This window comes from Peromyscus californicus, unplaced genomic scaffold (assembly GCF_007827085.1).
Source record: "Peromyscus californicus insignis strain IS unplaced genomic scaffold, ASM782708v3 Scaffold_19__1_contigs__length_69161282, whole genome shotgun sequence".
Lineage (NCBI taxonomy): Eukaryota > Metazoa > Chordata > Mammalia > Rodentia > Cricetidae > Peromyscus > Peromyscus californicus.
The window spans coordinates 38467539-38755896 of NW_026294491.1; the positions used below are offsets into that span (position 1 = coordinate 38467539).

General features: G+C 47.6%; 1 protein-coding gene, 1 long non-coding RNA gene and 1 pseudogene across 2 annotated transcripts; 2 read left to right on the forward strand and 1 right to left on the reverse strand.

Annotated features, from left to right (window-relative positions):
* Nucleotides 1-20424: 20424 nt before the first annotated feature.
* On the reverse strand, nucleotides 20425-65673 carry Hs6st1 (heparan sulfate 6-O-sulfotransferase 1). The gene is made up of 2 exons (XM_052745176.1): nucleotides 65064-65673; nucleotides 20425-23320 (listed from the first exon to the last, which is right to left on the reverse strand). The coding sequence occupies exons 1-2, from the start codon at nucleotides 65588-65590 to the stop codon at nucleotides 22612-22614; spliced, it is 1236 nt and encodes a 411-aa protein (XP_052601136.1). The 5' UTR covers nucleotides 65591-65673; the 3' UTR covers nucleotides 20425-22611.
* A 3937-nt stretch (nucleotides 65674-69610) lies between these two features.
* LOC128114853 (uncharacterized) lies at nucleotides 69611-157465 on the forward strand. The gene is made up of 3 exons (XR_008219919.1): nucleotides 69611-70309; nucleotides 138238-138346; nucleotides 151646-157465. It is a non-coding gene; the product is annotated as an uncharacterized LOC128114853 (long non-coding RNA).
* Nucleotides 157466-287925: 130460 nt separating this feature from the next.
* On the forward strand, nucleotides 287926-288003 carry LOC128115072 (uncharacterized; annotated as a pseudogene).
* Nucleotides 288004-288358: the final 355 nt, after the last annotated feature.

Consider the following 288358-nt stretch of genomic DNA (forward strand, 5'->3'; position numbering starts at 1 on the left):
CTCTAAACTCAGTGGGCCACACACAAAAAGGAGATGTGGAGATTGGAGGGGGTTTGTTAGGAAGAAAGGCTCCAGAGGGAGCTGAGAGAGGGGACGAGGGGGGTGAAGGGTAAAAAACAAAAAACAAAAACAAAAACACCTAAAATGCATTATATACATGTAGAAAATGGCCAAACAATTTTAAAAAAAAAAGGGAAGCATAACTAATATCTTTGAACCAAATCCATGAGTACTGTCAACTGAGGCCGGAATCACACAGTCAAAAAGCCAGAGTAAGGGGGCTTTTTAGTATATGTCAATAATAAATCAAATGCTAATTCAGTATCATGAAGAAAGTATCCCGTGGGTGGCCCCTGAGTGGATGAAAAGGATCTCACTCAACATCATCACTTACCCAAGGCCTTGAAATGAAAGCTTAGGCTGCAGCTGTGGCTGTTGATGGAGTGTTTGGCTAAGACTTCAGAGAGCCCCAGGTTCCATCACCAGCACGGTAAACAGGGAATGGTGTTCTTCAGCTGAAAACTCACCACTGAGACTGTGGAGGCAGGAGGGTCAGGTCACCCCCTGCTACAGAGTGAGCTAGAGGCCAGCCTGGGCTACTTGTCTCAAACAGCAACAGAAACTAAACTCAGGAGAGCTTCCTACTCCCTAGAGCACTGACCTGGGTGCAGATCAAACAGGTTAGCCAGGATGGGAGCACGGATCACCCCTCGGCACACGGATCACCCCTCGGCACACATACCTCCATGCAGGGGCAACTGGTTCACCCTGAGTTTTGAGACAAGGTCTCACTGTGCAGACTGGGAGGACCTCAAAAGTGAGTGTCTTTGAGTTTTATGGAGGCCTTTCCCTCTCAAACTAGGATTTACGGTGGTGCCTGGTGCTCATAGTCACACGGAACTACTGCCGAGTCGGCGGCCTTGAGTTCTGCTCCCTCAAATTCAAAGAATGAAACCCACAGACTACAGAAGGGCAGTTTTAGGAAGAAGTTTATTTTGGAGTCATAGATGAGAACTTGAGAGATGTATATCTTGTACGGCAGGACAGTTCCAAAAAAAATAGCATACCACCAAGCTGCTAGTCTGGGGCTTCTTATAGGGCCGATGGTAGAAACTGGGGTGGGGGTGAGGCATGGGTGGGGTGGTCCCGTTCACCTTCCCACGCTGTGTGCAGGTGCCTCCTTTCCGTCACATCCTCATGTGGCTTCCAGGAAGAGGCTGTCATTTAGGAGAGAAGATAAGAAGGAACCAGGAAGGTCTCCCTCCTGGCGTTCCTGGCCTCTTGCAAGGACATCCCGAGACTACCGTGGGATCTGTTCTGGTTCACTTATTCATAAAATGCTCTAGCCAAAAGCAACGTAGGGAAGAGAGGGTTTATCCGGCTCACAATTCCAGGTTACAGCCAGTCACTGAGGGGAAGTTGAGGCAGGAACTCAAAAGTAGCGAGTCACCTCACATCCAACAAATGCTTGCTTGCTTATCGGCACTTAGCCTGCCTTTTGCAGTCTAGTACTGTTCTTAAGGGTGCTGCCCATGGTAGGCTGGGTCAGTTAACGACCAAGACTCCCTCCACCCCCATCCCTGACACAGATAGGCCTCCACACCAACTGATGTAGATGTAATTTCTCAATGAGGCTCCGTTCCAGGGTGAGTGTAGGCTGTGTCAAGTTGATAGCAGTAACCCACGGCTCTCTAATTGAACTTCAGACCTGCTCAACAAGAGGGAAGCCATGCCTGGTACTGGAAACCTAGCCAATTACCTACGGCTAGTGAAGTCATGGATCTTGGAGGACCTAGAAACTCCAGTTTATTACACCAGCGTAATCCTTAACTACATTCCAAATATTTATCTTCATATCCACATGTAGGTAACGTTCTCACCCTTTACCAAGGAAACTTCTCTTTGCAACAGATGGAGATCATTACAGAAAACCACAACTGATGAGAATGCAAAGGTGTGGAGTCCGGTCCCAACTCATAAGTCTACATCACAGCTCCTGTACTGAAGGCTCAGGGATCACTTCAGAAGAGGGGGCAGAAAGACTGTAAAGGCCAGAGGAGAGCCAGACAGTGGTGGATCATGCCTTGGATCCCAGTACTCTGTGAGTTCAAGGCCAGTCTGGTCTGTGTAGCTAGTTCCAGGACAGCAGGGCTACACAGAAGAAACCATGTCTCAACAAAATAAAACAAACGAACAAAAGTTTGGGTGATGGTGGTGCATGCCTTTAATCCCAGCATTCAGGAAACAGAGGCAGGTTGATCTCTGTGAGTTCGAGGCCAGCCTGGTTTACAGAGCGAGTTTCAGGACAGCCAGGGCTACACAGAGAAACCCTGTCTTGAAAAACCAAACCAAACCCAAAACCAAAACAAAACAAAAAGGCCAGAGGAACAGGGAGTTTACTGTGAGAGTGTGTCTCCTAGAAATGTCAGAAAAGCTATGTTCATGAAGTCTAATCAACCTGGCTGCCTAAACCAGCCCTGAGTAAGAACAACACAGACAGACAGACATGCTATCACAGAGGGAACACCAACAGAGATGCTATCACAGAAGGGGAAAGCTCGTGAGGTCTCAACCCGACAAAGAACCACAGGCAACTAATATATGTTGAGAGCGGGAGGAGAAGCCTAACCCAGGAGGAGCATGCCAATTGGTTATCTGACACCGAGAAGTCGGCCCTGAAGACATATGCACACAAGCAACATCATACAGACTGAGCAGGTTGCACTTAGGAATACAGACACACACACACACACACACACACACACACACACACACACACACACACACACACAAACACACACCTAACAACAAATAAATAAAAAGACACAAATTTGAGTGAGAGCAAGAAGGGATCCCTGGGAATGGTTGGAAGAAGGAATGGGAAGGGAGAGAATGATGTGATTACATTCTAAACCCCCAAAAGGAAAAAAATTATGTAAAAAAAAAAAAAAAACCGCCGGGCAGTGGTGGCGCACGCCTTTAATCCCAGCAGTCGGGAGGCAGAGCCAGGCGGATCTCTGTGAGTTCGAGGCCAGCCTGGTCTACAGAGCGAGATCCAGGACAGGCACCAAAACTACCCAGAGAAACCCTGTCTCAAAAAACCAACCAACCAACCAACCAACCAAACAAACAAACAAAAAACCCAACTAGTGTAGGATCTGTGGTAATTTGAATGAAAATGGCCTCCACAGGCTCATAGGGAGTGGCATGATTCGAAAAGATTAAGATAGGTGTGACCTTACTGGAGGAAGTGTGTCATTGTGGGGGAGGTGGGCTTTGAGGTTTCAGATGCTCAAGCCAAGCCCAGTGTCACTTTGTCTTCTTGCTGCCTGCCTGCTGATCCAGATGTAGACATTTCGGCTCCTTCTCCAGCACCATGTCTGCCTGCATGTTGCCATGCTTCCCGCCATGACAATGATGGACTCAACCTGTGAACCTGTAAGCCAGCCCCAGTGAAAAGTTTTCCTTTATAAAAGTTGTCATGGTCATGGTGTCTCTTCAGAGCAATAGAAACTCTAACTAAGGTCCCTGCCCTACTTGACCAGTTCTACTTCCTGTTTTCATCAAAACTTCTGGGGACCCTTTGCATGCTCTGCTGTGCTCAGCTTTCAATTACCCCACTGTGGGAAACTGGACGCTTGTTATGAAGTTCAAATGCACAGTGAGATGTCCCTCAAGTTCCAATGTGGTAGTAGTAGTCTTTCTTGTAAGACTTTTATGCGAATATTTTAATCCCCTCCTCCAGTTAAAAACCTTTGTTTACACCAAGACCCTGCTGCATTCTCAGGCCTTAAGTGGCTTAAGTAGCTGACCCCTTCCTGGCTTCCTTCCTTTCCTTTAAGTCGATTCTTTTAAAAATAGCCAATTGCAAATGACTGTGAGGTTGGAGCCCAGCCTGTGTGGAAAAGACACAGTTACCCACCTGCACTAGGATAAAAATCAAGTAAACTTCCTGCCTTGTGTGCTTGCTCTTCTGCGTCTGTGGGGAGCTCACCCTCTTGACCAAGAGTAAAGTTTGCTTTGTTGAGACGCTTCAGTTGGAGTGGTGGTCACTTTCTTGAACTTATTTCTGATAGTATTCCCTGGAAACCACTGAAAACATGGGTCCTCAGAAAGACATTATTAGTGGCCAACTTCCAAGAAGAGGAAAGTTGTTGCTGACGACACCTTCTTAGCTGAACGGAAGGAGTTTCTTCCCTGGGAGCTCGCTGAAGACAGCTATGCTGGAATTGAAGCTGGAGTTACACCAACCAGGACAGAAATCATTACATTAACCACCAGGACAGAGAATATTATTGATGGGAAGGGTCAGTGAATCAGAGGACTGACTGCTCCAGTCCAGAAGGCTTCCCTGAGGGGAGAGTGGAGCTTCATGGAGAAAAGGTGGCCTCCAGAGGCCTGTGTGCAGTTGACTGGGTAGAGTCTCTAGGTTACGATTGCCTTTGCTGTGAGAAGGGCCTACTCTGGTGCGCTGTGGTTCATTATGGACCAAAGACTTTGAGGTTACAGGGAGCCCACCAGAGATGACCACTCAGAAACAGTTTATAGCCAATTGAAAGTGTTTATTCCAGCTGGCTGAGGCTACATTCAGGTATTTGGGACCTTAGTGTAGCCCTGAACATTTAGAGCAAATTCCTTTTAAAGACAAAAACCAGATTCTGGCATCTTGCTCAGCAGCTTCAAGAGGAGGTTTGCACAAGCAAGCAGTTTAACAGAAGCTAGGATAAGTAAACTGAGGCATTGTGGTCTTGGGTCCTAGAATAGAGTTGGGTAATTTTTGGTGGGATTCTCCATCAAGGAGATCTAATTCTAGTTAAACCTAAAGTGGCCATGGAGAAATAAAAGACAGAGGAAACTCTGCACTGCCTAGACCTGTCACATTCCCCATTGGTTCTATGAGCATGAGTTAAATTGTTGACTCATCCTGTCTCTAGAGGGGCATAGTTTATTCTCTGTTTGACATAGTTGGCCATGGATTGAGGATGCAGGGTCCAACCATTGGACCGATCAGAGTAAGAATCAATAGTCTAGCTAATGCTAACAGTAAAGTGGTCATCCTTGGGGACCTGGTAAACAGAGACTGATACCAATTATCTGATTTATGTCCTTTTTCTTTCTTTTCAATGAGGTTTGATCTGCCCATGGCAAGACCTTTCCTAATTACTACTGACTGGTTGGCAAAGAAACATCAAGTTTCTCCTAAGGCCATGCAAAGTCTTCCCTGTTTCATATAAAAGGAGTTCTAGTCTCCTCCAGTTCTGTGGGGACTACCTCTGTGAGGAAGTCAACTTGGCTTCCAGTCTGAACGTAGCACTCTCCAAATGGCTGAGATCTAAGTCTGTCTGGGAACTGAGTTCCCTGAAGTTTCTGTTCCCAACAATGAAGGCTAAGGTGCCTATGGCAGTTACACTGACTATTAGGATTGGGACCAGAATTGGGGCCCATTTGACCATTATTAACACTGAGTCAAAGCCAATATGAGCTCTCCACTCTTCTCTATTATGGGCATATACCTGGGGGATAATATAGACTGGTATAGGTGGAGTGGGGGGTGTGACTCATTAGTTAGTCAGAGGAGGCACATTTAGTTAAATTGTTAGTACACACAAGCCAGGTAATTTGAGGCTATCCTTGGCAGGATGACTCACCATCAGCAGGGCATACATAAAATTGTCATCCCTGAAGGCCTTTTTTTTTTTTAGCCAGTCTTCTCCACAACCTAATTTACTGACCCCCCAAACCCATATTGTTCTATCTCTGGAAGAAACATAAGAGAGTAGAGGTCCACACGAAAGATAGTCCCCCATCCTTAGTTTTTCTGAATTCCCATGTCCAGGTTTGGGGCTGATGGGGATTTTGTAACCCAAGTTAGTAAACTCTAGTCAGTCTTATCTTTAAGGAGTCTTAGGTTCAAGTGACAGTCCACCTGTCATGGTCCCTCATTGACCTATTTTCAACAGATGACACCAGATACCTTGATAGCAGTTGGGGTGGTGAGAACAATGGGGTAGGATCCAGTCCAGACAGGTTCCATGTCCAGGAAGGGATGCTCTTTATCCAAACCAAGTCTCCTGGCTAGAATTGGTGAGTAGGTTTGGAGGTGAGAGATGACAGGATTCCTTTCACAGTCCAGTCAATGGCCTGGCAAGCTTCCTGCAAAGCCTGCAAGGACTTGAGAAGGGAGCAGTTAGACATTTCTGCCTGAGGAATATCTTGGAGCTTGGAGAGGATAGGAGATGGTCTCCCAAACACAACTTCCTCCTGAAAAGGAGGAAACCTCTCCCAGTAAAGAGTACATTGGGCTATGCACAGGACAAAGCAAGGAGGAGGTTGGTCCAATTTTTTTTTTTTTTTTTTACCAGTTTCTAGGACCAGTTTGGTTAGCGTCCCCTTAAGAGTTCTATTCATTCTTTCTACTAACCTGAGCTCTGTGGCCTATAAACACAATGTAATTTCCAACTAACATTTAATACCTTTATCAGATTTTGACACTTTGGCTGTGAAGACTGGGCTGTTGTCAGACCCCAAAGCTAGGGGCAATCCAAACCTAGGAATTATTTTCTGAAGAAGTTTCTTATTAACCATTGGAGCAGTCTCTATTGGGGTGAGGTAGGCCTCTACCGATCCTGAGAAGGTATCTACAAACACCAGTAAATACTTATAGCAAAAACCAGTAGGCCTGATTTCAGTAAAGATCTACTCACAGTATTCACCAGGCCCATTTCCTTGAGCCCAGATCCCTTGTGGGGTCTTCCTTTCTGCCTTTGGGGTTCACCTGAGCCCAGGTGGCACGTCTGAAAGTGGTGTTTTTAATCAGGCTTTTCCAACTGGGAACATAATATCTGGGTCTGAGGAGTTCAGAAGTTTTCATGGTCCCCTAGATGGGTGTCTTGTTGGGAAACTGTAACCAGTCACCTTCCCAGATCCAGCATCCATGATCCTTGTTTATCCTACTTGACCAGTTCTTCTGTGGCCCAGTCAATCTTACCCTGGACTGTATTCTGGACAGTCTGGTAAACTGGGCTCCAGCAGAGTTACCAACACCTGGAGAGGCCTCACTGGTTCTAGGACCACTTTCCGGGTGGCCAAGAGAACTCTGTTGCCTCTGGCTTGTGGGGAGTCTCCTTTTTGGTGTCCTTTGCAATGGACAACAGACACCCTTGTAGATAACCAGATAGCTTCCAATAGGGTGAGGATTTCTTCTCCATTTGTGAGTTCTTTTCTTGCTAAAGTTAGCAATCCTCTTTCTCTGTGTAGAGAGAGTTCCATGGGCACATCAGTTATTGGTGTATATGGTGATAGTTTTGCTCCCCCTGGCCCCTCCAGCAGAGTGCTTAAGTCAATGCTAAAAGCTCAGCTGTTGAGCTGAGGTTCCCCTGCTCAAAGATTGTGCCCAGATAGTCTTATCTTGGGTCACCATTGCTGCCCCTGCATACCTGGTTCCATTTTTAGGAGGAAACTGCTCTAAACTGAGAACAAGACCTTGCCTGGTGTCACCCATGAGATGTCAGTCAGATCAGGACTGACAAACTGGATCAGGTCATTCACCTCCAGACAGTCCTGTAGGGGACCTGTGGGATCGTTATTCAGCTGGAGACTGGCAGGGTTGAAGGCTGCCATCTTGTGGAACTGAATGCGGGGTTCCAGAAGAAGGGTCACCTGGAAGTTAGACATCCATCTCTCAGGTGCCCCCTCAAGAGGGTCTCAACAGAATGTAGGGCCATCAGGAACAGTTTGTGCCCTAAAGTTAATTTGTTACCTTCTTTTTACCAGCATGGCAGTGGCAGCTATGGCCCTTATACATGCCATCCATCCAGCTCCGACCAGGTCAAGACTCTTGGAACAGATATGCCACTGGTCTTTTCCAGGGTCCCAGTGTTTGTGTGAGGACCCCCTAGGCAATGCTTCTATTCTCATCCACATACAAGTAGAATGGTTTAGCGATATCTGGGAGGGCCAGGGCCAGAGCCAGGGCAGACAATATGACCTTTTTCAAAGCTTTGAAGGTCCTCTGCTCAGTCTCAGTCCATTCCCAAGGCTGCACACCCCTGGTGCTGGCAGAGAGGGAATTTGCTATCTCAGAAAGTCCTATTATATATAGCCAGTAGTAGCCAACCACCTCCGAGGAATCCCAATACTTGTTTTTCTGTGTGTAAGGGAGGATTTGCAGGATGGCTGAAACATGGCTGTGGGAAGACATCCACTTTCCTTCCTCTAGGTTATAGCCTGGGGATGTGAACTGAGGGACACACAGCTGAGACTTCTTGGCTGAGACTCTGTATCCCAAGGCTTGGAGGGTTTCTAAAAGACCTTCTGTTTCCTGTCCACATTCTTCCTCAGTGGTGGGAGCTAGGTGGAGGCCATCTATACCCTGGAGCAGAGTGCTCTGTGCGTATTTTTGTCTAAATTCCAACAGATCTGCACTCAGGGCTTCACCAAATGATGCTGATGAGTCCTGAACCCCTTCTCCTGGTCTAGCTCCCCCATTTCCCCAAGGGCAGTGGGAGCAGCCTGGGAGAGTTTCTTTCCCTGTCTCACTTTGGTTGAATCTAGGCTGTTGTAAACTTTCTGAGCAATTTCCAAAAGTTGGGACCTCTCATCCCTTCAATTTTCTCTAATTTCTGGAGCTTTCTCCTTATGTCTGGGGCCACCTGCATGATAAAGGCAATATGGTTTTCAGGGGCACCTGGGTCTATGGGAGTAAGTATCTGATCTGTCTCAGTTCTTCCAGAAAACCAGCAGGTGACTCGTTGGGTCCTTGAGTAACCTGCCCTACCTGGATGAGTTGGCAGGTTTTCAATCCTCCCACTAATGTTTGGCCAAAAAAAAAAAAAAAAAAAAAAAAGGCATCCAATTTTCTTTTACCTTAAAACAGTTTTGAACAGGCTGATCAGGGCCTGTGGCTTCTCTGAAATAAAGGGTTCTGAGTCTTCCAATTACACAAGTCATAGGTACAGAAGGAAGCATACCCCATGAAGGAGGAAGGAGACAAACCTCCTCTTTTCCTCCTGGTGTGACTGGGAGAATTACTTCCCCTGCTGTGTAGAGCAGGCTGGGGAAGGAACAAAGGGCTTTTTGGCTTGGAGACCTATTTCTCCTCCTTGTGAGCACCCTGAGACCCTCCCTACCTCCACACAGAAAACAGGACCAGAACCTCCAGGACCTCAAATGGGAGTCGAGCGATTACACAAGCCATAAGTGAGTGTTCTGAAGTGGGAAGTGGTGGTGGGGGATGGGGGGGGGTTCAGTGGAGGGAAGGCAGGGAGGCAGGTCAATTTCCTCTGGCTAGGCTGAGAGAACAGATGGAGATTTGGGGTTTCTCTAAGCAACCTGACAAGGCCAAAAGGATTCAGAACAAAATGGCACAGGTCTTAAGCCAAGTGTGTGTGTGTGTGTGTGTGTGTGTGTGTGTGTGTGTGTGTGTGTGTGTGTGTGTATGTGGTGGTGGGGTGTTGGTTAAACCAGAAAGCCACTAGTTATTACCAGGAAACTGATGGCTGCCACCACAGCATTGGAGTCAATGGCATTGCCATAGCAACAGCCACAGCCAGCTTCCACTGCAGGGCCACAGTTGCCCCAGAAGTGGGGCATCACAGAGTGAGTGGGCAACCCAGCATGGCCCTTGAGCCTGAGGGGAAATCGTACTCTGCCTAAGGAGAAGCTATGGCCTAGGGATGGCTCACTCTCCCTTCCATTTTAGATCTGTTTCTCAACCAACAGAGCTGACAGAAACATACACAGAGACACCCAGGGAGGCACAGCCATAGAGTGAGACACATAGTAAAGACAAGCAGGGGTGGTGTTCGCTACACATTCATGCACCTGAACACACCGGGGGACTCTGGTGACATCTCACATGATCCCAGACACAGGATCTACAGCTAAGACCAACCTCACCTTTTCTGTCCTAACCAGATGGTGCCTCTTACAGACCAAAATTACCTCTGGAGGTGTTCAGACCAGACGACTTTCAATTTACCTTTCTTCTTTTGGGTGGTGGCATAGGGGTGCCTCAGGAGTGCTTGGCAGTGATCAGATGGAAAGGATTTTCCTGGGCCCTGGAACATCTCAGGGGGTCTACTCTCTAAGAGTCCCTTCCAAACAGTGTACACTTCCCCACTCCCAGGGGTCCTGAGGCTCATAAGTGTCAGGGTTCAGTCTCTGGGGATCTTGCTGGGGCCTCCAAAATGTCACACGGAGCTCACCAGAGATGACCACTCAGACCAGTTGATAGCCAACTGAAAGCCTTTATTTCAGCCAGCTGGGACTACACTCAAGTATTTGGGACCTAAGGGTACCCCTAAGCATCTAGAACAAAGGGTTTTTAAAGGCAAAACCCACAATCCTCATATCATGCTCAGCACATGCCTGATGAGCTTTGCACAATCAGGTAGTTTAACAGAAGCTAAGTCAGTTGGGGCATCTTGGCTTTGGATCCTGGAACAGAGTTGGATAATTTTCTGAAGGATTCTTCGTCAAGGAGATCAAATTCTAGTTAAACGGAAAATGTCCTCAGCAAGAATACAAGACGGAGGGACCTCTGCACTGTCTTGCCCTGTCACAAGGTCAAGGTGTCTGAAAAGTTTCAAGGACTGAGGGATACATCCATTATGTTTGTGACCCACACACAGTGTTGATTCTGTTAACTACTATGTTGACACTACCATGGGCCATGTGCTGGTCAGATGAATATGTTGGGCATCAATGTGAAGATCGTGCCTGGGACCCAAGTGCTAAGATCTACCCCAAGAAGCCTCTGCCTGGTCACATGATTATTGTGAACCTAAATATGAGATCTTGATTTCTCTGCCCCTCATCTCAGAACAGAAGAGTGAGAAGCCAGAGCTGTGCCTTGTCCTAGCCAGTAACTGTAAACAGAGGTGGAGTTTTTCTGTTCCGACTGCCTGGTCCCAAATAAACACACAAAAGCTTATATTAATTACAAAATGCTTGACCAATAGCTCAGGCTTATTATTAACTAGCTCTTACATTTAAATTAACCCATTTCTATTAATCTATGTATTGTCACGTGGCCATAGCTTTACTGGTCCTCTGGCATCTGGCTTCTTGGATGGCTTGCTCACATCTCTTCCTTCATCCCAGTCCTCAGTTTGAGTGTCCTGCCTAACTTTATCCTTCCTTGCTATAGGCCAAACAGCTTTAATATTAACAAATGAGAGTAATACATATTCACAGCATACAGAAGGATCATCCTACAGCATCTCCCTCTTTCTGTCTAATCAAAAAGGAAGGTTTTAACTTTAACATAGTAAAATTACATATAACAAAAACAGTTATCAAGCAAGAATTACAGTTACAATATCCAGTCTATTTGTATTTGGCAAAAACAAAGAAAACACTCTATCATCTCTCTTACCTTTGTGAGTTCAAAGTTTTTGTATCTATTTTATCTTTTGTCATAATTAAGGAAAACTTTAATTATAATCAGTCTTCAACTCCATCAAAGGCCCCAGAAGGGTGAAATATTACCTAATAACAGGGACATCAGGCTGCCTGGACAGTCACCCAAAGTTCCTCTGTAATGTTGAGGCATCCAACTTTGGCCTACAGGCCTAGTATATCTGATGGACTTTCCTGTGAAGCAGGGAATTCTGAAGCACTGTCCTACCTTGTCTTGGCAAAGTCTGGCAGTCACCATTCTTGTGTCCTGTTGGTCTAGTTTGGACAGTAACTGTCAGTAATTGAGATAAGGGCAGTTTCTTTGCCCACATGCCTAGCTTTTGCCATAAAGAAAACAAACTCCATATGGGGTTTCTTTGATGCCCATCCTCCTCTTTGAAGTAATTGGTGCTGCCAGGAACAGATGTGTCTCACTGTCGAGAAAAGTCTAAGCTCTCAAACATATTAAATGCCATATTCTATAGGTCTTTGAAGTGTTTTAGGACCATCTATCTATTTGAAATGTATCTCTGTATAACCTTGAAAGCACATCTAACATGACTATAAGCTTGACTATTATAGATGACCTTTAATCTGTATTTCTTAATTATATATTACATTTTTAAATGAGCTGTATAAGCACAATTTCCTAAACAAGAGTAGAAACATAATATAACATAACAGAAATAATTTTAAATTTCTATCAGTAAACCAAAATCCATACCAATGTGCTATGGGATATCTTTCTGTATGCTGTGAATATATGTTGCTCTCATTGGTTGATAAATAAAACTGTTTGGCCAATGGTGAGGCAGAATAAGGTTAGGTGGTACATTCAAACTGAGGATGGAGAGGAGGAAGGATAGAGTCAGAGGAAATGCCAGCCCACCACTGATGCCAGCCCACCACTGAAGGAGCAACAAGATGCCAGCATACCGTTAACACCAAGACCACGTGGCAACATATAGATGAATAGAAATGGGTTAATTTAAGATGAAAGAGCTAGCTAGCAAGCAGCCTGAGTCATAGGTCATACAGTTTGTGATTAATATACGCCTCTGTGTGATTACTTGGGACCGAGTGGCTATGGGACCAGGCGGGACACAGGAAAACTTCTGTCTACATGTGGGAGACACAGGAAAACTTCCAACTACACCAATGTAAAATATTTTGAGATTAACAGTTGTTTTTTTGGATCAAAGTAGATTCAATAATCTACCCTTTTACCCTATTTCTCTATCCCCCTTTTTCTTTTTAGCATGAGATCCCTGAATCTAATTTCCTTTGTTTATTTTTCTTTCTTGACCATTATCAATAACAATTTGTAAGCAACCCTCCTTTAAATGATAATAAACTTCCATAACTCATGTTTTGGGAATGTGGCAGTAGTTCTCTAGACTGTTTTCAGTTAATTGGGGGCACTGGTAATCTTTGAGGGACGCTGGGAAAATTTAGGATAAGAGTTAAGTGTTGGCTGGAGTAGTCTGTGAGGCTGGATCATCTCAGTCAGCAGCCTTGAAGCTGTTCTGGATGCAGAACTCAGAGGAAACTGTATCAGAGGCATTTTGAAATGCTGGATCATCTGGGCCACCCATTTTCATTGGTATCTGATCCCCTTCTCTGAAAACACTTAAATTTTTAAGGGTAACATAGATATCTATATTAATAGAATTTGTATAGACTGTGCATTGTACATAAGTTAGCCAAAGATGATTTATCCTGCCTTGCTATAGGCCAGACAGCTTTATTATTAGTCAATGAGAGTAATACATATTCACAGCACACAGAAGGATCATCCCACATCTAGTGACTACAGCGTAACAGGGTCTTGGTGGCTGTGCATGTACATGGGGGCTGAGTGCTGTTCTGCAAAGACATTTAAATAACGTTTTGGACAAAGAGTGAGAATTTGATAGGATTTTACCCATAAAGAGGCAAACCCTAAACTCACCTCATATCCAGTGTCAAGAAAACAAAGGCGTTATGACAGCTTTGTATGACACGGACAGACCTCCTGCCACCAGCCATGCCTGGCAGGGGAAGTGACAGGCTCCGGACTCGTCAGGGATCTTGTGGCAGCTTGGTAGCCAGAGGTGAGCACCCACAGTTCAGAGTAGCAACACCAGCCTGCTGAAGCCAGTGCACCTCTCCTGCAGAGCCTGGAGGAGGCCCGCTGGTCCCAGGGGGCCGTCCATGTCACAAGCAGTGTAGGATGCATGTATTCATGTAGGGGACCTACACTGCCCTTCAGACCTAGACGACCACAGCAGGTGCTTGGTAGCTGAGGCACTGGAGATGGACAAAGAGGTAGGGGAGGTGGCTCCTTGGAGACTAGCCTCTGTGTCTTGAATGCTTGGCTTTTTATTTGACAAAGGAAAGTGTTTTCCAAAGCCCTCTGGCCCCTCTCAGCAACCACAGGGTTGGAACACCATTGGGGATGGGATCACAATGGGAAGCTGTGACACTGCAGGACTTCAAGAAAGCAAAGACCCTCTGGACAGAAAGGAGGACAAACCCTGGGTCTCTGTCAGAGCTGGACACTGGCAAAGGCCCTGGATGGGGGCGGGGGTGAGAGCTGAGATAATGGTGGTGTTGAGAGCCACAGGGTAGGTGGAAATGTAGCCTCATTCTATTAGCCATTGTGTCATATAGCACAAACTTTGGGTGTGCTGAGAGCCTGTAGGGGGAGGTTGGGAAGCTGTGCTGAGGTGGGGACCCAGTGACAGAGCCCTCAAGGGGCCAGTCCACCTCTAGAGTCTCTGTGCTTTCCTTCAGCGGGGCCTCAGCTGTACCAACACCTCTGCTGTGCCAACAGCCAGTAGCAGTTGAGGGTTGACTCTGGCATCCTGAAGGAGGATAGCAATCTGGAGGACTGTGTGTGTGTGTGTGTGTGTGTGTGTGTGTGTGTGTGTGTGTGTGTGTACACATGAGGTTCATGCCGGGAGAGTGCCCTTGGGCCCACTCCACAGGATACTAGACAAGACCATTGGAAGCTGGGCCAGGTGATGTGAATGAGTGGATTAGCAGAAAGCAAACTGTCTATCAGAGGTCGGCAGTGAACAATTGTCCCAGGGCAAGGCCTGGGTACACCTGGGTGATGCCCAGGAGCTTGGCTTCCCCTAGTTCCACCAGGGCTGAGGCCGGGTGGCCTACCCAGCTGGGGTGGGGGGTGCAGCAGAAACAAGGTGGAATGAGAGTGCATGGGAATTGCCACAGCTCTTGGGAGGAAAGGGAAAGAAGACATTTCTTTCTCATGCCCATAGAAGAGGCTGGCCCCATGATTTGATTCAGAGTGACTGGGCAGTACATGTGTTTGCACGTCCCAGGGACCATAAGGGCCCTTGAGGAGGCTCATCTGTCCACAGTCAGCGTTGGAAACTCCCTTCATGGCAGTGGATGGGCCTGCCTCCAGAGAAAGTCAAGGACTGGGCCACTGCCGGGACACACAGTTGTAGACAGTTGGTCAGTGCTTGCCTACAACCCATGATGCCCTGGGCTCAGTCTCCAGGGCAACATAAACTAGGGGTGATCATATAGGATTGTATGTAGAGGCAGGAGGATCAGAAGTTTAATATCGTTCTTAGCTACATATAGAGCTTGTGGCTAGCCTGGACTATGTGAGACACTGTCCAAAAAAAAAAAAAAAAAAAAAAAAGCTAGCAATCCAGCACAGTGGGATGGAAGTCTCCACCTGACAGACCACTTCTGAAGGGTCCCTGCAGCCGCTGGGCATGAGAACTAACTGGCTTCTCCCAGCAAGGGGATCCCCTGATGTGAGGCCCCCCGTCACTAATAAACTCTACCAGTATCCTCATCCTAGACATACCAGTGTCCACCCGGAAGTTCTGCAGGTCCCTGGGGCCCAGCGTGTGGGACTTGGGGGTCCCCCTCCTCGTAAGGCTGGCCAGAGGACAGGCTCATTGGCTCATTTCGGTGGTTAAGGTGGCCAGAGACCTCGAGCCACGGAGACTGCTTCGCTTTCAGAAAGGTCAGTGTACGGAGGGGTTCCAATAGAGCAGGGCATGAGAACAGGCGAGGCTAAGACCCAGAGAAGGCAAGGAGAAGCAGGCCCAGCTGATCCCGCTGAGGACCCGGGGCAGTAGACAGGACTGGCTTGTGGGTTGGTGGCAGCTGGCCTTGATGCGGGAGTGTATTAATTGGAACTCAGAGTCCTAGTGGTAAGGAGATGGTTTCCTCAGCAGCTCAGGAGGCCCAGGTCATGGTGGGGCTCCTACCAGGCCTTCAGGGCTCTGTAGCAGGTAAAAGCTGGGCCGGGGTGGACAGAAGCTTCTGTTGTTTGACTCAGGGAGACTTCAGTAACCTTTATAGTAAACAGGAATGGTTGAATGAACACTCCATCTTCCAGGGAGGAGTTCAGGTCTGATTTCGCCTTTGACCACGAGACTGGCCTTTGAGAGCCGACTGGAGTCACACACACACACACACACACACACACACACACACACACACACACACACACAAATGGAGGACATTTTCATCCAGGATTCTCCAAGAGGAACCAGGCTGAGAGAGAGGCCCACCGTTTACTTAAGAAATCTCCCAGTGAAATGTTTGGGTGGGGCAAAGCTGTGGCGCGCTTTGAGAGCATTCCAATGCAATTTCTCTTAGATTATTTTTTTAAACTACTCTTTTTGAGCTGGGCATTGAAGGGACACTAGCTCGCTGGAACACGTGGCTCCAGCAGGCCTTGCCTTCCTCCCAATTCCCTCTGCTTGCTAATGATTACATTCCTGAAGCTAGCCCCCAAGGTCCATTCCCTTATTTGGCCACTTTCTCCTCCCGAGGCTGATTACCAAGGCCCAGCTATCAAAGGTCCAGCAATCAGAAAGCCCCTTTGGTTCACCTAATTAACATGCCAATTCAAACATCCCACCGCATCCCAGCCCATTCCAACACAGACCTCCCTTTTCTCTTCTTGAGAAAGACACCTGCAAGGTCGTTTGCTGCTGTTTTCTGCTTGAGTCAGAAAGCGGCCACTTTAACTTTCCCTCCTCACTTCATAAAAGATCTCTCTGTGAAAACAGATGTTTGGGTGGGGTTTGTGCCTCATCCGGAGTCTGAGAGGGAGTCCTGCGTGTGAGTCTCCTTCAGGCATAGGGCACACACCTTTAATCCCAGCACTTGGGAGGTAGAGGCAGGTGGATGTCTGTGACTTTGAGGCCAGACTGATCTACAGAGTGAGTTCCAAGCCAGCCAGAGACAGACAGTGAGATCCTGTCTTAAAAACAACAACAACAACCACAACAACAACAACAGCAACAAACCCTACTTTTTGGTTTGGTGTGTGTAGGCCAGAGGTCTATGTTAGATACTGTTGGTTCCTTTTCTGTTGCTGTGACAACAAAGCAACTCACAGACGGAAGAGTTGATTTGGGCTTATGGTTCCAGAGGGATAAGAGTTCACCGTGGGCAGGGAGGCACGGCAATAGGCAGGCACTGCAGTCACAGCAGGAAACAGAGGTCACATCCTCAACTACAAGCATGCAGCAAACCGGAAGGAGGCAAGCCGCCCCAAGTGACGCACTTCCTCCAGCTAAGCCCCACCTCCCAAGCCTCCCCAAACAGCAACACCCACTGGGGACCAAGTGTTTAAGTGCCTGAGCCTGTGAGGGACTTCTCATTCAAATCACCACAGATGGGGCTGGAGAGATGGCTCAGAGGTTAAGAACACTGCTTGTTCTTCCAAAGGTCCTGAGTTCAATTCCCAGCAACCACATGGTGGCTCACAACCAGGGATATGTGCAGACAGGACACTGTATACAAATCTTATGGACATCTTACTCGATTGCTCTCCACACTATTTTTGTCTCAACTGTTTTTAAATGTATGCATGCGTGCGTGCGTACACGTGCGAGTGTGTGTGTGTGTGTGTGTGTGTGTGTGTGTGTGTGTGGACAACTTTTGGGAGTCTTTTCCTTCCTCTAGCGCACGAGTTCTGGGTATTGAACTCAGGTTGTCAGGACATCTATTTTAGTCTATCATTTAACCTGGAGGTTTTGAGTGGGCAAGACCAGCTGCGCAGTACACCCCAAGGAGCCTCTTGTCTCCTTTTCCCCAGTGCCATGACTCCCCAGTGTTGGATCTTATGTGGGTTCTGGGAACAGAACTCAGGTCTTCACGCTTGGGTGGCAGCATATAAGATATCTCCCCGAGCCCAATTCTCTTAAGATTTTTGCCGATCCTTCCCTGTTGGACTCACTGGTCAAGGACAGAGATCTTGGGTTGAAGTGAGGCTGGGGTCCTCATGTCACAAATAAGCTTGATGAAAGGCCCCAGTCAGTGACTAGGATTCCTTCTTCTGCCAGTTACCAGTTCCTGGGGGTTCCTGCAGGATGGCTAAGGTTCCTTGTGACTCTCTGCTTCCCTTATAGGAAACCAGTGGGGAGGACTCAGTCTCTCCAGGCCCCAGGACAGAACCAATGCTCAGCAGCAACAGGTCCCTGCCTGTTGTTCAGGGTCAAGATGGTTAAATAATTGGATCAGAAGGGAATGGGTTGTGCACCTTTGAAGGGGTTAGTGGTTCTTATTAGTCAATAGTATCAGTGGTGGGGCTGGGAGATGCTCAGTGGGTAAGTGTTTGCCATGTGAGTGTGAGGGCCTGAGTTCATATACCCAGAACCCAAGCCAAGACTGGACACTTAGTATCTGTAATCCCGGCACTTCTACGAGGATATGGGAAGCTGAAACAGGAGAATCCCCCAAAGCTTGCAGGCTAGATTGCCTGGTGTAGGCAGAGGAAAACCAACAGAAAGATTCTGTGTCAAACAAGTTGGAAAGTGAAGACTGACCCCTGGGGTTGTCCCGACCTTCACATGTGCATGGTGGCATTCCTGTACCCTCATTCCCACATACACAGTATTGATAGCATGAGAACCGGAGAGTGTGTAGACATTCCCACATATACAGCATCAATAGTATGATGAGAACCGGAGAGTGTGTGGACATTCCCACATACACAGTATCAATAGTATGATGAGAACCAGAGAGTGTGTGGGCTCCAGTTAACAAACACACGAGAGGCAGAGAAATAGTGTTTGGGCCTGAAGACATTTATGGGACAAGGATCCTGCCTATGGGTTATGCTTGGGGGGCATGGCAGTTGGGTTGAATGTTACAGCAGAATGCCATTTTAGTAGACATATATGCAAGTGTTTAGGGGTAGAGGGGTCTGATGATCATAACCTATCCTTAGATATTTCAGAAAGTGAGTGTGCGTGTGTCTGTGTGTAAAAGATGGAAAACGGAACACTGAGCAAACAGTGTGCTAAAGTATTACTTCATTGAACTCTGAGTTTGCCGTGGCCTCGATATAATTGGGGTGTCCCCTAAAGCTCCATGTATGGATTAATCCACAGTGGGAAGTAGTAAGAGGGTAAGGCCTCTCTGAATATGGTGTTCAGAGGTGGGCCACTTGGGTAATGATCAGGATTAGAGATCATGAGGGTAAAGTCCCGTGAATAAGTCCTTCAGCTTTATTAGAGGACACATATACACGTGCTTCTCCCACTGTACGTGTGCCTGTTGTGTGCACCCGCAAGTGTGTGTGCGTGCGTGCACTTGGGGAGCCCAGCTGTCAATCCTCAGGTGCCCTTCACCTTGTCGTTTTGAGCCAGGATCTCTCCGTGGACTGGAACTCACCAAGTATGCTAGGCCGGCTAGGTCTGTGACTCTCCCTCCAGCACTGGGATTTCAAGCATGCCACCACATCTGGCTTTTGTTTGTTTCGGATCCTCCCAATGGCGAGGCAAGCGCTTTAGCAGCGGAACCACTTCTCCAGCCTTTCATGGTGGTTTTAGCCAGGGTTTCACCATGCAGCTCAGGCTGGCCTAGAACCCGTGATCTTCCTGCCCTTCCTGCTTCCACGAGGACAGGGGACGGCCTCACGCTTGCCTCACCTGTCTCTCTTGCCACTGGGGGCAACCTGCCTCAGGCAGAAAGGACTCTGCCAGCAAGGCTGCCACAAGCAGCCCCGCTAATACGCATCAAAACTGTGAGGCAACAGCGAACGCTGTTTCTTTTTGCTAGATTGCCGACACGTGCCACCAGGCCTGGCAAACCTTTGTTCTCTGTAACTCAGGCATGGTGTTGAGTTACCCGCAGCAGATAAGGAACAAACACGGAGCTGATGGTCTCTAAGAACAGTTCTCGCTCCTTCTACATGAAATCTTTAAGAAACATTTTTTTTTTTCAAGACAGGGTTTCTCTGTGTAGCTTTGCGCCTTTCGTGGATCTTGCGCTGTAGACCAGGCTGGCCTCGAACTCACAGAGATCCACCTGCCTCTGCCTCCCAAGTGCTGGGATGAAAGGCGTGCACCATCACTGCCTGGCCTTCTAAGAAACATTTCTTTTTTCTTTAATGTGCATTGGTGGTCTGCCTGTATGTATATCTGTGCGTCAGATACCCTGGAACTGGAATCACAGACAGTTTTGAGTTGCTATGTCCATGCTGGGAATTGAACCTAGGTCCTTTGGAAGAACAGCCAGTGCTCTCAACCACTGAGCCATTTCGCCAGCCCCTGAAGTCTTTTCTATTAACTTGTGCTTTCTTATAACGAAGAGGAAGCTTAGTTTTATTGACACAGGGTTTTACACCATTGACTTCCGACTTGCTGTCACCAAGGATGACCTTGGACGGATTCTCCTGCCTCCACCTCCTGAGTGCTGGGAATCAAACCCAGGCTTCCTGCATCGTGCGAGACAGATACTCTGCCAACTGAGTATCTGGGCCATCGTTCCCTTTGCCATCTGAAACATTTCCAAGTTAACGCCGAGCAGAGGAAGTCACGACAGATGGTACTGACATTGCTGTTGGTGACAGCCCCCCCCCCTTTCACCTGCCTACATGCTGTGATAAATGATGTTTCTACCCTTGGTGGTTTGTTTTTACCAGCACCCACTTGGGGCTGGGTCACCTGCACCCCTGCACCAGCACCTCTGCCAACCTCCTATGATATTGGCAGTTGCCATGCCTGGGAGGGATTAGCACAGACCACAGCACACGGGGACCTTTTCAGGGTTTATTTCATCTGCTAATGTTCATTCTCCACCTAGACAAAGACAATTAGAAGACAACCAGTTGCTTTTTCCGCCGTCAATTCATTGCTCTGTATGAATAACCCAAAGACTCCTTCTCAACACTTTTTATTTTTTAATAAGAAGCTATAAATAAATAAAGCTTTAAAGCTCCCGGGTTCAAGTGAAACAGTTCCAGTTCAGACGCGGTGCCTGGACAGTTCTGTGGTCCCCGCTTCCCACTCACTCCAAGAGGGGGTGTCTGCAGGGCTGCAGGGTGCCTCGGGACTGAGTTATTAGCTTGCTGCCTTTGCATGGCCTCTCAGCCCCAGGGGTAGGCAGAGTCCTTGGAGCTGGAGGGACGGGGAAGCACCCTGTTCTGAGATGCTGAGTACCAGGAAGCTGTGCCCCAAAGCTGGTGGCCTGAGCCTTAGGCAAGGGTGGACAGTCAAGGGCCTGAGGATTCCTCAGCCTGGCGCTGGCCTGAGATGGGAGGGACTATTTTTCAAACGCAGCAGAGATAGAGAAGTGACCCGTGCTTCCGTGTGAGTCAGGATGGCGGGGCGTAAGTGAAAACATATTCTAGTATGTATAGAACAGATCCATGTTTGGGTCACACACACAGGAAGTTGTGAAGGGGGTCCATGTGGAGATGGGGTACTTCCTGACAGAAGCTGGCAACAACCAACATGACCTGTGAAAGACCCCAGGGTTCCCCAAATATGCCAAGCTCCTCTCAGACATATAATTGCTCTAAACTGAGTGTCTAAGCCAATCCCTTTCACAGTGGTCTTGACCGCCTAACTTGCTACCCAGTGTGATCATTCACCATGAAGGTGGCCCTGGACTGGGCCGGATGGTGCCTATCAGAACTCATCTTGCCTGTGGACCCCAAGGTCAAGGGCCTGATGCCTGAGTGTAGACCCTGTACCACACATGTGAAGATGAAGCCATTGCTCTGGGGCAGCCGCTACACCTGTCAACATCTGGAATATTGCTATGCTACATACGGCCCCTACTCTTGTCTGTGGTAACCCAGCCCTTCTTAGCCTGAGTGTTGAGTGAAACAGAGACAGGGAGTAGGCCCTGTTCTGCCTCAGGGTCAGCTCACAACCCTTGTCTGCATGCAAATGGGCTGAAAAAGTCACAACACCTCCACTAAGTGGTGGGCCCGCCAGGGCCTCCTAGGGAACACAAGGGATAGGGCACTGGGCAAGTGCTTAAAAACATATGCAACATGGCTTCTAGTGGGGACACTGGCTGGCCCACAGGGCTGCTGGGAATAGCTTGGTCAGACTTTGAAGGGTCGGAAGATGCAGAGAGAGAGCCAGGGCGGGGAGGGTTGTGCATACAGGCCCCAGAAAGGACATTCAGAGCTGTTCCTTCCAACCTTAGCTGAGGATGGGAAAGTCCCCATCCTGGCCATTCAGTATCAGCTCAGGTTGGTGTGGCCCTGTATCCCAGCCAAGGGATGCTTTTATGCATGGGACTGAAGAATTGCTGGTATGGTGGGAATATAGTGGCACATGAGCCCTTGTATAAATGTCCCAGTGACAGGGCTGGGGGCAGTGGGAGATCAGAAAGCACAGGGACTGGTGGGGAGACTCTTGGTGTCCATCCCTTTCCTGCCTGAGCCTGGCTCCTCAAAGCCAGGATGGACTGTGGATTTTGATCATGGCAGCAGCCAGGTGCCAGACTTGGAATCCTCTCTGCTGTAGCTGGGGCTGACCCTGACCTTGAAAGCAGCTGTGATGGGTAAGGAGGGGGGGACTCCAGGTCTGAGGACACCTCAGAGATTCGCTTGTGTTCTCAGGGAAAAAGGCTCCCCGAGATTCTGGGTTATTAGGATCCCCAGAGGCCAAGGAGCTTTAGATGAACTATTAGGAGCTAGTCATGTTCCTAGAGGGGCTGGTCATTGGGGCCAGTGCGTGCATAGTAGGTGTGGGACTCCCGGCTGAGCAGACATGTCCCCTCGAGAGTCTTTTTCAAATCTTCAGTTTTAAGTGTGACATGGGGGCCAGGAGAGCAGGGAGGCCACCTGTCCCAGAGGTCCTACCTCGCCCATCAAGGTCTAGGGTAATCTACCAGCACGCTTCCCTCCACACCAATCAGCGAGAACTGTTGGCCCCACTTCTTTCCCCATTAAATCTTGCCCGTCACTTTCTGCTCCTGCCACCACTACCACTTCTCGATGATATGGCTCATGTAGTCCTCGGTGGGCACGCGGCCTGGCTCTTCCGGGTCCTCCCGCGGCAGCGCCTCCTTGGAGCGATGCAGGAGGCGCTCTTCGCGATTGCGCAGGCGCTGCTCCCTGCGCTCCAGCTGTCTCTTGTACTGGTACCGCTGCTGGAAGAGGTCCTTGGCATAGTCATACAGCTGCATGTCCAGGTCGTTGAGCTCCTCGATGTGCCGGATAGTGTCCTCATCCACCTCCACACCGCCCGCCCGGGTGCTGTTGTACTGCATGAAGGGCCGGATGAACTTGAGGTTGAACGTCCGCTCAAAGAGGTACTGCGTCTTGCGCTGGAACTCGGTGAGGCCGAAGAAGGCCATGCCGCGCAGGTTCTTCTTGGCGCTCTCCAGCAGCAGCTGGGCCCGCTTGCTCTCGGGGATGAAGGACAGGTTGTAGCAGCCCACCAGGCTGAGGTCGGCCAGCATGCGCACCTGCCGGTTGTTGGCCAGGTTGTAGGGGCAATCCATGAACTCCTGCAGCGTGCAGCCTGACCAGTCTGTGCCCTCGTAGCAGGGCGGCAGCTCCTCTGGGGTTGGCGTGCGCCCGTCGCACATGTGCAGTGAGGTCTTCCACGTGGCTCCACGCTGTACATGTCGCCACTCACTCAGGTAGCGGGATACTGGGTCTCGCAGCAGAGTGATGTAGTAGAACTTCCTACAAGGAGAAAGCGGGGCGAGATCAGTACTGCGAGAGGACGAGGGGAGGAGGGGGCTACGTCTGCTATGACGATTGTGGCGCTTCAGCATGGACCCCTGGCCAAGTGACACCGGCCGATTCCAGCTGCAGCACAAGCTCTCAGCTCTACCACTCATTTCTGAGTAGAAAACCCTGGGGTCTGAGGCAGGAACTTGCCAAGGGCATGCCTTCCAAGTGGGACCGCAGAGTGATGCCTTGTAGTGCCTGGCCTCCGCTCCCTCTTGCCCCAGGCCCCAGCAGGTGCTCTGCTGACACATCTTAGTGAGGGAGTGAGGAGGTCCCGGCAGCTGCCACCAAACACCCTGAAAGCCACAGGAGTGATAGTTCTGACAAAAGAGGGCTGGCCCAGTACGATATGTAAAGACTGCAGAGGAAGGCCCCACAGCAGCTCTTGGTCCTCCACTGTCCTGTGCTCTGGAGCCCCCGTGGGCTGACAGACTTCCAGGCCATGTCCTGGAAGGCTGCGAGGATGGAGAGCATCCTGGAGGCATGGGCTGCACAAGCCACAGGAAGCAGGGGAGGACTGTTTCTCTCAGTGGGTCAGACGGTGGCCGCACCCCTCAAAGGCTGGAACTGAATGAGGCCCGTCTGGCCTGGGCCTGGGCCCTATATACCTTGTTGACATGCTGTGTGGTGGCCTCTGCCCTTTGCAAGCCTTCTGTGTCCTTGGTGTCAGATGCCCATCAGTCCTGAACCGATGGCAGTTCCAGGGTCAGGCCATGGCTCATTGACAGGCCTGCCTTCTTCCTGGATGAGTCCTGTGCAGCTGCAGAGCCAGCAGCCCCCAGGTCTAAGTTTCCTCACCCCGAGAATCTCCCATGACCCATCTCATGGCTCATGTCACCCTGAGTTCAGAAGCAGGCCAGGCACCCTGAACAAGTTCCACCATCCTCTCTAGGGTCCTGTAAAGTGCAATACTTCCTATCTGCATGGCCACTGTACGGATTGGCCTCAGAGCCCAGGCTTTCCCACAGACTATAGTAACAATGTTTATTAGGTTTTCAGAAATAAAAATCCTGGGGTTAGAGAGATGGATCAGCGGTTATAAGTATTTGCTGTTCTTCTACAGAACCCAAGTTCAGTCCCCAGTACTCCCGGTTAGGTGGCTCACAATGGCCAGTACCCACTCTAGAGTTTCTGAAATCCTTTTCTGGCTTTCTCAGTTACCTCCACACAGGTACATACATACCAAGACACCGGCATATACATAAATAAAATAAATCTTAAAAGAAATCTCCAGCCGGGCGGTGGTGGCGCACGCCTTTAATCCTAGCACTTGGGAGGCAGAGCCAGGCGGATCTCTGTGAGTTCGAGGCCAGCCTGGGCTACAGAGTGAGTTCCAGGAAAGGTGCAAAGCTACACAGAGAAACCCTGTCTCGAAAAACCAAAAAAAAAAAACCAAAAAAAAAAAAAAAACAAAAAAACCTCCAGAAACTATCTTTAGTAATGGGTGTTTATGCTGAAATCATTATAAATGATATCAAAAACACGGTAGTGAGATGGTATACTTGGAAATTCAAGACAGGTTAGAGCTGGTGTGCTTTGGGATGGAGGCCCCAGGGTGTATACAGTGGTCCTAGGACACCATCCTTCTGGGATGCCCTTAGGGCGGCAAGGGTACAGGTCTTCACTATGAGTTATTTCTCACAGATGCGATGCAAGTTCTTATGCACCCCAAACACTTTAGGAAAAAGAAAAGGAAATTGAGGGGCAAGAAAGATGGCTCAGTGGTTAAGAACACTTGCTGTTCTTGCAGAGGGCCTGATCAGTTCCCAGTGCCCATGTCCTGGCTCACAACCATCTCCAGCTCTAGAGGTTGTGATACCCTCTTCTGATATCAGTGGGCACCCACACATAAATACAATCTTTATTTAAAAAGAAAACAGAAGTTTGAGGCCAGTCAGGTCTACAGAGAGAGAGTTCCAGGACAGTCAGAACTGTCACACAGAAAAACCTTGTCTTGAAAAACCAAAAAAAAAAAAAAAAAAAAAAAAAAAAAAGTGTGTGTGTGTGTGTGTGTGTGTGTGTGTGTGTGTGTGGGAGGGGGCTGAAGAGATGCTTCAGTGGTTATGAGCATGTACTGTCCTCCAGAGGACTTGAATTCAGTTTCAACCACCCACAACAGGTATCTCACAACGGCCTCTTGTCTCTGGTCTCCAACACACACACACACACACACACACACACACCCCACTTGCTCTCTTGAAAGGAACCACATGTCCTCCTGAGCCCCAGCATCTGGAGATAGTTGGCTTTGTCACACGGAGAGCCTTGGGGACGTACCCAGAAGCAGCTCTGCTTTCAGGGACTCCCCCGCAAACTGTGCTCTCTCTCAGGGTGGCTGGCCACTCTGTGCTGCTGTGAGCACAGTGTAGACCATGGTCCCAGCCTATAAGGTGTCCATGGTACACTGACCTCGAGGGCACATCTCTGGATACACACTCCATACAGGGACAAGTCTAGGGCTCATGGTAGTCAGCAGAATGGGGCCCATGGTGGTCATCTGAGTGATGGGGAGGTAGGAGGCCTGTCCGTACCTGTGGCCACAACCATGCAGCCCAGCCGGACCCCCTGGCGGTAACTGGCAGCGATACTGTGTGGAGCCCTCTCGGGACAACACTCTGCAGTAAAGGGCTGCAATCGATGTCTCCAGGCCATGTCCTGCTTCTTACCTCCTTGGAATTCCGGGAAAGCTGGTCTGTTTCTACCAGTCTAGGTCATTCTAGGCTGCTGATATTGCCGGGGGCCATGGGAGGGGGTGGGTGGGTGAGGGGCAGGAAGACCGGGAAACTGCTCCTCTCTTCCCTTGCAGCCATGCCCACACCATGCTGGGTGGAACCGTCATTGCAAAGTGCGTTTAGTGCCGTCTCAACCAGAGGGGTGGCGAACCTGGGCCGAGGGGTGGGGGAGCTGAGGGTGGCCTAGGGCTCGGTTCTCATGTCACCTCCTCCAGCCCCCACACTGCCAGCTTCCTGGTGCCACCTCGGATCTGGTGGGGGTGACTGCTGGTGGGATTGAAGGAAAAACGGGAAATAGCGAGCTTTAACATTAGTACGACTGACAAGCTTACTTAGGAAATATTGGGGTCACCGGAATAAGAGCACGGAAGAGGAACCCGGCCTCTGATCTGGGACCACAGTTAAAGCCACCCTGCTGCCTTCTGCTTGTGCGAACCTGCTTGCCCCTTCCTCTTTTCCGGAAGCAGTATCTTCTCCCTTGAGCAGGGACCACCACCCACACCTGCTCAGAGAACAAGTTCTTCTTCTAACTAGAAACCTGCAAGTCTCAGCTTGGGCAAAAACTCGCTTAGCTCTGGGAAAAGTCATCTCCAGAAAAATCATGAGGGAGGCCACCCTCGGGTGGTCACTTCGACTAGATTATGACAATGCCCATCTCTGCATAGACCATGAACTACTTCTGACCCAGGCCGGGTCTCTTTAAGCAACAACAGCTAGAGGCCACAGGTGAGCGCTAATTAGAGTTTGTGCCCTTATCGCCAAGGACGGAATTTCTCACTGGGGAAGGGTGAGCTCCCTTAACAGGATCTGGGGTCAGAGCCACCGTGTGAAGGCTACCCCCCGGCCTCTACAGAAATACCTGATGATGGACATGAAGTGGCAGTACCTGGCTCCTAACTAGTACTTCTGAGGACCAACGATGCCTGGTGGGAGGCGGCAGTCCCTGGACCTCGGGCAGCACTCCCAAACTTCTTAGAAGACCATGGACATATGGTTTTGGCTACAGAAGGGCCTATGGTGAAGACCAGAGGCCAAGGCAAGGCCAGACCAGAGTGCCCTCCTGGTGTGTAGGAAACAGGAAACCAGGAGGGCTGGGAGACGACTCAAGAGAGTAAAGTGCTCGCTGTGCCATCGTGAGGAGTCAAGTCGGGGTCCCCAGCATCCACATTAAAAAGCCATGCATGGCGGCATACGTCTATAATCCCAGCACTGGGGTTCTAGGGGAACGGGGCTTGGTGGGGGGCTTGTTCTCTGACCTCTCCATGTGTCCTCTGGCACACACACACACACACACACACACACACACACACACACACACACACACCCCTGTGAGTCGAGGTGCTGGGGAGAGATGGCTAGCAGCACTAGTTTGAGGACCTAAGCTCAGACCCTAAAATACAGACACAAAGCTGGCCGCAGCAGCATGTACCTATAACCTCAGTGCAGGGAAGCCTGAGAGACGAGGATCACTGGGGGGACTGGCTAGCCTGGTCTATCTGAACTGGTGAGCTCCAGGTTTAGAGCAACCCTGTCTCAAAAAAAATAAGAATGGAGAGTGACTGAACACCTGTTACCAACTTCCCCATGCAAACCACAGGAGGCCGTCGTTTGGGGCTGGGCCCCTGCACCAGACCCAGCTACCCCACTAAAAATCACAGTGGAGTATCCGAAGAAATCAGGACAGAGAGAAAGTGAACAAATTCTCCAAGCAGGCATGATAAAAAGTTCCCAGAGGTTGGAGATGTGGCTTGGTGGATAAATTCCTTGCCATGTAAGCCCGAGGACTTTGGATCACCACAAAGAAAAGTCCTAGGCCAGGCCACCTGCTACCCAGCACTTGAGAGATGGATGCGGGAGATCCCTGAGGTAGGCTGGCCAGCTAGGTCAGCTAATCCATGAGCTCTGGGTTTAACTGAGAGACTTTGTCTGAGCAGATGAGGGAAGAGAGAGAGCAATGAAGATAGATACCTGATGCTAACTTGAGGTTTCCACACACATGTGCACACAAAAACGCGTGCACACACACAAAACAAACAAACAAACAAAAACAAAGTTCCCTTTGCCTTAATCTTTGAAGAAAAGTAACCCAAAGGGGATCGTTCAAAGCCAGCCTCAGTTACAGGGCAAGTTTGAGGCCAGTCAGAGGTTATGTAAGAGCGACTTCAGGGTTAGAGTCAGCATACCTCCTGCTGGTCCTGTGGGGAGAGAGCAAAACAGGGTCTGACCCCAGATTAACTCAGGTGACTCTCACAATACTTATAAATGATTGGGAACTGGTCTCAGAGTCAGGGGACTGGCCTGCCAGAGCCAAGTCCTCTACTGACAACCACGAGGAATAAAAACCCGAACATAGCCTAAATCTAATCACAAGAACTGGATGAGGCTGGGAGAAATCAGAGAAAGGGGGAAGTGAATTGGGTAACAGCTCAGGGGAAAACCCACTGTTTTTATATTCGGAATGGATATTGAAATCTTGACTCAGACTTCAATGTGCTTGCCATCATGCCTTATTTACATATAAATCCCAGAACCACTAACCCAGCCGATCCAGTAGCAGGAAGCAAGGAGCTCCTCTCTTTATAGACTGCCCTCCAACCCTGTAACTTCTCTAATTAGTATAATCCTGCTTCTCTTATCTATAGATAAGGTAAATTCCTTGTTGACAATTTAAGATAGTCTCTAGCCTAGACTGGCCTCAAACTCCCTATGTCGATAAGGATGGCCTTGAACTGATTTCCCCCTTCCCCTCCAAGTGTTGGAATGCATCACCACATCTGGTTTTTATGGTGCTGGGCACTGAACTGAGGGCCTTCTGCATGCTAGGCAAGTACTTTATCAACAGAGCCACAACCCAAGCCTTCTGCCAGTTTTCAAGATAAAGATGCTCTCAGTTCTTAGGTTGGTAGACATACTTTCAGCAGCTACCCATCCCTACTGTCTTTATCTGGCAACTGAGAGAGCTCACCCAGGACCAATCCTTTATTGAAGTGTCTGAAACAGCTCAATGAACATGTGGCTTCAGAGATTTGCCAGTCTCAAGAGCTTTACCTTAGTGGAAGACAGTGCTTCCCTGCCCCCACCCCCACCCCCATACCTGTTCCTCCTGTGGACCACACTGCTAGCTGGAGGGGGCTTTGCGGTCCCTCCTGTTTCAGGGTATTGATTTAACCAACACTCGTGCCTGCATCTATCTACCTGTGGTCATATGTTGTGTACCCTAATAAACTTGCCTGAGGATCAGAGGACAGAGCCAGCCACTAGATTAGACACAGAGGTCAGGCAGAGGTGGCACACACCCTTAATCTTATCACTTGGGAGGCAGAGGTCTGTGTGGATCTCTGTGAGTCCAAGGCCACAATGGAAAAGAGTCAGGCAGTGGTGGCATACACCTTTAATCCCAGTCCTGGGAAGCACACACGCCTTTAACCCCAGGAAGTGATGTCTGGGCAGAGAAAGGTATATAAGGCGTGAGGAAATAGGAACTCACTCTCTTTAAATTGAGGATGTCCTAGCGGTAAGAACTAGTGGCCGGCTGCTCTGCTTCTCTGATCTTTCAGCTTTCTGATATCTGGCTCTGCATCTTTTATGAAATGACCGCCTAAGATTCAAACAACATCTGGCGCCCAACGAACCAACCAACCAACCAACCAACCAACCAACCAACCAACCAACCAACCAACCAATTAACCTAGCTAACTGGCTTCAGGCTCGTAGCAAGTCCAGAGCCTGGATGGAGGAGGGACAGGATGCTGTGGCTTAGTGAGAAGCTTAGGCTAGGTAATTCTACCTCCAAAACAGTGCTTACCCTGTAGAGGGGTGTGGCGATGCCCCTTGTGATGGTTAATATCAGCACCCGATTTGGCAGAATCTAGAATCACCGAAGAGACATGCCTCTGGGCATGGCGGTGGCAGCGTGGCAGGGATGGGGGGTGGGGGGCCCTAGATTAGATTAACTGAGGTGAGAAGAGCCTCAGCAACTGTAGGTGGTACCAGATGATAAACACAGGGAGGAAAGACGGGGCATCTGCATCATCTCTGCCTCCTGACTGAAGATGCACAGTGACCAGGAGCCCTGTACCTCATCACAATGCATTCTGTCATGATGAACCTTGACCTGAAAAAGATCCTCCCCTTTTATGCTTTTGTCATGTCATTGAGAAAAGCAGCTAAGGTAACAAAACCCTGATGCTGTCTGTCCTGGGGAGATATGAAACAGGAAGACAGCAATGAGCCACAGAGCAGACTCCTGCAGCCTGTGACACACACACACACACACACACACACACACACACACACACACACACACACACACACGCGCACATGCCCACGGCCACTGGTGCACTGTGGCATGTCATGTCTGCACCTACTTACCAACACATATGTTGTTATGTTAAAAATACTACAAATAAATAAATAAATAAATAAATAAATAAATAAATTAAAAAAAAAAAAAATGAAAGGCTGGGTCCCAGAGCTGGGGAAACAGAAACAGGTGGATCTCTGAGGTGTGATGGACCAGTCTAGTCTGCTTGGTGAGTTCCAGTCCACTAAGAGACCCTGTCTCAAAAATCCAAGGTGGACAACACCTTAGGAATCATGCCTGAGGTTGACTTCCGGCTTCTACCGTCTACATGCAGTGTACATGTGTACCCTTACACATATGAACATGAAACACACACACACACACACACACACACACACACACACACACACACACACACACTCTCCTTGTCAGGGCACATTTCTTGCTGGCTTCTCCAAGGCTGAGCCCCTCTCTAAGACCAACCAGAGGTGTTTAAAGATCAGGATATCAGCCATGGGTCCTAAAACTCAGACCCTGGGGCTGGAGAGATGGCTCAGAGGTTAAGAGCACTGACTGCTCTTCCAGAGGTCCTGAGTTCAATTCCCAGCAACCACATGATGGCTCACAACCATCTGTAATGAGATCTGGTGCCCTCTTCTGGTCACACATGCTGTATACATAATAAATAAATAAATCTTAAAACAACAACAACAACAACAACAACAAAAACAAAAAACTCAGACCCTGGAACAAAGGCAGCAGTTTTTACAAGTACCAGCTCAGTCAGAAGGATGATACAATTTAGGGCTGTAAAATTAAAAAAGGGTCTCACTGTGTAGCCCAGGCTGGCTGTAAAATCTCAGCGGTCCTCCTGCCCTGCCTCAGCTTCCTGAGTGTTGGGATTCCAGGTATATGCCACTAGGCCTGGCCCAGTTCAGTTCTTAAACAAACATTCCAGAACCACACTGGTTCCCACAGAAGCACTTTGGGTGGCCTCTGCAGCAGCTCCCTAGTAGAGCAGTAACAACGAAGTGTGGCATGCTCTGAGACCAGGAGAGGATTACCCAGTCACCGAGTGGTGAGGTATGTGTGAAGGGCTCTGAGGGTTCTCTTTAACCCTAACTGGTCTCTTCAGGGCCCGGGGACCCTTCCTGAGGACAAAGACAAGGATAAAGTCAGATTCATATGGCTCTGTCTGTATGTACAGAGAGAGAAAGAGAAAATAAGTGTAAAAAACCCTAAGAAACCACGGTGGATTGATTGTGCCTGAGGAGTGCTGCTATCCACGAGCTGGCCCAGCAGTTGAGTGTTGACTGTTCTTGCAGAGAACCTGGGTTTGGTTCGCAGCACCCACATGGTGGCTCAAAACCACCTGTAACTCTAGTTCCAGGGGATCTGACTCCCTCTTCTGGCCTCTGGGGGCTCCTGCCGGCACGTGGTGCACATAAACTCACAGACACACACACACACACACACACACACAAATAAATTAACAAATAACCCTTTAAGACACCTGACTCCAGTTCAGAAGGTCCAAGAAGGGCGATGTGAGGAATCCCCAGATACTCAGAACACTCAAGCATGGGGTCCCCTTCCCCAGGCCTGTTCTGACTACTGCCACCACCCCAGGCCCATGGGGCAACACAGAGCAGGACAGGGACTCTCTGGGAGAAGCAGACCTTGTCTGCTCTAGGTCCTTGGTAAGGAGGAGAACACCATGGAGGCTGCCAAAGCTGCAGAGCCCCTGACACAAAGTACCCTGGCCAGCGTCCTAACGACTGCCTGCCACCAGATCCCCAGGGGCCAGCTGCTTCCTAGTTAGAAAAATGAGGTGTGATTTTTGGCGTCAAGTCTCACTGTGGGGCAGGAGCCATGTGAGGCGGGATGCCTTTTCCTTTCTCCAGGAGTGGAATGGGGCTAGTGGGCAAGGCTTCTTGAGACTGCGAGGCTGTGCTACTTCCCCTCCCAGAGGGCACAGCTGCAGGCTGGGGGGTAAAGGATCCAGTGGATGGCCCGGAGGGACTAGGGTTCACAGAGGCACAAGAGGGGGAACTAGCGCCCGTGTCTGCAAGCAAACAGGTTCCCAGGGGCCTGCCCATCACCTCCTCGCCCCTGTAACCAGGGCCCACTAGCCCTGCTTGGTGCTTGTGGGACACTCAGCCCATCAAGTTTGAGCTGCTGTTAGCAGCCAGGGAGAGGAGGCATGTGTGTTTTTCTCTCCGTAGAAAATGCCGGTCTAAGGCCACCCCTCTGCTCACACCTAAAGAAAAGCAGTGGTGGTTATTTCTGTTATGTCACTGATTTTGCTTCCAAAAATATCCCAGTTCAGGCTCAGGCATCATGACGTCAGGGGTCAGGGGCTGTGTGGACAAAGGAAAAGGCAGACTCTGCTCACAGCCTTCCTACCTAACCCTCCCATAAGCCCCCTTTGCCCTTGGGACATCCAGAGCATGGAATGCCCCAAAATCAACAGCCCGTGTGGAAGTGTGGAACAGCAGAATTGAATCCTGTCTTGGGTGAGGACAAGGGCAGCTGAGCCCGAGATGGCCCTCTTTGGTGACCTATGCAATCTGCTGAGGCAGCTAGCTGGAGAGATGGGAAATGAACACCCAGGGATGTGAGTGGCTAGCCCAACATAAATCACATGGACACTTCAAGAGGCCCAGTCTAAGCAGAATCCTTATAGATCGCAAAAAAGCCAATGTAGATATAGGGAGCTACGCTTGCTTGGACACTCAAGATGACAGCGTCTCAGGAGGTGATTTGCAGCTAAGTACGGTTGTGTGACTAAGCCTGGCCATCAGGATGTCCCCAGGGACACTTCCGTGTTCTCTTCTCTTCCTGCTGGCTGGAGTGTACATGTGACTGCCAAGTATCTGCGGTCGTCTTGGACCCTAAGCAGCCGCTCCACTTTCTAGACAGGTAGAGGACGAGCCTCTGGTGTTTCCATGGCTGTACTCTTACTGTGGCCAGCCTGTGTCTGGCTCCTTTGAAAGGGAGGGATGTAAACTTCCACCCTGTTTTGGTCCCTGAACCTAGGGCATCTCCTCAGAGCCGACACACTGAAGACCTTATGCAATGTGAGGGTAAGCTCCTGGACACAGGGCTCCAGAGCCCAGGGTATTAGGGTTTCAGCAATAATCACGTAATTAATTTAGTGAGCTAGGAGAAGGCCAGGTAAATGTGTCCGCTTGGAATGTGTGCCTGGACAACTTGCTGTCCAAATCGCAGCCTGGTGGCAGTACCTGTGACTCAGCTCTGAGCAAACAGACAACAAACAAATCCACCACAGGCCAATTCTGCTAAGGTCCATTAGCTGTAAGTCAGAGAGGGCCACGTGAAGGAAATTGAGTCAGCCCTGCAGGGAAAATGCAGCATCCCAGGTGAGTGACTTTAAACAGAAATTGGCACTTTCCTAAGAGCCAGGGCACACACCCTGGTCACCTTTGCCCATGTGTGGACTCTTGGACAGGTTCCCTCCACCCCGTCACACATATCCCCTTCTTACTATAGAATCCAAGCTGAGAGAGGACAGGAATCCTAATAGCTTCTTGGTAGGAAGAGAAGATGCTAGATATTTGGGAGACATGGACACAGGGGGGCGGCGTGCCCCTGTGCCCCCAGAAAGGCAGATGCTATGAGCCCCACTCACTGACACTGTCCTGCCCCTTCCCAACACGGCCATGAAGTCTAGCTACCAGGCAGGGGGCCACAAATACAGGGTGGAAGTCTGAGTCCTGAGTCATCCCAGGATGCAGCCACTGTTCAGCAAGGCATGCAGGTGTCTGAGCTCTAAGGGCCAACAGACCTCAGTGTCCAGGGGCATCTCTAACACAGGAGAGAACACCTGCTGTTTTTTTTTTTTTTTAAAGAAACATAGTCTCAAGGAACCCGGGGGGTGGCTTTAATCTCACTATGTAGCTGAGCATGACCTTGACCTTCCTGAACTTCTGACCTTCTCTCTTTCCCCTCCTGAGCTCTGGGATGAGAGGCAGGTGTTACTATATTTGCTTGATGTGCAGTTGGAAATTGACCCCAGGGCCTCACGCACGCTAGGCAAGCACCCTAGCAACTGAGTCATATCCCCAGCTCCACTTAGCTCCACTTCTGGGTCACTTCTTTGGCAAAGACCTAGCTATTATCTTAAACCCAGGCCATGGCTCCAGGCCTTCAGCTGTGGGGTCCTGGGCAGGCCACCTGTGAAATGGGGACATGGTCCTCCCAGCTGTCTTCTACACAGTGATGGAGCAAAGCTAACAATGTCCTGGTGCCTCCTGGTGACCGCCATCAGGGCTGCCAGACACACTGGAATCTGCTGGCAGCATGGGAAACTGCAGGCTGGTCACTGCCACTAATGGCTCGGGCCTGGGCAAGAGAGGCCCTGGAGTTTCTTTGCTCCTCAGGCTGAGCAGCACTGTGCCCATAGACACCCTGGTGGCTCAAGGGTTACTGTGCAATTATACTGCTGGAAGCTTTACTGTCAGCTCAGAAGCAGGGGGAACCCACCTCCCTTCTCCCCACCAATCCCTGCCACGAGGTAGCGCCTGGCCCAGGTCTCTAGAGTGAAGTGGTGGCCTTCAATGGCCACATTCACAGCTAGAACTGTGTGCAAGGGCTGCCAGTCGGGTCTCCTGGGCCTTACTCTTGTGATCAGTCAGCAAGGTGGACCCATGGCTAAGGTGCAGGTGATAATGTCTGTGCCAAGGAGGCCTCCAACCCTCTTGATAAAGTTCTGGGGATCCCTCGGCTGCTCCCTGGGCTCAGAGGCAACCCTTCCTGCAGATGCAGCTCTCATAATGCACCTCCTAGGGCTGCAGGAAACATACATATGAAAAAGGCAGAAACAGACCTGCTGGTAAGAACCTCACTTTCTAGGCTGACAACAGGCAGGCCAGGGAAGGCTCTTTACTTACAGAAAACCTGGCCTGAATCAAGTTGGACACAGCCTGGGATCTGCCCCATCCCCACCCCTGAAACAGCCTTGTGACCTCATTCTGAATACTGGTCTCTCTCAGCCAGGTTCACAGCCATCCTTCCTGCTCAGCCTTGGCCATACTGCCAAGAGGCAGGCTGCTCGTCCTGGGCCTTCCTCCAGATTTCTACTGCTAAGCCTGCAGCTGGGTGTTTGGAGGATTCAGGGGTCCATGGCTCTGCATGCTTTGGGCCCCATGCCCAGGGCCTGATACTCAACCTCCACCTCTCCAGGGCCTCGCCTCGAGTCCTTCCCATCTGTCTCAGCCACACTTGGCTCTAGGTCTCTGCCATCTGCCTTGCATACCGTAGGTGGTCACCCAGCCTGCGCCCTGTGGTCTCCCCTTCTTTTTGAGGCCTGGGTACGTCAGTGCCTACACCTTTCCCTTTAACTCGGAGTCCTAAGAGGTTTGACTTTCCTGGGTTATAGCCCAGGACATGACTGGATGACAAGGCTAGACCTGTCCCTCCTCACTCCATCAAATTTAAAACTACAGCCCTTCTGACCATTGGTGCTTTGGTTAAGTGTGCTCCTGCCCTGCTCTGGGCTGGGCCTCAGTTCATTTGCATCAGCAAACCCAGGTCTGGTCTCCAGGAGGCACAAGCATCCCCCAAAACATGCGCTGACAGGGTGGGTACCTACTGCTTACCCCGGTTAATCCGCTCACCAGCCTCAGAACCTGGGCCACTCTCCTGAGAACACAGGCTCATCTGAACTTGGTTCACACTGTTTTCACACCCAGATGTGAGGCGGCAGGCGCTGCATGGCTACAATGTAGCATGGGGGTGGGAAGTGTGTCAAAGGTCCTACCTGGGTAGGGCAGTCTGCTGAGGCCCAGGGCCTGTACAGCTCCTTTCCGGGGAGCTGGTTTCCTATGCTTCTCTTTTGTGTGTGTACACATGAGTGTGCCCATGGACGCATGCCGTGGAACACGTGCGTGTGTGTGTGTGTGTGTGGGGGGGGGGGGGTGTCAGAGGACAACCTCAGGTGTAGGCTCTTGCCTTCAATTTTTGTTTGAGACAGACTTTCTTATTCTCTGTCCATGGCAGCCACCCTGGCCTGACGGGTGCTGGCTGGCCTCTCTCTGCAGGGTGCACGGGGGCAGGGGGGGCCCACTCATTCCTGCCCTAGCACTCAAGACTGTTTATCTTCTCCACCCCACCCCAATCCCTGTAGTTCTGGCCTGGGGAGTGCACAGCAGAGCAAGAGGTCCCAGGCTAGACCGACAGGAAGGACCTCACTGGGCTAGCTGTCCTCCTACACGGCTTGCAGGGGACAGTCACTCAGTTCCCAGGTCTCAGCACGTCTATCTGTTCAACAGGCTGACAGAAAACATACACTTCTAGGTCCACAAAGATTTGGTGGGGTGGTATCTACTAAAGAGCGCTACTGGGATGGGGGGTGGGAGATGGGGGTGGGGGATGAGTTCAATCCCCAGAAGCCACGGAAAAAGCTGGGACTGGAATATATTTGTAATCTCGGTGTCAGTGAGATGGGAGGTGGGGACGGGCGAGCCCTCGAAGAAGCTCACTGGCCAGCTAGCTTGGTCTACCTGGTGAAGGGACAGGTGTGGCTGGGTCCTGGGGCGTGAGGCCTCAGCCAGCCTTAGGAAGCATTGCCCTCTCAGCTCTGGTTTGTTGATTCCTTTCTTATTTCACAGGATTTATGAAATATCTCCTGTATGCAGGACAGGATGGGGAGGGCCCTGTCATGAGCAAAACGAAACTTCTCATTCTTGTTTCAAAATACCAAACTATTACAAAACAAAACAAAACAAAACAAAACTGAGAAAGTGCAGTGTTACCAGTTCGCTGTGGGAACCCTGATGGTCCCCTCCTGCTGGCAACACCTAGTAGCTCAGTGGGAGTGTGAAAATCTTTGCTCACTTTATAAATGATGCTGGCTGCTTTACCAAGAGGCCTTTCTGCCAAAGAGCTGCACCCACAGAGGAACTGAGCTGTTGTGTGGGCATCTGGGTGGCAGCCCGAGGGTCCCCAAAGTCCCTCTTCTCCCTAGGATTGGGCAGGTCACTGACGAGAAGTAGTGGTCCCACCCTGGGAGGAGCTCCAGCTATTCAAAGCTTCTAGAACTACGCAGATCCCATGAGGCCCAGACAAGGTCCGGGAGAGCTCAGGGTTGCCTCCTGGCCCAGCTTTGTGAGCTGACTGGACATGCCAAGGTGAGGCCCCTTCTCCATGACATCCTTCCTAGTTACCTGTTCCAGTCCCAACCCTGCGTGATTGGAGACCCACAGCAAGCTCCTCACTGGGCAACCTAGAGGACTGGGCTGGGGCTGGGACACTAGTCCCATGATGGTTTTAACCTGGCTGCTGTCAGTATGGCTGGTAGGGGCTCAGGGGAGGCTCTGGGGGAGCCCCGGCCCAGGGAAGGGCTGTTGGGGGAGGCTCTATCAATGCCTTCAAACAGGACAGCCCATTGAACCAGGCCTGTGAGCTATCAGCTCTCTTGACAGAAGAGGGGACAAGCGGCTGGATTTGGGGGTTCTCACTGTGCCCCGCCAGTCTGGCTGAAGGATTTTTCTAAGACATTCTAAGCAGTGCTCTCCTTGGACCCTCCTACACATAGGCAGGGACTTGTCCTGGCATCTGTCTGAGGCATCTAGGCAGGGCTCCAGTGAGTGGGCCTCTCTAGTGAGAGGAGAAGGCTGCCCGCCCGGGGCCTCGTGCCAGGGAAGAGGAGGAGAGAAGGGCTTGCCTGTTGTAACTCATTCATATTTCACGCCCACCTGCCTGGTACTTTCTGGCTTGTTGATGCTGGGCAGGCAAGATGTCACTTCGGCCTGAGCGCATGCATGCCCTCCTGCTTTGGGGTCAAGGGAAGGTGACAGGATACTGCTCGTCTGCTGGGTGTGTACAGGAAGGAGGTGGGCATGGACCTGCGCACTCACGCCTCAGACCCGCCTCCAGATCTGGGGGTCCGGGGAGGAAGGATAACTCGACTCTTTCGGCCTCTTCGCCTCCGTGGGGGCTGGTGCTCAGAACTCAGACTTCTTCACATCCTCATGGCCTGTGGCTGGCTTCTACCCTCCTCCCTAACCACGAATGCCAGGCCAAAGAGGAGACACAGAGGCCGGCAAGAAGGGTAGCTTTGGCTCTGCCAGTGTGTGCAGTGCACATGCTTGGCTGGGCTGAGGCACCCACTCACGGCCAGTCTCCACCCGCTGCTGCCACTAGCCGGGCAGCGCCCGACTCTGGTTATCTGTGCCAGGCACGTATGCTACACGGTCATGACCACACAAAGCACCACGCGGTACGCCACACCTTGACAGAAACCATCCCAGCCGGGAGTGGAAGGGCACAAGGCCCACGATCCAGAGTCAACGCCATGCTAGACTACAGGGCAGTTGTGAGGCACGGGCCTTAAGCTGGGGTCTTTGTCTAGTGTCCTGGGTAGATTTTTTCTCTCCTTTCCCTGTAGTTTTCCAAATTTTTTTTTTTTTTTTATAACCAAAGAAACACAAAAATGTGTACCATCTAAAGTGACTCCAGAAAGTTGTCCTCTGATCCACATGGACTTGTGCACACATGTGTGAATACACAAACACACACACACACACACACTACCACCACCACTACTAAATATACATACACATATACACACGATGAATTAAATGTGCACTATAGATATGTTCAAAGCTGGAAGGCTACTCTGTATCTTTACCTTTCTGGGGTCACCCTCCAGGCCCAACTTGCTCAACTCAAAGATGGTGGCTGGCTGGCCGGCTCTTGCCCACAAGGCTAAGCAACACCCTATCAGCAGCAGCTCTCTTCCAGCCACCACGAGCAGTCTCTCCTCACAAGGAGGCTGATACCTCCACACCACGCACCTCCACCCACCCCACAGTAGACTACTTCTCTCCCCAAGAAATCAGCACTTTGACAACTGTTCTAGAAAGAACCACTGTGTGACCAAATTACCTGCAATATCCCAATGTTGGTCAGCCTGTGGCCCTGTTGACCAGCTTTGTTCACAGGGAAGGAGTTGACCTCCTTTGGTGAATTCAATGAGAAAGCTGTGTCACCTGTAAGGACCCTGGGTCTTGGGGACGACTGTCTTTCTAGTCAGGAACCCTCCCCGACCACACCTGGCTACTTCAGCTTCTCAACAGGTGCTCTTCTGCTTGGTACCTCCAAAGGAGGGCAGAGCCTGTCAGGTACTTGCTGACCCTGCTTCTGGTCGCCATTAGAGCCCTCTGTGGACTGGCAAACAGGTTCCCAGAGGTGTCTGACTTCACAGGCCACACGTGCTCTATCACTGACAGCCTTCCCAAGGCACCCGGCAGGAACCAGGCGGGCCACAGTCAGCACTGGGATACAGGACTCCTGCTAGCCAAGGGCCCTGCCACTGAGCAGCTGTGGCCGGAACAGGGTCCCCTCAGAACACCCCTGACTCGTTTCTTCCTTGTGAAATACAGACACTGCATCTCCTGAGGTTCACAACCTGGCACCTAGCAGGAGGAGTGGTCCAGGCAGGCTCAGCCCAGCCCTGTATGGAAGGAAGGAGAAGCAGCTGAAATGCACTTACCTGTTCTCACCCATCACCCATCGAGGCGGAGGTACCAGGACATGCAAGAGAAAGAGAGAAACCATTTGTCAACTATTTTGCAGGAAATGTCCAGATATAAGATCAGAGATTGTCCTGTAATCTCAAAAGTGAAGTCAGAACTGGGCCACGCAGTTGCCTCAGTTAGTAAAGGGCTTGTTTCGCAAGCATGGGAATGTGAGTTCAATCCCCAGAAGCCACATTTAAAAAGCCAGGTTTGGGACTCAATGAGGACACTTGCTCCGTAAGCCTTCGGACCCGAGTTCGACTCCTTAGCAGGCATGTAAAAAGCCAGGCAGGCTGTCACGGCAGTATGGAGGGGCCGTCCAGAGAGCAGGTCCGTCCAGAGAGCTTGCTGGCTAGTCAACTTAGACTCAACTGTGACTATCTGTTCAGTGAGAGACCCTGTCTCAAGGCAATAGAGTAAAGAACAAGAAAGGAAGATACCAATGTCCTGCTCTGGCCTCCACATATGAATGCGTTCGAGTATTCTTGCATACTTGTGTGTGTGCATGGACACACTCTGCATAGTGGCATGCGTGCACACGTGCATGCGAGCACACACACACATACATATAAATACACACACGCACGCATACATTTATAATCTCAGCAGAGAGACAGAGACAAGTGGACCCCTAGGGAGCTCTGGCCAGCTAGTTTAGCCGACTTGAGGAGTTCTAGGCAAGTAAAAGTCCCTGTTTTAAAAATCAAGGCAGACAGTATCTGAGGACTAACATCAGAGGCTGGCTCCTGGTCTCCATACGCACATGCAGACACGCCATCACATATATACAAGCACAAGCCTCCCCCCACACAAAGTAATTGAAGACATCCCCTACAAGTGCTGGGTGTGGTGACGCACGTCTGTAATCCTAGCACGAGAGGCAGCCTGGACTCATACAGAGGGAAGACCCTATCTCAGAACAAAATCTCCTAAAGGTCTAACAACATACACCGAGGAACAGCTGAGGCTTACTCTTGCCTAACGCGACCACACACTCATACAGTCATGTGTGTGCGCGCCCGCATGTGTACATACATCTACAAGTTCACGTGTGTGTGTGTGTAGGAATTGAGTGAGTTCTCACATGAGAGCACAAATAAAATACTGACAGTTAAGTGGAAGAAGACCATCTCAGCTTATTCTTCCAACTGCTTAAAGATCTGCTTTTGTGTGTGCACACGTGTGTGGAAGGTATAAGCGTCTTCCTCAATCACTCTCTACCTTATTTATTTATTGTTTTTGAGACAGAGTCTCTCACTGAACCCGGAGCTCACCGATGTGGCTAGACTAGCTGGCCAGTAAGCCCGAGGGAGCCTTCTGCCTCTGAGTTCCCTGTGTTGCTATGCGCAGCTTTGCATGAGGCTGCTGAAGGCAGGAGCTCACTCAGGTCCTCATGTCATGTGGAAGCACTTTAACCCATGAAGCCATCTCCTCAGCTCTGATTTGGTATTTTTCAAAACAAAAAAGTGTGTGTGTGGCCTGGAGAGATGGCTCAGTGGTTAAGAGCACTGGCTGCTCTTCCAGAGTTCTTGAGCTCAATTCCCAGCAACCACATGGTGACTCACAACCTTCTGTAATGAGATCTGATGCCCTCTTCTGGCCTGCAGGCAGACAAAGCATTCATGCACAAAGAACACATAAATAAATAAATCTTAAAAAAAAAAAGTGTGTGTGTGTGTGTGTGTGTGTGTGTGTGTGTGTGTGTGTGTGCTGGGGGGGTGGGTTTCTACAAAAATGCAACTTATTTCTACCAAAACTTAAGATAACAGATTATCCAACATTCAAGTGCTCTGCCCTAGACAGGAAAGGAGGAGACAATGCTCTCCGGCACACATCACAAAAGCCAACGGAACTGCAATGTTAAAACTCACCAAACCAAGAGAGGACAAGCACAATTTCATCACAACACAGATGTCCAGGGGCCCGAACAAAACTCTGGTCCACTCATGTCCAAGAGAACATGTTGGCGGTGCACTGTGACTGGGTCAGGTTCTGACAGGCAAAAGTAACTAAGGGGAGAAGGGCTGACTTTGGCTCACAGTCTGAAGGCGCAGTCCGTCGTGGTGGGGTGGCACGGCAGCAGGGGTGTAAGGCAGCGGGTCCCATCACATCCTCAGTCAGGACGCAGAGATGGATGCTGCCGCTCAGCTCCCTTTCTCCTTTCCATCATGCTAGGACATGGGCCTCTGGGATGGAGCCAACCCTACTGAGGACCGGCCTTTCCCACCTAAACGACTCTAATCTAGAAACTCCCTCACAGACACGCACGACAACTTATTTCCACGGTGATTCTAAATCAACAGCCTGACAATCAAGATTAAGTATCACACCAGGTGTGCAAGGTGAGCTGCAATGAGAAAACTCCCCTGCGGTGGACTCCGCACGTAGCAGATTATAGATCTCAATAGGCATTCAGGGATATTTGCTAAAATGGAATGCCTCTTCAGTCTTAAGCCCCCAGGAAAGCAGGAATACCAAATTCCCATCATGTGAGAATTCCTCAAACGCAGGTCAAACACGACCATGCTTTCCTGCATTAATTCCCTGTGCCGATATGAAGCGACACAGGATTCAGGGGCACACTGTCCATAAGTTCTCCTCCATGTGCAGACATCGAGGGTCAGCAGGAAGCCCCAGGGTGGACAACTCCACTCCCCACAGTCCTTGGGTCCCAGCAGTTAAGGCTGTGTGTGTGCCGAGGCTGCGTGTCCCGGAGGCTGGAGGTGGGTGCAGTGACCTTCTCAGCCGTCTCCTCCTTGGCCTGGCCTGGCCTCCTGGGTGCCAGTGAGCTCAGTCGTGCGTCAGCCAGGGCACAGTTCAGCACCCTCAGGGAGGCTCTGGCTGTGACATGGGGCCTTGGGGCCTCCAGGGGCCGGTATCCTGCCTGGAGGAGGGTGGGCCTTTCCAAGAAGCAGTGCTGTATGCCCTGCCTAAAGAGCATTTATTCATTTATGTGTCTATGTGCGTGCACGTGTGTGTGTATGTGTGCGTGTGTGCGTGTGCGTGTGCGTGTTAAAGGGCACGTGTGAGGCCAGTACTTTTCTTCTACCATGTGAGCCCCAGGGTTCACATTTAGACCTTCTGGCTGGGCAGCTAACACCTTTTCCCAGTGAGCCATCTCCCTAGCCCACAGCAAGGTGTTTAAGGACATGCAAATGGACAGAGCTGGGCCTCTCCAGTCCTCCACTGCCTTCCTTCTGTGTCTGTGGGAGGCTCTGGACAGACATGGGGCGGGGCAGCGGGGGGGGGGGGGGGGAGTCGTGCAGCTGGCTACATGCCCACGGGCTCTTCTGCCGGAGGACATACTTAATTGTCCTCTATGGTGTTCTTAGTCCTCCTCCACTGCCCAACCCTGGCCTGGGCAGTACCACAAAGACCTCTCCTAAACTCCCTGATCCTAGGGTGGGTATGGGAGAGAGTGTAGCCTGTAAGGCTTTTTGAGTGTCTTTGGGTATCTGGAGAAGTCACTAACCAGGCTGGGGCAGTGCCCACAAGGAAAGAGCTGACAGGCAGCAGCTAGAACTGGGAGGTAGGGGGAGGACTGAGCAAACACAATAGGGATTTAGCCCAGCCAGTGCCCCCAGGCCCTCCTGCAGCACTAAGACAAGCCAAGAGGATCTAGAGGGATCATCCAGGCTGGCCCGGACAGGCACAGGCTTGGGTGGCCCCTTGGCTTTGACCTGCTCTGGCTGGGAGCAGCTAGGTTCGTGAAAGGGCAGGAATGCTCCAGGCTTCTGGCCCATCTGCCCTCCAGACACTTCTGGGTCGGGGAGGAGGGGCGTGTTGGTTGGGGAGCGGGGCACAACCACACCCACTGGGGTAGGGACACCAGGGTTTGAGGCTCACCCAGGAAAAAGGGCCTTTCCTTCCCGCAGCTGTGGGACTACACTTCCTGGGAGCAGCCATGAGAACACACTTGGGCAGGACGCTGGGGCCCTCAAAGCCTTGGGGAAGCTAAGTTTAGTGGGGGAGACCGGGACATACTGTGCCAGTATGTAATGGCGGCAAACGGGACCCCAGACATGGGATGCAGAAGGGGTAAAGGCCAAGACACAGGGCCTGTGACATGGGTGTGTGTGTGTGTGTGTGTGTGTGTGTGTGTGTGTGTGTGACTCGGCAGTGGGAGGGGCAACTGGGGTGTGGTCAGCTGACAGGTTCCCAGTGGAAATGAAGGCTTGATTCACCCAGGAGACAGAAACAGAGGGTGAGAGGGAGGGCAGCTTGCAGCTGGGAGCGGTGGCCTGGACTTTATCTGTCCTTGTCACCACTGCCCCTCCTGGGATGGGGACATGCCCACCAGCACCCACAGGGTGCTACCATGCTTCTTGATGGGGAGGTGACAGCTAGGAGCTGAGAGGCAAAGGTTTGCACCCCATAATGTGAAAGCGGAGTCCCTGGGCTATGTGGAGATGTGTGAGGTTTACAGAAGAGGAGAATCCAGTCAGGGAGCAGGCCCGCAGGAGGGCTGGACTGCAGTGTGAGGCCTCCGAGTGTCCACCTCATGCAAGATGACCAGAGCTAGAGCTCAGGGTTCCCGTGCCATGCTCTGGCCACAGGGTCCCCCTGTGTCTGTCACTGGCCTTGTCTTCTTATGTTTCAGGGTGGGGGCCTGTCCCTGTGGCCCTCAGAAGACCCCTCTCAAGTGCACAGGATGTGTCCACGGGAACACGCGGATCCTTTCGCACCCTACATTGGTGCACCTGGGTCACATGCCCCTTTGTGGAAACACCACCTCCATATCGGCCCTGCCAGCACTTCTGAGGAGCTCTGGAAGGAAGGTCCCAGAGCTGCCACTGGGACACCACTGAACCACTTTTCTTTTGAATTAAATCTACACTATTATTATGGTGTGCCTTTGTGTATGGATAGGTGTGTGCATGCCATGGCGTGTGTACAGGGCGCAGAGGACAACTTTGTGGAGTCCGTTCTCTCTTTTCTGGCCTGTATGTGTGTGGAAGTTCTCTCTCTCCCCTCCCTCTCTCTCTTTCAAAAGGAGCCCAGCAGAGCACCCAGATCCTCCTTGGTGCGGCTGCAGCCTCTTGTCTATGTACAGCCTCCATGGTTTCCCTCCTGGAGGGCCCATCCCAGCATCGCACACACCATATCACAGCAACATACCTCCTCGCCATGCTATTTTGAAGGCAGCACTGGCCACACATGCCAGTGACCCACCCTGCACCTGTCTCCATAGAAGGGAGCGTGGCTCTTAGCCACGGCCTACTTGAGGGCCCTGGGCATGCCAGGCAGAGCAGGGCTGTTTTCCTCTCCTGCTTCTGTTTCTCCACAAGGCTGGCCCCATGGGGCATGGGCGGAACCAAGCCTCAGTTAAGCCTCCGAGGTGAGGCTTGGCGTGAAGCCCACTGGCCAACCATCCCAAAGCCACTCCCTAAAACCGAGAGCAAATGACTGGCGGAGACCGCACTGTACTCGGCAAGCGCTGGGTGGGGGGTAGGGAAGGAAGCCCTGGGTGGTCAGAGCAGCAGAGAAAGATCTGGAGACCAGAAACTGTGTGGAAGGGTCTCCAGGGGCTGAGAGAGCTGCACCCAGGGGGACTGTCCTTGTCTCCTAAGGTCACGGCCTCTGGGTATGTGTATCCAGGGCCTGTGAAGCAGGGTGGGTCTGGGTGAAGCAGGGTGGGTCTGGGTGAAGCAGGGTGGGTCTGGGTGCAGAGGAAGCTCAGGAGTTGAGGCAGGGCTGCAGTTAGGTGTCAAATTCCCTTCCCTGAGACCATCCCTGGCTGGAGGCTCTGAAGGCAGCAAGAACTGACGAGCCAACACAAACCCAGACAGACAGACAGATACAGGCCTGCGCGTGTACATACACACACACACACACACACACACACACACACGTACGCACATGTGCACGAAGTTCTCTCACAAAGACGACCAAGACAACAACACACTGTGTAGAGGCCGGGATACAGTCCTGTGGCCATCACCCCTCCAGGGGCTCCTGGCTAGTGGAGGTCCCCACCCACAGGGGGGACGCCTGCTGTGAGTGTGCCAAGGGGGCCCTGCACTGACTCCGGACTGCTCTGGAACTTGGCTGTGAGCAGTGCTGTTGGCTGGGTGGTGTGTAGCCAGCAGCCCAGGACTTGGGAGCCTTTACAGCCCTTACCCACCCTGCACGGGGCTCCTTGAGAAAACCAGGTCTCGGAGGTTGAGAACAGAGGTGGCCTGTCTGTGTGCAATGCTAACCTTTGGAGATCAACGAGCAAGGTGAGGACATGGCGCTGGGCTCGGGCCACCAGATCAATCGTCTGTGTACCTGAGTACTGGCTTCTGTCAGCAACCAGTTAGGGAGAGCGGAAGCTGCAGGGAATGGGCTCGGGGGCATCAGAAACAAAACAGAGACACCCACTTGCTCGCTCTAGTCAACATAATCCTAGAAATAAAGATCCTAGAAATAGGCTAGGAAAAAAAATAAAAGCCATCCAAACAGGAAAAGACAAAGTTATGTTTGCAGAGGAACAAATTTTTATGTACAAGACCCCCAACATGGGGGGGGGGTAACAACTAATAAACTTGGCAATGTTGTGGGAGAGAAATTTAAAAATCAGTTGACAATACCAGCAATGAAGCATCTGAATAGGAAATTAACGAAACAAATTCCTTTTCAGCAGCAGCATTAAGGGCAAGCTGAAGCAAGGAAGTGAAAGATGTGTATACAGAAAACTGTAGCACGTGAACGAGAGAGATGGGAACTGACACCCATAGATATGAACGGACACTCATGCTGATGGGTTAGAAGACCTAACAAGGAACTACAGAACTACAGGTATGAGAGCCAAAGTTACATTTTAAGTTTTAATCACTGTGCCTTAGAGACCCATGAAACAAAAATGCCTCTGATCTGCAAGCCCCTTGCCCAAGGACAGATAGCTTCTGAAATGCTGGAGGCTGTTGTTTATGGGAGATAACAAGCCACATGTTTTCACTCCCCTAAACAGTTTGTTTGACCCATGATTGATCACATGTGGGCAGGAGGAGGTTCACAGGCAGGAAATACTCAGGATGTGCACTTGCTCCTGATTGGACCTGATGGGAAATACTTAAGCTCCTGCAAAACTTGATTGGGGCCATGTCCCGGGAACCAGGGTATGGACCTGGCCAGAGCCCATTCACCTGGCCAGGATTTATTTAAAGCTTGCTACAAATTTGGCTTTAAATTGTGGTAGTGGGATTAACACAGATCGTTATACCTCTCATAATTACAAAATATTTTCCATGTATATAGAGCTCACCTTAGAGTCTTCTGGAAGGGATCTCAAATAACCAAAACATGTATGTCATAAAGAGCAGTTAAAGGACATACATCCCACCTTTAATCCCAGCACTCAGGAGGCAGAGGTAGGCAGTTCTCTGTGAGTTCAAGGCCAGCCTGGTCTACAAAGTGAGTTGTAGGACAGCCAGGGCTGTTACACAGAGAAACCCTGTCTCAAAAGACCAAACGATAGGGAAAAAAAAAAAAAACCAACCAAAAAACCACCACCATCCCCACCAAAACAAAACAGTTTGGTACTGGCACAAAGACAGAGGCAGAAGAGAACAAGGAGTCCTTGAAATAAGTACTTGCATGGCTGCATATTCGTACCCCCACCCCCACAGTTTGACAAAGATGTCAAGATCAGTCTACAGGGAAAGGGATGGGAGAACTAGATGGACACATCACCCCACCTTGTGGTGCTGGCATTGAATCTGGGGCCCAGTATAGGACAGACAAGTGCTCAGTCTGAACCTTGAGACCTTGTCTTCCTTCACATATCAACACCAATGCGGAATGGATCAGTAGAGTTAAGAAGTAAATGAACGCTGTAGAAAAGCTTTGAGGTTGGACAGGGTGATGATCTCTTAGAAAGACAAAAGGAGATAACTACAAACTTTTGTGAGCCAAAGTCGCCACCAGAGTGAATAGACAATCCACAGAATAGGAGAAGATACTTGCAAATGTTGTACTGGGTAATAGACAGATACCCAGATATCCACAATATATAAAGAACTCTTAGGACTTAATAAAACACCAACCTGTCCATTGAAAAGTAGGGAAAGAAGTTGACTAGACAAGCACACAGGATGCTCGCCACTACCGAGTCTGAGAGGCCTGCAAGTCTAAACCACAGTGAGGCAGGGGACAGGCCCCAATGGTAGAGCATGGGCCATACAAGCAAGAGTTCCGACCTCCAGCACCTATGCGGAAAAGTAGGGCATGGTGGCACACGCCTGTGATCCCAGCACTGGGTGTGGAGGGTGTAGCAATAGAATTTCTAGGGCTTGCTGGTCAGAAAGCCCATTCAAATAGGTGAGCTCCAGATCCAGGGAGAAATCCTGCCTCAAAAAACAAGGTGGGAGGCTGGGCGCGGTGGCACACCACTTGAGTTCCCCCGGGACGAAGTGGAGGCTGCACAGGATGCCCACCTATACACACACCTACATACCCCCATTCTTTGTTCCTGGAGGCCACTCCCCAAGGAGAAAGAAGGGCAGCTGACTCCCTGTGGCTCTCCACCCAGGGTTCCATCAGTAATGACTCTGTGCCAGGGTAAAAAACATCTGGAAAGGGCCGGGCAGCGGTGGCGCACGCCTTTAATCCCAGCACTCGGGAGGCAGAGTCAGGCAGATCTCTGTGAGTTTGAGGCCAGCCTGGTCTACAGAGTGAGATGCGGGACAGGCACCAAAACTACATGGAGAAACACTGTCTCGAAATCCTCCACCCACCCACCCACCCCCCAAAAAAAGTGCCTGGAAAGAAGGGGCAGGCTGGCACAGGGAAAGGCACTCTGACACTGTCAACGGCACCCTCTTCCTCATGTCCATGCCCCAGGTCTCTGTGCTGAGAGCTGCCTTCCAATCATCCCAATAGTAGGAGCCAGAGGTGGGACCACAGTGCCTTCTCCAGTCTGTTCCAATTGCTGGTCCTTGTCCTTCCCGAGGGAGGGTCACAGCAAGCCCTGGCTGTGAGGGGGACACACGTTTCACCTAAGACGTCAGGTTTGCCATCCTCCTAGACGGGTCCCTCTCTCTCAGGAGGGCACAAGGGAAGAAAGCCAGCCCTTAGCTCACATCATTTTAGCACACGCTTTCAGATGCGCACACACACCAGCAACAGTCTTCCGTATGGGTTGGGGACCTGACCCTGGACGGAGGCTTCAGTCCACCTCTGCGGCCAGCGGTCACCCCTGGAAATTATCCTCCCATACCGAGTCATTCTGAGGGCTTCTGAAGGACCAGGCTGCAGAGACTGCCCAGCCACCGAGTGGAAAATGGCTCAGCTCTTAGTGGGCACTGGCGGGCAGGAATTCCAAGCAGGAGGAAATGTGTTGAGTGCCAAGCGCTTGTAAGGAGAAACGGGATTCTGGAGTGTTTGAGTCACTACTGGCTGCGAGGCACGAGCTGACGTGGGTGCGTGGATGAGTAGGCACGCACACGCAGGTATGAGGGCGAGGGTGTATGTGAAGAGCGGGCTTCCTGTCCCGTCAGCCTCTGCTTTATCCCAGGAGTCTCACCCACTCTTGCCCTGGGGCACGTGTGTGCAGGTGAGACCTGTGCCTCCCCTGCCACAGCCCAGTCTCCAGCAGGATCCCAGGCAGTCACTGCTGTGTCCTCAAGGCCTGGCGAGTCTGTTCCTACACTGGCTCACAGGAGCAGCAGAGTGAGGGGGCCGGGGCACCCTTCTGGCACCTCACGGGTCCAAATGGCATGGGTCTTGGCTGAGTCTGGAAGGATAAAGGCAAGTACCCATGCCCCAGGTTTAATCATCCGAACAGTAGGGTCCTGAGGTGGGGCTTACACACACACACACACACACACACACACACACACACACACACACACACCCAGTGAGATGATCCTTCTGCTTGTGCCTTAAAGTCAGGCCACACTGCCAAAAAGAAGTGGGCGTCACTGTGCATCGCTGGGGTGGGTGCAGACCCTGAGCACTGGGGCTCCGGTCAGGCCTGTATTCTATGTTAGTGCTCTTGCCTTAGGCGTCTCTTATGCATGGTAAAAGAGGACACTTGCTCCTGGGTCCTGCCACTCAGTGGCCAGCTGCTGAGCTGCAGGACCCGAGGTCACAAATGTGGACCAGGAGCTGAGGGTGCTGCTGGCAAGGGCTAGGTCTGTTTCCATCAAGGCTGTGAAAATGTGCAAACACGCTTACTTCCTCACTGAGCCTTCAGCTGAGAATGCCTGCATGCACCCACAATACCCTCTTCCGAGTCCCTCTGTGGCTCCTCAGGAATGCCTGGCAGCTCCCTAGGGGTCGAAGTCCCTCTCTGGTTCAAGAAGGGCACTGCAGAGGCGTCTGGTGACCAAGGAGAAGTTCTCCACATATGCATTATTTCCACCCCAGCTTCTTCACTCAACCAACGCATCCTGCCTCCTACACCCACGGACCACCTCATAGGGAGTCACTGCTCTCTGTGGGCTTCTTTAGCCACAGAGGGTGACCGGAACCAACCTCCCGACATGTGACAGACAGCACTACATACATTCCATCGGCACAGCACCAGGAAGCCACAGGCAGCCTGAGTAGGTTGGGAACATCCGTGTTGTGCTGGCATCTGGCCTTATAGCATCCTCGCTATACAGCTCAGGGAGGGGGTGTAACCCTGTTCTTCGAGGGGCATTCGCAAACAAAAGCAGCCAGAGGTTGAGGGTGGTACGTAAGTAGCAGCAAGCGGCCCGGAAGGGAGAGTGAGGGTCCCAGCCTCCCTCTCCTAACACTCTGCTCAAGGAAGGGTAGGCCTTGTTGTGCTCGACCCTTTGAGCTGCTCTGCCTCCTGTGGCTACCCACCTCTCTCCTCTTGGGGCCCGGATGCTTGGGAATCCCCAGCACGGGTAATTTGGTCAGCCTTGTTGGGTGTACATTTGTTACTTGTTAACCATGAAATCAACTTCCAATGGTTCTGCCATGTCCAGCCTGTCCTTCAGGGACATCCATCGCGTAGGTACCTGGAAATAACGGCCATTCTGATTGGGTAGCTGACATTGCGTCTGGCCTTGGGTATGTGTCAAAGGGTACTTATGATGGTTAACTTCTGGTGTCGCCTGCTTGCACTAAGGACTCCCAGAGGGCTGGGAAAGAATACCTGGCACTGGAATCAGGGAACTAAGTAAGGCTCCCTCCCTGAGTGTGGGTAGGTACCACATGAACAGCCAGGGGGTCTGCACATCAGGAAACGGCACAGCGGGGTTGGACATGTGCTCTCAGCACCCGGGTGACCCCTTCCTCCTGCCCTTGGCATCATCACTTTGGGTTATCAGTGTCTGCAAGGCTGGACTTGGACTTGCTAGGGTTTCCCTGGATCTTCAGTTGGCAGAGAACGCGTCCTGAAATAACGCAGCCTCCATGATCATACCAGCTAATTCCTGTGACTCCACCTTCATCAGCCCCCCCTACCTATACCCTGTGGGTTCTGATTCTCTGGACAATTAGTGCAGCCACCCTTTGGGGGCACTGCTGGCCATGCCCATCTTCCCAAAGCCTACCCAACCTCCTAAGAGCTCATCTCCTCTTGTACAAGACTGAAGAGAAGAGGGCCACGAGGCCTTCAGGGCAGAGCCCACTGCTCCAAGCACAGGTGATTCGTCGCGTGTGGGGTAAGTAAAAAATAAGCACCTGCCACAGACTGCAAAGGTCTCGTGTCTCTCAGGGGTGGTGGCCTTGGAAACAGAGGTCTCTGAAAAGACCCCCCCGGGCTAGCACATCTTCGGAAGACCAGCTCGGAACTGTGGTGAGTCCTTCAGCTCTGAGTGGTTTTCCTGCCTGCAGCTGGGGTATGAAAAGCCTCTACCTCAGGGGCCTTCCATGAGGAGGGCTGTGTCCCGGCTGAACCCTTGCAGCACAGCAGTGCAGCAGCTGTACACGGATGTCCAGCTCAGTGTGAGGACCCCACCCTGGAACAGCTCAGCATCTGTCTCCTCAAGGGATGGCCACCTGCTTCCATTCTTAGGATCAAGCACCACTCCCTGCAGGGAAGGCATCACCCCATGGCTCTGTGGTAGCCCCTCCTACTGACCTGACCAAGTTCCTGCGATGATGTATCACCAGGGTAGGGTCACTCACAGTTCACAGTGCTGCGCACTGTGAAACGGTACTAAGCCAAGACCGGTACTAAACCAAGACCGTGCACGGTCCCATCTTGACCAGCAAAAGAGATGGGGGATTGGGCCAGGGGACACAGTGACTAACTGCAGCAGGGTTGAGGCCAAGGGAGGATACAGGGAATGAAGGTGGGGGACAGGGCCTGGAGGGGCCTGCTCAGCTAACAGTCAGCTCAGGTTCAAATCCCCCGCAAGCACAGTTTCTTGCCTGGGAGCCTATGCCAGGTGGAGACCACATGGTGCTCACTCGCAGATAAAAAGTGTTGAGTGTAGGGAGGATGCTGCAGTGTGGGAGGAGGCCACAGCCCTGGCTGCATGGCCTCTACCCCCCCCCCCCCCCAAGTCTTCTGAACATCTGTGAGCAAAGTGAGGAACCCACGCTCTTCCTGTGATGGCTATCTTGATTGTCAACGTGATCACATCTGGAATCAACTAAGACGGACACCTCTGAGTATTGGCTACGGAGCTCAAATTGTCAGCATTCTTTTGAAAAGTTGTGTGTGCGCGCGCGCGCGCGCGCACGCGCACACACACACACACACACACACACACACACACACACCCATTCCTCTCACTCCAGCACTATAGAGGGTGGAGACAGGATCACCAGGGCTTGCTGGCTGCCAGGCTCAATGAGAGCCCCTGGAATAAGTGGAGGATGACAGAGCAGGACACCAGATGTCTTCCTCTGGCCTCATCAATGTGCATAGAGATATACAACTTCACACGTGCACATACTAACACACACACACACACACACACACACACACACACACACACACACACACGCTGCAGACGGAGCCAGAAGATCTTTCCTCCTGTGATGACTATCTTGATTGCCAACTTGATTGCATCTGGACTCAACAAAGAGACACATCTCTGGGAAGGTCTAAGAAGGCATTTCCAGGAACTGGGGGAAGAAGACGATCCCATCATCCGCCAGTGATGGCTTAGATGTAGAGAGGTCGGAGGAAAAGCATGGCTGCCTGCTGGTCTGCCTTTACTTCTTGGTCCAGGGTACATGTGCTCCTGGTGGGGCAGCCATTCTTCACTGGCATCAGCACCCAGCCTGTTTTGGTTCCAGCACAGACTGAAGACCTGGGATGCTCTAGGAATCTTCTAGGCCTTCAGAGGCATCTGCCTCTTAGACTCAGCGCAAGTGGGCTACTGGGTTCTTAGCCTCTCCAGCATGCATACTGTCTGATGTCGACTGCTCAGACACTCTAATAATTCCCCTTCATCACACACACACACACACACACACACACACACACACACACTTCTTCTCCTCTAAAAACCCTACTTAATACAGCAATCCTGGGCTGCTGGGATGCACTCTGGATCCTTTCCAAGCTAGCTCCCTGAGAGCTGAGGCTATGAAGAGATGTGCTTTTGCATCAAATGGCCCACTGGTCCCATTCCTGCCTTCTACCCACGTGACTAAAGCCGGCTGGTCCCCTATAGAAGCTGCATTTTCTGCTGGGCATGTTGCCAGGCCCAGCTTCCAGGAAAGCAAAGGCACAAACCTGTCCTTACAGGACTCGACTTCCTGATGGCTCTAAGAGCAGGATCGGGGAGGCAGCGAACCTTCCCAGAGTTCAGGACATGGGCTGGCAAGCAGCCTTGCCTGGACTTGCATGAGCAAAACAACCCACACCTGTCCCAGGGACAGAGGTGGCAGAGGAAGCCCGAGCCCCTCAAGGCCGTGTATGGCACGGCCACCAAAGTCTTTGTTCACAATGACAAGCTACAACCCACTCTCCTTGTGGCTCATTCTCTCCCCACCCCCAGCCTGGGCAGGGCCTCTCTCTCCAGAAACCTCTAGACTCGGGCTTCCAAGGTGACTCAGCAGGTAAACACTTTCCACCAGGCCTGACCATCCGAGTTCAATTCCTGGAGCCCTCAGGGTGGATGGAGGGAACCGCTTCTGCAAGTTGTCCTGACTTTCACACTTGGCACGTAACTAGAGGCTAGGGATGGCTAGCAGTTAAGAGCCCTTGCTGCTCTTGCAGAGGACCTGGGTTGGTTCCCAGCAGCCACACGGGGCAGTTCACAACCATCTGTCACTCCAGATCCAGGGGATCCAATGCATTCCTCTGGCCTCCAAATCCACTCACACATACTGGGCATACACTCACACAGAAACACACATGTCATACATACAAATAAAATAAATACATAAAATAAATCTTTAAAAATTACACTTAAAAAGGCCGCTAGAAGCTGGGCGGTGGTGGTGCACGCCTTTAATCCCAGCATTTGGGAAGCAGAGGCAGTTGGATCTCTGTGAGTTCGAGGCCAGCCTGGTCAACAGAGCGAGATCCAGGACAGGGTCCAAAGCTACAGAGAAACTCTGTCTCAAAAAAACAAAACAACAACAACAAGGCCTCTCCATACAAGGGAGACCATCTGCTTTTCCATCCCCCTGACTTGGATCTCTGGGGAGCCACCATATCACACATAATGAACTTGTACAACCATCCATTTACTTAGACTCTGTGGGAACCTGGTGGCCACTCAGGGACCTCCACACAGGTCCTTCCCATTATCCCAGGCCTCTGACAGGCCTACCATGACCAGCTACATTTACCCCCATTGCAGACAGGCAGCATGGTGGGTCCCAGACCCTGGCATGAGGCAGACTCCTAGATCCCCTGGTGGGGAGACCACCTTGCTGACTGTCACTGTGGAGGGGTAAGAGAGAGATATAGAGGACTTTGGAACCACAGGCTTGTGGCTCTGCCATGGATGACCTTTTGTGACAATTTATTCATGCTCTCTGTCCCTCGGTTTACTGTTTACAGAATGGGGCCCCTAATGATGAGGACTGAAGAAGCCTGGTACTAAGCAAGGGTTATAGTGGGATCATTTACCATCCACCCTGGCAAAGCCTATCTGTGGTTATATTTTATTTATGATCTAACAGATAAAGCTTGCCTGAAGATCAGGGTGTGGAGCTAAGGCACTAGTTAGCCACAGAGGCCAGGCAGTGGTGGCACACACCTTTAATCCCAGCACTCAGGAGGCAGAGGCAGACCGATCTCTGTGAGTTCAAGGCCACCCTAGGCTACATAAGGTTGATCTAGTCTAAAAGAGAAACTGAGCCAGGCAGTGGTGGCACACACCTTTGATCCCAGCACTAGGGAGGTGGAGACAGGAAGTGATATGGCTGGAGAGAGGACTATAAGGTGGGAGGAGACAGGAGCTCAGTCTCTCTTTTATGCTGAGAGTTGGTGAGGTAGGAGGAGGTGGTGGCTGTGCCTTGCTCCTTTGTCTCTCTGATCTTTCAGCATTTACCCCGATATCTGACTCCAGGTTTTTATTATTAAGACCAATTAGGACTCGTGCGACTTCTATCTGCTATCTGCCTTGGTTTCCCTACGGTGTCATTCTTTGCTACCTTCCCCCATTTCTGGTAGTGCTTGTGACAAAGCTTACCCTAAGGTCTAAAATTCAGGAAGACTCATACTATACCCTACACCCCCAATTTCCCTGCTTGAACTGACATCCATCTCACTTCTCACCATGGTGATGCAAACACCCAAACTCAGTGTCTCTACTCCTTATTTCCCAAGGACACCAAAGCTCCAGAGAGGTAAATATTTACACGGGAGTTTTAGTGCCGACTTGGAGGGAGAGGCTCTCCTTTGCTGCCCATGAGCTAAAAGCAACTGCCTACATTTGTCCCCTGGGTTCTGCAAGCCCCTGAGCGTTCTAATTCTCATACTCAGGGGGGTGCCACTTTGTCAGGCTCTCTTGTCCCGCACTGGTGGGGTGAGGCATCAGGGGGTGGGGCTGAGTGTGTGGGGGTCATCCATGATAAGCTCCTCCCCTGGGAGGACAGAGCTAAGAGCTTGTCCACAAATCGGCATCATGCAGGGGACAGCCTTGGGTGTGGCTGCAGCAGATGGTACTGACTGTGGATGGGGAGGGGAAGGAGGGTCGGGTACCAGATGCAGACAAGCCGTGTCCAAGGTCCTGGTCAGGCTGTGAGTACCATGGATGGGCCTTTTAGGGCCACTTTCCCATGCACAGAGATAAAGTCTGTGTGTTTTCGAAGCAGCAGCCTCCAGGCTCTGGTTTTTAGCTCTCAGGCCTTTTCTTTCCACTCTGATAAATGGGGCCTGCAGTAACCTGGCCTTCCTGGGCTCAGCTTGTGTACCCTGGCCCTCCTGGGTACCTCTGAAGGCAGCTTGGGGTATCTACCTTGTTGGGAGCACAGCAATAAAAACAGCCATCTGCCCACTTCCTCGGCTATCTAGGCCTACGGTAGAAACAGCCTCTATCAGCAAGGTCCCGGAGGGGTTCAGAGGTCAGCGGGCACACCCCCTCCCCCACGTGTAGTACACATGGTCCCAGCGACAGGGCAGAGGGTGCCTGAGCTGTCCTGATTCTAGCCACTGCAGCGTCCATGTGAAGCCAAGAGGCTAGAGCTACATTAAAGGTGGATGGGCATGCTGGAGGTGACATCTGCTGGGCCGATCACCCATGGAACTTGGCCTAAGACACACAGAGGACCCTACCAGCCAACAGGGAGAGGATAAACAACCCCACAGGGGAAAACCAAAGCCAAATTGCACAGATAACGGCAGAGAAAGCCTCAGCAGTCAGCAGGAGAGATTACCCGGCGGCAGGCAGTTGAGCACCAAGGCCACTGATGCTTATTTCACAGCAGATAAACTACATGCCTAAGTCTGCAGGGGCCTGCTGTGGGCTGAGGATGGACCGCTCTGTCTTACTAGAAGGGGTATCAAGGACCGTGCACGAACAGGTGCAGTTCTAATAACCTGGACTGTGGCAGGCAACATGAAATGAAGCTCCCTCCAGGCTGCTCGCAGAACAAAGCCGAGAAAACAGGAGCTGTGTCTAGACAGCCACGGAGCTGAAGTGGGTGGGAGGTGGATGGATTATATATGCATGTCATGGACCGGCAAGGATAGCCCTCAGAGACAGACTGAGCACAGACGGCGGGCGGGCGGCAGGAGGCCAAGTCCATAGAGCTGGATACAGGGCCTAGAAAGTTTGCAACATTGAAACAGCTTAGTGTTTGGCTTAAGGGAGAGGTAGCCTAGCTGCTAAGTAGTAAAAGGAAGACAGGAGAATCATGAAATGGGAGACGGTAGGGTGGAGCAGATGCCGAGAGACTCCATCTTGGGCCTACAATCGGGACAGAAGTGAACATCACCTCACTCTCCACTGCACCCCTGCACTCTCCCGTGGGGCTGATTAGAGCCTGGGTGCCACATTTCAATGAGCACACCCCATTGCAAGTTCACTCTTCCTGCCCCCGCCCTTCAGTTCCTGTCAAGTGTCTCAGAAGAACAGAGGGGAGTCAGACCATGGATACAATCCCAGGCTTGATGGGCCTCGTCTCCACATTGGAGCTGGGGATGTAGCTCAGTTGACAGAGTACTTTCCTAGCACCCACAGAGGCCTGAGTTCAATCCTCAACACTGAATAAACCATGCACGGAGGTGTATGGCTCTAATCGCAACTTCCAGAGGGCAGAGGCAGGACATCAATTCAAGATTATCCTCTGCTACTTAGACCCTGCCTGGGCTTTAGCTGCCGGCCTCAGATCCCACCAGGTCACAGAGCAAGGTCGAGAGCTGGCTCTGGAGGCCCCTTTTTTCTGTCCCCAGAAGTGGCAAGACTCACTATAACCCGTCGAAGAAACAGACAGGCCCCTGGAGGAACTGTATGTGCAGGTTCTAGTCTCTACCCCTGTGGCAGGCAGTCAAGGTGACCATTTACAGAAGGGGAAACGGGGCACAGATGTTGCAAAGCCTAGGAAAGGCAAAGCTGGATCGTACTTGGTGGGACCAGCTTCAAGCCTGGGCCCCTCACCTCAGTATGGTCTTGGAGATGCCCGCCACTCCCAGCTCCTAATCTCCTCCATCTCCCTAGCTGGCTTCCGTGACGTTGGGCAGCCACAGTACCTCCTGTCCTTACCTGGCCCACTGCACCCAGTGGACCTTACCACCTGAGCCCTGTTGGGCTCTGGACTCTCACCACTTCACGAGGGAATAAGTGAAGACAGAAAATGAGGCTCTGCGTGGTCCAGGCAGGGAGCAGCCCAAACTGGACCCCATACTGTTGACTCCAGATGCGGGCCTGGCAGGGTCCCGGGGGCAAGCAGTTTCTGAGGAGTGGCCTGGCTGACTAGTTAGGAGAAGGCTTTTGCTGGAGTAGCCTGGCCCATGGAGGCAGAGGCTTAGGCCTGCTGTGAGAGGGAAGGAGGGGTAGATGACTTTGGCCATTGACCTCTGTGCTTTACAGTTCTGTAAACCATTAATTCCCCAGTCTAATTGACTGTCTTTCCAGCCTGACTACTGATTTGCTCTGATGTCCCTGCTGCTGGGCCTTTTAACATTCTCCGTTCTCCGTGTAAACAAACAGAGGCAGTTGCAAGGCTCATGGCCTTCAAAGCTGAGTCAGATGCCGGGCTGTGGGGAGTGGCTTCTCTCTGAAGCCCCATGCATATGCACAAAGCCCTGCTCAGCAGTGCCCACCAGGGTACCACAGACAGCCTGCTCTCCAGATGGGGAGCTGGGCCCTCCCTGCTGGCAGCGGACTGTGGAATTCAAACTGTCATGAATGGCTAAGGCTCCCACGAGATGCGGGCACAATCTGGAGCTGGATGCACCATGAGGTCACCTGTCCTTCTCTGGACCCCAATGGTGGCCGGCCATCTCCATCTTTATGATGGAGATGTGTCTAACTGAGTCCCAGAGTCACATTGGCTCTGGCCACAAGGCAGAAGAGGCTGGCTCAGAGACTCCCTCTAGCCTTGAGGGTCCAATGTGGAACCCCACATTACACGTGTGTGTCCTGAGGTCATGCGTAGGCAGGCAGGTAGGTTACTGTGTGTTCTCTCCCCTGGTGCCCAAGCCCTGTTCATAGAGAGGATCTGAACATTCCTGGAACGTGGGGGTTGTTTCCTGTGACAGGCTGCCCAGGCCAAAGTCTGTGGCTCAGTGAATCCAATGAATGAATAATGGGGGAAGCTGGGAGTATGGGTGAAGCCTCCAAATGGTCCCACTGCCTGGATGGTATCTCACTCACAGAGCACAAGCCAGCCACAGAGGCTAGAGAAGCCTCCACTACACAAGTTTATGGGATGAATAGGAGTGCAGATTGGAAGCAGGAAAAGGCTGCTAAGGGGTGTGGACCAGCCAGGCTCCCAGTGCCCACACAATGGGCCTGGCCTCAGGAGGGCGGACGGTAGAGGGAAGAAGGCTTGTCCAAGCTGGCTTTGCCAGGCCCCAGCTTCCCACCAAGGCTGCAGCAGGATGTATTGTCTCCAGTGGAAACTATCTGGAAGTTGGAGAGTCTTTTCTCTGGGTCAGAGGTCAGGAATGGACTGACTGGCTTTTGGCTCTCTCCGGTGTGTGCAAATGTATAAGCCGTTGTTCCTACAAAGTAACAGACCCTGGGGACTTGGGACAATACCACAGCAGGAAGGGGCATTTTACTCAGGGACAAACAAGACCAGAAGTCCAAGAGCCAGCAAAGGACGGGCCTGAATTCTAAGGCAGAGGAGACACCAGCAGCTGGGCTATCTCTCTCCACTTAGGCTATCTCCAAGTACTCCAAGTATCTCTTGTTTCCATTCATCTCTGTGACTAGCTTTGGGCAACCCGCCTAAACCAGAGGGAACTGCCAGTTATACCTCCAGTTATACCTCCCGCCCCCAATCCTGCAAACCCATACATATAGGAGAGGGTTTTCCACCCAGTCAGATGCTGCCCACATCACCTCCCGCTGGCACCACACACACCTCTGCCTGCCCCGGCAGTCCCCTCCCCTCCCCCGCCAGTCCCATGCACTCTCCCTTCAAAACAAAAGCAAAATAACAAAGTCTAACTTAGGAGAAAAAAAGGCAACCGAGTTCCCCAAAAGACCAAAAAAAAAGAAAGTCTTACAAGATGACAGACACTTAGTGACATGCTGATGGGTCCTGAAAAGAGGGGCAGAGGTACCTGCCCCCAGTGCATACCATTTATTCGGTGGGTCGGGAGAGCCCGGCCTGATGATCTGACCTGCCCCTCGCTCTGTTACTGTTTTCCAAAGCACGGCCTCTCGTGTTTTACTCTTTTCAACCATTGGAGAACAGCCCAGCCATGCAGGGGAGGCTGCTCGAAGCTGCCCTGCGCCGCCAGGGACGGTCAGTCAGCAAACCTCGCCAGTGTCCCCTTTCAGAGCCAAGAGAACATGCCTTGATTCCCGCCCTATGGTGAAGGTTGCTGTCAGGTTTCTAGTAAGCCTGTTGACTCAGGCTTCATGTAAAATTGTACATTTCTGTCTAGGTATGGGAAGCCTGTATACCCTGAATCTATGGCTGCCTTTCTTACTGGGGACAATCATTCCCCTGGGGGCAGGAGACAGTAGAGGGCTAGCTGGGGTACAGGGCTCAGGATGGACAGATATCCAAATACTGCCCCAGGCCCTCGGGGGCAGAAGACAGTAGAGGGCTAGCTGGGGTACAGGGCTCAGGATGGACAGATATCCAAATGCTGCCCCAGGCCCTCCAGGCTTAGACACTCGGATGGGTTGAACTCGGCCAATCTTCATACACCTGCTTTATGGGGTGTTGAGGACTATCTCATACTTTTTTTTTTTCCATTGTAATGAAATCCCCGAGGCTGGGTGCTTTCCAAAGCCAAGCTGACTGACTCAGTTCTTAGAGGTCCAAGGATATGATGCCAGGAGCAGCTCTGAGTTAGTGAGGGCCCTGTGGCGCACAGATGACATCAGGGCGGGACAGCGTGCAAGAGAGAGAGCACGTGGCTGGACCGGAAGCGGCGGAGCAACCATGGAAAGGCCCAGATTCACTCTTTCAGGAACTAACTGGGCTGGATCTCCCTATCCCTCAGGAAGGTGTCCTCAGATAACTGCATCACCTAGGCTCCCTTCTGAAAGGCCCGGAGCCTCCAAATCATCATCACGTCGGGGACTGAACTCCCAGAAGGCCACAGGGCCAACTGAGATCACCACCAAGAGCTCGGGGACAAGCGCTACCTCACCAGCACCTCGGACTGTCCTCTGATCCCTGCTGTAGATGTCCCTAAGTGGGTGAGGAAGCATCTGGGGTGACAGGACATGGCTGTCCTGTCCCCTGCAAGGCTGTGCCGCCTCAATGGTATGGCTAGGGCAGGGCTTTGCATTAAAAAACCTAAGTACCTTTTGCTCAAACAAACAAAAACCCAAACACACACACACTCTGGGGAACCAATAAGATGGATGGTTCAATAGATAAAAGATGCCAGGCATAAAACCTGATCCCTTGGACCCACGGGGTGGAAGGAGAAAGCTGACTTCCAAAGGGTGGTCTCTAACCTCTGATGTGTGTCCATGGCAGGTACACACACACACACACACACACACGCAAAATGTAATAATGGTTTTCTTTTAATAAGAGCGACTTCCAAGTTGGGGCCTAGGCTTTAAATGAAAAAAAAAAAAAAAGAAGAAAGAAAGAAACATAAAGAAAGGAAAGAAAAACTTGTTACTGTTGTTTTTTAGACCTGGTCTCATGTAGTGCAAGCTGGAACTGACTATATAGCCAAGGACGACTGTGACCTCATGACCCCACCCTGCTCCCACTTCCTGGAGTGCTGGAGGTAGAGGGGTACACCCCCATGCCTGGCTGGATGTGGTACTAGGCTAGAACCCAGGGCCTCCTGCATGCTAGGCCAACCCTCTACTAACCGAGCTACATTGCTAGCCCAAGAAAACTTGGAAAAACCACAGTTGTGATCCCAGTGAGGTGGGAGCTGGGAAGGGAACTCTGAGGGCACAGGCTAGAAGGCATGAAGCACGGACGTCCCCAAGAGTAACTAACAGGGACGCTCTCCAGAGCGTTCAGATATTCTACTCAGATGCATTTCCAAAGGAAATCAAAGCTTTGTGAAATATCTGCACACTGGGGTGTCCACTGGGCACTCATTCTTTACGGACGTGATGTAAGGGACCGCTCCAACTCTCCACACGGGGCAGCTAAGAATGGACCCACCGAGGGCCCGGCTACAGCTGCCACAGTCTGCGCTTTCCACGACACTGGGGCTTTCCACATAAACAAAACCGTGGAGGGGAATATGGGCTTCTCTTTTCAACGCTACACCTGCTTCCTGCTCAGTCACAGAAAACCATCGCTACAACAGAGAGGAAGGCTATGTGCCTGTAAGACTCTTACTATAAGGACTCCAGACCCACGAGGTACCACCCCAGAATGGCATCCGAACCTCACGCCCTCACCCCTCGTCACCAATGAAGTCGCAAACGGAGCCCAGAGCCACCAACTGTGGGTTTTACCGGCCCCCAGAGGCTTGCTGGGCTCATCAGAAAGGGAAGGCACATCCTCACACTAGAGCTGGCCCAGGTGCCAGTGGCCCTTGGTAACAACCATCCCCCTGGCAGCTCCATCTGTCCAAGGCCAGCCAGCAACTCTCACGTCTCTCCAGGCCGGTCTTAGAAGCACACAGCTAGCAGATGTGAGACATCTGTAGTCGACAGAGGCCACAGGAACCTCCAACGCTTTCCTCACACACCTGTTCCCCCACCAAGGCCGGAAGTACCAGAGCTGCTGTAAGCAACCAACCTGTCCAACCCCATTAGTCACCCAAATGTGTGCCCAGTTCAGAGCAGCCCCAGGCAGCTGGTTCCACGGGGAGGTTGGGAGCTGCTGGGCAGTCATTTGTCCAAGCTCTATCACAACCCCGAGGGCCAAGAGAAGAGGAAGAGAAGACCCACCCCACCCAGTTCACAAGGAGCCTGGGAGGGAACAGCCTTGGGGGGGGGGGACAGTGAGTGCCACTCAACACCAGCCTCCCTGCCATCATGGGCTCAGCCTCTTCCCTGACAATGGCAGGCAGCGGCAGGGTCCCTGGGCAGATGGGCGGACAGGTCCTGCTTGAGACAGGGGTCAGCGGGGAACTCAGGTACAGCCAGGAAGTCAATGCATAAAAGTCTCCTGAGCTAGTTTGGGGTGGGGGGTGGGGGGTGGTGGCTATATACTTAGTGCCTAGAAAGGAAACAAATGGGGTGAGGTAGACACAGAGGAACCCAGCGTCACCTCCTGGGTGGCACTGTCAGAGGCTTTGGAACCAAGGGCCCTAGAGGCCCCTCCCCCCACCCAGTCCGCCGCCGCTGCTGAGTCAGCAACTTGCTGGCTCAGGGGGTTAGCAGTCCACGCAGCATTTTCGTCCCTGCCCCACACACACCCTTTCCAGGCAGCCCAGGCCTGTGCAGAGAGCATCTGGTGCCATCACACCTCCCCTGTTCCTCCCATTCACAGCCCTGAGGCCACCTGAGCCTCTGTTCTGGGACACACTCTAGCCAAGGGGCGCTGGGGTCCTTCCCCCTGGGGACCCATAGGACTGCAAGAAGAGCACCCTGGATATGATCTGTGGCCAATAATCATCCGTGATGGGCAGGCTCACCCCAAAGCTCTGGCCTCCCCCTCTACAGCTCCAAAAGCAGCATGCAGAGTTTGCTTATAAATAGGATGCCCCCTGTCCCAGCCTCCACATCCTGCAGACAGAGAGGGCCTCCCCCAGCCTGCTGGGGTCTGTCAGTGCCCAGCACCGGGCACCCACAGCCCTGACTGGTCGACAAGTAGACAGCTGCTATGGCCAGACCCGGCTGCTCCATCTAGCTTAGCATGGCTGAACCATGGAATGGGTCCTGTACCTGGAACATGTATGTGTGCACAGCAGAGCTCCTGCTGGACAGGAAGCAGTTGCAAGGGCCTGGAAAGGAGACTCGGGGTCTAGGTTAGGGTCCTTTGAGACTGGGAACTGCTAGGGGTGGGGGCGCAGCACGTCTCACCAAAGAACATAGATCTTTTACCCAACTCTAATATCCTAGTATTCTGACAGTTTGGGAAATGGACTCGGGGTTGTAAGGCAAGCAGTACTGTGAATCATTAACAGCTCCAGACTGGCTGGACCCCGGAGGGTCCCAGCCCCACCAGAAAGCCCCAAGAGTACCCAAAGAAAACAGCGACATCAGCCAAGACTTGCCCACGCCCACTTCCTAGCTCATCTGTAAATTCAGTCCTACAGTGAATATGGGAGAGAAACAAAGGCAGGCAAGAAACCCTAAATCCTGGCCCTTCCAGGGGTGGGGTGGGGTGGGGGTGGAGGACGACGACGATCCGGGAAGGACCAGCCGGCACCAACAGGAACAGGACTACAGTCTCAACTTTACAAAGTGCTCCCTGGGAGGCCGCCCCAACCCCACTGACCCCCCCCACCCGCACTCCCCCCAGAGAAGGAGACTGAAGGGCCCTGCTGGAAGGTCCTTGGCTGCACAAGTAACCCTAACTACCTCAGCTATCCCTAACCTGGATGGCGGATAGATTTCTAGGGAAGACAGTCCCCCAACCCGAGGCTTTTGTTCCACTTTTGTGGCTGGGGTGGCCAGGTAGGGCTGTCTTCTCCCCGCCTTCAGCCCGGGTCACACAGGCCTTTGTTCTACCTGCACACACCGGCAGCCAGAGCCCACCCCTTTCCTGGCAGCTCCTAACCAGGCTGGCAGGCACTGGAGGGCCTGGAGACACCACAGGTGCAGGGCAAGAGGGACCTCATTTCTCGGGCTCCACTTCTGACACCAGACAGGTACGGGCTGCACATACACACACACACACACCCACACAAACACACCTGTTTTTCTGCCTCTAGACCCAAGGCTGGACCTTGAGTCCGGAGGTTTCTCTTTCAGGCTAGCCAGCAGGACACCGCAGGTGGGGTGGACAGAGGGCAGCGGGCGGTGACCCAGGAGGAAGTCTGGGCACTGCGCAGCCAGGCCAGTGGTGAGGAAAGGCACGGAAGAGAGGGTGAAAAGAGAGATCAGAGGTCAGGAGCAGCAGCTGCAGGGACAGATGAGCCGGCAGATCGGAAGGGGCCCCAGGAGAGCAAGGAGGACTGATCTGGCCCGGGGTTTAGGGTACACCCGCCCCCCTCGCCCCCCCCCCCCCCCCCGCCATCACACTCGCCCGCAGCGGGCGCTCACCTGGGCGAACGCAGACCTGCTGGGTCGCGGCGGTCTAGCACACCGGGCACGCAGTTGGTGAGTTCGGTCCAGTCGGCGTGCAGCCCGCAGCTCCAGCCCGTGGAGAAGCGAGAGAAGAGCCACGTCTCGCGGCGGTTGGGCCGATAGCAGGTGCACTTCTTCTGGCCGGGCCGACAGTCGCAGGGCACCTCGAGGCGCACGTTCTGCACAAGGTGGCGGCCGAAGGTGGTGCCGCCGGTCTTCTGGATGTGCAGGAAGACGATCACGTCGTCGCCCTTCATGTCGAAGCGCAGCGAGCGCTCCAGCTCGCGCACCGGGAAGTAGTACTTTTTCTCGTAATGTGGGTCCGGCGTGGGGAAGAGATCCAGGTCGTCGGGTGGCGCTCGGCCACCGGGCGCGCCCAGGCTCAGCCCCGGGCCCGCGTACTGGTACAGGATGAGCATGAAGCACGCCGAGCCCGCCACCACCAGCACGAACTTGCTGGCGCGCTCAACCATGGTCCTGCCGCCGGCGCGCCGCCGCCGCATGTGTCACCATCGCCGGCGGCCCGGGCGCCGGGCCTGGGAGGGCGGGGGGCGCAGCTGCTCCGCCGCCACCGCCGCCGCCGCCGCCGCCGCTGCTGCTGCCGCCCGCACTCTGGCCCGGCCCGGCTACTCGGCGCCCAGGCTGTGCGCAGCGTCGCGGGCCCCGGGCCTCCGCGGCGCCGTGGTTGCTCCCCGCCCCGGTCCCCGGCTTGGCTAGCGTACAGCCCGGCCCCCGCCACAGCGCCCCACAGCCGCGCGCGCCCGCACCCGCCCGCAAAGCTCAGCGCCGGGAACGCTCTGCACCGCCCCGTGCGCCGCCGCGTCTCCGCAGTCCGTCGCGGCCCCGCCCCGGCCCGCCCCCGGCCCGCCCTCCGCGGCGCCTCTTGCTGTCGCCGCCCGCTCCGATCCTCCGCTCTGGGGGGAGGGGTTGGGGGGGGAAGGTGGGGGAAGCCAGGGCGCGGGCCAGTGGCCCGGCGCGGGGTCGCGTGGCTCGCGCACACTTGTCTACGCTGCTTGCTGACGGAAAAGGGAATTGGTTCCAGCTCGCAGACCTGTGGGTGGCGACTGGGTTGTCCTGAGCCCAGGAGTGGGTGGTTCTTTTGGGCCTTGGCCATGGCTTTGGGAGCCCGAGTCTCTTCACCTCCGGACAGTTCGTGTCACCTGCGCCCCCACGGGAATACGGAGGGTGGGGGTGGGGTGGGGTGTTGACCTTCACACGGAAGGATCTGAAGTTCCAAGTTCGAGGAGCGCTGAGAGTTGGGACCACCACGCAAGGTTGGGGGCTACCAGCAAGGGTGGGGAAGGTAAAGAGAGGTTGAGGGCATGGATCCAGGTCTGAAGAGGACTTCACCATTCCCCTGGTGGTGTAGGGACAATGACCCGAAGCCAACAATGAAGATAAGCTAAATGTCTGCAAAGACTGGGTGACCGGCTTTGTGTTGTATGCATTGTTTCGATCCTGGTCACACTCCAGAACATAGTTTTAAAAAATTGAACCAACATTAAAAGACATTTAAAATTCAACTTCCTTAATTTTATGTTTTTAGGCTGGTGGTGGGACCTGCATGCAGCCTTGACCGGTGTTCTACCTGCAGTGGGGTGCAGCCTGGGCCCTCAACCCAATCCCAGGCCCTCGCCTGCACGTTGGAGGCTCCAGTGAGCAGCTCCATTCAGCCTGTGCAGTATTGTACGTACTCTATACTGGGTCCTTAGCTATACTTAGTCCCCAGCAGCAACTGGAGGTGGGATGTGAGATAATCTGTCCAGAATTCCACACCCTAGGGCAGCTGGGATGGGCTCCAGGGTTTGGATTCAGGCCAGCATGGCCTCTGGGAGGCACGCCTGCTGTAGGGCTCAGGTGCCTACATCAAGTCCTGCTGGGCGATGCCCTGGTTCTGTCCTGCTAAGGGCGGGGGTGGGTGGAGGTGGGGTGGGGGTGGGGTGGAGTTGGGGGAGTTGGGGGGGTGGGGGGATCAAAAGGAGGAGAGGGAGAGGATGGCGCTCGGGGTCCAGAGTGTTGCATGTCAAAATCGACTATTGAAAATAAACCAGGATAAACGCATGTCAAAAAAGACTGTTGAAGATAAGATCAAACCAGGAATGCCTCCCAGAAGCAAACAGAGAAAAGAGAATACAGACACACTTATATCCAGCTCCTCAGGAACATGCAGAAACTGGGCCCATAGCTCGGTTGGTAAAGTGATTGCTGTGCAAGAATGGGGGCCTGGGTTCAGTACCCAGAACCCACCTTTCAAATGCCAGGCATTGGCCGGGCGGTGCTGGTGCACACTTTTCATCCCAGCACTTGGGAGTCAGAGGCAGGCGGGTCTCTGTGAGTTCGAGGCCAGCCTGGGATACAGAGGGAGTTCCAGGACAGCCAGGACTGTTTCACAGAGAAACCCCATCTCTGTCTTGAAAAACCAACCAACCAATCAATCAATCAATCAATCAATAGATTAATAAAATGCCGGACATGTTTGCATTTGTTTGCAGTTCCAGGACTGGGGAGGAAGACGGGGTGGGCAGTTCCCTGGAGCTTGCAAGTCAGCCAATCTAACCTATTTGCTGAGTAGCAGGCCAGTGTAAGACCCTGTCTCAAAACACAAGGTGGGCCCCTCTCAAAGAGCAATATCCAAGGTTGTCCATGGTTCTCTTTTCTACACACACACACACACACACACACACACACACACACACACACACGCTCTGAACATGAAGTTTTGCAGTCAGAGCACAGAAATAACCCCTATGGTCAGATGGACGCATGACCCTGAACACACTGCCTGTGACCGAGATCCTGGGGAAGGGGAAGGGGTGCCCTTGGTGAGATCCAGGGCCCTTTGCCCCTGCCCGCCTTATAAGTTGAACTTACAAGTGGGAACTGTCCTGGGCCCAGGGACAACCTGAGGTCAGCCTGTACCCGTAATGATTTATTCTGGTTATGTGTAGGGACACAGCAGTGTGCTGAGGGAGCTCCCTTTTCGTAGCTGACCAGGGTGGTGTTCCTGCATGGGACTTGGTTGACATAGAAGTCCAGACTTACAGGGCATTGCGGCAAACTAACGCATCAGATGTTTTATTTATTTATTTAGCCCAGCTGCTAAGGCTCTGCCAAGAGGCAAATCCTAAATAGGGCTGCTCCGGTGCCAGGCACAACACATACATTATTTCCAACCCCACCAGCAAGCGTTTGTAAGCACAGGCTATAATAACCATTCTATAAAAGAAAAAAAACAGGTTCGGGGTGGGGGGGGGAGGGGGCACTCCAGAGCCAGACAAACTTCTCACTCTGTTCCCTGAACAGGTGAAAACCTTTCCAGAGCTCTGCCCTTGCCCAGCCTGTGTTCATCTCTGTTCTCCAGGCCAGAGGTAGAAGCACTGAGGGTCGAGAGGGCCACCACAATGGTCCCTATCGCCAAGTGGCCCCAGAGCGTTCAAGGGAAAACCACCTCTGCTTGCCTGGGCCAGTGGGAAAACGGAAGCCCCGTGAAGGCAGAAGAGTCTGGTATAGGTACGCAGTGGGTGGTGTCCCTGTGACAAACCGCAGTGGTAGCCATGGCACTCTGGCTCAAGGATCGACAGCATCTCATCTAGAGAGGCTGTTGATTCAGACTTCGTTCTTGCCAGAATGGGCGAAGAGCCCCCTCAGTAGCCAGGAAGCCCTTTCTTACAAGGAAGGTTTCACTACACCGTCCTCTTTAAGCCCGGGAGTCCCTCTTGATATTCCCGAGGCAATCACGTGAACTGCCCCGAAATCAAGTCCCCCAGGTCTTAAGTCAAAGAGTGAGGCTTTTGCAGTCTGACCTAGCCAGGCTTTACCAGGCTCTTTGCCCCGAAAAGCTGGCAGAAATGTGACACTGAGGGTTTGCCGTGGATTGCCAGTGAGATCGATGAGGCCCAGCTGTCACCTGGCACTCAGGAAGGGTTCTAGTTCCTGTTTCCTTTCTCTCCCTGGGAGCCAGGGTTCCCCATAGCCCCGGGAGAGCACACGGACCCGAGTGTGTGCTAGAGGCAGTGTCCAGCCTCCGTGTTTCAGATACCACTTTGTCCTCTGAAGGCTTACTTCTGAGCTCTGAGCTAATATGGACGAAAAAGAAAAGGACAAGGCTAGAGGTGGTGGGTTGTGATGACCCAGTGAAAACAGGTTACCGTACTTCTGTTGGAGAAACGATTAAGATTTCGTCTTTATGGTGATGTTCTAAAATAGAAAGTGGTGATGGTGTCATGGGCCTAATGAGGATGCTGGACTAAAGTCTATTAAACTGTGCGAACAGGCAAATTATATACTATGTGAATTATTTGTCAATAAAGATTTTATAAAACGTAAAAAAAAAAAAGATTTTCGTCTTTAGCAAGCTAACGTAATTCCCTACCCACCATGCGTCCTCATAGTCTGAGAACCAGGAGATCAATCCCCCCCCCCATCCCCGGGAGTGCAGTCCCGCGGGCGGACACGCGGGGGCACAGCCTCCGGCTGCTCCCTCGTTTCAGCAGTTGACATTGTAAAATTGGGGGATTTTCCACACTTGCTTCCCTGGTTCTCCGTCGTCGGCTGTCTGCCCATTGTTTCTGAAGGAGTGGAGGGGGCAGTCACGCTGTCTTTAGAGCCTCCCCCGGGGCTGCAGGCGGGAGCCGAGAGAGGTTTTGCTTGAGGACAAACTTTTAGAGGTGACTCGGGGTAGCGATGGAATCTCAGGCCCTCCAGTAGCCAAGGGACTGACTGAGTCCAGAGCTGGTACTGTAGGGGCCAGGGGAGCCGAGCTGGGCCGATTTCTCGCGGAACCCGAGCCCATCAGTCTCCGTAGACCCCGTCTGCTCCATTTACCTTCTATTGTCGCCTGGTCTCCGGAATGGTACTTTCTTGGAGTGCCCAGCATCCTCCACCAAACAGCCTTCTCTCCGGTTCCCTTCCCTCCCATGGCGGAATTGTCCTGTGGCCAGGTGGGCCTCTGCTCCAGACTTTGCAGCACCCTTCCAAGCCCTCCCACAAAGGCCTGCCTGCTCAGACCCGAGGAGAACACATAAGATCTGGTTGTCCCCTAAAAAATACTCTGTTTCCGGTGGATTGAAGGTCGCAGGCTTGAGGTGGCCACCGGAGCCCCTGGGAGCTCCACTGCCCCCTCCTTTACCCGGGAGTCTGAGTAGCTTGCAACATGCTGGCGCCAGTCTGAAGAAGGCCACCCCTGAGGAACCACTGAGCTTCCTGGCCTGGAGGCTGCCTGAGTAAGGGGGACTTTGCTCCTTGTCATTACCGGCCGTGCGTCCAACAGTGGAAACTTAATTTCAAGCCCCATTCTCTTTACTTTTCTGAGCACCCCCCCCCCCCCATAATGGCGGGCTGGGCAAGGCAGAGTCCTATGGTTTGATGAGATGTGGCCAGACACACTGTCCAAAGGGTTACCCAAAGGGGTTTTGCCTGCTTGTGCCTATGTGCATGCACTTGCACATACTTGTGAGTGTTGTGCATGTTTGTGTGTTTCACATATGTGTGTGTAAGTAGGCATGCACATGTGTTTTTGAGTGTGTGTGAAGGTCAGATATTCACAACTTGTGTCTTCCTTGAGGTCTTTCTGTTTTATTTACGGAGTCAGGGTCTCTTGCTGTACCTGGAGTTTTGCTAATCTAGGGGATCTAATCTCTGGGGAGCTCCAGTCTCTACCTCCCAGGATGGGGATCCGAACTCTGGCCCTCATACTTTGTCTGCTGAGCAAGTGCTTTATCTGCTGAGCCAGCTCCTCGGATCCCTGGCTGGTCCTTTCTGCTTGGAACGTCTGCCAGGACCTGCCTTGAGAAATTTCAGAGCAAAATGGAGTCATAGACCCACTTGCTGGGAGTCTGGGGGAGGTCTCCTTCCAGATTCCTGCCATGGCTATCCTTTTCCCAGAAGGGGCCCTGACCTAGCTGGGGCCACCAGGAGGAGGTGAGCTCCTGGAGGAGTAGCAGGGCACAGATGCTTCTTCAGCAACTGGGGATGGGTGCTTAGACCTGTCAGGTCTGAGGGTAGTCATTCAGCTCAGAGCCTGTGGATCTGTTGACAATAGCTGGCCGTCTGGTAGGATTGGGCCAGCTGTGTTCAGCCCGCACGCTGGCAGTGGTTCTCAACCTTCCTGATGCTGTGACCCTTGAACAGAGTTCCTCATGTTGTGGTGGCCCCCAACCATAACATCATTTCCTTGCTAACTTCATAAGCTGTAATCTTGCTATTGTTATGAAATGTAATGTAGCTATCTTTTATGCAGGATGTCTGGTATATGACCCCCTCCCCCCGAAGGGGTCGAGACCCACAGGTTGAGAACCACTGCCTCACAGGTAGCATCGCAGGTGCAGCACAGGGCCTTCATGATCTCCTCTTTCCTGATGGATATGAGAGCTAGGGCGTAGAGTTCACTGGTAAGGCCACGAGCTTCAGGATAAGTTGAGTGGCGCTCAAGGGCCTGTAGATGCAAAGGCCCCCTGGTAGGTGCTTCACCCCTGAATGACTTTTGAGTGACTGAGGCTTTGTGTATTTCTTCCACCTCCCCTAGGCTAGAGGGTCCAAGAATAGTCTTGGACTTAGATTATGAAAGCTAAGTCTGCGGGCTTGTGTGTGTGTGTGTGTGTGTGTGTGTGTGTGTGTGTGTGTGTGTAGCTGACCTGATTCAATGCTTGCCTAGCATGCATGAATCCAGGTGCCTGAGTTAGGTTACCATTGCTATGATAGAGCACCATGTCCAAAAGCAACCTAGGGAGAAAAGGCTTTATTTTAGCTTACAGTTCCATATCATAGTCCTTCACTGAGGAAAGTCCAGAAGATGAAGCATATGGTTCCTTGGTTGGGAGAGAAGGGCCCAGTAGGCACTCTAGGCCATCCCTGAGTCTTTGGTGCAGAGACAGGGCCCTGTGGCTATTATACCCTAAATGGGGATGCAGAACTCAGGGATCCAGGCTAAGATGGGATGGATGCTGGAGACACATGGGCCAAGTTATCGCTATGACAGTCATATCTGGGGCTGTCCCTGGAGTCTCAGTACACCCTGCACACCTCTGCTGGCCCAGAGCCCCACTATGCTGAATTGTGGCCTCACACCTCGGGGATATGCTTCCCCTTAAGTCACACACGTCTGTCTGGTTGGGGGTCCTGTAAGATCCCCTAAATTTAGAAATTTCAAAGACCATAAATGCCCTTGAACGGTGCAAATAGACACCAGACTGTCCAAACAGGTGGGCGGTTGTCTGGGCACTGTCCGAGATACAGCACAAGGACTCTGTGAGAGGAATGTGACATCTGGGGTTTGCTTCAAATGTCCCCAAGGCCTGGGGCTGTGGGAAACCTGATGGGCTTCTTGCTGGGGAAGGACGGGGAAAGAGCAAGTCCATTATGATGCCACCTGCTCGATGTCTGTGTTCAGTTTAACTTTTCATAAACAAAAGCTAAGACAGAAAAAGAAAGCCTCAGCAATTACCGGGATCAGACGGCTCCCTGGGTGGGATTACGTCAGGTTTTCTCTCCTTTACAATGGATTGGCTCCCAGGCAGGTGGGAGCAGGTAGAGGCAGACACAGCAGTGGTCCAGCTCTGGTCTGGACATGGTGGTGTAGACTCTTTCTGTTGTTCTTTGCTGAGTGCTGTTTGGATCACGGAAATGGCATCAGAGGCAGCCAAAGCAGGCTGATGCAAGCGGGGGAGAGACAGAGAAGCTAATCTGAACTGGGGCCTGGGGAAAAAGAGGGAGGTGGCTCGGGTGTGTCTCCTCTCTGGGTGTGTCTCCTTGGGTGTATCTTCCCAGGTGGACGGACCTCTCAAGGTGAACTGCCACAGATGGACTGTTTGGTGTGTTCCTTTCTAGATAGGCCAGCGATGCTAATTGGAATTCCAGGTGAGCCCGCCTCTTCTTCCTGGAAGAGCTGGGATAACAGACTGGACTGGGGAATTTCCTTTCCCTGAGGTTCCAGTCCTATCCCCACATATCACTGGGTGGCACCAGCCAAGTGTACACCCCACCCACCTATCCCTCCACCCTGTCGCCTCCACACACTCAGAGTAGCCTAGCCTGTACAAGAGGTAAATCATTACGGTCCATTTTCAGCCTGAAGTGTGCTCAGAACTCATTAAAGAACCACAGATAAGCAGGAGGCTCTCTGCCCCACACCTCTCTAGCCAGTGGCTGGAAGGTGCTTGTCTCAGAACTCTGAAAGATGGGAAATTGTAGGCAGTCTCAAGCCCCAGAACATTCGGTAGCTAAAGCTTTGCATCCTGAACCCATAGGACGGGGAACTGGGGAGGGGGTATGCTAGAAGAGATCAGATTGTAACTCTGGAAAGAGCGCAGGGCTTTCTCACAATCAGGGGCTTTCAAAGCTACTTTTGCTTTTTCTCTAGGCTAGTGTCCTTTTTTTTTTCTTCAGAGTTGAATTAAAAACTGTTTTCCTTTTGTTAGTCTCTTGTCTTGGAGAAAGGGAGTTTTGTTTCTTCCACTGGGAAGCCCCTTCAGCTCAACTAGCTGGAACATTCCTCCTCCACCCCCTTGGAGGACTAGCTGATTCACTTGGCCCTCAGTCACCAGCAGCAGCCCATGGAAGGACCAGAAGAACCAGATAAACCACACATGGACAAAAGCGGTGCAGGAAAAGACTTCAGAAAGGAGATTCTTACAGAGAGAGCCACAGCCCACCAGACGGGCTGGGACTTGCCTGCCCAGCCTAATGGGGACTGGCTGCGGACATCAAACATTTACTAGCACTCATATTTCTTAATGTAATAGAAAACATGTCAGGGAGATAAACAAACAAACAAACAAACAAACAAAAAACCCAACCAACCCCCCCAAAACAAAACAAAACAAAAAAACAACCAAACAAAAAAAGCACTCTTCATTCCTCCAAATTGGGCAAATTGCAGCTTAAGCATGAAAAGAAAATCAGCTGATGCCAACACATAGTTAAGTCAGGTGTTGGAATTATCTGGAAGGATTTTCAAGTAGCCATCTTAAAAAATGCCTCAACAAGCAATTAGAAATTCTCTGGAAACACATTTTAAAAATAGAAAGTCGTAGGCAAGAAATAGAAGCTACAAGGGTTGGGAAGATTACTGAGTGGATAAGGCTCTTGTTCTGCAAGCAGGAGGGCTGGGTGTCCGTCTCCAGAGTGCGTGTAACGCATCTGAAATCCTACAGCATGTCTATGGAGCGATGGGTGTGGAGACGGGAGTCTCTGGAAGCTTCTGGACCATCTAGCCTAGTGGATTCGTGCAGTGATGAAGGACAAGAGACTCTGGCTCTAACAAGGTAGAAAGCAAGGGCCTATGCCTCAGGTGGTTCTCTGACCTCCACACTTGCACTGGGGCCCATGTGCTCTTGCATTCTCACACAAGTGCAGGAGCACACACAAACACACACTCAAGCACACGAGCGCACATACTCACACACTCACACTCAAGCACACACACACACTCAAGCACACACACACACACATGCACAGCACATACACACATGAAATAGTAATAAATTAAAGAAATAGAAGTTGTATAAACTGTACCTGGACCCAGGTCTTTCCTGCGGACCCTCTCAGCTTTCCCTTCTAGCTCAGGACCATTCCCCTGTGTCAGCTGCCAATCTCAGTCATACTTTCTACTAGGGACCCCAGTGACCACACCAGACTGGGACTCAGGTCACTGCCTCACTTAGCCATCATCAGAGACACTTCTTTTTGCATTCGATGGGAACTAACATGGGGACTTATGGCTGGACAACGTGCAGAGAGCAAGAGACTTTGGAACACTCAGCCCTAACTGGGGTGTCTTCACCAAACCTCTCCCCTCTGGGTCAGGGATCTGTGTGGAAGAGGAGGCAGAAAGATTCTAAGAGCCAGAGGTGATGGACGACTCCAAGGAAACAGTGTCCTCCGGACCCAACAGGACTGATGCACATATGAACGCACAGAGACCGTGACAGCACACACAGGGTCTACACAGGTTCAAGGCAGATGGGACCCCAGCACTGAGAAGGGAACTGGACATGGGCTCCCAGCTCTAACCAAGAAGCTATCTGCAATGGATACCTGCTGGTAAAGGAAAAATTAGTTTTCTGCAGTGGAGTTTCCCTGGGCGTATTAACCACAGTTCAGTGTCGGGCTCATGCTTAGCAGTAGATGGCCAACACAAAATGAACTCACTGGTGTTTCTGTACATATTTTTGTCTCACTTTTGCATTGTCTAGGCATTTTTTTTGTCTTGATCTTTTGCTCATATATACTTTGATTTTCATTTTTGTGTTGTTCTGAGGTTTTTTTTTTTTTTGGTAGGGAGGTTGTTTGTTTTTGTTTTTTTTGAGACAGGGTTTCTCTGTGTAGCCCTGGCTGTCCTAGAACTCACTCTGTAGACTCACCTGGCCTTGAGCTCAGAGATCCACCTGCCTCTGCTTCTCTAGTGCTGGGATTAAAGGCGTGTGCCATCACCATCTTGAGGGTCCTAGTTTCTTTTTAAAGTCAGGGTCGGGCTGGAGAGATGGCTCAGCCGTTAAAGGCTAGGCTCACAACCAAAAATAAAGTCAGGGTCTCTCACTGTCCCAGAACTCCCTAAATTCAGCTCAGCTGGCTGGTGAGCCCCAGGGATCCCTCCTGGCGCTGCCTCTCTTCAGTACTGAGATTACAGGCACACGGCACTACATGCAGCTTAACTGTGGTTTGGGGCATTAAACTCTGGTCCTACATTAACCAACTGAGCTGTCTCCCCCGCCCCCCCAGTCGACTTCATTTGTTTACTGAAAGAATCAGCCTGCTATGGTTTCTACGGTGGAAGCTTCCTGCTCTGGTGGTGTTGCGAGGTGAGACTGGAACAGGTAACAAGGGCTTGAGGGCAGAGCTCCCAGGAAGACACTGGTGATCCAAAGGGAATGGGCGGCTATGCCCATGGGTCTGACCCTTGTGCTTTCTCTTTCTGTGAGTGATTTACCCTCTTCCATTCTCAAGCCACGGTGGAAGCTGAGATACCCACTGCAAAGGGTGAGTGAACTTCCAGCCTTCAGGAGGACCATGAGCTAAATGAACTTCCCGCCTTAACACACTACGTACTGCTCAGTAGGTAAGTTGCTTGTCTAGCATGGACAAAGCCCTGGATGTCACTCCCAGCACTTACAACCTGGACACAGTGGCGCTTTCCTTTCATCAAAGCACTTTGGGAGGTAGAGGCAGGAGGATCAGAATACAAAGTCATCCTCAGCTGCATAACTCGTGGTGGGGGCACTCTGGCTCCAGGAGACACTGTTTCAAAAACAGACGACAGACAGACAGGCAGGCAGGCAGGCAGGAAGATAAGCCCACCCAATCTGGTTTTCTGTTATAGCAGAAGAAAATACTATGACAGAAATTATTCTGTCAATTCTGAAATAAAATTTAAATACAGAACAGTAGGAAACTTTTGTAGAGAAAGAAGACATTCACGTATAGTCCTATTATCCAGAATTGACTGTAGCGAGTTTTTATTTCTTTCGGACAGTTTTTGTTTGCACATACTAAGTCAGAGGTTGAAAGAATGCTGTTCGTTTGGTGTGGGACCATGAAGGTTTCATTTAATATTTTATCTCAAGAAAATTTGCAAAGTATCAACGAATGCTTGAAAATGTGTTTGCCTACCTTAGTATGCCCAGTTTTGGATATGTCATAATTTGGCCCAGGCTGGCCTTGAACTCACAGAGATCTGCCTGTCTCTGCCTCCCAAATGCTGGGATTAAAGGCATGTGCCACTGCCGCCCAGCTGAACTTTTGACTTTTTAAAACTAAAAATTTTAAATTACATTTTGTGTGTGTGTGTGTGTGTGTGTGTGTGTGTGTGTGTGTGTGTGTGTATGAGTGCATGTGTGCACACACCAGGGAAGTAAGTGGGGGCCGAAGGACAATCTGGGGTAATTGTTTCTCTTCCTCTGCCATGTAGGTCCCAGGGACTGTTTAGTCACCTTGTGGATGCTGGGGATTGAACTCAGGTCCTATAGAAGAGTATCAGGTGCTCTTTAACCACTGGGCCATCTCTCCAGGCTCCAAAGGAATGTTTTGTATTCACAAATTGTCAGCATTTCAGACTCCTTTGTTTGGATAGCTCAGTAAACAAGCCTGTGCTGTAGCAAATGGAGGGCGTGTTTAAGAATCCTAGTTCCTGGGGGTAGTATTAGTATATTATAATATTAGTTTTGCATTCTGTAAGCAGTCTATGACAGTGCTGTACCACTCTTCCTGGTTCTGCATATCATCAGCCCTTGAAACATTTTTTGAGGGGCTGGAGCTGTGGCTCCGTTGCTAAGAGTGCTGGCCTAGCCTCCAAGAAGCCTGGGTTTGACTCCCAGAGCACCATAAACATGGTGTAGTAGCACAAGCCTGAAATCCCAGCACTCGAGGGAGGAGACCGGAGGATGACAAGTCTAAAGCCATCCTCAGCTACTTAGTGAGTTCAAGGCTACCCTGAGCTGCATGAGACTTTGTCTCTCAAATTCAAAAAAACTTTTTGAAAAGAAAAATACTTCAAAACACCTGAGTTTCCTGTTGTTGCATTAGCTCCCACAGAACGTAAGTCACAACAACTAAAATCACAACCTTGTTACCAAAAAGAGAAAGTTGCTTCTTTCTTCCAACCCTCCAAAACTCTGTTCTCCTTCTGAAGCTTTTGTTATGCCCAGATCGCAGGGACCCCCAGAAGACCACCACAGAGACCGAATCCCACATGTAGAGCCTTTATTGAGGCTTATCTAGAGCTTGGTCCCTCCGTCCGTCTGACACAGCGGTGAGAGCAGAGAGCCCTGAGCTCAGGTGGGGCAGAGTTTTTATCATAGCAGAGGTTGGGGTGAGGGGATTTCCAGCGTCCAGGACCCTGATTGCTTGACAATTGTCTAGGAGTATCTGTAAAACAAAAATAGGTGTGTGCTAGACTCAAGGGCATCTGGCCACCTTATCTAATGGTTAGAATGTTTGGGATGTCAGTACTCCTCATCCCTGGGTGAATCCCTGGGTGATATCAGCTTAAGGCTTTTCCTGGATCTGGGTCTTGCCTGCCAGTAAGCCTGTCACAGAAGCTGTGTCTAGGCCCCTAAGCCTGTCATGGCTGCTGTGTGGTTAAGCTGTTTTGGGGCCCCTCCACACTTTCTCATTTATTTCCTTGGTTCATCTGTCTAGTGAAGTATGTACATCTGTATTTCTGATCGCTTTATGTATTTGCTTAAATTTTAGTTATTGCTATGGTGTGTGTCTTAGTTAGGGTTTCTATTGTTGTGATGAAACACATGACCAAAAGGAGCTTGAGGAGGAAAGGGTTTATTTCATTGACTCTTCCACATCACTGAAGAAGTCAGGGCAGGAACTCGAACACAGCAGGAACCTGGAGGCAGGGGCTGATGCAGAGGCCATGGAGGAACACTGCTTACTGGCTTGCTCCTTATGGCTTGCTCAGCTGCTTTCTTATAGAACCTGGGACCACCAGCCCAGAGGTGGCACCACCCATAATGGGCTGGGCCCTCCCCCATCAATCATTATAATTAAAAAAATGGCCAGGCAGTGGTGGCGCAAGCCTTTAATCCTAGCACTCGGGAGGCAGAGCCAGGCGGATCTCTGTGATTTCGAGGCCAGTCTGGACTACCAAGTGAGTTCCAGGAAAGGCGCAAAGCTACACAGAGAAACCCTGTCTTGAAACAAACAAACAAACAAACAAAACCAAAAAAAAAAAATGTCCTAGTCACTTGTCTACAGCCCAATCTTATGGAGGCATTTTCTCAATTGGGGTTCCCCTTCTCAAATGACTCTAGCTTGTGTCAAGTTGACATTCTCAAATATTATTACGGACCAGCCTTAATAATATTCTTCCCAGGAACCCAGAAGAGAAGCTATGGCACGTATTATTTTCGGGAAAAGAATCTAAGTACACCAAGCTCTTTGTCTGTCTACTTTATTCCTCTGGGATAAAATCCTGTCTACACAACTTCAGTTTTGTACTCATGCCTAGCTCCTTTCTTTTAGATTGATTTATTTTGTATACAGCATGTATGACCAGAAGAGGGCACCAGATCTCATTACAGATGGTTGTGAGCCACCATGTGGTTGCTGGGAATTGAACTCAGGACCTCTGGAAGAGCAGTCAGTGCTCTTAACCTCTGAGCCATCTCTCCAGCCCACCTAGCTCCTTTCTTGACTGATTTCTATCTATATTTATCTGTCGTCCCCTCTAAGTTCTATCTTAATTCTTTCATCTTAGTTCTGGCCCATCTTGGTCTTTCTCATCTCGTTCTTACCCATCTGGCTCTTCTTCATCTTCCATCTCATTCTCCTAGTTCTCCATCTAGTTCTCTAGTTAAAATCCTCCCTCAGTCTCTGAGATCTATCTATCTATCTATCTATCTATCTATCTATCTATCTATCTATCTATCTCCATACAAGAAGAGTGTAAGGTCACCAGGCTTGAATTCTTACAGGGTCATAAAGGCAGACAAGAGTTCTCCTCAGGCAGTGACCATCAGCCTTTCTTTTACAACCTGAAAGGGGAGTGGTAAAGGAGGAGGTCAACTACGAGCTAAAATCGGTTAATATATCAGAAAAAGGGAATTTATGTGCTCAAACTACATTCCTAGAGGTGGTTAGGTAAATGTTAGGAGTCTGTAATGTTAGTATAAATACCACTAAGGCTGCATAGGAAAGGAGGGTCTCAGCTTAAATTACACAAGAAATAAAGCTATCCACCTGCCCTAGGAGACAGGGGTTGTTTCCATAAGGGTGCTACCTTAATTCAGGAGATCGTTTGGCCTTGGATGCTTGATAGGTATTTTTGACAAAATACACCTTTAGGAGTTTTTGGAAGCATACATAGTATACAAGAAAATCATCATAGGAATGGCTAATACATACACAAAAGCTAAAATATCACCAAGACTTCTTAAGCCGTGGCTTGACCTTCGGAAAGGTCCTTGACCTTTCCAAGTGGTAGCTTTTGCGATAGTAGCTGGATTCCATGACATTTTCCTGCGGCTTGCAGCATGACATAGAACTAGCTGGCGCAGTGTGTGTGCATGATGTGTATATGTGGGTGGGCGTGCCATGGGTGTGTGTGGAGGTCAGAGGACACCTTTGTGGACTCAGTTCTCTTCTTCCACCTGTGTGTGGGTTCCAGGGACTGAACACCCCTCACAAGACACGCCAGGCAAGTGCTTTGACCAGCAGAGCCTTTTCCCCATCCCTCTAATTGTTTTTAAAAGATTAATGGGGTCCGAAAGATGGCTCAGCCGTTAAAGGCGAGGCTCACAACCAAAATAGCAAAGATTAATGGTATCAACCCCTAAGTTGTGAAGATCTCCCAAATAATTTTCATAGGTTTTATATGTTCAATTAATTTTGGGGGCCATATATAAGTTCTTGCTTTCTATTTAGTCAAATCATCTTTATTACCTTACTGTTATAATTTGACTATCACATCACACCTCATGACTACACATTTCTTTTATGTAATTATTTTAAATAAACATGTATGTGCTGGTGATCTAGTCCAGGACTAAACACATGCTAGGTAAGTGCTCTCTGAATGTGCTACACCTTCATTCTTGTTCTATCTTTTTAATGTTTAAAATTTAAATTTAGTTAGGATTTGTTTTGCCACATGACAAAATTTATGAATCAATTCAAATTATGAATCAATTTCTCAATGTCATTTATTAATTTTACCCTACCTGTGAGAGAAGGGTAGGTATGTGTGTGTATGGTATATGTGTGTTTATGTACTGTGTGTGTATATGTACATGAATGTATAGTATATGTATATGTATGTATGATGTGTGTGTGTGTGTGTGTGTGTATAGTGTGTGTGTATGTATGGTGTATGTGTGTATATGTATGATGTATGTGTGTATGTATGTATGTATGATGTGTGCATGTATGTGTGATATGTGTATGCATGATATATATGTGTGTGTGTTATTGTGCATTGTGTGTATGTATGTGTATATGTGTATAGTGTGTGTATATATGATTTGTGTATGTGTGTATAGTGTGTATGTGTGTATAGTGTGTGTGTATGTATGATGTGTGTGTATGTATGATATGTGTATGTATGTATGATGTGCATATGCATGTATATATAGTGTGTGTATGCATGATATATATGTGTATTGTGTGTATATGTATAGTATGTGTATGTATGATGTGTGTATGTGTGTGTATATGTATGTGTACTGTGTGTGTATGTATGATGTATATATGTGTGTATAGTGTGTATATGTATGATATGTATATGTGTGTGTATGTATGATGTGTGCATGTGTGTATGGTGTGTGTGTATATGTGTCATCAGATAGCTGGGGTTATAAAGAATTGACGATAAGCTAAGGTCTGGATAGCTTTCATCTTGGAAGATCGTGAGGGAGAAAGAACATGCTGTAGGGAGCGGGGAGGCAGCCAACACTCTTGTTCATTTTGTGTTGAGATAGGGTCTCATGTGTGGCCCTGGCTGGTCTGGAATCCTCTGTAAAGCAGGCTGACCTAGAACCCACAGAGATCTGCCTGCCTCTGCCTCCCTGGTCCTGGGACTAACGGTGTGTGCCACCATGACTGTTGACAGCCAACACTTTAATTGTGTAGCCCCACGTGACTGGAGAGTACCCAGAGCAGACACCACAGGGTGAATCCCTGTGATCTGCCAACTTCAGAGGACCACAGCCAAATGCCCTTGATCTCTGCTTGGCTGTGGCTACATCAGAAAGGGGTATTTCACTGGAACTGTATCCCATTAACTTCAGCCTCCACTGTTATTTTCGATGGAGTCTGGTATCCAAAACCAGTGGTGAGGACACCAAGAAATAATAGACGATGACCTCAGCCAGGAGGGGGGAAGAAATCCACAGAAACAGAAGCGGGCCCAGATGTTGGAATTATCAGACAGATTTGAATACAGTTATGAAACATATGTTAAAGGATTCAACAGCAAATAGAGACAACACGCATGAATACACTTCAGGTATTTTAACAGAGACATGGAAACTGTTACAAACCAGAGCTACAATTTCCTCAGAACTGTGGTCAGGACAGTTAAAAATCAGGAAGCTTTGAACCAAAATAAAGGGATTCCAGAGCATGAAGTTGTGAACTCTTTTGTCTCTCTGTGGCATCTGTTTTTTCTCCTTTTACACATTTCTCATTCATTTCCTTGGGTCATCTGTCTATTGATGTGTATGACTATATTTATTTATTTATTTACTCATTTTTGGTTTTGTTTTTCCCCATTTTATTTATTTATTTATTTTTCTATTATCAGCTTGATACAGTATAAATTCTTACCCTAATTGTAAAATGTTTGATTGAGGCTTGCCCAGTAATCGAGTAAAACCAAAACTTACTATAAGCCACAGTCATCCTAGGTTTCCCCCTGCTATATAGCCTCCCTGGTTCTGTAGGTTGCAGTCTGATTGTTCTTTGCTTTATATCTAGAATCCACTTATGAGTGAGTACATACCATGTTTGTTCTTCTGGGTTGGTATTTTCTAGTTCCATCCATTTGCCTGCAAATTTCATGCTGTCATTGTTTTTCTCTGCTGAGTAGTACTCCATTGTGTATATGTACCACATTTTCTTAATCCATTCTTCAGTTGACGGGCATCTAAGTCGTTTCCAGGTTCTGGCTATTACAAATAGTGCTGCTATGAACATAGTTGAGCATGTATCTTTGTGGTATGATTGAGCATTCCTTGGGTATATGCCCAAGAGTGGTATGGCTGGGTCTTGAGGTAGATTGATTCCCAATTTTCTGAGAAACTGCCATACTGATTTCCACAGTAGTTGTACAAGTTTGCACTCCCACCAACAGTGGAGTGTTCCCTTTGCTCCACATCCTCTCCAACATAGACTGTCATTGGTGTTTTTGATCATAGCCATTCTGACAGGTGTAAGGTGGTATCTTAGAGTCATTTTGATTTGCATTTCTCTGATGATTAAGGATGTTGAGCATTTCTTTAAATGTCTTTCAGCCATTTGTGATTCTTGTTTTGTGAATTCTCTGTTTAGCTCTTTAGCCCATTTTTTAATTGGATTGTTCAGTATTTTGATGTCTAGTTTCTTGAGTTCTTTATATACTTTGGAGATCAGTCCTCTGTCAGATGTGGGGTTGGTGAAGGTCTTTTCCCATTCTGTAGGCTGTCTTTTTGTCTTATTGACCGTGTCTTTTGCCCTACAAAAGCTTCTCAGTTTCAAGAGGTCCCATTTATTAATTGTTGTGCTCAGTGCCTGTGCTGCTGGTGTTATATTTAGGAAGTGATCTCCTGTGCCAATGCGTTCAAGAGTACTTCCTACTTTCTTTTCTATTAAGTTTAGTGTAACTGGATTTATGTTGAGGTCTCTGATCCACTTGGACTTGAGTTTTGTGCATGGTGACAGATATGAATCTATGTGTAATCTTTTACATATTGACATCCAGTTATGCCAGCACCATTTGTTGAAGAAACTTTCTTTTTTCCATTGTATAATTTTGGCTTCTTTGTCAAAAATTAGGTGTTCATATGTGCGTGGTTTAATATGACTATATTTATAATAGCTTAAAAAATATTAATGGTGGGGCTGGAGAGATGGCTTAATGGTTAAGAACATGGACTGCTCTTCCAGAGGACCCAGGTTCAGTTCCCAGCACCCATATGGCAGCTCACAACGGTCTGTAACTCCAGTTCCAGGAGACACGACACCCATGGCAAAACATCAATGCACATAAAATATGAATAAATAAATAAATAAATAAATAAATAAATAAATAAATAAATAAATAAATATTAATGGTATGAATGGATGTGGCAGCACACACTTGGAGACAGAGGCAGGAGGATTGAGAGTTTAAAGTTAACTGGATGCTCGGCCTTTGCTTCAGTTCCTGCCTTGAGTTCCTGAGCTGACACCCCTTCATAATGGATTGTAAGCTGTAAGATGAACTAAACCCTTTCCTACCCAAGTTGCTTTTGGTCACTATATTTCATCACACCAATAGAAAGCACACCAAGGCAGTGGGTGAGTCTGTGGGCAGAAAGAGGAGAGGCACATATGGAAACTTCCTGGGGTGACGGGAATATTCCAGATCTTGATTTGTATGGAGCAAACCAGAAAAGGCCCGAGCCCACCCTGCTCCTGTTCTGCTTGGCCCCTTGTGGGCAGTACTCCTTTCTGTCCATCAGTCCTGGTGCCTGGAGCTGTGGTCACAGTGACTTTAGTTGCTGCTGCGATTTGGATCTTATTTTTATTTTTTAATTTTTATTTATTTATTTATTTTTGTTTTTTTGAGACAGGGTTTCTCTGTGTAACTTTGCGCCTTTCCTGGAACTCGCTTTGGAGACCAGGCTGGCCTCAAACTCACAAAGATCCGTCTGCCTCTGCCTCCCAAGTGCTGGGATTAAAGGCGTGTGCCACCACTGCCTGGCTTGGATCTTATTTTTAATGGTGTGTGCACACATGTGTGTATCTATGTGCATGTGTAGGATGTGTGTAGGTTCATTCTTTTGTTGGTATGTAGGTGGGCATGTGCCACAGGACATGTGTGGAGGTCAGAGGACTTGGATATTGGGCCTCATTTTCTATCGTGTCCAAGGCAGGGGGTCTCTTGTTCCTGGCTGTGTGTCAGGGTAGCTAGCTTGAAAGCTTCTGGGGCAGTGGTTCTCAACCTTCCTAATGCTGCAACCCTTTAATACAGTTCCTTAGGTTGTAGTGACCCCCAACCATACAATTATTTTCATTGCTGCTTCATAACTGTAATTTTGCTACTCTTATGAATTGGAATGTAAATATCTGATATACTACCCATGTGGGGCCAGGCCTCACAGGTTGAGAACCACTGTTCTGTGTTCTAGGGTTTTTTTTCCTGCCTCCATTTCCTATGTTACTCTACACACTCTGGGGTTACAGATGCTTGTGCTGTTATACTCATCTGACATCACATGATAATGTCACAGATCTGGGGATCTGACCTCATGTTCTCATGCTTATCTGCAAACACTTTACCCCCTGAACAGTTTCCCTGGCCCTGTGGTTTGGATCTTAACGTCCCCACCAAAGTCCATGTGTCAAAGGCCTCAGGCCTATGACCCTGATGGGAGATGGTGAAACCTTCAAAGGGTGGGACCTTATGGGAAGAGGTTAGGCCATTGGAGAAGCCCCTTTGAAAAGGATATACGGGCACATCCCCTTCCTGCCTTTCTTTTTTTTTCTGGCTGCAATGAGGTAAGCGAGCCATTTCCAGGCACTCTCTACATGACACGTTGCTTTGCCACAGTCCAAACTCAAACATCCAACAACTATAGGACCAAGATCCATCTTTTCTGGTTGTTCATTCTGTGTGTACATCAATGCCGGACGTTCTCCTCAGTTATTCCTCTACCTTAATTGTTTGAGACAGGGTCTCTCACTGAACCTGGAGCTTATCAGTTTGGCTGGACTGGCTGCCAAGGAGCCCCAGGAATCCTTCTGTCTCTGTCTCCCAGTGTGGGGGCTACAGATGTTCAGTGCTATGCTAAGCTTCTCACCTGAGTGCCGGGGACCCGAACTCACGTCTTTGTGCTTGCAAGGCAAATACTTTACCAACCATAGCCATCTCCTCACCCCACTGTTCCTGGTTTTTAAGTGGATTTAACTCACAGTGACAGAAAGCCAACATAATTGCTCTCAGTTGTTGAAAGTAAATTCGACTCATTACCAGTAGGAATAGCACAGGAGAAAAATGGAAATAGTAGGCGTTTAGAACATTAGTGGATTTAAGCATGCAAATTTGGAAGTGGTAATATCTTTCCTAACAGATTTTTTTTTTTCAATTCGGCAAGTAAAAAATTTCTCCTTGAATGTCATTTGCTCCATCTTTCGCTTTAACAGAGTGCTCTGTGCATGGTGAAAAATTAAACTGTTTAACGAGCCAGGAGCTCAACACGCACTTCTAAGCCTCTTCCGTCCACCTTGCTCCCAAACACCTGGAAACAACGTTGGGTCTTATCAAAGTTCGCCAAAGAGTATATGGCATGGACACATGGTATGGTTTTTGTTCCTACCATCAGGGACACTGGGGTCTAGCTTACAGGACTTTCTCATCATTCCTAGAATCATCAAACCCCAGGACTTTTACCTTATTCAGGTGGAACTTGCAACATACCTGAAGTCTTATTCAGTTTTTAAAAGGTGGAGACTTACTGCTTTTAATTAAAGACACACTTGCAAGCTGAGAGCTGGCAGTGGGCTTCTTTTTTTTTTTTTCTTCCAGACAGTGTTTCTCTGTAGCTTTGGAGGCTATCCTGGAACTTACTCTGTAGACCAGGCTGGTCTCAAACTCACAGAGATCCGCCTGCCTCTACCTCCCAAGTGCTGGGATTAAAGGCATGTGCCACCACGCCCAGCGGCGATGGACTTCTGATCATAGATTTTGTCTTCAGCTCTGTACTCCTCAGACACATATCACCTGTGGTTGGTGTGTAACAGTGATTGTGAGCTCAACTGAACCGTGTGTTTTCTTGGGCTGGTTGAGGTCATCTCCTGCTGTTTTCTTTCAATATACTGTTTCTTTCTTTAGCCAGTTCCTTTAATGTCCCTTTAATCAAGAACGCTCCCACTGAAGTCCTGTTGCCATCCTGTACTCTTGTGGAAATAAGTGTCCTTGAGGGAAAGAGAAATGTACACGTAAGGATTGAGTGGAAGGGCAGGGACAGAGGATGGTGAGGGTGGCAAGGACATCGGGGTCTTGGTCTCCTGTGCTGATTGTCACAGATGTGTGGATCTTAACTTCAGGTCAGCCCAAGAACATTTGAGGAGCACCACCCGTTCACTCCCCAACTGATTCAAAGGCTGGGTTAAAGGGCTCAGAGGACATACGGAGAGGACACTGTGGAAGATAAGTATGCTGCACTGATGATGAGCCTGCTGGTGATGGTGGGGTTGGTACCACTGTGATGATGGTGATATTAAGTATTAGAGATGATGGTTGTAGTAGTGGTGGTGGTGGTGTTAGAGGTGGTGGAGATGATGGTGTTGCTGTTAGAGGTGGTGGAGATAATGGTGTTGCTGTTAGAGGTGGTGGTGATGATGGTGATGGTGTTAGAGGTGGTGGTGATGATGGTGATGGTGTTAGAGGTGGTGGTGATGATGGTGTTGCTGTTAGAGGTGGTGGTGATGATGGTGTTGCTGTTAGAGGTGGTGGAGATGATGGTGTTGCTGTTAGAGGTAGTGGAGATGATGGTGTTGCTGTTAGAGGTGGTGGAGATGATGGTGTTGCTGTTAGAGGTGGTGGAGATGATGGTGTTGCTGTTAGAGGTGGTGGTGATGATGGTGGTGGTGTTAGAGGTGATGGTGGTGGTGTTAGGGATGATGGTGATGATGGTGATGGTGTTAGAGGTGGTGGTGATGATGGTGGTGTTAATGGTGGTGATGGCATTGTTAGGGATGATGGTGCTACTGGACTTTAGGTCTATCTATATTGTGTCAACAAGTCATGTTCAGCCATCTGTTCTCAACAAGCCAATTAAAATAGCCAAGTTAATGGTGAAAAACAGAAAAGGGAAATTTATTCTATATGGTTTCATTGGAAAGAGGCAAAGAGAGCCAGTGATCCTAACGCGGGATCCTGGTATCTTTGGAATCCTGAAATGAGCTTAAGTTTTAAGTAGTGGGTTATAGTTATGCGCAATTAAGCAGTCCTGGGCAAGTTGTGGTCATACCCATCATTGTCACACCATTGTCTTTTCTGTAAGATGGTCTAATAAAAGGTAAATCTTTGTGTGAAAACTTACCTGACTGACTAGCTCAGGCTTTTGGCAGCTTCTTCCCCCAGCATGAGATTCCTGGGGGAATTATAATTTCCTGGGGTCTGTTTCTTCAAAAGTCTGACATCCAAAGGGAGGAACACAAGAGTCTCTCTAGAATGCTTTCATCCTTGTCAGGCTACCTACAATAGTGTTGGTGTTGGAGGCAGTGGTGGCGGCGGCGGCGGTGATTGTGATGAAGGCGGCGGTCGATGGGGGTGGTGATGGTGTGGATGGTGGTAGGATGAAGTGGGTGCTGCTGGTGGTCATTGAGATGGCGGCAGCGAAGACAACGCTGATGTGTCATGGGGATGGATGGAGATGATCGCAGTAGGATAGTGTTGATGATAAGAACCACGATGTTGGCGGAGATGATAATGACGCTGGGGGTGGTAGTTTGAAGACGGCATAGACAGATATATTTATTATTTCCCCCTGTCCTTCCTGTAAACACGTGACATCTGGAGGAACAGCAGCTATCTCATAACCATGAGGTCATGGATGACAGCAGAGCATACCGTGATTTACTAAGAGAAGTCAAATGGAGATCGGAGCCTGGACCCTGCGTGCCACAGATGAACAGCTAGACCAAGTGTGGGCGGAAACCTACCTGCCGATGTGTGAGGTTTTTTTTGGGAAAAATAATTCCAACTTGTTTTAACACAAATGGTCAGGTATCTTTTTTGTTACTTAATATTGACAGGTGACTTGGAAATGAGGAAATCCAGACCCACAGGGTGCACAAGTGTGGTAGTTTGAAAGTAATTGGCCACATAAACTCATAGGGAGTGGCACTATTAGGAGGTGTGGCTTTGTTGGAGGAAGTGTGCCACTGTGGGGGCGGGCTTGGAGGTTTCCTATGCTCAAGATACTACCCACTGTCACAGTCCTGTTGCCTTCTGATCAAGATGTAGCCAGCACCATGTCTACCTGCACGCTGCCGTTCTCCCCACCATGATGACAATGGACTGAATCTCTGAAACTGGAAGCCACCACCTCAGTGAAATGTTTTCCTTTATAAGAGTTGCTGTGGTCATGGTGTCTCTTCATAGCAATAGAGACCCAAACTAAGACAATAGGCATCAGTGCTGCATTTACATCTGCTCTGCTCTTTCTGCATAATTCACATCTTTCTGCATATTGTCTACTTGCATGATTTTTCTTCTTTTTACTAATTGTGTATGTGTATATATACACGTGGTATATATAAGTGTTCTCAGATGCATATGTACATACATATAGAGACGAGAGGTTCACCCTGGGTACAATTCCTTAGGAGCCATTTACCTTGTTTTTTTTTTTCTCAAAAAAATTTTTTATTCTAAAGAAATTTTAAAAGATTTATTTTAGCTGGGTGGTGGTGGTGCACACCTTTGATCCCAGCACTTGGGAAACAGAAGCAGTCAGATCTCTGTGAGTTAAAGACTAACCTGGTCTACAGAGTGAATTCCTGGACAGCCAGTGCTACACAGAGAAATCCTCCCTTAAAACAAACAAAGAAACAAAGATTAATTTTATTTGTTTGTGTGTGTGTGTGTGTGTGTGTGTGTGTGTGTGTGTGTGTGTGTGTGTGTGTGTATGTGTGCAGTTGCTCACAGAGGCCCCAAAAGGTCATTAGGTTGCATGGAGCTGGAGTTACAGGCAGTTGTAAGCCCCTCCTCCCATGGGTGCTGGCAACTGAACTGGGGTCCTCTGCAAGATCGACTTATTTATTTATTTTGGTTTTTCGAGACAGGGTTTCTCTGTGTAGCTTTGGAGGCTGTCCTGGAACTCACTCTGTAACCCAGGCTGGCCTCGAACTCACAGAGATCCACCTGCCTCTGCCTCCCGAGTGCTGGGATTAAAGGCGTGTGCCACCACCGCCTGGCCACCTTATTTTTTAAAGCATTTTTATTTATTATTTGAAAATTTCATGCACTATATTTTGATCATATTTATCCCAGCTTCTCCCCTTAACTCCTCCTAGATCTGCCCCCACCTCACTACTCGCCCAATTTTAAAAAATTTAAAATTTAGTAACCCGTTGACTCTGATTTGTGTGGTCCATACTCTTCTGAGTTTGGGACCACCTGCTAGAGTGTGGTCAATCTACCAGGATGCATGCCCTTAAAAAAACAAAACAAAACCCTGATTCTTCCTCACCAAGAAGCAATCATATACCCACAGTTCCTCAGTTGGTTGAGGGGGCTCATGAGCCACTTTCCCACCCTATGCTAGAGAGTTGGCTGACGTGGTCTCACACAGGTCATGTGAAGGCAATCACCGAGTTTGTGAGTTCATGAATGCGACAGTCCTCCCATGTCCCATATCACTCAGTATAATGTATAATGTTTTCCAGATCTATCCATTTACCCAAAATTTTCATAATTTTGTTTTTCTGGATAAAATTCCATCGTATGTAGGTACACAGTTTCATTATCTATTCACCAGTTGGTGGACATCTAGGATGTTTCCATGTCCTGGGTGTTGTGACTAGAGCAGTTATAACATGATGGGGCAGGTGTCTCTGGAGTAGGATGTAGAAGACACTGTTTCACTCCAGTCATCCCTGACCTCTGACTCCTTCAATCTTTTCATCCCCCTTTTCACAAAGTTCCCTGAGTCGTGGGGAGGAAGCATGATAGAGGTTTCCCATTTGTGGTTGAACACTCCCCTGGCACTTATTCTCTGTACTTTACCCAGCTGTGCCTTTCTGCATTAACCATCATCTACGGCACAAAGAAAATTTTCTGATGAGGCCTGAGAGTAGCAGTGATCTATGGGCAGAGAGATACGAATCTAAGGGAGAAGTTTGACACTTTGCCCATTTAACAGTATAATGATAGTAGGTTCACCCTTGAGGCCTGTGAGCTTCCAAACTATTGGTTCTTGGTCAGATTTATAGTACCAAGCATGTGTTTCCTCCTGTGGAACAGGTCTCAAATTCAACCAGGAAGTGACTGGTTAACCCCATAACGTTTGTGCCACTATCACACCCATGGGCAGATCTTGCAACGCTGGTCATAATTGCAGTTCACAAGGTTCACACTTGGGTAAGACTGTTGATGACTCCCCTCCCCCTGGAGGAAAAAAAGCCTTCATACTATCTTCCGGTACCTTGAAAGCTAGCCAGCAAGGAGGAGACTTCCTGGCCGACACTGACTTGATTTCTCTAATGTGTGTGGTGACTTTGGCAATAGGGTGTTACCACCATTTTCCAAACAGCCTTAGAATTAATTATCTCTCCCTCAACCCCTTCCTCCCCGCCTTCCCACTTAACCCCCTCCTCCCCACTATTCTCTTTCCCTTTTCATATGACTGGCATCCTACAATCCCACATCTCTCTTTTTTTAAATATTATTTTTATTTTGTTTTATTAAGATTTATTTATTTATTATGTATACAGTATTCTGCCTGCATGTGTCCCTGCAGGCCAGAAGAGGGCACCAGATCTCATTACAGGTGGTTGTGAGCCACCATGTGGTTGCTGGGAATTAAACTCAGGACCTCTGGAAGAACAGTCGGTGCTCTTAACCACTGAGCCATCTCTCCAGTCCTCACCACATCTCTTAGGATTCTTCTTCAGGTGAATCTCTAGTTCCTTTCTAGTTTCCTGGGCTCAACAGGTACTTCAAATTAAACACACAAATCAAAAGATTTGACACTAAGATCCACACATGAGTGAGAACACATGACATTTGTCTTAGTTGGTCTGGGCTACTTCACTCAGTATAATGTTTTCCAGATCTATCCATTTACCCAAAATTTTCATAATTTTATTTTTCTGGATAAAATTCCATCGTATGTAGGTACACAGTTTCATTATCTATTCACCAGTTGGTGGACATCTAGGATGTTTCCATGTCCTGGATGTTGTGACTAGAGCAGCTATAACATGATGGGCAGGTGTCTCTGGAGTAGGATGTAGCATCTTGGGTATATCCACAGGAGTGGTATAGTTGAGTCATACGGTAGATGCATTTCTAATTTTCTGAGGAACCGACACCAGATTGCTACAGTGGCTGCACCAGTTTGCTTTTCCACCAACAGTGCTTGAGGGTTCCCTGTCCCCACGAGCATTTGATAATCTTGGCCATTCAGACTGGGGCAAGATGAAATCTCAGAATAGTTTTAATTTGCATTTCCCTGATAACTAAGGATGGTGAACAATTTAAAAATATGCCTTAGCCATTTGTATTTCTTCCTCTGAGGACTCTGTTTAGTTTTTTTTTTTTTTTTTTTTTTTTTTTGGTTTTTGGTTTTTGGTTTTTGGGGACAGGGTTTCTCTGTGTAGCTTTGCGCCTCTCCTGGAACTCACTTGGTAGCCCAGGCTGGCCTCGAACTCACAGAGATCCACCTGGCTCTGCCTCCCGAGTGCTGGGATTAAAGGCGTGTGCCACCACCACCCAGCCTGTTTAGTTTTATAGCCCACTTTTAAATGTGGTTGTTTGTTTTCTCATTGTTTAATTTTTTGAGTTCCTTGTACATTCTAGACACTAAATTTTGGTCAGATATATAGCTGGCAAAGCTTTCTTCCCCTTGTAGGCTGCCTTTTCAGTTGATTAGGTTTCCTTTGCAGTAAAGAACCTTTTAATTTTCATGAAGTTCCACTTATCGATTGTTGCTCTCATTTCCTGGGCAACCAGAGTCCTTTTCAGAAAGTTTGCACCTGAGCTGCCCTGAAGTATACTTCCATACTCTTTCTTCCAGACACGTCTAGATCTTTAACTCATCTGGAATTCATTGGTGTGGAGATGAGAGAGAAGGATCCAGTTTTATTCTTCTCCATTTAGCTATCCAGTTTTCCTAACACCATGTATTAAAGATGCTATATTTTCTCCAATGTATATTTTTAGAATCTTTGTTGAAGATCAGGTGGCTATAGGTGTGTGGACTTATATCTATGTCCTCAATTCTAGTCTATTGATAGATGTGTCCATTTTTGTTCTAGTACCATGTTGTTTTCACTATTAGGTATAACTTGAATTCTGGTTTATTGATCCCCTCCAGCAGTGTTTTTATTGTTCAGGATTATTTTTTCTATCCAGGGTCTTTTCTGCTTCCATATGAACTTTGAAATTGATTTTTCAATTTCTGTGAAGAATTATGTTGGGATTTTGATGGGGTTGCATTGAATCTGTAGATTGCTTTTGGTAGAGTAACCATTTTCACACTGTTAATCCTATCAATCCATGAGATTGGAGCTCTTTCCATCTTCTAATATCTTCTTCAATTTATTTTTTCAGTGTCAAGGTTTTCACTGAGCAAATCTTTCACTTTCTTGGTTAGATTTATTCAAAGATTTTTTTTTTTGAGGATATTGTGAATGAAATTACCCCCTTGATTTCTTGGTGTATTAGTCTTTGGTATATAGGAAGGCTACTGATGTTTGTGTGTTAATTTTATATCTTGCTCCTTTCTTTCTTTCTTACTTTTCTTTTCTTTTTTTTTTTTTTTTTGGTTTTTTGAGACAGGGTTTCTCTGTGTAACTTTGCGCCTTTCCTGGAACTCACTCTGTAGACCAGGGTGGCCTCGAACTCACAGAGATCCACCTGGCTCTGCCTCCCGAGTGCTCAAAGTTTTTATGTAGGTACTTAGTGCTACCAACTTTCCTGTTGGAACTTCTTCCATCATGTCTTATAGGTTTGGCTATGCTGTTTTCATTTTTGTTCAATTCTATGAATTTCTAAATTTCCTTCCTGGTTTCTTCCTTGGTCTGATTATCATTCAGAAGTGTGTTGCCTTGTTTCCATGAGGTTTTTTTTTTTTTTTTTTTTTTTTTTTTTTTTTTTTTTTTGTGTGTGTGTGTGTGTGTGTGTGTGTGTGTGTGTGTGTGTGCAGTTTTTATTGTTGTTGAGAACTAGCTTTATCTTAGTGGTCAGATAGAATGCAGGACATGATTTAAATTTCTCTGTTCTATGATATTTTATTTATGTTTTGACAAATAAAGCTTGCCTGGAGATCACAGGGCAGAGCTAGACACCAGTTAACCATAGACACCAGGCAGTGGTGGCTCACGCCTTTAATCCCAGCATTTGGGAGGATCATGCCTTTGATCCCAGCACATGGGAGGCTCATACCTTTAATCCCAGCACTTGGGAGGATCATACCTTTGATCCCAGCACTGTGGAGGTTAAGACAGGAATAAAAGGTGGGTGGAGACAGGATCTTGGCTGTGCCCATTCAGTCTGATGATTTGTATAAGTAAGAAGTTTCTAGTGGCTGCTGCTCTGCTTCTCTGATCTCCAGGCAAGCTTTATTTGTCAGAACACAAACAAAATATCACACATTTTCCTGTATTTGTTGAAGTTTGCTCTGTGTCCTAGTATGTGGCCAGTTTTAGAGAAAGTTCTACAGGCTGCTGAGAAGAATGTGTATTCTTTAGTATTCAGATAGAGTGTTCTATAGGTGTCTGTTAGGTACTTTGAATTATGGTGCTATTTAACTTCAGTGTCTCTGTAATTTTTGTCCAGATTATCTATTTGTGAGAGTAAGGTATTGAAACCATCCACTATTACTGTATTGGGCTTAATCTGTCATTTTAGATTGCTTTCTTTTATGAATGGGTGTAACTGTGTCTGGTGTGTATATGTTTAAGATTGTAATATCCTCTTCATGGATTGTTCCTCTAATGAGTATGAGGTGATTTTTTTCAGCTCTTCTGACTAGTTTTGGTTTGAAGCCTTTTTTTTTTTTTTTTGTCAATATTAGACTAGCCATGGCTGCTTATTTCTTGGTCCAGGTGCTTAGAATGTTTTTTTTTCTATCTTTTTACACTAAGATGGTGTCTATTTTTGATGGTGAGGTGTGTTTCTTAGAGACAGAAAAAAGATGGGTTCTGTTTTCTAATCCAATCTGCTAGTCTATGTTTCTTTACTGTGGAATTAAACCATTAATATTAAGAGTTATTATTGCCAGGTGATGGTGGTGCATGCCTTTAATTCCAGCACTCTGGAGGCAGAGGCAGCAGGCATATCTCTGTGAGTTTGAGGCCAGCCTGGTCTACAGAGTGAGCTCCAGGACAGCCAGAGCTGTTACACAGAGTAACCCTGTTTTGAACCCATTCCCCCCCCAAAAAAGAGAAAAGTTATTATTGAACAATGTGTATTTATTCCTACTTTTTGTTTTTGTCATATTTTCTTAGGTTTCTTTTGATTAACTGCTCTGTAATTGTTTATTTTTTTTTCTTGTGATCTGTTGGGTGTATCCTTGTCTCCAGACCAAATCATTCCTCCTAATGTTGAGCTTGCTTAGTGGTCATAAATTCATTTAGTTTGTTTTTCTCATGGCAAATTTTTATTTCTCTTTCATTTTGAATAGATAGCTTTGCTGGGTATAATATTCTGGGTTAAAATTGTTGTTTTTCAGAACTTGGAATACATTTTTCCAGGCTCTTCTGGCTTTAAAAAGTTTCTGTTGGTCGGGTAGTGGTGGTGCATGCCTTTAATCCCAACACTTGGGAGGCAGATCTCTGTGAGTTTGAGGCCAGCCTACAGAGTGAGATCCAGGACAGGCACCAAAACTACACGGAGAAACCCTGTCTCAAAAAACCCAAACAAAACAAAACAAAACAAAAATTTCTGTTGAATAATCAGGTGATATTCTGATGAATTTGTTTTTATAAGTGATTTGACTTTTCTCTCTTGCAGCTTTTAATATTCTCTGTTTTTAATGTTTTAACTATAATACATCATGTGGAGTTTCTTTTCTGGTCCTGTCTATTGAGAGTTCTATACCTTGGTACTGATTCATGTGGGAGCCCACAGAGGTTTCCTAGTAATATCTGAGCTTGCTTTACCTTTACAGGGCTGCATAAGGGGGTAGATTGACCACGTGCATGGTTACCAGGTGTTTGGAAGGGTCTGCACTTGGCTGGGCTAGGGGCAAGTCTTTTGTTCCACCCCTTGGCACTCTTTTAAAAATCCCTTTAGAAGAGACAGAAGAGTCCAGTGGATAAGGATCCAGGCCCTCACGAGGCTATCCTGTGCTTTTCTCTCTCCCCTCTGTATTTCTATCTAAATCTCTTATCCCTCACTCCTAAAGAGTACCCTGGGGAAAAATGGTGGGGGTTCCCCCCGCAAAGATTCAGGCATACCTTTCTCTAGATTTGGATTTTTTTTCTTCTATGATGTTATTTAAAACATTTTCTATGCCTTCGCTATGGTGTTCTCCTTCTTCTGTGCCCATAATCCAAAGACTAGGTCTTCTCATGGCATCCCAGAGCTCTCATACTTCCTGTTTATATTTCTTCTTAAATGTCTCGTTGACCTGTCTGTGTGACCCACTTCCTCCCCCTTGTTCTCTGATTCTTTTTTCCACATGTTCCATTCTGTTGGTGTGGTTTACCACTGAGGTTTTTTATTTCACTTTTTATTGAGTTTTCATTTCAACATCACTTCAGTTTGGGTTTTGTTCAGCAATTTTATCTCAATTTTCATAGATTGACTTCATCATTTCATTCATCTCTTTGTTTTCATTCTTTGGAGTATATTTCTGTCTTCTCAAATACACTCATTGTTTGAACATACTTAAAATCATTCTTTTCAATTCTTTGGTAGATTTTTTTTTAAAGTCATTTTCATTAGGTGCCATTATTGTGGGATTAGCGGTTTATGAAGCAGACAAGTTGTCTGTTCCTATGTTTCTGTTTCTTCGGTGGGACTTGCATGTCTGGAGCTAATTCATTGAGTTTTTATATTCTGTATTTTCTGTTTTTCTTTTGTATTTTTTGTTTTTACTAGTCACCTTAATTTTTTTTCCCTTTCAGTAGTGGCTTTTGCAGTGTTCAGTGGAGAACTAAGTCCTAAGTAGGGTCGATGTGTCCTTTCCCTCTTTAGGACAGTTATTTAAGGGCAGGGACTCTATCCTGAGTCTTCCTCTGAGGATCAGATATTGACCTACATCAGCAAGAACTTTGTACTGATGTCTGTAGGCTTCCCTGTGAGTTGTGGAACTCCCCACGTGTCTGTGAGCCTTACCCAGAGTCAGGTAAGGCCCCCACCTTTGTTCTGTAGCTTCCTCTGAAGCCTCTGGGAGATGTGGAACTTCTGTTTACCAATAGACTTTACTCAAGCTCAGGATTGGTCTGTCCTCTGGACTCACAGCCAGTGGAGCTATTGGGAGATGTGGAACTTCTTCTGCCTGTGGGTCTAATTGGAGTCCCACCTTGGATTTTTGAGGCAGGGTCTTTCATTGGACTGCTCGCCAATGAATCCTAGGGATCATTTTGTCTCCACTTCCCTAGTGCTGGGATTGCAGGTGTTCTTAAAAAACATATGGATTCTTGGATTGGACTCAGCTCCTCGTGTTTGTTAGACAGCCACTTTACTGACTGTGCATCTCCCCAGCCCGATGTCCAGCTCTTACAAGATAATCTCATCATATGACGTGTCTGGAGGCCAAAGTCTTACTTTGTAGGTTCTTGGAACTCTTGTTTTTGATGACAGACTCTCTCTCTGTTCTGTAACTTTGTTGAGTGAGTTCATGTGTGCCCAGAGTATACTCGTGGTAGTTCTTTGTGACCCTGATTGGGAAGACATTCTCTGTCAGATATTCATCAAGTGTTACTGGACCAAGGATAATTTTTCTGGTAATTTCTTTGTTTGTGTGATGCTCTACCTGGGTAATCAGGAACAATACGCAAAAACTGCAAGCCTCAAGCCTTCAGTGATATGCAAATTTTTTTTTTTTTTTTTATCATTTCTTCCAGGACTCAAGACCCACAGTAAGCGTCTGCACTTTGTTTCAGGGCCAGCAGCTCTTTCACCAAGAACAGACATTCTTTAGGTGTTGCCTTCTGTAAGGATCTTTGAACTTGAATTTTCAATTAGGAGTTGGCATTTTCATTATTTAACATCCACAGGTACCTTACTAAATTGCATTAAAGTTCTCCCATAGAAAGAAAATTCTGTTGGGACTGGAGAGACAGCTCAGTAGTTAGGAGCATTTGCTGTACTGTAACTCCGGCTCCAGAAGATTTAATACCTTTGTCTTGCCTCCATGGGTCCAGCACGCCCTTGCCCATCCCACTATACATAAGAAATGGAAGAAATCTTTTTAAAAAAGAAAAAAAAATGGAGTGAGAAAATGCTTTTGACATACTTTAATTCTGTTTCATATTTTGTTTTATTTTTAAAAATGAATTACATGTATTTACCTGTGAATGTGTGTGCACACATGTGCGGTGGTGCCTGTGAGGAAGTTGGAGGACAGCAGTGGGGGTTGGTTCTCTCCTTCTACCGTGTGGGTTCTGGTGCTTGAACTCAGGTCCTCAGCTTTGACGGCAAGCATCTTTACCCTCTGAGCCATTACACTGGCCTATGCTTTAACTTAAAAACAACAAGAAAAGCTGGACATGATGGTGCGTGCCTTTAATCCCAGAACTCAGGAGGCAGAGGCAGGTAACCTGGTCTACAGAGCAAGTTCCAAGACAACCAAGGCTATCATAGAAACCCTGTCTCAAAAAGACAAAAACCAACCAACCAAACAAAAAACTCAAGAAAATTCTATGGGGAAAAATTAAAACACACAAGGAAAAGACACAAGGAGGATGAGGATAGACAACAGTAAGTGAGGTTGCTTTTAGAGGGGGTATAGGTAACTCCTCCAACTCTACTTTTGCGTTCTAGGTTTTTGCAGTCCTGGGGATGGGGGCAGCGCCTTTCACATGCTTGATAAGCATTTGAACACTGAATTACACTTTTGTCCTTTTAAAAAATTTTAACAGAGACATAAAGGTCCATAGCATCTCCCTGTAGTACCAGCCTGGTCACCAAACCTTTCTATATGGATCTTTTGGAGGGCACTAGTCCAAACCACGGAAAATACTATATGATAACCAAATACGCCAGGGTCCTGCCCCAGCCTGGTTCAGGTCCTGAGATGGGAAAGGGGCATCAATGCACAAAAAAGTCTGACCACCAGATCAGTTTCACACACATGGTGGCCCCCCAAATAGCTCAAGCTGTCTTTATATCTACTTCAAAGCAGACATACTTTTCCTAACTTTTAAATCAAAACGACTTTTCAACCAAAAACGATGCTTAGCATTTTGTTAGCTTGGCTAAATATCAAGCTAGGCCCAGCCTGTCTTTACAAAGCTAAAAGGTGATAGATATAGGCAAGGATATCACTCAAAACTTAACAAAGCATATTTACAGAAATAGGGATGATTTGCCATAAGCTGCTTTCATATAGTTGGCTTGTATTTCTTTAACTGTTCCCTTGTCCTACAGAAGAGTTCTGCCTTTCTATAAAGGGTGGTCTTTGATAAAGCACTCTTTTTCCTTCATGCCACACCGTTCTAATGTTGTTTTCCCCAGAACTGGGAGATGTAGTTAATGTCTCCTGTGTTGCTTCCTTACATGTGCTCATTAACTTTTATTGCCTCCGATTCCATCAGCACCAAATCAGAAAAGTTTCCAGGGTCTGGAGTAACAGTTGGTATTTCCAGATAAGAAACCTGAGAAGCATCAGTTCCCAAAGAATTTCAGGGGAAAATATTTGAGAAAAAACAATGGGGTTTCCGGGAATGATTACATCTGTCCCAGGCATGACTGACAAAGTGAAGCTATAAACCTCCAAGAGAATCACCAGCATTATGGGAGAGAAGAGAGCATGCAGGCTGCACAGTCGCAGCAGTATTCTGCACTGTCCGAGGTCCACTGGTCTTTGCTGAGTGAGAGACTATCACCATGGGTCTTGCCTCGCAGAGACCCGTTGGACAAGCATTTATATGCTGATCCAAAACTAGGTCACACAGCTTCCAACACACATGCATAATATATATATATATATATATATATATATATATATATATATATATATATATATATATATAACACTCATTTGATCCTCATGATGTCTTAGATTCATAGATGACAAAGTTGGGTAAGTGTGTTAGAATAAGACATTTGTCTGAAGCACACAATACTTTCATATGTTGCATCGACTAAGAAAGGCCACTGTTTATTTCTGTAACAAAATCCCCCAAGTCTCTGCAACTAAAACTTAAACGTTTCTCCCCTTTATCTGGTCCTTATGGATCAGCTGGGGCTTTTCTTCCACCCAGATGCCAACACCCTGCCTCTGTGATTGCCCAACATATTGTTGCTGTGACAAGATGCCTCTGACAGAAGCAACTTAAGGGACTAAGCGTCATTTTGGCTCACAGTTCAGTGGTACAGTCAGTCATGGCGGGAAAATGTAAAGTTGGGAGACTGAGGCAGCTGGTCACATTGCAGGAAGCAGAGAGAGGTGAATGCTGGCGCTCAGTTCACTTTTTCCTTTCTACTCAGTCCAGGACCACAGCCCACGGGATGGGGCTGTTAACATTTAGGGTGGGTCTTCCCAAATCAACTAAGCTAACCTAGAGACTCTGTCAGAGACATATGTGCCCAGGAGTTCGTGCCCTAACTGGATCCTGTCAAGCTGATAATCACCGTTAACCATCACACTCAGCAAGACAAGAGGCCGTGGGCCTGCTGTGACCTGGTTCTTGCATCTTCCTTACAGAATAAGCACAGGTTCCTTTTGCCTATTGTCCAGTAAGCCACCTGATGATGTTATCTGACCATAAGGTCAGAGACACAAGCCACCCCCCGCCACACACCCCTGCCTGACAAGGAGACAGTGCAGATGACTTCCACAGTCATCAAATTTGACCCTCATAAAATCCGATTTTTATAACATTTATGTTAGAATAGGGGAGAGACTTCCTAAAAGGGTCTAGCTCTGTGTGTGTGTGTGTGTGTGTGTGTGTGTGTGTATGTGTGACAGAGCCACTATATTGCTTATTTCTAAGGCTTGTAGGATAGTTGCAGTCACTGCACAAGTCACCCTGAGGTTGGCCCCCATCACTCTGTTTTTATTTTATTTTGGGACAGGGTCTCATGTATCTCAGGCTGGCCTCAAATTCACTATTTAGGCAAGAATGAACTTCCAATCCTCCTGCCTCTACCTCCTGAGTGCTGGGATTACATAAGTGTGCCCCTACACCCAGTTTCTGCCATGCTAGGGACTGAATCCATAGCTTGATAAGCACTTTGCCAGCTTAGCCAATGTGGTGGTTTGAAAGAAAAGGGCCACCAAAGGAAGTGGCACTATTGGGAGGTGTGGCCATGTTGGAGTGGGAGCCGTCTTTTTGGAAGAAGTACGTCACTGTGGAGGTGGACTTTGAGGTCTTATATATATGCTCAAGCCACACCCAGTGTCTCAGACCACTTCCTGTTGCCTGCGGGATCAAGATGTAGCTCCTTCTCCACTCTCAGCTCCTTCTCCAGCACCACGTCTGCCTGCATACTGCCATGCCCCACCGTGATGATAATGAACTAAACCTCTGAAACTGTAAGCCACCCCATTAAGTATTTTCCTTTATAGGAGTTGCTGTGCTCATGGTGTCTCTTCACAGCAATAGAAACCCTAACTAAGACAGCCATACATTCAGTTCCCAGTCCTTCATTCCCGTCACTATTTTATTTATTGCCTAGAGAAGGTCCTGGTTGATTCCACTTGCAGGGACCCAAACTTCCAAGTGAAGGGACTATAATGTTCCACTGTCTGGGGCGTCAGGTAAAAGATTACACGCCACACCCCAAACCTCAAGCCACACCATCTCACTTGTAAAGCCGTTCTTCTCACTCTGACATCTCAGAGGTTTTAGTGAGGACACAATTAGGCAAGAATAACAGGTGTAGAGGCCTTGCTGGTGTCTGGCTGTGTGGTCTCGTGTCAAGTATGGTCTCTTTGCACATTGATATAACTTATTTGTTGCTGAGCAGTTTTTAAAAAAATAAATACTGGAGTTATTAATAGTGGGCAGGCTTCTCTAGGGGCAGTGGCACAAATTGATATTATTTAAATGGGGAAAGTGCTTTAGAAAGCTCAGAGCACTTTTAAAAATGCAAATTATAAGAAACACTGACATCTCAGCATGCTGAGCACTTAGAGGGCTTCCTGTCTACTTGGTGAGGTTGCTGCTCTCCGAACAGAGCCCGCTTGGCTGATATTCTTGCCAGGCACATGATCAAAGCTGAGGGAATCTCCCATCTGTGGGTGAGGAAAGGGGCCTCCATATGACCTGGCGGGCTCATTGGCATCCTGTACTGGGCTTCCAGGGACAGTCACCCCCGGCAGCATCTCCCTTCATCCTAATCTCCTGGCAGCCCAAGAATAAGGCAAAGGCGAACTACCCACTTCGGATGCGGGGGCTGGGTGGCTGTGTGGATGTTAGGAGTGGAGTGTCACTTTGCTCTCTGATAAGGTCACTGGAGCAGAGGACACTTTTGGCCACAGTCTTGTGGGTGCTCTGTCTTCAGTTGAGCACAAGGATCACAAGACCAACTCATTACCCAATGCATGCATCAGACCCAACAGTTGCACCTGACTGAGGATCTCTCAGATCTGCTTCTGGGGAAGATGGAGGAGGTCCTCCAAAGAATTCAGTGGCCATTGTAGATGGGACAGTGGAGACTTGGTGACCTTAGGGAGATGACTGCCCAAATATGGTCCTTGTTGAAATGACATATTGTCTAAGAATGAAGATGGGGGACTGACTCGAGGTGAGAATGAGGTCATAATATGGGGACCCTTTTCGAGGGAGGAGGCAGCCCCAAGTGCTGGGTTCTAACTGCAGAAGGAAGCCTCAGGACTCAGAAAAGCCCATATGGACAGAGTCCACAGATGGCCAGGCCCCAAAGGGATGGGGGCCCCAGTGATGTCCACAGCCATGTGGCAATATTCCTACCTGAAGAGGTGGAGAGGGCTAGTGGCTCTGCCATAGGAAAGGAGACCAGATGGCATGGCCATGGGTAGGAGTTCTTGATGCAAATAGCTGTGTCTTGGAGTCTAGGGCCAGCAGGTGGATATTACAGAGTCCCAGAGGAACTAGGGATGGTCTGAACCTACCTCTGAGTGGATGTCGTTCTAAAATTTGCTTGGGGCTTTTAGAGGAAGAGCCTAGATTGCCTATCCCACTCATCTGCCAACTCCTCCTCAGGATTTAGGTCTTTTCTAATTGTCCTGTCCAATCCTGCTGTAGGCCAGGTGCACGCTAGTGACAGAGCAGGGGTAGAAAATTGGAGTTAGCTAATTTGTTTGTTGATGTATTTATCATCCATCCATCCATCCATCCATCCATCCATCCATCCATCCATCCACCCATCCATCCACATATCCACCCATCCATTCATCCATCCATTTCTCAATCCATCCATCTCTCCATCCATCTCTCCATCCATCCATCCATTCATCCAAAATCCATCCATCCATCCATTTGCTCATTCTTCGGAGTATCTGTTTTGTCCCAGATACTAGGGATTTAATGCTGAGTAAAACAGCGATGATCCCAGTCCCCATCGATATCACAGTCTAGTGTTAGTGGGTGGATGACAAGCAGTGTGATGGCTAGTTGTCAGCTTGACAGGCTCTAGAATCACTGAGGAGACCACTTCTGGGCACATCTGTAAGGGAGGTTTTTAGATCGAGTTGAGGTGGGAAGATCCACGCTAATGTGGATAACACCAATTCCATGGGTGCAGTCTTAGAAAGAATAAAATGGAGAATGGGAGCTGAGCACCAGCATTCATCTCCCTCTGCTTCTTGACTAATGTGACCAGCTCCCTCATTTTCCTGCTACCATGCCTTTCCCACCAGGGTGAAATATACTCTAAAACTATGAGCTAAAATACCTCCCCCTTTTTTTTCTTATGCTATTTTTATTAAGTATTTTTTCACAGCAGGGAAAAAAGTAACAAGTTCAGAAAGGAAGTATCTAGCTGGATCCTGTGACCCTGTGGTCAGAGGTATGGCATGTGGCTGGGCATCATATCTGTCCTGGGGACAGTGAGGAGGGATGCTCTTGAGGAAGGGCATAAGAGGTTGGCCTACGGGTTGATTCAGGAAGAATAAGTGTATCCAGGCTCAAGAACAGCCTAAGATTCCCCAGGGTGAGAAAGGGAAAGCCAGGCTTGTCACAGATGGCTGAGCTGGGAATGGGAAGGGCAAGTACCAATTTCTGGCTGGAGAGGACACAGCCATGGCCTGGTGCCACAGGCTGGGATTTAGAACCCACAACAAAGACCTCTGTGGAATGGACCAGCGTATTAGTTACTTTTCTATTGCTGGGATAAGATACCACAGCCAAGGAAACTTATAGAAGAAAGGGCTTATTTGGGCTTACAGTTCTAGGGGGTTAAGTCCATCATGGCAGGAACAGCATGGCAGGCATGGTGGCAGGAACAGGAAGCTGAGAGCTCCCATCTTGAACTACAAGCAGATCGGGCAAACTGGAAATGGCAGGAGGCTTTAATCTCAAAGCCCACCCCCAGAGGCCTACTTCCTCCATCAAGGCTGTACCCCCCACACCTTCTCAAAACAGTACCACAGATTGGGAGTCACGTGTTCAAATACCAGAGACAACAGGGGGGCATTTCTCATCCAAACCACCACAGCCAGTCTGGATGGTCTGGCCCTCCTGCCTCTTTCTGCCTGGTTGGGGCCTGAGGACCCTTAGCCCATGGAACTCAGCCTACATATTGCCCTGTGTGAGGTTAGGGTTCCTCCTTGGTAAGCTGGCTCTGAGACTATCAGGAAGAGCAGAGTGCCGCAGAACCTGTAACTCCGTGTGTTCATGTGAAGTCAATAACTCGTAGTCACACAAATTGTTCCTCATTGTGTGGGGGTTGCACAAAGACTGTTCTCCGGGGCAACATTTCCTTCAGGGCAGAGTGTGCTTGCTGCCCCCCTCTCCCCCCAGTGCTTCCTGGTGTCTTCCTCCTGTGCAGTCACTCCAGGCCTACACCTTGGGGAGTGTGGGGCTCTCTATCAGGCCCTACCCATCTGTCTTGAGGGCATGGTCCTTTCACAAAGGTCCCTGAGGTGGTATCAGGCAGATATCAGGAGGGCAGAGGAAGATTTGCTTACTATGGGAGAAACTGAGGCTGTGATGCTCGCTCCACCTGAGTCCAGCATGAAGCAGACAACGTTTGGAGGGTCTCTCGACGGAGAGTGTGACTGGTGCAAAGATCCTGAGGCAGAACCAACGTGGCGTGTTGGTTGCGGCAGAAGAGGGGAGACGGCAGAGGACTCCGATGCTAGGGGTGTGTTTAGATACCGTGAGATGTTTGGTTTTGGCTGAGCCTAAAGTCCACGAGAGAATTTAAATAGAGGAGTGACTTCTCCCAAACTGTCCTATCTGATCCTGTTTTAGTTTAAAATTTACCTATTATTCGTATCGTTATTGTATGCACACGGGCACGCCCATGCCGCTGGAGGTGTGTAGAAATCAGAGGACAATTTTCAGAGTCAGTGCTCTCTCTCTAGCGTGGGTTCTGGGGATTGGCCTCAGGTCATCAGGCTTTCTCAGCAAGTGCGTTTTCCCTCTGAGCCAAACCAAAAACAAAAATAGGAAGCAGAGGCAGGAGGATCTCTATGAGTTTGAGGCCAGTTTGGTGATCTACATAGTGAGTTCTAGGACAGTCAGAGCTACATAGTGAGACCCTCTCTCTCTCTCTCTTTCACACACACACACACACACACACACACACAGAGTTTCCTTTGTGAATTGAAATACATTAATAAATTATGTACATGTATAAAATATCACAATAAACCATTATTATGTATAATGAATATACTCCAATAAGTCTTTTTTTTTTTTTTTTTAAGAAAGTCCTTCTGACTGATGTGTGTAAGTTGAGTGGGGCTGGAGAGTGTAAGTACCGTGGGATGGTTGTCCTCCAGGCAGCGAGCCTTGGCCAGGTGAATGGTGGCTGAGATGGATGCGCCTTCCGTAGGCCAGAGACAAATGCCAGTCGTGGATGGAGATGGTGGGCAAACCCGGCGATGGCCGGCTTGTGTTTCCACCAGAGAACAAGGAACACGGAGCCGATCAAGTGCCCGCGGCCTTTACCAGCAGCCGGTACCATGCTCCTGCCGGAGTCACTGCCTCCTCGGGGGTTTCTTCCTTCTCTCTTCAGGACCATCTCACGTTATCGATGAAGAAACTGAAGTTAAAGGACTACCAGAACTTCCGACAGACCCAGCTAGTCAGTGGGAAAGCAGGGTGGGAATCCACGGATGGGTTCTCTGCCTTCCTCCAAAGCGTCCCGGCTCTGTATCCAGCCTATGAGAGATGGGCACCAGATACATGTAACATAGGCATATTACTCAGAATACACATGGTCTCACTTTGCCCTGCCTTCTCACCTGTGCCCCTTCCTCCGACAGTCCGTGTTTCCGTGCACCAGGCAGCCTCTGCTTTCCTGTGTGCGTCCCAATTCACCGCCGCAGGCATTTGCCACGTGTCCTGGCGTTGTCCCTGGAATCTGCTTCTTCCTCTATCCCACGGTGCTCACTTGGCTGTAGCAGCGAGCCAGGATTTGCAGCTCGGAGGTAGAGAGTGTTTTTCCTAACTCAAGCCATGCCCAAGCTGTTGCCTGCAGCTGTAGCCTCACCACATTTTTCACAGCCGGTGCCTTGCAGAGGAAGAGCCACGCCTTTGCCAGCTGCCGAGGAGGCAGACACATTCCTGGGAAGCCAGCTCCGGATGGATGGACCGCAGGCTCCTGGGAGTGTTCTGGGCCGATTCTGGCTCCAGGGCCTGTCTCAAGCTGGCCTCTCGCCCAGGATGACCGCAGCCCATGCTCTTCCCGCCCTGGGCCTCTGGGCACTGGCCCCAGTCAAGGAGATGAGCGCCTTCGGGCTGGTTTGTGCCTTTCCCCTTACATCTTTTTTTTTTTTTTTGGTTTTTCGAGACAGGGTTTCTCTGTGTAGCTTTGCGCCTTTCCTGGAACTCGCTTTGGAGACCAGGCTGGCCTCGAACTCACAGAGATCCACCTGGCTCTGCCTCCCGAGTGCTGGGATTAAAGGCGTGCGCCACCACCGCCCGGCTTCCCCTTACATCTTAAAATAGTTGTTTTGGCGTCGGGACTGGCAGGCTACTCACTTAACCCCAAGGCCAAGAGCAGCAGCAAGCTCCCGGTGAAGGGCCCTGCTGCTATGCACACCACCCAGACGTCACTTATGGTGGGCCGCGCATCTATGACTGCATAGCCTTCAGAGACGATCTTCTGCACGTTCATTCCTCTTTCCCTCCGCTCTTGCAGGGAAGGAAGCATGTGCTTCGGGCGGCTTCTAGTGGAACTTCTTTTCCTCCACAATGGATAGTGGCCGCCATTCCCTGAGAACGCATGTGCGCACGCGTACACACACACACACACACACACACACACGCACGCACGCACGCACACAGACAGACAGACAGACACAGACACAGATTCCTTGTTGGTTCAGGGAACCCTGCCATAGCTCCTGGTGTGGGAGCATCCTGTTTTATTCAAGCAGTAGGCCACAAGTTGTTCAGAACTCCTTGGGCCTGTGTTTACCACATGCCCAGGGCTCTGCCCAGGTTCGTTCCTGAAAAGTTTGGGCCTCCCTGCCCTGTGTGAGCCCCATTTGCCGCCGACAGAATAGGAGCCAATGATGTGTTGTTTCTTTTTGTCATCTTATTAAGACAAGGTCTCATTATGTAGCCCAGGATGGCTTTGAACTCAGGAGTCTCCTACCTCAGCCTCCTGAGTACTGGAACTACAGGCGTGTGTCAGTAGGACCAACTGAGAAATTATTTCTTATCTATTCTCTAAAGAGCAACCACTGCCAGTTAGGCTAAAAGCTTCTTTATCTGTTTAAGTATGAGATGGATGTGTAAGGCCCTCCTGAGCTTCTTTTGCACGTGTGTGCATGTCTGTCTGTGTGCATGTTTGGATGTTTGGATGTGTCAGAGGTCAACATCAAATGCCTTCCTCTCTTGCTGTCCCCTTCGTTTTTTGGATACAGAATCTCTCACCAAACCTCAGTCTCCCTGAGGCAGTTTGGTGAGACTGCCTGGCCCCCTTCAGACAAAGCTAGGCAGTGGGCAGCTGAACTCTAGCACTCTCCACATTTTCAAAAGCAGAGGCGAGAAAATAAACCAGACTTAATGGACATTTTCTGTGTACTGGAGGGAAGGGAGAGTCGGAGCAGTTATGGGATGAAGTCAGTGGTAACTTGGTAGTCATAAATCATGCCATAAAGTCGGATACAATTATTACAAGTTAGACAGTAAACTTGAAAATGAATTTCTTGCTGGTCAAAGTATATCAGCTTAGAGCATTCAGACGCGTGAATGAACACAGATTTCCTGTACAATGACGGGCTGAGCAGAGGGAAAAGGCCTTATAGTAACTGGTGATGGGATTGTTGAGTGTCCCAATGAGGGAAAGGGGGCTGCAGAGATGTCTCGGTGAGTAAAGTACCTGCCACACAAACATTGTTAGTGCCTGAGTTCTGATCCCCAGCACCCAGTAGGTGCAGTCCAATGTGCCTGAAATCCCAGAGCTGGGGAGGTGGAGGCAGAAAAGTCCCTGAGGCTTGGTGGCTGGCTGGTTTAACCCAGGTTCAGCAAAAGGCCCTGTTTCAAAAAATTAGGGTGGAGAACAGTTGGGGAAGACACCTGATGTCAACCTGTGGCTTTTACACTCAGGTGCACTTACCTGCATATGTACTTGCACTCACATCAGCACACACACACACACACACACACACACATACACACACACCCATCCTACCTATACAGTAAAATAAATGAATAAACAAACCTGGACCCTACTGCAACTATTCAGGTGACAATAGTTGGTGGTAAGCTGACAAAACCAACCAGTACAGCTGTCGGGACGGGAGCATCGGGAAGTTTACGGTCATCTTTGGCCACCAGCTTTGTAGTGAGCTCTAGGCCACCCGGGGTTATATGAGACTCTAAAAACAAACTACAACAACGACACATCAGGATGACACAAGAATTAGTGACCTTGTGGTAGGGAGGAGCTTTTAAAACGGGATATAGAAATCCAAACCATAGGAGGGCAGATCAATTAGCCCGTGTTACAATATTTGCTTACCAGGAGACTGTTATGAGAGCCAAAGTGAGCTCAGAGAGAGCGCTTGCAGCACAGAACCCATGAGACTCCTGCCTGAATATATAAAGAGCTCTTGCAAATCAATAAGAAAAACTCAAACAATATGATAGGAAATCATGAAAGAGACTTGAACAGGGACTGTGCCAACATGTTTGTTTTAAATGGCCATAGTGCAGGGCCAGTGTTTCTGCCTCCTAAAGTCAGAGCAATGCAAGTCAAAACCACACCGTGATGTCTGAGGTGGTTTTAAAACTACACACATGAAGTTTGCTCATGCTTCCTTCTCTAGTACCCAGCTCTTGATGCCCCTTCATTGAGTTTGAGCTGAAGTAATTTATTTGTGTGTGTGTGTGTGTGTGTGTGTGTGTGTGTGTGTGTCTGTTTGTGTCTGTATGCATGTGCAAGTGTGTGTGCATGTTTGTTCATACACCCATGTGTATGCATGTGTGTGTGTGTGTGCATGTTTGTGCATGTGTGTGTATGTGGGTGGGTACATGTGCTCAGACATCTGTGTGTGCATGAGAATATGGTGCCCATATGTCACAGTGTGTGTATGGGGGTCAGAGGACCACCTCAGGTGTCAAAGACTGTTTGGAATTGTATACAACAGATCAACTAACTGTCCTACAGCATCTGAGGATTCTCCTGTCTCTCTATTTCATCTTGAGACAGAAGCACCGGGATCACAGATTCGGGCCACTATGCCTAGCTTTCCATGGGTTCTTGGGATTCCAATTCAAGCCCTCACATTTGAGTGGCAGGCTCTTTGCCCGCTGAGCCACCTCTCCAGACAGGAAGTACATATTTAATGATGAATATGCCAAAACCAATAAGAGTGACGCTCCCAACACTAAGTTGTAAGAGATAATATGACTCTCTCCTTCTCTTTGTGTCTCCAGTTTTGGAGCTGGGGAGGCAGAGAGAGGTGGATCCCTGGTGCTTGCTGGTTACTCAGCCTGGCTTTCATAAGTTCCAGCCAAGTGAAGCAGACTCAGTCTCAACAAGGTGAACGACACTTGAAGAATGAAGCTGGGCTTGTCCTCTGGCCTCCACATACAAATGCACTCACATGCACCCACCCGCACACACACACACACACACACACACACACACACACACACACACACACACGAGCATATAACACACACACGCACACATACATACACACACTCACAGAGAGAGTGGGGGTAGATGATGTTTAGCATTCTGGTGGTAAAGGCATTGAACTGAATTAATCTTTGCTGCATAATAACAAATTACTTTAAGATTTGGTGGCTTGAAGCAAAGCACATTTATCTCAAGATTTATGAGCCAGGGAGTTGGGGTTGGCTGGCCTGGATGGCTCTGGTCTTATGATGGCTTCCTTCATGATGTCTGCCAGGGCTGCAGGCATCTGGGGTGGGGGATCCACTTGTTCATGAAGGGTGATCTCTTCCTGTAGTAGAGCATTCTTGCTCTTGTAGGGCTGGGTTAGAGCAGTGTGTTCATCTGTTCTGGTTTCATTCTGTTGCTGTGATAAAATATCCTGGTGAAAAGCAACTCAGGGAAGAAGGCGTTTATTTGGTTTATGATTCCCAGTTTTAGTCCACTGTTGTGGAGAAGGCAAGACAGGAACTCAAGCAACTATTCACATGATTATGAGCAGAGAGAGACTTGGACACACCCTTGCTTTCTGCTTCTGCTCAGCTAGCTTTCTTTACTCTTAAACAGTTCAGGGCCCCAAACCAGGAAGTGGGTCTTCCTGCATTGATGAACAGTCAAGACAATCCCCTACAGGACAACACGACCTAGATAACTCACTGAGACTTTCTTACCAGGTGATTCTAGGTTGTGTCAAGTTGACAGTTAAAACTAACCAACACATCATCCCTCATGTGTTACCTCTATTGCAGACACTCATTAGCTCTTCCAGCTTTTGCTGTATATTGAATCGGCCTAGGCCATGGTCTTAGACCCCTCAAACCAAAAGGAACCTTTTTTTTTTTAAACATATAAATTACCCAGCCTCAGGCACTTCATTATGGCGACAGAAAACAGGCTAAGTAGCTGGGTCTTGTGGTGCATACTTGTAATCCCAGCACTGGGAAGTGGAGTGTCTTAGTTAGGGTTTCTATTGCTGTGAAAAGACACCATAACCATGGCAACTCTTATAAGGAAAACATTTAATTGGGAGCTCGTTTACAGTTTCAGAGGTTCAGTCCATTATCATCATGGTGGGGAGCATGGTGGTGTGCAGGCAGATGTGGTATTGGAGGAGTAGCTGAGAGTCCTACATCTTGCAGGCAACAGGAAGTCAACTGAGACACTGGGTGGTATCCTGAGCATAGGAAACCTCAAAGCCTACCCCACAGTGACACACTTCCTCCAACAAGACCATCCCCACTCCAACAAAGCCACACCTCCTAGAAGTGCTACCCCTTATGAGATTATGGGGGCCAATTACATTCAAACTACCACATGGAGGCAGAGATGAGGAGTCCAAGGCCATCTTAAGCAAGATCCTGTCTCAAAGATGGGGAGGGGAAAAATGAGAAAGGTAAAGCTAACACAGTTGCATTTCAGTGAACAGAGGCCCAGTTGAATTTCAGTGAAATGCTGTTGGTGAAGCAGAGGGACCCTGGAGCTTTGCTTGTTAGCAACATTTTATTTCCTCACCTGGTCTGTGGTTACACAGCTGTGCAGTGTATTACCTACACAAGTATGTTGGTGCCTTTTCCTGTGTGGTTGTGTACTTAAGAAAAAGATTCTTTAAAAAAACCACAAACCAACAGGATATAACACTGCCCACACATCTCCCAGGCTTGTGGTAAAGTCTTTGGTGGGAGCCCCATGGCCCATCCAGATGGCCTCTTTCACTAGTACCAAGCTACATAGTCCACCGGCTCTCAGGTGGCCTAGACATGACCTCTGAGAGATCACAGAGGGAGTATTCTCTAGCTAATCCTCTACAGAACATAGTCATTTGGTTGAATCTGGGGACAGAGAGGTGGAGGTTATGTTCTGTGGTGAGGGTTTGAGCATGGCTCCTGGAGAGATGGATGGGGAATGGTGGGGCTGGTACCATGCTATGGAGGCCTGGAGTGTCAGCATGTCCTGTTCCGAACACATGACTGCTGCCTCTGACCGAGTCAGGTACCATTTGGGCTGCATCAACTGATGGGGCCAAATGTTCCTGGCTGTGTGCTCCTCACAGTGGATAAGGTGACAGTCAGTACAGGCTGTGGCTGTGGGGCTCTGGGCTGCAGAGATGGCTAAGCAGGTAAAGGCAGTTGCTGCCAAGCTGAATGCCTGAATTAGATTACCCAGGATCTACATGGTAGAAAAGAGAACTCCTGCAATGTGTCTTCTACCTCCCTCCCCCACACCAAATGAATAAACAAATAAATGTCATAATAATAATAATAATAAAAGAAATATTTCAGTATGCATGCCTCTCCCCCACATACTTCTTTTGTCTTTGTTTCTGATTTTGTTTGGAGACAGCATCTCCCAGGCTGACTTGGAACCCTGATTTAACCAAAGGTCTTGAACTATGGATCCTTCTGCGTCCACTCCCTGAGTGCTGGCATTACAGTCCTACACCATCGTGCCTGGTTTATGCGACATGGAGGATGGAACACGGGGCTTTGTATGCGCTAGGCAAGCACTCTACTAACTGCAACATTTGTACCTGATGTAGGAGGCCTGGCCATGGGCCACTCAGTGACCTAGGTGTTGGAATTCCTGGCCACTCCCCCAGCTACATGATTGCACATGCGCTGTCCAGTAGCCAAGCAAGAGATTTAGTCATCCCAGGGCCTTACATCCTACGTAATCCGTGCGCTGCGTGATCACGTAATTTGCGCACAGTGTGATCATACAATGTATGAGCATGCGTGGCATAGCTATGTAAGCCCATATGCACATGTGTAGGGAGAACCCTTAAAAAATTAGGTTCCATCTATCCCTCCTCTCTCTTCCTGCACAATCATTTCCCATAGGCCTAAGCATCCCTTCTGTCCCCTTCCCCTAATAAACTCTTACAGTGGGTTTTGTCACACTTCACGGCTTTTCTCAAAAGGTAAACAGCGCTGCTTAATGAATAACATTGTGCCACATAATAACTAGCACTAGGGACAGAGGATGTTACTCTTGATCCAATCTGATGGGATCTGGCTGTCATCTGTTGCCCTAGGCCAGGGGCTCATGGCCCACCCCTAACAACACTGAAGACTTTTGGGCAAGACTTCCGGACTGTGCACTGTCTTTAGAGGCTCTCCCAGACGCCCCTGGTCCTGGGGGTCTAGCCATCACAACCAGTACTCACATAGACAAGGATATTCACTTAGATAAAATGCGTCATTAATGTACACGAATGAGGGGATGCTTTGGCTTTCCCTATTCTGTGTGCTTCATACAAATTGGAAGCCTTTGGTCTGTCTCCATTCACTTAGCAAACTGCATCCACATTGTAGTATGTGCCAATAATTATTACTTTTTGATGCTGAATAATAGTCCATTGTATGGATATACCACATTAAAAAAAAAAAACCTCATTCATTAGTTGATGGACATGTGAGTTGTTTCGACTTCTTGATTATTATAGCTAAAGCTCCTATGAATATCTATTGAATGGTCATATTTTCATTTTTTTTTCTTGGATGTGTAGTTAGGAGTGAAACAGCTTGAACCAAATGAGAATGCTTATTTTATTACTTATTTTATTTTATTGTGTGGTATATGTGTGTGTGTGTGTGTGTGTGTGTGTGTGTGTATGTGTGTGTGTGTGTGTGTGTGTGTGTGTGTGTGTGTGAGAGAGAGAGAGAGAGAGAGAGAGAGAGAGAGAGAGAGAGAACACGTGCGCATACTCCATGTGTGTATATGCAGAAGGTAGGGAGGATGACAGGTATCTTCCCTTACTGTTTGAGACAGAGTTTCAAACTGAACCTGAAACCCACGTTTTGGCTGGGCTGCCTAGTCAGCTAGCTCCCAGGATTCATCTGTCTATCTCCAAAACACTGGGCTACAGGCACTCACTGGCATGCCTGCCTTTTACATGGGTGCTAAGGCATCAAATTCAAGTCCCCTTGCTCACACAGCGAGCACTCTTTCCCACCGGGCCATCTCCCCAGACCCAGGAACCATCAGATTCTTTCCTCCGGTGGTAGTGCCACTGCATATTCCCACCAGCGAAGAGCTGCGGGTCCTGCCCATCCTCACCACACTCACAGCTTTCTGTCTGAGGACGCCATCCCGGCCAGCACGAGGCGCTACGCCATCGTGGTGTGACCTGCATTTTCTTAATGGCTGGTGGTGTTGGGCACCTTCCGCTGCATTTATTGGTCGTGTGTGTATCTTCTTTGGGAAAATGTTGATCTAAATCTCTTACCAGTTTTAAAAACAGGTTGTCTTTTACTGTTTTGTAGGTAGACCCTTGATTAACAATGAGTTACAATGTTTTCATTCAATTTTTTTTTTTGCTTGTGGTGTGTGTGTGTGTGTGTGTGTGTATACATATGTGTGGAGGTCAAAAGACAACCATGGGTGTTGCTCCTCGCTTTCTGCCATGTTCTGAGACAGGTCTCTTGTTTGCCGCTGCATGAGTGACTGGCCCTCAAGCTGCTGTGACAGCTTCACTTACCATCCCCCTGTGGGGTGTGTGCTAGGAGTACAGACACCTGTGCTATTGGCTTTTGAAAGTTTTATTATTATTATTATTATTATTATTATTACTATTATTATTATTTTAATTATCTGGATGTGCGAATATCTGTGTGAGGGTTGTTAAGTACACGTGAGCACAGGTGCCCAAAGAGTCCAGAGGTGTTGGATCTCCTGGAGCTGTTGTGAACCACTGTACATGGATGCTAGGAACCAACTTTGGGTCCTCTGTAAGAGCAGCATGCGCTCTTCACCACTGAGCCACTCAGCAGCCCCTGAGGGTCTGGGGATCCGAACTCAGGTTGTCCGACTCACGTGGCAAGCGTTTTACTCACTGAACCATCTCCCTAGCCTTTGTTTTATTTTTCTTTAATTTATTTTTGGGCTGTGTGTGTGTGTGCATGTGTGTGTACACACAAGTCTCAGTGGGATCAACACATTACAGATTAAATGTGGACCGTTAACTCCTTTTCTTCTTTTTTTTTTGGTTTTTCGAGACATGGTTTCTCTGTAGTTTTGTGCCTTTCCTGGAACTCACTTGGTAGCCCAGGCTGGCCTCGAACTCACAGAGATCCGCCTAGCTCTGCCTCCCGAGTGCTGGGATTAAAGGCGTGCGCCACCACCGCCCGGCTAACTCCTTTTCTTAAAAAAAAAAAAAAAAAAAAAAGCCGATTTTAGGTGAACATGGGTGTGAGGGGAGACAGCACATGTGGCTTAGGCGTGTAGGTCTGGGAAAGAGGAGTCCATATGCCTTGCCACAGATCTGTGAAAGCCACAGACATCATCTGGATCCCATCGTGACCTCCCCTCAGCTCCTGGGTACAAGCTGTTTCTGGGAAAGGTATCCGTGAAAGAGTGGGAAGGAAAGGGGAGGGCCGTAGAGGCTGCTGCTGCTCAGGAGCACAGCGGTGGGAAGGAGAATGTGACCTTGGAGTCATTTGTCCCACCAGAGCAGGCATGGGCTGAGATCAGCCGGGTCTGTGGATCCTGAGTAGGGTCGGGGAGCGCCCCCAGCAGGCAGGAGAGCTGGTTACCCCCTGTTTGGCAGGAGTAGGGGGGATCTGTTTGCTTGGAGCTCTTTTTACTTTGTGTCCCATCCTGGCTTCCTGAAAGTTAACCCATCAAAGTCTTCGCATGTTGTAAGAGGTTTCAGAATCTCAAATTCGGTAACACGTGTTTTTAGTACTCAGCTTTCGAATGCTCCAGCTGTCTCTGAAGGACTCCCTCTTGGAGTGGGTGGCGTCCTATGTTAGAGATACAAACAGAACTCACCAAGAATGCCTGCAGAGCTATGGATCAGGACTCCACATGGTTGGGTGTCAGTAAACTCTCTCATGGACTCTAATTCAATCTCCAGATTGTGCCGACCAACCAAAAAGTAATCTGTTATTCCTTGTTGGTCGTCTGCATGGAGTCACGTGGTCACCACTGTATTTTTGAGGCAGCTCCCTTCTTCTGTATTGTTCTCCTCTCCTCCCTCAACTAAAGCTCCTTCCTTTCCTATTTTCCCCTTCATATCACCTGTATTATGCTATTCCCCTTCTCTAGAGCTCCTTCCTGTCCCCCATGGTCCCTTAGTACTTTAGTGGTTACTCTTGGTTACTCTAGTATTTTATACATATTTACAGCTAAAGATTTGGAACCGTAAGTGAGAGAGGACATGGTATTTGTGTTAAGATCCTGCTCTCAGTCTTCCGGGTCTAACGTCTTACATCATCATGGGGGGGTTGGAGGGCGACTGCCAATCTCCACCTTAAGAAGTCGGATGCGGACCCCCAACCCTCTCTTTCTGCCTCCTCTCTGCTGTCTCCTCTGCCCGGCTTCCCTCCCCCGCCAGGCCTGGCTTCTCCCTCCTATCCCCTCTTCTTTCTAATAAAGCCCATTCTAACTCTGGTAGCCGTGGCCCTTGACTCCTCTGCCGACCAACCAGTACCGTTCATCCTTTCAATTTGTCTTTCTGGGTCTGGGTTGTGTCACTAACATGTCTTCTAGTTCCTTCCATCTGTCTGCAAATGCCATGAAGTCAGATTTCTTTAGAGTCAAATCGTATTCTATTGCATGTATGTACCACATATCCATTCATTGTCCATCGTTAGTTGAAGGACATTAGGTTGTTTCCATTTCCTAGTTATTGTGACTAGAGAGACAATGAATATGGCTGAATAAGAGTTTGTGGAGTAGGATGACAAGTTCTTTAGGTATATTCCATGGAGTGGTATAGCTAGGTGTCATGATTTGCTTTCTATGACTATGTTTAAAAAAATGACCAAAAACAATTTGAGGGGGGAAGGATTTATTTGGCTTACACATCCCAATTACAGTCTATCATGAAGGGTATCCAAGGCAGGAACCTGGAGGCAAAAACTGAAGTAGAGACCATGAAGGAATGCTGCTCACTGACTTGTTCCTTCTGGCTCACTCAGCCTGCTTTCTTATATAACACAGGACCACCTGCCCAAGGGTAGCACAGTCCATAGTGGGCTAGGCCCTTCCACATCCATCAAGAAAATGCCCCACAGGCTACAGGCCAGTCTTGTAGGGGCGTTTTCTCAATGGAAGTTCCCTTTTCTCAGATAACCATAGCTTGTGTCAAGTTGACAAAAAACTAACACACGGGGTCATATGGTAGATTTTTTTTTTTTGAGAAATTTGCATAGTGGTTCCGAGAGGGGCTGGACCAGTCTGCAGTCCCACCAACAGTGGGCGAGCGTTCCCCTGCCCACCACGTCTTTGCCAGCGTTTGTTGTCAGTTGTCTTCTAACGGAGTAAGATAGAATTTTAAAAAAGTTTTAATTTGCCTTTGACTGGTTGCTAAGGATGTCGAACACTTTTTGAGATAGTTTTTAGCCATTCTTATTTCCCCTTTTGAGAGATTTCAGTTCAAATCTGTAGCCCACTTTTTAACTGGGTCATTTGTTTCCCTGACTCTTTGTTTTTTGAGTTTGTTATGTACTCTGAATATTAACCCTCTGTCAGATGCCCAGCTGGTAGAGATTCTCTCCCCGTCTGCGGGCTTCCTCTTTTCTTGATTGTTTTTTTAGCTGTCCAGAAACTTTTGAGTGTTTTGAGGTATCACTTACCAATTGTTGGCCTTAATTCCTGGACAAAGAGAGTCCTATTATTCAGAAAGTTCTTTCCTATACCTCTATCATGTAGACTGTTGCCTATGTGTAACAAATTGTTCCAATATAATAAAAACTCAGGAGTCAGAAATTGAGATAAAGACCTGATAAACACAGGGACAGTGGAGAGTTGATTGGCTAACCCTCTCTCCATGTTTTTCCTGAACCATCAACCCCAGAAATCCCCAAGAAATCCCGTTGTCTCTCTTCCTGTCCTCTCTAGCAAACCTCCTCAGTCCTCCAAGAATTCTGTGGCTAATTCTGGTCCGCCAGCTACTCACTCTGTCCTTTGATTCAAGGTGGCTTTATTGGCACAGTGGAATGGCTGTATGAACAATTCTCCCACATTTCCCCCTTTTTTGTCTAAATAAAAAGGAAAGGTTTTAATTCTAATGTAGTAAAACTATATACAATAAGAACAATTATCAAGTAAGAAATACATTCACAATGCCCAATCTATTAGTATTTGGCAAATCCAGAGAAAATATTATGTATCTTATCTTGGTGAGTCCAAAGTTTTGTACCTAATTTACTTCCTATCTTAACTAAGGAAAACTGTAACTATAACTATCTAATCTTTGACCCCATCAGAGAACCAAGGAGGACATAATATTACTTTAGTAAACAAGAAGTACAGAGCAAACAACTTCCAAAACTAATAAATCACAGTGACATCTAGCTGCCTGGACACCCCAGGGTTCCTCTGCAATGTTGGGGCATCCATCTTTGGTCTATAGGACTAGAATATCTGACAGATTTTTCTATGAAGCAGGAATTTTGAAGGACTGTCCTACCTTGTCTTGGCAAAGTTTGACATTTTCTTTTGTATCCTGTTTGTCCAATTTGGACAGCATACTGTCAGCAGTTGAGGCAAGAGCAGTTTCTTGTCCAGTGGCTAATTTTGCCACATTTGAAGCAAACTCCATATGGAGGGTCTTTGTTGCTCATCATCCTCTTTTGGAATAAATTGGTGCTGCCAGGAGCAGACATGTCTCACTGTTTGAAAAGCCTTATGTTCTTAAAACATTAAAATGCCATATTCTGTGGGTCTCTGAAGTGTTTGAAAACCATCTATTTAAATACATCTCTGATTGACTTTGAAAACATACCTAATATGACTATAAGTTTGATTGTTACAGATGACTAACTACTAATCTGTGTTTCTTTATTATCCTAAATAGCCTTTGAGGACTAGAACTCTACATTACATTTTTAAATAAGCTGCATAGTTACAATACCTTAAACAAGAAAGAGAAACATTAAAGGTAGGGCTGTTGGTACCTTTGAAAGATTACCAGCTATTGTGCCCTGCTTATGTACAATCTGAATAGTCTGTGACCATTCTTGATAATACATTTTAATATTTCTCTCAGAAGCATTCTTTATTTATGGTGTGTTTGTGAGATTGTAGGAATGTTAATCTGTGGTTTTTCATTGCTGCAACAAATCACGTCTCCATAAATTCATTGCTATGTTGGCCACATATGGCTTTAATTTTCCTATCTGTCCTTCTGGCCCTATACACTCGATCCATCTTACACTTTGTTTTACTTGAGATAAAAGTTCCAATCCCAAGAAGTTGAAAATTTACTTCCTAAAGAGGACAATCTAGATGCCAAAGTTTTGATGAAATTATTGTTACATCTGCACTTGAATCTACTAAATCTGTAAGGCCCTTGAGTCACATGAGCAGCCAGGTCCCTTCCCCAAAGACCTCTAACTGCCAAATTCCACCCACAGAACACTCTGCTACACTCTGGCTCTATCCTATGGAGTAAAAAGCCCAATCTCTGGACATGAATCCCACCAATTTCTACCCTGGAAAGCTCCACCCTAACAAGTTCCACCCCCTTCCCAAGAAACTCTATATAAACCCTGTATCCTGTTCAGTTTGCTGGTGTTTCTCACCTGAGGAGAGGCAGCCACCTCCTAGTTTTTTGCCTCCCAATAAATCTCGTGTGTGAGATTTGTTGTGCAGTGTGACTTTGTGGTATTCCTTGGCTCCCACCTGCCAGGATTCCTTTCCATCCAAGCTGTAATGCTTACAAAACCCTCAATTTCAGTACCATTTACATGTATTTTTAGCTTTTGTCTCTGGTCACTTATAGTTTGCCAAAATACTTGTTTTCTGATCTCTCCTGAACTTTTTTTTCTTTAATCTATAGATGTTGTTCCGTCTTTGGTCACATCCAGAGCAGTATGGTTTTTAACAATAGTTATTATGTCTTTTAATTGCTCTGTGAATGAAAATCTCTGATGCTGACAGGGAATGAATGAGTCAAATTTGATATTGGGGTTTGCAGGAGGCCCCTCAGGGTGTTTCTCAATGGCAAAGGGTTACCTTGTCTGTCCCTTGTTGATCTGTATTCATTAGTCCAATGCTGGCCTTGCCACACCTTCTGCATACTCCAGATGTCTAGGACCTTCTGTTTGGATTATCTCTGGAAAAAAAAACATTGTTTCTAGGAACATCTTGCCTACAATCCCCTCTCAAATGGCCTTGTTTACCACAATTAAAACAAATGAAATTTGTTAAAACAAATGATATTTTGATTTTTATTAAAATTTCTAGAAATTAATTTTATCAAAGCAGCATCATGAATGTGAGATCCAATATCAGCCATATTTCGGATCCATTCATGTATGGGTGCTGATCTTGCCTTTAAAAGCCTAATCACCCTTTTGCATTCTGAATTAGCATTTTCAGAAGTCAAAGATTCAATTAATATTTGTCTAACTTCTGGATCTGATATCATTCTATTTACAGCTAAAACCAATCTTTGTAAAAAATCAGTGAAGTTTTCTTTTGGGCCTTGTATAATTTTAGTAAATGACTCAGTCCTCCTTCCTGATTCAACCCTGTCCCAAGCACTCAAAGCTGCTGTATGACTTTGCACCAAGGTATGATCAACAAATCTAAACTGTCTTTGCAAATCAGTATTCATCCTCACTGAGAAGCTGGTCATGGGAAATTTCAATACCTCTAGCCCTATTTTGATGTTCTATGGCCCTAGCTTCCTCTCTCTATCATGTTTTCCATTGTAACTGAGGACCAGCTTCCACTATTGCTGTCGCCAAATCTTTCCAGTCTAATGGAATAATTCTATTCCTAGTTGTTCATGAATTTAACATTTGCTTCACAAAGGGTGAATGCATACCACACGAAACAATTGCTTCCTTAAATATCTTCAAATCTAACATTTCTACAGAATCCCAGGTAACTTCTGCATGGTCTTGGGGGGGTACCTATCATCTGGTGGTCATTCTTGTATGGTAACTAGATAAATTAAGGTTGGTTTTCTTTTTTCTTTTCTTTCTTTTTTTTTTCTTTTTTAAAGATTTATTTATTTATTTATTATGTATACAGTGTTCTGTCTGCATGTATGCCTGCAGGCCAGAAGAGGGTACCAGATCTCATTACAGATGGTTATGAGCCATCATGTGGTTGCTGGGAATTGAACTCAGGACCTCTAGAAGAACAGTCAGTGCTCTTAACCTCTGAGCCATCTCTGCAGCCCAAGGTTGGTTTTCTAATAACCTTTGGACGCTCCTCTTCAGTTTCATAATGGAATGGTGTGGTAGGTTCTGCTCTAAATTCCTCTGTCTGTGTCTGAGTATTTTTCTTATTTTCATTACCAGGTCTTTCTAAAGCTTGTGTCTTATCAATAGTGAGTCCTTCTAAGTCAAATTTTTCTTATTTTCATTAGTAAGTCTTTCTAAGGCTGGCATCTTATCAGTAGTAAGTCTTTGCAAAGCTTGTATCTTATTAATAGTAAATCTTTCTAAGGCTTGTATCTTATCAGTCAAATCATCATATTTGGCACAGTTATCAAACCACTTTTTAAAGGATATATATGAATTACCAAACTGATAATAATTATGATCGACATTATGTCAATCCCAGCTAAGTTGTTCATCCCCCATTTATTTTTTCCATTTGAAAGCCATCCATAGTAACACTAAACAGGATCCTAACTTTCTGCGTTGTGGTATTTCTGATTCTTAACTTGGGAAAAACTCCCCCTCCCCTTAAAAATAAAAAAACCCACCTAATTCCCCATTTAAAAATTCCCAAGTGTCTTATCAGATCTGACGACGCTGACCGCCTAGGCAGCGGTGTGCGGGAGTCAGCTGCAGAGGCGATGTTTGACTGTACCTGCATGGAGGGCGGGTGCCGCCGAGGCCACTGTGGCTGCTCACACGCAGCGCGGGGAGGTGGGGTGAGCTGTCTGAGGAGCTAAAGCAGGGGAACTGGTAGGAGAAATCCGCACTGTGTGGGACAGGACCGCCCCACCTGCTGCAAGCTGTGGGGGGCAGGACACAGTGTGGGAGAAAACCAAGCTGCCCGCGGGGAACCGTGGTGGGGTGGCTGACCCGGAGTATACTCATCTGGCAATATTGCTGCACCCCAAGGCTGGCAGCTGGGCCAAAGACACACACACACACACACACACACACACACACACACACACACACACACACACACGCGCGCGCGCGCGCGCTCATGCAGCTTGCTGCTCAGCATGGCTGGGTAGAGGACGCTGGCAGTGCACGGCCAGGTCCTTTGGCAGCTTGCGGCAGTGGCAGCAGCAGTAGAAGCCTGAGCCCCGGTGAATCTCAAGGTGGCTGAGCTGGCCCTGGGTTGGCAGGCCCCCACCCCCTGGTGGATGGGGGTGGGGTCCCCGGGAGGTCCACAGGACAGGAAGTGAAGGCACAGGCTGGGGTGGCTAACCCCAGCGGCGGCGTTTTGGGGGCCAGGGGTGGGCAGCAGCTGAAGGCTGCTGTGGAAAGACGGTAACAGAAAAACCTCAGATGCGGAAAAACAGGAATGGAGGGTCTGTGGGGAGGCAGACAAAGCCAGCAGCTGCTGCTGCAGCGGCGTCGGGGCAGGGGTCACCGCCTTGGCATGCCACGCGTTGCACGCCAGATGTAACAAATATCTAAATTGTTCCAGTATAGCCCCTGATAGCTTGGAGTTTGGGAGCCTGAGGCATATACACAGAATCAGCTGTTACTGGACACACACAGCTGTTGATAGACATGATGTGAACAGCGTCTGGCATTGAGTTCTAACAGGCTGCACTATGGGCTTCCCCCCAGGAGGACTGGGCTCAGGCTAAATGGCTCGAACAGAAAGCACTTGCTAATATGGGTTCTCTAGCCACCCTCCTCCCCAAAAACATACATATTCCAATGGCCCTAGCCTCCCACTTGGCACCTTATGGAAGGGGAGCATGGGTAGAGAAGGGAGGTTTGAGAAACCTCTTTGGACTGGATTTTTTACACCTGGGTACACCCAAGAGAGATTGGACACATGGCTGGAGGCAAGGATTGGAGGAAAAACCAAAGTGTTCTTGCACTGGAGTTTCTGAGTTGAGATATATAGCTCGTTCACAGCCATGCTTCTCTTTCCAAGGCTCCAGACCCAGCTCTGTGGGAACCACCAAAAGATGTCTATGATTGTGGAGAGTAGAGTCAGAAAAAAAAAGAGGCATTCAGGTTCACAGAACAAGACAAAACTAGTTTCGGAGGAAGATTAGAACCACGTCCCAACCATGGGCTTCCTGTAAAAAAAACAACACGCACAGAAGAGGCATGAATCTTCAAGTACTGGGGAAGGCCTGTATCTTGTAAATAACACCCAGAAAGTCAGGTTTGGGACTTTTGAATCTCAGACCCGTCCCAGCTCAGACCCGTCCCAGCTCTCTAGCCCACTCCATACTTGGGAGTGCTTTTCTTGTGTTAATAAACTGTCTCTATTTCTACTCTACAAGTAAGTGTCTTGGTCTAATCCTTTGCTTTGGGACACAAGAACCTGGGCATCTCAGCAGGTGCCGTCTGTACTCAGAACTGTGCCTAATAAAGGCTCACCTTCCAAATCAGGGCCATAAAACAGGTCCAAGGCTTTGAGAAACCAGCCATGCACGGAACTCCAGAAAGTTGTTCCTGGAGCCCTGGAGCCCGGTATTAGTCAATCCGACTTATCTCCCACCTACAGCCCAGGCAGAGGTTGCAAAAACAGGCAGTCAATTTACCTCCCATCCCACAGTTCCAAAAAGCAGTTTATACAGAAAAGCAGTTTCTGAGTCTGATGAAGCCATGTCCTCCCTGTCTGCTTTCTCCAAAACTGTTATCAGACCCCACAGGGCGTGTTTTCCTGTCCCCTTGGATACTGGGCTGCAGTGTTTGGGGACACCAACCTTTTAGACTAACGAAGATTTTCTCTAGCCTATTTGAGGTCTGAGTCTATTCTTTCCTTTTTCTTCATTGACTTACTTATTCCTTACACCTAACACACAACCGGGTGTGATGTTCCCCTGAAGGCTGTCCCCTGCCTACAGTGTCCTGTCCCCTGTCCACTGTTCTCCTCTGTGCCTTGAGTGCTTTGGACCTTCCTATAAAGATCTCAGAATTCTATTCCTGGGATGCATTATCAGGGTGAAGAGTCCAGACTTCTGACTTAGAGCAGGTCCACTGAGGCACACTGAGGCACAGCTCTGGGGGTGCAGAGGATGTCTACTGGCTGAACTGAGAGTGGGGGTGTGAGTGCTTACATCTCTAGCATGTCTGTAGCATTCCTCCTGCTTGTGGGAGAGGAACGGAGTTTTTCTTTCTTTGTCCACAGATAGTGGGAGGTCCCAGACCCTGTCTATGATTCCCTGAGGGTCTGGGGAAAGGCAAGCAGAGGCCCCAGACAGGGCACATTTTTGGAATTCCAAGCGTGTTTTCACGCTTTCCTGGCCCAGCTCTGGGTGGAAGTTAGAACTTGGCAAAGTTGCACGGTACAGGCTCCAAACCCAGCCTAGCCAGGTCTGCCAAAAATGTCACACAAAATCTATCGCACCCTGCTAGCGAGGTCCCAGCCTACCCCTTCAGCCTCTGTTAGAGGCAGGGCACCCTTCAACCTACCCTTTCCAGCGATCAGGGGCGAAAGGAGAGCTCACACATGTCCACAAAACTGGTGTAAGAACTAACTGTTAGAGTCTACTAGCTTCCGCTACAACTGTCCCTCTCACAGACATTGCAGACAGGATTTCTCACCTGGGACAGGAGCTCACATCAAACTAATGTTAAAGCATTGGCACCGCTGGTGCCATAAACAGTCTTCTACCCCTCCCCCAGCCCCACCCCCTACTCTCCCTCCCGGACTGCCTGGGAATCAGAGAAACTGGATGCAGGCTCTTGATGTGACCCTCCCCTCACCCTCAAAGTTAGTATAAGCAGAGGCTTCCCTCTTCTGCTACATGGGCTCTGGTTCTTCTCAGAACCCCTGCTGTACTCTCTCTCTCTAACGCTGGAGCCTGAACTCTCTGTGGGGTCCCTGCCATGCCATTGTCCCTCTGTCTGTCCATTAATAGCTCATCTACTAAATGCCATCGTCCTTAGGAATCCACCTCAGTCTCCCCTTGGACAACCTGCCCCATGCAAACCTAACTGATACTACTTGATTCGTGGAACAAAATATCATACGAAATATTTCAAAGGATGTGTGGGACATTGTATTGAAATAAATAAAAAGAAAAAGAAAAAGAAAGAAAGAAAAAATGAGAAGGCTCTATTTTACCGTAGCCTTAAATTTATAGTACGGTCACTGTTGGAATTCCTGGCCACTCCCACAGCTGCATGACTGCACATGTGCAGTTCAGTAGCCAAGCAAGGGGTCTCACGTCCTACGTAATCCGTGCACTGTGTGATTATGTAATTTTCGCACAGAGTGATCATGCAATCTATGCACATGCATGGCATAACTTCCACATGCACATGTGCAGGGGAATCCTTAAGAAGCTGGACACAGACTCCTCCCACTTCTTCTCCCCCCACCCCCATGTGTCTTCCACAGGTCTGGTCATGATCTTTCCTGTCCCTCCCTTCTAATAAAACTCTGAGAGTGGGTTTTGTCGTGCCTCATGGCCTTTCTCGAATGGTAACAGCACCGCTTAATGAATAACATTGCGCTGCCACATTAACACCAACAGTCACACCTGTGTGTTAGCAAAGATAAAGTGTGTGTGTGTGCAAGAACACAACTCTCACCTCAAAAAGAATAAGAGTTTATTGTGGAGCCGTATTTGAGTGACGGTGGCTGGGGAATACGGAATTAGACTACCCCAAATGCTGTGCTCTAACATGGTAACAGTGTCATGAAGTTTTTTCATGGGGAAGCACATGTGTGTGTTCATGTGTGTATGTATATATACATGCCAGAGTGTGTGCAAGTCCACATGGAGGCCAGAGGTTGATGTTAGGTGTCTTTCTCAATTAGACTCTTTTTTAGTTTTCTGAGATTAGGGTCTCTCCTTGAACCTGGAACCCACTGGTTTGGCTTGGTTGGCTGGCCCTCAAGTCCAGAGATCTACCTGTCTCTGCTTCCCCAGTGCCGAGATCACAGATTTGTCAACCACATACCACAAAGTTTGGGATTGTTAATCCCAAAGATTCCAGGAGAAAGACCACTGACCCAAATCATCATGACCAAATTAATTAAAGCAGGCTTTTAAAATTGTGTACATGGGCTGCTTCCCCCAAAGGTGGGATTCAAGAGGTTGGCCTTGGACATGAGGATGACAAGGTTTTTATAGCTTAGGGGTAGGGGGTTTCCAAATGGGGGGTTTGGCAGGCAAAATAGGCATGGTTACAGGAGAAGAACATAAGCACAACAAGTTAGTTATAAAGACCTCCTGAAATAAAGACATGATTGCAAGGTGGTCACAACAAGGTAGTCACAACAACCTTTTGAAACAAAAGTAGGGTTGCAAGGTGATCATTACAACTTTTTTTTTTGGTTTTTCGAGACAGGGTTTCTCTGTGTAGCTTTGCGCCTTTCCTGGAACTCACTTGGTAGCCCAGGCTGGCCTCGAACTCACAGAGATCCGCCTGGCTCTGCCTCCCGAGTGCTGGGATTAAAGGCGTGCGCCACCACCGCCCGGCTTCATTACAACTTTTTGAATCAAAGACATGGTTGCCATTTCCTGGAACAGGCAGAACAGAATCATTTGTGGTTACAGGTGGGGCATATCCCAATCCTTGAGAGACAGAGGTTTAATCATAAACAGGAATGAACTTAGTTTGTCTTTACTATAAGTTGGCTTTCAAGCCTAAGATGAGGGTAGGCTTGTTCATCAGGATGCCAAGCATTTTAAGGATAAAACCATCTTCTCAGCTTGGCTCATGCAGTTTGTATCATTTCAGAACAAATGGAAATAAATAAAAAAGAAATAAATCAAAAGTTTGAAATATGTTGGTATGGTCATCAGTTGGTAAATTACAGCAAAGTGGGAGAAATCCTGTAGGTATCAGATATTATATTAGTTTTTGGGTTGATGGAAGTCAGGTCTGTTGAGTAACACATCCCAAAAGGTTTCACATGAGAGTCACAAGGATGTCATGGAAAACACTGAGATGGGCAACAAACAGCATTAGAGAGGATAAAGATAGCCCAAGATAATTTGACTCTGGAGTTACAACATTCCAACTCTTCCCAACCAAGAGTTTCTAATTAGTTAGCTAGCCTTGTGGAATCTTTAGTTCACAGATGTTAGCCACAAGGTGGTAAAACATGAATATTTCAGCGCTCATCTGGTGCTCTTGTGTAGTAATCCTAGAAGAAGTCATTTTCAATTTTTTCCCCTTTCAGTGTTGGAGATGAACCCAGAGTCGTATATATGTTGGGCAAGTGCTCATCACTGAGTTAGACTTCCGCTTAAGAGGATCTCATTCTGTGGTTTCATCAGTATCCCTGGGGCTTTCTGGGAGCTTCAGTACAGGGTTGGCGGCTGCTGCCCCTCTCAGCATGCCTGTGTCCACTGTCTTGGTGTGGATAGGCTCTTCTCTCTTCAGCTGGTCCCGTGTCCCTCATCCTATGGGCCCCCTTTGCAGTGACACGGGGTATGAGGGAAGTAGGGAGGTGTTCCTTGACCTTATTCTGTACATTATAGTTATTTTTATTCCTCATTGTGTATATTCACAATGTATGTTGAACCCTATGCCCCCATGCTCTCCACTCTGCCCTCTCCTCCCTTTAGTCTCTTTTTATCTCCCTAGATAGTTTTACTTCTACTTTTGTGTAATCTATACACATATTATTTTGTGTATCTATATGAAGTCTAGGAGCCACATATGAGTAAACCCATGACATCTTTCTGAGAGTGCCTTTATTCTCTTAGTATGCTTGTCTCCAGTGGCATCCATTGTCCTATAACGGACACAACTTAATTATTGTGTATGGCTAAAAAATATTCCATTGTACAGGCACGTTTCATCTTCTGGTTGGCCATCCTTATCCATGTTCTCTGGATGGTGTGGATACCACTGATCTGTGCAGAGGGAGGCACTGGGGGTGCCCTTGTGTGGGGACATCTGTATAGAACAGCTGTTCTCAACCTGTGGGTCTCGATCCCTTCGTGGGAGGGTTGAACAACCCTTTCATAGGGATCACCTAAGATGATCGGAATACACAGATATTTAAATTATGATTCATAACAGTAGCAAAATTACAGTTAAGAAATAGCAATGAAAATAGTTTTATGGTTGAGGGGGGTCACCACAACATGAAGAAATGTATTAAGGGGTTTTAGCATTAGGATAGTTGAGAACCACCGGTATAGAAGGTACTTCTAAGAAATCCTTCAGAGAGAGTGTTTTCCTAAAACTTTTGAGTTGGCTGGGCTGTTTGGAATGTGCTTTACAGATGTGACCCCTGGAACACTCTTTTTAAAAAAAGATTTATTTACTTATTATGTATACAATGTTCTGCCTGTATATATGCCTGCAGGCCAGAAGAGGGTACTAGATCTCATTACGAATGGTTGTGAGCCACCATGTGGGTGCTGGGAATTGAACTCAGGACCTCTGGAAGAGCAGCCAGTGCTCCTAACCACTGAGCCACCTCTCCAGCCCTCACTTCTTTTCTTTTTGTAATGGAGACCTGCCTCTTCCTCTCTGAGGCCAGGGGCATCCTGTCATCTTTGTCTTTGCCAACAACCTCCCACCCCAAATTTACATCCTACTGTGTTTGCCTGTTAGATTCTCCCCCCAGATTTGGGTTCCTCAGTGCCTTAGTTACTTATTCATTGTGTTAGGGTCCTGGAGAAGTCCCACGAAAGACCACCATCCACATATGCAATCCCCAAGGGCATTTATTATCTCAAGAAAGATACCAGCATGCTGGGGCCGACTATCCTACACAAAGGCAAAATGGCAACAACCCCAAGGGGATCTCGAAGGCTCCTTTTAAGCACAGCTGAGGGGAGTTCCTAGGGCAATTAGGTCATCTCAGCTATGATTGGCTTATGTGAGAGGCCATCATGTTAGCATGTTCTAATTGGCTAGGGCTAGTCAGGGCCTGGTAAGGCTACAGCTTTTCCTTTTGGGGGCAGACCTGGACAAGTCCCAGGCTTTGTCCTTATTTGGTTATTACCTTGAGCTGTTGTGGAGGCTTAGGCCTGGTTTGACAGTACCAGGCCTCCTTGTCCTTGCTGTCGGGGTGTTAGAGACTGATTGTCCTTTGTTCATGGCTCTTTTAGAAACTCCTTGTCCAGTCTCAGGAAACTGAAATTGAGGCCTGGTCTCTGACAGAAGACTGAGGAGCCTGTTATGGCATCTGCTTGGTCTTCTCAATTGCTGTGATAAAATGACAGACGAGCAACTTTTGTTGGGAGAAAGGTTAATTTTTTTCACAGTTCCAGGACTAGACAGTCCATCATGGCAGGGCAGACATGGCAGCAGACAGGGCAGGGAAGGCAACAGGAACGGGAGGGAGGCCAGTCACATTGTGTCTGACCTCAGGAAGCAGGGAGCAAACAGGAAGTGTGGATGCTCACACCCACTCCCTTTAGTGAGGTTCCTCCTCTTGGAGAGTCCTTCTTACTACCTTTCCCAAAAATGCACCACCAGCTGGGGACCTCTTCCTCAGAAAATGAGCCTATGGAAGGACATCTTACATTAAAAATACTACAATACAGGGCTGGAGAGATGGCTCAGAGGTTAAGAGCATTGGCTGCTGTTCCAGAGGCCCTGAGTTCAATTCCCAGCAACCACATGGTGGCTCACAACCATCTAGGATGAGATCTGGTGCCCTCTTCTGGTGTGTAGGCATACATGCCAGAACACTGTATACATAATAAATAAATAAATTTAAAAAAATTACAATAGTTAGTCCACTTCCTGCTTAGAGCAGTGTTCCCTGGTCCTGTGTCCAAGCTTTCCTGGGCAGACACCTTGCCCTGGGAGCTTTCTGTGTATTCATTCTGAGACATCTCTTTTGTTATTGCTGTTTTTGCTTTTTCAAGACAGGGTTTCTCTGTGTAACAGCCCTGTCTATCCTTGCTGTGTAGACAGGCTGGCCTTGAACTCACAGAGATCCTCCTGCCTCTGCCTCCTGAGTGCTGGGATTAAAGGTGTATGCCACCACTGCCCATCCTGAGAAACTTCTGGAGGCACCTGGAGCTGAGGCAGCTGCCTAAGCCTTCTTTCTCTTCTTCGCAGCCTGGACTTAAAAGCCTATTACCCGCAGGGTGGTGGTGGCGCATGCCTGTAATCCCAGCACTTGGGAGGCAGAGGCAGGAGGATCTCTGTGAGTTCAAGACCAGCCTGGTCTACAGAGCTAGTCCAGGACAGGCTCCAAAGCTACAGAGAAACCCTGTCTCAAAAAACAAAAACAAAAACAAAAAACAACAAAAAACAAAACAAAACAAACAAACAAACAAAAAAGCCCATTACCCCCACCATCCCTTCCCCCAGGCTGAGCCATATTTTATTTCTGACAAAGATTCCTAATAATAATAAAAAACTATTTATTTATTTTTATTTTTAAGTGTATGTGTATTTTGCCTGCAGGTATATCTGGGCACCCCGTGCATGCCTGGTACTGGTGGAGGCCAGAAGAGGGCATCAGATCCTCGGAACTGGAGTTACAGAGGGTTCTGATCCACTGTGTGGGTACTGAGAACCAAACTGTGAAAGCGTTAAGCACTCTTAGTGTTACAGGAACATTGGTGTCCGACCCTTCATGGGTCCAGACGGAGTTTTCAGTGCTGTTAATAAAACAATTTAAGAATGGATTCAAATGGAAGCTTGAAGGTAGTTTTATTAGTTTTTAAAAAGCCCCAAATCCTAAGGCAGGCAAACTGTACACTTCAGCAGTTGCCTGAAGGAGATGAATGGAGACAATCTTTATATTTTGGACGATAACTATTCTTTCTTTCTTTCTTTCTTTCTTTCTTTCTTTCTTTCTTTCTTTCTTTCTTTCTTCCTTCCTTCCTTCCTTTCTTTCTATCCTTCCTTCTTTCTGTTTTTCTGTTTTTGAAAGACAGGGTTTCTCTGTGTAATGGGCTGTCTCAGGCTGGCCTCAAACTCACAGAAATCTGCCTGCCTCTGCCTTCCACGTGCTGAGGTTAAAGGCGTGAGCCACCACCACCGGTCCAGTCTGTATTTTTTTTTTTTTGTTTTTCGAGACAGGGTTTCTCTGTGTAGCTTTGCACCTTTTCCTGGAACTCACTTGATAGCCCAGGCTGGCCTCGAACTCACAGAGATCCGCCTGGCTCTGCCTCCCGAGTGCTGGGATTAAAGGTGTGCGCCACCACCGCCTGGCTAGTCTGTATATTTTAAAGTGTCATTTAAGCTGCACGGAGGCCAGGCATATATGGTGGACAAGCGGCCACATGGCAGGGAGGGAGACTTCAGAGTGAGCCCCAAATGTTGGGGAAACCCAAAGAATTAAGGAAAGCATGCTCAGGAAGGACGAAAAGGAGAAGTTACACTTTTCTGAATTCAGAAATCAGGCAGACTTCTGAAGCTACTCAGTTACGTCCTGGTAAGCTACCATGCTAAGAGCCGGGATTCTGGGAAGGAGAAGTACAGCATCTCATTAAAGGACTAATCATTCCACCTTTCTGTTTAGCAGGATGGCTTAAGGTGAGCCAGCTTTCCTGGAGTGGTCTCTGGGCCACATGATTGAACCAGCCCAGCTGGAATGGTAGGTCTCTACCCAGGCCAGAGACTGTATTCTCTTGACCAATGTTTCTCTGTAACGTTAACTGCTGATCCATCCTTCTAGCCCCCAGATTCCTAATTTTGTCAGTCATCAAAGACCCCATGCCTGGGACCTCCTGAGGGGAACTTAATTAATGTTTGGGAGGAACCAGGGCCTCCTTGCGAAAAAGGTGCTGTGTGTAGTAACTATTCTTTTTAACACCAATTGTCTGCCCCCCCCCCCCCCCCCCCGCCCCCAGAGGCCCTGTAATTAAGCAACTGTTGTGGTTCTTGAGTGGCTAAGACTTTAACATTTAACTATATTGTAATTAAGTCAGGCCTTCTGGAAGCTGGTGCACCGCTTTGCAGTGAGGAAGAGAATTCCGCCAAGCATCTCTTTGCAAGAACATGCTCAGGTTCCGGGAACTTTGCCAATTGCCTTTCCCATAATCTGAATGCGGTTGCCATCTCTCTCTGTGCAATTTCTTTTGAGGTGAACGGAAGTGTCTTCTGTTTCTAAAGAGTTCTCTGGTATGTAATTGGTCAAGCATCCATATCTGTGGGGGGAGAGGCTTGATTGGAACACTCTCGGTGTAGCCCCTGGCCCAGAAACAGGGACAGGAGGCTGTGCGTGGCAACGCCAGTGGAGGGGAATGGGGTGGAGGGATGGCTGTGCGCGGACAGCAGCAAGAAATGCAAAGAAATCCCCACCCATCCAGGTAGCTATGCGGCCCAGGTACTCTTGGACTACATTTCCCAGCCTCCCTTGCAGTAAAGCAGGAGCCATGTGGCTGGGCTTTGGCTAACCGGATGTGGACAGAACCAGGGGTCCATCTTCGGGCGAAGGTGAACATCCTTTTTGGCTTTAGAATTCACTGGCATTCACATTCCAGAAGATCCCTGAGAACCCTTTAAAGTACCCTCCTCTTCTCCCCCTCCCAACAAAAACAAAACCCGTGCAGGCCTTCGAAGAACCTTCCCACCCATGGAATCCCATAAAGCAGACAACCCCGTCATAGGCACTGGAGGTCTCCCAAACAAGTATTCCGACTTCTCTCCTACCAGCAGCTTAGAAAGATAATTTCTGAACCTGGCAAAATCGGAGCCACAAACAAACAGATTTTCAGACGCGCACCTTGTTCTCCCGTACCCGCAGACAGTGACTTCCAGCGTTTGGGGGGCCCCAACCTCTCTGAATAATAAAAGTTTGTCTCGTGGTTTTGAGGTCCAGTTGAGTCTATTCTTGGAATTTCCTCCACCGACTGACTTCTTACACCCTTGAAGGTGGTGGCACCACAAAATGGCGCATGTACTAAGATCTTGAAACCCCAGGAAAGCCACAAACTAGAGCCTTTTCGCTGGGTTTTGCATGAATACAAAGTCAGATGGTGATGATGATGGCTTTCATTATTATTATTTTTAATCTTTGTGTGTGTGATGTGTGTTTGGGCCTGTGGGTGTGGACAGAAGACAGTCTTGCATGCTGGTTCTTGTATTCCATCTTGTTTGTGGCAGGGTCTCTCTCTCTCTCTCTCTCTCTGACAGAGAGTGCAGAGGACGTGTTTGTGGAGGTGGTTCTTTCCTTCCACCTTTATATGGGTTTCTGGGATCCAATTCAGGCTGTCAGGTTTGCTCAGCAAGCTCTTTTGTCCACTAAGCTATCCTGTTGGCCATGTCTGGTCTTAGAGTCCCTGGTTAGCCATGGCATCTACCAGGGTAGCTGGTACACCAGATTCTGAAGAGTCTCCTGTTTGCCTACCTTTTCCCTCGATTCACTGGGATTATAGGTATCACTGGTAATGATTTAACGGCAGAAGGTGTGTTGATGGGTTGGAGCCAATGAACTCCACAAAGTCACGCCGTGCAATAGATCCCACATGAGAGGTTTCTGGGGATGGGTGCGGAGGCGGCCTCTGAGCGAGAGCAGAAGGAAAAGAGCAGGCAGAGAAGGGGATATGGCACATGCATGTGCACAGGGAAAGTGCAGGACTCCAAACAGCAGTGTGGCAGTGTCAAATCTTGGCTGCTGCTGCTGCTGCTGCTGACAATAACAATGACATGTCCTGCTGTAGTTCAGTCCCGGAGGGCAGATTGCTGGAAACGCCCGAATGCTAACCCTACTGCATCTGGCTCTCTATGGGTTCTGGGAATTTGAACTCAGGTCTTCAAGTTGTGTAGCTTTGTCAGCTGAGCCATCTTCCCAGCCCAGAAAGTCAGCTTTTTTGATATGAGGCCACACATTTATATGTTTTCCTTGGCGAGAGCTGATTTATTTGAATAAGTGGAAATATAATTTTCTCATCTGCAGGGTGGATAGAATGACAGGTTTTCCAGATTTCCTCACTGGGCTGTGGAAAAGCCAGGCAAGGGGCCAGCTGGACAGCTCAGAAGATAAAGCGCTTGCCGCTCAAGGGTGATGACCTGATGATCCTCAGAATCCATGGTGGAGGGAGAGAACTAACTCCCCAATGCCATCACTTGGCCTTCACATGTGCACTGTGGCACAGGCATGCCCCACTCACACACACACATCATATGCACACACACACACACACACACACACAATACTAATAATAAGTATAGTAAAACTTTTAAACAAGGCAGGCAAGAGTGGGGAAATAGTTTGAAACAAGATCAAACATCTTCCTAGGAATGACTGCTACAGTCTGAAAATTGACACTTATATCCACCTCCCCAAATGATGATTCACAAATTGCTCCCAGGCTGGCAACATAGCTCTGTGGCCCTCACTACCCTAACCCACCCCCTGTATCTGACATGGCGCAGCAAGGTTGACAGCTTCTTGACACTCATACCCTCAGAGAAACTTCTGTGCCCCTTGCAGGCATCACTAATCCACTACAGAGTACTTTTAGTCTGAACTGAGAGGCAGCCTCAGAATCTTTCTCAATACACTGTTCCATGCTCTCCTCTATCCTCAGTGACCTAAACCTAGAAATGGCGTATTTTTCTTGCATTTAAGTAGGTTGCTTAAAGCTGAGCAGTGCCTTTGATTTTCCTAGCCTTCAGGCTGAGCCCCTGTCTGTTGTGGGGTAGAGCCTGCAGAGAATCTGTGAAAGGCAGCCTAGGGGGGCTGACTGGACAGATTTTCCAAGTTTCACATGCTAAGAGGGGACACACACACACACACACACACACACACACACACACACACATACACGGAGCCTCACTGAAGTGGGGAACCTGTGAAGGAGGAAGTTCCAGAGTTTGACATACAAAAGGTGACAGCAAGAAAGTTTGGCTGCCCTTAGCCCAGTGGAGCTTCATTCAGCCAAGAGAGCATGCTCGGAAAAGCCTGAGCTGTTCAAACTTAAGAGAGATGGGTACTACGTTAATTACTCATAAAAGGTCACTGGGGATGATCTTACCCTAGGCCTTCTCTCTCTCTTGCCCTCTTTGAGCCAGGTGCCTCTGTATTAAATTCCCCATAGTAATAGACTATCTGCTTTCCTCTGACTACCCACATGTTTCTGTACAATTCATTGTAAAGAGGCACAAGAACCTGGAAACATCAGCATTTGCCCTCTGGACTCACACCTGTTCTTGTAATCTCATGTAGCGAAGACTAGCCTCGAACCCGGTGGAGGCCTCGAATTTCTAACCCTTCTCCTCCTACCACCCAATGCTGGAATCACAGGCATCCACTGTCATGCCTGGTTTATGTGGTGCTGGGGATAGAATCCAGAGCTCTGTACATGCTAGGTAAGTACTGTACCGACTGAGCTGTAGTCACAGTCTCCAGAGGCGAGAGAGAGAGAGTTCCCGTGCAATGGTCAGACAGTACATAGAAGCTAAGGTAATCGAGATGGGAAAGACCCACGCTCCCATCTTCTCAGGCCTTTTGGTTTTTTCTACCTCCCAGATTTCCTTGTGCATGGAGACACTAACACTGCTAAGCCTGCTAAGCCAGGCCCAGGCCCCTCACAGGGGGAGGGATGGGGTGGGAGAGTAGGGTGGGAGAGTGGGGTGGGGTGGGAGGGTGGGGGTAAGGGACAGGTAGCATGTGGAACTGAAGCTCAGTTAGTGCAACCGGCCTGTAGGGTAATTGCAGGACTATGACGGGGGTGCAACTTTAGGTCTCTCTGGGGAGTGTGCTGTGTTCAGTTTTGCACTCGCAGTCAGTGCGAGGGCTTTTCGTGTCGGTTCCCTGGAAAATCAGACCTACTCAAGTTCTGCAGCCAACCCAGCAGGAAGGAAGAGCTTCCAAAGGGACGCTGTGCCCCTCTCTTTGGCTCTCAGACTATTGAGACATGGACCCCAGGAAACTGGAATTTTCCCAGGAATCTCATGCTGGGAGGGCAAGACTAGGGTCCCGGTGCCAGCTGGGGGAGAGGGGGTGGAGTGGGGTGCGGGGTTGCGGGGGTGGACTATAATGATGCAATACTTGCTTCCTGGAAGGAGATTTCACACAGTCCTGACAGCTTGTCAGATCGCTTGGCAGGACAACTAAGACACTATTGGCGGGTGGCCCCTCACCTTGACTAGCACTGCTTTGTTTTACATGCCATTGCTCTCTACTGAAGCCAGGACCTTCTGTCAAATCCTGAAGATGAACCTTAGGAGTAGGGGTGGGGCATAGCTGGGCATCTTTGTTCTTCCCAATGTGGCCATATTCATCAAATACATCCTTTTCTACTTACCACTGTTATTTTTAGCATAGTGAGGAAAGTTACCAAGCTTAGCTTGTTCGGGCAGCCAGGGCCTAGATTCTGACCCCAACAACTCCAGTAATGCTCCCTGAAGGTTGGTGGGAGCAGCTTGAGCTGTCCTTAAGGACAAACGAGACATAGCAAAGTTACCTAATTGTTTTCTTTCCTTCTTTTTCTGATTTGAAAAGCAGTACACTTCTTGCAGGGACTACGGAGAGTGCCGCAGAGAAGTCAGCAAGGGAGGATGTGGGGAAGCCCTGGTCTGAGGTGACCATGGCAGGAATACAGTCTGACTCCTGGGAGCTGACCTTTCCCATCATGCCAGAGGCTCTGCTGGAGCCCACCGTGGGAACAGGCTGCTGGGGAGCTGGGGAAAGGCAACTATTGTCCTGTGTCCCTCCCATTCCGTAAACCCTGCCAGAGCATGCCATGCTGTATAGGAGGATTGATGGGGGACACTGACTTGTCCCTGCTCTGGGGCATTGGTTTGAGGTTTCCTCCCACTTCCCTGGAGCCTGCGGGAGCCTCTGAAATGGTCTCTTGCAAAAATACCGTTCTTGACCTCAGAAGGAGGGTGGAGAACCTGGGTCACCCTCCAAGGTGACATGTAAGGCCAGGGGTGGCAGAAGCGAGATCCCAGGGATTGGCTGGTAGAAGGTGGTTGTAAACAATGAGACATTTGGGAGGTCAAGGGGTTGAGAATGACTCTCAGTGGGTAAGGGCCTCCTTTTCAGACTGGCCTACACCTCTGCTGCCTCATGGTTTCTAGTCCGCACTGTTGCAGTTTGGGGCAGAATATCTCAGACTCTCAGAGGCTGGCTATTGAAATATTGAAAATGACCTCACACCTCTCTCCTGGCAGAGATTCGGAGTGGACAAGCTTACCCTGCTGAAGCAGATAGGGTGAGACTAGGAACAAGGTCATTGAAGTCGGATGACCTGCTTTCTGAGCTTGATGTCCCTTGCCAGCTTGATGGGCTTAGACTAGTGGCTTTTTTCACCTCTTTAAAATTGGAACATCCTCACACAGGAAGCTGCGTGTCCATTGAGCAGGTACAGTAGATTGTGAAAACCTCAGTGACTAGGAGCTGGAGTGTTATCTAGGCATCTCATTTGCAAACACTGGGTCTCACTTCCTCCTAGCAGGAGTTCTACATATAAAAATCCTCAAAAATAAACAAGCCTTGGAGTTGAACCCTGGTCTGGTGATGGCAAAGCCTGTACCTCTGGCCTCTTCATGATTTATCCTCACTCCTCTGTCCCTGCCTATGTATGGAGCAGTGGTCCTTGATGAGAGACTGGTCCTTGGTGGCCCACCTTACCTAGGTATCATGACAATGGTCTGGCTGGACTCAGGGCCTGACTCGTATATAGATCAAATGGACATTGACCAGAATGCCATGCAGCTATCAGCTTTCCCATCTCTCCCACAGTGCATGGCTGTCCTCCATCATACTTTCCTCCATCTCCTCTGATTGGTTGTGGTTTACTGTAATTGTTTCTATCTGTTGCAAGGAGACTTTTTTTCCCTGAGGGATGGCAAATTTCTTCATCATTTAAAAATATATTTTCTAGTTCAAGGGTACAGTGTACATATTGATGAGGTCAAGGCAGCAGGAGCTTGAGTTGGCTGGTCATTATTATATCCAGAGTGAGGATTCAGAGAGAGATGAATGCTGGTACTCAACTAGTCAAGATAATCCCTAACAGGTGTGCCCGAAGGCTTGTCTTCTAGGTGATTCCTTCAAGTTGATAATCAATATTAACAATCACAATTAATTTCTGTTCTTATTGTTGTGATGAAATATCTCACCAAGCAAGTTGAGGAATAAAGGGTTTATTTTGGTCTACAGTTTGAGGGTACAATCTGTGTATGTGTGTGCGCGTGCATGAGTGCATGTATGGAGTAGAATATAGTATCTGTGTGTGTGCATGTGTGTATGTGTGCACATATGTGCACAAGCATATAGAGGTAGAGGTTGATGTTGAGCGTCTTCCTCAATTGCTCTCAACCTCATCTTTTCCTTTTTTTTTTAAAAAGACATAATTTATTTGTTTATTTATCTTGTGTGTCTCTGTAGGTGTGCATGCCACAGCATACATGTGGAGGTCAGAGGAAGGCTTGAGGGGATCGGTTTTCTCCTTCCATCATCTGGGTCCTGGACAGAACTCAGGTCATCAGGATTGGTGGTAAGTGCCTTTACTCACTGAGCCGTCTCGCCAACCCTCTTCCTTGTCTCTTTAGACAGGGTTTCTCACTGATCCCCCTTCCTCATCTCTCTAGATACGGTTTCTCACCGACAGCACACTGATTGGCTATACTGTCAGAGCCTGCTGACCAGTCAGCTGGCTCTCTGGGTAAAGGCATGCAGATTGTAGAGACAATGAAGAAGACAGAAAAGAGTTGAGAGGACGGCCAGTCAGTGCTGGACAGTCCTGGGGTTATGTCACAGCCAGCTTATATACAGTCTTGAAGGACAGATGTAGAACAATGCATAGCATAAGCATTCAACCGTTATCTATCCCGTCCTTGTGTCAAGGAGCAGGCAGTTTCATTTTCTATCTCAATGTACCTCCGGCTGGCATCAGCAGCCTGCATCTAGCTAGATAGTATGTTCCTTCCCATGGGCTAATCAGGACTTTCTCACAGCCCTGGAGGAAGCAAGCTTGAACTCTATTGACTCAGAATAAACTTCAGAATCAAACTGGGAAACTGAGTCAGTTGTGGGCTCCCACACTATGCTGGCTTACCATCAAGCTCTGGAGATCTGCCTGCCTCTGTCCTTGCAGTGGGAGGGTTACAGATGTGTGTGTGTGTGTCACCATACCCAACTTTTACTTGGGTTCTGGAGACCTGAACTCAGTTCTACAAGCTTGTATGACCTTACTTAGCCATCTCCCTAGTGTATTATGTGTGTTTTATGGAGACAAGGTCTCTCATTGGTCTAGAACATATTGCTTAAGCTAGGTTGGCTGGACAGTGAACCCTAATGGTCCTTCCTCCACTTTTGCCTCTCTAATGCTGAAAAGTACAAGCATGCTCCATCATGCCTGTTTTTGTTTGTTTTCCCTAAATGTTGGTTCTGAGGATCAAACTCAGGTCCTTATGCTTGGGTACAGCAAGCACTTTATCAGCTGACCTATCCTTACCCTGTGGGTGTCTAGGTAGCTGTAGGTAGGAAGAGTAGATGGCCAAGAGACACTGGAGGCCACTTGGTGGGCAGGTGGCTGAAAAATGACAGGTCTTATAGCTCAAGTCAGCTTATCCAGTTAAACAACTTTTCATTACACACACACACACACACACACACACACACACACACACACACACAAATATATATATGTGTGTGTGTGTGTGTGTGTGTGTGTGTGTGTGTGTGTGTGTGTGTTACATGCAATAGTACCAGCGTGGAGGTCAAAAGACAACTTGCAGGAGTTGGTTCTCTCCTTCTACCATTTGGGTCCTAGGGGGATTGAACTCAGGTTTTCAGGCTCAACAACAAATGCTTTTTACCAACTAAGCCATCTAGCTGGGCCCAGCTTATTAATTCTAAAATGTTTTTATTAGCCTATACTAATTATACACTGTAATGAGTTTCACTATGGCATTTTTCACATGTGCATAGACTGGATTTTGATCATATTCACCCCCACTTGTCCTTCTCACTCCCACTGATCCTCTCCCGTTCTCAAAAAGGGTCCCTCTCACTTTTGTGTCCTTTTCTTTGGGTGAGCCAAAGAGTTCAGCCAGGACTACCCACAGGAGCGACCTCAGATGCCTGGGCCACTTACCATCAACTACACCACTGAAGGAAATGTCTCTCCCTGCTTCGGCAATCATTAACTGCCTCTAGATCTTCAGGGAGGTGCAGCGCCTCCTGAGACACCACCCCCTCCATGAGGGGCCCACTCCACTTATGCATTTGTAAAATCTGTAACTTTGGCTCTGTTTGCTGGATAGATTTTCTCATGGGTGCGCTAGCCCTTCACCTCCCTTCCCTCTTACTCTGTGGAGTGGGAGCCTCATATTGATCCCTGGTACCTAGATCCAAGCCCAGCAGATGCCACAGGCTCATGAAGGCCCATTTATCAGCCTCAACTGCTCATGCTACATCCTGAGGAATCTGGAGGAAAAACAGATGGTTGTATGTGGATGACATTTACTTACCGTCTGTCAATATTTGAGAAGTTTTATTACTTTGCAGTGTTGGGTTTTAGAATAAATTAAATGGCTAATGGAAATATTAAAATAGAATTAATTTAACTAAACAAATAAAAACTGGGAGAGGCGATGTGATTTGTTTAGAAGTTACTAAAATATATTTTTCAGAGGAAGCCTCAGGGAAGGGAGATGGGATGGAGTTTGGGATGGGCTTAAGCTAGCCAGATGTCTGTAGGTCCTTTGAGGCCTGGAGGGGTAGGTCTATATGGGAGGTATCAGAGGTGCACAGCCCTGCGAGTGCTCACATTGGGAACCAGGGACCTGGATGCTTCCTGCCCCATTTCCATCTTATGCTTAGTGTCTGGTTGAAGGATCACGTTTCAGAGCATCACATCTACCCTCAGATCGTCCACAAATCAGAAAGGGGAGCAGAGAAGTTAGCAGGTGACATTACAAGGGACTTTAAAATAGTGTAGTGGTACAGAGATCCTCCAAGTATGTTTGGGGGAGTACTAAGGCTGATTGTTTCTTAAACAAGTATTGACTTGGTGCCCATTTTAATGTACTGAGAGGAATAGGAAAGCTATTCTTTGCTCTGTGGCCCAAGACTGTCTCATGCCCTTGCTTTTTGCCAGAAACCCATAAAGAAAGTCTTTTATTGAACTACGACATGGCCTCTTTCGGTGGTTTTCTGCTGTAGTTGAGGAGACCATCTGGTTCCATACCCTGATGCTTTTCCTTGGAGTCAATGGCATGACCTTCTGACTCTTGGCTCTGGAGAGGGGAGAAGGGGTGAAGAGGGGGAAATGGAGATTCAGCAGGCAGAAGAGAGCTCACAGAGCAGATCTCTTACTCCTGCTCTGCCAGGTAAGACTTTGTAATCAGCCATGCCCTCCTTGGCTCTCATCAGATGCGGTGGAGAACTTCTATGGCTCTAGGGTGTTCCCCACATTTCTTGTGCTGAACACATCATCTCTAATCAGCATGTTATTTGAGAATGAAGTCTTTGGCATCAGACCACTCCTGGATTAACACATTAAGGGCCTGTCCAGAGAGTGCCTTCGTTATATAAGCCACACTCTCTCCTAGCTTGCCCTGCCTTGCCCCAGGATTCTGTTACCAGCAGGAAGGACAAAACCTGATAGAGCCCTGGACCTTTAACTTGCAGAACTATGAGTTGAACAAACCTTTACCCTTTACAAATCACCCAGCCTGGGGTAGTCCATTATAGCCACAGAAACTAAATAGACTAAGGCAGGGAGCCAAGGGAGAGTCCTCCAAGGAGATGGTGGACTTCTGTCTCTCAAAGACAAGAAGATGCAATACGGAGAGCCCAGCCTTTGTAGGATCCTGGACCAGGAGGGGTGGAACTGAAAGGTAACAGGAAGGGGACTCATTGGAATCCTGACCTGGTCATCAGTTGGGCATCCGGTCTTCATACATCGTCTACTGGAAAGTGGAGAGTGGGTCTATGTGTAGCATTTTGGAAAGGTTCTGACTGAGATGCCAGCCAGAGGCTGCAGGAAGCCTGGGCTGCAGAGGGAAGCAGTTCACACACATGCTTGGATGAAAGCAGGGAGACACAGAGAGAAGGCAGGGCTCAGGAAGAGGTCTGGACTTCTGACTCTCAGGTCAAGTACAGTGCATGAGCCAACAGGTCTGTGCCAGAACCTTGTTGGTCCTCGGTCCTCAAACATCCTACAAAGGGGATGTGGCAGCAGGTGATGCCTTCACGTTCAACTTTGAACAGTCCCAGAATCTCCATTTCCAAGCACTTGTGGCCTAACCAATAGCTGTAGGAGTTTCTTCAGAAAACTGGTGTGTGTGTGTGTGTGTGTGTGTGTGTGTGTGTGTGTGTGTGTGTGTATGTGTGTGTGTGTGTGTGTGTGTGTGTGTGTGTGTGTGTGTGTGTTTGCTGTGTACATGTGTATGCAGGTGTTCTAAACCACGTGCAAGCCGAGTCCAGAGACTGGGAACTCTGAGATCTGACTGACTTTGCTTCTGAGAGGGCCACTGGATACACTCGATGCTGCACCCTCTGGAGAGAAGGAGCACTGTGTAATCACATGGTGGAAGGTGGACACGTTCCCCTGTGATTCCATCTAATGCAACACCATCTAACGCCAGACAGGAGCCAAGAGTCCTGGTGACCCCTTGAAGGCCCCAGCCCTTAACCACATCACACAAACCTGATGGTTGAAAGCGGTACCGTCACCTAAGCACGTTCTACCAATCCACTGATGTGTGAATTAAGCAGGCCCTAGCCTGCCTTTCTCCCCTCTGGGGATTTTTTTACATCCTGTAACTGCCCAAGCAGCTCTCTGCCAATAAGGTGCTGCCACCAGCTGCCACCTGGCTCTTGCTGCTCTTTATGTTCATGCACACACCTGCATCTGACACTGCCACCTGCCTTTGCTCCACAGGCTCCAGCTCACTGTCCCCAGGAGTGTTGTCCCTGTCAACACCCCCTGCTGCTGCTTGGGGCCCTGGGGAAGCCTTCTCCCCAGTAGAAGGGACTTCCAAGCCCTCTGGGGAATGTGGGTGCCTGAACAATTTCCTTCCTATGCAGCCAATCCTTGGGAGGAGGCGATCGCTCTTGTACTGCCCCGGGGGAGAATGTCTTGCACATATCCAGCAGTAGTGTGCATGCATGGATGGTACAGGTGAGGTGTAAGCGGTGGTCGTGTCTGCTCTGCCCGTGACCTTGGGCTATATAACATGAAGGAGGTGGTGCCTCTTGCCGTCATACATGACCTCTTAAAAGGAAAGGGAGAGGGGTCACAAGGCCTCTTCTTCCTGCTTCCTGGTGTGATCAGACTGCCAGGTGGATTTGCTCCCGATCAGAACAGAGGATGATTTCAGCTGTTTACTTGGTGGTTCTATATTTTTGAGTGTATTTCCTCAATGTGTATCTTAATAAATCCCTATTACTCTTTAAATAGACTCACGTGGTTGATCTTAACAGTAAGCCGGGGTTCTTGCAGGATGCTAATGTCCTTCCTCATCAGCACTTCCTTGTCCGACTTCTCTATCCTTTGGGCAGCACCCCAGCATTCAGTTACGCCCCCACCCCTGCTCCTGTTGTGATATAGGCTGGTTCTGCAGTTCTGGGGGATCCAGGGCTATGACATCCATCTCTTGTTCCTCTCTGTATTAGTTACTTTCTGTTGGTGATAAGAACACTGGCCAAAGCAAACTTGGGGAAGAAAGGGTTTATCCGGGTCACACTTCCATGCCATAGTCCATCACTGAGGGAAGTCAGGACAGGAACTCAGGCAGGAACCTAGAGGCAGGAACTGAAGCAGAGGCCATGGAGGAATCTGCTTTACAGGCTTACACTCTGTGGCTTGCTCAGCTTGCTTTCTTATACAACTCAGGACCACCTGCCCAGGGGTGGCATCACCCAGAGTGGAAGGGGTCCTCCTATCTTAATCACCAATCAAGAGAATGCCCCCCAGAGATGCCCACAGGCCAAGGTGATAAAGGCAGTTCCTCAATTAAGGGTCCCCCCTCCCAGGTGACTCTACTTTGTATGAAGTTGATAAAAGTTAACCAGCACGCTCTCCCAGGCCTGGCCTTTTCCACCAGGTTGCGCCAGGTGTCATTCTGGTTCTTGGTAAGTTGCACGGCAGAAGCCCATTCTCCTGGCAATGACCTTCTCTCCGACCGGCACCTGCTTGTTTAACCACTGGAGGGTTTTCATGGGGGCAGGGGTGTCTGCTTCTAAAGGAGCTCGATTGCTCTAGCCTTTCCTCCTAGCAGGTTTGGGTGTTTGAGAGTTGCCCCCCACGTGTCTACATCCTGAGCCCCATTCTCACCGAGGGGGAGCTCCTGGAACCCTCCGCAGATAAGGCCTCCACAAAGCTGGCCAGTCTTACACTTTGCCCAGTCCCATTCTCCTGGGCTTCCCCACCCCATTCCAGTAAATCAAGATTCCAGCAAACATCCATCCCCTAGTTCCCATCACTCCTGCTGGGGTGGGGGCAGGGATGCTGTGGTCATGTAGTACCTTCTGTGTCTTAGTTAGGGTTACTGTTGCTGTGATGAAACACCATGCCCAAAGGGACTTGAGGAGGAAAAGGTTTATCTGGCTTATACTTCCATATCACAGTTCATTATTAAAGGAAGTTAGGACAGGAACTCAAACCAGGCAGGAATCTGGAGGCAGGAGCTGATGCAGAGGCCATGGAGGGGTGTTGCTTACTGGCTTCCTCTTCATGACTTTCTCAGTTTGCTTGCTTTCTTTTCTTTTCTTAATTTTTTTTTTAACTTATTTTACATCCCAACTGCAGTGCGCCAGCCCCCATCTCCCCTCTGCCCTGACCCTCCATCATCCACTTCTCCTCCATTTCTATTAGGGAAGGGCAGGCCTCCCATGGATATTGCCAAAACATGGCATATCAAGTTGCAGTAAGACTAAGCACCTTGCCTTATATTAAGGCTGGACAAGACGACCCAGTGTGAGGAATAGGGCCCCAAAGGCCAGTAAAAGAGTCAGAGACAGCCCCTGCTCCCACTGTTAGGAGTCCTACAAGAAGACCAAGCTACACAACTGTCACATATATAGAGAGGGCTTAGGTTGGTCCTATGATCACCTGTTTTCTTATAGAACCCAGGACCACCAGTTCAGGGGTGGTACCACTCACTACAGGCTGAGTCCTCCCCCATCAATCACTAATTAAGAAAATGCCCTACAGGCTTGCCTGCAGCTCTATCTTATGGTGGCATTTTCTTAATTGAGGTTCCCTCCTCTTAGATGACTTTGGCTTGTGTCAAGTTGACATAAAACTAGCCAGCATATTCTGTAAGCCTATGGTCCCTGCTTACCCCAGGATGATTTGCCTCGACATCAATGTTATATACGCAGGGGTTCTCTGCCTTCCACCTACCAGTCTGGGTCCCTGTCGCAGGGGCTGCTGAGGGAGTCAGCTCCAGAGGCCACCTTCAGAGCCAGCTTTCCATCACTGCTTCTGGAGCCAGCTGGCTGAAGTCGTCTTCCCCGGAAACAGCTTCTGAGCACAAGTGACTCCAGCAAGTATACACTGTGGGGGTAGGTCAGGGCTCCATGCTGAGTGACTGTGCACCCGCTCATCCTTTGGCATTCCAGAGTGGGGCTGGCCCCTAGAGCTTACCTGAATGGGGATGACAGGCTGGGTCTTTGGAACCCATACGAAGCAGCCATTGTCCTGCAGGCTAGCCCTGGAAGAGGGTCAAGCAAACCTGGGTGCTGCTGTCATCAAAGGAAGGGAGCACTTAACCATCTTCACTGGAGCACCTGGGAGCTTATCCCCGGGAGGAGGGTGGCCTTCCAGAAAGGGGATGATGTCTGAGCACTTTCACGAGGGCATCTTGTTTGTTGCTGCCCAGGGTGAGTCTGAAATGGCATGGGTGGGGTCTGTGACCCAGGGAAAGTGGGCCCAGGTGCTAGTTTGGCATGGGAGCTGACACCCTGGGTAGGTAGGTCTTCATGAGATCAGCCAGGCCATGATGGGAGTGAGGGTGGACTATGAGGTCCTCGGTGGCGGCGCAGGCTTTCACTTGAGCTCAGGCTACAGGGACAGGCCCAGTGCTTCCTTTCTGTTTCTCATGCTCCGCCCTAAATGCTGTAAGGAGGTGGGAGTAGAAGAAAGGGTGAGCAGGACCACAGTGTCAAAGGGCATCTTGTTCTAAAGTGAAATGTGCACCCTGCTCTCTCATTTATCTGCTTATTATCTGTCCCTCTGTCTGTCATCTCCCTCCTGCCTGGCTCCTATATGCGCCTTCTCTCCACACAGGGGCCATGATGACACCAAGGACACGTGTTCTTGAGAGACAAGGCTTAGTCCTTTGGGGAGAAGGCTGCTTTCTCTCTCTTCACTGGGCCAGGCCCAGCCATCTTAGAACCGTGGCACAACGCCAGATTTCATTAAATCAAGGGAGAAAAATATTTTTGAAAGAGGGTAAATAGAACCTAATTTGCCATGTGGTTGGAATTAACACAGAACACTTCCCATCAGCCTTTGAAGGGGCTGGTGGTTGAAACAGCTTCCTTGGCTCTGGCTTAGGCTTCGGGGCTGTTCAAAACCTTTGTCATCAAGGCTGGCGGCTGGTGCTGGCTGGGATGGGGTACACAGAACATCTTGGGTAAATGTTTGCCTTTCGGTGGCTGTGCTGAGGGATGGCTGTAGCTGTGGAAGGCCTTCTCCCAGATAGGAATCCCTCCCCGAACCCCACAAGGGCTGCTGAGTTCTTGGGGTGGAGCTGGCAACAAGGAGGAAGACTCACAGGGGTCATTCCAGCTGCGCTCACCCCCTTATTCTGTTCAGGATATGCTGCGAACAGCTGGTGGCCACATGTTGTGGGGGAAGAGTCTACGATATTGCTGCAATCTGACCATTTCCTGTAAAAAGTTCTTGCGTTAGAGACTTCATCGCAAATGCTGTGTTGACGGTACTTGGAGACCAGGCCCTTCAGAGGTAATCAGGGTTAACTGAGGTCCATGGGGGTGACCTCCAGGATGGGGTTAAGAACTTTACTGTGTGGATGTGGTATGTGTAGGTGTTCGTGGATGTTGGTTTGGGTGTGACTGCATGTGTGGGAGGGTACATATATGGTTGTGTGTGTGTGTGTGTGTGTGTGTGTGTGGAAGCCAGGTATCAGTGTCTGCTGTTGTTACGTAGACTCTGCCCATCTTGTTTTTGGAGACAAGACCTCACATTGTTGGCTTGGAATTCAGTGATTTGGTTGTTCTGATTGGCCAGTGAGCTTCAGGGGTCTGTCTGTCTCCTCTTCCCCAGAACTGCGATTACAAGCACATGCCGCCATGCCTGGCTTTTTAACATGGGTTCTAGATTGAACTCAGGTCCTTATGTTTGTATGACCAATCACATTGCCATATGACCCATATCTCCCCAGCTCTGCAATGAGGGGCTTTTTTTTTTCTTCAGTTATGGAAGCAGTTATGAAGTTATGAAGAAGCAGAAGCAGAGGAAGAGGAAGTGGAAGTGAGAAGGGAAGCAGAGGAAGAGGAAGGGAAAGAGGAAGAAGCAGAAGTGGCAGGAGGAGGAGGAGGAGGAGGGGTCTAAGCTAGTACACTCACGCTTATGCCACGTCGTGTGTCCAGGCATGGGATGATACAGCAGGAAGGTCATCACCACCAACAGCTCTACTATCTTGAACTGCTAGGCTTCAGAAGCCGGTGCCTGGACAGATATGTGATTACAGCAACAGAAAATGGAGAGAGTGAGGCGCTGAGTGATACCTGCTACAGACATTATTTACCTGTGTGTCCCAGTTTGCTTTCTGTTGCTGTGGTAAACACTGTGACCAAGAATAGCTTAGGGAGGAGAGGGCTTATTTGGCTTACACATCCTGAGCACAGTCCGTCACTGAGAGAAGTCAGGGCAGGAACTCCAGTAGGAACCTGGAGGTAGGAGCCATGGAGGAAAGCATCTTTCTGGTTTCTTCCTCATGGCTTGCTCTGTCTGCTTTATTATACAATCTGGGGCCACCTGTCTAGGAGTAGCACCCCCCCCCAGAATTGTCTGACCTTCCCATATCAATCATTAATTAAGAAAGTGCTCCGGAGATGTGACCACAGACCAATCTGATCGAGGTAGTTCCTGAATTGAGGTTTCCTCTCCCCAAGTGACTCTAATTTGTGTCAAGTTGACAAAAACTAACCAGCCCAGCTGACTCCTTGACAGCCTGACACACGAATACATCACTGTAAAGCCTTTTCATTTCTCTCTACCGAGATCGTATGTTAATATCACAATATAAAACACAGCCCAAGTTTTCAAAGTTGTATGGTCTTTAAAAATGTCAATATTTAGCCGGGCGGTGGTGGCGCACGCCTTTAATCCCAGCACTCGGGAGGCAGAGCCAGGCGGATCTCTGTGAGTTCGAGGCCAGCCTGGACTACCAAGTGAGTTCCAGGAAAGGCGCAAAGCTACACAGAGAAACCCTGTCTCGAAAAACCAAAAAAAAAAAAAAAAAAAAAAAAAAAAAAAAAAAAAAAAAAAAGTCAATATTTAAGAGTTCATTAAAAAAATCAAAGTCTCTTAACTTTAGGTTCCTTTAAAAATCAAAAGCAGATTATATGTTTTATTATTCCAAGAGAGAAGAAACAAGGCATAATTATATTTGAAGCCAAACTGAAGTTGAACATTGTATATAGCTCAGAGTCCAATGTCTGGGACTCATTCAAAATTTTCTGTGCTCCAAAGGGCTCAGACAGCTCCACCTCTCTGGCTCTGCCATCTGCAGCACAAATATCTTGTCTTGTAAGCTCAGGCTGGCTCCATACCATACCCAGCAGCTCCAGTATTATGGGATCTCCACTGTAAATGAGGCTGTATCTCTACCTATGGCCCCTCTTTATGAACTTCAGTCCCTCTACATGGTGCCAAGCCTCAGCTTCTCCCACGGCCTCTCCAATCCTAAAGGCTTCCATGACTTTAAAACCAGTTAACCAGCATCCATTACCCCAGTAAAGCAAAGCTTTCACTTCAGTGGTGCTGATTCTTCAGCCCCATATCACACAAACGGCCCCCAAAGTATCCTCGCTACTTTTGAAACTTCACAAGCCAGGACTTAATGGGTTCTCCAGCCCCAAGTTCCAAAGTGTTTGCATAATAATCCTTAAAAACAACATGGTCATGTCCATCATAGCAATATTCCACACGAGGGTACCGATTTCTGTTCTAATTTGTTTTTCTCTTATTGTGATGATAAATACCACAGCAAAAAGCAAATTGGTAAGGAAAGGGTCTGTTTGGCTCACAGGTCCCAATCACAATTCATCGGAAGAAGTCAGGGAAGGAACTCAAGCAGGAATAGAGACAGAAACCACGGAGTCAAGCTGTTTCCTGGCTTGCTTTCTTATCCAATCCAGGCTCACCATCTACAGCAGGGTGTGTGTTCTCATCTCAATTAACCTAAAACTAGAAACCCTCTCATAAACACACCCAGGGGCTCCTGTCTTGGTGATAGTAGGTTCTGTCAAGCTGACTGTCAACACCAACCATCACGGAAGTGAATACAGGAATAAAAAACCCACTTCTGGAAGATGAAGTAGAAAAGATGAGAACTTGAATAAGAACTATTCCTGGAGATAGAAGAGAGTATCATAACCAGGAGACAAGATTAGGGGGTTGTGGAAAAGGATGAATTAAGAGACCTTGGCAATGAAGAATTTAATATGTAGTTGAATTAGTAGGAGAGGCCAAGCAGAAGAGAACTTTGTGATGACAAGATCAGGCTGGAGGCTAGAGAGAGGGCTCAGCAGGTAAGAGCAGATATTGCTCTTGCAGAGAACCCGAGTTCTGTTCCTAGCACCCATGTTGGGAAGCTCACAGCTGCCTGTAACTCCATCTCCAGGGGATCTGATGCTTTTGGCCTCTGGGGGCACCTGCTCTCATGTGCACATACTCCACTTCTGACACATAAAAATAGTTTTTAAAAAAGCTGAAAGGACTAGAAAGGGTGGTCATTGGTTAGGAATACTTACTGCTTTTACAGAAGATCTGGGTTTGATTCCCAGCACCCATATGATGGTTCACAGCTACCCCATAACTCCAGTTCCAGGGGATCCAGTGCCTTCTTCTGATTTCCACAGGCTCCTACATGAACATGGTTCATAGACACAAAATCAGGCACATACATGTATCTATACAAAATAAATAGGTGTCCTGAGTGCTGCATATGGTGGTGTCTGGCAGCATAAGGAGATGCATTCTGAAGTTCAAGAATTCCTTTATGTGGATCTTCCAGAGGTAAAGAACATAAAGAAGGAAGGCAATGGGGAGGTAGCTAAGGTACTTGACATATAAGCCTGAGTCTGATCCTCAGAAAAAAGCTAGATGTGGCGTCACATGCTTGTAATCTCCTCACTAGGGAAGTGGGGACAAATGGAGCTCTGGGGCCTGCTGATTGGCAGTGCCTGCCTAGCCTACTTGGCCAATGATTGACCTGGTTTCAAATCAAGGTGGGTGGGGCTTTAAAAAGACCCCTGACATTGTCTTCTGGCCTCAGCATAATGTATGCACATGTGCACATCTGCACATGCATGTTCCTACACAGAATTGACCAACCACTCAACAATCAATCAATCAATCAATCAATCACCAATCAATCAGAGTCCTGCAGAATATAAAAAGGGACTCGAGTCTTTGGGTTGAAAGAGTGAAGAAAATATCAATCAAGACAAAAACATATGAATGGGGGCTGGAGAGATGGCTCAGAGGTTAAGAGCACTGCCTGCTGTTCCAGAGGTCCTGAGTTCAATTCCAGCAACCACATGGTGGCTCACAACCATCTGTAATGAGGTAAGAGAGGTCTGGCATGCAGGCGTACATAGAGGCAGAATGTTGTATATATAATAAATAAATAATCTTAAAAAAAGAAACATATGAACAACAAAACATTTTCCATACCTGGTTATCAATCTATCTTGAGATTTCAGAATACTGATCAAAGGCTCAAACCTAAGCAAAGAAAACATTTCTCATGCACAAGCTGACTTCAGGCTTCTCATTGAATACAGGTGATCAAAGAAATGAGAGAAGCCTTTAAATTAGAAAGATTCATTAATAAGGGGCTGGGACGATGATTCAGTGGGCAAAGCACTTACTTTTCAAGCACGAGAACAAGAGTTTGAACCTAGAATTTATGTAAAACAGCAGCAGCAGCAGCAGCAGCAGCAGCAGCAGCAGCAGCAGCAGCAGCAACACCACCAACAACAATAAGAAAACCCACCAGATTTGGTGGCACAGGCTTGTAATACCAGTCCTGGAGAGGTGGAAACAGGTGGGTCCTGGGTTTTGCTACCAGATAGCCTCACCTACCTGATGAAGTCCATTCAATGAGACCTTGTCTCGAAAAAGTGGATGTTGAGCTGAAGAGACAGCTTACCTCCTAAGAGTACTTGCTGTTCTTCTAGAGAAGTGGTTCTCAACACATGGGTCGTGACCCCTTTGGGGTCATGTATCAGATATTTACATTATGATTCATAAACAGTGGTAAAATTACAATTATGAAGTAGCAACAAAATGATTTTATGGTTGGGGGTCACCACACCATGAAGAACTGTATTAAAGGGTCACAGCATTAGGAAGGTTGAAAACCACTGGGCTAGAGGACCAGTGTTTGGCTCTCAGCACCTACCTCAGGGAGCTCACAGCCTCCTGGCCTCCTCAGGTACCTGCACACATGTGGCATACACTCACAGGTGCACACATACACGTGAATAACAATGAAAATAAGTCTCAGAGCCAGCAACGGGCACACCCCTTTAATCTCAGGAGTGTTGTATGGCATTTTTCTCTGAATTGAAGCATTTCTTCCAGGAAGGACTCAGGAGGTGGACGGAAGGTCACATGTCTGGAAGAACAGAAACTTGGAAGATTCTCTAGGCCCCTTCCCAGCAGTATGGAAAGGATTGCCAAGGGGAGGAGACTCTGACCAGTCCGTCTGCAGAGAGGGGAGACGCTTGGACCATCAGCTGCCTGCAAGCTGTGCAGAGCTACAGGGTTGCAGCTTTTCTGAGCCATGACCACAGTGGGTGGGCTCTTTGGTGATGTAGCTGCTTTGGAATCCTCCTGCTCTGTCTTTGTAAGTAACCCCTCACCAAGACTTCCATCAGGAAGGAACTCCAGGAAACCCACTGGTTCACCACGTTGGACTTTGCTGCAGTTGCTGCTTTGGTCTGTCTTGTGTTCCCATTCTCAAGAAAGATCTGCCCCACAACAGAGAAGTAGAGGCAGGCAGATCCCTGTGACTTTGAGGTCAGCCTGGTCTACCTAACGAGTTACAGGGCATCCAGGACTACCTAATGAGATTCTGTCTCAAACAGAGAGAAAAAGGTGGGTGACACTTGGGGACCTCTCACACCTGTACATACATTTCCCCAAACACACACAAAACAACAACAAATCAATAATACTCATTCTAAATATCTATTTTGTGCAGTAAGGCAATGAGGAAATTTTCAGATATAGCATGGACTAGGACATTTATCATGCAAAAATAGAATATTAATGCCACAGTAAGAATACAAGTCCAGACATTTCTCCCAATGTGATATGAGTCTGAGACATCAAAGCTTAGCAAGGCTGAACCACATGCCTAAGGTCACACAGCCCACACGTGTCAGAGCTGGGCCTGGAAGTCAGGTCACTGTGGCTCCAAAGGCTTTTCAACTTCTACACGACCAGAAACACTGATGGCCCTTGTCCACACCACAGAGTCTCAGAACCACAGAGTTGGCCTTCAGGGACTGATCCAGGCCTCCACACTCACAGGGATTTGGAGTGAGTGCTGAGGAAACCCGCCAGGGATGGTCTGAAGAAGCCCAAATGGCACAGGGAAGAGACCCAGATTTCTCAGTGCTGTGAAGCAATGTTCCCAGCAAAGACAACTTAAGCGGGTGTGTGGTGATGGCTCACAGATTTGAGGACACAGTCCATCATGGTGGAAGGAGCGTGAGGTGACGGCCACACTGCATCTGCAATCACAAAGCAGACAGAGATGGATGCTGGTGCTCAGCTCACTTTCTCCCTTTTAGTCAGCCCAGGACCCTAACCCGTGGAATGATGGCACACACTTAGGGCGTGTCTTGCCCCCTCCACGAACCCAGTCCAGAAGTTCCTTTACAGACATGGCTTGTTTCCTAGGAGATCCTAGAGCCTATCAAGTTGATATCGATATCAACCATCACATTCGGTTCCTGGAAACTGCTTTGTGAAGGCCTCTAGCCCCAAATCCTGAGCAGGCTATGAGGAATCGCAGGGTGGGTAGGAAGGCACCATTGCTGGATAGAGTGCAGAGAGCCTGAGGGGAAGGACAGGAAACTGAACAGACCTCAAGCCTGCCGTAGATGAGGGATTTCCTCCTGCGATCATGTTCCACCCGGCATGGAGCACGGCTTACTGGCCTCATCCTAAGGGATTTTTCCCCCCACTTCCTTCCAAACTCTGAGACTTTGGGGTATCCTTGCCGGAATAAACACACAGACTCTCTACTTTGTCTGCCTCAAAAATAGTCTCATAGAATGGGCAGCTCAAACAACAGAAACACATTTTCACAAGTTCAGGAGGTTGGGAAGATAGATCGGGAAGCCTGATCTCTCTCTCTCTCTCTGGTAGCCCAGGCTGCTTTCAAACCCAAATCCTCCTTCTTTAGCCTCCAGGTTCTGGGGTTACAGGTGTGCACTCTCACACCCAGTTTAGGGTCTCTTCTTGTGAAGGTCGCATCCATGTGTCTTCCCTTGACTCCCTGACTCCGGCTAACGACCAAATCCCTCCCTCTCCATGACAGCATATGGAGGGGTGGCACTTCAACTTAAAATTGGGGGGTGAAGGGAGGCACAAGCATGCTTTCCATAAAACCTAGTCTATACAAACCAGAGACAACCAAGCTCAGTTTGATGCCCATCTGTACCTGCAAAGTCCTCACCCGCCTTTCACCCTCTGTCTGTCACTGGGACAGGTCCTGGTTGGATGACATATTCCATCTTTGCTACTACTGGCTTGCTACCACTCTGCCTCTACCTTGCAGTGGGCCCAGATGACCCTCTGATTGGCACTGCCTGGCTAAGCATGTCTCTAAGACAGATATTTATTCCTCAAAGGCTGGCGGTTACGTAGGCTGCTAAGGTGCCCCGGCTGACATCTTTTATTTGAGACTGGAAAGATCCTTGGTGGTTCTGTGGGGGCCCCTGAGTGTCACAGAGGGCAAGCTCGTGGATGTTTTTCTTGCTCCATTCCCCAGTTTAGCTTGGCTTTATGTGTGTGGGAAGGTTGTGCTGTTCAAAATCTTGAGCTGCTACTTGGAGACTTGTGGCTGAGGGGAATTTCTTTTCTCATTCGATCCAAATCCTGCCAGAGTTAATGAGCCTGGAGCTAAAAGCTGCACTGAAATTGCAGTGATGAGTTTATTCTTGGCAAAACCTCATTTTTCCTCTGCCTTGAGAAAAGGGTACTAAAATGACTTATAAGAAGTTTTTTAAAAAAGCCTTCTGCATGTTAAAATTCTTGGAAAACATGTTTTTAATGATTTGAGTGTAGATTAATAAGAAACAAATGCTTAGCATTTGTGAAAATAAAGTAAAATAAAAAAGAAAGAAGGTTGGTGGGTAAATCCCATATGTGACTTGCCGAGGAAGCCTGAGGGTGTGGCCGGCCCTACGGATGTGTGTGACAGGAAGGCTGAGCCCCTGCTCAGCCACATGTGAGACTAATTCCTTCAATCACTTGCGTACCAGCCAGACTGACTGATTGCACTCACAACCAGGACCCTCTGGACATGGAGATGTGCCACATCCAACATGGCTCCCGGGATGGACCTGACTAGGGTGTGGAGGGGAATGGAAAAAAAGACCAACACGCAGACACAGAAAAAAGGCTGGGACTGGGGGAACAGATCTCTGAGGGAGAAACCTCAGCACCCTGGAACCTCAGCGTATTTATTATATAGACTCGAACGGTGGGGTTATTATGTAGCATTGAACATGGAGGTGAGGTTACAGTGTACAGCTGGATCAAGGAGGCAGCTTGGCTTATATCAGCAGGAGCAGTCTCTGTAGTAGAGCTGTCTTCAGGCGGTGAATATCGGCAGACAGAAAGGTGGACATTTTCTGCACATACCATCAACATACACACATGGGCCAGAGGAAGGCTTTTTGGCATCCTTCAGATCCTCATCCTGGGGGATAAGCTTTGCCATTTTTCCATGGGTCTGAGGCTAGGGCCCTTAGCATGGCCAGCTCATGTCAACAACAACACACTTCCACTCAGGGTTCACACACTCAGTCTTCCTCCGCTCTCCACAAAGAAGTGAGCCATATTGGTGTCTGTGGTAGTTTGAATGTAATTGGCCCCCATAATCTCATAGGGAGTGGCACTATTAGGAGGTGTGGCTTTGTTGGAGTGGGTGTGGCCTTATTAGAGGAAGTTTGTCACTGTGGGGGTGGGCTTTGAGGCTTCCTATGCTCAGGATACTACCCAGAGTTTCAGTTGATTTCCTTTTGCCTACAAGATGTAGGATTCTCAGCTACTTCTCCAGCACCATGTCTGCCTGCCATGATGATAATAGACTGAACCTCTGAACTGTAAGTGAGCCACCCCAATTAAATATTTTCATTTATAAGAGTTGCTGTGGTCATGGTGTCTCTTCACAGCAATAAAAACTCTAAGACAGTGATTCAAGGAAATCATGAGAGAGTCCTCCTCCAAGAAGACATGCTGCCTTAAAGATCCTGAGATGTAAACTGGTGATGTAAACTGGTGACACTTGTGATACTTCCCCTTTGTTAGTGGCATTTCTTTTTCAGGGTTCAGGTCTAGTGTGGTTGTTCCCTCCTTTAGAGAATACCCCCTCCCCCTGCAGAATATTTCCTGTGGGATTTGAAGCCCCTCTTGTCTTCTGTGTATGTAACTAGGCCTGGCCAGGACTGAATGTGGGTAGGAAGGGGACACCCACCCAGACTATGATGCTTAGCCCCATTATCAACTGTTTTAGTTTTCTGTCCAATGCTGTGATAAGACCCTGGCAGGAAAGCAAGTTGGGGGAAGATAGTGTTTATCTGGCTTGCAAGTTACAGTCCATAATTGAGGAAAGGCCAGGGTAGGAATGCAGAAGCAAAGAACACGGAGGACTGCTGCTTACTGACTTGCTCTCCCTGGCTTGGCCACCATGCTTTCTTATGCAATTAGACAGGGCTGCCTGTCCATACAAGGGGTGACATTTCCTGCAAGGGACTGAGCCCTCCCACATCCATCATGAATCAAGAAACTGCCCCACGGACATGCCGGTAGGCCAAGCTGATGGAGGCAGTTCCTCAACTGAGGTCCCCTCTCCCCAGGTGACTCCAGTCTGTGTCAACTTTGACAGAAACTAATCTGCATATAAACTTGACCGGATTTATACCCCCCAGGGGAAACAATTCTCTTGGCATGTCTGTGTGTCTGTTTATAGATTAGGTTCATGGAGGTGGGAAGGTCCACCCTAATTCTGGGCAGCGTCACTCCCTGGGCTGGGGGTCCTGGACTGGATAAAATGGAGGAAGAAAGTTGAGTGCCAGCATTCGTCTTTCTGCTTCTTGACTCGCATGCAGAGTGACCAGTTAGTTGCCTAACACTCTTGCCGCCTCATTCTGCGGCTGCTGTGATGGACTGTGCCTTGTGACTGTGAGACATAACAAACCCCCTGTCTTTAAATTGTTTTTGCAGGTATTTTGTGGCAGCAAATGAAGAGTAACTGACACACACACACACACACACACACACACACACACACACACACACACACACAGAGTTATCGAAGGGATCTATCCATTTATGAGTACCTTTAGGCCTGCGTTGTATGGTGCTTTTTCCTCTGGTCATAATCTGATGTGAGCTTTAGACATAGTCTTGTAGCCATGAAGACTAGATCAGAACAGAACAGTGGTAGCCAGATCTTTTGTAAAGGAAGGGAGTTATGGATAGTCCCTAGGGAGGCCAGGAAACCAGATAGGGATCCAGATGTTACTCCTGCCCCCTCTACTCCAGCTGCGAGTGATCTTGGAAGATGCTAAATTACATAGAGAAGTGCAAGGTTGATTAAAAATGGAGTTCTGCCGTGCGGCGGTGGCGCATGCCTTTAATCCCAGCACTCGGGAGGCAGAGCCAGGTGGATCTCTGTGAGTTCAAGGCCAGCCTGGTCTACAGAGCGAGATCCAGGACAGGCACCAAAAAACTACACAGAGAAACCCTGTCTCAAAACAAACAAACAAACAAAACAAAAAATGGAGTTCCATAATGCAGCTTCTATGAGGTTGCCATCTGTAAAGGGGTGGGATTCTGCAGTGATGTAGCTAGTTGAAGAGGATCATTCACATCCCTGTGAAGTAACCCCTTGCTCTGTAAGAAGGCCCAATAAAACCATTGATCTCACCAAGTTGGACTTCAGTGAAACCATACTTAGGTTTGTCACTGGTGCCCATCTGGGTGACTGGACATTCACTTGCATCCCCTCAGAAAATGTTAACCCAACAAACTGGTACCCAGTGTGTGGCAAGACAGACGCAAAGGTGAGTTTGGGAAGAACAATTAAATGAGTTTGGGAAGAACAATTGCATGGTCCTGGCTCTGGGTGAACAGCCTGAGGGTGAAGCATCCAAGGGGGAAATCCTTATAAAGCCACTCTTCCCGACCTGGTGTGTGATGTGTCTTTTGCTATGGTGGCGATTGCCTGGATCTTGCTATGGGTAGTGAGACACATAATTAAATCTGAACCACTGGGAGCTGGAGTTCCGGTCCGGAAAATTCCAGGGTGGCAGTCTTTGTCTATAAGGTATGGAACTGCACACCTGCTTGATGAGAGGGGTCCGCTGGATGAGTATGGAGATGCCTCGAGAAAGGCTGAAGGTTTAGAACAAATTTTACTAGCTCTCAAAAGTAGCCCAGAAGGAATGAGAGTGTGGGCAAGCTGCTGAAGAGGCTTCATGGCCACTGCCGTATGCACTAAGAGATACTGAGGTGGGAAATAAAGTCAGAACAAAAACACTAGGGGGAACAGGGCCCCAGAGCCCACCTGGAGGAGATGTTATGTATGGTTATCTGGTTAAACACCTGTATGCAATTACCCCATTTTAAAGGAAACCATCTTAGCCTCTGCCCTCCTCATCGGCTTCTGTAAACACACCTCGACACAAGAGGAGAATCTCTTGTTGCTTTATCTTAGTTGCACAGACCCATGAAGGCTAATCGCTACTCAAGCCTACTGGTGACGGAATCATTTAAAACGATGCTGAGAACCCTTTAAATACTGTCCGAACTGCTGTGTGGTTGCACATGGTTACAGAGGCCACTTCACCAAATCCATACATAATAATTTCTTCTGAAATCCGCTCTGTTTCTTTTTCTTTCTTTCTTTCTTTGTTTCTTTTTTTTTTTTTTTTTTTTTCCGAGACAGGGTTTCTCTGTGTAGTTTTGCGCCTTTCCTGGACTAGCTCTGTAGACCAGGCTAGCCTCGAACTCACAGAGATCCGCCTGGCTCTGCCTCCCAGGTGCTGGGATCACTCTGTTTCTGATACCTGTTTCACAGAGGTTTCCCTGCCTCAGTTTCCCTTCATAGTATATCTGAGGCCTGGGTGGCTGCTCAGCAGGAACTTGTTTGTATAAAGAAAAAATTCCAAGGAGAAACAGAGATGCGGCTAGCATCCTCCGCTTAGGTCTCAGATGTCACGGTTAAATTGGATAAAGAAGGAAATGAGATAGCTGTACCAGATGGCTGTTTCTCACAGCTGGGATGCCAAGAGAAAAAGAGGGCACAAGTTAGATCTGTTTTAAAGATCCCTTCATGAGATCCAAAAACTTGGAACCCATGAGAGGAGTTGGATGGTGAAAAAAATGAGGTTGAGGTAAAAGCGGCAAAAGAAACCTCAGGTGCAACTTTTAATAGAGAGGAAGGTGAAAAAAAAATCATGATTCAACATGCAGATGGGGCCTTACTAATGAATGACCCAGTACAGAAAATCACAATAATCAGGGAGTATTCTACCTTTGAACTGCTTGAGTTGGGAAGGTCTTTCAAGTAAGAAATGAAAAAGCTCTCCCTTTTGGACCGTGAGGCTGTGGGACACAGGGGCAGATCGGATGAGTCTGAGTTCTGTGGAAGCTGAGAAACCGTGAGGAGCAAGACCTTCATTTTGAAATCAATTAAAGAGACTATCAAAGGTGAAGCAGCTTTTTAATATTCCGTTCCGCAGAAAGGGATAGGACCACAGGATTGAGAAAACACAAAAAACGCCTTGCGTGCTGATTGGGCGTGGGATGGTGGTTTTTAAAGTCCTGATCATGGGAACTTCCTGTTCTTCTTTCCTATAGCCTGGTACTGCATGAGGTCTCTGTGCTTCTCCAGCTCAGCCCCCTTCACAAATGGCTCATCCCATCGGTTCAGGATACAAAGCCTCATCTACTACATATTCTGGAGTTTGAGAATCCATCTCTGTCTGTCTTCCTTATTTCTTTCTTTTAAAAAAGATTTCTCTCTCTCTCTCTCTCTCTCTCTCTCTCTCTCTCTCTCTCGTGTGTGTGTGTGTGTGTGTGTGTGTGTGTGTGTGTGTGTGTGTGTGTGCGCGCGCGCGCGTGCGCGTGTGTGCATGTTTGTTTGCCTGGTCTATGTACGCACCAGGTGACTGGAGCTAAGTCAAGGACAGCTCCTAGACTGGAGCTGGCCCAAGGGTGGAGGTGGCGCTGGAGTGGGCATAGACCAGGAGCCATAGACCATAGATCAGGCAGCACATGATCTGCACTCCCAGAGCTGGACCTGGGAGTTTGGAGAAGGCTCAGAGGCAGGCGTGGGTCAGAGGGCATGCACTTATCTTTATAAGGAAAATATATAGCACTTTCCCCTTGCATACCCACAATTTCTTTCTGATAAGAACAAAAGAACCTTCAGCTGGGTGTTGGCTGATGACAAGATTCAGAGTCCCCCTCTCCTGCTTCAGCCTCCCAAGTGTTGAGATTATACATCTGTATTGCTGTTGCTTATTTAGTGAGATTCTATTTGTGTTTTTCTTCTCCAAATTGATGTATTCATCCAGAAGATACCTGTTGGGGTTGGAGGTTGGGGCTGGAGAGGTGGCTCAGCACTTAAGGGCGCTTCCTACTCTTACAGGACCCGGGTTTGTTTGTTTGTTTGTTTGTATGTTTGTTTGTTTGTTTGTTTGTTTTTTCCCCCAGCATCCATAGTAGGCAGCTCTGAGGGGATCTGCTCCCTCTTCTGGCCTCCATGGGCACCTGCTCTCCGGTGGCATGTACATACACAGACATACAGGCATACACATAAGTAAAAATAAAAGTTCAAAAAAACTCTTCTTTGTTTTGAATTCCTTTGTGTCTTTAATAATTGTAAAGCATCTTATAACCACCATCGGGCTGCCCTTTCGTCTGCTTCTCGTGGGTTAATGCTTCTGTTTGTGACATTTGCTGTTTCTCACGCATGGTAAGTGATCTTAATTGTGGCTTTTGTATTGTTGCCTTGTGAGCCTGTCTTCATAGCGGCTCCGAGAATCCTTTTTGGGCTTAAATGAGGTCATGTCTATTCAGATTTAGTCTTTGTGTTTATCAGGTTATCCAGGCAAGCCACTGGCCTGTCACTGATGTTTTTAAAATGCTAGTTTCTTAGCTTGCTTTATTGTGGAAGGAGTGTGATTTTTCAAATCTGAAACCTATGAGTCTGGGGCTCCATTGTCTCAGGGGAATTTCTCGTGTGTGCCTAGAGACCAGGTGGAGGAGAGAAGCTTCTTCGTCCTTGCTCGTGTCTGTGGGTGGAATTTTCCTCCAGGCTCCGAGTTCTGCTTCTGGAGCCCGTTCTGGGATGGATTTCTACCCATTCCCACTCAGTGTGGGTTGCCTGTTCCCACCTGCATGCTTCCCTGCTGTTGACCTCTTTCAGACGTCCCTGTGGGATTCCCGTTTCTATATTTATAACTTAACTCAATTCCATGCTGTAAATGTGTGTAATTACTTACTGTGTCCCAGGAGCTATAGACCTGCCCTGCTGGCTCCAGACACAGACATGAGCCCCTCCTCTAGAAATGTAAGGATAGCAATCCCTTGCCACTAGCCTCTAAAGGGACGCCTGACTTCATTCTGTGTTGTGTGTGAGTGTGGGTGTACATTTGGGTGCCTGTTTGTATAAAGGCCAGAAGGCAAACTCAGGTGTGATTTTTTTTTTTTGACACAATCTCTCATTGGCCTGGAACTGGCCAAGTAGGCTAGGCCAGCCTGCCAGGGGGCACCAGGGTTCCATCTGTCTCCACCTTCCCCAAACTGGGATTGCAAGGGTATGACACCACACCCCATTGTTTTGTCCCACTTGGCATTCTGGGAATCAAACTTAGGTCCTCACACTTGTGAGGCAGGCTATTCATTCTCTTTCTCACCACAACAGCAGGGAAAAAGGAGGAGGCTGGATAAACTGCTCATTTTTCCATGGGTCAGTCATGCAACTCTCTCTCTGCCCCCCTCAGATGTGTGTGCGCGTGCTGAGATTTGGGTAGGACTCACCAAGTTGGCTCAGCTTTATTTCAAGTTTGCTGAGTGCAGAGTTCCTGTCCGGATCATCCCATGGTTAACAGAAGGACATCTCAGACCCATAGCAACCAGCTAACCCAAGAAAGCCACTGAGGTAAAAAGGCAGCGTCATCAGCATACTAATAAGGCCCATCAGAAGCGAGGTTTGGTCAAGCTAATGGAACTCCCCTTTGCCCTGGCAAGGCAGAAGGACAAGAGAGGCAGAGGTGCAGGCAAGTCTTTTGGAGTTTTGCTGCCAGTGGTAGTCACCGTTCCATCACTCACAACTACTGATCTGGCACACAGCCAGCATTTGTCCAAGTACCGAGGGCAAGCCAGTAAAGAAGGCACTGTGAGGAGGTATGGCCTGGTCAATGGGACCACACACAGGAGACACCAAGGTGGGAGACCCCCTGTGAAAGCTGCGTGTTCCTCAGCCTCTAGCTCCCATGCCTCTCCTCTGACAGGGAAGTCTCACTGGACTTGAAAGGTTGTTGTATAAGGCCGTGCACATTAACGCAAACCGTAGACCTCACCTCAAATGACTAAGTGAGGTTTATTGTGAAAAGTTTTGGGTTTGGAGTCCAAGGGGACACTGAGGCAGGTTGCTATTTGGGTAAGAGATTTATTAAAAGGGTTAGAAGCATACAGACAGTGGCATAGCAGGGGCTCTGAGGAAAGAGCAGGCCCAGAGGGCAGATGAATAACCCTTCTTATATAGTTTATAGAAAGGGGAAGGGAATCAGATTGACGGTTCTGTTTTTGGTCTTATGCTGGCTAATCTTCGTTGTCAACTTAATTACATCTGGAATCAACTAAAATCCAAACAGCTAGGCACATCTGTGAGAGATTTTCTTGATTGGATCATTTGAGGTGGGAAGACCCACCCTCAGTTTGGGCCACACCTTCTGGAGGGAGCCCACATAAAAGGACACAGAAGAAGGAAGCTTTGGCTTTTTGCCTGCTTGCCCCTACTCTTGTTGGTGAGTTCATCTAACTGGCTGCTGGGGCATTCCCTCACTGATATTAGAACCCACTTCTTCAGGATTCCAATGCATCCTGAAGACGAGCAGCTCTTTCAGAATTCCCTGGGACTCCAGCACCAGATTGGAACTGCTGAGACATCTAGTCTTGTGGACCTACTGGTTTCTTGGCCTTTCCTTTGGAAACAGCCTTTGATGGACTACCTGAACCACAGCCTGTAAAACACTTCAGCAAATATATACATATAGATATATGTATGTATTTAAGTATATACATATATATTTCATTTCATCTGTTCTGTGCTGTTAGAGAATACAGGCCACCAGTTGGCCACTGCTGAGGTAACCAGCGAGGGGTCAGCTAAAGAATGTCAGGTGATTGATAAAGATCTTCCCTGGCTGGACATGACTTGGGGTCCATGGGGAAGGGAGGCAACAATCTAGAAAAATAGGATTCTTTCTTTCTGGAAACCAAAGTACTGTAGCTGTGGGAATGTCACAGTCCAACCAGAATGGAAGAGGTTGTATAAACTGGAATTGCTTTGGCTAACATATTCTTTTTTTTTTTTTTAATTTCTTTTAGGTTTTGAGAGTATAATTAAATCACTTTCCCCTCTCCTTTTCCTCCTTCCAGATCCTCCCATAGGCCTTCTTTGTTCCCTTTCAAATTCATGGCCTCTTTTTTCAATAATTGTTGAGTATGTATGTATGATATACATGTGTGTTACACACACACACACACACACACACACACACACACACACACACTCCTAAATACATAAATACAACCTGCTTCGTCTGTATGTTATTTGTATGTATGTATATGTTTTCAGATTTGACCCTTTGGTATCAGATAACCAAGTGGTGTGCTCTTCCCTGGGAAAGTTCATTTCTTCTGTTCTCAGCATTTAGTTTCCTGTAGGACTGAGGTCTCAGGAGCTTTCCACTATCCATGTTAGCACATCTGTCGGTATCATCCTTGTTCAGCTCATGTTTAGGCAGACATGTTGGTGAGACTTTATGAGTGTAGCTTCTGACATTCATAAGAGACATCATCTCACAGCAAACTCCTTGATCCTCTGGCTATTACATTCTTCCTTTTCCCTCTTCTGAACCAATCCCTGAGCCTTAGGTTCAGCTGTATTGTAGGTGTATCCGTTGGGACTGGGCTCCACAACTCTGCATTTTGATTAGTTGTAGTTTTCTGTAATGGCCTCCATTTGTTGCAAAGAGAAGTTGCTTTGTCAGAGGATGAGGACTACACTTATCTATGGGTATAAGAACAAATATTTAGAATAGAGTTAGGGATTGTGCTGGTTTAGTTAAGTGGTGATTGTAGATTATCCTCCAAGATACATGACTTCACTAGTCCTGGGTAGTTGGCTAGGTTTCCAGTACCAGGAATGATTTCCCTCTTGTTGAGCAAGTCTTAATTCCATTTAGAAAGCTCTTGGTTACCACCAACATAGGTATGTTGGTCATTGGTGTGGTTCATAGGTCTCATAGTTGGGTAGGACTGTTGGTTGCTTCCCTGACCAACAACTCAAAAGAGGACTTCTCATGCCTGGTGGTGGGTTTTCGTTTGATGGTCTTTGTCTCGGAGGGAGCTTTGTCACTGGGAAAATCCACTGAATCTATATATGGATATTTATACATTGACTTACATGTATTATATGTGTTTTTAGGTAGATAGTTAATAGTGTGATTCCTTGTGTCTTTTTCTAGACATCTTATTATTATTTTACCCACATTCATCTGCTTCTATATTTATCCTCTTCTGTCTCCCTAAATAGAGCCCCCATTTTCCCCATTTCCCCTTCAGATCTCTTGTACCCTGCTCTCCCCCTCTCAGCTCTCCTTGACTCCCCCACCTCAGCAACGATCCCTTTTACTCTCCTGATTTCTGTAGTATAACATTTTCTTGAGCCAGATATGAATGACACTGCAATTTTTAAATGATATTTTTTAAAAATAATTATTTTTAAATTATGTGTGTGTGTGTGTGAGTTTGTGTGTCTGTATGTGGGTGGTATGTGCATGTGTATATGGGTGCAGGTGCCCCAGGAGCCCAGAAGCATCAGATTCCCTGGATCTGGATTTACAGGTAGGTGCTTATGAGTCACCATGTGGGTCCTGAGAACTGAACCTGGGTCTTCTGCAAGAGCAGCAAATACTATTAGCCACTAAGCCATGTCTCTAGTCCATGTGACATTTTACTAGTCAAAGAACACAGAACACTATAAATCAAGGAATTTACTAAATACATTATACACACTAAATACATATATATATATATATATATACACATTAAAGCAACAGTAACAGGTTTTATTAAAGCAGAGGAGTATCTGTTATAGGCCTCAGATACTAGCTGATTACATTCTTTGCTTTTGGGTTGCTTAGTGGAAGCTAGCAGTCAACTAAAAACATTTTTTAAAGGTTTTGTTGTTGTTGAGGCAAGGTCTTGTGTATCCCAGGCTGGTCTTAAACTTGTTACATAGCTGTGGATAATTCAACACCAGGAACAACAATAACAGCAACAACAACAACAAAACAAAACAACAACTTCTTCTTCCTTCTCCTTCCCCTCCTCTTCCTCTTCTTCCTCTTCTTTATTTTTCTTCCTCCTCCTCCTCCTCTTCCTTCTTCCTCCTCTTCCTCTCCTCCTCCTCCTTCCTCTTCTCCCTATCCTCCTTCTCTTTCTTCTCTTCAAATAACCACAGAATTTAATTAGAGGTGCTCACATGACAATGACTGTGGAGTGTGAGATAATAACCAGTGACTGCACTGTAGGAAAATGACTCCCTCTTACCCAGCAACCATTAACTGTTAATAGCTCCTCAGCTAAGGATGAGGCTTCCTGAGTCCCTCCTCTATCTATGTTGGAATGTTGATGGAATCAACTTTGTGCAGGTCATCACAGTTTCTGTGAGTTTCAGAGTGAAATGTCCATGTCCTATCCAGACAACAGCATTTCACAATCACTGCCCTACATCCTCTAGCTTGTGTACTTTTTTTTTTGGTACCCTCTTTAGTGATGCTCCCTGAGTCTTGAGGGGGGAGATGATGTGAATGTCCCATTGTTGTCTGGACACTCAACAGTTACCTATTCTCAGTACTTTAAACAGTTATAAGTCTCTGTATTAACCACTACCCACTGCAAAAGAAAACTTCTCATGGAAGGTTGAGAGCAGCACTAATCTATGGGTCTAAATGTAAATATTTGCATATATTTAGAAAGCTGTTTGGCAACATGACCATCTTAGAAAAACAGCAATAATAGGTTTCTCCTAAGGCTCTGAAACTTTATCAGTTTTCATTCTTGCTTTGTGGGCTCTGAAATGTCCTTTACAAATATAATATTTGTATGTATTCTTAGAGAATTTAATTCATGTATACAACATATTTTGATCATATTTATGTAGCAGCACTAACCTATGGTTATAAGCATAAGTATTTACAAGGCAGTTGACAATGTATTCATTAGCAAAACAGTGGTAATCGGTTCCTCTTCTAGGGTCTATGGCCTCCCCAGCCATGGTTGGGTCATAAAATCTTATGACCAGGTTTTCAGGGCCAAGTATGAATTCCTTCCTGGGAAGCATGCCTCAAATCCAAGCAGAAAGTTGTAGCAGTTTTCCTGTGTCATGCCTGGCCCTGTGGTCCTGTAGCCTCTTATAAAATAAGCCCTCAGAGGCTTGCATTAATTACGAACTGTATGGTCTATGGCAAGCTTCTTGCTAGCTAGCTCTTTCATCTTAAATCAACCCATTTCTATTAATCTATGTATCACCACATGTTCCGTGGCTTTACCTGCATCCCCTTACATGTTGCTCCTTGGATGGTGATTTGGCATCTCCTCTTACTCTCCTTTTTTTTTTTTTTCCGAGACAGGGTTTCTTTGCACAGTTTTGATGCCTGTCCTGGATCTCCCTCTGTAGATCAGGCTGGCCTTGAACTCACAGAGATCTGCCTGGCTCTGCCTCCCGAGTGCTGGGATTACAGGCATGAGCCACCGCCGAACATACTCTCCTTTCTCCTTTCACTATCTCTCTTGGATTTTCCTGCCTGGCTCCATCCTGCCCTGCCATAGGCCAATGCAACTTTATTTACCAACCAATCAGAGCAACACATATTCACAGCATACAGAAAGACATCCCATAGCAGGAAATTATTGGTATCTCCGTAACAACCATACTAAGATTGTACCAGTGGGTACATTTTGAGTGGTAGGTAGGCATTGCAGCACGCAGGATCAGCTGCTCTGAAGACTTTCACTGACTTTTCTCTTCCAGTGGCTTGCATCATATCTTTTGATCACCATGAGATTTATCCAACATGGAGGAAGCTTCCAGGTCAATTTCAGCTTCATTTCTCTATGTCCTGCAACCACAGTATGCAGTATCTTTAGCAATGGGGTCTTACCATCTACTTATGGTGGAACCAAGAGCAAAGACAAGGGCCTGTATTATTTTGGGGGTCTTTGAGATGTCCCTGACTAATAGGGAGGTATCCCATATGTCAGGCTCTGGCGTTTCTTTTAATAATCCTATGACTTTTGGGAACAGCACTATTCATCTATGTAGGATACCACCATTCAAACTCTCCCTTAAAAAAATCATATTTCTAAATTAACTTACAAAGTAGCAAGTTTCTATAAGACAATGGTGTATTTCTTATTCTCTGGCTCCTTCCTCCCAAGTGCAAAGGTTATAGGCATGTGCCACCACACCCAGACAGTTCATTTTAAAGGTTTGCTTGTTTTGAGACAATGTTTCATGTTGCCCATGATGGCCTTAAACTCACTGTGTAGTCCAGGCTGGCCTTGAACTCCTGAACCTCCCACCTCCATTCTCACCACTACTGGGATTATAGGTGTGCACCACCATGCCCGTCCATTTTAAAGGTTCTGAGAGTCGCATGGATTAGATCAGACATGGAGTGGGAAGTGGATGGCTTTTAAGGGGATAGTCCGAGATATTTCGCTCTGGTCTGCAACATTCTAACTTTGTATAACCACGAAGTTCTAATCAGTCATTTGGCCTTACAGAATTAGAAACAAACAAACAGACAGACAACAAAACCAAGTATGGTCTTTCTCTTTTCAAGGAACTTCAGTTTACACACATAAGAAACCGGTTTGGAGGACCATTTAGAATAATAGCAATGTAAAGGGTGTGTGTATGTGTGGCTGGAAAAATGGCTTAGCAGTTAAGAGCACTTTCTGTTCTTATAGAGGACCCTGGTTCAATTCCTGTACCTGTGTTGGGTGGCTGACAACCACTGTAACCCCAGCTCCAGGGGCTCCTATACCTCTTGTCATATTCTCTAGTACTTGCACTAACACACATGTTCCTACATAAATACACACTTAAAATTTTTTTTTTAATGCAAAAGATTAAAAGCAGCCTGGGAATTTGAGAAGTCTCTGAGATGAGTGGGTGAGATGATACTAGACCTTAGTCTTGGAAGGCTTTTCTGCAGAGCCTTACTGGTTTCTGCCCTTTACTATGGGGGAGGCGTTTAAACTGCCTAGTTTTACCGTAGATAAGGAAGTTGTTGCCATTCTGACTGTGTGTGTGATGAAACAGTGTGGGGATTAGTAAGCACCATCCCTCCAGGGCTTGGTTCCCAGTACTGATTCAAACCTTGCTCTGTAGCACAGTCATTTGTAGAGAGGTTGAGAGGTAAAGAAAAATGTAGGGCATGGTTTTGCGAGAGCACATCTGTTACAAAAAGAATTCTGAAAGTAAAGAATTCCCACTGCTAATGATTCTATCCTTGGAGGGTCTCATCTCTGTGAGATTCCAGAGTAGGGACATTCAGCCCTGGTGGTTCTGGACCATTCTTCTCCCCTGCTTGTTCCTCCAAAGTCAACTGCTACCAGATAGGTCCGCAGACTTTCAACGAGAGGCCTTCCTGTTTGGCCTTGGCCGGCAGTCTCTGTGTTCTCATTTTGAAAGCCACAGGACCGAGGTGGACATGGTGGCACGCACCTGTAGTACTCACATTTGGGAAGCTAAGGCTGGAGGCCAGTCTGGACTACAGAGCAAGATCCTGTCTCAACAATAACAAAAAGACCAACTGCCCAAAGTGAAACAAAAACCACAAAAGCAAACAAAAACAAACACATAAAATAACCTAAACAAGAACAACGAAAATGAAAGGAGAAAAAGGAAGGAAAAAAGAAAAGAAGAGAAAGCTAAAAGATTAAATTACCAGATGAGAAGGACACACGGGTGCTTGTTAACTGCTCTTGAGTGAAGGAATGCAGAATTCTAATTCCAGGAAGTTAGTAATTACGGCCTGTCAGTGACTGGCCGCAGTTTGGTTCTGGTGCTGTTGGATATGCACTTTGGAAGCATTAAGTTGGTTTACAAGAAGGGAGGAAGGAATGGTCTGTTGCAGGGCAGCCAAGGATCTGCCAGGACCTGGGTTCAGGTGTCTCCCCCTGTCCCCTCCAGAGCAGAGGAGGCTCTGTCAACTCCTACAAGGTCTGCCTTCCACTTCCTGTGTGGGGTCCACATCTTTTTCTACTCCCCAGGGTCTTGCACATCTGGTGAAGTTCTGGCCCATTTCCCTCTTGGGTCGGAAGCTCAGCACTTCCTGCCAAGAAGCCTTAGGAGTGCGTGTTAAACACTCGAAACTCATTAGTGGTTTGCTGGGCTGCGTCATTCATTTGCTTAACGGCCATGGGAGAGGAGAGACTTAGTGACAGGCTTTACTGTGGTCCCAAGAACCTGCTCCCTCAGCTTAGTGATGCTGAGTCCCTTTTATGGGCTTATTTGGCACCTGGGTACCCTCTCTCATGAAATGATTCTTTATGCTCTTTGCCTAAATTCTAAATGGATTGCAGTTTTCACCGTTGAATTTTAAGATAGATTTTTTTGTTTTGTTTTGTTTTGTTTTTCGAGACAGGGTTTCTCTGTGTAGCTTTGTGCCTTTCCTGGATCTTGCTCTGTAGACCAGGCTGGCCTCGAACTCACAAAGAAAGATAGATTTTTATATCCAAATTTTTTTTTCTTCCTTTTTGACAAGGTCTGACTATGGCTGACTCAGAACTGGCTAGGTAGATAGACCAGACTGACCTTAAATTTATGGAGAGCTGTCTGCCTCTGCCTCCAGAATGCTGAGATTAAAGGTGCACCATATCCAACTACACACAAAGTTTGATAGGTTATTTACAAATCCACAAATTTTATGAACGTTCACATATTTCATAAATTATGCATCAGGAATGTTCTCTGTTTATGCTAGAAAGAAGTCATTTATCAGATATGTGCTTGGCTTTCTCCTTGGCTATTTTGTCTTCCCATGTCATAGCAGGAATGCTTACAGAGTGACTTTTCAGTGTGTGTGGGTGCGTGCGTGCGTGCGTGCGTGCGTGCGTGCGTGTGTGTGTGTGTGTGTGTGTGTGTGTGTGTGTGTGTGTGTGTATGGGGTGCGGTTCAGGGGCAGGTATCAATTCACATGCATGTCTGTGGAGGACAGAGTTGGACATCTAATTTCTACTTTATTTATTTATTTGAGACAGGACATCTCACTGAACCCGGAGCTTGTCACTTTGGGTGGACTGGCTCAGAGCTCTAGGAATCTATTTACCTGTCTTCACATCTTCAGCCCTGGGATTGTGGACAAGCACCACCATACCTGTACCTGTTGGTGGTGGTTTATTTTTTGTTTGTGGAGAGTGCTGGGGCTCAGGCTTAGGTCCTCATGTCTGTGTGTCCAGTATATTATCTACTGAGCTATTGCCCCGGCTTGGAGTTTTAAATCTTGACAGTAGTCCAGTTGATGAGAACGTGGTCAGGCAGGGACAGGGACCCCAAAGCCGCAGTTCTGAGGTTGCACTTACTTACTGGAGTCCAGAAGAGAGTTCTGGGTTCTGTTCCTTTAGTGTCTCCTAACTGAGTACCTCTGCCTGAGGCCCCACTTGACATCACGTGACTGAGACCGAGAGGAGGCGACTGGACACCTGGTTTGTCAAACTAGACTGGCCAGCCCCTTCTCCTCCATAGTTCGCCCCAGTTTTTGGCATAACTCCCTTGAGAAGTTATGAACTCTAGACTAGCAGCTAGGTGATATCCTATTTCCTAGGGCCCTTCCCACTGTACAGGAACTCTAAGACCTCTCTCTCACCTTTGAACATAATAAGACTCTCGAAAATGCATCCTGTGAGGCCCACACATTTTGCTCTTTGAATTCACAAGACAAGAACCCCAAAGCCATTGGTGTGGCTTCAGCAGCTGTTAAGTTCCTTGAAGCTTAGCTCCCTGAGAAAGGAAGGAGCCTACCCACCCACTCGATATTTTGGTATCACCATGTGTCAGCCAGCTTTCCCATACTGTAAGAAATAGCTGAGATAAATCACATGCTGAGGAGAAAAGGTTGGCTTGGCCTCCCAGCTTTAGAAGTAAGTTGGCGTGATTGGAATTACATGTCTCCCACAGTCTTGGACATTTGAATACCAGGTCCCCAGTTGGTGGTGCTGTTTGGGGTGGCTTAGGAGGTGTGGCCTTGCTGGAGAAAGTCTGTCACTAGGGGCAGGCTTTGAGGTTTCAAAGCCCTTATCATTCTCGGTTGGCGTTCTCTGCTTCCTGCTTGCAGTTCGAGATGTGAGCTCTCATCCGTTTCTGCCGCCCTGCCTACCTGCTGTCGTACTTCCCCGAAGTGACAGTAACAGGTTCTTATCCCTCGGGAACAGTAAACCCGAACAAACCCTTCCTTCCATAAGCTGCTTTGGTCATGGTGCTTCAGGAGAGCAAAGTAACTAATACAGAAGCTGACCTGCTGCTTTTGGCCTGTGGTGGGGCAGCACATCCTGGTGGGAGCCTTGTGAAGCAAGCCACTTACTTTATGTCCAGGAAGAGGTAGAGAGGGTCGCAAAATAGCCGTCTAAGGTCATACACCTCTCACTAGGCCCCTCTCTTAAAGCCTCTATTTTCCAATAGTGGTATGGGCCGAGACCAAGCTTTAGCACATGGGTCTATGGGGGATACTTAATTCAGAGCATCCCTTGTCCCCCCCACCTCTCTCTCTCTCTCTCTCTCTCTCTCTCTCTCTCTCTCTCTCTCTCTCTCTCCCCGTGTGTGTGTGTGTGTGTGTGTGTGTGTGTGTGTGTGTGTGTGTGTGTGTGCATAGAGGCCAGGAGACAACGTTGGGTCATTCCTCAGGTATCACCTGCCTTGCTTTTTGAGACAGGATCTTTCATTGGCCTGAAGCTCATGAAGTAGGTGAGCTTGACTGACCACCCCAGAGATGCGCCTGTCTCCCCACCCACAGTGCAGGGATCACAAGTGTGCCCCCACCCCTGGCTTTTTCACATGGGTGTTGGGTGTCAAACTCAAGTACTCTTGCTTGCAGGGCAAGCTCTTTTCTGACTTGCAGTTTGAGAGGCGAGCTCTCGGCTCGTCAGCTCCTTTCAGTAATTCCTATTTATGGGATTCTGGTGTCATGTCAAAGAAATGCTTGGCAAGCTGAGGACCTGAAAGTTTTCTTTTACGTTTTCTGCTGAACGTGCTATAATTTCTTGTTCCGCGTTTATATCCGTTTTGAGTTAGGTTTTCATTGAATTAAGCTTAGGTGAAGTTTTCATTCTTTTATTTTGCTTGTGTATGGTACCTGTACCTGCACCGTTCCTTGGCTACCTCCCTTGTTGCATTTGACGTTGTCAAGCATCAGTGTCTGGGAGCTGGGGAGAGGAGACGGCTTAGTGGGTAAGGTGTTTGCTGTGCGAGTGTGAGGTCGAGTTTGGATTCCCAGAAACTAAAGTACAAGCTGATAGGTGTGACAGCTGCCTGTAATCCCAGTCCTCAGGAGGGTAGACAAGGGATTCCCAGGGCAGGCTTTCCCATTATTAGTCAAATCAGCAGGCCTTCCTTCAGATAGAGACCTTGTCTTCACAGAGTGGAGAGGGATAGATGAAAACTCCTGCTATCAAACTCTTGTCCCAGCATGCATCACACACATGTGAACACACACACACACACACACACACACACACACACACACACACACACACACATCCCTTAAACACACAATAAGAGAAGGGAAACTTGGTGACTGTACTTGTGTGGGTCTACTTCTGGTTTCTCTCAATGATTCACAGATTTATGTATCTGTGAATTTATGGATCTATGATCTTTCTTCCCACATTGCACAATTTTGATTCCTGTGCCTATGTAAGACTTCAAGACTTCTTTTTTTTTAAGACAGGGTCTCATTATGTAGCCCTGACTATCCTAGAAATCATCATGTAGACCACTAGGCTGGCCTGCAACTCACAAAGATCTGTTTGCCTCTGCCTCCTGAGTGCCAGGTTTAAAGGCATGCACTACCAAGTCTGGCTAGGTACAGCAATTCTTTTTTTTTGTTTTTTGTTTTTTGTTTTTTCGAGACAGGATTTCTCTGTGTAGTTTTGGTGCCTGTCCCGGATCTCACTCTGTAGACCAGGCTGGCCTCGAACTCATAGAGATCCGCCTGGCTCTGCCTCCCGAGTGCTGGGATTAAAGGCGTGCACCGTCACCGCCCAGTGATACAGCAATTCTTAACGTTATATTCTCCTTTTCAAATTTATTCTCATCATCTTAGCTCTTTTCCCTTTACCTGTAAACTTTGGAACAAGTTTGTCTATGTCTTTAAAAGTTCTTGCTGAGACTTGACAGGAGCTGCATTAATTCAGGGCTGTTGGGATGGCTCCGTGGGTAAGGGCACTTGTGGCGCAAGCCTGAGGTCCTGAGTTCAAATCCCCAGCACTCATGCCAAGCTGGGCATGGCCACCAACTCTTCTAGGGTAGGGTAGTCTGAACACAAGCTGCACTGCTCCTTTTCCCTTCCCTTCCTATCTCCCTAGAGGCCAGACAAGTTAGCCTGGCTTCCAGCCTTAGCTCACCAGCCAATCATCCTTGTGGCTTGCTGGCTGCCAGCCTAGCTCTAGGCTCAGTGAGAGACTTTGTCTCAAGGGAATGTGGTAGACAGTGATATAGCAGGACACTGACCAAATCCTCTGCCCTCCATACACATGAGGATGGGCACATGCTCCTGCACACACACACACACACACACACACACACACACACACACACACACACAGAGATCTATAGCTCCCTCACCCCCACATACACCTGTGCAAACTAAACAAAACAAACAAAAAACTGTATGCCATCTGGAAGGGAGCCAGTATTTTACCAAATGTCTTTTTCTATCCATGAACATTGTATGTTTCTCCTTTTTATCTTGGTATTATTATTATTTTTTAACCACCATTTTGTAAATCTTCAGCAAGGCACTTGTTTCAATAGATTTGCATCTATTTTTGTCATTATTTTCACAGCTGGAAGTCTTCTGTATTTTACATTGTGATTTCCATTGGTTCACTGCCAGTCGATAACAATCCTGTTGGTGTTGTATTTTGCAACCGTGATGAAATTACATGCTTCTCCTAGGATTTGTTTTGTAGATTCCATGAGCTTTTCTATGTACATCAATATGTCCTCTGCAAGCAACTGTATTTATTTCTTTTATTCTTCCCCATTGATCTGCATGTTCCCTCCAGTCCCCTCTCTTCTGCTGAGTTGCCTGGGTCAGAAGTACCAGAATGACGAGTGACCATCTTTGTCTTAGGAGACATTTGTTGTCTAAGTTAGCTGAAGAATTTCATTATTATCCAGGTGAGAAGTTTCTCTTTGCTCCTGTATTTTTTTAATTGTAAGCGATATCTATTTTGATTAGTGTTTTTGCTTGTTTGTTTTTTTTGTTTACAAGCTGATGTGTAGTTGTGTTTTTCCCCCTTAGTCTGTTAGTATACTGAATTATAATGATCTATTTTCAATTGCATGTCTGGAATAAGCACTACTTGATTGTGATGTATAATTGCTTTGAAACTTACTGCTGAGGATAGATGTGGGGTGTGTGTGTGTGTGTGTGTGTGTGTGTGTGTGTGTGTGTCTGTGTGTCTGTGTGTCTGTGTGTGTGTGTGTGTGTGTGTGTGTGACTCCGTGATTACAGGACTTGTTGTGTGAGCATGAGGTTCTAAGTTTGGATCCCCAGCACCCATGTAGAAACCAGGCTTAGTGATGGATGACTATAACCCCAGTGCAGAGGGTATAGAGACAGGTGGGTCCTAGGGCACAGTGACTAGACTGCTCTAAGGTGAGCTCTACATCCAGTGAGAGACCTTATTTCAAAATTAATAATGCTAGGAGTGGTAGTACAAGCCTTTAATCCTAGCACATGGGAGGAAGAAACAGTTGAATCCAGTGAGTTCCAGGCCAGCCTGGTCTACACAGTGAGTTCCAGGCCAGCCAGGGGTACATATTGAAACCCTGCCATCATCATCATCATCATCATCATCATCATCAAGAGAGTGATGGAGGATATCTCTCCATATGTTTACACACAGAAACACTAAACTAATTATCTAATAGTATATAAGGAATTTTGTATCTTTGTTCATGAGGGCATTAGATTGTACTTTTCTTTGGCCATTTCTTTTATAAAAATTATATTTATTTATTTGTGTGTGTGTGTGTGTGTGTGTGTGTGTGTGTGTGTGTGTGTGTGTGCAAAAAGCCTGCATTATACAAACATGGAAGAGGTAGATGTTGTGAAAGTGTCTTACCGAGGGTTACACACGTGGCGGCCCAAATCTTCCCCCTCATGGCCCAGGGCTTCCCCCTCATGGCCCAGGGCTTCCCCCTCAGCTCACTGGCCCACTCCCATTCTCAGCACTGCTTTCTCTTTTGTGAATGATCTATTTCTACTTCTTACCCCATGTCTGTGATGTGATTCTTTACTCTAGAACACAAGAACCAAGGTACTTCAGCACCCCTGGGGTACCCTCATGAGTGTCACAGGACTCTGATCCCTGATTATTACACTGAGATGCTCCTACCAGCGGTGCTGAGCTGGTGACACCAGAGCTGCTAGGTCAGAGCCAGGTCCTAGCAGCATAATTAGCAAGCCAATAAAAGCCAATTAAACAAACAAGTCCCCAAAAAGCAGAGAAAGGAGATTTATTCAATGAGGCCATGTTGGGAAGAGGAACAAAGAGGCTAGAGACCCCCATGCCCCCCAAGTCCATCAGGGTCCTGACATGAGGTTTAGGTTTAGCAGACCTTGTGAAAGTGTGCTCCTGCCCAGCATCATTACCTGGGCTCAGTCTCCCCTCTGAGGTGGGCTGACAGGTTGCCAGACTAGATACAGTTTCTTTCCAGGGGACAAGCTTTCCCTATGTCTGACTCCAGACTTCTTTCTCTCATATGACATTCCTGGCAAATTCCAATGTCTTGAAATCCACTGTTTATTTATTTTTTGTTATATATATGATAACCAGAGGAGGGGGTATTAGTGTCCCTAGAATATCTTGTCATCCCTTCCAGGACAGCTACCTGGAGACAGTAATTCAGTGTGGGTTTTAGGTCAGAGGCATTTTCTCAATTGAGTTTCCCTCTTTCCAGATGAGCCTAGTTTATGTCATGTTGATAGACAGATAGATAGATACAAACAAACAAACCAACCAACCAACCAACCAGTACACAAGAAATCTCCAGTGCAGGCAGGCTAGTGAGATTAGCTATATTAGTAAGCTCTGGGTTTGATGGAGAGTCTCTGCTTCAATGGATAAAGCGGAAGAGCAATTGAGGAAGACACATGACATTGACCTTGGGTCTCTGCAAGTGTACACACATCCTGGTGAGCACATGCCTGTGTGTCCATGTGAACACATCACACACATGCACACAGATGAAAGAAAGGAGGCATGTTATACACATGTGCAATATGTTCCACCCACTAATGGTGAAATGCTACTTGACCATGAAAAATATTGTCATTTGTAAGAATACACACGAAACTAGAAGGACATTACCTTTTTAAAAAATTTACCTTTATGCCTGCATGCCTGTGTACTATGTATGTACACTGCTGTTGGAGGGCAGAAGAGGGTGTCTGATCCCCTGGAACTGGAGTTACAGGCACTTGTGAGCTGTCATGTGGGTGCTCTGGGTCCTCTGGAAGAGCAGCCAGTGCTTTTAACCATTGAGCCATCTCTCCAGCCCTGGAGGACACCTCTTAAGTGAAATAAGCCAGGCACAGAAGGAAAGTATTATATCTTTTTACTGTAGTGGAAGTTGAAGAGTTGATTTCGTGGAAGTGAAGAACAGAATTGTGATAACCGAAGACCGAGATGAGCTGGGAGAGGCCAGGGATAGGGAGAGGTTGGCTAACAGTTCCAAAATGACAGAGGGTGAATGGAAAAAATGAAATAAAAGGAGGAGACCATGACTACTCCTAAAGTATGGAGAAGATTTTTATTGTAGACATAAGGGAGAAAGCAGGCGGAAGGAGAGTCCAGAGTAAACATGGCCAGCAGACTAAACTGGACCATGAGAGGAAAGAGAGAGAGAGCAAGAGAGGAGCCACGGACCAAGACAGGAAGCCTGGGCCAAGAGACTGGTGTGGCCAAAATGGCTGGGTTATGTGTGGATCAGGCTGGGGGAAGGGAAGCAGAAGCCCCGCCCCTGAGAGGGAGAGGTTTAGGTAGAAAGTGGGGTGAGACATGCTGGGAGGAGCTACGTAAGGAGGGGTGGCCAGAGTCTGCTAGGTATGTGAGTGGACACCTCGGCTAGTCATTTGTCCGGTGTTTCTGAGACCGAATAGAGGAGACACATGATGATGTACAGCAGAGTGACGATGGTTAATAATTGACTGTAAATGTCAAAACAGCCAGAAGGAAGGTTTTTAATGTTTCCAGTGCGAAACTGGGACACTGGGGCTGGTGCCGTGATTCAATTGGCAGAGTGTTCACTGGGTAGAGTGCTCAGTGGGCAGAGTGCTCAGTGGGCAGAGTGCTCAGTGGGTAGAGTGCTCAGTGGGCAGAGTGCTCAGTGGGCAGAGTGCTCAGTGGGTAGAGTGCTCAGTGGGCAGAGTGCTCAGTTGGCAGAGTGCTCAGTGTGCAGAGTGCTCAGTGGGCAGAGTGCTCAGTGGGCAGAGTGCTCAGTGGGTAGAGTGCTCAGTGGGCAGAGTGCTCAGTGGGTAGAGTGCTCAGTGGGCAGAGTGCTCAGTGGGTAGAGTGCTCAGTGGGCAGAGTGCTCAGTGGGCAGAGTGCTCAGTGGGTAGAGTGCTCAGTTGGCAGACTACCTACTGAGCATGTACTGACCAAGCCCTGGGTCCAGTCTCAGCAGCATAGCAAACAGGTAGAGTGATGCACAGCTGTAATCCCAGCACTAGGGGGTGAATTAGGAGATCAAAACCTTCCTTATCCACTCAGCGATCTCAAAGGCAGCCTGGGCTGCATGTCCCATCTTTAAGGAAGAAGATAAAAGTCTGAGGTGATGGACATGCTAACTGTGCTGATCTGGATTTTATCTGGACTTTATGTGTGTTCTGGGAATCTGAACTCGGGGTATCAGGCTCACCCAGCCTTTACCTACAGATCCACCTCCCAAGCTTGTTAGAAATATTTTTAATGGACCATTAAGCATTTCCTAGCTCTTTAAGGGCAGTTAGGACTGGGTGATCAGCTTGCCTTGGTTTCCTGGGGCTCTTCTGGTTTGGGGTTTACATGACTCGGGTCCCAGGCAGCCGATTCCATCCAAGGCATAGCCCACAGTTGGTCCCTGGCATGACTTACTTGTGGAACCTTTCCTTTAGCCCTAGAGTCCAAGCTCGCTGGGTGAATGTGCCGGGTAACCTGCAAACGGTTGTGTTTGAAGTTGACAGGCTCATGGCTCAGCCCATGCCATGTCAGCAGCCCGGTGGTGACCACACGGGGGGCTCGGGGTGAAGTCCCCAAATCTTCCCCATGATGGTTTTGGAAACTTGGCATCATCTAGACTCACTTGGGAAGAGCGTCTCAATAGGGACTGTCTAGATTGGGTGGCCTGTGGGCGGGACTGTGGAGGACCATCTTGATTTTGGTGTGAGGTGGAAAGACCCGCCCCTTGTGGGCAGCGCTATTCCCTGGGCTTAGTTTGCAGACTTACAAGAGCAGAGAGGGGGCTGAGCGCGTGCGAGCATTCATTTTCTTTTTGCTCTTGACCCTGAGTGTGATGTGACTAGCTACTTTGTGTTTCTGCCTTGACTTCCCAAAGTCATGGACTGTAACCTGGAACTGTAAGATGGATACAATCTTTCTCCCTCAAAGTTGACTTGATCAGGGTATTTGTCATAGCAACAGAAATGAAACTGGGAATTCATGCCCCCCAACCTCCCCGCGCGCCTGTGACCCCCTCGCTAAGGTGGAAGTAGCTCCTGCCTGTCTGTCTCCCAGGGAGCAGGTCTGACCAGATCCCAATAGCTTTCTGTAAGCAAGGCAGGAGAGAAAGACAGGACAAAGCGTGGATATAGGTGGAAAGAATCCCCTCACCCCATGGACGTGGACTGGAAGAATCACCTCACCCTGAGAATCAGGTTAAGCCTCCCACCAGCTGAGAACTGAGATTCCAATACAACCAAACATGTCCTTTCCCAATTATGAGTTTTTTAGGACTCTCGTTATAAACCCTTGTGAAGCCTTAGTGGCTCCTGCTTTTACCTCATTAGGTTGTAATCCCATCCAGAGCACCTCTGGAGCTACCCTATGATCCGTTAACAAAAAGGGCAGGTGTGGTGGTGCGTGGCTTTGATCCCAGCACTCAGGAGGCAGAGGCAGGTGGATGTCTACTGAGTTCTAGGCCAGTCACAGCCAGGGCTGTATAGTAGGACCCTGTCTCAAACAAGCAAGCAAACAAACCAACATCATAAAAAGGGAATTGAGACAGAGGTGTGGGGGGGTGTCCATTAGAAACCCATTAAGCAGTGAACTTCTTAGGGCTTCCAACAACTCCTGGGTACAATCATCATTAAAACTATTAAGCACAGCTGCTCTTTGAGGAGCCCAAGCTCTTCTCTCAGGTGAATCTCACTCTCTCCCTGAATGCCTTTGTTTCTATTTTTAAATAAACTTTAACCCTGCTTTCACTGACATGTCCTGAAATCCTTTGCTTCATCATAGTCAAGGATTTCAATTTTTCATAAAGATTAAGGGGACTGCTCAGGTGCCGTGACAGCCTGGAGCTGTGTCCTGCCACCATCCACATGACAACTTAATCAATGACTCTGTGAGCCCATTTCTTTTTACATAAAATTTAAAGTATTTATTTATTTATTGGGTTCATGAATGTGTATGATCTCAAATATACCAGAGAGAGTGTGTGTAAGTCAGGGGAAGAGGGTTCTGGCCTTCCACCATGTGGGGATTGGGGCTTGAATTTGGGTGGAGGCTTGGTGGTGAAGCATGAATCTAATTAATATTAATTAATAAAAACCCGGAGTCAGATATCGAGGGTGAAAGCTGAAAGATCAGAGAAGCAGAGCAGCCAGCCACCAGAAGCTTTTTACCTCTACCAATGCTCAGACCTAATGGTCAGCCTGTCTTTATGACTCCTCAGACTGAATGAGGCAGATCCTGTCTCCACCTCCCTAGGGCTGGGATTAAAGGCATGCACCACCACCGCCCGGCTCTGTTTCTCTTTTAGACTGGTTCAATCTTGTGTAGCCCAGAGTGACCATGAACTCCTGATCTTCCTGCTTCTTTCTCCCAAGTGCTGGGATTAAAGGTGTGTGCCACCACTGCCTGGCCTCTGTGGTTAACTAGTGGTCAGCTCTGTGCTCTGATCTCCAGGCAAGCTTTATTTGTTGGAACACAAACAAGATATCATACAACGTGGTGGCAAGTACCTTTTTCCCACTGAGACATCTCGACGGCTATCTTTTATTCTCTAAAACAGTTTCTTTCTTTTTTATTTATTTATTTTTTAACTTAGATTTTTTTTTCTCCTGTGTGTAGGTGTGGTGTGTGTGCATGTGTGTTCACATGTGTCATGGCGTAAGAGAGAGGGTGTGCGTGCATGTGTGCGTGCATGTGTGTGTGTGTGTGTGTGTGCGTGCGTGTGTGTGTGTGTGTGTGTGTGTGTGTGTGTGTGTGTGTAGGCCTGAAGTTGATGCCAGAATTCTTGATTGCTTTCCACTGGATGTATCTGGTAGTCTAGGCAGCCAGCTTGCCTAGGGATCCCCTGTCTGCCTCTAAGTGCTGGGATCACACCCAGCCTCCATGTCTGACTGGCTTTTCCGAGGGTCTGAGGATCTGCACTCCAGTTCCTATGTTTGTGCCATGAGCCCTTTGTTTACTGAGCTATCTCCTCAGCCTATTAGAATCCAGACCATCTGCTGCTCAGGTTACACCAGCCTGTAGCTGATTCTTTATCCGCCCCAGTAGCTGATTCTGCAGACAAGAGGGAAGCTAACGGACTCCTTCCTAGCTATCAGGGGCTAACAGGGGCACCCGGCATATGATGGACACACGTTAGCCAAATAAGCCTCCCCTCCCCACTCCCCCAGTCACATCCTTAAGGTCATACATCCTGCACATCTCCCCCCAACCCCCCAGAGAGATGAGAACCCTCATCCCCTTTCCCTGCCAACCAGGAATCAGAGTCAGCCTGATCATAAGCACATAGCAGGGACTCATTCACCATGTGGCATGGAACCACCGCCTCCTTCTGAAACCTATATATAAGAAAGGATGCTCGCTCTGCTGCATAGGCCCAAGCTCTCCTCAGGGTCCCACCAAGCTGTCTTCTGTGATCTTAAAAACATAATAAATCTCTCCCCTAAAAGAATAGTCTGCCTCGGTGTCTCCACTGAACCTCAAACCTGAACTTTTCACAACCCAGTTTCTTAATTTAATAAAACTAAGAAATGAATGCCCTAAATCAGATTGAGGAGAATTCTCTGCATGACTGCATAAATAAAGCTCCCAAGGGAGGGAGGCGGTCATTGCAAATGTCCACCTGCCATGTCTCTTGAGGGAGGCGGCCATTGCAGGTGTCCACCTGCCCTGTAAACATTCCAGGAGGCCATTGTTTTGGACTTGGTGGCTGCAGTGGCCGTAGCAGAGCGGTCTACAAATATAATGGAGTCCCTTACTCGAAAGTTTCATGTCATCCAAGCTGTTGTCTGATATTCAGGGGACGTCAAGATTAGAGCTAGAGCAGCAGATTTCCCGAACAGGTCAGTTTCAAGTCCCTTCTGCTTCGGTCCTCACAGGAAACGTAACCCGCAGCTAAGCAGTCAGTTGCTCTGCTGTTCTGCTGCGCCACCTGCCTGACTCAGAAAGCGGCTTTGAGATGACCACCTGTTCTTTGTTTCTGCTCTGTTCAGTATTCGGGCCTGTGCTGGCCAGCTGTTGTGCTCTGCAGGTCATTTGAATAGTCTCTCTCTCTCTCTCTCTCTCTCTCTCTCTCTCTCTCTCTCTCTCTCTGGGGTGTGTGTGTGTGTGTGTGTGTGTGTGTGTGTGTGTGTGTGTGTGTATGTATGTGTGTGTGTCTGTATGTGTCTGTGCGCAGGTGCACATAATTATTGGCGTGCATGTCGGGAAAATGTCAGATGTTGATATTGGCTATCTTCCTCCATTGCTCTCCATTTTAGTTTTTGAGACAGGGTCTCTCACAGAATTGGAACTCACTATGGCTAGGATGTCTGGCCAGCAAAGCCAGTGATTCTCCTGTTTCTGTCTCCCCAGTGCTGGAATTACAGGCACATACCTCTGCCCAGCTTTGACACGATTGCTGAAGACTGAACCCAGGTCTTCATAATTACATGACACTTTACTGACTTCATCACGGCCTCAGCCCACTCTATTTCCATCAAATTAAAAGTGCTCTTCCATCCCAGAATCACAAATAAGGCCAACTGAGGACTTCAAGTGAAGTGTGGTGTATTTTTTTTTTTTTTTTTTGTCCTATGATATCTCTCTCAGGGGAACACACTGTGCCTGGGACTTGAGGTTCTGATCCTCACTGCCAGCCTGGGGTTGGCACCAATATGACACCATTTGGCAACCAGAAAGATTGAGGCTCAGTAGGGCTGGTGGTGTACCCTGTGTGGCAGGCTAAGTAACTGCTCTGCTTGGGAGATTTACGGGCTGTTCTTGACTGAGGGAATCTGTGGGTTAATCCCAAGACCAGACGTGCATGGGTTACACAGCTTTCCGTGGTCTGAATCAGAGTGTTTACTGCATTTTCCTGAACCAGGCCTCCCTGTCACAGACAAGGGTGTTCCAGGTGGTTGTTTCTGAACATAAATTTAGACAAGACACATTGATAATAATGATATGAAAGATTTTGGGGTGCTTTGAGTTTGACAGAAGCCTTCTTGGCTTTGGAGAACTTATGGATGGGTGGGTCTATGGTCCTAGAAAACTCCATCAAAGCTGCATTGAACCAGTGGCTTTGTGGGTTTTGTCTTCTGAGTTCAAACAGTAAAATTCATGGTCCTCAGAGGGTGATTGTAGCGAGAAGGGCTGAGCTCATCCGTTTAGTTGCCTACCCATGTGTCTTAGCGTTTCTATTGCTAAGAAGAGACACCATGACCACAGCAACTCTTATAAAGGAAAACATGTAATTGAGGTGGCAGCTTCCAGTTTCAGAGATTCAGTCCATTATCATCATGGTGGGGAGCATGGCGGTGAGCAGGGTACTGCCTACATCTTGATCAGAAGGCAACAGGAAGTGGACTCTGACACTGAGCGAAGCTTAAGCGAAAGAGACCCCAAAGCCCCCCCCCCAGTGACATACTTCCTTCAACAAGCCACACCTACTTCAACAAAGCCACACCTCCCAATAGTGCCACTCCCTATGAGCTTATGGTGGATAATGACATTCAAACTACCACACCATGGCAGACAGGAAGCTATAGCTGATTTGACAAGAGCCAGCAGCCAGAGCTCTCTTCTGGCATCCTTGGCCTGCAGCCAGGACATTCCTTGGGGTCCCTGGCCTACCTGACCAGTTCCTATCAATAACAGAAGAAATGGTTCATTAAGGGAGAAAGATTGAGAGTGGAGAAAGGTCAAAGGCTCAGAAGTCCTGGGCCAGGAGAGTTCTGACTCTTTATGGGTCATATACACAGCACCTACCTGCTTCCAAATCTCTATGTTCCTTCCGTGTAGTGCCAGTGGGGATAAATTCCAAGTCTGTGTGCTGACTGGTTTCCTTTGCATGTCCATCTGGATGCCTTTCTCTGCTCCCCTTCTCTGTCATATCCCCAGGTGCATGAGCTCCCCGCTCCCCGCCCCAGGCCTGTCCTGCTGAGTGCTCAAAGCTACATTGTTTCTCTAGCCTGGAAATCTGCTGGGGATGTCCATGCCAGACAGCGCAGGATGTCATTGGCAGTTGGAGAAATGAAAGGACCTAGTAATGTCGTCTGGACAGCCGTTCATTCACTCCTGTAGGCATCGGTTCATGGCAAGCACACATTCGTTACTTCTAAATTCGTTGTCTGGGTAAGGCAGAATCCCACTTAGTGACCACGGTGGTGTTTGGAAGCAGGGAGGGAGGTGTGCCTGACTATCTGCAGGGGCAGTCAGAGGAAGCTTCCTGGAGGATGCAGCTTCGGGATCACACCAGGAATGATCAATTACAGAGGCCAGTGCAGGTGAAGGCAGGAGTATAGGCTTGTGCATCTGCAGGGGTGGGGGTGGCCAGCACTGCTGTGTTACCAGAAAGCTGGGGAGAAGGGAGGCAGGAAGAGGCCATGGCCATCTCTTCAGCCTTGCAAGCAACAGTCACATCCTGGAGGCCTGGGGTGCTTGGAGGAGGTGGGAACAGCTAGCCTGTGGACTAGCCATGAGGATGGAGAGAAAAGGGCATCGAGGTTAACATGGAAAAGAACGGACACCCTCCCCTTTCAGGCTCCATGTGAAGGGCTCTAGCAGGCTGAGCATGGTAAACATGGCACCAACAGGCTTTGCCTTTTACCCTTCTGCACCCCTCTACCTGGTTAAGCCGTTAGGTTACATTCCTGAAGCTGGTCACCAGGGTCCATTCCCTTATTTGGCCACTTCCTCCTCCTGAGGCTGACTACCAAGGTCCAGCTATCAAAGTATTGAAGTCTAGCAATCAAAAGACTCCTTTGGCTGCCCTAATCAACCCGTCCAATGATATTTAGCACCTCATTCTAACACGGGTTTCCCCCTTTCCCTTCATAAACTGCCATTTGCCTATGGGTCACGCCTGTCTCCTCTCTATCCAGAGGCAGTCCGTTGTCCCCTGGGACAAATATCCCTTCCCTCTCCTGTGTAATGCATCACATGTGGTCCTGGAGCTTGAGCCTTGGACCTGTCAAGATCTCCAGCCACTTCTATTCCCTGGAGAGCACTTTTCTTTCTTCTTTTCCCCTGTGTGGTGTGCATGTGTGTGCATGTCTGCATGTGTGTGGGAACCTGTGTGTATGAGTACTTGGGCATGTGTATGCATGTCTGCATGTGTGCGGGAACCTATGTGTGTGTGTGTGTGTGTGTGTGTGTGTGTGTGTGTGTGTACTTGTGCATGTGTGTGCATGTCTGCATGCGTGTGAGAACCTGTGTGTGTGTGTGTGAACCTGTGTGTGTGTGTGTGTGTGTATTTTGTCTGCATGTGTGTGGGCCTATGTGTGTGTGTGTACTTGTGCATGTGGAAACCCAAGGTTGATGTTCAGTCTTCCACCTTCTTCAATGAGGCAAAGTCTCCCAATCAAGCAAACTCAAGCTCAATGATTGGCTCTTGCACTAGCCAGCTTGCTCTGGGGATCCTCTGTCTCCAGAGGCTGGAATTACAGGAAGGCTGTCACACTTGCTGAGTTACAGGAAGGCTGTCACACCTACTGAGTTACAGGAAGGCTGTCACACCTATTGAGTGCTTAAGTGAGTTCTGAAGATCTGAACTCTGGTGTCATGTTTTTAGGGCAAGCACTTTAACAACTAAGCCACGTTCCCGGCCCCTCTGAGAGCCTTCTTCTTTCTTAATTAATTCTCTCTAATAAATTTCTTAATAAAGTTTCATCATTATCCATCTGTCCCGGTCCGATTCCTTGTTCTGGAACACGAAACCTGGAAATCTTGGTAGGTGCCCCAGAACTCTGTCCCACATTTGTCACAAGGTACTGTGGATTGCTGGGGGACTGACGGTCCAGCACAGGAATGGTGACCACAGGGAAAGGTTAGGGAGTTCCCATCCATTTGCTTCCCAGATGACCCTGGCTCCACGAGGGGAAAACCTGGGCCATCCTGGTCCTAGATGTGCCTTTGAGAATTGCTGCAGGAGGTATTTAGGACCCAGTAATTCTAGGGAGGTGTTGATGCAGCGGGGAGGGGGCCTTGGTAAGGCCCAAGTTCCACGGGATTCAGATGGAGGGGGAGACACAGAGAGGCGGGAAGTGGTAAGGACATCATTATTTTTTCTTTTGAGAGAGGGTCTCATGTAGCCCAGGCTATCCTCAGACTTGCTAAGTAGCAGAGGATAACCGTGAGCTCTTAATCTTCCCATCTCTACCTCCTAAATTCTGGGATTACAGGTGTGCGCCACCATGTCTGGTTTATACCATGCTGGGATCCACTGATTTGAATTCAGAAAGAAAGACATCACCCTCTTTGGGCCCCAAGACGGAACCAGAGCCTCCCCGCTGCCTGCTCTGACAGCTCTTCATCTTGCTATTTTGCAAAATATACCATTTCTTTGCATAACGGACAGCATAATCTCATTTTCTCACTGGCTACACAGCTTAGCTTTCAATCAATTATCCCCAAATACATTAGAAAAAAAAAAAGTTTCCATTTTGCCTCTCCGTCTGCTTGGTGCTTGGTTTTCCCTGTCGAAGAATTTGCAAATCAATTGCACTAACAATACTTTCCACAAATTACCTCCAAATGCCTGTGATGTCACCACGGTTAATGGTTAATGTGTTCCTGATAAATAATGCATCAGGAAGTGGCTGGGCCCCCTCCCTGATGTTCAGTGTGACACAGCCTGTTCTCATGACGAGCAGCTCGGCTTCAGCTGAACCCGTGGCTCAGCCAGGTGAACAGTTGAAGGCAGGACCATCTACTTCTACTTTGTCCCATTCCGAGGCCCCTGTGCCAGAACCTGGCACCTTTTAGCCCTGACATCCAAGGGTAGTTCTAGGTATCCTATGCACATAGGGAGGGTCTAGTCGGCTCTGCCGTGGGGGGCGAGGATGGCTCTGTGGCCCATAGGGAGGGAGGGTCCTTGGGAGTGGCTGCATTAGACTTGCCTGAGCTGAGAGGTAGGTAGTCAGAAGGTGTGTGACTCCATCCCAGGGCTTGTGTAGCTAATGCCCTCATTCTTTGCAGCACGAATGTGGGTGTTCACACTTGTGAGTGTGTGTACCTACTTCATGAGTAAGGCTAGCTGGGCCATGCCACGGGGACTTTGGATAGCTGTCCTCTGAGCTGTGGGTTGTTCTGTCCAGAAGGCCATCGCAGGCTTGACTGGGGGAGAGCTTGAGGGGGTAGGGCTGTCACGGAGGTGGGTACTGCTTTGCCTTTTCTGTCATACAAACTGGTTGTATAGAAGCATTAGAGGCAGTTGCAATGGCTGACTCCCTTGGAACCCCACCCGAGCGTTGGTTTGATAGTAGAAGATGCACTGTGCTATGTAATCTCTTTACAGGGATGAAGTGGCTTTCCTTACCCAGCTATGGCTAGCATTAGTGTCTTAATGACTGAAACATTTCGATACAAGAAGCTCAGATCTCAGGGCTTCTAGGAAGCCAAAATAAATGGCAGTGTGCTTATAGCAACAGCCACGAGCAAAGGTCTGGAGGTGACCTGGACTCCCTGACCCCCCATGGATGGGTCTCATCTCTGACGTATAAGGTGAACCTTCCAACACCACGCTGTCTGATCACTCCTGTTTGGCTCCAGAACAAACTCTTTTTCCCTTTGAGGCGGGAGTTGTGTTTTGCATTGTCAAAATTAAACCACATACCTTAAAAGAAAGGTTGAAGTGTGTGGCGATTTGAAAGAAAATGGCCCCCAAAGGTAGTGGTACTATTAGGAGGTGTGGCCTTGTTGGAGGAAGTGTGTCACTGTGGGGGCGGGCTTTGAGCTTTCATGTGCTCAGGATACCACCCAGTGTGCGAGTCAACTTCCTGCTGCCTTCTGGTCAAGATGTAGCCAGCTCCATGTCTGTCTGCATGCTACCATGCTCTCCTTCATGATCATAATGGACTGAACCTCTGAAACTGTAAGTGAGCCACCCCAATTAAATGTTTTCCTTTCTAAGAGTTGCCATAGTCATGGTGTCTCTTCACAGCAATAAAAACCCAAACTAAGAGTGTGAAAAAAGTCCCTGGAAAGAAGCTATGTTTCCTATAGAAACTTCTGTAAGGCCTGTTAACTGATGAGAGCTTCGGTGATTATGGAGAGATTGGGATTTTGCAGGTCCAGAGCCTAATTGCAGTTTAACTTGGGCTGCTTTTTAATAGTTTGTTTATTAACTTTTAAAAAATTACATTTGTGACCTACAGAGTGCTTGTGGAAGTCAGGGGACAACTTCTGGGAGTTTGCTCTCTCCTACCCTGGGATGGAACTCAAGTCGTCAGTGTTGGTGGCAAAGGAGAGGAGGGAGTTCATCAGGAACCTGTCCCACTTTCCCCTGTCTCCTACTGTCACTGGGAAAAGGTCACTCCCAGTGGGACCCCTTTGCCATCTTTTGGCAACCTCTCACCCCTGCCTGGGTATGGAAGAAGGAGACACAGGCTTGGGAGTATGGCTGCTTGGTGGTCAGCCACAGAACGGTGCAGAGTGGCTGGTTCACAAAATGAACGGAGCACCACAGATTCAACTCCCCTGACCAGAGAATCCAAATGTGTATACCTTAGATTTAGACAGATCCACCTTTGAGGCCTTGGGCAAATAATGTCCCTGTCAGGGTCACTCTCCATGTCCACAGATGAGACCATGATGGTGTTTGCCTCTGGAGAGTTTGTGATGGAGGATGCCGGGTATACATGAGTCCTCAGTAAGCACAGCCCTGCTAAGGGGTGCTGGCCACTTGCCTGCTCTGAACTCTACCCTTCCCATTCTACATCACACCTCCCATTGCTTCTTAGTGTGGAACCCAGCTGTGGAACTTCAATTAAAGCATCCTCTTCTAGGGAAGCAGATGCCTCTTTCCAGCAGGGCTTGCTGTTACATCTTCTCCCTAGGTTTCTGTGTATTGACATTTGACTCCATCCAGCTTCACACTCAGAGTTCTCAGTATATTAAATTCTAGTTATTTTGTATGTCCTTACATAGAGACAAAATGTCACTTACTGCTCCTCTTAGTTAGGGTTTCTGTTGCTGTGAAAGACACCATGGCCATGGCAACTCTTATAAAGAAAACATTGAATTGAGGGAGCTCGCTTACAGTTTCAGAGGTTCAGTCCATTATCATCATGATGGGGAGCATGGTGATGTGCAGGAAGACTTGGTGCTGGAGCTGAGAGTCCTACATCTTGCAGGCAACAGGAAGTTGACTGACACACTGAGGGAAGCTTGAGCAAAAGAGACCTTAAACCCGCCCCCCACAGTGACACACATTCTCCAACTCCAACAAGGCCACACCTCCTCATACAGCCGCTTCCTTTGGGGGCCGTTTTCTTTCAAACCACCGTACTGCGTTAATTGGGATTTGTTTGATCCCCAGCAGATGTGTTATGCAGGTGGGTTGAATTCTGTTTGTTGAATAATTCACCATCTGCGTGTCAAGCATTATCAAGAGACTACTAGGAGCTAGACACCTAGATTCCAGGAGACACACCCTCTGCCTGCAGACCCTCCAGACCACAGGCCACCCTGCCAGTTAGCTTTCAATCACTGCAACAAATACCTAAGACAATAAATTTGTAAGGTAAAAAGATTTGCTCTGTTTTACAAAGCTGTCACTTTTTTTTTAAATTTTAGCAAATAGACTTATGTCCTAGATTCTGGAGTCTCAGCCTGTGGCTGTTTGGTCTTGTTGCTTTGGGCCTGTGGCAAGGTGGCAGTGTACCATGATGGTCTATACATTGTGAAGCAAAGCCACTGGCCTCAGGTGGAAACTGAAAGAGATAAAGGAGGGACTGGGGTACCAGTAACCAGTACAATGACCAGTAACCAGTAACCAGTAACCAATACAATGACCAGTAACCAGTAACCAGTAACCAATACAATGTCCAGTAACCAGTAACAAATACAATGACCAGTAACCAGTAACCAATACAATGACCAGTAACCAGTAACCAATACAATGACCAGTAACCAGTAACCAATACAATCAATGATCAGTAACTAGTAATCAATAACCAATACAATGACCTAATTTTCTTATACCTGGCTCCACTTCTTTTTTTCCTTTTCTTTTCCTTTTTCTTCTTTCTTTCTTTCTTTTTTTCTTTTTGAGACAGGGTTTGGCTGTCCTGGAACTTGCTCTGTAGCCCAGGCTGGCCTCAAACTCACAGAGATCTGCCTGCCTCTGCCTCTCGAGTGCTGGGATTAAAGGCGTGTACCACCAAGGCCCAGCTCCCTGGCTCCACCTCTCAAAGGGCACATCACTATTCAGTAGCACCACAGGCTGGGGATTCAAGTCTTCAACACATGGACCTTTGGGGGTCATTCAGGATCTGAGGACAGGGATTCAAAGCATGACATGTAGAGTGACAGCCATTGTGAGAGTAGCTGAGTGAATGAGGAACAGATGAAGGACTGATGGGTCTCGCCTGTCTTCTACTGAGGCTATCTGGAAAGAGTGATGAAGAGGACGTGGAATTCATCAAGGTCTCTACAAGGGGGTTTGTCTGATGGTGTCTTGATGAGGTGCCACACTTGAAGTAAAGATCCCTGAAGTGAGAGAAGTGATAGAAAATGAAATTTGAGTATTAACTATGGCCAGATAAAATTGGCTTTGAATGTCAGGCCCATGTTTGTTCTGTGAGATATTGTTTTAACTTAAAATACTTTATTTTTATTTTAAGTATATGGGTGTTTTGTCTGCATGTATGCCTTTGCATCATGTACATGCCTGGTGTCCACAGAGGCCAGACAAAAACATCCACCTGAGGATGTGAGACACCAGGTGGGCACTGGGAATCAAACCAGGGTCCTCTGCTCTCAACTGAGTCATCTCTCCAGCCCCATGTTCTGTGGAAGTTTAAGCAGGGATTAAACTTACATTTAGAAAATGTTGAGTGTCAGGTTTGGGGTAGAATAGTTCCAGGGATTGATGGGAGGCAGGACTGATGGTATCCAGAGGCTACAATAATGGGTAGGTCTGTCTGGGTCAATAGAATCCAGATGGAGTGAGGTGTCCGGACTTGTCACAAATAGGACACTGTGCTGACATGCCTCTGAGGGCTTCTGTTCTTTCTTTCCTGTTCATCCAGACCTTGGATTGTTGGTGGGAGTTTCTGCCCCACCAGCCAGCTCCCAAATAACCACACAGAGACTTAATTATTAACGCTTAGTCAATAGCCCAGACTTAGTTTTTAGCTAGCTCTTACAACTTAAGTTAACCCAATGAGAGCAACACATCTTCACAGTGTACAGAAGGATTATTCCACAGCACTGGATCCCATATCCCGGGCAGTGCACTGGTGTGCAAGCTTGGTGCTATAGGCCTGGCAGCTGTATTCAGGACAGTAAGCCTTGTTTATAGAAACCTAGCTTCCTGGGGCTATTGAGATGTCAGGAAAAGGAGCCTGTTGCAAAGCCTGCCATCTGGGACCCTTATGGTGGGAGAGGAGAACCCACCTTGGATTTTCACCTTCATACCATGGCCTATGCATGTCCATTGTCCATGCACCCCAAATAAATGAGTGTTAAAAAGTAAGAAAAAAAAAAGAACCTCAACTATTGGTTCATCAGTGTGTCATCATTTTTTTTTTAAATTTTATTTTAGGGAATGTACTTCTGCCCGAGATTTTATGTGCAGTATGGTCTGTCCAACCCAGGGCAAGGCACATTTAGATAGTAACTTCTTGAACTACTGTGAAGGTAGGCAGGTTGTTGTCATTTCTTAGGAAATAGTGTACTCTTTTACAAAGAGGTATGTTCTTTGGCTCATATACCAACCAACATGTTATCTTCTTGGCTGAGAGGCAGAACTGAACATGGTGGAACCTGAGAGACCAGGAGTGTCCCTCCACAGTAGACAGACCAGGTGACCAATACCGACCGTCATGGAGTTTAGGGGGCTAAGGGCAGTGTGACTGGCCTGCTGCCTCCATAGACAGCTTGCTGGGGACCTCTGCTGTTTGTATTCTCTAACTCAATGGGGAGAGGTCTGGTGGCTGCTGCGCTTCATGTCACAGGTGAACAGCTGTGCAGTCTCACCTTTTGCTCCAGCTTGTCTGCTAGGCAGGACCGGTGTAGTCCTATTGCCCTCTCTTACTTGTGGATATTAGGTCTAGGAGGCATTAGAGGCTCTGGTCACACCCCCGCTATAACATGAAGATTTGTCTGGAGCTGAGGGGTTGCCAATCATGATGTAAAAGGAAAACTGGACAAGGTAGAGAAGACTCTAGAGTGAGGTGACCCAGTCACTTCTCTTAGTTACGACCCTGTCACCAGTGATGGCAGTGGATGTGATGGTGATGGGAAGGAATGGGCAGTGTGATTAGGTGTGAGTCTCCCCACCCCCAGCTGAGTGTAGGGCACTGTGCAGGGACTGAGCCTTGTCACTGTCTCTGTTGGCCTCAGACCTTAGAACAGCTGTAGTCCAGGGCTTGGGAGACAGCTAAGTCAATGAGGACATGAGTGTCCCGTCCCCCCTCCCATGCCCGCCCCAAGAATCCCAGCACCAGGGAGGCAGAGACAGGCAGATAGATCCCTGGGGCTCACTGGTCAGCCAGTGTAGTCTACAGAGTGAGTTCCAGGCTAGTGAGAGACTCCTGAAAAAAAAAAAAAAAGGTACCTTCAAGACCCAAACTTGCTTCCTGAACTTCACACATATGCAGATGCAGCCTCTTGCCCCCATCCCCCCAGGATGATGTGCTGACTCAGTGGGTAAGGATGCTTGTCACCAGGCCTAATGACCTGAGTTTGATCCCTGGGATGGAAGGAGGAACCCACTCTGGCTTCCACATGCACACTCGGGCAATCTGGCAGCCCACTCATACATAATAAATAAGGAAATGTTAGAGAAACAAATGTTTTTCAGAGAGAAAGAGAAGCTATGATTCCTGATGAGGATATAAGGGACCAAGGATCATCCTGTGTCATGGCATTTTCTTCAGAGCAAGTCACACACGCAAACCTCCATCAGTCCCACTGATAAAGACGGGCTTCTCGGAGGTGACCCTGAGTATTGGGTGAGATGAGACCTCTTTGCCCTCTTGTTCCAGGGCCAATGAAATCACACACACACACACACACACACACACACACACACACACACAGACAGAGAGACAGAGAGAGAGACAGAGAGAGACAGAGACAGAGAGAGAGAGAGAGAGAGAGAGAGAGAGAGAGAGAGAGAGAGAGAGAGAGAGCAGACCTAGCTAGCATTGGGAGAAGTCTGGAGAGAACCTGAGAGACGGAGATAAGGGCTCCATTCCATCATTTAACTCATTATACTGAGTGGGCCAAGGCTGGTGGCTGCTGTGCCAAAGCTCCAGGAGTATGAGGTGGGAGCTATTTCTGTCCCTTCTGGCTTGGAGTTCTGTGCACAGATGACGCCAATAAAACTTCCCTGGGAGGCTGCTGCCATGGCCACTGGAAACGGTGGCAGATTAAGCATCTTAAAATTCGATTGTGAAATCAATATGCCAATTACAGTAGTTAATCCTCTGCAAGGCCAAGTTCCTTCTTCTTTCCCAGTGGCTATGTGGCTCAGGATTCAGGGCTGCATTAAGGTGTCACTGAAGGCCAGGTTTGTGGTTTCCTCTGTCCCTTTTGGGAGCCCTGTATTTTCTTTCTGACTTCTTTGGTTCCCCCCATCAAAAGCCGTTGTTAAAAACTTGCACTCAGGTGTTGGAGATGGGGCTGGAAGGTACAGCACATTCTGAGGAATAGTATTTTGCCCACATACTATCAAGTGGAGAGTTCTGTAGCCTAAGCGTGCACATTGCTTCCTGTAAGAGGTGTAGCCTCATTCCTTTGGTGTGTAGCAAAGTTCCCCAAAACACAGTGGTTGAGAAAAACGTCCGTCATTTGTGTGGCATCTGCTGTGTGTTCTTACGCCCAGGGCTGGTGTCTTAGTTTTCTATTGCTGTGATAAGATGCCATGGCCAAGGCAAGTGATAAAAGAAAGCATTTAATTGGGCTTATGGCTTCAGAGGGTTGGAGTCCATGGTGGAACAAAGTCACGGTGGCGGGAACACCTGAGAGCTTGCATCTCGACCCCATAAGCAGGAGGCAGACAGCATACTGGGAGTCGCATGAGTTTTTTTAAACCTCAAAGCCTGTCCCCAGTAACACACCTCCTCCAACAAGGTCACACCACCTAATCCTTCCCAAACAGTTCTACTAACTGGCCATCAAGCATTCAAACCACCACATCTCCACTCCCTGACCCCCATAGGCTCATAACCACAGCATAATGCAAAATCCATTTACTCCGACTTCAAAAGTCCCCACAGTCTTTCAGCCTCAACATTGTTTAAAAGTCCAAATCTCTTCTGAGAATCAAGGCAATCTTTTAATTGCAACCTTCTGTAAAATTAAAAAAGCAAATGACATACTTTCAACATACGATGGTGCAGAATATATATTACCATTCCAAAAGAAGAGAGGCATGGTGAGGAAATACTGGACCAAAGACACCCAAATCCAGCAGGGCAAATTCAAAATCCCATAGCTCCATATCTGATGTCAGAAAGCTTAGATGGCTCAGCTCTTTCAGCTTTGCTGCCTGCAAATCCCCACCTGGCTCCACTTTGTCTCCACTCCCCATCTCTCCTTGTGCATCTCCTTGGCAACAGGTATACGATGGCTCGGGCACCTCTAACATCTTGGGATCTCCAATGCAACCAAGTATTCACTTTCACAGCTTCTCACAATAGTCTCTCATGGCCTTTTTTTCTCTTAGGGCCTTCATGCAGGGACTTCCCTGCCTGCCACACATTGCCTGGCCTCAGAGGCTCTCCTTAACCACAGAGGAAGATTCCACAACCCTTTTACTCATGTATATTTCATGACTAAAGCAAGAACCATGCGGACGCCACTGCTAATTTTTGCTACTAACTGAGGGTGAATCCTGGTACTCTTGAATCACATTTGTAGCAGCTTTGGCTTGTCATTGCTTTTTGGGAGCAAGAAATTCCTTAGGCCTTTCCTTTCACAAGTTGTCAGCTTAGCTGGGTGGGGTCTTGCCTTGAGGATATTCTCTGGACTGGCCAGTTTTGTGTATCAACTTGAGACAAACTAGAGTCTTCCGAGGGGAAGGAGCCTCACTTGAGGAAATGCCTTCATGAGACCCAGCTGTAAGGCATTTTCTCAATTAGTGATCAATGGGGGGTGGGGGAGACCCAGCCCACTGTGGGTAGTGCCATCCCTGGGCTGGTGGTCCTGGGTTCTATAAGGAAGCAGGCTGAGCAAGTCAGGGAAAGCAAGCCAGTAACCAGCACCCCTCCATGGCCTCTGCATCAGCTCCTGCCTCCAGGATTCTGTCCTGTTTGAGTTCCTGTCCTGACTTCCTTCAGTGATGAACAGCAATGCTGAAGTGTAAGCCAAAAAAACGCTTTACTCCCCGACTTGCTTTTTGGTTATGGTAAGGAGAGGGACCAGCCTTCTGCAGATCAGAGAGCCTGGGAGTGAGCTGCGGAGTCAGCAAGACAAAAGCAGACTTCTTTTCTGAGGGCTAAAAGCTTCTTTCTCATTTTGTTATTTATTTATTTTTTGGTTTTTTTTGAGAAAGTGTTTCTTCTGTGTAGTTTTGGAGCCTGTCCTGGAACTCACGCTGTAGACCAGGCTGGCCTCGAACTCACAGAGATCTGCCTGCGTCTGCCTCTGGAGTGCTGGGATTAAAGGCATGTGCCACCACCGCCTGTCCCCTTTGTTATTCTTTCTGTTGCTTGTTCTACTCTGTTCTTTTCTGTTCTGTTCTTCTACCCTGATGTTTCCCTTCTTCCTCTTTTCTGATGACTTCCTTCTCTACTACTTCCTGATATCTTCCTTCTCCTTTATTTTTTTCTCTTCAAGCAATATAAAAATTGCAATGTGAGCTGGGAAGTGGTGATGCACGCCTTTAATCCCAGTACTTGGGAGGCAGAGGCAGGTGGATCTCTGAGTTTGAGGCCAGCCTGGTCTACAGAGTGAGTTCCAGGACAGCCAGCTGCACAGGGAAACCCTGTCTTGAAAAACAAAAAACAAAAAACAAAAAAAAAAAAATTACAATGTGGTTACATTCTATTTAAGTGAATGATTACAATGAATACAAGTAAAAAGCAACATGTTTCTCATATCCCTTACATGATTAAACATTTTAAGTATAACAGGTGAAAAACAAATTATTCCCCAGAACCCACATACATTCATGTCCAAGCAACTTGCTATATAGATTAACAGAGTATAAGCAAGCAAGGTATTTTTCTCAGCCAGTTCTTCTACTGGCAGGCTGCATTTTGTGGTTACAAAGAAAGGAACAATCATTTTTTTATTTATCTCAAAAGGTAATCTTATAAAAAATGTTAAAAGACTCACAAATCTAAATTTTTGTATATGAAAAACAACCAGCCAGCTCTACTTTGAATCCTCAGGGTAAATAACCATTCATCAACAGATTTTGTCAGGAAGCTGAGGCCAGAAATGGGTACAAGGAATTAATCATCATCTTTGACCACCAACTCACCCTAGCAAGAAAGGTACATCAGCCAGCAATAGCCAGGCCACCATTGTTTTTGTTCCTAGAACTCAATGAGTCCCTTGCTCAACTATTAAAAATGTGCCTTTCTAAACTTTAAATTGTTCCCCCAGATTTTCTACCTCATAGCCATGAATAAAAACATCTTAGCCTAATCTTAAGTCATTAGTTAAAGCTTTGTTTTAGCTATGATGTACACCAAAACCTGTGAACACATCTCCCAACGTTGAGATTAAAAGAACTTGAGTTGGTCTAGCTTCTGGGATTTAATTGTTTTCCTTAATCATTAACCTAAGCCACAGTTTATATGGCTTCTCAAGAGAAACTTGTAAGTCCTGGCTGTGTGACACTTCCTTGTTCTTATTTTCCACTCTATGCTGCTCCTGCTTTATCAGGGTTGGGGGCAACACTATATCCTACCTTTACCTATATTAATTTTCCCACTAAACTCACCTGTATCACAATCCCTTACTATATTTGTTAGAGATTCTTAATCACCAAAATTCTATTTAAACTAGCACTATTATTGCATAAAATCATTGCTTCAGTTAAACAGTACAGCTTAAGAGGAAATCATCTTCATAATCCACAGATAAAAATGCCCAGTAGAATGGGATATTTCCATGAGATAATCATACTACCTTAAAGGCAGTGGAGATCCCTCAACATCCCATTCACACCATGCCAGATACCAGAGAAAAAAGACACAGCAGTAGCAAGAGACGTTCTAGAGACAAAGCCCTTGGGGCCTTGCCTATCCGAGATTCACCCATCAGTGCCTCTCATGCTGATGGCCAAACTCCTGAAGCTCAGGTGCCACCTGCTGCTCCTCTGACATGGTCACCTGCAATTGTGTTTTTGTTGCAGCAGTAGAAACCCTAACTAAGACACCCTCCTTTTGTGCCAATGAAGATCAGGCCTCTCCTCAGTCTACTTATCTCTTTCAGCACTAGATTTCCTGGTGCCCTTTTTTTCTTCAAACTATACAGTGCGTATTTCTTTTTGTCTCACCAGCTTTTTTCTTTTTTAAACTGTAGACCTGCATAAGAGTGATCACTAATAACCACAAGACAGAGTCAGTATTACAGGGCCTTGAAATCTCCACCAAAGAAATTAGTCCATTACTTTTTGGCCTTAGGGAAAATTCTTAGGACAAGGACAGAAGACAGCCAGATTCTTTGCGAAAGTATCACATGAATGGACTCTGGTCCAGTTACTGTTAAAGTCCCACCTTCCCTCTTCTGATGCTAATCTTGGTTGTCAACCTGACTACATCTGGAATCTGCTGAAACCCAAGCAGCTGAGTGCGCCTGGGAGGGATTTTCTTGATTGGACCATTTGAAGTGGGAAGACTCACCCTAAATCTGGGCCACATGAAAGGACATAGAGGAAGGAAGCTTTTACTTTTGGCCTGCTTGCCCTCACTCTTGCTGGCAAGTTTATCTATCGTGTTGCTGAGGCATTCCTTTTCTGGCATTAGAATCTACTTTGTTGGAATTCCAATGGATGTAGACTGAAGACCAGCTGGAATCCTCTGGGGGACTCCAGCACCAGACTGGGACTGCTGAGAGATCCAGTCTCAGGGACTGAGCAACTACCAGATTCTTGGTCTTTCCACTGGGAGACATCCTTTGTTGGACTACCAGAACCACAGCCTGTAAGGCACTCCAATAAATCCCATATGTCTATATATTCTAACAGTTCTGTTCCTTTATGAGAACCCTGACTAACACAGCTGGTCTAAGACAATTTTAGCTGTGCCTGTTCATGTAGCTGTGATCAGTTGGTAGGTCATCTGGGAGTGTGTTGATCTCCAGGGGCCTCATTCTCAAGTCTGGAAGTATGTCAGTCCATTGCCTGGGGTGAAGGACTCAGGGATGTGTACGTACCTCCCTTCCCCAGTGGGCTAGCAAGGCTCGATCCCATGTCAGTGGCATGGCAGGCTTCATGTGTGTGTGTGTGCGTGTGCATGTGCGTGTGCGTGTGCGTGTGCGTGTGCGTGTGCGTGTGTGTGTGTGTGTGTGTGTGTGTGTGTGTGTGTGTGTGTATGCTTGTATTATGTTAGAGATCATGCCTCATCCCTTTCTAAGTACTGAGGTTTAGAAGTACACATTTATGCCAGCTGTATTTCTGTTGGTGTATTCACTACTAGTGCTCACTTCACTTATCTCTTTAAATATTATGCAGATGCTGCCATTTCTTCATTAATTGATTTTAAACATTGTTTATTGACTGCAATGGGAGCTGGTGATTGAGCCCTCCATGAACTTCCTTCCCTTGGCTCTTCCTCCATCCTTAATATACTTTCATCACAACTTTTGGTTAAATCAATAGTCAGTGTTTATGCCGTTATGACAGTAAATTATGCTTACTGTGAAGTGAAGCAGAGGATGATGATGTTTCCTGGAGTTAATGCCCACACATTTCCCCTTTATTGTGTGCCCATCTCTGTTCCCTTTCCAAATGCTGCATTAGATCAGTGAAATGGGAATTCATATTACTTCCCATCTTCTATCAATTTCCTCTTTTCCTGGATCTTCACACTTGGGTTCCTGGCTGTGGAGGGCTCCCTCCTGCCCTGACCCTCACCCTTGGCCCTGTGGTCTCAGAGCTCCCCTTAGCCTTTTGTATCAAGACTGTGATAGATTCTGGGTTTCTTCCTTATTTCACACCGTTGGTCTGCTGAAGTATTTCTTCTAATATCTAAGGACATGAACATGAGGGTGAAATTTTTGGGTCCTTGCATATCTATAAATGTTCCTCTTAAATGAACTCTTAGACAAGGGCTTGAATAAATGGGATTCATTTAGAAAATGCTCTGAAGATGTGGGATGGCAGGATTGGAATAGTAGGAAGTCAAAAGACTTCATCCACTTCAGGTGAAGTGCCAATCTCAGCTGAAGAGCAACTGAAGGCTGTGGCACTTCTGTGCTGATTCTCTGGCCAGTTGCCAGCTGCAGGTCCCTTAGCATCAAGAGTGTGTTCTCCAGTGGATAGTCATCTGAGGACCATTTTGAGCATGAGACTCTGGAAGCAGGCACTAGAGCTGGTGGCCTAGGGTTGGGAGAAGCTGTCTAGGAGACGCTGGACTAGTAGATTCTGTGTTCAACACAGGAAAATAAGGCACAATTATTGGAGGGACTATAAACAATTTCTAAGTATGATGGCCTTATGATGGCTAATCTGGTCCACTTGGTGGGATTTAGAATCACCATGAAAATAGATCTCTCAGTGTGTCTGTGAGGGATTTTCTAGATTAGGTTAACTGAAGTAGGAAGATCCACCCTAACAGTAGCCAGTGCCATTCTTCAGACTTGGGTTCCTGGGTTGAATAAAAAGGAGAAAGTGAGCTGAGCAACATCATTTATCTCTGCTTCCTGACCATGGATGCAATGTGACCAGCTGTCTTACACTTCTGCTGCCGTGCCCTCCATATCGTGATGGACTACACCCATCAAACCACAGGCCCACATAAACCATGTCATACCCATCAAACCATGGGCCCACATAAACCATGTCATACCCATCAAACCATGAGCCCAAATAAACCATGTCATACCCATCAAACCATGGACCCACATAAACCATGTCATATCCTTCAAACCATGGGCCAAAATAAACCATGTCATATCCTTCAAACCATGGACCCACATAAACCATGTCATACCCATCAAACCATGGGCCCACATAAACCATGTCATACCCATCAAACCATGGGCCCAAATAAACCATGTCATACCCATCAAACCATGGGCCCACATAAACCATGTCACACCCATCAAACCATGGGCCCACATAAACCATGTCATACCCATCAAACCATGGGCCCACATAAACCATGTCACACCCATCAAACTGGCCAAAATAAACCCTACCTCCATTTTGTCACTTTTGCCAGGCATTTTGTCACAGTGAGTAACACAGACCTCCTTCAGGGACTTTCAGAATGACACAGAACTGCCTAGGGGGAGATGCCCCCATGGAGTTCTAGAATCTGGTCTTCAGTAGGCCCACTCTCCTGGAAGTGGAAGGTTGGGCCCTTTAAGCTTCCACACAGGCCTGTCCCCACTGGAAGAAGACCTCCTGCTTGAGTCACAGCAAGGAAGCTGTAGTACACAGCCAACCTTGGACTCCTTAAAGGAAGTGGCATCTTAGGAGGCTGGGCCTCTGGTAGCTGTGAGGACGGCTTCCCATGTACAGAATCTGATGCATGTGAGTTCTGGAATGTGATTCCTTTAAATAGATAGAAGGTAACTAATAGTTGGGAGAGCAATGCAAATATCCTATAGCTGTGTACAGATTTCTAGATTCAATGATTTTTTTTCTGAGAATGAATGAATGAATGGATTTATGGTACACATGCAACCTATGCATGCACATTTGGAGGCCAAAGGAGGATAGCAGTTTGTCTTGTTCTACCACTGTTGTAGATTATTATTTTAACGTGTGTTACTTTTCTTTATGTTGCATTTGTTTAACTCCGTGAGGCTGTGTTATTTTGCCTGTTTAAAACACCTGATGGTCTAATAAAGAACTTAACGGCCAATAGCAAGGCAGGAGAAAACATAGGTGGGGCTGGCAGGCAGAGAGGAGATACAGAGGAAGAAATCTAGGAGAAGAGGAAGAAGGAACTAGAGAGAAGGAGGGGGACTCCAGGGGCCAGCCACCCAGCTACACAGCAAGCCACAGAGTAAGAGTAAGATTTACAGAAGTAAGAGAACGAGGAAAGCCCAGAGGCAAAAGACAGATGGCTTAATTTAAAGTTAAGAAAAGCTGGCTAGAAACAAGTCAAGCTAAGGCCGGTCATTTATAATTGAGAATAAGCCTCTGTGTGTGATTTATTTGGGAGCTGGGTGGTAGGTCCCCTAAAAGAGCTGAAAACAAACAGCAACCTACCACTTCTGCCTATCCTCTTGAGGCACAGTCTCTTGTGTGATGAAGGCTTGGTCCCCAGCTAGGGGAAACTTAGGTGGGTGGGTGGGGACTAATTGGAGGTCATTGGGGATGTACCCTTGAAGGGTACGTTGGGACCTCAGCTCCCCTCTTTCATTCTCCCCTGGCTTCCATTACATAGGTAGTTTGCTTTCTATCCCTGTAGTGATGCTCTGCTTTGTCACAGGCCTAAGGTGATGGGGACAAGAGACCAAGTTACTAGAAACAGAAGCCTGTAAAATTGTGAGTCAGAATTAATTTATCTTTTCTCCTTTAAGTATTTTTTGGGGGCGGGGGCGGGGACGATTTTGTCACAGCGACACAAACCTGACTAACCCAGCTGTCACTTTAGCAGTGCTCTACAAGAGAGACCTGACAACAAGTGCAGACAACCTTCCTGCCCACCTACAAGTCAGGGAAGAATGTGTGGGTCTAGGAAGAAGCCGAGTGCCCACCACCACCTCCTGTGCACAAGTTGCTTATGTCTGCAGGATGGGTAATGGGTGCCAAATGAGACCATAGGCCCCTTCTCATCTTAGGGTCTGCAGGTCTCAGGTGGATGCTGCCAGGGCAGGTGATAGATAATGGACGCCAAATGAGACAATAGGCCCTTTCTCCATTAGGGTCTGCAGGTTTGGGGTCATGGCTGTCAGGGCAGGGCATGTGCTGGGCACACGACAATCACCGGGAAGATGGCCTTGGGGCTGTGGGCTGTGGAGAGAGCTGAGCTGCTTGGAGTGCTTGTTGCACAATCGTGAGGATCTGAGTCCCATCTCCAGAACGGATGGAAAAAAGCCAAGCGTGTGGGGCACATTTGTAGTGCCAGTTCTGAGGAGGCAGTGACAGACAGGTGCATCCCGGGGATATACTCAACCAGCTAACTTAACTAAATCCAGGTGACAGTGAGGGAATGTACATCAAAAAACATGGTTGTAGTTTTTTGTTTTTTTTTTAAAAAACTCTTTGGGGGGCCTGGCACCCAGCTCCCAAATAAATCACATGGAGGCTTATTCTTTCTTATAAATGCCTGGCCTTAGCTTGACTTATTTCTAGGCAGCTCTTCTTAACTTAAATCATCCTGTCTACCTTATGCTTCTGGGCTTTTATCTTTTTCTATTTCTACATACCTTTCTTTACTTTGTGGCTGGCTGTGTAGCTACGTGGCTAGCCCCTGGTGTCCTCCTCCTTCTTTTGCTCCTCAATCTTTCTTCCCAGATTTCTCCTTATATTAATTCTCTCTGCCTGCCAGCCCTGCCTATCCTTTCTCCTGCCTAGCTACTGGCTGTTCAGCTCCTTATTAAACCATCACGTGTTTTAGACAGGCAAAGTAACACAGCTTCACAGAGTTAAATAAATGCAACATAAATGAATGCAACACATCTTTGCATCATTAAACTAACGTTCCACAGCATAAACAAATGTAACACACTTTAAAATAATATTCCACAACACATGGTAGCCTTGAGGAAGATACCCAAGTTGTTCATGGGCCTCTATATGCATGCACATACATTCACACACACAGACACACAGACACACACAGACACGCAGACAGACAGACACACACACAGAGACACAGACACACACACACACACACACACACACACACACACACACACACACACACACACACACGTACCATTGGAGTGTGAGCCTTCACAGGGTGGTTCTTATAACTCATTGTCTGTAAAAGCCTCTTCCTCCCCTGTGTCTTGCCCTAGAGACACAGGGGGCCCTCCCGCCTCTTGGGAAAAATTCTGGCTGCTTTGATGAGCTGGTCAGTACTAGTTCTGATTCCCAGGCTCTTGGAGCTTAGTGAGAGTTACCTTTTGTCCAGTCAGATTTGCATAAATTACGTGCATCTGCTGGTGCCTCTCCCCAGTGGGAAGTGAAGAATTCTAAGTACCCATGGGACTGAATGTGAACCAGTGGAATTCATTTCAGATGAACTTCCTGAGTGTTCGTTCCACATCTTCCCTGCACTGGTTAAACATCCCTGGTGCCCAAATCCAAACTCTAATGTGCTCTAAAAAACTCTTTGAGTACTGACATGATACCCTGAAGTGGAAAATTCCAGGTGACAGACTGCAGTCAGAAGGCAGATGCACTGGAAAATGTATAAAATTCTCTTCAGGCTATGTATATAAGAGACATAACAAGGTCTGGGCTCAGTCAGCAAAGTGCTTGCTGTATAAGCATGCAGGGGTTCGAACCCCAGAACAAGTACAGTAGAAAGCCTGGAGCTGAGGCACATATTTGTAGTCTTGGTGCTGGGGAAGTAGAAACCAGGAACTCTCAGACACACTGGCTAGCCAGCTTAGCCTAAACCAGCAAGCTCCAGGTTCAGTGAGAGAGCCTGTCTCAGAAGACAAGGTGATGGTTCTGAGGGCCAACACCTGAGGCTGACCCCTGACAACCCTGCCCCCCACTCTTCTACCAAAGACACCTAAATCAATTCTAAAATTATATTTGGGTCCCATCCCTAGGTTTTCTCATTATTCACATGCACCAAAAATGGAAAAAACAAACCAGTTCTGTCCACACAAATTTTGGGTAAGGAATCCTCAACCTGTATTCATTTTCTGATGCTGTATAACTGATTGTTACAATGTCACTAGTTTAAACAGGATGGGGTGGCTGGGTTCTCTGTTCAGGGAATCACAGGGTGGAATGAGAATTTTGCCGGGCTGATCTTTCTTCTGGAGGATCTAGGCGCTCCTTCCCAGCTCAAGGTTGCAGGGCTCAGTTCCTTGTGGTTGTAGGACTGAGTTCATGCCACCTTGAGGGTGTCCTCTGGGGCTGCTCAGCTTCACATGGCCCCCTCTGTCTTCCAGGCAGCTAAATTGCCTTGAGTCTATTTCAGGCTTCTAAGTCCTGATTTGCTCTTCAATTCTGAAACAGGGAAAATGTCATGTGACTGGGGCTGGTGTGATTATATCAGGCCCACTAAGACAATCTTCTGACTTTGAAGTCACTTGTGCCACATGACAGCTTAATCTCAAAGGTCAATCTACCATCGTCTTTTAATATGTTTGCATGTGTTCATGTGTGTAGGGGCCTGTGGTGGTTTGAGTGAGAGATGTCCCCTAAGCTCAGGTATTTGAATGCTCAGTACCCAGTCAGTCTCTGGGGAGACTTGGGAGACAGGGACTTGCTGGAAGAGCTATGTCATTGGCTTTTTTAAAAATGTGGGTTCTGAGCCAGGCAGTGGTGGCACATGCCTTTAACTCCAGCACTTGGGAGGCAGAGACAGGTGGACCTTTGTGAGTCCGAGGCCAGCCTGGTCTACAAAGTGAGTTCCAGGACAGCCAGGGATACAGAGAAACCCTGTCTCGAAAACAAAAACAAAAAACAAAACAAAAGAAAATGTGGGTTCTATGGCTCAAACTGATGTCATCATGTTTCCTTATCCGAGCTGTCACCACACCCCATAATATTCTTAATCCTAGGATTTTTCAAAAAATATTCATCTGAGCAGCAGAAACCCTGGGGCCATGAGAGAATTCTGCCTTCTATACTCTGGGCCAGAGTGCCTCACAGCTGACCTCTTCCACTGATGGGCTGGGCACAGATAAACTTAGTCTTATGGCATGAACACTGGAGACCATGCTTCCTGCTTATCGATGTGCCCAGCTACCCTAGTATCTTAGACGAATCACTGTCTCTCCTGTTGTCTGTTAGTGGCTAAACTGGAGACAATGAATCAGCCAACTTTGATTGACTGGTCATGCTCTGTTGAGGCCTGTGAGGTTAGCCTGCTCCCGGCAAGGAGGAGTTCGGGATCGGTTGTGCTGATTAAAGGCCCTGTACAAGAGGCTGGTCTCTCTAGTCATCTGCTTCCTGAGTTTAGAATCAATGACTTGCAAATTTCTACTAAATGCATATTTACAGATGTCTTCAAGGTGCCAAGGGCATGTGGCATATTGCCAAGATATCTGCTCTCGACAGAGTGTCAAGAGGTCGCCTCATGGATGCTGACAATTAACAGGAAGGCTCTTGGGGGTAGTATGTGGTCTAGCTTTGAGCTGGACTGTGACAAGCTCAGTAATAAGAGTCTCAAGACTGGTGTCAAGAGATAAGAGGAAGGCAGGCAGAAAACACACATTACCGATGCCTTCTGCCCGGGACCGCTATTGCCTGTCTTGCTTCCCCTCCTGAGTATATGCTATACCTCAGTTTAATAAATAAGATACGCAAGGACCAGGCAGTTGAATCACTTACCTGGGATTCCACAGCAAGGAAGAAATAAAGTCATTGCCTCTTGAAGAGTAATAAGCATTAGGGTGTTGAGTGGCTTTCCATGCACAGGACAGCTAGAGAGGCCCTGTCTCCTACACCTCCATACCAGCCATTCTGATTCCATAGGCATTTACCCATCAACTGAGAATCCTTCTTTAGACAGGGAGCCTGGTACACACTGCCTATCAGTGAGGAAACATCCCTTTCTCCCAGGGGACATTAATAGCAGCAGGGTCAGGGGCTGCTTGTTACCAGTTGGGTTCCTAATCACTTTCTAAATCCCTTATGCCCTGTGAAATCAACATGATTAACTCTTGGAGCTGGTTTATGAAGCCTGGTGGAAGAGAGGCCAAAGCAGCCGAGGGACAGCTAATTTGATCAGAGGTTGTGATTTCTACCTCTGCCTCTGTGTCCAGGCCAGATAAAAGGAAGGGAGGGTGGTGATGCTTAATTAACCCTGGACTTCTTTGATGGGCTCATTAGCATATAGATGAGGGTCTTCTCCCAACGTGGCTCTGATGCTGCCTCTATTCTCTGTGAAGGGGTGCTGGGCACTTGGGGAGTGGCAGCCCCAGCCTAGCCAGTCTTGTGGATCTCATTCCGCTTTTAATTAAAAAAAATAAACTATTTTATTTTAGTCGTGCTGGGGCTCAGACTTAGAGCCTTGGATAAACTAGGAAGAGTGCTCTACAGCCATGCTATATCCTCAGCCTCTTTTCCACTTTAGATTTTTCTATTTCCACTTTTTAGGTGCATGTGTATGTGTATATGTGTGTGCACATTCATGTCCGTGTCCGTGTATGTGTGTGCATGTGGAGGCCAGGAAATAACTTTGGGCATTGTTCCTCAGGTGCCATCCATCTTTTTATTTATTTTATTATTATTATTTTTTTTTTAGGCAGGGTCTTTAACTAGCCTATAGCTCAGCAAGTAGGCTAGGTTGTCTGTCTAGCCAGCCTCAGGGATCCACCTGCCCTTTTCTCTAGGACTAGGATTACAAGCACATGCTATCATGCTTGGCTTTTCCCATGTGGGTTCTGGAGATTGAGCTCAGGGAATGGTCACACCTGGTGCTGTCTTCTTGTGAGACCCAGAGATACAGTGTCTATGGACTGGGATCATCATCCCACCCAGGGATGATCAATTTGAGGCCGATCAATGTATTACGTTACAAATAACGATGGCAGCACATTTACACAGCACGTGAGCCCCGAAGTGTAACCTGTTGGAGGGCCAGGCTGGAAGTGTCAGCGTCCTGGCCTAGCAGTTCTGCTCTTTACAGAGCACGCCTCTTGGGCGGGGGAGATGGCTCACTCAGTCACGTACTTACCTCATAAGTATGAAGTTCTGAGCTAAGATCTCCAGAAACCACATGAAAAGCTAGGCATGGCCAGGTATGGTGGTGGCTCATGTCTTTAATTTCAGCACTTGGGAGGAAGAGGCAGGTGGATCTCTGAGTTCTTAGCCAGCCTGAGTTATATATAGCAAGTGATTTATCTGAGCCATATGAGACCCCTCCCCCCATCTGCAAAACCAGAACTAAACTTGGTGGTGCTTACCTGTAGTTACCACAGTGGTGAGATGGGAGGTTTGGGTGCTACCTAGTTTACTTGACTAAGTTTCACGCCATGAGAGACTCTGTCTTAAACAAAGAGTAGGCAGTGCTTGAGTAACCGGAGGTCGTCCTCTGATTGACAGTCTCATGTGCACTCCCACATGTGCGCGCACACACATACCCACAGAGTGTCCTTCCCCTCCTATGAACCCTCCCAGTGACCCAGTGTGCTTTAGGACATGTGATGTGCGTGCCCTGGCAGCCCACACCGACTTCAAATCTACACTGTAAAAGAAGTCTCAGCATCCTTTGTTAAAGCAAAGCTGCTTCCCTGTGCTATGCACCTGCCACCGGAACAAGCAGAGGGGGGCTGTGTGAGCTAAGCGCCTGGTGAGTGCATAGGTGGGGACCAGAGACTACAAGGAAATCTCAGGAGGACGCTTCCAGGTTCCCTACGCCTTGACCACAGCAGCTCAACAAGAGGGTGTCTGCAGAAAAGCTTCAGCAGAGCTTTGCCCATTGGGCCCATATGATAAACTTAAGTTGGCACAGTGGCTCATGCCTATGATCTCTGTAGGAGAGAGGAAGCGGCGGGAGGGTCAGGAATTCAAGGTCATTTTCAGTTACACAGCCTGTTAGAGGCTAGTCTGGTCGCCTTTGTCTTCAGAAAGAGAAAAAATGATTCTCTCAAGCAATCGCCAGGTCCTTGCTCTGGGCCCAGCTGGCCTGTTCTTGTAAACCAGGGTGTGAGAACCAGGCTAAAACATCCAAGGATGCAGTAGCCCCTGGCAGTAGTCTGCAGGAGTTATCATTTCAAGCACCCTCCTGGCCGCTTCCGGGGTCCCACGGCCATTGGTGCACTGTCAGTAGTCAGGCAGAATGCTTAGTCACCCCAGGTGTTAGCATTTCCAGGATTCCAGGGCCGTGCATGCGCTGTCAGCATTCAGGCAAAATGCCTAGTCGCCTTAGAGCCTTACGTCTTGCGCATGTGTGGCATGGCTACACAAACTCCTATACGCATGCGCGAGGTTATCCTTCAAAGCAGACTTTACCTGTTCCCTTACCCCTTTTTCCGCCACACTTCTCTCTGGCAGGCCTGCTCCTTTCTCCCTTTCCTTAATCCCTTAATAAAACTCTTAAAGTGGGTTTCATTATATAGTCTTGTGTGTGTATTCGTGGTTCATTCCCACTGGTGGTAAATACAGCAGCAGGAACTGGGGCAGGTGTATCCAACCTACAGCCTGTGGGCCACATGAGGCCAAGAATAGCTATCATGTGGGCAACACAAATTAACAAAATTTACTTAAAGCGTGAGATTGTTTTGTGATTTATTTACTTTGTAACTTGACCACACAGTTCTCATTTGTGAACTTTGAGGATAACATCATCATGTAGCAATGTCAGAAGGTTGAGTACTCTTGTGTCAACAAACACGGGGCTCCCTTGCTGGGTAGGCAAGCCTCCCACCTACTCTCGTCATGCCATGATGAATTTTATAAGAACTGGAGCAGAGCAGGGTAAGGTTCAGAAAAACAAATCCTGCCTGATCCCACTTAAGCAAAGTGTCTGATGTGGTTAAGTCAAATTGATAGAAACGGAGAGTAGAGTATGGTATCCAGGAGTGTAGAAAATCGGGGACATGGGCAATACTAAACTAGTGCATGAAGCTTCAGCTAAGCAAGTTGGCAAAATGCTATATATATGCTGTACTGTGTGTAACCTGAAGTTAACAGCGATGACACATACTTAGAAAGTTGTTAGGAGGGTAGGTATCATTTAATATCTGTCCCAGTGATAAATACCTGGTTAGCAAGCAATTAGGGAAGAAAGAGGCTTATTTGGCCCGCAGTTCCAGGTTACAGGCTATCACTGAGGCACAGTCAAGCCAGAAGCTTGAAGCAGGTCACATCATAACAGCCGAGAGCGGAGAGAAACAAATGCATGCATCATTGTTTGCCTGATTGCTCACCCTCAGCTAGCTTTCTTCTCTCTTACACTGTCCAAGAACCCATGCCTAGGGAATGGTGCCACCCATAATGGGCTGCTATTTCTGTATCACTTAACACCCAAGACAAACCCCACAGACATGCCCAGCTCTAGAACCTACTCTAGAATGTTCCTCATTAAGACTCTTCCCAGGTGATTCTAGGTTGTGCCAAGTTGACAGTTAAAACTATCTAATACATGGGGACTGGAGGGATAACTCAGCTTAAAAGTGATTTAATGCTTTTCCTGAGGACCTGAGTTCTGTTCCCAGCCCCTAAACTTGGAGATGCACAACTGCCTGTAGCTCCAGATGCAGGGGATCCAATGCCCTCCTCTAGTCTCCATGGGCACCTGCACATATGTCGCAGATATACATACATATAAATGAAAAGACAAGCAACAGTACAACATCTTAGCACAGTAAAATTTGGAATCAGACAGACAGCTAAACTTTGAGTTGGAGAGATAGCTCAGGCAGTAAAGAGCTTGCTGTTTTAAGCATGAGCACCAGAGTTTGATATCCTGAACCCACATAAAAAAGCTGGACACAGTGTTGTGTGATTGTAGTCTAAGTGCTGGGGAGGTCGAAACAGGTGGATACCCGGTGACTTTCTGGTCATTCAGATTAGCCAGGTTAGCCCAATCAGTGAGCTCCAGGCCTGTAAGAGGTCCTGTGTCAAAAGATTATCTTATTGTCTCTCCACACATGCATTCGTTCACACACACACACACACACACACACACACACACACACACACACACACACGTTAAAAACAAAGGGATGATGAGATGGCTTAGTGGGTGGTGGGTAAAGATGCTCGTCCTCAAGCCCAGTGACTTGAATTCAATTCCTTGGACTCAAACAGTAGAAGGAAAGAATGGAATCCTGCACACTGCTCCCTGCCTTCTATATGCACGCTGCTTCATGGTTGTGGCTCACCGCAAAGACATACATGCACCCCAAAATAAGTATATAAAATGTAATTTTAAGATGTGAAGAAACCTGCAACTGGACATTGATATAATTGATACAATCTGAGCCTGAGCAGATTTCTCCCCAACTTTATTTTCAATCTTATGTGTGTATGCATGCATGTGTGTGAGAGTTTGAACGGATAAGACTCTGTTGGGAGGTGCAGGATGGCATGTGTGGGGCAGCTTCCTGGCAGCTGTCTGTTCAGAGGTGATAGGATGGACTAGGTCACTACTCCTGTCTCCAGGAAGAGAGCAGCATCTTGGGGAAGGGGGTGAGTTTCCATATCTAGGTGATGGGGGGGGGAGGGTAGAAGGTAGAAACAGCAACATGGGGCCTTCCTGATCTTTGCAAGCGACAGCTGTTGGGTGAGGTTACAATGAGTAGCAGGGCAGGCAGACTCTAAATACCTAAACATTTGCCATTTTTGTGACTCAGCAATATAGCTCAGTTGCCAGTGCTTGCTTAGCATGTTTGAAGTCCTGCTACATAGTTTCCTCTGAGGTTAAAATCCTCCATCTTGGAGAGAAGCTTGTTAAGACTCAGGATATTAAAAAGGAAGTGTAACAGTCCATCCCTCAGGGAGCTCATTAAACTCAAGAAGTATACAACTTGGCTTCAGGAAGTCCCTGAAACTGATCAGATAAATTAGACCCCTCCCTCCCTGAGGATATTTATGATATAAGGAGTGCTGGGAGACACTCTTCAACAAGCTGAGTTGATGGAAGAGGCTCACTTGGAAAAGACACTTTCCAACCTGTTGAACTGTCTGCAGGTTGTATAATGCACTGGAGGTTTCTAGCTTCCTGATATCTTTGAGTCATTTCTGCTTCTGCAAATAATCTCTCATCACTATTCCTGTATGTAACTGTGGTAGTTTGAATGAGAATGACCCCCATATAATTGAATCTGAGGCTTCAAAATCCCACACCATACTTATCCCCTCCCACCCCACCTCCTACTTGTGGATAAAATGTGAGCTCTCAGCTACTGCTCCAGCACCATGTATGTCTGCCTGCTGCTATGCTCTCTACCATGATAGTCATGGATTCACCCTTTGAAGCTATAAGCAATCCCAACTTTAAATGCTTTTATAATTTGCCTTGGCCGTCAGGTCTCTTCACAGCAACAGAACAGTAGCTAAGAGAGTAATCCCAGTAAAACTCATTGGTTCACCAAGTTGGACTTTGGTGGTATTTGTGCTTTGGTCTGTCACTGCTTTTTTATCTGGGGCAAGTAGGTGTTCACATCGCCCCAGGAATAGTGTCACACAACAAGCCCCAGGTTTTATCCAACACCATATAGACCTGGTATTTGTTATGTACCTGCAATTCCATCACTTGGGAGGTGGAGGTGGCAAAAATTGAAGTCCAGAAGTTCAAGGTCATCTTTGACTATGCAGGGGAATTAAGGACAAACATTTAATAATAAGCATTTAATATCTGGAACATCCATGGTGGAAGGAGAGAACCAATTCTGGAAAGTTGTCCTCTGACCTCCACACTCATACTTTATCAAGTACACATCACCCCCCCCCAATAAATAACTAAAAGCAATCAAAATTTAGAAGAGAATTTGGCATTTGTGTGTTCTGTTTTTTTAAAGTAGTAGATGTGCAGCATTTGAATTTGACAGCAGCTGGCTTTGGAGGTGACAGAACTCAGGCTCCAGTGAATAAATGAAGAATCAGTGTAGGGTCTCACACACACTGGCCACCCTGGCTCGTTTGTGCAATTGGGTGTGTTTGTTTCCACATAAGTCTGTGTGTCTATGTAGCTTCATGACCCATGAAAGCTCATGCCCCATTGCCAGTCAAGATGATGAGAGGCTTTGGCTCCACAAGGTTTCATCCTGCTGGTGTTCTATCAACCAGCACTAGCTAGCAAAGTCTCCACCTGTCCCTAACCTGTGCCAACCAGTCATTTGTTCTCCATTTCTATAGTGACCCCTCAATATCCAAGAAACTGGTTTTAGGACCTATGGACACCAAAGTTCATTGCCTGAGTCTCTTACATAGAACCCATGCTTTTCTGAGCACCAATGCACTACATTGCTTGTGATATCTGCCACAATGTAAATAGTTGTTAGACAAAATTAGTACTGATGAATTTTTTATATATACATTTTTACTTTTAGAACTATGTGTATATGCCTGTGTGTGGGTCTGTGCATGTGAGTGCAGGTGCTGTCAGAGTCCAGAAGAGGGCATCAAATCCCTTGAAGCTGGAGTTACAAGAGCACTTGGCTCAGAGCAGACGTCAGGGTGTTCTGGTTCTTAAAATTTTTCCACCCTCTCCTTTGAGATGTTGCCTGAGCCGTAGATATAGGAGCTGTGATGTAGGTGGGGCCAGGCTCCACATGATTGGTTGGTCTGTGTTGGGTGCACAGTTGTGGTTGTCTGTAACGGTTTCCATTGGCTGTAAAGAGAAGCTTCTTGATGGAGGGTGGCAGCTACACTGTGGGTATAAGGATAGGATTTAGAATATACTTAGGAATTGTGCTGGTCTAGCAAAGTGACCATAGTAGACTATCTTCTAAGATCCACGAGCTCACTAGAACTGAGAAGTTGGGTATGTTTCCAGTAGCAGGCATTGTTTCCCTCCTGTTGAGTGGGCCTTAAGCCCAATTAGACAGGGAGAAGACATTTTGACATTTACCATAAATGTGAGTATGTGTTAGACTTTGCCAAATGTTTCTCTGTGTCAATTGCCAACACCATATGTAGGTTCTTCATTATTGACCACTATATGATGGTTGATAGTACAGATAGAGTTTCAGATATTGAATCAGTATTGCTTCTGGTCAAATGAAACTTCCATTGAATACATTTATGTATTTTCTCTTGTCAATTTCTTCCTCAGACATGAACCTAGAAGTGGGTTAAGAAAGGGTGTATTTTTTTCTTCCCCTTAGACTTAGTTCTTCTTTTCTAAAATGGAAGGAGAGGGTTGGGGTTGAACAGGGTGACATTGAAGATGACTCATGTGTCCCATATACTCCTAAGTGGGTGGTGATGTGCTGTCTCTGTACCAAGCATGCTGGTTCCGGGGTTCAAACTCGAGTCTTCATACTTGCATTGCAAGTGTTTTACTGGCTGAACTATCTCCCCAGCCCTGAACCCTTTGTTTCTGAATGTGATGTTGGCTACTTTAGAGCTGCCAATTCAGAGCTGGAGGCAGAGCATCCTGTCTTTAGCAAGAGAAGAGGTGGACTACCCACTAGGTCTTGTCTTCCTCAGCCCCTCCATTTCTAGACTCTGGTATCAGTGTCCCTTGGCTCTTCCTTGTTGCCTCTGCACGCATGCTCCATAGACATCAGCTCACTATGTCTATAATGCTATGTCTGACATATTACTGCTAGTGCAACACTCTCGCAGGCTTTCAGAAGTCCCCAGAGTCCCCTGCTGTGGGATTATTGCAAGATAAATCGCAACTCAAGCAGTGGGAGAGGAGTCCCAGGAGCTGAGGAAAGATGTTGGGAACAAGTCGGAAGCACTGTCCTTCACCTTTTTTTTCTTAGCGTTTCCTCTTCCTTCAAGTGGCAGTGATTCAGGCTTTGGTTCCAATTAGGACATATGGTAGTACTAATGAGTGCCTTCCACTGTACATTGTGGCCTGAATTCAGTATAGAGAGAACGTGAAATTTTCCTTGAAGATAATAATGCCAGCAGCTGTCACCTCCAGGCACCTACAAGGTGTCAGATCGTGGTAAGTTGCTAGCTAACACATCCCATCCTTGCAGTAACACTAAGGATTGGCATCATTGCTTGGTGCCACCAGTTCTGGAAGGAGATGGAAATATATTTGACTAGAAGGATCTTGAGTTAAGAACATGATTTGGTTGGTAGAGTGCTTGCCTAACATAAAGCCTCGAGTTCAATCCCCAGCATTGAACAAACCAAGCATGGTGATACATGATGGTAATTTCTACACCAAGAAGACAGGGGCAGGAGAGCCAGAGGTTCAAGGTCATATTTGGCTATTTAATCAACTCAAGGTCATCTTGGGATATATGAAAGCTTGTCTCAAAAAAATCAGAAGAAAAGATAAGGGGGTCTTGTAGGCTCAGCTAAACAAATTCCAACCATGGAGGAGGCCTGTGCAGCTAGCAGTTAGGTGTTACCAGGGAAACCTAGAGAGAGGCAAGAATAGGAAGGTGTAGCACTCAGAACATCTATAGGTAGGGCAAGATGAAGCCCTTGGGTCCCAGATAAGGAGAGAACCATTATCCCGGTCCCTAGACAGACTGTATTATGGGCCTTTAGAGGCACTGGTGTAGTCCTGCTTCTGGGGATGGATGTTTGCCTCATGCTCTTTAATTCTTAGATGTGAACTTGGATTGTCAGCCTCCATGATCAAACCTCTGGAACTCTGCAGAGCATCTCCAGGAAGTCCAAGGAAGAGAGGAGAAGATGCGAGGCACACTGGCGTGGTGCCTCCATCCCTCTTCCCACCTCAGCTGAGAACCCGGCATGGATGGCGTGTGATCTGGGATGGGCCCTCTTCCCAAGCCTCTGACACAGTGGTGTAGCAGCAGTTTCCACAGACATGAAAGCTCTCTGTCTTGAAGGGAAGTTTGTTAAGACACAGAATGTTGAAGGGGAGGCGAAACAACAGGATATTTTAAGACAGGATGTGGAATGGAGGTAAAACAGCAGTGTGTTCTAAGGGAAGTGAAATACGCCATCCTGCCTGGAGGCTCCTTCAGCCCAGGAAGTAAAAACGTTTCTGGAAGTAACTGAAACCGACCAGATTCACGAGGTCCCTTGCTCCTCAAGTATATAGAAGCTGCAAGGACCTCTGAGGGGCACCCATAGACAAGGTGGGGTGCCTGGAAGGGGCGCAGACCAACTGAACTACCTGGAAAGGATCCCCCACAACCCGACGAGTACCTGTGGGTTGTACAGTGTGCTTCAGGTTTCCAGTTTTTGTGAGTTGTCACCCACGCTTGACAGGGGCTTTGGTAATGCAGGTGCCTTTGAGTCATTTTTGCTCCTTATTACCCTTACCCATATTACTGTACGTAACCCTAACAAACTCACTGGTTCATCAGGTTGAACTTTGGTGGTGTCGATGCTGTGGTCTGTTGGTTTGCTATCAGGCTGAGTGGTCATGTGCTCTTGTCTCCTCAGGAATAACGTCACACGACAGATGTCCCTACAGGAGATAAGCGCACTGCTAGGGGATCCCCAAGAGATGATTTTTAAGTCGCTTTCTCTGTATATATGTATGTATATATATATGATCTATGTGGAGGCCAGAGGTCTACCAAGGATGCCATTTCTCAAGTTCCATCTACTTTATGTAAGACTGAGTATCTGACTGGGGCCTGGACTTGCCAAGTGTGCCAGGCTGGCCGGCCAGGAGGCTGTACAGATGAGCTTGTCTGTGCCTCGCCAGTGTTGGAATCACAGTGCATGCTCCCATGCTGGCTTTTTATGTGGGTGCTTGGGAACAAAGTCAAGACCTCACACTTTCAGTGCTTTTTGACAGGCTCCAGGTGTTTTAAGACATGAGGTACAAGTTTTCTGAATTCTCGGGTCAGCATTCTGTTAGTTCCTGGGTTTTCCCTTAATCCTCTTAAGAGAATTCAGGAATTAACATTTATATTGTTATCCCTGAGTTTTAAATCAATAACCACTATAATTAGCAAGCTAGGAAAACCCAACACAGGTCTCCACAGGATCCCCTTCAGACTGACAACCTGAGACTTCAGTTTGTGACTCTGGTGATGGTGGCTTGGAGCCTATTTTCACCAAAACTTTAGGAGGGGAAGTCATGGTGTTGGCACAAGGCATCAGATCAGTGTGCCCCTTTCCTTCCCTTGCTTCATCCCCTCCAGTATAATCTGTCTTCGTCCTTGTCTGCTGCATCCCAGGATCAGCACAGGTCGGGCCATGGCAGGCTCCTACTTTGCAGTTCTTGAGAGACCCCCTCCTCATGTATTTTCCACAGTTGGCCTGTATGCCATGGTTTTGTATTGTACTGTCACATTGGACGAGTGTGTGAGAACATGTGAATGTCTGCGTGAGTGATTGGTGTGGGACTGTGCAAGGGATTATGTGTGTGTGTGCATGTGAGAGTGAGAGAGTGGCTGGAAACCAATACACAAGTGTGTGGAGAACCATTTAAATTCAAGACGTAATAAGGTGCAAGTATGAGTGTATATGTATGAGAGAGAATCTATGTGTGTGGTGGATGAGAGTTTGATGTCCCTGAGAGTCCTCCTGTGTGCCTATGTATGACTGTATATGTGAGGATGTCTGTGAGGGAGGATGTAAGTGCATGAGGAAGAGTGTGTAAATGGAGCTGTATGAGAGTGTCTAAGAATGAGAGGAAATGCAGATGTGTGCACGAGAAAGTGTGTGTGTGTGTGTGTGTGTGTGTGTGTGTGTGTGTGTGTGTGTGTGTATAAGTAAATATGATAGAACATCTGTGGGGAGGTGTGTATATGAGAGTGTACATACAGGCACGAATATGAGTGTGTGTGTGTGTGTGTGTGTGTGTGTGTGTGTGTGTGTGTGTGTGTGTGTGATAGAGTGCCCATGAGCAGGTTGGGTGGCGAGAGTGTGTGTGCATGTGTAGGTACAAGTCTGAGCGTGTGTATGAGAGCAGCGATGTCCTGAACCCTTGGGATACTGTGTTCCCAGCTGAGCACCATTGAGCACTGCCGCCAGCCAGCTTCAGGGTCAGAAGGACCACCCCCTGTGCCCTGGCCTGATTCTGGCTCCCCTGATGTGAGAGTGAGTCAAATTGTGGTGCTTTGGTCTGTTGAGTCTTGGGGTGGTTGGTAAAGTAGCAATAGATATAGATAAGCAGGATGATCAGTTATTTTTAATATTTCCCAAATGGTAATGTGTCATGTTTAGTAGAAGGTTTCTCTCAGGCGGCTTCAAATTAGAAAGAACAATGTCAGCAAACTGTAAGGGGAGAAAAAAAAATGCCCGAATCCCAACGAGGCGCAAGGCTAGCTCATTCATTTGGATTCCATTCTAATGATGATGACTTATCTTTCCCCTGCTAACAGCATCGCTGGTAACTAAAGTTAGTCTTGGCTCCCGAATCAACGTGTTATTTTAGAGCTCAAAGCAGGCAATGAGTGAGCTGTTTAGGGACTGACGACAGCTCCGTGGGATTTGGCTGGCAGGGGCCTCTGTTTCTTATTGCTGCCTGGGTGGCTGTAAGGAGCAGCCTGTGGCCTGCTTGGCGGTCAGGTCAGCAGCCTGCCTGGATGGCCAGAAGTCTTCAGCAGGTTATCAGCCACTTCAGGCTCTGTGGTCTGAGCTATGTTCCACTCCCACACTCACGCCAAAGTTCTAATTGCTAAGGGCTGGGAGTGTGGCCTTATTTGGACATAGGCTGCTTCTAGAAGGAATCGGGCTAAAAGCAGGTCATGGTACAGGCCCCTAACCCAGTAAGAGCAGAGTCAGGGCTGGAGGGGTGGTTTAGTGGGTGAACTGCCTTCCATACTGGCGTGAGGACCTGAGTTTTGGATCCCCAGCACAAATGTAAAAAAACAAAACAACAAAACTAACAAAATCTAAGTGTGGCCACACGCATCTTTGACCCTAAAGTATGTGGGGGATGGAAGGGGCGGGGTAGAGACAGCTGGATCCTTGGAGCTGGCCTGGCAGTCAGTGTAGCTGAATCAGAGAACCCCAGGTTGCAGTGAGAGGACTCTGTCTCAAAACACAAGATGATGGCTCCTGAGAAATGACATCTGAGGTAGGTTGACCTCTGACCTCCACATACACCCACATGCCCCCTCTCCCCCATACATGAGGACGGAGACTGGGAGAGGATGGCTACCATAAGTTAAGGAGTGAGACCTCGTGGTCCTCAGGTGGTGACAACCCGGCTGCCATCTTGAGTTTGGACTCCAAATCTTCAGACTTGAGACAATAAATCTCTGTTGCTGAAGGCACGCGGAGTGAGGTACCTGCTTCTGGGAGTCCAAGCTAACCTATGTTCCCCATGCAGGGGACACTTGTTGGGTGCCTGCCTACTTTCTATGGTTTTACAAGTCATCACACTTTTTGTTATGGTTTGGAGAATGATCTAGATAGCTGTAGAATCGGTTTCGAATGAGTGACTGTATTAAGCATGTAGCAAGCAAAAGTGAAGGGGCCAATGGAAAAGAGCAGATAAATAGACAGCAAAACATCATCAATACAGGAGTTAAGAACACTGAGCGGAGATAACTGGAGTAGCCCTAGACAGAGAATAAACAGAGATGATGTCACCGAAGCAGTACTTACGGTCTCCGGTAGACGAGGACTGTGGGGGCAGTCAGCTGGAGGTTCTGACTCAGTTTTCTCTCCGTGGATGAGCTTCCAGTTTCTTGCAGGAATCTTTATACCATGGGATAAACAATAGTGACATCTGTTGGAATTTTTTTTTTTTTTTTTCGAGACAGGGTTTCTCTGTGTAGCTTTGCGCCTTTTCCTGGAACTCACTTGGTAGCCCAGGCTGGCCTCGAACTCACAGAGATCCACCTGGCTCTGCCTCCCGAGTGCTGGGATTAAAGGCGTGCGCCACCACCGCCCGGCTCTTGGAATGTTTTTAATGCCATTAACTGTTTGCTATTTTTCTCTGTGTCGTAGACTTAGGAGAGAAGCTTGCCCTAGGATAGGGAGCTTTGGACTTGAAAGAAACATGATGGAGTCTAGGACAAGGAAGGACTTCCTCACCCCTAGAGTCTGCAAACTTAAAGGGCACACAATAATTACTGATATAATATACATCACAGTCCCCCATTCCACCACTGAGGACCTCGATCCTTCCCACTCTGGCCATACTCTACCTCCCTCAAAGTCCCTTGCTTTCCCGGAGGCTCTGTTAACTGTGGAGGCAGTCACATAAGGAAGCCATGCATCCACAGCTCTCTCTAATAGGGAAGTCTTCCAGGTAGGACAACTCACAGCCCGGTGAGCAACTGTTTAGTTATGTGACTGTGTGCCGTTGGACTGGGTCACTGTTCTTGTTTGGCTCAGAGACCCAGAGACCAGGACAGCAGTGAGTGGTTGGCAGAGGACAAAGGCTTTTGGGAAGAGGAAGAAGACAGCTGAGGACAGAGGAGGGAGGGCCTGGGCTTCGAAGCATCCCTGGGATCCATCCAGGGCTACAATAGCACCGTTTCTAGGGATCTGGCAGGGATGTGTTACAGGCGGCTGACTATACTGGCCTTCCTCCAGAGATCTCTGGGCTAGCGAGGCATGCCTTCAGAGATGTCTGGCCGCTACTGCGGGCCTGCCTGGTGGGCAGTGAATGAAATTGCTCCATTTGATCAGAAAGATAAAAAGAATTAATAGACTGGCTGTAGGTGAGGAGTGGGCTGGAGGATAACCAGAATGACCTTGCAGGTCTCTCTCCACCTTGCTCCCAGCCTTCTAGCTGGGATCTCAGGGATTGTTTGTTAGATGCAGGCAATATGGACCATGGTAGATTTTTTTTTTTCATTTGTGTGTGTGTGTATGCATGCACATATGTGCACAAGCATGCATATATATGTACATACATATATACATACACACATACACACACACACACACACACACACACACACACACACACACACACACACATATATATATGAAAGCATGTGGAAGTTGGAGGGTAAACTCAGCTGTCATTCCTCAGACACTGGCCTGGACTTCACCAGATAGGCTAAGCTGGCTGGCCAGTGAGCCTCTGGGATCTGCCTGCCTCTGCTGCCATAGCACTGTGATGACAAGCGTACTTTAAACGAAACAAAACATGGGTTCTGGGTATTGAACTTGGGGCTTCCTGCTTGCAAGGCAAGAACTTTCCCAAGTGAGCCGTGTTATCCTTTTATGTTATTGCTGTTGTGTAGGTGTGTTCAGTATGTACCGGAGGGCGTGTGTAGAGGTTGGAGGACAACTGGGTAGAGGCAGGTCTCTTTTCTTCCATCTTTGCCTGGGATCTGGGGATTGAACTCCAGTCACCAGGCTTGTGTGGGAAGCACTTTACCCACTGAGCCATCCCACCAGCTCCTCGCTCACTGTTGACTGACACCTGCTCCCTCTGTCTTTCCTCCTCTGGCGATGCCCTGGGTCGCCAAGGCCTCTGAGTTTAGGATTTCTTGCCGTCACGGAGCTGTGGGATTTGCTTGTCTATGTGTCCTGTATGGTCCTGTTCTGCATCCATGGGCACAACTTCTTGTGCCCTTGAGCCCCATGGCCTCTGCCTGGCACTCCTGTTGTGACGTGTTGCTCATCTATGTTCTTCCTGGCTGTACCCCTGCTCTAGGTTAACATAGCCAGGGCTGGTCTGGGATGTGAAGTTAGATTCCAAAAAGTAGAGATGGGGAGCTGAGGCGGCTAACAGAGAAGCACTTGGAGAAAGTGCAGAGGGTGTGTGTGTGTGTGTGTGTGTGTGTGTGTGTGTGTGTGTGTGTGTGTGTGGCTGCTGGCCAGCAAGGCAGGGTCAGCAGAGGAGCAGACATGAGAGACACTGGACACAGCTCACTGATGCCTCTGGAAGTAGCTGCTCCTGCTTCTGCGTTAAGGAAGGCAATTCCTTTCCAGAGCCAGGAAGGGCTGCTTGGAACCAAAGCAGCAGTGGCTTCATCCTCAGGGAGCCATTCCCGGGAAGTCTCTGCCTTCTTGGAGTATGCGCTAGGCTGTGTGAAGGGGTCCAGTCATCACGGGATTGGAATGGTGGGCCCCAGCAGTCAGAGCCTGTCCTTCGGTTCTTTTTCCCAGCATCCTCTTTGTCCATCACTCTTATCCTCTTGGATTACTTTCCCCCTCTGTTTTCTTTGGTGTGTTTGACATGCATCTCTGCAGTCGGGCGTCAGTGGTTGGCCCTGCCTTGGGGCATCTGAGAACTGTCTAGATAAGACATTTATGGAGGGACACAGAACAGGCCTGGGGCGTTCAGGGAAAGTTTCCTCCAGGGAGCCATCAAGAACCTGAAAGGACCATTCCTAGTCTCGCACAGAGACCCGGGTAGATAGGGATCTCAGGTAGTTGAGGCCATGTATGTAAATCTGCCCTGGGTCACCCTTGGATATACAGGTGTAATTCCTGAGAGAAACCTTGAGGCTTTGTTTATGTGGCCCCCAAATAGCAACCATTAATATTCACTTGAAGGAAATGGCTATCTACAGAATGACAGCTGCTAAAGTTTCCGGGATGTGTGAATGGATGTGAGAAAATGCTTGCCAGAGAACCATAGGTAGAAAAAGCAGGCTACAAAATCATACCTTATGCTTGCAATTTTGGTTTGTAAATGAACAGAAGTAATGCTTAGAAAAAAAAAAAAGCAAGAAGGAATCATATCAACATAGGAATGGCCAGTCTTTATCTTAAATTCCTTTGTGTGTTTTAATATATTTCTTTTTTCCTCTTAAAAATTTACATTAGTGTGTGTGTGTGTGTGTGTGTGTGTGTGTGTGTGTGTGTGTGTGTGTGCCGGAAGCGCGCGTGTGCGCGCGCACATGTATACATACATGGCAGGGATGTGGATGTCACAGGACAACTTGAGGGTGTAGATTCTCTCCTTCTACTATCCGTGTCCCAGGGATGAAAGTCAGGTCATCAGGCTTGGAGGGAAGAGTCTTTGCCTGTTGGGCCAACTCACAGGCCTTAATATGTTTCTTATTAGAGATGATTATTTGACAAAGAAAGAGGAAACGGAATGTTCTTACCATACTGGCATGAGGTGGGTGTTAATGAATTCATTCACCCTGGTCTATAACCCTCCTGAGCATGCCCAGACACAGCTTGTGCTGAACTCCCAGGCCAAAAAGAGACAAGTCAGTCCTTGCCCTGGGGATGGGGTATAGCCGTCAAAAGATTTACCAAGCACATGGATTGACATGACAAAATGTTTGCAGCAAAACTTGACACAGTTGGCTGTCTGTATCTGTGGGTTTGAATTTGTCATCTCAGACGGAAGATATGTGGAAAATAATTATGCCCGTGTCGAACATGTATAGATCCCTGCCCTCATATCCCCTAAATAGACATAAACAACTCTCTGCATAGTGTTTGAATTGTATCAGGTGTCATAAGCAGTAAAGAGATTATTTAAGGTACCCGGGGGATGCGTGCTTGTAATATGTGAACACTGAGCATCTACCGAGGACTTTGCTACCTAGGAGGGGCCTGGAACAAATTCTCTGAGATACCGAGGGATGGCTGGACAAAAGGCAGGCTACAGAGCAGATCCCCTCATTGTAGTTTGGGTTTGTAAACAAGAACAGAACGTAAGGCTTGGGGGGATGGCATAATTGGTAAAGGACTTGCTTTGCAAACCAGGGCCCGAGGTTAATCCCCAGAACCCATGTAAAAAATGTCAGGCGTGTTGGTGAGCGCTTGTAACTCAGCACTGGGCAGACAGAGGCAGGGGGATCCCTGGGCTCACTGGCCAGCCAGCTGAGCCAAAGCAATGAGCTCCAGGTTCAGTGAGAGACTGTCTCAGAAAATCAGGTACATTGAGGCCGGGAGATGGTTCAGCGGTTAAGCATTCGCTGTCCTTGCAGAGGACCAGAGTCAGTTCTTAATAACCATATTAAGAGGCTCACATCTGCCTCAAACTCCAGCTCCAGGGGCTCCAGCTCCCTCTTTTGGCCTCCACAGGTACCTGCGTACAGGTGGCATATATACACTTTGATAAACAAACAAACAAAAAACTTAAAAATAATAAGGTAGAGAGTGACAGAGGAAGATATGATACTAACCTTTGGCTTCCAAACACACATGTGGATGCATGTGTGCATGTGTGTGTACACACACACACACACACACACACACACACACACCCTGACACAAAACCAGAAAAATATCAGAAGTCATAGCTGGGCTTTGTGTAATATACTGTAATTCCAGCTAGGGAAGATAAACCAAGAGCATTACAAATTTTAGGCTAGCCTGGTCTACATAGCAAGACTTGTGTATAAACCTCTGTCTGCCACCACAACCAATAACAATGACAATGAAAAAGAGAAAGAAAGAAAAAAGAAAGGAAGAAAAAAGAAGGAAAGAAAAAACGAACAAACCAACCAACCAACCAACCAACCCAGCAACAACAAAACCAAACATCCGGTCCAGGAACCAGTTCTGGCTAGTCAGTGGAAGTGGTGACGTGAATAGGAACTCCAAGCTGCGATTCTGAGATCTCTCTTTCTTTCTCTCCTTCTCTCTCTCCTCCTTCCCCTCCCCCATCTTTCCTACCTTTCTTTCTTCTTGACAGGGTTTCATGTAGCCCAGGCTGGCTTTGAACCCACCGTACAGCCAATGATCAACTTGAACATTTGATCCCCCTGCCTCCACCTCCTGAGTGCTAGGCTTAGAGGCACGTACTACCATGTGCAGTTTTGCATTGTTGGGGGTCAAACCAAAGGCTTCCTGCACGATGGGGAAGCACGCTACCTACTGAGCTCTGTGCCCAGCTCCTCACATCATTTTCCACGTGAATTCTCGTGCCATCATGGAGGCTGTTCTGGGGTGAAGCAAGACACTGACAGTGTTAGACACGGGGTCTTGCACTCTTTGGGGACTAGATGGAGGAGGGAGGAGCCACAGGAGACAGACTGCTTTTTTTTCCACAATGCCAGCCGGACACTTCCGGGTTTGTAGGAGGCTGCCGAAGCCTGTTTCAAAGGTGAAGGAACAGAGCCTTGTAAATGTCAAGTCACTTGTCTAGGGTCATATAGCTGGTAGGTGGCAGCTGGGTGGTAAACTCTGGCAGTGTGGCTCTGAGGCCTGTGCTGCTGTAGGAGTTATGACGGGGTGATTCTCTGAGCATGCACATGGTGCCGTTTAGGAGATGAGTGTCCCTGGGCTCAACTTCACCTCAAGATTCTCTTTACTTGTTATATGGAGATCTGAGGGCAGATGCTATGGTGCCTCCGTGTCCCTGTGAGTTTTCTGAGCAGTGTGTGCATGCCATTCAGGATCTGGAATACTTAGGGTGCATTTTAAGCAAGTGTCAGAGTTATTATTAGTTGTCAACTTGATGCACCTGAGAATAGGGAGCCTCGATTGAGGAGAGGGCTCCATGGCATTGTCCTGTGACTGTGTCGGGGAGGAATTGTCTCAATTGCTAATTAATGTAGGATTGTCCAGCCCACCGTGAGCAATGCCACCCCTGGGTAGGTGGGCCTGGGCTATGTCAGAATGGTGGGTGACCATGAGCCTGAAAACAAGCCAGTAAGCAGTGTTCCTCTGTGGTCACCTCTTTGGTCCCTGCCTCCAGGTTCCTGCCTCGGCTTCCCTCCACAGTGGACTGTAAGCGTAAGCCAAATCCTCTCTTTCCTAAGTTGGCTTTGGCAGGAAGCCAACGACGACCCCAGGTGTGTCCGACCTTTTGACATTGGGACATGATGTTGTCGTTTCCAAAGTTCACGAAGCACACAACTGAGTTGTGGTGTACATATGTGTGCGTGGTGTGCCTGTGTCTTAGTGTGCGTGCACATGTAGAAATTAAGGTCAGATGTCTTTCTCACTTTCTGCCTTGTATTTTGTCGACAGGCTCTCTCACTGAATCCACAGCTATCCGATTCAGCTAGGCTGGCTGACCCCGGGAGCCCCTTGTCTACTCCTCCCCAGAGCCAGGTTTCCAAGCACATGCTATAGCACCTTGCTTTTTACCTGGGTGCTGGGTATTAAAATCAAGTTCTCGTGACTGAATGGCCAATACACCCGAGCCATCTCCCCAGCCACATTATAATATTTAAATTTGCTTTTACATTTGTTTAATGTGTGTATGTGTGTTTATATGTATGTCTAGGTATGTATATGTATGTGTATGTGCGTATGTGAGTATGTATATGTGCGTGAGTATGTGTATACATGTGAGTGTGTGTGTGTGAGTGTGTGTGTGAGTGTGTGTGTGTGAGTGTGTGTGTGTGTGTGTGTGTGTGTGTGTGTGTGTGTGTGTGTGTGTATAGGTCAGAGGACAACTGGTGGGAGTTGATTCCACACTTCCATCATATGGGTTCTGGGGATCCAACTCTGTTGCCATTTAGATTTGTTCCAGTTTGTTTTCTCTGTTAAAGGATTAAAGGGCAGAGGAAATCTCGTCACAGAGGGCAGTAACAGATCAGTCTAATTACAGGGGAAGAAACTCACACATAGAGCAAGGCACACACAGAGTAAGACTCCCTGCAGAGCAAAGAGGGGACAAGTCCTTTTCCCCCAGGGTGGTTGGAATGGGCCCCCGTCTCCTGATTTAGGATTGGCCAGTTTCCATTGTTTCTCAACCTTCCTACTGCTGTGACCCTTTCATACAGTTTCTCATGCTGTGGTGACCCCCAACCATAACATTATTTCGTTGCTACTTCATAACTGTAATCTTGCTACTGTTATGAATCATAATATAAATATCTGATATGCAGGATATCTGATATTTGACCCCCAAAGAGGTTGTGACCCACAGCTTGAGAATTGCTGGTTTAGACAGAGAAAGGGAAGCTGATAAGCCCACAGCTTTGGGTAAACCCTGGCCTTGAGAGTATCTGGCCAGCCTGGACTGGTCAGCCAGAAGTGGGGGAGTGGGTGGGAGAGCTGCGGGCAGGAGTAAAAGCCTGCTAGACCTTTGTCTCAGATCAGAAGGGTGAGGAGGAAGCCAGATGTATGCCATCTTCATCCGTCCAGCTCCTAGTTCCTCAGCTCAGGGTGTCAGGCTTGCAGCAAGACCTTCTCTCTCTGAACTATCTCGCAGCCCCCACATCATAATATTTTAAGTAGGTTTATAATGTTGTTTGAGGTTTCTTCGTGGTTACACTGGGTTGCCTGTGGCCTGTGGGCTGTAGGCTGGACACTCGTGGACAGGGTCCTGCAAGGCTTCTGCAGCACAGACCCTTGGGGAGGGGTGGCTGATTGTGCTGCCCCTGAATCATGTGCACCACCCACCCTCTCTAGTGTTTCCCCAGGAAGAGAAGATGGTTTATCTGAGGCTACAGTGGTTTTCCAGGAAAGGCCCGGCCCCTTCTGGGAAGGAAGGAGGAGAAGAGACCACGCACTCAGGCTTTGAGAGCAGCTGGGCTGAGCAGAGAGGTCAGGTGAGGGGAGCAGACACTGCCGGGAAGAACATATTGATTTCCTCTTTTTAAAGCTGGCCTGGAGTCATTCATAATGTGTTCTTCTGAGACCAACAATACTCATTCCCATCACTGTCAGGGAAATAGATCTGTAGCACTCTCAAGCAAACACTTTGCTGGCGACGTGCAAAGAGGGATTGGTTCTGTCCCCGAGGCCATGGTGGTGACTTTCTGGAGGCAGAGAATGGCATGATGCCCCAGTTTAGCCATTTGGAGACATCATCTATGTGGGGTGTGCTAACAAGCAGCCACTGCAGAGCGGGCTGTGTGTTGATTGGTGAAGCACAGGGGACTAAGGGAACCTGGAGGTGAGAGGGCTAACCGGAGGTGGTAGAATGGATTCCCAGAGCAGGAATGACCTTGCAGAGTCGTAAAGGCATAGGAATACCATGCCAGCACCAGGCCAAGGGGCTCCTGGCAGGGAGCTAGTGGGAGTCTGATGTGCTTGGATCCATAGAGTGAAGAGGTTGCAGAGTTGAGTAGAGGCTGCCCTGGGGCCAGCCCAGGTGTACATCAGAAAGTCCTTGGGTGCCTGCACTGGGCCTGCATCTAGACAAAGGGACCCTCACTGGACCACTGCTTTGCCTCTGGTAGACTTGTCCTGAGGCTCTTGTGGCCCCTGTGAGAGGCTCCAGGGCCAGTGCCCTGGCCCGTCAGAGTGCCTTGAGGCTGGCAGGTGTCAGTCAGGACACCACAGAGAGCGTGCACTGTAGTAGCTACTCATTCGTTCATTCATGTCTCTGCAGGGCCATCGAGAGCAAGGCCTGGTAGGTAATAATTCCATGGCTGTTGGTGTGTTGGGTTCCCCTGGCTGTGACAAACACCCAAGGCAGTCAAATTTAAAGGAGAAGAAGTTGGGCTGGGAGGATGGCTTGGTTGGTAAAGCGGTCACCTGGCAAGTGTGAAGACCAGAGTTCAGATGCCCAGAACTGACGTAAATACTGGGTGGGCATATTGGCCTGCCTATCATTCTAATGCTTGGAGAGCAGGGACCGGGTGTATTAGTTACTATTTGTTGCTGTGATGAAAACAGCGTGGAAGAAAGACTACAGTTGGGTTCATGGTTCCAAAACGAGAGTACATAATGGTGAAAGAGGCATGCCAGCAGGCCAGAGGGAAACTGAGAGACCACATCGTTAACCATAAGCACCGAACAGAGAGGGCAAACCAGAAGTGGGGTAAGACTACAGTCGGCCCCAGTGATGTACAGCTGAAGTGTTCCTGAAGGTTCCAAAGCAGCATCACCAACTGGGCACTGGGTTTCTGAATATGTGAGCCCCGGGGGTATATTTCTCATTCAAACCACCACGTAGGTGTCCCTGGAGCAAGCTGGCTAGCCAGGGTAGCGTCAGTGGGCCCTGGGTTCAACTAGGAGACTCAGCCTCAGTGGATAAAGTGGGGAGTGATTGAAGGAGGTTCCTGATGTCAATCTTGGGCCTTTACATGAACATATGCATGCCAATCTGCATGGGTACAATACACACATATAAACATGCACATACACATACACGCGCACACACACACACACACACACACACATACCACACAGACAAAAATGCACACACATACATGCACAAGTAATCCTCGGTGGCTCCTAGCTTCAGAAGTTTTGGTCCATGGTCACGTCATGACCATGGAACATGTAGAGAGTTCTCCTGAATTCACAGCAGCAGAAAAAGGAAGGTGAAGGGGCAGCATTCCAGCATTTCCTTCAAGAGCACAGACTGAAGGATGGTCACCTTTGTCCCACAAGGCCTCACTCCTAAAGTTTTCACCACCTCCCAGTATTGTCACAGGCTGGTGACAACACTGTTAGTATGGGCTTGTGGGGGATGGCCCAGAGGGAAATTATGGCTAGTGAGCTTATGGCATTAAGGTGGACTGGTAACAGACAGACAGACAGACAGACAGACAGACACAGGGTGTAGAACCAGGCAGACTTAGAATCCAGTCACATCCACTAGTGGGTGGCCTTTAGAAAACAAGCTAATATTTCTGAGCTTCAGTTTTCTCTTCGTCAAATGAGCCTAACTCTTGTCAAGCGGCTGAGGGGCTCTGAGGACATGATAACAATAAAGTACCTGGCGAGTACTGGACCCCCATGTGGGCTCTGGAAACTCAACCCAAGTGTCCCCCATTATTCCAGACACAAGGGCAGGCTGCACTTGGTGTGTACTGCCTATTCTGGATGACTTCCTTCACTGCCCCCCTCCAGGTACTGTGTCCCCTCTGATTCGTCTCCAAGTGCCCACCAAACACAGGTTGACAGTTGACAGGTTTCTTCGTTACCCATCCCTCCAGTCTTGCTCTGTTTGGCTCCAGAGTGTCCTCCATGAATAGGACCCCTGGAGTGTGGCAGGGGTAAAGGAAGGCTGAGGAGCATCTGGGTGACAGGTGCTAACTCCACAACTGCAGAAAGGAGGGTGAGCTGGGTCTAGGGTGTAGCTTAGCTGGTAGAGCACTTGTCTAGCATGTACAAAGCCCTGGGTTGCTCCAGCACTTTGTAAACTGGGGGTTATTTTCTGAAGCCCTTGGGATGCAGACCCAGGAGGATTAGGAGTACAAAGTCATCATTGGCTATATGGAAGGTTTGAGGCCAGCCTGGGCTACATGAGACCCCGCCTCCAAAAAAAAAAAAAGATGAAGAGAGATGTTGTAATGGATGCTTCTCTGAGCCCTCCTGAGTCTGTAAGGGGTGGGAAGGAAGAGGCTGGCCTCGTAGTAAGACACCACTGGTTTGTCTAGCTGTGTGGTCTGTCTGCCCAGGAGGTGCCCTGAGTCTGGAGTTGGTGAGACTTTCCTGGGAAGATATAACACACATACGTCTCCTTGCCCCAGATAGTGAACTCATGACAGACCACAGTAATGATTACACTGGAGTCCAAACAAGTGAACCAATGAGTTTACCAGGGTTACTTATGGGAGCATGGACGACTCAAAGGAAGCTGCATCGTTGAAAAGCCCACACAATATGGGTGACCATTCACCAAAGCTGCAACTCCACCCCCCCCCACATCCTGTGTGTGTTTGGCTCAAAGCTGGGCCTTCCCGCTGGTTAGAGTCCTCTGAAGCTCCCACTTGAGGCAAGAAGCAGTTCCAAAGAGGGCAGTGATTTCTAATGTTGACTGAGCTTACTCCCATCCTAGTTGCTCTTATTCCTCAGCAAAACAGGCAGAATATCATCCTTTCTGCCTCTACCAGTGAATAAAGTGCTTGTCTCACAAGCGTGGAGCTCTGAGTTCAGATCTCCAACACTGACGTAAAAGTTGATCCTGACAACCTGCTTCTGTAACCCTAATGTGGTGGATGTGGAGACAGGAGGATACCTGGGACTCAATGATCACCTAGTCTGGCTGATCAATGAGCTGGACAGTGATAGAGGAAGACACTAATGTTGACCTCTGGCATCCATCTAGACATGTACATACACAAACATGTACATGCATATACCCCTTGCCAAGAAGAGACAAAAAGAAATTTAAGCAGTTGCTACCATTGTGAATGAGAGTCAGATACAGGGACCTTCTGTGGGGAACCTCCTGATCAGCCCTTGTACTTGTGGGAGGGAGGTGTTTGGATTCTTCCCACTCCTGCCCCTTACTTAGGTTCGTATCAGAACCCCTAGACCCTGCTTTGTCTAAAGAAATCAGACCTCCCCAGAGCCAGCCATAGGCTCCAAGGAGGCTTTTACTAATGGGAAAAATGCTCATTTGCCTAAATGAATCAAATCCATTTCTTTCCCATCCATATTTCATGGACTTCCTCTCTGTGTAATTTAATTATCATTGTTGTTAGTGTTAATGCCCCAGTTGGAATAGCTTGGCTTCCCGGACCCCCAGTGCCTGGTACTTCAGTGAGGGGCTCTGGGGAGGAGCTGAGAGAATAAAACCATCTCTATGGCAACAGGATGCTGTAATATTTCCTGGTGATCTATTGCTGTGATCTTGAGGATTCTGAGTATATTGCCAGCATTAATAAGTCTAAATAACACTCTGGTGAGGCTGATATTATTCTATCCATTTTACTGATGAATAAACAACTCAGGAGGGTTAAATGCCAGGCCTGGAGGGAGGGGAAGAGAGATGGCATTGAAACATATACACTGTGTGCAGAGGGGGTCCCCACATCCCTGCTGGAGTGTCTGGGGCAGGTGCCAGAGATTCTCGAGACAGTTTTGAATGTGGAGAACAAGAGACGTCAGGCAGCGGGTGACCTCTGTGGTGGCTGGGGCTAGAGGAGCAGACACCATGCCGGCTTTTCCAGCTACGTGCCTAACACGTTATCATTTGATTTTTCTACCCGAGAACATGTGCCTTCCCTATCTCGTATAGTCCCAGTCCCACTGTCTAGGTCCTGCCACACTGCATCTTGTCACTGTCGTATGTAGTTCCCGCATGGCTCGGTGGCTGCTTGTCTCTCCTCCAGCCTCAGCCTTTGTGTCCCAGCAGGGTACTCCGCACACCAGCTGTACCTCCTCTTCTCCTGCCCCTTCCTGTCTCCTGAGGGGCCAGAGAGGCTACCCTGGCTTCCAGCCTTAGCTCAGCAGCCAACCCTTCCTCCCCAGCCTCCTCCTTCCTTCTAGGTAAGAACTCTTCGGAGAGTTTTTCTTCTGTGAAGCCCAGTTCATCATCAGAGTCCTAATGCCAGGGGCTAAAAAAAAAAAAAAGAGGTTCATGTTATCGATTATCTGTTGATAACCTTCAAAAAAATTCAAATTCACGTTAATGGTGTGTGTGTGTGTGTGTGTGTGTGTGTGTGTGTGTGTGTGTGTGTGTGTGTGTGTCTGTGTGCACTTGTGCATGCCCGAGGAGGCCAGAGGTGGGATTAGGATCTCTTTCTCAGTTGCTCTCCTTAGTTTTTGAGTCACTCTTTCACTGAACCTGAAACCCACTAGTTTGACTACACTGGCCAGTCAGTGAGTCCAAGCCTGTCAATCAAAATAAAAACCATCCACACTTAACCTCTAGCAACCAACTCCTCCTCCTGAACCCATGAAGAAAGCCCCAGGCAGTAACCGGGGTCTCTTGAGCTGCATGCTTGCCCAGGGCCCACTGCTCTTGCAGCCCATCTACAATTTAGTTTTGCTTTGTTTTTGAATAAAAACCTTTTGTTACTTTGCTATTTGTGTGTGCTCCTTCAATTCCTTTGAACAAGACATCAAGAACCTGGAAACACTGGGTCCAGACAGAGACCCTGGTAAAGCAGACCTGGAAGCATGTACCTGCCCTCTTTGGGATGCCACACCCATACTCTGTCTCTGGGGAATGTGACCTGTGATTTCTCCCTCGTGATGAACCAATATCATGAGCACAACAGTGTTTTCAAAGTCTAATGAATCATCAAGACTAGGGGTGAGCTTGGGCCTTAGCGGTGGCTTTGGACGGCTTAGGCATACTCCACCCCACCCCTCTCACAAAATAGAAGAGCTTGTCTGAGACAGCCTGACATGTAAAGGATGACCAGGGGACACTGCACCTGGGTGATGGGGGATTGGTGAGGACATCATGATAAGTGACGGTAAGCCTGGGTAGTGTCGGGGATAGTGGGACAGGTGAAGGTAACCCCGGATGGTGTGCTGAGGCCAGGTGAAGACAGTGGGGTAGTGTGATGGGGGACTGTGGGGACTGAGGACAGTAGGGCAGGTGAAGGAAACCCTGGGTAGCATGAATGGCCATTATCTGGGACAAAACCCAGGGCAGCTCCTGCTAGAGGAAGGAGGCTGCTGCTTCTGGCAGAGGCAAGCATCCTGCCCACTGTGTACTGGCTGGGAGAGAGAGCTGGATGCACCTAGCCTGGTTCCGAGTGCCAGGCTTTAGGGAAGAACTAGATCTGAGGAGAAAGACATGGAGTTACAATCGCCCTTCGGTTTTATCAGAGAGGTGGACACAGCAGCATGGTCTGAGAGGGGAAGCTTCAGTGTTGCCACGTGACTGCACATGGGCTGTCCAGTAGCCAAGCAAGAGGCTTAGTCATCCCTTACATCCTACGTAATCTGTGTTCTGCATGATCACGTAATCTATGTGCACGCATGGCGTAGCTACGTCGGCCCATATGTGCATTCAAGGGGGAGTCCATAAAAGGCGGATCCCATGTACCCTCCCCCCTCTTCCACACATGTCTCTCAAATAGGCCTAAGTAAACCCTTCCCTGTCCCTCTCTTCTCCTAATAAGCTCTTATCGTGGGTTTTGTTGTGCCTCATGACTTTTCCTCCCAGGGTAAACGGTGCCGCATAAAACTAACATTCAGTCCACCCAGCGGGAGCACTGGGTCCACCCAGCAGGAGCACTCAGTCCACTCAGCGGGAGCACTCAGTCCACCCAGAGGGAGCATTCAGTCCACCCAGCAGGAGGACACAGTCCACCCAGAGGGAGCACTCAGTTCACCCAGCGGGAGCACTCAGTTCACCCAGTGGGAGCACTCAGTCCACTCAGCGGGAGCACTCAGCCCACCCGTTCTTCTAAGGCCCCTGTGAGCGAGTGGTAGTGGTGGTGGGGGGTCATGCCATGAGGAAACAGGTCTATTTGGCTGATGTCACCTTACTAGATTAAGAGACGCCGTGTCTTCTCTTATTTCTGGCTGAGGCAGGTGTTTGAAAAATCCCAAGGACATTTCCGAGCAAAGGCTTGAAGAAGGATGGACCTAGTGAGATGTGACGTGAGAGTTGTCACTTGCCCTGCCTGTAGCCCTCTCTGTTTCGGGCTTTGCCTTTGGAAAGGGCTTGTTCCCAGAAGGTGAAGCAGGGTAGAACTTGGCTTCTGGTGAGATCTGTGTGGAGAGACAGGCTGCACCTGGAGAGTCTGGGTTCTGATATTGACCACCTCCCGCTCCTTTTGCTTCCGGCTTTTGGCGAAGACCTCTTATCTCCAGATCTGGGAGGAAGCTCCCCGGCTAGTGAGTCTGCAGAGGAAATGCTGCTGGGAGGTGGGCTGAGCGGGTGCCATCTTGCAGGGCCCATGTGCCTGCTTGTACCTGAGCAGCTTTGCTGTGTCTTCCAAAATCTCATGTCCTTATGCAAGCCCCGGCCCCCATCTCTGGAGGTCCCTCCACTGGCTTTTGACCTCCTCATGAACTTGGGTTTCTTTCTCCACCTCTGTTTTTCTCAGACACATCTGGGGGTGGGCGGAGCAAAATAGCTTGACCACACAACTGCCATGGCAGGCTTAGTGGTCCAGACACAGCTTCTGTGACAGGCTTACTGCCAGGCAACACCAGGATTTAGGAGAAGCCATGAGCTGATCCCACCCAGGGAGGGTGGGCATCTAAGGGGAAATACCTGACATCCCAAACATTCCCTATACCCCTAGAGAAATGTCAGTCAATCAGGGTTCTGAAACCTGGAAACCCCCTTACCCCAACCTCTGCTATGATAAAACCCCCACCCTTCCCCGGGCTCAGGGCTCTCTGCTCTCACTGCTGTGTCGGACAGACAGAGAGACCAAGTTCCCAGCTTGAAATAAAGGCCAAGTGAGGCAAGAAGGAAATCTGGTTCCACACAATTCAGTAGCCAGCATTGGTTCAAACTTCTAGAGTCGGACCCTGGGCAGTTTATTTTAGGAATAGTTAAGCACAGCACAATTTTGGAAAAAAAGTTTGCTGATGATAATTAGCTCAATTCTGTGCGCACAACAAAGCTTAAGGAACGCTTACATTTAAACTCATTATAAAGTACTTCTGACCTTTCCCTTAAGGATGGGTTCTATTGACTAAGAGAAAATGCTCAAGATAAAGGTCTAGGGAGGAAAAGTCTGGGATAAGCATGATAGTCTGGGAGATTCAGATGTGGCCTGGGTCTACAGATAGCACTGGTCACCAGGGTATTAAACACACCCATTCCCAGCCTTCTGGGGAGAAGAGAGGCTACATCTCTTCTGTTGAAGAGACAACTCTGCATGTTTAACATTCTGGTTTTGCTAGTGCTTATTTGTGAGCACGAGGACCTCATGCCCTCCACACTGATCCTTCTCCAAAGACCCATCCCATTACATCATGCCCTCCACACTGATCCTTCTCCAGAGACCCATCCCATTATGTCATGCCCATGACTGGCTCATGTTGTCCTCTCTTCCACTTAGGACTAGCTGCTGCTTGCTCCTTGCGATGGTTAGTTTAATTGTTGACCGGACATCATCTAGAATCATTGGAAAGGGAGTCTCAAAGAGGTTCTAGTTCAGGTTGGCCTATAGGCATGCCTCCTTGATTAGTAAGAAGACCCAAATGATAGAATTCCTAGCTATGCCCCAAGGACCACACATACTCTGGCAAGATGCTTAGTCATTCTGGGGCCTTGCATCCTACGTAATCGGTGCTTTGCATGGTCACGTAATTTGAGTGCAGTGTGATCACGTAATCTATGCACATACATGGTGTAGCTACCTAAACCCATATGTGCATGTGTGTGTGCTCATGTGAGGGGGTGGGGGGGATATCCATAAAAAGCGGGTCACGTACCCCTCCCCATCTCTCCTTGCACAACTATTTCCATGGGCCTAAGCACTCCCTTCTGTTCCCCTTTCCCCCAATAAACTCTTATAGTGGATTTTGTGCCTCCTGGCTTTTCTTGCATGGTAAACAGTGCCGCTTAATGAATAACACAGCGCCGCATAATAACTAACACCAACCACTGTAGGTGGCACCATTCCCTAGGCAAGGGATCCTGGATGATATACAAAGTGGAGAAGGTAAGCTGAGCACTAGCATGCATCCATTAATTCATTGCTCTCTGCTCTTGACTGTGGGTGTAATGTGACCAGCTGCTTCAAGTTCCTGCTGCCTTGGTGTCCCTGTAGTGACGGACTGCCAGCTGGAATTGTGAGCCGTATAAAACCTGTTCTTCCATAAGCTGCCTTTGTCAGAGTCGTTTATCACAGCCGTGGGAAAAGAAACTGATACACTCCTACCCTAAGGCCCGTAGGGAACTGCCCCTTGGAGGCCTTCCCTGCATAGATATAGGTGGGCACACAGTGTGCCCACCAAGTTTGTCCAGACCATCCTGGGCAAAGATTCTGCCGGCAGTGATACGGAAACTGTGAAAGCAGTCAGTCCTTGGCCAAGGGCTTGGCTGCAATGAGTACTTGTCCTGGCCTAATCCTAGGATTCCTACTAAGAACTAAATTATACCTCTCCCAAATTCATATTGGAAGCCTTACCTTGCAGTGTGTTAGCATGAAGAGGTTGAGCCTTAGGGAAGTGGTTACAGTTAGATGAAGTCTGGGGGCTGGGGTCCCACAGTGGGGTGAGTGCTTTTGTGAGAAGAGATGCCAAGAGGCGTGTGCTCGCTCTCGGACACACACAGACTAGGTAAGGAGGTAACTCTCTGCAAGGCACTGAGATGCCCTGACCACCTTCCGAGTTTGCTTTCTATTGCTGGGATAAAACACTGACAAAAACAAAACACAAAAAACCAAAAACAACCTGGGGAGGAAAGGGTTTATTTGGCCTACAGGTTACAGCCCATCAGGAAGGGAAACTGAGGCAGGAACCTAGAGACAGGAACATGGAATCAAGAACTGAAGCAGAGACCATGGAGAAACGCTGCTAATTGGCTTCCTCTCCATGGCTTGTTCCGCCTGCTTTCTTTTCTTTTTGTATGCTAATTTTAAAAATATATTTTAACATGTAATTATATCACTTTCCCCTTTCCCTTCCTTTCCCCCTCTATCCCATGTCCTCTTCCCTCATTCTCAAATTGATAAAATTGATAGCCTTTTTATTATCACTATTACATATATGTGTATATATGCACAAATGCATCACTATAACCTTCTGAGTCTGTTTTGTCCTTTGTTTGTTGGTTTGTTTGTGTTTGTATGGTTTCAGGACTGACCACTTTATATTGGGTAACCAAATAGGGGGCTCATCCCTGGGCGACGTTAAGTCTCCTTCTCTCAAGTCCTTAGTTGCCTGTAGTTCTTTGTCTAAGGGTGGGACCCCATGAGATTTTTCCTGTTTCCGAATTAGCGTGTCTATTGATACTGCCATTGTTCAGGTCATGTTTACGCAGCCGTGTATAGGAGAGACTGGTTCACAGCAGGCTTCCTGAGATTCTGCCTCTTAAAAATCTTTCCATGTTCTCTTCCGAGATGTTCCCCGACCCACAGATCCAGGAGCTGCGATGTAAGTGTAGCCATAGGGCCTGACCTCCCCATGATCCGTTGACCTTTGCGTTGTGTCCGGTTGTGGTTTCTGTAATGGTTTCCATTTGCTCTTACGAGAAGCTTCTTTGATGGAGGGATGAGAGCTACATTTATCTGTGGATGTAAGGATGAGATACAGAATACAGTAAGGAATGACGTTGGTCTAGCAACAGTAGATTCTCTTCCAAGATCATGACCTCTCTAGCCCCAGAAAGTTGGCTAGGTTTCAAGTATCAGGCATGGCTTCTCTTCTGCTGAGTGAGCCTTAAGTCCAACTAGACAGCTGTTGGTTACCACCAACATGTGAGTGCCTCGGATTGCACTGTTATGGCTATCTTGCCATGCTGGCCATTGTTGTGGTTCATAGGTGTCACAGCTAGGAAGGACTATTAATTGATTCCCTCCCGTGGCAGCTTGTCTACTACTTTCTGGTACCATGGAAGCTAGAGAGAATGAAGGAGGCTTTCAGGTGAGATCCGGCTTGAATCATCTCAGTTCTGTGTCCTAAGTGTGTGGTGTCTTCAGCAGTAAGGATTTATCTTCAACTTCTGAGAGGCAACCAGTGGCATCAGTGATAGCCTAGATTATTTCAGGAGTCACCTGAACTACCCTGAATAACCACTCTAAAAGAGGTTTCTAATACCTGGTATTGGGGTTTTTCTTCATCTACGGTTCTTGTGGAAAGCACTGTCAACCCAAATGGCATAACTTGGTTCAACATATATGACCACCGTGTCCAAAGAGCACAGGGTCCCTGCTGTGAGGGGACTAGAAAGCAAGACCAGGTGTAAAGAGGAGGTGGAAGAAGACATGCTAATTAGTTAACAAATTCCCTGTCTTTCCCACTAGATGTTTGTTCACCTAGATAAAAATGACATCTCTTTGGGGATTGTAACCTGGGAGACACCTTTAAAACAAGTTTCAGGCTTTATAGACTGGTGGCTGATTTCACAGTTTAGCAGTAGGTGTGTGTGTGTGTGTGTGTGTGTGTGTGTGTGTGTGTCTTTAGGTATATCTCTTTTGTCAAGAACTGTGGTTAGGGCACCAAAGGTCACACTGTCTTGTAGGGAAGGGACTAAGCAGTCTCAGGAAGTGTGGGGACTGGTCTCACAAACGGTTACAATCATGAATTTCCTTCCTGAGATGGTTTACCCAATGCACAAGGTCAGCATGTACTGGGTGAGTCTGGGCAGACAGTTCAGGTTAAAAGGTCACCAGTGCATGGCCTGGCCCTGCATTAACAGGGCCTCCTCACTCAAAGTGTCCCAAATCAAGGCTGCTTCACTTTGATTTTCTTCCCTGACAGATTGCTGGAAGCTTACAAGAACTGATATACTGCACTAGTTATGAAATGGAGACAGAGTCTCTGGGCAGCTTTTGTCCTTAGTGCTCAGCTGGTTCTCAGCTCCCATTAGGAATTCTCTGTATGTTGACTAACCTTTCAGGTTGGCCACTAGCCCTCCATGTGAGACCCGAGATGCACTGTAAAGGCAGTGCATAGAAAGTGTGTGTGTGTGTGTGTGTGTGTGTGTGTGTGTGTGTGTGTGTGTGTGTGTGTGTGTGTGTAGAATCATTCAGATGTTTTGTTTGTAAATACTGGACTCTCATTGTTCCAGAAAGAATAGACCCAAGCAACGTGGGACTCCAGGACTCAGTCTCTGGAAGAGAGAAATTGTAGATTAGATGTGCCAACACCAAGAAGCCAGACACTACTTGTTAAACCACTGAACCATGTGATTGGCAGCATTTTGTTATAAATATGAGCACAGAAGAAAGCAAAAGACCTCAGGGTTAGGGAGAGAGGGTTTAGTCAGTAAGATGCTTGCTACAGTGAATGAGGATGCTGGGAAAGAAGCCTTGTTGGCAGAGACAATTGACTCATTAGAACTCCATTGACTGTGGGGAGTTTGGAATATTGCAGGTCGAGAGCCCAGTTACATTTTCTATTCAGCTATCTGTAGATAGCCATTACTAGTCCACCTCTGCAACAGATAACCTTTGGAATGCATCACAATTAAAGTCTACTCCCCAGCAATCAAGGTGCCAAGAATGCCATCAGGTAGCATTTAGGGCGGTGGTTCTCAACCTTCCCAATGCTGCAACCCTTTAATGCAGTCTCTCATGTCGTGGTGACCCTCAACCATAAAATGATTTCATTGCTGCTTCATAACTGTAATTTTGCTACTGTTATGAGTTGTAATGTAAATATGGGACATGCAGGATATCTGATATGTGACCCCCAAAGGCATCTCGACCCACAGGTTGAGAACAGCTGGTCTAAGTCCTGTAGCTGAGAGTCCTCCAACAGGCTGAAACCCACCTCCCTGAAGTTTCCGTCAAGATATTTTTTAAATGCCTTGATTTATAATTCTCTTTGTTCTTTCACTATAGAACTCTACAAAACTGCTTCCAAATTGGAACATGAAACTTGGGGTAATCTAAATCCGTGTTCCTAGGCCACAGTCACTCAAATTTGACTCCAGAATGAACTATTTTTTATTCTTTCTGAGGTGAGAGCTGTTTTTACATTGACACTATGTAAGAATGAGATGCTGAGTGTGGATTTCAGACCCATGTAAAATTAGCCAGGGTGGCAAGATGGACCCATGGGTCAATATGATTGCTGCATAGACCTTGGGACCTGGTTTAGATTCCCAGAAACCCAAATAAAAGGGGAGGAAACACACACACACACACACACACACACACACACACACACACACAACTATTACTATTACTACTACTACTACTGCTCCTCCTAACATTGTTAAAGAGCTGGGGACAGCATCTGTAACTCCAGCGTGAGTGGGGCAGGACAGGCAGACCTCTGGAGGTCACTGGTGTAAGGAACATGAACAAGGAGTCTTTTCTAGGAAATACTAGAAAAATGGTGTTGATGACAAGGGATCCAAATCTTTTCATCTCCCCCACCTTGTAAGACTTTCATGCACACCTCCTCAGCACAACCTTGGTTTACACTAAGGTCCTGCTGCATCCTGTGATTAAATAACTCGCCTCTTCCCCTTCATTTCCTCTGTGCCAATTCTTTGGGGACTAGCCAATCGACGAAGACTGTGAGGTCGGACCCCAGCCAAGGGAAAAAGCCACAGTCACCACCTGAGTTAGAAAAAAAGACCAAGTGCACTCCAGTCTCTGAGTGTTGTGCTCTTTGGTCAGGAGCCAAGTTCCGCCCCATCTAGACACTTCAGTTGGAGTGGCGGTCTCTTTCTCTGTGACTCTCAACTGATTTCTAGCACTGGCCAGTCAGTCTAGCTGAATTGGGTAGTTCTGGATGAGAGACTCTGTCCCACAAAACAAACAAAACAAAAAAAATGTTGAGAGAAACTGAAGAAGACACTTAATGTAGGTCAACCTCTGGCCTCTGCACACACACATGTGCATGCTTACCTGCATGCACACACACATGTGCACACATACATACATACATACACACACACACACACCCTGACACACACACCCTGACACACACACACACACACACACACACACACACACACACACTCACCCTGTAGGGGAAAATAAAAACAAAAGGCCAAACATAGAAGGTAAAGTGGCATTTCTGATCAGTTGGCAAAGGTTCGTCTGTATCAAGGGCCTCATGAGACCTACCCTGTGTCCTTGTACTCTGCTTCATCTTGGAGTTCACTGGTCCTGGCCACTTGCTTACACACTGGCTAGTTGATGCTCAGGATGGCTCTTAGCTGTAAGACCCCTATCATAGACATAGAGCCCAGTTACTAAGAGCCTCTCCCAAGGTCATAGCCTTCTTGGGCTGAGGGAAGGCTCAGACTTAGCCTGTGTGAGCCTTCCCTTCCAAGTCTGGCCTAGAAGCCGTGCAGAGTGAAGCACAGTCCTAGGGACATAGGTAAACAAGGAAAGGAATAGCAAGCTCTCTGGAATGGCTGCTGCTTGTTCCCAGGAGGCTTCGAGGGATGGTGTCTAGATGGGGCCAGCGGCGGCCGAGAGGGAAGGATCAAGGGGGCATATAAAATACCCAAGCAGGCATCTGTTTAATGGACTTTCAGCCTTAGGTTTCTCCCATCCAGAATGCATAAAGCTTTTATCCCCCACCCCCTCTTTCTCTACTGCTACCAAGTGGCATTGGTATTCTGTCATTGCCAGCCATTCAATTCTTTGTTCCTGCCAGGGGGTGAACTCCGCATTCTTCTAGACAACCCACATCATCACCCACATTACAAGGGGACATGAACTGTTCCAGTGGCTGTGAAATACAGACAGGGTAGTATCCACAGTACAGCAGCTCTTGGCCAACGACTGTGGCCAACAAATGGCCCGTGCCCTTGCTCCACCAGTCTAACTGTGCTCGTTGGCTGGATCCCACTTGGTCCTGTACTGTCATGTCTCTCTTTCCCTTCTCCCCTGGCTCACCTCTTTCCCTTCACTCTTGTTCATCAGAGCATAGACACCTGGACTTAATCCGAGGCTCTGGTTTCTAGGGAACTTATTCTAGGAACTTGGGAGAATAGCAACGTACCACACAGGAACACAGCCCTACCTTCATGGAGCACTGAACAGGAGGACATTCCTACCATCATGGAGCACTGAACAGGAGGACATTCCTATCATCATGGAGCACTGAACAGGAGGACATTCCTACCATCATGGAGCACTGAACAGGAGGACATTCCTATCATCATGGAGCACCGAACAGGAGGACATTCCTACCATCATGGAGCACCGAACAGGAGGACATTCCTATCATCATGGAGCACCGAACAGGAGGATATTCCTGCTCTCATAGGACTTATGTTTAGATGTAATGGCCAGCTAGGAAGACAGTGACTACATAAGGCAGTGAGTCACATGTAGAGAGAGAAAACAGTGCGTTCTATGAACAAAAAGTAAATGTTAGGGAATGGAGTGTAGTGGGTAGCTGTTCCAGCTTTGACCTGAAAGTACTACCCCTAATGAGGCTTCTGGTAACTGTCATGCCTACCTATGATGCACCCCTGGGGCGGGTCCGAGATGGGAGCCCTTAAGACCGGAGATTTGGATGTGCCAGTGATCCTAGTGATCCTGGAAGCTGGATGGCAGATTGGTCAGAGTTACCCAGAGAACCCCACTGGACTGCACCTCACCTCTCCTGGATCCTGTAACCAATCCCTTTACTGGCTGTAAGTTACCCCAAAATAAACCTCCTTTTTAACTACGTGGAGTTGCCTTGTTAAATTCCCATATTAATGGAATGCAGGAATGAAGAAAGGAACTTTATACAGGGTGGTCCAAAAAAGTCTTGACACACACTGGTCTTTGTATTCAGACCAGAAGGAAGTGCCAGTGTAAGGCGCATGGGCACCTGGGAAGGTGTGCTCGATGTGAAGGGAAGAGCAAGTCCAAAGGGGAAAGCAGGAGCATGCTGGGATTGCAGTCATACATCATTGCGCCCAGCTTTTTACATAAGTTCTTGGGGATGAGACTCAGGTCTTCAGGCTTGTATGGCAAGCACTGTATCAACTGAGCCATCTCCCCATTGTGCTTTTTTCTTGAATATATATTCTGAGAAACAAATGCCTGCATCTTTTTTTTTTTTTGACTGTATAACTAGAAGTAACGTTTTTGGTCATAAAAAAAGCAAATGCTAAGCCCAATGAAACCCACTATTTTATAAGCCTATTAAAATATAATCGGGAACATCACAGGAGAGAAGGCAGAAAGGATGTAAGAGCCAGAGGATGGGGGGATGTGCCGCAAACAGACGTCTTCTGGACGTGACACAGCTGTTGCGTTCATGAACTCACTGCCTCTGTGGTTATCTGTACAAGACCAGCACAAGGTCCAGCCCTTTAACAACTCATCACTGGTAGAGGAGGGGCCCGTGAGGGATATCGGCAGTTGCTGGTTGTTGAGTAGAGGCTGTCCTCTTCTTCAGTTGTGCTGCCACAGATGCATTCATTGCCCATGCTCCAGTAAACAACCTTCCACCTACACTCTGACGTGAAGCTTTAGTTAAACCCAGTGGGCTCCACCCCGAAGACAGGCAGGTAGGTGGGCAACCTCCTGAGAGGAAGAGTTCTGCTGGGAGAAGGAGGAGGGTGAGATGGGGAAGCGAGAGCAAAAGTGACTAAAATTCACTATATAAATGTATAAAATGCAACAAGCAACAAAACACTTAAGACGTGAAGCAGATGTTCAGTTTTATCAGATGAGGTCCAATGGTTTTTCAGAGTTGTTGTACTAATTTCTTCTTCCATGGGCACACGGGAATTCCCGTGACAGCATAGTGCTTACGGATACAATAGTGTTGGAATTTTTAAGTTTGCCAATGTGGTGAGCATGTGAAGGTATTCTATTAAGGCTTGCAATTTGTGTTATTTTGTTTTAATAATGATGTATGCCTTGTTATCTCAATACCAACCGTTAAAAGATGTTAATAATAATGATAATACAAAGCTGGTTCTAAGATTTCAAGGACTGATAAAAACTGGAATAAGCCGGGCGGTGGTGGCGCACGCCTTTAATCCCAGCACTCGGGAGGCAGAGCCAGGCGGATCTCTGTGAGTTCGAGGCCAGCCTGGGCTACCAAGTGAGTTCCAGGAAAGGCGCAAAGCTACACAGAGAAACCCTGTCTCGAAAAAACCAAAAAAAAAAAAAAAAAAAAAAAAAAAACTGGAATAAAAAAGGAGAGTGGTAGAGAGGGGGATGGAAATGAGCTGCCTTTCCATCTTACATTGGAAGAATAAATGGACACCGCACATAGCCTGAGTCTCGTATCACAGAAATGCAAGACAAGTCCAAAGGTCCTTGAAGGAGTTACAGGGATCCATGGCTCATAGCTTTGGAGAAGATGGATATGGCGTTAAAGTGTGTGTGGGTATTGCAATGTATTGTGGGTCTTTAGTGTATGTGTATGTGTTCTCATGGCTGCAGGTGAGTGCATGTTCCTTTGTGTCTGTGTCTGTCTGTGTTCTCATGCTTGCATGTGAGTGCATTCCCCCCCCCATGTGTGTGTGTGTGTGTGTGTGTGTGTGTGTGTGTGTGTGTATTGCGTGAGTGTATCTGAAGGCCAGAGGTCAACCTTGGGTGCTGTTCCTCAAGAACGATTCACTTGCTTTTTGAGACAGCATCTCTCACTGGCCTGGAGTCTGTCTAGTAGGCTAGACTGGGTGGTCAGTGGGCCCCAGGGACCCACTTATCTCTACCTCTGTAGTTTTGGTGTTACAGTGTACACCACATGCTTAGCTTTTCCAAGTGGGTTCTGGGGATCAAACTCATGTCACCATGCTTACATGGCAAGCGCTTTACTGCTCAGCCATCTCTCCATCCCTGTTACAGATATTTTAATTCCTTAACCTTGGTATCATATTTATGTGCAACTTCCCTTGTGGCTTGTGTAGATTGATTGTCTAAAGAAACGGAACCTGGAACCTCACCTAATTCCCATCATTTCCCAGAGTGGGAGTACTGAGCAGCCTTGAATGTGAGCAGTGGGATGACAGTGAGTAGATTCAGTTCCATAGGCACAAAGAGCTCCCCGTGATGACCCCTGAAGGCGCTTCCTTTGCTTAGTGAACTCTGCCAGTGCTATTTCTTTGCCCTAAAAAAACCCCAGCATTCCAGGATAATAACAGGCTCTGGATTGACACCAGTCCCTTCTACTGTGTTTGTGAATATAATAAAATTTCCCAAGAAATTAGGAGAGAGTGGAAAATGAGAACATAGGTCAGTGTTACAGTTTATATGTCAAATATCCCCAACCAACTCATGTATTTGAACACATCTGGTGGAGCCGTTTGGGGAGAGCTGGGCCTGACTGGCAATGACGGGCCACTGGGGTAGGCCTTTGAAGGTTATAGCCCTACCTTCTAGCTGCAAATCCTGTCTCTGATCTCTGGTTGGCACCATGTTAGAAGGATAACACACCTGCCGCCATGGACTAACCTGCTCCCATGACCATCATTTCTTCATCTTGATGAACTGTGTCCCTGAGCTGTGAGCCAAAATGGACCTCATTCCTTAAGTTGTTTTTTGGGGACATTTGATCACAATGACACAAAAGTAACTAATATTCTGTCTAGGTGCTTGAGATGTCCATGAAGATGTGGGGACTCTAAGTGATGGAGTTAGTAGCATGACCTAATAGTTTGCATGGCGAATGCTGTGCCCTTCAGCTTGAGAGTCATGCCTTTTCCAGTTCAGGCAGGACATTTGCAAAAGCATTTCTCTCATTAGGCAACAAGGAAGAAACAACTTGCTGCGAATTCCTCCAGTGGAAATTGTACAGGCCATCGCTTTGACCTGGGCCAGTGAGAATGGAGGTTAGCAACAGGAGAGAGGAAATACCTCCCTCTGTGTGAAAACTAACACAAAACACTCCAGCTATTTCATAAATAACCTTTGAGTCAAAGAGAAAAATTGGAAATACAATGACTAAATAACCAAAGAAACGTGATGTGAAAATCCTGTATGTCAAGACATAGGAGACATGTCAGATTACAGTGAAGCCAATTCCCGCCCCGTGTGGTCTGCAATGCTTAGCAGACATAAATGGAAACAAACATTTTAACAGGGTAAAGAGCAGGGTAGAGTAAAATCCAGGAAAACAGGACAAATTAATATAAAGGGACATACTGGTGAATTAAATTCTGCAGCAAAACATAAATACCATAACAGGTTCTTCGGCCAGCCCCAACAAACGAGATAAAACTATCAGCTAAGCTTACTGTCTTCAGGGTGATTCTTCAGGTTACATATGATACATGGCTGTTGCAGGTCATCCTATGGGAGGACCCAAGGCTATGGTGCAAATTCTCATTCCCTCATGAGGCTCCAACCCTCCAACTTCCAAAACAAAACAAAACATCAACAACCAAATCTCTTCTCGAATGCAAGGGAGTAGAATGCCATTGACTCAGGGATAAACTGAGATTCACTATAATCTGCCCTCAAGGCTCAAGGGTCTACACGAAAGAGGAGGCAGAAAGATTGTAAAAGCCAGAGGTGGTGGACCACTCTAAGGAAACAGCGTCTTCCAGACACAACAGGTCTGATGCACATATGAACTCACAAAGAATTGTAACAGCACACACAGGACCTGCACATGTTTAAACCAGACAAAAATCCCAGAATTGAGAGAGGAAGTGGAGAGAAAGTCCCACCTCTAACCAAGAAGCTATTTGCAGGTGACAGCCGCTGGGGGAGAGAAAAATCTGTTTTCTGCAATGGAGTGACATTGGGTATATAAACCACATGCCAGGGCAGACCCCTGCCCAAGTAGTTGGCCAATACACAATGGACTCCATGTTTCTCTCTCTCTCTCTCTCTCTCTCTCTCTCTCTCTCTCTCTCTCTCTCTCTGTCTCTCTCTCTCTCTCTCTCTCACACACACACACACACACACACACACACACACACACACACTCTTGCTCTGTGTGTTTGCCTATGCATGTGTGCTCTGTTCTATTTTGTTTTGATATTTTCTTTTTGTCTTATTTTCTTATTTTGTCTTTGTTTTAGTTTGTTTGTTTTGATCTTCATTTTAAAAATTTTTTCTTGTCTTTTTTGAGAGAGAGAAAGAACATGAAGTTTGCTGGGTAAGGAAGTGGGGAAGATCTGGGAAGAGTTAGGGAAGGGAAAAGATTATAATTAAAATATATTATATAAAAAATTGAAATAAAAATTTAAAATATCATATAATAGAAAAAAATCTGTAAACCTTTGGAAATGACTCAGTAAAAATAAAAAATTTAATGTACAACAAACCGGAGCTCCCAGAGTATTGTGCCTTCATGGTGGAGGGGAAGGTCAAAGCCCAGAGAACATGTAAAGGGAGGTGGATGTGATCTGCCATGTGGCGATTTCCTCACCGAGTTCTGGGAGGGAAGCTTGTAAAGACTCAGGATGTTGAAAAGGAAGTGAAACAGCAGACTGTACATTTCTGGAAACTAACCAGATTCACTAGCCCCCTCCCCTACCCCAGCGTATAGAAACAGTAAGGACCTGTGAGAGACACCCTCAGACCAGTTATGTAGAAGAAGCAGAGAACAGAGCTTTCTGAAAGAGGCAGGGACAGAGGCAGCTGAACTACATGAAGAGAGAGGCTCAGGCCCACCAACTGAGCTTGCTGGGAAGGACACGATCCACCCTGTAGCTTGTGCTGTCCACTCTGGGTTCCCAGCGTTTGTGAGCTGTCACTCACGCTGGGGTGGGCTTTGGTGAGGTAGCTGTCTTTGCGGCATTTCTGCTCCTGTAAGTGGCTCCTCTCATATTGTGGTAGTTTTAATGAGACTGTCCCCAGTAGGCTCTGGCATTTGAAATCTTGGTTCCCAGATGGTGGCCCTCTTTGAGGAAACCCTTGAGGTGTGGTTTTGCTGGAGGAAATATGTCCCTGAAGGCAGGCTTTGAGAGCTCAAAGACATGTCATTTCACACTTTGTGCTTTCTGCTTGCAGTGCGAGATGTGAGCCCTCAACTTCTGGATCCTGTCGCTCTGACTACACTTTGCAATGATGGGCTCTAAACCATAAGCCCTAATAAACTCTTCAATTAATAAATTACCGTGGTCATAGTATTTTATCACAATAGAAAAATAACAATCAAGAAGAGAGAAGTTGGTACCAGGGAGTGGGCTATTGCTGTGACAGGCCTGACCATGCTGTTTTGGGGAGGAATGTAGGAGACTTTGGGACTTTGGACTAGAAAATGGTTGAGCACCGTAAGGGAAACAATAGCCCATGGTAGAAGGGCCTTGGAAGACGGTAGTGATGAGACAATGCAGACTGTGGAGGCCCAGCTCAAGAGGTTCCGTAGGGGAGCAATATTAGCAACTGGGAAGGAGACTGTTCCTGTGATATTTTGGCAAAAAAAAAAAAAAAAAAAAAAAAATGTGATCGCTTTCTGCACATGTCCTAAGAACCTTTCTGAGGCTAAATTTAAAAGTAAGGGACTAATTTCATTGACAGAGGATATCAAGACAGCCTAATATTGACTGTGTTGTGAGGTTATTAGTAAACATCCTTATGATGTGAATGAGAAAAATGAACTAAAAGGAGGGAGACAGGACTACTCCTAAAGTTTGGAGAAGATTTCTATTGTAAATGTAAGGGAGAAAGCAGGTAGAGGCTGAACATGGCCAAAGAGTCCTGAAGAGGCCGAAGACGCTGAAGAATCCAGACTAAACCAGACCCTGAAGGGAGAGAGGGGAAGGAAGAGCAAGAGAGGAGCCACTGACCAAGACGTTAAGCTGTGAAGACAATACAGACCCCATCTTAGGGTAGGGCCACCATCTTAGACCACCTGCTGTACTCAGTTCCAGGAAGGACCTCAGGAACGTGCCATGACAACTCAAACAGATATGGAGCAGTATGCTCCTGCAGACATTCTGTCTGCAGTTTATGACCCTTGAAGATATCTAGATAATCCTGCTGAACAGCCCAGATAGTCCTGCTAAGCGAGTTGTGGTTCCCCACCAAAAAGTCTAACCCAATGGTATCAAATGTGGTTTCACACCCCAAGTCTAGACCAATAGTTTCAAAGAATCACCTTTCCCCATATCCCTTCTACCCAATCCCAAGTTGCCAAAGCATGTAATTCCCAGCTTGCGGTTTTTCCCTATAAAAACTCTCTACACCTGGGCTCACAGCAGCTGCAGCATTTTCCTCCATCTGCCTGGTGGTGGCCCAGGTTGAACTTGACAATAAAAGGACCTTTATGTGCTTGCATTGGAAACCGGCTTCTTGGTGGTCTCTGGGGATTTCGCTAACCGTGTACAACAAAGCCTGGGCCAGAGACCAAGAGACCAGTGTAGCCAAAATGGCGGAGTTATTAGGGTTCAGGCTGGGGGAAGGGAAGCAGAAGCCCTGCCCCCGGGAGGGAGAGGTTTAGGGTAGAAGGTGGGGTGAGAAGTGCTGGGAGGAGCCACAGCTACTGAGGGATGCTGGGAGATCTGGCTAGTGTCCAATTTGATATGCTAATAGGCACCTCAGTTAGCCATTTGTCCTAGGTTTTTGAGACCTAGCATGACGCTCTACAACGAAAAAGAACAAGTGAGCAGAAAGAGATTTGAAAGTGTACAGTTTGAAGAGAAAAACAAAGCACCAGGAAACTTAATGTTGCAGACAAGTGTAGTATGAAAGAGAGGCTGAGATTAGAGAGAGTCCTGGCCCCACTGGAATAAAGGGAAGGGTGACCTCAGGGCAGACCCCACCCAGATAAGCTTCCTATGTGTGAAAGGAAAAGGCCTCAGGAATTTTCTGCTTCTAGAAAGGAACGAATGAAAACTGCTTATAAATGCGATTCGAGCGGACCAGCTGGCAGCTGAACTTCGCAGTATCACCCACATGGTGATTTAAGAGTCACGGTTCTAAAAGGGATGTAGAATCTTGGTTTCAGAAAGCTGCCGGGGCCAGGCAAAATGTGGCAGGTGAGTCCCTTCATGGAGGCCCTGAGAGGCCATTGTGTGAAGTGAAGCTGTGAAAGTGAATCCTGGGCTGCACTGGAGAAGATGTTGGAGATGTGAGAGCTGTGAGGTGTCTGCTAAGGACCCCTGCATACAGGAAGTGGAACCAGACCAAGAGAGATGTGTTTTGCAGTCAGCAAAGCTGGAGGGGTGGAGCTGTCTAAGCCATTTGACAATAAATATGGGGCTATAGGATTTAGTTTTCCTTGCTGGATTTTGCTCTTGACTTGGTTCAATTATTTCCTCATTATGCTACTATTCCTCCCTTTCAGATGATGTATGTTCTGGGACATCCTATTTTGGAAGTATGTGATTTGCTCTTGATTTTACAGGGGGTTACAATTAAGAGATCGTCTTGATTCTCAGAAAAGACTTGGGCTTTGGACTTTTAAACACTGTTGAGACAGAGCCATGGGATGCCTTTGAAGATGGACAAAATGCATTCTTTCTTATGATACGGCCATGAGCCTATGGGAGCCAGGGAGTTTGGAATATGGTGCTTTGATTGAGAATGTCCCCCACAGGCTCCGGCATTTGAGTCCTTGGTCTCTGGTTGGTGGCACTGTTTGGGGAGACTTACAAGGTGTGGCCTTGTTGGAGGAAGTATGTCACTGGAGGCGGGCTTTGAGAGTGTACACACCTGTGCCATTTTGAGTTCACGCCCTCCGCTTCCTGTTTAGAGTTCAAGATGTAAGTCCTCTGCCTTGGCTCTCAGTGTCCAGTGCCTGCTACCACTGCTCCACCATCTTGGACTCTAACCCTCCAGAACCATAACCCCAAATAAACTCTTTTCTCTATAAGTGGCTTTGGCCATGTTATTTTATCAGAACAGCCTAAAAGTAACTAATACACCCATATTCTTGTAAGTAACCCCAGTAAAACTCATGGGTTCACCAAGTTGGATTTTGGTGGGATTCTTACTTTGGTCTGTCATTGGTTCCCAGTCTGGGATGAGTAGACATTTAATCACACCTCTCCAGGAATAACGTCACACAATAGGATCTTCAACACAGAGGACATTGACAAGGGGTAAGATGTTGCTGAATGGACTCACTGGAAGATTTTCTGGGTAAGCATAAATGACAACTTATTTCCAAAGAGAGACAAAAATCTGAATATGATTGCAAGCATAGAAAGAGCAGAGCCAGCCACAGAATGGTAGAATGTAATGTATCACAGACACTAAGCAGAATATGAAACTCCAGGAATTGGCCATTTCTAATGACTACTAATTCCAACTTCTTTGGAAAATCTGGAAGCTAGTAAAATCCTTGAGGTATTCAGGGGAGCTGTTTGATTAACAGAATACCTGGTCAGGCTGGGGAGATGGATTCATCAGTACGGTTCTTGCTTCACAGGCATAAAGACCCGAGTTCAGATCCCCAGAACTCATGTAAAACGTCAGATGCAGTGCTGTGCGCCCATGTGACAAGACTTTTCCTGGAGAGATGCAACACACACGTCTACTCATCTCACATGGGGTGCCCAAACAGACCAAAGTTCGGATACCAACGCGGTGAACCAATGACTTTTATTCATGTTACTTACAGGAATATGGGTCAGGTGTTACAGGAGCAGAAATGACTCAAAGACAGTTGTATTACCAAAGCCTGCCCCAGCATGGGTCACAGCTCACAAAACCTAGGAGCACACTACACAGTGTGCAGGCCCCTCAACAGGCTAGAGAATATCCCTTCCAAGTGACTCAGTTGGTCTAAACCTCTTCCAGGCAGCTGGTCTGGTCTCAAGAGTCTCTGCAGCTTGGTTTGTCTGAAAGTGATTCTCTCAGTGGTCTTTATTGCTTACTTTGGGAGAGAGATGCCTATTGAATCTGGTTAGTTTCAGGGACTTCCTGAAGCTATTTTGAGTTGTTTACCTTCCTGTTTAAGGGGGTTCTCTGCAGGATGGAATGTTTCAATCCCAGAGGAAACACTTTACACAACAATCTGTGTGCCCAGCAATGGCTAAATGAGGTGGAGCAGGATAGTCCCAGGAAGGGAACTGTCCAGTTAGTACAGACTACTTGGCAGAATTCAAGACCACTGGAGAGCCTGTCTCAGACAAAAGGTGGAAAGCCTCTGGGGGATGACCCCTGAGGCTGGCCTCTGACTTCTGCATGTATGTGCACCCCTACACACACACACACACACACACACACACACACACACACACACACACTGCACACATGTATGCACATGTACATGGAAAAGAGAAGAGGAGAGAGAGAGAGAGAGAGAGAGAGAGAGAGAGAGAGAGAGAGAGAGAGAGAGAGAGAGAGAGAGAGGATGGTGAACTTCAGTGTTTTGTGTCGCAGTTACAGCCTCTCATCGCCAGCATTAGTCCTGCAGCTGGCTGCTGCCAGGGCAGCTACTAAACCTTGTCTTCCAAATGGAACTGCACTCTTCCCTGTCGGATGCCTGCCCCAGGGAGTAGCATGAAGACTGGCTAGTGTGTTTCAGTGCACTCAGGCTGAAACAGCATCTGTCCAAAGAAGTTAGAGAGACAGCACACTGCCTCCTTTCCCTCTTCTTATGAGTTCCAGGCAGTTAAGGCAACGGAGCTGGGGCTTCAGTGAGCCCATAGCATCAGGCCTGTAATGTTTGCAGGAATCGTTTGGAAAAGCCACCACATGAATGGGTAGGTGGAGCCCTTAACAGATAAAACCAGGCACCCCTAGGGAGAGCAAACATCAGATTCCCAGAGTTACTGTACTAAAACATTCAAATATCCAATTCTCAGCGTGAAAAGAAAGAAGGCAACATAAGCTCTTTCAAGGAAGTTCAGACATCGAATTTACTAGACAGCACTTGAATTCTTTTCCATGCTCGGTGAGGTAAGGGAGGTCATGGACAAGGTAATCAGAACGGTGGATGAATAACTATGGAACATCATTCAAGGACATGAAAACTATAAAAGCGGACTAGGAAACTAGAGCTGGAAAGTACAGTAGTTAAGTGAACAGTGCACTAGAGCGCTCCAATGGCACAGGTAAGCAGGAGAGAGAGTGGAGTCCACAGGCAATTGAAATCACTCAGCCCTGTGTGACTTTGCTGGGGGGAGATATGAACAAGTGTCTGTCACCCCAAAGAGGACACCAGCAACAGACCAAAGAAAGGATTCCATCTAAGTTGGCCAGCCTGCCCTAGTGAGTCTGTGAGTTAATGAGATTTTTTTTTTTAAACAGGAGTATGTGGAGGAGCTATTTATAGGATCATGCATCACTCAAAGCCAGAGTATTACTGAAGGCCCCCCTCAGCATAGGTGTTGACTTGTGAAGGCTGTATCCCTGGAGCTAACCTCAGCTGGTTGCAGAGTGTCACCTTTCCAGCAATTGCTACTGCTTATTGAACCTGGGGGAGGGGCTTTGTGAATCCTGTAACTTCCAGAGCTTCCTGAGATTGTGGGGATTGTTCACTTCCTGAGACTGTGGGGATTGTTCACTTCCTGAGACTGTGGGGATGGTGTACTTCCTGAACCGTGTAAGTTTGCCTTGCTCATTCTTCAGCACCTCCCTCCTCCCTCCAAGAGGGAGTGTTTCAATTTGGAGGAATTCAGTACACAGCATCCAGTCTGAGGAGCAGAAACACAGAAAAAGGAAGGAGGAAAATGAGCAGAACTAAGGAATCTACATGTGGTTCAAGGCACATACTTTGGCAATACTAGAAGAAGAAAACAGGGAAAAACTGAAGAAAGAAGACCAGAAAGAATAAAAGCTAGAAAATATCCTCACGTGTGAAAGGGCTGGCCTACACCGCCATGAAGATTGAAGAGACCCAGCAAGGAGACGCTCCAGCACAAGCACGCTAAGATATGCGCTCATCGAACTGCAGAACCAAAGCAGAGTGAGAATACTGGAAGCAGAAAGAGACAACTTGAGGAGTGTACTGAATATGCAGCAATCAACAGTCAGCTTCTCATCAGAGGCCGTGGTGGGCAGAGGTGGGGTTGGTGTTTTTACACTGTCTAAACAGCAGCCATAACTGAAGGGACCAGGGCCTGTCGTCCCCCCCCCCCCCCCCCCCCCCCCCGGGACCAGTTTGCTAAGACCTCTGCCCCACCATCCCGTGTTGACTCATGTCTGTCTTCAACCAGACCCTCAGGAAGTACGCCCAGTCTGGTGGCCAATCAGAGTCCTACCCAGTCACAAGCAGGAACTATTCTAGTTATTTTCAGTCAGACAGACCCCTGACACAGCAGACAGACCCCTGACACCGCAACCACAAGTTGCTGACCAGATGTCGTGAGCCAATCATAAATTAATTCCTGTATCAGTAAGGGTCTGTACCCAATCACTTCAAAATACACTTAACCGCAGCTGGAATTCCCCTAAGCAGGCTTAAAAGGGACTGCCTTCCCCTTCCCTGGGGTCGAAGCCATTTTGATTGGACCCCAGCATGCTGGTTTTTCTGTCTCAAGGGTAAAACTACTTTCTGCAATTGCATAGAGGGTGTCTGCTGGTCATTTGGAGTGATCTGAGGACCCTTCATAGCTACCCACCCAAACAGTTGAATGTGGTGGCACACACCTTTAATCCCGGTGCATGCAAGGCAGAGGCAGGGTTATCTCTGGGAATTCCAGGTCAGTCTGGTCTACATAGCAAGAACCAGGTGAGCCAGGGCTACATAGTGAGACCAGATGACACACTAGAAAGAAAATTGATCCTGTACAGAATACAGTTATATTGGGAGAACTGAGGAAAAGTGATTTGAGAAAACAATATGAGATATTTAGAAAAACAATAGGAAAGTGGGTTGAATTTACCAATTAAAAGAGACATTAAAAAAACTGGATTAAGATAAAAGGGAAAACATGAGACAACTATATGATGATTACTGTAAACTTGCTTTAGACTCAAAGGAACAAATAATTTGAAATGAAAGAATGAAAAAAGAGAAGTGGGTGGCTAACTATGTTTAGTGGAAATGAAGATTGCAAGTTAAAAATCATTATGCAGACAAAAGACTATTCCATATTTTTTTTTTTTTTTTTTTTTTTTTTTTTTTTTTTTTTTTTTTCTTCCGAGACAGGGTTTCTCTGTGTAGCTTTGCGCCTTTCCTGGAACTCACTTGGTAGTCCAGGCTGGCCTCGAACTCACAGAGATCCGCCTGGCTCTGCCTCCCGAGTGCTGGGATTAAAGGCGTGCGCCACCACCGCCCGGCCTATTCCATATTTTTAAAAGTGTTTGCTGATCAAAAGCCTAGAACAAAACCACGTATGCTATGAATAACAGAATCCCAAACTGTAAGATGCAAATCTCAACAGACTTGAAGAGACTGATAACTGTTTCTGTGGTAATAATGGGAGCTTCAGTATCTCACTGTTAGTAATATGTGGGACATCTGTATGGAGATAGTAAAGGACTAGAAGACTTAAAGAGCATGCTAAACTAGTGGTTCTCAACCTGTCAAGAACCTTGGGGGTCAAACGACCCTTTTACAGGGTTCACCTAAGACTATCTGCACATTAGATATTTGTATTATGATTCATAACAGTAGCAAAGTTACAGTAGCAATGAAAATAATTTTATGGTTGGGGTCATCAGGACATGAGGAACTGTTTTAAGGGGTTTTGGCATCAGGAAGGTTGAGAAACACTGCTCTAAACCAACCAGATCTCATGTATGTCAAGAACATATTGGTGGAGACCAGTAACATAGAATACGCATGCTTTTCAAATGCACGTGTTACAGGATGAGTGATGTTTAGGACACAAGGTGACTTCCTGCAAGTCAAAAGAGGCTGTGTCACGAATCTTCTTTGTTTGTACAGGAACAGAAGCTAAAAGCCAATTACAAAAGGGAAATTGGAAAATAAGGGGATACATGGAATTTAAACAGTATCCTCTTAGACAAACATTGGGTCTAAGAAAAGAATAATGAGATGATAAAAACAAAACCACAATATCAAAACATAGAGGATGAGATGAAGGCAGTGCTCAGGAAGCAGTTTACTAGAAGCAAAAAAGTAGCCACGCAGTGGTGGCGCACACCTTTGATTCCAGCACTTGGGAAGCAGAGGCAGGTGGATCTCTGAGTTCAAGGCCAGCCTGGTCTACAGAGTGAGTTCCAGGACAGCCAGGGCTACACACTGAAACTCTATCTTGAAAAAAAGATCAAAACCAAATCAAAACAAACAAAAACAAACCAAAGAAGGAGATGGAGAAGAGAAGGGGAAGAAGAGGAGGAGAAGACTGGCAGAGAAATGAAGAAGAAGAAGAGAAGACTGGCAGAGAAATGAAGAAGAAGAAGAAGAAGAAGAAGAAGAAGAAGAAGAAGAAGAAGAAGAAGAAGAAGAAGAAGAAGAAGACAGAAGACAGGCAGATCTCTGTGAGTTCAATGCCAGCCTGATCTACACAGTGAGTTCTAGGTCATCCAGGGCTACCTTGTCTCAAAACAAACAAACAAATAAACAACACCCCGAATCAAACCAAACAAAAGAGGAGGAAGAGGAAGAGGAGAAGTGTCTACCACTCTAACTTTACATTTTAAGTATCTATAAAAGATAAAGCAAACCAAATCCCGAGTGGGGATGTCACTCACAATCTAAATGAGAAGATTCATAAGAACACTAGCAATGTGCATCAGCATATTTGATCATCTAGGTGAGCGGACATAACTTTCAAAGGGCACTGTGCTCTTTTCTCTTCTGTTGCTGTGATAGAATACCCCAACTTCCGGAATAAAGCAACTTCCAGAATAAAGAATCTAGTTCATCATGGCAGGGAAGGCACAGTGACAGGAGTGTGAGACCGGCCTGGTGGTCAAGAAGCAGAGAGAGAGAGAGAGAGAGAGAGAGAGAGAGAGAGAGAGAGAGAGAGAGAGAGAGAGAGAGAGAAAAGAAAGAATAAGAAGTGGGGCAGCTTCCAAAACCTCAAAGCCTGCCCACAGTGACATACTTCCTGTATCAAACCACCTCCTAAAGGTGGAGTAGGGTCACATGACCATGGCCCATCTGGAAAACAGGGAGTGGGCCCTTTAAGAAGGGTTGTTCTTGCTCTTTGGATTGCTCCTCCCCACCCAACCCCTTGAGGAGTATGGAGGGATGGGGGGAGCCTATCCAAGGGAGGATTCTACAGGGAAGTGTAGCTAGAGTTTTCCTGCCTGGCCCACAGTCAGGACAAATGTGTGTTACCCACCAGTCCCACAGCTGCTCAGACCCAACCAAGTAAACACACAGAGACTTATATTGCTTACAAACTGTATGGCCGTGGCAAGCTTCTTGCTAACTGTTTTTATATCTTAAATTAATCCATTTCTATAAATCTATACCCTGCCACATGGCTCGTGGCTTACCAGCATCTTCACATGCTGCTTGTCATGGCGGCAGCTGGCAGTGTCTCTCTCAGCCTTCTGCTTCCCAGAATTCTCCTCTCTCCTTGTCCCGCCTATACTTCCTGCCTGGCCACTGGCCAATCAGTGTTTTATTTATACAGAATGATATCCACAGCAGGGAAGCACCAATGGAGAGAGAATCGCCCCGGAGCCTATAAAAATCTCTTCCAAAGTCTCTTGGGCGGTCTTTCACCTCTGGGGGCCCCTCTCATCTCCTTGATGGGAACTGTCCGTCTATCCCCATGATTCTCAACCTTCCTAATGCTGCGACCCTTTAATACACTTCCTCACGTTGTAGTGACTCCTAGCCATAACATTATTTTCATTGCTACTTCATAACTGTAATCTTGCTACTGTTATGAATCACAGTGTGAATATCTGATATGCAAGAGATCTGATATGCGACCTCCCGTGAAAGTGTTGTTTGACCCCCAAAGGAGTCGTGACAGTCACAACCGACAGGTTGAGAACCGCTGGTCTGTCCTAATAGAGTTTGTAGTTTTCATTTTTTTTCCCTCTGTGGCTGGTGCTTCTTTGTTCTTTGTTCATCTGTAAACGGTGCTTTCACTCTGTCAGCTTTCTGTCTCTGTTATTCCCCGTCCTGACTCTCTCCTTTCACTATCCAGGCAGCTGTGTTAGGAGTATCTGCCTCAGATCTGTAGCTGTCACTTTCTGTCAGGGACCCCCCAAGATCTCCGCCACTCTCACTCTCAGGCACCTCTGCTTTCTTGTCCCCAGCCTCAGATCTCTAGTTGTAGCTGTGTCAATGGCCCCTCTTCTGTCAACTGTCACGTCACCTTCCTGTGGGACAGGGTTTCCTTTCCAGGGTGTCCAATTCTTAGTCCTTCGTATGGAATAAACTCAGCAGGACCTCTAGATGGCCACTGTCCCCTGAGAACCCCATAACCTCCCCAAACAGTGCTGCCGGCTGGAGACCAAGTGTTCAAATACAGGAGCCGGTGGGAGACATTTCACATCCAAACCACAATATAAACCAACTGCCCAAGTTGACTCCAGTGGAAATAGAAAATCTCACTAGACCGATAATGAGTAAAGAAAATGAGTGAATCAGTAACCAAAACTCCCAAAGAAAGAAACATTTTGGACCAGATGGTTTTTACTGGTAGATGCTACCATGTACTTAAAGACAAATGAAGACAGATCTTACTCAAACTCTCCACAGAAGCAGTAGAGGACAGAATGCCTTAAATAATATTCTTAGCTGGGTGGTGGTGGCCTTTAATTCCAGCACTCAGGAGGCAGAGGCAGGTGGATCTGAGTTCAAGGCCATCCTGGTCTACAGACCAAGTTCTAGGACATCCAGGGCTACACAGGGAAACCGTGTCTAGAGAAAACAAAAAACAAAACAAAACAAAAATCTTTAAATATTGTATTGTGCGTCTCAAATCTGATTCCTTTTTTTAAATTGTTTGTTCTTTGACAATTCATACATGTATATAATGCTTTTTTGACTATAATCTTTCTCATCCTCTCTTAATTCCCTATCATCCCTATCAACCCATGGAATTAAAGATGAAAATCACACAGTCATCTCAAAAGATGCAGAAAATGTCTTTGACAAAACACGACATCACTTCATTACAAAGATTATAGAAAAAATAGGAATGGAGGGAACATATCTCAACATAGTACAGGCTGTCTATGACAAATCATAGCCAAATCATCCTAAATGGAGAAAAACTCAAAGCAACCCCATTGAAACCCTAAACAAGACAGAGCTGTGCCCTGTCTCCACTTCTGTTCCATATAGCCTTTGAAGTCTTAGCTGGAGCAACAAGACAAATAAGGGAAAGAAAGTGATATAAACAGGAGAAGAAGAAGTAAAAATATCCCTGTTTGCAGATGATATGATGCTGTGCATCAAAGACCCTAAGACATCCACCAGAAAACTCCTAGAACAAAACAAAAACATTTTTTGCAAAAGAAAAATGGAAACAAAAGTGAGATCACTCACCTCGTGATTTCAAAAATGTATAAAAAGCTACAGTAATTCAAAACACAAAAGCTGGGCTCTACCTGGATGCTGAGAGCTTCAATGTCTCATTCCTTTTTCAGCATCACTGAAAAGATCCCCACCCATCTGTTATCTGTTGGCCTGTTTGATGGGGACTTGGGTCCCTAGCTAGAGAGGTTCCTTGACTGCTTCTTCCTTGCCCAAGGGTAGCTATTTTGTGTTCACTGTCTCATGCTCAGCCATTGTTCTCAGAGGTCCCCGCCTCCGGGAGGGAGGTGCCTCTGGACTCCAAAGAGCAGCCCTGATGAGTGTGAGATTCCTCACCACCATAGCAGGGCTTTCCCCAGAGTTCTGCAATTCAGAGGCTCAAACGTGGGACCTGCATTTTGCATATGTCTCAGGAAGCAGAAGCTAATTAAGCAGTGAATGAAAACCAAGAGTTCCTTCCAAAAGGCTCACGGGAGAGACACCTCCCCTCCATTCCTCAAGGCTTCATATGGGGGTATGCGAGCTTTATTTATTTATTTATTTTGGCCCGGGGATTGACTCTCCAGCCTTGTATGTGTTAGGCAAGCATTCTACCACTGAGTTATGTCCCAGGCTCCACTCCCTTTTAACTTTTTATTTTGAGATGTGGCCTTGCTAAGCTGCACCGGCCAGCACTAAACTTGCTCTGTATGCCAGGAAATCCTTGAACTTCTGATCCTTCCGTCCCAGCCCCCCAAGCTGCCGCCATCACAGGCCTCCTTGTGAAAGGCAGAAAACCCAGCTTCTATAGATTAAAACACCCACCCCCAACCCTGAACACCATGAATTTGTATTGCTGTCCACTGATGGACATAAACTACCAGTAGCGAGGCAGAAGCATATAGAGTATGTGTACTTGAGTGTGCTTTCCTACACTTCCCAGCTTTTTGGAACCAAGACCTTCGTGTGAAACCTGTTATAAAATGATCCAGAGTGACTTTTCCTTCTTTCGTCACTCAGTGTGGGCTGAGTGCCTGCCAAGGGCCCGCAGATGAATTTTTTTTTTTTTTTTTTTTTTGGTTTTTCGAGACAGGGTTTCTCTGTGTAGCTTTGCGCCTTTCCTGGAACTCACTTGGTAGTCCAGGCTGGCCTCGAACTCACAGAGATCCGCCTGGCTCTGCCTCCCGAGTGCTGGGATTAAAGGCGTGCGCCACCACCGCCCGGCTCTCCGCAGATGAATTTTAAGTTGAATCCACCAAGTATTGAAAGACGGTGTTAGAACAAGGAGACCCAAAGGCTTCCTCCTTCCAACCTCTTTGTCTGAGGCTTGAGAGGGGAGGGTGAGCAGTTCACACAAAGGCCCAGAGTGGCCAGCAGAGCCACAGCAGGTGGCTGGGTGAAGCTCTGCTTTTTTTGGGGCACAGTGAGATCATAGAGAGAGTTCCCCAGCTGCTCTGGCTTTCTGGTCCCTCTGCATGGAGTGCTGGTGGTTGGTTGTGTAACAGATTGCCAAGGTCATTCCCTGGGACAGACAGAGAATTGAACATCCAAGAAATAGAGAAAGAAATAGAGAAGACCAGACCAAGCTGTGGAGAAAAAGAACGTATTTCCTCAGGATGGGCAGGACCCAAGTCTGGAAGTCTGCTAAATGGACTCTGGGTTTAATGTTTTAAAAGGGTCCGCGGGTCTTTCCTTTTCTCATATTAATCCTGTTTAGATACCATCCCCCACCCCATGCCTTTTCAACATTTCTCTTCACAGTCTCTTCAAGGGACAAGAAGCTGCCACCTCTGCTGTCCCAGGGAGCCTGGTTTTACCTTCCCATCTGCCCTGTCTATCTACCTCTCCCTTACCCTGCCCTCAGTGGAGCCTTTTCTTGACCACCCTCTCCCTGCCCCCTCACGAGGAGCAATCTCTCCCAGGGCATGACTTTCACATCACTTCAGTTTTTGACCCACCTCTCCTGTGCCGTCCTCCTCCTCCCGGCAAGATAGCCTGGCTGTCCCTGCTCGCCACCCATCCCCAGGAGCAGGTCCAGAGACTCTCGACTTTCCCTCTCTCAAGACTCCAGGCGCTTCTCCAAGACATTTGTATGTGATTTTGCACTAATTGCATGAGGACTCATGGTCTTGGGAGGTGCCAGGCTATATAGGCTGGGGGACATTAACTGGAGGGGTTGCAGGTATTTGTTTATAGGGGAGCCATCATCTGTGCCTAGTGAATTTTCCAGTGTGGCTGATTTGAGGTTACCCGTGCTCCCAGACATAACCCCTCAGCAATGCCCTTTACGTACACCCAATAAATTCACTGGTTTCCCAAGCTGAACTTTGGGAGACTCTGCTTTGGTTTGTTGTTGGGACCTTAATAAGAGGGATAGCCGTTGTTTACATCTCTCCAGAGATGAAGTTCTCCGAATCTCCCACACCCTCCCTAGGGTGCTAGTCACATCAGCTTGATGCTTGTGTTCCCTGTCTGTGAGCCCTGAGAGGGTGAGGTCAGGCTTTCTACTCTAGGGTGCCATGGGAACTAAGAGGATGAAGAGGCAAAGGTATGCCGTGGACACAGCATGATTCACTCCTTACATTCCAGGGAGAACAGCCAGTGTCTTGTCTGTAACATGGTTTTAGGAAGACTTATGTCACTATTGTATCCATGGGACCCGAGGACACACACATGACCTTCCTGGACCAGCCTCTGGCCCCTGCTGTGAACACCCAAGCAAGCTGGACATCTCACTGCCTTCTGTTGCTCCTGGCATGTCCTCTTCCCTTGCTCACCTGACAAAGCCTGTGTGGACTCAGGCTAGGCAGAAATATCTTTGCACTCAAGGTACCTTACAGTTTCCCCAGCCAGCTGCCCCCCCCCCCCCCCCCGAGGGACGCTTCCCTAGCACCTGAAACTCGCTTGCACAAAGACGTTCCGAACTGAATGTTGGTACTGATGACATCCAGGAGACGCCTGAAAGGCAATGTAGCTTTCCCTAGGGATGCTGGGAGAAAGTGCTCACTCTTTCCCTTCTATAGTTTCTCTCCGGTTTCTGTGATGTCTCTCTAATTTGCTCAGAGTTGATGAAGCTTATGAGAAATGAGCCGTCATTTCAGCTTGGGCCTCCAGATGCTCATCGCTGCTGTATAGGTGGAGTTGGTTAATGGCACCCAGGCCGACAGAATACAAATTGACTCTTAAAACTTGTGCTGATTGTCTAGGCACGTGTCTGGTACAGGGTAAGCAAAATGAAAACAACCTTCTGACAACATGGCCTGTGTCACCCAGGCTCTTGTGACGTAAGCCACATTCTAAAGGCATTATGCTGACTGGGAAGGTGCACGCAGAGATGGGTTTCCAGGGAAACCTTAGTTGGACTGGATTCAAGAGGGGTGAACTCTGAAGGCTGTGTGACCCTGAGATGAATCATGGCTCCTGATTCTGCTGTGGGCAGAGAGGCCTCTGGAGTGCTGAAACCCAGAGTCGAAATGTGACTCTTGGAAAGCATTATAACATAAAAGAAAAGGCATGCTAGCAGAAGTGAGGGCTGTTATGGAGCCGCCCTTAAAAGAGCTTTAGGAGGAGAACTGCAGGCTGATGGCCATGTGCATCCATGATGCAGCTCCGGAGTGGGAGAGCATTAGGAGCTATGGCATCATACTCTCGGCAGCCAAAGAAGATTGTGTCTGAGCTAGGGTTCTGTTGCTGTGATGAAACACTGTGACCAAAAGAAGAAAGGATTTATTTGGCTTACATATCCCGAATCACAGCCCCTTGAGGGAAGTCAGGGCAGGAACTCAAATGGCGAAGGAGCCTGGAGGCAGGAGCTGATGCAGAGGCCATGGAGGGGTGCTGCTCACTGGCTTGCTCCTCATTGCTTATTCAGCCTGCTTTCTTATAGAACCCAGGACCACCAGTACAGGGGCGGCCCCACCCACCATGGGCTCAACCCTCCCTGATCAATCACTAATTAGGAAAATGCCCTACGGGCCTCCAATAGCCTGTCATGGAGGCAGTTTCTCAATTGAGGCTCCTCCTCTAGGATGGCTCCAGCTTATGTCAAGTTGACATAACATTAGCCAGCACAGAGTGTCTCCAAATCCCGTAGAATAGATGGAGTTTCTGACTTTCATAGGGACTTTATTTTTGAGGTGAGACAATCAGGTTTCAGGCCACCATGCTTCCCGCCATGACGATAATGGACTAAACCTCTGAACTGTAAGCCAACCTCAATTAAAAGTTTTCCTTGAAAAGAGTTGCCATGGTCTTGGTGTCTCTTTACAACAATAGAAACCCTAAGACCATGAGTTCCCACAAGCTCCCATGAGCTCCCACGAGCTCTGGTTAGCTGTCTCTGTGTGTTCCCATCCTGACCCCTCTGGAGGAGAGAGTTTTAGTACGGCCATTTTTATTTTTATTTATTTATTTATTTATTTATTTTGGTTTTTCGAGACAGGGTTTCTCTGTGTAGCTTTGCGCCTTTCCTGGAACTCACTTGGTAGTCCAGGCTGGCCTCGAACTCACAGAGATCCACCTGGCTCTGCCTCCCGAGTGCTGGGATTAAAGGCGTGCGCCACCACCGCCCGGCCATTTTTATTTTTTGACAACTGACTAGAGACTGTGCAGAAGCAGCCATTGTAAGAAGGCTTCCTTCCCTCCCGGGAGCAGGGGCTCTGCTCAGGACTCATGAGGACATCCTGGCCTGGTAAGAGATGAATAGAAACCCCAGAGTTTTCCTTGCCTTCTGCCTTGTGGGGTTTCTCATTAGTTCATTTTTTTCATCCTTTCATTTTTGCTTGAAGTCTGTGGTGAGCTCAGGTGTGTGCCAGGAGCTGGGACAGGGTCTGGAGTTTGGGAACAGAAGGAATCCACAGCACACCTGGGCCCCACTCATCAGGGAGTTTGCAGGAGGCTGAGATGCTAGGGGAGAGACCTGAAGCACTGCTACCATAACTGGATGACGTGGGGATGCACGGAGGAGTGTATGAAAACCAGAAACGTTTCTGATTTGTTTGCAGCAAAGCTATGCTTAGAAAAGGCATGTGCTGGGAAGTGGAAGGGAGACTGGGGCTCTTGTTCCCTCCGTCCATGTTCTATCTGGCAAACCCATCAAGTCTCCGCTCCTTGTTTCCAGCTAAAGACGAAGCATGGTGCCTGCTTCCATGTGCTTCTGATCACAATTTATATTAAGTATTTCCTGTGGGATGACTCGTTTGTCATCTGTGATCCACATGCACTCAGTGCAAAGTCTTGCACACAACCGATGCTTCACGGGGAGTTGCACCAGCCGCTGGGTGGAGGATGAGGGTTCTGACTGTGTGAGCAGGAACCGTGTGCAGGACGGGAGCCCCCAGTTCCACTCCCAGGCTCGCTCACGAACATGGTAAGCAGTGAGGTCGTTTCCCATCTGCTCCGAGGAGCAGAACAAAATGGGTAGTAAGTTCTCTCCAAGCTTTCTTCTAGCTCAAAACTTGTCTGCATCACAGTGGAGGGCTATGTGCATGAGTCTGAAGGGCCTACTGGGTAGTGGCTGGGTTGGGCTTCCTTTACTCTCTCCTCCCTTTGCTTCCCCTACTTCCATCACGGCAGGACCCATGGACTCCTTGGATGCATCTCCCTGATAGATACGAAGTTCCCTGCGAAGATCTGTTGGCCTCTGTACTGGTGTCTGGCGATCTGATCTCAGGCTCACAGGCAACTTCCCAAGGCCCAGCAGCCTCCAGCTTCCAGTTCCTCATTCTCAGGGAGGCTGATCTGTGGGGTCACCTGAAGACCAGTAGCTGCTGCATCACATGCCCCACTTCCCATAGATAGGGCTCGGGGGTCTGCAGCTGTTCCGGGAGATTAATGATGTGGTGCTGGAGGGCGGAAGGAGATGTCTTTCTTGATCACGCACTGTGCCCATGACAAATGACTGGGTTTTCTGACAAGGGAACTGAGGCGTCCCACTGACAGTTGTGCTAGAGGAAGCCCAAGCCAGATTCTGTGGATGATTCAAGATGTGTCAGTATGGGATGCTCTGCCTCCTTGCTGATGTGGGACTAGCCCTTCCTCCCCTGTTGTCTTGGCAGAAAGCTGCACCAAGGAGACGGCCAGAGACGCTTGTGTTTCTCACTGTTCCTCACGAGCTTGTGTATTTGAACGCTTGGTCACTAGCTGGTGGTGCTGTTTGGGAAGGTTGTGGAACCTCTCGGAGGTGGAGTCTTGATGGATGGAAGTAGGTCACTGGGTGCGGGCCTTCGGGTTTTACAATCTCCTTTCTAAGTGGGGCTGCAGAGTGACCAGCTGCTGTCTGCTCCAGCTGCCATGTCTCCTCTGACATTATGAGATGTATCTCCTTGAACTGTGAGCCAAAATAAACACTTTCTTCCTTAAGTTGCCTTGATGAGGTGTTTTGTTTTGACAATGATGAAAGTAACCAATGCACCTCACCATTGTGTCGGCCACACTCAGTCAAGGACATAGGAACACATGTACTTGTGTGCAGGCTCACAGAGACCTGTCAGGGATATCACTGTCTACGTGGCCCTAACATTGCCTGAAGAAAATTACTTTGGTGCTTATACAAAGAGGTGGCCAGTATGGAAACCACACACTACACACACACACACACACACACACACACACACACACACACACACACACACACATACACACACACACGGTACTGATTTGGGTGCAGAATAGAACCTTGATGGGTTGTTCTATAACCAGGATATCTTTAGGGAGGGACCACCATGAAGTATTCCAGGCCTCACCATCACTGAAGGTCTGGGGCTTGCACATGAGATCATAAACTTACTTGCTTGGTCCCAGTCAAGTCCTATTCTCCAGAAGAGTCCACCACATACTCCTTGCTTTGCCACAAGCCCATTCTCCTTAGAGGGCTGAGCTCTGAGTGACATTGTCCAGCACATTCTTGTCTCCAAGGGTCTCCTCTGTTGGGGAGATGAGGAAGCAGGCATCTGCCTTGCTCTGAGCAGGAGGCACAATGTCATCACAGCGTGGTGGTTCTCTACACTACAATGAGTTGGGGGGGGGTTATTATTTTCCTCATCGAGGCAACACAATATCTAATAAAGGTCATTTGAGGGAGGAAGTGCTTATTGGGCTCACAGTTTGAGGGGACGGTCGGTCATGCTGGAAAGGCACGGTAGTAGAAGTGTGAGGCCACGGGTCAGTCACATGGCATCCGCAGTCCGGAAGCAGAGAGACGACGGTGCTCAGCTCGCACTTTCCTGTTTATCTAGTCCAGGACCCAGCAATGGAACTGTGGTGCCCACAACGAAGTGGGTCTCCCCAGCCCGGTGAAACCAGTCAGAATCTCTCACACAGACGTCTCAGAGGTTTGCCTCCTGCATGTTTCCAGAGCCTGTCGAGTTGACAAGGTTGACCGTCCCAGGTGGGATGGGCAGCAGCTTTGTCACATGGTGCTGGCTTTATTCTGAGCCTGGGAGGGGACTCTGAAGGATAATGACATGCTCTTTGCAAGTTTAGGACCCACCACGGTTCTGGGCTTCTTGCTTTCCTCCGCCCCTCTCTCTTTGGGTATGTGATGACCTCCTTTGCTCCTCACTGTGAACTGGAGTCCTTAGACTTGGGGCCCTATTGGCCCAGGGTCATGCATACAGTCTTCATCACCAGGCTTGGGGAACTGCAGGAGAGAGGAAATCTGCAGTGCTTCATGGAAAGATTGGTTCCAGGCTTTTTTTTCCCAAGGTGCCCCTGCCCTCCGGGGTCCTGATGAGCAATGGTCTCAGGCACTAAGTTTACACTACTACCTAACATGGGCGTCGCTGACTCATGGCTGTGACGTCAACTCCTAGCATGTGATAGGTGTCTAATACTGCTTTACAGCCAATGACACTTTCGAAGATCCCGTCACAAGATTCCACACAGGTGCTGTGGGACGCCTTGAGAGGAAGAAGGAGGTGTGGAGGCCAAAGGTTAGCCTTAGGTGTTGTTCCTCAGCCGCCACCTCCCTGACCCCCCACCAACACTTTGTTTTAAAGACAGGTCCCTCACTGGCTTGGATCCCTCTGGAACTGTAGGCCCAATAAACTCCTTCCTCCATACATTGCTTTTTGTCAGGGTATTTTGTCACAGCTGCAGAAACTAGGACACATGGTAAAACAATTATTGATTTGGGTTTAATATGATTTACACATGTAATTTAATTCTTAACAATGGCCGCATTGAACAACTAACTCATATGTCTTTGGAAATTTAGCGGCCAGCTCTTCTGAGTCAAGTGTGAGCCAACCAACATGCTAGCCACTGGGTTTAGGACGAGGTAAGCTGTGACTTAAGTTTTCGGTGTCATGGTTAATCTTGTCTTTAGTCTTTGGGAAGGGCTAAACCATCATGTCTTCCTGAATGGCTTATAGCCCTGGGCACTGTGAGAAGCAGACCCTCGGAGTTTAGCTATAGAACGGCCCAGAAGCTGGTTTCTTTTCTTTTCTTTTTTTTTTTTTTTAAATAAGGCAATCTTTTTTTTTTTTTTGTTTGTTTGTTTTTTTGTTTTTTGAGACAAGGTTTCTCTGTGTAGCTTTGTGCCTTTCCTGGAACTCGCTTTGGAGACCAGGCTGGCCTCGAACTCACAGAGATCTGCCTGGCTCTGCCTCCCGAGTGCTAGGATTAAAGGCGTGTGCCACCACCGCCCGGCTCAGAAACTGGTTTCTTAGATAGCTGTCCCCACTACCCTAGCAGGTCTCTCAGGAGGCATTTACCTGAGACACAAGTCAGTTGCCTTCCCTGAGCCTCTGGCTGTGGCCTGAGAAGTGTGAACTCCTTGGGACCACCTCCAAGAGTGGTCAGAGATGGGAACCATGCAGGTCTGGCATGAGGCCAAGTCTTGTAGAGTCAATGTGGGAATCCCAGTCCAGCAAGGAGACCCTTGTGAACACTAAGGGAGGGACTCCATTTATGCGGCTATGGGGAAGCCATCATCCATGGTGGATGGAGATTTTCTAGTATGGCTGCTTAACTGTAAAGGTCATGGAGTCTCTTTCTCAACCTGACTCCATGATCTTTGCAGATAAGGGGGCAGAGAGTCACATGCTAAGTTAAGAACTCAAGGACAGGAGCCAAGGGTAGTCCAGTGGAATCTGAAAATATGACTGCATGCTCCATGTTGTACAAATGCTCTCCCTGGGAAGATGCAAAGTAATGCCTACCCACTCCTTATAAGGCCTCAACAACAAACCAAAACATGACTTAACCAAAAACTAACTTGAGGAACCCGTGAGTTTATTGGGCTGACTTACAGACCGTGAATGAGAGCTGACTTACAGGAGTAAGCAGCCATACTGGAAAATCTCCACCCAGCATGGATGATGGCGTCCCCATAGACACGTAAATGGAGTCCCTCCTTCAGTTGACCTTTCCCAGCCTCTATACTCTGGTGCCTCCTGAGATACACAGGCAATTAGGGCAGAATTACATCCAAATGGCTGTGAGGTACAGGAGGGGGGCGACTCATGACCTTGCCACCTTTTATGGGAGAATATCAGCAGCCAAAAAGCTAGACTACAGAGGTTTCTTGCAAGTATTCTGATAAGGTGGTGGCTGATTTGCTGGAAGGACCACACTCTAGAACCCTGATGTCTTCAATGCTCCTTCCCATCTCCTTCCTGTCTCTGCTCACATGGTGCCACCAGTAACACGGATCATTGCTGAATTCTGTCTGCTCCGCCCAGTCCTGGTCCTCTGCTCTTCTTCTCCATACACCCCATTTTGTAACACTAAGCTTTCTTTCTTAGGTCTGTCAGTCCCCCAAGAGACAGGAACTTCATTTGTTTATGAAAGGTACAGGCATCATAAAATGAACAAAGAAAAGGCTAAGGTCTGGAGGAGTATTGTACATTACAGATTCATTTCTCACAAGCTGCGTGACTTTGGGTCACTTATTTAACCTCTGTGTGACTTAGTTTCCGAATTTGCGAAAGAGGGGAGCAACAGAACCCGAGTCCCAGTTTGTTGAGAAGGCAAGAGGAGGAGTCAGGGAGATGGTTCAAAGGGGGAAGGGCTTACTGTGCAAACCTAATGACTTCAGTTAATCCCTCAGCCACACGCAGTGGTGGACCTCCCAGCACTCCTATGGCGAGATGAGCGGCAGGGACAGGAGAATCAGTTGGAAGCTTGCAGGCTAGCTAGTCTGGAGCAGTAGGAACAAGAGTGGCCCTGCCTCAGATTTGTAAAATAAATAGATGAATAGATTGATTGATCCCCCATCTATTCCATCCCACACATACACATCCCCCTATCACCATTCCCACAGGGAACAACATTTTTTTATTGACTTGGTAAAAAACTGAAAGCCATTCTTATATAACGCCAGTGATGCTGCATTATTATTTTAAGGGAAACTGCAGAAGTTGTCATTAACAGTTCAAGTGTGCTTGCCATTAACCCGGTCATGGAAGTTCTAAGAATGCATTTACCTGTGAGTCAATGCAGTAAATATGCACAAGCATCTCAGCCCGGTGTCACCCAGAGTATCAGATGAGCAAGCTGGAAACCTCCTGTAATGTGCACTGCAGACCTTGCAGAGGTTTTTTAAAATAATGAAAATTGCTCACGGTGTGCAATGGGAAGATGTCTGGTTTTGTTGGGTATAAGAAACAGATCAGAGGGGCTGAGGAGATAGTTTAGTCAATAAAGTGCTGGCTGTGTAAACACAAGACCCTGAGCCCAGGAGCCATTCGCAAAGCCAGGTACAATGACACATGCCTGTAATCCTAGTGCCAGAGAAGCAGAGATACGGAGATCCCTAGAGCATGCTGGCCAATCATCCTGGCCTAATGAGTGCCCTGGTTCAGTCATAGGCTGAAAACAACATCTGAGGTCCTCGGGCCTCCATACATGTGCACACACACACACACACACACACACACACACTCACACCACATGCATACACAAAAGGAAAGCCAGGGAACAGAACAATGCATTTAATACATTTAATAAAATGTAAAGAAATTGTTGTAAAGGATGTACCTAAGCAAAGGTCAGCTTTGGAGATGGAACTTAATTCTCTCCCTTAAGGAGAAATTTATTCTCTGTTTAACTCATTTTCTAGATGGTTTGACTTTTTTTTTCTAAACTAGCATATGTTATTTGTAACAAAACACCACCACCAAGGAAGGCATTTCCACACAAAAGCAAAGCAAACTAGGAAACCAGACCTGATTAGCATCTGTAATTTGCACATATCAAGCTCTCTGAATGTCTAAAAACAGCCTTGGCTGGTTTCTTGTTCCCTTCAGGGTACTTCCCTAAACTCTTGAGTATGACACACACCACTCTTGGGAGGCAGCTCAGCCACAAATAAGGTGGAGAGTGAGAGAGCAACATACCTGATGTTGACTTCTGGCCTCTGCACCTGTGTATGGAGACAAAAGGTCAACTGCTATGGGATTTTGTTCCATATGCTGTGAATATGTGTTGCTCTGATTGGTTGACAAATAAAATGCTGATTGGCCAGTAGCCAGGCAGGAAGTATAGGCAGAGCAAGCAGACGAGGAGTATTCTGGGAAGAGGAAGGGCTTAGTCAGGAGTCACTAGCCAGACACAGAGGAAACAAGATGTTAAGGCAGAACTGAGAAAAGGTACCAAATCATGTGGCTAAACATAGATAAGAATTATGGGTTAATTTAAGTGTAAGAGCTAGTCAGTAATAAGCCTGAGCTAATGGCCAAGCAGTTATAATTGATATAAGCTTCTGAGTGATTATTTTATAAGCAGGCCACAGGACTGCAGGGGCCTGGCAGGACCCGAGAAACCATCCGACTACAGTCAACTCACGTATACACATGCTCACACCCACTCACCCACACAAACACGTACACACACATCAAGGAAAGTATTTAGAAGAGGAAGTCAATAATCATAGATGGGAAGGCCCAGGACAGTGCATCTTGCGTGGGCCACCAAGAACAGGATCATGCACAGAGCAGCCTTCCTCTCTCCTTCTCTCTCTCCATCTCTTCCTTCTTTTGTCCCCCACCCCCACCCCACTTTGGAATTTGTGTGTGCAGGCACACATATGCCATAGCACACACGTGTGGCAGCCAGAGGACAGCTTTGGGTGTTGTCCTCACTCTCTGTCTTGCTTGAGTCAGGGTCTCTTTGTTCACTGATGCCCACACCAGGCTAATTGGATCATAAGCTACTAGGGATTCTCCTGTTCTGCCTCTCACCTTGCTGTGGGAGCACTGAGATTACAGATGTGTGTTGCTGTGTCTTCCTTTACCTGAGTTCTGTGGATATAAACCCAGGTCCTCATGCTTGAGTGGCAAGCACTTTACCCACCGAGTCTTTGTCTCAGCCTCTTCTTCTCCCTTCTTCCTTGCCTTCTCTTCCTGTTCGGGCTGGGAACGGAACTTAGGACCTTAGGGGCACGCTTGTCAAGCCCTCTCCTAACTCATTTATATACTCAGCCTTGTCTTAGACACTCCAGGGGTGTGAATAGATTCACTTTTGAGCTACACCTTCATGGACACCCTTAACTCTGTTATCCCAGCCATAGTTCACTTGTGCATTCAGCAGGCACTGGTACCCCAGACCTCTGACAAAGATCCTGATCCACAGCCACCATGGTGAACTCAGAGAGGCCAGCAGTAGTGTCTCCTTTTCCACATGTCACATGCCTCATCTTCAGGGTCTGAAGAAACCTATCTCACTCAGGCCTTTCATCAGGCAAGTCCAACTCAACTTCCAGAGATGCTTGCAGGGATTCAAGGTAACAGTTCTTTGAAGCCCCTGTTCTAAAGGCTTCTCAAGCAGCGACTGGTATGTCCTCATCCTTGTTCTGGTTGACCAGGCTCCCTGAGCACACATTTAGGGTTCTGAATATTGATACAAATTTAAGGTTATTTTTGTTATGCTGTATATTGTGGGGGCCCACAGAGGCTCCCTAATAAGGCCTTACTCAAGGTCAGAAAGTCTGAGCTTGCTTTGCCCAGCAAGACTATGTAATAGGATGATTTGGCCAAAGGTGTGGTAACCAAGTGTTTTGAAGGGTCTACACTTGTTGGTACTTTGTACCTTGACCTTGAAAGGGGGAGGTCTTTTGCCCCTCCCTTGCTGATATATAAAAAGCCCATCATGAATAAACTTGAGGCAACTGGGTATTGACCCAGGGCTCTCCCAAAGCTATCCTGTGTCTCTGTCCTTTTTTTTCATCTACATCTATATTTCCTATCTAGCATTTCTCAATCCCTCACTCCTCCATTCAGGAACCCTTTGACAGGTCAGGGCTGGACTCATGACAGTATATGTTTCTACTATTGGGTAAGGTAGTCTATCTATGCAGCTTATTTAACAATGTAATGTAAAGTTCTAGTCCTTGAAGGTTATTATTACAAACTATTTATGACAATTAAGAAATGCAGGTTAGCTGGGCAGTGGTGGTATACACCTTTAATCCCAGCACTCGGGAGGCAGAGCCAGGCAGATCTCTGTGAGTTCAAGGCCAGCCTGGTCTATAGAGCAAGATCCAGGCACCAAAGACAGGCACCAAAACAACATAGAGAAACCCTGTCTCAAAAAAAAAAAAAAAAGAAATGCAGGTTAATAATCATCTAACAATAAAAATTGTGGTCATGTTAGGTGTGTTTTAAAGGTCAAACAAAGATATATTTTAGATAGATGGTCTTCAAACACTTCAGAGATCTACAGAATTGGCATTTAAGATGTTTTAATAACATAAGGCTTTTCATGACAGTGAGACATGTCTGCTCCTGGCAGCACCAATTTACTTAAAAAAAGGATAGCAGGCATCGAAGACCCTCCATATGGAGTTTGCTTTCATTTGTGGAAAAGTTAGCCACTGGGCAAGAAACTACCCTTACCTCAACATCTTACAATATGCTGTCCAAATTAGACAAGTAGGACACAAAAGAAGGGGACTGCCACACTTTGCCAAGACAAGGTAGGACAGTCCTTCAAAATTCCTGCTTCACAGAAAAGTCTGTCAGATATTCTAGACCAGTAGGCTGAAGATGAATGCCCCAGTGTTTCAGAGGAAACTTGGGTGACTGTCCAGGCAGCCAGATGTCACTGTCGTTTCTATACTTTTGGAAGTTGTTTGCTCTGCATTTCCTGCTTACTCAGGCAATGTCATTCTTGGGTCTCTGATGGGGTCTGAAGGCTAGATAGTTACACCATTTCTTTTGTTACCAAATTCAGAAAGTAGACTTACAAAAGAGACGTAAAATTTAAAAGGTTGAGAGACATAAGAGCTTAAATTGTTTATCTAAGAAAATGTTTTAAGGTCTAAGAAGATATTTTTTAGGATGGTAATATAAGTTGTGATAGAAAGTGGTTTAGGTATAAAACTTTGGACTCATGACAGATAGATTATGGATTAGCTTCTCTAAATTTGCCAAATACTAGACTAGACATTGTGCATGTAATTCTTACCTGATAATTGTTCTTACTGATATGGTTTTACTGTGTTAGAGTTAAACCCTTCCCTTTTTATTTAGACAAACAGGGAAATGTTGCAGAACATTGGTTTACACTGTGTGAAGATGTGTCATTGTGATTGGCTTAGTAAAGAACTGAATGGCCAATAGCTAGGTGGGAGAGAATAGGCAGGACTTCTGGGGGAGAGAGAGGACTTGGGAAGAAGAAACACTGGAGAAGTTGGACATAAGGTACAGAGGAGGGGTAACCGAGCCACGTGGCAGAATGCAGATGAATAGAAACAGGTTAATTTGAGTTATAAGAGCTACTGGGACAAGCCTAAGCTGAGGCCAAGCTTTCATAATTAATACTAAGTCTCCATGTCATTATTTGGGAGGTGGTGGTCCCCAAGAGAAAGTCAGAATACACTGTCATGCTATGACCTGGTATGGACCCAGCATGGTTGGCCCTCAGAAAATGAATGCTTCTGGGTATAGAAAGACTAATGCCAAACCAGGCCTCTGAAGTCATATCACTCATATGTAGAATCTAGAAATGTTGACCTTGGTCTTAGGAGATGGCTCACTGGGTAAAACAGGTTAGATCACCTTAAAAAACAAGCTGAACATGGTGGCACATGCCTTTAATCCCAGCACTCAGGAGGCAAAGGCAGGCAGATCTCTGAGTTCAAGGCTAACGTGTTTGCCGCACAAGCATGTGGACTGGAGTTTGACACTCAGAACCTACATTTAAAAAAGCCAAATCCTGATGGCATAGATGCTCTGGGGCAATCGAGGTTGACCCCAGCAGACACTAGCTAGACTCAGTGTTTCAGGAAGTGACCGAGCCTAGACATCCAGAGGATGAGGGGAAAGTTCAAGAGATGACGGTGAGAGAGACTCGCGTCTCTGATGTGTGGCTCACCACTGGTCTTAGTGTCTTGTTGCTGTGATAAAAATATGCTGACAAAAGCAATTTAGGGGAGAAGAGGTTTATTTTTGGCTCATAGTTCCGGGTTATAGTCTATATCATATTGGGGAGCTCGAGGGAACTGGTCACATCCACATGTTATATAACATATCCATAAATAGGAATAGAAAATGGTGAATGCCTGCATGCCTTTAGCTCCCTCTCTCTGTGGGAGTCCAGCTCCGACCTGCTCCCACTTAACGAAAGCTTCTTAGGTGTAGGAGAGAGGAATGAGGAAATATTAGGTAGAAAGATAGAAAGAGACAATAAGAAAAACAAGAGACACAGGATAGCTTTGGGAGGGCCCTGGGTCAATACACAGTTGTGCCTAAGCTTTATTCAAAAGAGTTTTTAATAATATGCCAAGGGGAGAGGCAAAAGACCCCTCCCCCTTGCAAGATCAAAGCACATCATACAGCCAAGTGTAGACCCTTTCAAAACACCTGGTGAACATGCCCCTGGCCAAATTATCCTTTTATGCAGCCCTGCTGGGTAAAGCAAGCTCAGATTCTCAGACCCTGAGTAATTTGGGCTCCCACCTTTCTCTATAAGATTCTGTTTTTATGAAATGATGCCATTCACAGTGGGCAGGTCTTCCCATCTCAACTGATGTATGCAAGATAACCTTTCATAGATTATTTTAAAAGGGGGGTGGCAGTGAGCGATATGGCTTAGTGGGTAAAGGTCCTTGATGACAAGTTCAGTGATCTGAGTTTCATCCCCTGGATCCACATGATCAAAGGAGAGAACTGACTCCTACAAGTTGTACTCTGAGCTCCACACACACGATATGGCACTCATATGCACACACACACACACACACACACACACACACACACACACACACACACACACACACATTAAAACTTCCCCGAAGGCATGCCCAGAAACTAACCTTATCTAAACAGTCATCCATTGAGACTCTCTTCCAGGTGATTCCTGAATCTGCTGAGTTGGGAATTAACATGAACCGTCACATCACCTGACCAGAAGGGTAATCCTGAGCTGTGGAATGATTATCTGACTCTGTCCCCTGTAACCACATATAATATGCTGGCTGGAGGTAAGATGTGAAGCATTTTCCAAAAGATGTTCATACGCTGCCTTCTCCGCTGGCCAGCTCTCTGGACAGAGCCTAATGTAAAGATTCAGTGCTTGTCTCTGTTCATTTATTTGTGGTGAGAGCAGCACAAACTCCAGATTCCAGTTACATTCATTGGAGGCAACACTGGGAACAGCTCGGCTAACCTTCACAGTCACTGGGATGTGGGCATCAGTGCTAGCCTACAGAGGAGGGAGCAAGGGTCCAGTGCTCAGCACTTCTGGTGGAGTCAGGTGGGCAGTCTACCCTCTGGGGGCATGGCCTGCAGTCCCAGACTCCACTCACATCTGTGCCTATGGGACTCCACTCACATCTGTGCCTGTGGGACTCTACTCTCACCCATGCCTGTGGGACTCCACTCACACTCATGCCTGTGGGACTCCACTCACACCCATGCCTGTGGGACTCCACTCACACCCATGCCCGTGGGACTCCACTCACACCCATGCCTGTGGGACTCCACTCACACCCATGCCTGTGGGACTCCACTCACACTCATGCCTGTGGGACTCCACTCACACTCATGCCTGTGGGACTCCACTCATATCCATGCCTGTGGGCAGAAACTAAAAGACAATAATACACTTGCAATCTTGTAATGATGGAGACAGGTGTCAACTCAAGCTATTTGATGTGAGATTGGTAGTCCTAAAAGACCTGAGGCTGCAAAGAAAGACTTCAACTTCTGAAGGTGCATTGTGGTTTGAATAGGAATGGTCCCAGAGGCTCATATAATTGAATGCTTGGTCATTAGGGAAAGGTGCTATTTCAGAGGGATTAGGAGATGTAGCCTCGTTGGAGCAGATGTGACCTTGTTGGAGGAAGTGTGTCACATGGCGGTGGGCTTTGGGGTTTCCAAAGTCCAAGCCAGCCCCAGAGTCTCTCTCTTCCTGCTGCCTGCAGATCTGGACATAGAACTCTCAGCTTCTCCTCCTGCACCAAGACTGCCTGCATGCCGCATGATGATGATGCACTAAACCTCTGAAACTGTAAGCCAGTCCCAATGAAATGCTTCCCTTAATAAGAGTTGTGTGGCCATGGTGTCTCTTCACAGCAATAGAACACTGACTAAGACAGGGTGGCTAGACTTTTAGCTGTACACTGATTCCTGGTGAAATGAAAGGGCCCCTCCCAGCCATGGTTTCCCCACTTAGAGAATGAAGGTGGTGCCGTGATCCGCAGAGTAGCAGGGCTGACAGCGGAGGTTGCTATCATTAGTCACCAGCATTGATCTCAGCAGGTGGACTTTTCAACAGCAGCAGCTTCTGCTGCCTCAGCTTAGCTCCCCTGTCTGCAAAACACTAGCACAGACCTAGCTGGCTGGGAGTGGGTTGGCTCCCGGCTAAAGTGGAGCCTATGATCTCAGCCTCAGATATCAACATTGGCAGGCTTTTCTGTGCTCATGGAGAGAATATGTGAAAGCTCCTGCCAAGAGGGGGAAAAAATGGATTTGCCCACATGCACCCAGCCCACTGATCTGTCTTCAGAGACAGAACGAGGAAACTACCTCTTTGATCCAAAGCTATTTTTATCTGCCTCCGAACAGTGCTTATGCTGCATTAGGAGTGTTGTGGGGGAAAGGGGCCACCAGCAGGCTGAAACGATGGTTAGCATTGGCTCGGTTCTGGAAATGGAATATTTTGTCTTTGTGGATGGTGCCGGAGAGTCCCGATTTGGGGCCACCGGCTGATGGAAGTTGAGCAGTGGTGTCCCTCCTCATGTGCCATAGGCACTGTCCAGGCGGGAAAGGAGGCTATGATAGTGTGTGTCAGTTGTCAGCCTGACATGATCTAGAAGGACTTGGGAGATGGGCCTCTTAGCATGTCTGTGAAGGATTATCTTAATTACATTCATTGATGGGAGAAGACCCGCTCACTGTGGATGGCGCCGTGTCTCTGGGATGGGTATACAGAGTTATGTAAAAGTGGAGGAAATGGACTGAACTCTGGTATTCATGCATTCACTTATTGCTCTCTGCTCTTAACTATGGGTATCATGTGACCAGTTGTTTACCAAAAGCAACTTGGGGCTGAAAGGGTTTATTTGGCTTACATGTCATGAATCACAGTCCACTGAGGCAGAAACACAAGCAGAACAGGAAGCTGGAGGCAGAAGTGGATGCAGAGGCCATGGAAGGGGTGCTTTTTACTGGCTTGTTCCCCTGGCTTGCTCAGCCTGCTTTCTTATAGAACCCAGGACCACCAGCCCAGGGGTGGCACCACCTACAATAGGCTGGGCCCCTAATTAAGAAAATGTCCTCCAAGTTTGCCTAAGCCAGATACTATGGGATATTTTCTCAATGGAGACTCCCTCTTCTCAGATGACTCCAGCTTGTGTCATCAGATGAGCCCTCACCCCACCCTGAGCCAGGTCTTGAAAGAGGACTTGTCATATTATGTAGCATAAAGACACTCTTGTCGGGATAGGACAACAGATTTCAACATCCCGAGGGGCCATATTTTAGTCAGGGAAGAAGACGAAAAGGAGGCGGATGGAGCCTAGAAGGTAGTTGTCCCCTGAAGGTCTGGTGCTCTACCTCCCTGTTGTCTGAGGTGGACAGGGCTGACAGAATGCAAAGGGTTGTGTGTGTGTATGTGTGTGTGTGTGTGTGTGTGTGTTGGGAATGAGGAAAGCAAACATGTTTGACCATTCTGGAGGAAAGGATAGACTGAACACTGAATTGGATAATTTTCATTTAATTGCAAATGTTTACATTCTACAATTTTTTTTTTCTCTAAGGCTAAGACAGTTAACCTTGTCGAGTCGCTTTATAAAAACCAGTGATGGCCTAGAGATACAGCTCAGGTACTAGAATGTTTGCCTAGCAGTCATGAGCCCAAAAGTTAGATTCCCAGCTCACCAAAAGATAATTTATTTATATAATCTTCTTCCTTCAGCCACTATACTCTGTCCCAAGTTATTCCAGTGGGACTGTACCACACTGTGATCTTCTACCTTAAATATATATACATATATATGTATAATGTGTATATATATATGTATGTATGTATACACACATACGTAAAATCAGGCCTGAAAAGATGGCTCAGCAAGTAAAGGGGCTTGCCTCCAGGCCTGATAATCTGAGTTCTATCCCCAGAGCCCATGTAGTGGAAGGAGAGAACCGACTCCAGCAGGTTGTTCTCTGTCTGTCTGTCTGTCTGTCTGTCTCTTTCTCACACACACACACACACACACACACACAAAATGTGTAAGTAACATGGAAAATATATCAGTGTATCTAGACATGTTGGCACACTTGTGTAATCCTAGAACTCAGGATATTGAGACAGGAAGATACCAAGTTCTGGCCAGCCCAGGCTACTCTATTAGAGATCTTCCTGTCTCAAAAATGAACAAACAAACAAACAACAAGAAAACAAGGGCTGGGAGTGTAAATCAGTAACAGCGACTTTCCTATTCTGTTCAAGGCTCTGGGTTCAACACCTAGAATGGAAAAATGAGACTCTATATATCTTATCAGAGCTCTATCTATCTATCTATCTATCTATCTATCTATCTGTCTGTCTGTCTATCTATCATCTATCTTATATATTAGAGCTTTTCATCACAAGTAACAGGCAAAACAGAGATGGAGGTGGGGAGATAGATTAATTGGTAAAGTACAGAGTTTTGATTCCCAGCACTCATTAAAAAACAAAAAACAAAATGAGACAAAACAAAATAAAACCCTAAAAGCTGGGCATAGCGGTGCACACCTGCAATCCTAGTGCGGAGATACACAGACAGACAGATCCCTGGTGCTCACTGGCCCGTGAGCTACCCCACTTAGTGAGTTATATGGCAGTGAGAGATCCTGCACTGGGAACAGAGGGCAATACGGGCCAGTTTACGGATAACCAGAATGCTCCAAGATGTCTAACACTGGACATGCAGGGGGCTATGAGTCAGAACAAAATAGTTGTCGCCAGATGTCTGGGGGAACCCAAAAGGAAAGAGTTCTATAAAGTATCAACAACTCTGACTAGTAGATGTCACTTGTGTATGAGTTTTGAATAAATATGGCCTTTGGGACCAGAGGCCTCGGTTTTCACTTTAACCTTTGCCAGACTGCCTGTGTGTGTCTGTCTATGGCCCTGTGTGTCTGTCTCTATGCAGCCTGTGTGCTGATCTCCCTGTGTGTGTGCCTGTGCCTGCCTGTGTGTGGTGTGAGTGTGCTGGTGTGTGCCTGGGTGCCTGATGATGTCTGCCTGTCTGGTGGCCTTTGCTCAGAGTGAGTGAAACATATTCATTTACTTGCACTTCCTTACCATCTCGTCAATCTCTTGGCTTACAGTCTGCCTTTTTCTCCTGCATCGTAACCTGGACCTCACATCTGGCAGAGTCAGCAGGATCCTGAAGAGGTGGACTGGAGCCCTGAATCACTGGGCACGGAGCAGATGGAGGCCAAGAATGTTTCGACTGTGCTGAAAGCTGGCCTCGAAGACACTTTGCAGTGAGAAGCCAAAGTATGAGTTGGGAGCCAAGCAAAAACCTCAGTATGTGATTTAGAGTATTAAGTCCCTTTTATCAAACAGAACAGAGCGCAGACAGAGCCCTGGGGAGCCAGTCCCTGCCTGCTTGCTGAACCTCTGGGATAAGGGGGAAGAATGTCTCATTAACTGCGGAACAGATGGAGAAATTGACCTCTATCACCACCCATCCCTCTTTAAGGAAGTGCCTACAGGTCCCAAGGCCACAAAACTGGGGAGAACAGTTGCTAATGAGCTGGCTGATAGCCAGAGTATGTCTGGTATGGGCCAGTGCTGGCAAATGGCCAGAGACTATGAGTAAATAAACCACCTACTTGTACTTCATACTGATAGTCTGATGGTAAAAAATAAAAAAATAAAAAACAAAACCATGCCAGCCTCACCAAAGGAAACAGTTTCTCTTGGAGGAAGTGCCCTTGAGAAGCCCGGAGGCTGCCCTGTACTGGAAACAGTAGGCCTTGTGGGGCAGAACTTCTGAACACCCTCCTCCCACCACACCAAGGCTGGGTGCATTGCTAGTGTGTTTTGATGTGACAATCTCTCTAAATGTAAACAAGTATGTTGGGCCTCAGCATGGGGTTCTCTCCATGGCTGAGTATATTCTAGGGGAGAAGCCAAGGTCCTCAGTTAGGGAGGACTCCAGATGACTGGAGGTTTTATGTTGATCTCACGAGTCATTGACCCCCCACTAGTATACAAAACCCTTATTGACACTGGAGCTGACTGTTGCTTTGGTCTGTGGGAAGCTGGACTGGTGGTGTACAGGCATAAGATCAAAGCCTAATTAGCGACTATGACTATTTGGCACCCCTAGCCATAAACATTTAAAAACAAGGTGGGCGTCTATGGTCTTCTGAAAGAAAACGGCCCCCAAAGGGAGTGGCACTATTAGGAGGTGTGGCCTTGTTGGAGGAAGTGTGTCTCTGTGGGGGCGGGCTTTGAGGTCTTTTTCTCAAGCTTCCCTCAGTGTGACAGTCAGTTGACTTCCTGTTGCCTCTGAGTCCAGATGTAGGACTCTCAGTTCCAGCACCACATCTGCCTGCACACTGCCATGCTCCCCATCCTGATGATAATGGACTGAACCTCTGAAACTGTAAGTGAGCTACCTCAATTAAATGTTTTCTTTATAAGAGTTGCTGGGTCATGGTGTCTCTTCACAGTAACAGAAACCCTAAGACAGCATCTGAGGAAAGACTCTCAACGTTGACCTTTGGCCTCCAAATTCACACTACACATGTCCATTTCATACATGAAAACACAGGTGTACATATCCACACAAACACACCCTTCCATGTGAACAGAGAGAGAGGTGGGAGATGGACAGGGAGAAGGGGGAGGAGGGAGAGGGAGGGAGGGAGGGAGGGAGGGGGGAAGGGAGGAAGAGGGGAGTGGAGAGAGAGGATGGCCTGCTTCTCTGCCCAGAGCAGTGTGGTGTCAAGGCATTGCAATTGCTTTTAGGTTTTAAAGGCATCCTTACTAATTACAACAGCAAACATTTGATAACTATTCTTGTTAAAAATTTAAAAGATCAAATTAAACAATTACTGCTCAATTTAGTTCAGCAGAAAATGGAACAGAGGGACAGAGGGGATTAGCTAACTCTAACACACACACACACACACACACCTCAACCTGACCCTTATTCTAACCTCAATAATTTGAAACCGCACCATCTTCCCAGAAGGCTGTCGGGCTGAATGCTGTCTTAGTTTCTTTACCTGTTGCTGTGTTAAAACACTCTGACAAAAGTGATTTATTTGGACAGTTTTATTTATCTTACACTTCCAAGTTATAATATTATGGCTGGGAAGTCATGGTGTTGGAAACTTGAGAGAACTGGTTACATTACATCCACAGTCAAGAGCAGAGAGCAATGAATAATGTATACTAGTGTTCAGATCAGTATTTCCACTCATTCCCACACCTGCCTATGGTGCCACCTATAATTAAGACGAGTTTCCCCACATCAATTCACATAATCAAGACACCCCTCAGAGACATTCTCAGAGCCTACCATTAATCTAGATAATCCCTCACAGGTCTACCTAGAGCTCTGTCTGCTACGTGTTAGGTTGACCATTACTATCAACCACTGTAACTGGTCAGGATCATGGGCAAAGTGAGCCATTCATTACATCCAGAGTGACCCAGGACAGTGTGGGCCCACAGAAGATGCCTCTCCCAACATGATGGCTTCACTCTTGGTGCCCATAAAGCCATAAGCAGTCTGGGGAGATGATGGGAGAAGGAGAGGTCTTCCATTGTGAGGACAGCATGGGGATATTTGAAGACAAGGTATCACCCAACATGGACATGAGATGATTTTTCTAGGGAACCTCGTGCACATTCGTATTGTACAGATGTCATCCCACGGTAGAGGCAGGCATCTTCCTTAGCATGATTATGCTGTTTCACACTATATGTTCACAGACCGTGGACGAGAGAATTTAGCATTACAATGAACACGTTTACTTCAGATCATGCAGAAGAATGATTCCATGATTGGGGCTTTAAATGCCCCCTGGAGTTTTCTGTGGAATGACTTCTCTGAAACCAAAAACCGACTTGAAGGGATATTAGGAGTCTCTTTAAGGGGCAATAGCTTCTGCCTCACCAAGCCTGGGGGTTTGCTTCTGAGTTCCTACCCATAAGCTGTCAGGTGTAGGACATGACAGCTCAATGCTACTCCAGTGCTGGCTGCAGAATTGGGCTCATGAGTACGTGTCAGGTGCTGGGTGATCACAGATTGGCAGGACCAACATGGCCCATCAGATGCCAGGGAGGATGGAAGGCACCTACCAGCACCACCCTGTGCCAGACATACTTAGCAAAAAGGGCCCCTCTAGTTCTTTCTCCAAAGCCTGCCTCAGTTTCCCAGCACCTTGGCTTCCCGGAGTCTGGAGTATGCTGGGGGAGGGGGTTGGGGTTTAATGTGAAAGCACTCAGGATGGAGGTTGTTGTGATTGATTGCGGTTCAGATTTCAAAGCACCAGGGTGAGCAGAAGTGCCACCACTCTCTGAGGGACATTCAGATAAGGTGGCTGGGGTCAGACGCAATGACCCAAGAATCACATGGTAGAAGATTCTTGTAATTCGGAAGGCTGAAAGGAAGCAGCAATGTCTTCAACATTCTGAAGGAAAATCATGTTGATTTGGGCCACACTGCACAAGCTCTGTGGATTCGCTCCGCTGCCAGAGCCACAGCCCAGAAGCTTCACCCAAACAACACACTTTCTCACATCTGTGGATGATGTAAGTCTGAGGCTGATTTCTTGATTTCTTCCTGGGTCTTTCTCCTTCCTCAGAGATGGTCACTCCGACACCCTCATTATTTACAAGGTCACTTTGCATTATCTGTCTCCTAATTTCTTCCGTTTAATTTATCTTTTTATGTGTTATATTCATGTGTCGTATATGCATGCATGCACATGTGTGCATATGTGTGCCTGTGTGCATGTCAGAGGAGTACATAGGATGTATTCCTTTATTGTTCTCTGCCTTATTCCCTTTGAGACAAGGTTTTTCATCCAGCCTGGCATTCACCATTCACTATTATTATTATTATTATTATTGTTGTTGTTGTTGTTGCTATTACCATTATCATTATTGTTGGCTAGGGTGGTTGACCAGCAAGCCCTGGAAATCTTCCTGTTTTTTCCCCACCCCTCACCCAGAATGCTGGTGTCACAGGCATGCATAGCTACATATGGCTTTTAGATGGGTGCTGGGGATCCAAATTCAGGTCTTCTTGTGTGCCCAGCTGGATTAAAGCTCCACGAACAGCTTCATCTTACCTTCATTACTTCTTCGAAGGCCATGTCTCCAAATATAGTCAGAATCTGAGATGGAGTTGGACGTCAACACAGGAATTTGCCATAGACATAACTGAATCTGTAACATCAGTTAATAATCATCAGTGGGAATGTAAGACATTTCCAGATGTGCACATTTCTCCAAAATGTCACTGCTCAGGCTGCGGGAAACAGGGGTACAAGGAGATGGAGAGCTAAGGAGGCTCCCCAGAAGAGAAGTGAGGGGGAACCTCTCCCAGGCTGAGCAGATGGAGTGGTCAGGGGCATCCAGGGAGATTTTGCAGAAAATGAAATTAATGGATTAAGCTGTTGTGGTGGAATAAAGTGAAATAAATTTTACACCCACAGGGAAGGGGTTCAAGGAGTTTGAGGATAATTTTGGGACAAGTACAAACAAAATTGTCAGGTCCAAAGGTAACTTACACTTCCCCAAATTCTGGTGGCTAGACAAAAGCAAGCATTCCTCGGGAACTACTGAAGGGGCCAGTTCCCTTATCACTAGCAGAACGGACAAATGGCTGTCTGTGATGACTGTTAGCATACCAAAGCACATGCTGGCCTCCAGGATCCCTCAGGCCTTTTATACATTTCAGAGTCCATGCTGGCATCCCGGCTCTTCTCACCCTGCGCCTTATCCTAAACTCCAGCTCATGGCCCCAGCTTCTCGCCTCTCCCCGTAACCCCGCTATTTCCCGCCATGCTCCTTCTTCCCTCTTCCTCACTTGGTCCTCTTTCTGTCTTCCTCTCTTTGCTTTCTCCCTCTCTCTCCTCTCAGGGCCCAGTCCAGACTGCTGACCATGTTCGGTCTACTACTTTCTCTCCTTGCTCTGGATTCTTCCAGATGCCTCTGGCTGCACTCTTTCTCGTAACTACAATAAAAATCTTCCACTTATCATACCTTGGAGTGGTCATGTCCTCCGTTTACACAGAAAGAAACAGATGTAATGTAGAATCATTAGGCAGTTTGGTTAAAACGAACAACAAAAGACGCCAGGAAAAGAAAAAGAAGCAGATGAAAACCACTAAGCAAGCATTAACTACAGGGAAAATTGAAAAGTTGTGTACGAAAGGCTTGGGACTGAAAGTCTTAATTAACATAGTCACAATGTATACATTGAATGTATACATTGAATGATGACTTCATCAAGGACAACGAGACCTGCTCTCAATTCTGAAATCAAAAGCAAAACTGGATTCCGTGCTCACTCAAGCAAGCAGGACTCTGTGGTTCAGGCTGTCTCCAGGGGGGCGCCAAGCAGCAGGAGCGCTGATCCGCCAACCACTGAGGCTGGGGACAGAGGGAGTCTGCTCCCCCGATTGGCTGAATTTCACACAGCGCCGATACTGATTGGTTGGTTGCAAAACATCTTCCCTGGGGCCATTGAAAGGGGTTAGCGCTGGTTCTGCTGCTGTGTTACCATGGCTACAACACAATAGGTCTTTTCCCAGGAGTGTGGGAACTTTGGCGTTCTCACTCCCTCCAGAATTAGGATGTAACTGTGCTGTTGACAATGAGAGTTGGGAATTATGTAACTTGTGTGTGGTCCTGCTGACTGCTGGGGAGTAGAAGCCTCGAGAAGAGAGAAAAACCCTCCTTCCAGTGTGGGGATGAGGATTACACCCAGAAAAACAAGAGTTAACCCTGAACGCAGTTCCTTAAACTGATAAATAGAACTTCAAACGAACGGTTTCCTCTGGGAAGTCACATGCTATGGGGTAGATCAAGGGCATAGCTGTTTGTCCAACTTGTATAGTTATCGGATGCTTTAAACTTCAAACACTCATAATTTGAGAATATTGTGTGTGTATGTGTGTGCATGTACATACATTGTATACGTGTACGGGGGCTCACATACGTGTGCACGTGTATATGTGGAGGCCAGAGGTTGGCACTGGACGTCTTCCTCTATTAATCTCCACCTTATTGAGACACAGTATCTTATTCAGCCTGGAGCTCGTGATTTGGTTAGACTAGCTAGCCAGCAAGTCCAAGGGGCCATGTTGTCTCCTCTGTATGTAGGCAGATTACAGGAGTCCATCATTGTGCTACAGGGTTCTTAAATGGTGCTGGGGGTCTGAACTCAGATCCATTTCCTCAGCCTTGCAAAGCAAGTTCTTTACCCACTGAGCCATCTGCCCAGACCCCTTTGAGAACATTTTTTTTTTAAAAATTCCATTAACTTTTAGAAGTGTTTACCTGAAAAATCTGAAAATGCACATTGAAATGTCCTGTGCTAAAACACAGGGGCTTGGGCTCACATACAGAAACAGGTGGCGGGGTGTCTGTAGCTCCCCTGGGAATCTAAAGGAAAGGTCCCCCAGACCCAGCCATAGCAAGCCTTTCTTAACCTCCACCTGCAGCTGGAACAGCTGAGAAAGTCCAACAGGTGGAGGGGGCTGTCTGGACTCCCAGAGCACTGCGCTGTTCACAAGGGGACCTGTGTGGTTCCTCCCGCCCGAAGAAGGGGTGTGGCCGTCCACAGCCTGACTGGAAGTGGATTCTGGGAGTAAGCTAACTGCACGGCCACACCACACAGAAACTGGTAGAAAAGACAGGCAGTCGATGAGGTCTTCAGCGAAGAACTACAAATCCCAAATGTTTCATGAAAACGAGACAGGAATACTAGAGAGAAATGGGGAGCACACACAGGTAGGTGCTTCATAGAAGAGGGTGCCTATATGTGTAAGAAGGATGCCGTTTCTCATTAGCGAGAAAGTAACTATAAACCGAGGACTTGGGAAAATTCCATCCCACACAGGACAGTCTGACAAGGTCTTATTAGGGGCAGACGCCTGCTCTGCTAGATTATAGTGTTTGGGACAAGCACCGAGCTGAGTGCTTGCACACGGAATGAAAGTGTGAGATTTGAAGGAGTGTGTGTAATCATCCCTGACTTCAGGGAGGAATGCGCATAGGCCTTCGCCCAAGAATCTCTAATCGCGTCCTCTGCAAATGGCCTGAAGCGGAGTCCCTGGAGGCCATAGACTGCCTTCTGGTCCATTAGAAGCCAAGCAGTCCTGGGATGCTTCCCTTCCCTAACCTCCAGTGCCCAGGAGCACTAATGGCCTGCCCATGGGCCTAATTGACACTGTTTCTGATGGGGACTGTCAAAGTGCAGGCAGTAATGAGGGGCGAAGCCTGTGGGAGTCGGCTTTTTATTACGGTAGCAAACACCTGCGATAATTAGCTGATGAAGAGGAAAGACTTATTTTAGCTTATAATTTTGAAAGTGTATGTGTGTCGGGGGAGGGCAGAAGTCAGCCTCAGGTCCACCTGGCTTTCTTGAGAGAGGGTCTCTCATGGGTCTGAACTCACCGTGCAGACGAGATTGGTTTGCCAATGAGGCACAGGGATCCGCCTGTCTCTACCTCCCCAACTACCTTACAACTACTGTGTGCCACCACACCTAGCATTTATTATTATTAATTATTATTATTATTATTATTATTATTATTAATACTATTATCATTATAACCTAAGCTCAGGGGCTTAAATCTGGGTCCTTATTTTTCCAAGGCAAATACTTACCCAAAAGCAGGAAATCAACAGGACTAAGCCAGATAAGAAGCAGTAAGCCAGAGATGTAAGTAGAAAGAGGTGGCAAACAGAAACCACTCTTGGAGTGCACAGAGTCCAGGAACTAGAGCGTGGCTGGTGACATTTAAAGTCTGTTAAGTTCAAGTGTTAAAAATGTATGTGTTGCCGGGCGGTGGTGGCGCACGCCTTTAATCCCAGCACTCGGGAGGCAGAGCCAGGCGGATCTCTGTGAGTTCGAGGCCAGCCTGGGCTACCAAGTGAGTTCCAGGAGAGGCACAAAGCTACACAGTGAAACCCTGTCTCGAAAAACCAAAAAAAAAAAAAAAAAAAAAAGTATGTGTTAAAAACGGCTTTATAAGCTTTATGTGGGGACTGGAGGTAGCTCACTCAGCAAAACGCTTGTCTTGCAGGCATGGGGACCTGAGTTCATGCCCTAGACCCCATGTGACAAAACCCAGAGGTGGTTGGTTATCCCAGCGCTGCAGAGTTGGAGACAGGTAGATGATACCTGGGGGTCTACTGATTGCCCAGCCTAGCCTACTTGGCAAGTCCCAGGCCAGTAAGACCTTGTTTTAAAAATGGTGGAATCTGAAGAAGGTCACTCAAGGTTGACATCTGGCTTCTGTATGCACACATATGCGAGTATGCACAAACCCACACTAACACACACACACACACACACACACACACATCACACATCACACATCACACATCACACCCCGCACGCATGCATGCACTCACATGCACATGCACACCCATGCAGGCAGCTTTCTGTGCAGCTGTAAACGACATGAAAAGTGTGATTTCAATTGAAAAAGCAGGAACAAGGAAAGTCAACCATGGCAGTACATTACAAGAGAAAACAGAGTTAATCAGAAAAGCAAAACGAACAGGAAGCACAAAATACTACTCAATAAGGGGTTGAGAAGAAACCTGAATGGATGGGCAAGCACAAGAACCACAGTGGCCAAGCTTTCCTGCATAAAACAGGAAACAGCAACTAATGGTGGGATTAGAAGGACAATTCAGATTTAGATTGTTTACAGAATCACACCCAAAACATGACCAAACAAACCAACCAACCCCTGGAAATTAACGTGAAAACACCCCCTAGGGAAACATTAGCCAAAAAAAAGCATTATGAAGAAAAAGATTTATAATTGAAAAAAAAAAGGCAAAATGACCTCACTAGAACATCCTAAATTATATGCAACTAAAAACACAGCTTCATACTTACAAAGCAAAAGGTGAGATAGTTATAAGAAAAGAAATTCATAAGAGAGTCTGTTATCTCTCAGGTGATGCCCTATCAAAATACTAGAAGGACACACGGACAATTTGAACTTCACAATTAACAAGCTAAATTTATTGGAGAATTATGTAGCATAGCAATCAAAGAAAATACAGATCTCAGTAACATGTGGAATTTTAGCACTCAATTGATCATCTGCTAGACCAAATGCCAATCTCAATGAATTGCGAAGATGTTATAGCATGCAAACAAACCAGAAATCAATAATAAGTAACTTAAGGGGTTGGAAAGATGTCTCAATAGATAAGAGTGCTTGCTCAATAAGCTCAAGGATCTGAGTGTGAACCCCAAAACCTATACAGAAAAAGCCAGATATGGCTATATGTGTCTGTGACCCAGTTCTGTGAAGGGAGGATATGGGAGGGTTGATGGGGCTTGGTGGCAGCTGATGTTCCAGGTTCAATGATGTTCCCTGTCTCAAGACAACAAGGTGGAGGGTGACAGAAAAGGACACCTGACAGCCTCTTTTGGCTTCTATACATGTTCACATCACACACACACATACACACACACACACACACACACACACACACACACACACACACACACACACACACACAGCACACAAACATACACGAAACAGAAACAGGAACAGAAAAGGAAAAAGAAAAAAACCCAACAGGAAACAGATGAACAAAAGACATGTATTTGAGGATATAGAAATCTATATAAGGTTATTTTATGGGTTAAAAGGAAATAGAAAATGTTAATAGGACATTTAAATTTGAACTATGAAAGACTATACTTTCAGGGATCATTTCTATAGTTTGTTAAATCTGAACTATGATAAAAGTACTGGATATAACAACATGTATTTAAATAGAAACTTACAGTTTTGCGTGTATTAATGAGTAAGACTTTAACTCAACGATGAGAAAAATAGGATGTCAGCCAAGGAAGTAGAAAGAAGAAAATACAAAGAACAGAAATCAATGAAAGAGGAAATGAAAAGTGGGGCTGCAATTTTTATCAATCAAAAAATGTAAAAAAAAAAAACTTTGTGCAAACAGCCAATTTAGGTAACTTATTGATAAATATTACTTACCCAAACTGGCTTATGATGAGCAGAAAAGTTGAATAGACACATAGTCATCAGGAGGATGAAATTGGTGTCTACATGTGCAGAGGGTGGAGAGATGGCCCCGTGTGTAGTGAGAGCACAAATACT

Coding starts and splice junctions, on each gene's coding strand:
- Hs6st1 (XM_052745176.1), bottom strand. CDS start 65,590: ATGCGGCGGCGGCGCGCCGGCGGCAGGACCATGGTTGAGCGCGCCAGC. Junction 23,321..65,063: donor GCAGGTCTGCGTTCGCCCAG/GTGAGCGCCCGC, acceptor TTCTCCTTGTAG/GAAGTTCTACTACATCACTC.